Source organism: Leptodactylus fuscus, chromosome 4 (assembly GCF_031893055.1).
Source record: "Leptodactylus fuscus isolate aLepFus1 chromosome 4, aLepFus1.hap2, whole genome shotgun sequence".
Taxonomy (NCBI): Eukaryota; Metazoa; Chordata; class Amphibia; order Anura; family Leptodactylidae; genus Leptodactylus; species Leptodactylus fuscus.
The window spans coordinates 153,633,158-153,921,515 of record NC_134268.1 but is presented as its reverse complement, the minus strand read 5'-3'; the positions used below and the strand labels follow the sequence as shown (position 1 = coordinate 153,921,515).

Sequence of the window (288,358 nt, the reverse complement as noted above, 5' to 3'; positions counted from 1 at the left end):
GGGAAAAAAAATTTTGAAGCAAAAACTGGTAAAATATTTAATATATGGGAGTTGTAGTTTTGCAACAGCTACAAGGCCACATTGACAGGTGACCCTGCAGCTGTACGGGGATGCATAGAGTGTTTTTTTTTTTTGCGGGCCAGAAGTACTTTTTAGTTTACCATTTTGGGGAATATCTATTTCTTAGATCACCTTTTATTGAAAAAAAACCCGGTGGTTTATGATATATGATTTTCTACTTTTATATATATATTCTAGGGACAGGAGGTGATTTAGAACTTTTATTTATTTCATATTTTTATTATATATTTTTAAAGCTTTTTTTTTTTTTTTTACTATTTTATTCCCCCCTGGGGGCTTGAACCTGCGGTCACTTGATCGCAAGTCCCATAGACGGCAATACAACTGTATTGCCGTCTATGGGACATTCTGTATATTAGTATTACGGCTGGTCATAGAGACCAGCCGCAATACTAATACAGCAGTGACAGGCCTGGGAGCCTCATTAGGCTCCCGGCTGTCACCCGAACAGGTCGGCTCCTGCGATATCGCCACGCAGGAGCCGGCCTGCAACTTTACAGGTACGGGGCCGGTGGGGACCGGCCCCGGGGGAGAAGGGGCCGCTGATACTGACCCGGCATCCGCTGTACTAGAGAGGCAGATGCCGGGGAGGGATAGACGCCGGGGCCTGAGACATCGCCGCCCTGCCCTGCATGAAGCCAGCGGCGGGGGGACGGAGGAGCGGAATAGCATCACTCCTCCCGCTGCTGGCTTCATGCAGGGCAGGGCAGCGATGTCTCAGGCCCCGGCACCTGTAATGGCGTCTATCACTTGCCGGCTTCCGCCTCTCTATTAGAGCGGGTGCCAGGGACCACATTCGGCCTATAAGACGCACCCTTCTTTTCCCCAAAAATTTTGGGGAAAAAAAGTGCGTCTTATAGTCCGAAAAATACGGTAGTTTATTCAATAAATGTCCATTTCATCTGCAACAGAAATTGCACATAGTTCTTTCAATGTACAGCTGATTTCCTATATTCTCTTTGGGGGTATGTGTACATGGCTTGAAAGACACATTGGAAGAATCAGACATGTATTTTTGTTGCGATGCCCGCAGAAGAAACCAGAGTCCTTTTTCTTACTGTGGTTACTATCATAGGTCTGCATGGTGATTAGCGATTAGCGTGATTAGAGTGTGTGGCCACATTCTGTGGATTTAGCACTGAAACCAAGGCAAGATGGGGTAGGACGCTTCTTTTTTCACTAATTTTTCTATGTTGATTATGAAGAGTTCTCCACCTTGGAATCAGCATGAAGAAAAACTCCATGATAATTCAGTCTTACATGCTGGTTCAGCTAAAATATATAACACACTTATTCAATCCGAAACAATCTTTGGACAAACCACCAGAACCCAAAAGGAAACAAATCTTAAAAGGTTTGCCCATCACTAGTCAAAATATATTTCTACAGAGAAACACTAGAATGTTGGATGAAGCCATGAATACATGAACTACTAAAAGTCAGGTGCAGAATGAAGTGCCTGAGCCCCAATACAAAGTCTGATCTATTGCAAAATGTAAGTCCGCCCTTAGAATAAGTTGTCTTGCTTCATGGATCTTGATACAGTTTAATACGATGTGTAGTTTTTCTTATGAAGGGATTTTTCTCCAGGGAACAGCAGATGTCAGTACAATGCTTTCAGCTTTATCTGGTATACTGAAATCCCATATTACAGACATAAGGCATAATAACTGAGCAAATGAATCTTATTCTATGTTTAGTCTGAATTCTGACTGCCTATATCTTTTATCCTATAAATATGTATATGTACCCTTCTGCAGGTGAACATATTATGAGACCTTACATCTAGGACTATGTGATTTGCATTTAATCACCGAGAATAAAAACAGAAAACTGAGGTCTCTCGAGATGCTGCTGAGAATGAGCCAAAGCCAGGCTGGAGGTATTCGGTTTTTATTTTCTTGAAACACACAAGTGCACAAAGCACAAACAGGTTTCAAGACTTAAAGAGGACCTTTCACCTCCTGGGGCACACGCGGTTATATACACCGCTAGAAAGCCAACAGTGTGACTTTCACGTTCTGTGCCCCCAGTGAAGAGCTATCGGTGCCGGTACCGTACCTCTTCACTGTCAGAAGGGTGTTTCTGACAGTCAGTCAGGAACACCCTTCCTCACAGCCGCATCTATAGCACTGTACTGTGACAGCGGTGAGGAACGCCACTCCCCTCCTGATAGTTCTCACCCATAGATGAGTACTGGGGGGTGTTCCTCACTGCTCAGCGTCATCACTAGGAAGTAAGGAACACCCCCTCTCACAGTACAGCACTATAGACGCTACTGTGAGGAAGGGCGTTCCTGACTGACTATCAGAAACGCCCTTCTGACAATGAAGAGCTATGGTACCGGCACCGATAACTCTTCACCGGGGGCACAGAACGGGAAAGCCAATAGTGCGCTGAATTCAATGCAATGTCGGCTTTCCAGTGGTGTATTACACTGCATGTGCCCCAGGAGGTGAAAGGTCCTCTTTAAAGTGAGTCTAAAACACTACCCCCAGCTACTTTAAATTGCTCCCATAGTGCTGTAGGATGCTGTTAACAGTATAAAAAAAACCATACCTTTCTTATGTTTCAGAGTCCCAGGGAAGGGATGCGTAAGCAAAAAAAAGCATTTTTATTTTTTTATTTAAATCAGGATCTTGGAGCACAGGGGGAGTTTAATTCTATTACTGAGCACTTCTGCATCATCACTAAACTCACCCATCCTGTATTCAGCACCTCTGGGCAGTGACAGGTGATCCTGAATTCTTGTGGTATTTTTAACCCAGTTTGCCAGAATAGAGCTGCAGTACCAGACACAACCAAAGCTTACGAGTGTTGCTGTTTCTGGATAAACAGACAGACCCTTTCAGACAGTTCTGTAAGTAGCGTGATGCTGAACACCAACTTATTATACTCAATATTTTTTGTTTTACCTATTTAACACTGAATCGCGTATCCACAAACTAGTTGTTTTTATGTTTGCTTATTATTTAGTTTACATTACGGAAAATTCTTTATAGTCATAAAGTTAAGGGCTAGTTCACACGGGGACATGGACGCTGATTTTGACAGCGGATTTCGCGGCCAAATCAGCGTCCATACAATGTATCCCTATGTGAACTGCTCGCTTTTTTTTTTCTGCTAGCTCGCTAGCAGAAAAAGAAGCGACATGACCTATCTTTCGGGCGGAAGCCGCTCGCGATGAGCCGCGGCTTCCGCCCAGCCGCAGCGCCCTCCATGTCGGCTCATTCATTTGAGCCGACAGCGGAGGTGAGAGCCGCGACCGTGATGGTCGCGACGGGAGCAGTTCACATAGTGTGGACATTGTATGGACGCAAAATCTGCTGTCAAAATCAGCGTCCATGTCCCCGTGTGAACTAGCCCTAAAGACCTTAGGGACTCTGAGCTGAATCTGGCCTATGTACGTATTTTACCTTACTCGACTCTTCACCTTATTACTTAATTCCAAAAGAAAGAGGTGAACTGCAAAACTACAATGAACAAGGGATGTAGTGGCAAACATGACAAACTGTACTCAGCCACAGCTCACAACTGCCCCTCTTCTTCATTCCATTTCCTAAGTGCACCCGTTTTTAAGTAATTTCTCTTTGATTTGCAATGCTATCCACAGGTTCAGTTAGATACCACAGGGGTCACAATTATTGTGATCATTATTGATAATGTATAAGCTTATCTTACAGGCTCCAGGTCCCTATGGGTTGCTGCACATGCACTTTGCTTATAACTCAATGTATGCCCCATCCTCAATGTGTCATTGCTTACATTACATCAACAACAATAGGTAATGTAGCTGAGCATCACAATACCTGTAGACATGACATCAGTACTGTGGGGGCATAACAGCATTGTTGGGATTATATTATAGTTATAGGGCCAGAACGGCTATGTAAAATAAATTAATAAAATGCTAAAATACTGTAATGGGAGAACAAATTAGCAAGCGATGAAATGGTTAAACTTGGGAAACCCCTTTAATAGAGGTGGTCCACCACTTAGGGCTTTATTAACCTATAATCTATTAACCACAGTGGAGAGTGATCCATTAATCCATTAATTTTAATGGGAATTTTATGATGTTTTCTTCCTCCAGTGGTGAACATTTGCTGTTGGGTTTCACTACAGATTACAGTTTATAGCTTAAAGGGATTCTATTAAAGATGAGCGAATATACTCGAACGAATACCTCTGTCGCATAGCTCCCGCCACCAGAGAAGGTGGGAGGGGCAGTAAAAATTTGAAGCCCCGGAAGTGTTTTTGCAACAGGAGTTATGCGACGGAGGTATTTGATCGATTATATTTGCTCATCCCTAGATTCTATCATTATAAAAATGGTTTTACACTAATAGCACATAGGAATAGCCTTTATAAAGGCTATTCATCGCTTACCTTTATCTTGAAGGTCTGCACTGCCATTTTTGAATTTTTCTTCTTTTCTTGATGCTAATTGTGCTCAGAAAGCATGTGCAGTCAGCTCTTTTGTCGGCCATTTTGCGGTTGTCTCATGTAAGAAGAGGAGTGAAGAGGAGGAGAATGCCGGATGGAGCAGAAGAAAGGCGGCGCAGGAATGCTGTGCTCATCACACACCCCCTGTACTCTCTAAATGCCATTACCATAAAGAAGAAAAGAAGAAAAATTCAAAAACAGTGGTGCGGATCCTCAAGATAAAGGTAAGAGATGAATAGTCTTTATAAAGGCTATTCCTATGTCACGGGGTGACTAATGCTATCACAGTCTCAGAACACTTCCCACTGACAAGTGTGTGATGTGATAATAGCAGTGATAAAAGGAGATGTTTCTGTAATGAAAAATTCTATTGTAGTAATTCTTTTTGACCACAAGATGCCGCTGTGTTAGGTAAAGGAAAAACCAGGAAGTGACGAGTTCAGGAAGTAGACTGTAGTAGTGGTTTGTGAGGAGAAGCTGGCTGTTGAGCAGTGAGAGATCTGAGGGACAATCCATCGCCATCCGCTGCCGTGCAACGCTTGTTTCAGGCCAGGGCCAGCTCTGGAGAAGCCCGGACCTGTTGCTGGTCCCCATGTCAGGAGAGTTGGAGACGGTTGCGGTGCAGACGCCGTGGAGCGGATGACAAGAAGGACCAGCCCTTGTGACACCGTGTTCAAGTTGCCTGGAGGCAAGGAGATTCCTGTTTCCTTTGGAAAATCCATCTGACTGTTTGCCCCCTTGCTAACCCGGGTAAGCGGAGCTCCGATTCACCTTTCATAAGGGTGAATAGTGTATACACTCAGTAAATAGTTTTTGTCGCCAAAAACCTAGCATAGACTGGTTCCGGCCATTTTGCTTTAAAGTGAGTTCCAGTTAAACGGAGATACAGCACGTGTTGTCCTGCTATTCAAAAGAGACACTATATCCTGGATTATAGTACCAGAAGTTCGTCATAAGAGGAGTTATTTGTTTCACTAAGACTTGTGCAGCTAAGCACCAACTTCTGATAAAACAAAACCGGTTGCTGAGGTCCTCCCTGCAGGGTTGGGGTAGTGTGTTGAAATGTGGATATTGGGGAGTGGGTAAGTTAAATAGTAAACTGTGATATTGTTAACCCCAGTGTGACACCGCAGGTGATCTTCCTCTGCATACTTACATTGTTTTGTTAGCTTGGTATTAACAGGTAAATTGCAGCTGCTTTATATAGGTAGCCGCTAGTTAAAGGCATAGTTCACTAGTTCTGACATATTAGGTCACGGTGCAGTGTCACTCAGGGGTCTCGGCCCTCAGGGGTCTCGGCCCTCGGCTGAGTGTCTTGTAATTATTGATTTCATCAGGCCCGTTAGCCTGGAGTTCCCCCAAAAAGGGTATAGAGTAAAATTTATATTTCTTACTTCGTGTCTGGTGTGTTTGTGCCTGTCTGTGGAACCGCTGTATCCTAAAAGTTCCTGCAAGAGCCCCGGTAGCCAGTCGGCTGCCGTGTCTTTCCCTTCCTCCTCCCCCCCTTACACCTACGTGCTATTAGTTTAAAACCGTTCTTTTAATGATAGAATCCCTTTAAAGTTCCCAAAGTTCAACATGATGTTATCATCGGGCTAGCTGGAGTCCCATCCACTTTGCAGGGATTATAAATGCAACGATTTTTTGCACCACGTAGGGCTTTATCCTAAAGGGGTTATACACTTTTTGTTATTGATGGCCTACCCTTAGGATAGGTCATCAATGTTAGATCTGTAAGGATCTGACAGCCAGGACCACTGCAGATAATACACCTTGCCTATTAGAGAATCACTACTATACTATACTATAAAAAGGTTCTGATCCCGCTAGAAATAGCCGTTAAAATGCACAATCACATTGTAAAAACATTTTAATAAATGAGTCAAACAGGATACATGGTGGAGAACTTGTTTAATAAGCAGTATTGAGCATTACTAAGGTCGCCTCCGCTGGAAGTCATATGAACAATAGTGAAAGAACCTTGTCATTATAAGCATGACCTCGATTCCTGTATCCAGTGCTGAAACATCATTTGATTCCCAACCCATTGAAGAAATCCCCAATTGTTGTTTTTTTTATTTTATTTTTTTGCATGTATCAGACCATGCTAAGGATAACAATCTCTTCCTTTCACATTCAGAAGTACCAGGAACAGTTATGTCCACCACCTGGAAATAGACAAAAGGGTAACAGATATCTATTCTGTAAACTAATTTCAAGGAATAAAAGTTTTCAATTTGTTTCAATAGGAGTCATTGCAGAACATGATTGATATGGCGCAATGAAGTTTAATAATTTCTGGTAATCTAAGAAGACGGTCAATGGAACACAAAGCAAGTATCTTTAGTATGGCAATTTAGACCCCCCAAACTGATAAATTCTCCCTTTAAGGCCAGCTTTTGATGCTTGTTCCCTCTGCAGTAGGAGTGCTTTAGGATTTGTACATGGGAGACATCTATGGCATATTTAAAGGAGCTATACTGCTATGGCTTTTGGAAAGTGGAGAATAAAAAAAAAATGTTTTAGATAGATAGATAGATAGATAGATAGATAGATAGATAGATAGATAGATAGATAGATAGATATGTAGTTGCCAATTGTAACGTGACTCAAAAGGTCACTTGTTCCTTAGGTGTACATAACTAGTGCTGCGCACATTCACGCTCACTCTTTCATCATAAACCTAACATTTGTTTCTACATAATAGTAGAAGGTCATATGTGGGTAATTTAGCCCCAAACAACCTCTGGTGATGAAATACCTGCAAAATATCAACTAAATACTAGTATACTAAAGTCCATTTTTTCTTTGTTTTCCAGATGAGGTTAACCCTTTCCTGCTACAACCAATTTGGGTTTTTTACTCCTCGTTTTCCAAAAGCTATAACTTTTTTTTTCCGTTCATTGTGCCACATGAGTGCTTCATTTTTGTGGGACAAATTTGGATGTTTTAAGCCCTTAAAAAATATATTTTTTTTAAATCCCAAACTTTGAAGAATACATTTTTGGGAGTTACTATATTCTGAAACCTATAACTTTTTTTTAATATTTATGTATATACTGCTGTATAGGAAGTATTTTTATGTAGGGCCAGTTGTACTTTTTATTTATACCTTTTTGGGGACTGTCCTGCCATCAGCAATATGCTATGTGTTAATTGTAATAGTTCCAAGTAATGAGTGTGCAAACAGCAAATAACCGTACAATTCTGTGTATGTCCCATTAGAGCTCCTGTAGTCACCACCTATGACCTAATGATAGCATCAAGTCAGTTCATCAGTGGCCATTTTACTTGGAACTTGCTGTTCAGCTAGCAGAATCCAATCCAATCCTCCTTGTATAGTCTTAGGGTGCATTGACACGAAGAAAAATGGCGCAGATTCTGTACTAATTCCGCGTGGAAAAAACTCTATGAGGAGGCTTTTTTCCACGCAGAATCTGACTCGGAATCTGACATGGATTCCGTGTTAATTCTGCTCGGATTTGCGCCAAAATGAGTGCGGAATCCGTGCCATTTTCCTCTGTGTGAATGCAATAATAATAATAATAATAATCGGAGACCGAGGGGGAGAAAAACATTTAAAAAAAAACTCTGTTACTCACCCATCTCCCGCCTCCTACGCTGTCGGCCTCCGAAGTAGTCCATCTTCAATGACGTCAGACGTCACATGACCTGGGACGCAGGCCGGGGTCATGAGACGTCAGACGACTAGGCCAAAGCCTGCCCGGATCGTGGAGAGGTAAGTAACAGTGTTTTTTATGTTGCTTACCTCTCCCGGGCTGTCGATCCTTATACTCAGGGGTCTGAAAAGACCCCTGAGTGTAATGATAGCAGCGGTAGCAGCTGTCGACGGGCCCCTAATGTCCCGGGCCCTGTGGCAGCTGCCTCTGCTGCTATGGCGGTAGTTAAGCCACTGACCTTGGGTAATAACCCTGTGTCTGTAATATTGAAATCACCTCCATATATCATCATCATCCGGGGGGAAGGGGGGGGAAGTTGTTCATCTTTTGATCGTTTGCCTCAGACAGTGGGGAAATTGGGGGTGCTAGCAGTACCATTACAATAAATTACAACATTACAATAAATACAATGCAATGTGATATTTTGTGCAGTAATACTCACAGGAGACGTCTTCCCACATTTCCCGTCTCTTCCCTTTGGACCGCCATGACCACTTCTTCCAGCTGTGACTTGACTCTGTAAAGTTTAAAACACAGACATCTTTGACTCCTCACTTCTCCACGCACGCAACCCATATATATATATATATATATATATATATATATATATATATATATATATATATCTCACAGCAGCCCCTGCAGCCTATATTATGACCCACAGTGGCACAATAGACTGTGGGGCATAATAGAGATTGCAGGGGGGCCACTGTGGGGCATAATAGAGGTTACAGGGGCCACAGTGGACCCTTCAAGCTCTATTATGCGCCACAGTTGCACATCCATGAACTATTATTATACTCAGGGGTCTTTTTAGACCCCCGAGTATAATAATCAGAGCCCCAGGGGAGGTGAGTGAACATAATAAACAGTGTTACTCACCTCTCCGGGATCTGATCTTACTCCTAGCAGGCTTCGGGGCTATATGGTAATGTGTCAGACATCACGTGGTCTGGGATATTACCATATAGGCCCAAAGCCTGTGCTAGCAGTAACATATAGGCCCAAAGCCTGTGGTAGCAGTAACAACCTGTTGCCATACAGGCCCAAAGCCTGTGCTAACAGTAACACGTTATTACTACTACCACAGGCTTCGGGCCTATATGGTACTGCTAGAACAGGCTTCGGGCCTATATGGTAATATTCCAGACCACGTGACGTCTGGGCATTACCATATTAGGTACTGGGGAGTGAGTGCCTGTCCTGACTTGTATACCTCCTATTGGCAACATGGGTAAGCCACAGTGCTATTAAACCTGTATATAGTGGTATAGGATATATGTGAACCTATGTTGTTATAGTCACCAATGTGTGTGTATCAATGCTATTACTTTAATGGATAGGAGACATATATTGGACCACATGGTAACTTTAAACTTCTAGCACTTTCTTTGTGCTGTTGTGGTAATGTGTATAACTTAGTGGCCACTCATGATATACACCTCAGCGGCTATTGATACTATTGCTATGTGTATATAATGTCCACATACGGTGTATAGAGGACTCCAATGCTGAGGTCCTTTCTGACATTAGCTTAATCCATGTGCATTCCATTGTATGTAAATACTTAAAGGGACCACGTACCATCTGCTGCACTTCACTTTTACCCAGTCAGTTTGTATTTGTAGATTCCCCTTCTAATGTCCATCTTTTATATATGTGTATGATGTAATAAATACAATTATGACAAGTTTATTGACCTAAACTGGATGTGTAGTATATTCCTTTTATACTAAGTGTCATACTCACGATTGCCTTTCTTGTGGATATTTATGTGTATGGTGAGGACACAGATTTCTTTAGGGCTTGGTATAGTTTAAAGGAACCCATGCATTTACGCATATACTTTAGGTTGCTTATTTTTGGTTGGTTGTCTATCTTTGACATATAGCCCCGAAGCCTGCTTGGATTAACACTGGATCCCGGAGAGGTGAGTAACAGTGTTTATTATGTTCCCTCACCTCCCCTGGGGCTCCGATTATTATACTCGGGGGTCTGAAAAGACCCCTGAGTATAATATCAGTGGCAGTGGGATCACGGCCTGGCCCGGGCCTATTCACTACCGCCCGCTGCGGCCTAAAGTACAAGGGGAACCGGGGGCGGCAGTGAGCAGGTCCGGGTTGGTAAATAGGCCGCTGCCTGCTGGTAGATACTCCAGCAGGCAGTGGCCTATTATAAACCAAAAAAAAGTTATTATACTTACCGACCGCGCGCTGCTGCTCCCGCTGCCGCATCCTCTTCTCCCACAGGACGTCTGCGTATCCGCTGATACGTAGATGGCTGAACAAGCGCAAGGAGAGCGGCAGCTCTCCTTGCGCTGGTTCTTAGGAAAAAAAATAAAAACATCGCCCGGTCTTCCGCCCTAAGCGCCTCCCCTAATCCTGCTCTGACCTGGGCAGGGGCCTGATTGGAATGTCAGGGCCCCGATCGGGCCCCTAACCATCCCGATCCAGCCCATTGATGATCGGGCCCCTGCCTATGCTAAAATGAGCAGCAGTATAGTCGGATTCCCCGGTGCTCCGGCGGGCCAGTCCGACCCTGTGCTTCACAATGTTAGAAATGCATGTCTCTCCTCTTTCTCATATATAGAGAGTGTTGGACTGAAAGGCCTAGGGACACCAACAGTGACATAGCACACATGGCTGCTATCAGCAATTTTGAGCCCTCCCCAGAGTATAACGCTCCACAGTGGCCTCCCGCACAGTATAATCCTCCACACTGGCCCCTTCATAGTATAATATGCTCCACAGTGTCTCCTGCACAGTATAATGCTCCACAGTGGCCCCCACACAGTATAATATGGATTGCTCATGCACAGAGGTGCAGGTTAGCCTTTCAAGTTTTTCAGGGAGCTGGACAGCCCAGATACAACAGCCACCGAAGGACTGTGTACTGCAATATATTAGCACTTGCTTGGAATAGTACAGCAGTTGCAAATATTAGATTAATGTCAGCTGAAACTGCTGATTTTTGCAGGACTGGACAACCATGTAATTTGCAACGTGTAGAACTGAACGGTCTACAACAAAATGGCGCTCAGGCATGTGCAGTACCTCTCAGAACGAAGCGTTACTGCACATGCATGTGATTTCAACCGCCCGAAGCGAGACAACAGAAGATAAGAGATAAGATAAGATAATCCTTTAATAGTCCCACAGTGGGGAAATTTCAGATATAGGCGGTACAGGATGTGTGTAGGAGAAGGACTTTTGGAGTGTAAGCAACGGAGGGGCATATTAGAGGTATGACGCGGTAGGTGCTCACTGGCCCTGGGGAACATCTCGGTGAGCCTCATTAGCATATAATATTTAACATTTTTACTAAAAACAGGGGGTCTTTGGAAGAACTGGAGGCAGCACCTGAATAGCCTTTTTAAAGGCTATTCAGCCATATGCTTAGCTCAAAATGTGTTTTCTGAATGATAGAATCCCTCTAACAAAAAAACAGAAAATTCTAATGTGAATGAATCAAATGGAACTATACATTCAACCACCTCAATTGTCTCATACTTTTCCCGGACATACAGAATCTGTTCATATTCACATACAGTATAGTCTGTATAAAGTCTTGTAATCTGCCTTTGCTAATAATAAAGTTTCCTGTCCCGAGTCATTATACAAGCTCCACTGTCCAGGGATACACAGTGAGTCAGGCTCAGTTTAATAAGCAATGGAAACAAAATACAGGATATAAGAGACCAGAACAAATGAATCAGAAGAGTAATCTGTAGCTAAAGAAAATGAGCTGTGAATCAATTTTGCAGAAAAAAAATACGCTGCGATTTTTCCTCGACCTCAGGTTCACGCACCAAGTTTCACCACTGTGTGGTTTACTTACCAGGTGAACTCTATGAATCATAAAAGAGAAAGAAAATAGACTGAGAACATCACATTCTTTCCACTCTCCAGTGATCGTGTGAATCACTCAGGTCAGATTTCAGGCAATATATATTACGGTATCAACCTTATATGACTTATCAGTAAGTGGGAAGCAGTATCGTAGATAAAAAGATCATATACTTACCAAAGAATATCTTAATGAGTTTATTAGCATTAATGAATAAAAAAATCTGTGAATTGAGTCTGGGGGTGGGGTGGGTGCTGTTCAGGTTAGGGTTAACCTAATTGTCCTGGAAAAAAGTAAGAGTCATAAGAGGACTGAAACTGATCAAATTTCCAAGGACTGATTTCACAAGGCTATTTTTCTTCCCAATACTGCACGCCTTCATATATTGAAACTTCCCCAGAAGGTTACCTCATTGAGGATCCCCTCATTTTATCTAGTTCAGATTTCCTGTGAGTTTTCCTTCATATATAATGCATTCTGGCTATCTTCCTAAAGAGGACTAATCTGACAGAAGTCTATTTTCCAATGCAATTTTAGGTGGTCTTCTTGAAGAAGTTTTATCATTGATGGAGGATATCTAGCCACCATTATTTCCCTAGGAAGGCTTTGCCTGCTTCATATTTCAATGTATCGGAGAATGTGAGCCTTTCTTTGGATATGTCCATCTGGTGAAATCTGCACACCACCCTTGACACGTGGAGCAGCAATTATGGACAAGAGCAATACATGGCTTTCACAGCACACTGGATCAATGGTTTGGGTGGCAGCAGCTACAGTCCAGAAATGCAACAAGGCCAGGTTAGTTCCACCCCTTTATTCAGCCTCAGTTCCAAGACCATGCAAGGCCTGTTCAATTCCTCTGGACCATTTCCCACCACCAACTTCACTAGGGCAAGGTTGCTTCCAATCCTTCTCCTCATCCTTGTTTTACAGGTACAAAGTGAAGCATTGCCTTGTGCTTTTACAATTAATGAGCCTGGATCAGAGGAGCCACATAGCGGAGGAGCTTCTTTGCTGTGTCCTGCAGCAAGTATCCTGCTAAATGGGTCCTTACCAACTCCAACTGGGCAGAATTGCCAGGGACAAAGGCACCAATATTGTTACTGCGCTACACTTAGGTCGAATAACACATTTTCCCTATATGGCACTTGTGCTCAATCTGGTGATTCACCTCTTTATTAATCTGTATTTTGGCTCAGAATATTCTTTGTGTTTTTCAGCGCTTGTTATGTTGCAGAAAACTGGGAACTCCTAGACTGGAAGGAGAGGAGGAAGACTCTCCTTTGGATGTAAAGGGGGCAGTTGATATGTCACAGCCACAGCAAGGGGAGAAGAATGACACTTATTTCTTTCAAGATAATTATGGTGATGGCAAGCATGCTGGCCAAGAACACTTGGTCCCTGCACATGATGGCAAGCATGGCAGGCTGTGTGTTCCGCTGCTTATACAGTGACAAGGAATTATTGGCATCAAGTGGAGGGATGAGTACTGAATGGGAGGATTCACATACCATCGCTATAATGGATACATAATTCATGCATATATAAGCCAAAATGGGGGAATTCTTCACTGTCACTGAAAGGGAAATAAAATTGGGATATTATTAGGCTGCATACCCAGCATTTAGGGAGACCATTACAACTATTAGTTGCAGCATGTGGTCTCTTTCCACTTTCAGTCCACCTCACCTACATGTGTGAAGAGTAAAAGCAGCAAAATCCGCAGCCAGTACAGTATCTGGAACATGATGAAACAGAATTTTTTTGCAACACCTACCAGAGCCACAACAGGCAACTGACTTCCACCAGCCGCACAGCAGGAACGGTCGCAACTAGAGTGAACCGATATTCCAGCTAGATATTCCATGAAATCTGATCTAGGCTAAAACAGTGGAAGGCACTGGCTCAAATTGCCATGGGAATTTTGTCTTGTCCAGCCTCAAGCATAAAAGTCGAGAGAGTGTTCGGTAGTGTTGTAACACCTAGAATTATTGGATAAATCTGTCTGCAGCTAGTGTGGAAAAAAATGACATTTGTGAAAATGAATCAGACATGGATCTGTAAGGATTGTGATCCAGATGATGGTTCCCAATAGAGGTGCCACCGTCTTCCTGTATCATGTTCCAGTTACTGTACTGCTGATGCTGCCTGCGGTTCAGCAATTTTCTACTAGACTCACAGTACACATTTGTCTCATAGATTGCAACAAGCCTGTAGCACTCAAGTCATCAAAACAGGTTATTTATTTCTGCAAATATATTGCTCTTGTGTGTATTAAAAATACACATGGGCAAGTACTTATTTCCCCGAGAAAAGGGTAATTTCTGGAGCATATTAAATTATAAAAACCAAGTGTCAGCACAGTGTATGGTTAAAGTTGGCGTTTGTAGCCACTGCTTACCAGCCATTAGCCTTAGGGCTAGTTCACACGGGGCACAGAATGGCGAATTTTGGTCCTGATTGTGATGCAGGAAGCCATGTCAGAATAGGGCCAAAATGCGACTGTCGCGGATTCCAACAGATTCCAAATGAATGGGCCCAGTCCGGAGGGTGCTGCCGCGAGGCGGACGCCGGGGCTGAATCAGCTGCGGAATCCGCATGAAGAAAGGGCAGCTTGCTTCTTTTTTTCCGTGAAAAAAGGACGCTAGCGGTCTGCTTACACTTCTTTTGTGAGGGGGCAGATTTTGAGGAGGATTCAGCGCCAAAATCCACCGCCTCTTGCCCCATGCGAACGAGCCCTTAGAGAGCTACAAATCGGATAGCTAGGTTACTAGAAGCCCTGACAGTCCTATACACTATGTTTTAAAACAAGTTAAACTGTGGTTTGTACTGAACTTGTTCGACCCAAAACAAATCTGGGACCTGAGCCACCTTTAATCCAAAACCAAACGCATCTTGAGAGGTTTACCCATCTTTAACTGGAAGTTGTTGTGACTTTAATGGTGACTCGTCAATTTTGTTTCATGTAACTGAAACAAAAGCAGTGCTAATATTTTATAATATCAACACTCCATCTCTAAGAAATGACTTTTTTAGAGGGCAAAGGATTTCCATACCTAGAACAATTTCTTAAGTACGTACTGCAATGTGCTTTTACATGCTGAATTGCTTCTCCTCCCTCCTCTGCTCTGCATTTATCCAGTTTATTAGTGAAATCTATATCTTAATATTTATCTGTGGATCCAGTAAACAGAATAGTAGAAAAGCACACAGTTTTTGTAGTTAACCTTTAAACTCCATGTTAGTCAATTTATTTATATTTACTTCAAGTACACAAAGAGATTAATGATAAACCTGTTTCCAGACACTTCTTTTCTTCAAAATATTTAAAGCGATTCTATCATTAAAATCAAATTTTTTCTCAATCACACGTAGGAATAGCCTTATAAAAGCTATTCTTCTCCTACCTTTAGATGTCTTCTGCACGCCGTTCGGTAGAAATGCCGATTTTTGTTTGTATGCAAATGAGGTCTCTCGCAGCACTGGGGGCAGTCCCCAGCACTCAAACAGCACTGGGAGCATCCCCATTGCTGCGAGAGAAATCTCCAGCGCCACCTCCATCTTCTTCAGGAACAGCCTCTCTGCGCATCTTCTTTCAGAGCTGGGTTCAAACTTCTACACATGTACAGTCGGCTCTGCCGTCGGGCCTCGGGCAGAGCCGACTGCGCATGGCCACCTGGTGTAAGCAGCCATTTTCTTGTGGCCACTTACACAGTAGGCTGGGGTAAGCGGTCACAAAAAAAATGGCTGCGCGCATGTGCAGTCAGCTCTGCCTGAGTCCCAATGGCAGAGCTGACTGCACATGCATAGAAATTTGAACCCAGTTACGGAAGAAGACGTGCATAGAGGCCGTTCCTGAAGAAGATGGAGGCCTACAAAGAAAAGAGCACAGTACCAACAGTCAAATATGGTGGGGTTGTTTTGTTGCCTCTGGCATTGGGTGCCTTGACAGTGTGTAAGGCATCATGAAATCTAAACATTACCAATAGATTTTGCATCTCAATGTAGGGCCCAGTGTCAGAAAGCTGGGTTTGCATCCTCGGTTATGGGTGTTCTGGCAGGACAAAGACCCCAAACGTACTTCAAAAGGTACCCAGAAATGGATGGAAACAAAGCGCTGGAGAGTTCTGAAGTGGCCAGCAATGAGTCTGGATCTAAATCCCATTGAACAACTGTGGAGAGATCTTAAAATTGCCATTGGTAGAATGTACCTTTCAAATATGAGAGACCTGAAGCAGTTTGCAAAAGAAGAGTGGTCCAAAATTACAGTTGCGAGGTATAAGAACTAGAGATGAGCGAACAGTAAAATATTCAATATTTGTTATTCGTTTCGAATAACCGCTCAATATTTGACTATTTGAACGGATATCGAACCCCATTATAGTCTATGGGGAAAAATGCTTAATTTCAGGGGAACCCACCATTCGACTCAGGAGGGTCACCAAGCCCACTATGACACCCCAGGAAATGATGCCAACACCTCTGCAATGCAACAGGGACAGCAGGGGAAGCATGCCTGGGGGCATCTAACAAGCCCAAGTCACAGTTTTATCCCACCATCACAGCCTATTAACTACACACTCCACATTCAAAAAATCCACTATGAGGGTACATTCACACTACGTATACTGAAGCTTATTCTGAACGTAAAACACATTCAGAATAAGCGGTATATAAAGCAGCTCCATTCATTTCTATGGGAGCCGGCATATGAGCACTCCCCATAGAAATGAATGGGCTGCTTCTTTCAGTACGAACACTCCCATTGAAGTGAATGGGAAGTGCCGGCGTATACGGCTCACCATGAGCAGAGCTTACCGTACACGCCGGCACTTCTCATTCACTTCAATGGGAGTGCTCGTACTGAAAGAAGCAGCCCATTCATTTCTATGGGGAGTGCTCGTATGCCGGCTCCCATAGAAATGAATGGAGCTGCTTTATACGCCACTTATTCTGAACGTGTTTTACGTTCAGAATAAGCTTCAGTATACGTAGTGTGAATGCACACTGAAAGTGGAAAAATACCTGGAAACCTTCTTTCCTCCCCAATTGGATGGACAGAAACCCAAATTTAAAGCTAAAGAAACATTAACAAGCATCCCTTTAAATCACGTTGCCCGTGAAAACCACAGATGGAATAGGCAATGGGAAATCTAAAAGCCCCCACCCTTAACTGTCATTGTGGATGTGTGTGATGTGGTGAGACCTTCAAAAATTCACTTTTCTGGCCCTTAACGTGAGCCCTTCCAAATTAAGTTACAGGCCCTTAAGCTGAGCTACCAGCAGAGATTGAAGCCCTTCAGGTGACTTCTGCCTTCTACCTGCAGAGTTTTAGGCCCTTTAACTTAGTTCAGCCTTGCACCAGCAGAAATGTGCTGGTCCTTTGGGTGAGTTGAGCCTTTAAAGAGCAGAGATTCGGTTTTTGGCTCTTTGGGTGAGTTGAGCCTTTAAAAAGCATTGTTTTGGGCCTTGGAGTGAGTAGAGCCTCTAACCAGCAGAGTTTGGGGGAATCAGGGTGGATTGAGAATCTAATCAGCAGAGTTTGGGGGAATCAGGGTGGATTGAGACTCTAATCAGCAGAGTTTGGGGGAATCAGGGTGGATTGAGACTAGTAGGAGCAGAATTGTGCAACACTGATGGTGGAGGAGTAGTATGAGGAGGAATTGTAGAGGGTGAGCACACACATGAAACTTCATGTCGGGGTGCTTGACATCGGTGGACATGAAAATGATGGGTCTATTCGATGGCTGTTCATTTTGATCAGCGTCAGCCAGTCAGCACTGTCAGGTGACAGCCGGCTGCGCTTATCCGTAATTATGCCACCGGCTGCGCTGAAGACCCTTTCCGAAAGCACGCTGGCGGCAGGGCAGAAAATTTTCCAGTAGCTGCTGCATACCCCCCCCCCCCCCCCCCCTTATTGAGTCAATAAGTTTTCCCAGTTTTTTGTGGTAAAGTTAGGGGCCTCGGCTTATATTCGGGTCGGCTTATACTCGAGTATATACGGTACATACATACAGCAAACGTTACATATTACATGCATACATCGCCCACATATTAAATCATATTACTTGAATATTGTTTGTCACTCAAATACTACATGCATGCAGCAAATGTCACCCACATATTACACACCATAGTATATGTTACATATTACATGCATACAGCACACGTCACTCATATTCCATCCATACATCATATGTCCCTCATATATTACATACATACAGCACACCTGATTCATATACTACATGCGTACTGAACTAATTACTCACATTACATGCATATAGCATATGTGCCTCATTTATTACATGTCACTCATATTATATGCAAGCATGGGGTTTGTGAAGTGGAATATGTATGTTAGCTTCATGTACATCTCTGCACTGTTCTTATAACTTGTGATACATCAAAATAAATTGTAGTGCACTGTATTTCTGTTTAAAGTGCTTATGTAATCACAGACAACAGTACGTTGCCAGGGAATGGAAGGAAAAAAGAAATCTTCTCTCATCTGTTTACCCCGTTGTTTCACTGTTTACCGATCTTTGATTTTGGCATCAAATACTCTGAGACTGCAACAGTCAGTCACTAGCCTTAGCAGTCACTTGGAATAGTTGGGTACATTGCTGTAGCACTGAATACAAAGCACCAAAAGAATGGCTCTGGAATCCCCTCGAAGGGTATATATATATATATATATATATATATATATATACCTATCCTTGCTTTATTCTGTGGTTTGTATACAGTCAGTTTTTTTTACACTTGCTGTGGATGAACACAACGCCCTTTTGCTGATAATCCTTTGTAACCTAAATACATTGAAACAAAGCCACAGTACTTGTTTCCGTCTAATCCTCCCGACTTTGTATACATTTTGATTTCTGAAATCAGATCTTTCCCACATTGAAATATTGTAATGTGGGAATATGTTTTCCTTTGTGAGATAAAGAAATAAACACTTTTCAAGGATAAGCTGTTTGTTCTTATTACAGTGAAAATGAAAACCTTGTGCTGCCCAGGACTGAAGATTTCTCAAACAATTAGTGCACTGCCTTGAGCTTTCCTTCCCAGACCTCTGGCCTTCAAGGATCATTTAAATGGATTATAGTATGAGAAAGGATTATTTGTTTCCAAGATCCTGTTTAGACTCTTATTTTCTTAAACAGTATAAATGGACAAAATGTAGTACATGTAGTAAAAAAAATTCAAAGTCCTATAATTACCTTCTATTTCAATGCATTTAATAATACAGTATATAGCATATAACATAAAGAGGTTCCATACTGATTATAATGTCTTTATTTGTATTATTATTTAGTATAAGCACCATTAACTTTCAGGGTGCTGTACATATGAAATACAAGGATTTAATTACATGAAATCAACAAATCATAAAAGCATGGTCATTAAGATCCTATCATTTAAACTGATTTTTTTCTGCTTAAGAAAGGCTATTCGTCTCCTACCTTTTGATGTCCTCTCTGGCTCGCCATTCCGTAGAAATCCCAGTTTTCGTCGGTATGCAAATGAGTATGCTGTGAGAGAACGGGTCTTCTTCGCGTCTTCTTCCAGGGGTTGGCTTCAAACTTCTAGGCCTAGGGCACAGCCAACTGCACATGCCTGCTGGCCGCAAGAAGACGGCTGCTTACAATACTTTGTAAGCGGCCATTTCTATGGAACGGCGGCCCTGAGAAGACAACAAAAGGTAGGAGAAGAATAGCCTTTCTTAAGGCTATTCCTACATGATAAGCAGAAAAAATTTGGTTTAAATGATAGGAGCCCTTTAAATACTTACTGTATAACAGACTGCTACATAAGGAGAGGGCCCTGAGCAAAACTAAGCAACCATGGGAAAAATAATTAACCATATGGCTCTATAGCGAAATTATGACAAAAACTCCTCCATGACCATAGTCTACAAAAAGTTCACACAAGATAAGCTTATAATAATTTTTTGCTCACAGTAATGCCACAGTACAGGGATAAAGCGCACAGTAATGTCACAGTACAATGATAATGCTTGTGGTGATGTCATAGTACACAAATAATACACAGTGATGTGACAGGACAGGGATAAAGCACACAGTAATGTCACAGTACAGGGATATTCCTTACAGTGATGTGACAATACAGGGATAATGCACACAGTGATTTCACAGTACAGGGAAAAAGGACACAGCATAGCTCACAACTGTCCTGCATTTAGCAGGACTTTCCCGCTTTTATACTCCGGTCCCGCACAACTCACTGCATGTCCCACTCTGCCCCGAAGTGTTTTACTTAACAAACTTTCTCCCTATCACCATCAGCTCTTATAACAGCGATAAGAAAGGGGAGTGATTGGCAAAAGCTTGTACTACTGTACTGCGAAGGACCTGTGTGATGTCAGACATCACATGACTAGGGAGGCATGTTTTAGTATGCCAACAGTGCAGGAATATGGAGAGATGTGTGGTATAAGGTACTGAGAGAGGAGGGGAAAGTGAAATGCAGGCTGGAGAGTGTGTGTCTGTGTGTGTGTGTGTCTGTGTCTGTGTGTCTCTCAGTAACCTAGGGGTAGAGATGGAAAGGGAACGTTATACTGGGGGCAGAGATGGAAGGGGAACATTATACTGGGGGCAGAGATGGAGGGGGGCATGAAACTAGGGCCACAGATGGAGGGGGAACATGAAACTGGGGGCAAATGGAGGGGGGGACATGAAACTGTGGGCAGATGGAGGGGGGACACCAGCACATGTCCTGCAAATGATGTGGGAATGTCAGGAGTTAGCCAATTACTGGAGTCAGGTACTGTCCTTGCTTGGCCGGGTGTATTCTATTGCACTTCTGCGATCACCATTAGTTTGCCTCCTAGGTCTTTTGGGGGAGAGTGTGGACACGGAAAGCCCGGATTTTATAGGGTTGTCCAGGGTTTTATACCAGGCAAGAAAATTGATTGCTTATCATTGGTTGGACCCGAGTCCTCTTTCTCTAGTGGAATTGATATCTAGAGTTAATAATACTATTAGGCTGGAGAGGGGCGTATATATACAGAGAAAGGCCCAAACTAAATTTGAAAAAATTTGGGGAGCATGGTTGGACACACCTGGCCTTCCCTCCCCATCTCTGATTAGGAACAGATCTCTCACTTCAACTTTCTCTGTTTCCTTGATCCCCTGAATGCTATTCTTTACATGGAAATCAAAGGAGGTTCGGGAGATTTAGCGGGGGGTCCTAATGGACTCCCCCCCCCCTCCCTCTTTATGTGTCGGATTGTGTCTCCATATTTACTTTGAATTGTTATTGTGTTGCTGTTGTTTTGTCGATTGTTTGATTTTATGTTAAGAAAAATTTGTTAATAAAAATTATCTGATTTAAAAAAGATGGAGGGGGGACATGAGACTGGGAGCAGATGGAGGGGTGACATGAAACTGGGGACAGATGAAGGGGGATATGAAACTGAGGGGAGATGAAACTGGTGGCAGATGGTAGGGGGGGGCATGAAATGGACATAGTTGCATAATGGGTAAAAAATGAAATAGGTTTAGACAGTTAATAAAAGGACTTGAAGTTCACTGCAGAAACATATTCATATATTTTTGTCAAGTGATTCCCACTCAGTACTCTCCAATTATAAGTAATGTACCCCAAGGTTGAGTGCTGGATTCGCCATAATGTTTGTCTGTTTACAGACGACACTAAGTTATGGAGTACTGTGAAGTCTATGGAAGAGTTTCCTAAACTGCAAGTCAGTTTGGAAAAACCGGGGGTGAATTGATCAATACTGACACATCATGCCCTTGCCTGCTCCTGCCTGACACTGCCCACTTGGCAGTATAAAGCCTATGTGGATTTAAGAGTGAAGATTTAGATTGTTTTTTGGACATCATGTTACATTTTCAAACTTTTTTCCCAATGTGCCGTGTTGCCACCACTGTTTTTCCCACGGCGCTTTTTTCTGCGGGATGCCATGTGTGGACTTAGCCCGTCAATTGCCCAATACTTCAACAGCAATCTTTTCACAGACACTCAGTACTTAAAATGCTGCAAATTTTGTTAATTCAAAACAATAATAATAATGTTAATATATGTACGTTCTAGGTCTAAAGGCAGTGGTTAAGTAGCATGAACACATCTTAAAGGGATCCTATCATTAAAACACATTTTTTTTCTCCCTAACACATAGGAATAGCCTTAAGAAAGGCTATTCGTCTGCTACCTTTAGATGTCTTCTCTGGCCACCGTTCAGTATATAATCTGGATTTTGTCAGTATGCAAATGAGTTCTCTCGCAGCACTGGGGGCGCACCAATGCTTTGAGAGAACTCTCCAGCGCCGCCTCCATCTTCTTCAGGAACATCCTCTTCACGTGTCTTCTTCCGGCAGTGGCTTCAGACTTCTAGGTCTTGGGCCTCGGGCAAAGCTGACTGCGCATGCCCACCAGCCACAAGAAAATGGACGCTTACACAGTATGGTAAGCGGCCATCCTCTTGTGGCCGACAGGCATGCGCAGTCAGCTGTTCGAGGCCTAGAAGTTTCAAGCCACCGCCGGAAGAAGATGCAAAGAAGAACTCTTCCTGAAGAAGAAGCAGCGCTGGAGAGTTCTCTCGCAGCATTGGGGACGCCCCCAGTGCTGATTGAACGCTGGGGCCTCCCCCAGTGCTGCGAGAGAACTCATTTGCATACTGCCGAAAACCAGATTATATACTGAACGGTGGGCCAGAGAAGACATCTAAAGGTAGGAGACGAATAGCCTTTCTTAAGGCTATTCCTACGTGTTAGGGAGAAAAAAATGTGTTTTAATGATAGGATCCCTTTAAAAATTTCTAGAAAATTTCCACTTTGGCTTCTAATGATATGAGAATGATTAATTGGGGCCCCAATATCTGACATGTGTTTTTACTAATATAAGTAATAATAATGAAGTTGTCATTCACAATATTGACTTTTTTGTGCCTTTTTTTTGTAACCCAACTCAGGGAATATTACGTCTCTCATGAGGGAAACGGAAAAATGGGGGACACGGCCCACTTACACAACCTCCTGAATACGACTATCACACCATTCACACCATTGAATCAGAATGCGGATGCAGAGACCAAATATTGCTGGACTTCCTTTCTGCTTCAGGCAGGGAATGTTGCATTTCTAATTCATTACATACATCTGACAGTAAGTGTTATGAGGTTTAGCTAGAAAAAAAAAGTTCAACAAAAATACACCAGATGGCTGCTTTATTAGAGACACATGCCCTTTTATGATTGGAGCAGAATAGAAGTGAAGGTGGGTGTGAGCAAGAACGGGGATCAGTAAGTAAACAGGGCTGTGACAGTTGGTATGACTGACGTGGTGGTGCTTACACCTCTGAGCTTTCCTGTATGGAAATTATATACATAAGACTCTTTTTGTCCACTGCTCAACAAGGGGACGTGGCCTAGCTGGGAAATGCAATACCACGCACCAAAATTTTGCAAAGCAATTTTGGCGCCTAATGAGCCAACCAATCTCTCCTAATTTGAAGGAAAGTTACAAGTACCCCCATAGAAAGTGCAAATGCTGTCTCAATACTAACAAAATAAATTGCCTTCATAGTAAGAATACTCCAGAGTCCTTTGCGATGCCATCATTTTTTATCTCCCAAATAGCATATGATATGTATCTTCTGGAATGCCCCTATGGCTTTCAGGTTTTTAGTTGCACCATTCACATCTTACATGACTCTGTAAAAAAAACACAGATGGAATGTTACTACAGGTTATAACAAACACAGTGTTTCCCACCGTACACAAGAAATTCACAAAGTTCCTCATAACTCACTTTGAATATATTCCTATCAGGACATTTCATCATTTCAGTGTCTTAAAAATGTGAAATATACTGAATATGCAAACCAAACATCATAACTTCAAAACGACTCAATGAGGCATTTCAGTGTCATTTATAATATCTCTAGCAATAATGAGGATATTATTTGGCTATAAGCAGTATAATGTACTGTGGTTGCTGCTTGTGTCAATTTAATTTTCAATGTTCTATGCCAGGTTTAATGCATCTGCTTTTTTTTTTACTCTTTTCCATAATTTGCATAACTATATACAGTCATGACCATAAGCTTCTTCCATAAAATTATTGCAGTTACACGTGTTTTGCTATATACATGTTTATTTCTTTGTGTGTATTGGAACAACATGAAAAACAGAAAAAAAAGCTAAAAATTATATAATTTCATGCAAATCTTCAAAAATGGGCCACACAAAATTATTAGCACTTAATATTTGGTTGCGCACTATTTGGAAAAATTAACTGAAATCAATCACTTCCTATAACCATGAACACCTCTCAACTGGAATTTTGGCTGCAAAATTGGACCAGAATAGGACCTGTTCTACATTTTGCAGCCCAGACTGTCAGCCCACAAATGGGACTGTGAAATTCATGGTTGTGTATACCGGCCCATAGAAAAGAATGAGTCAGTGCGCTATCCGGGAAATACATGGATAACACACTGAACACGGTCACAGTCATCTGCAAGTGGCCTTAGTGTGACACACACAGACACACAATGCAAAGATTGAGCCAACTTCTTTCCTTTTTATATGGTTTCAGGTGTGATTTTTATATTGCTCACACCTGTTACTTGTCACAGATGAGTTTGAGCGAGCCTCACAAGCTTGAAACAAAGTTACTGGCAGCAATTTTGTCCGGCCCATTTTTGGATTTTAAATTATGACCATGTCAAATCACTGAGATACAGATGAAAGGACAGAGAGGAGCAAGAAGGAGTATGGGTGGAGTAGAGAGGAGAGGTTAGACTGTAGTTCCGCTGAACTCTGGAGTAGGAAACTGATCTCCAATGATCACAATGGGTGATAGAACCACTAGATTGTCAAAGTGAGGCCATGTAGTGCAATGACTGACACAAAATGAAAGGAAGAACAAGAAAGAAGTAGCAGAATTACGCAATGAAATATTATCAGTGAGTGTGATAGAAAACCATAAAAAATAAATGACTTTAGGATGATTTAGAAATCAGGTACTAGCAAGCAGCCTCCTCTACCTCTTCCTCTTTCCTAGACTTCTATGAGTAGAGCTGAGTACAGATGATGGAATATATTTGTAATAAGACTGACTAAAGGGAAGGAGAAGGGTATGATCTAGATAAATGGAGAAAGAAGCATTTTGCTCTTTCCATCTTTATTTTATTAGTTTTCAAGTTTTTTTTTTTATTACATATGTAGACTCAGAATATGGCATATTGAATGAACACATAAATTAAAACATCTGAGCAAAGATCAAATTAACAGGAAATATAAGCAACAAATGGAGCAGGAAATACAGACCAGTAAAAAATCAACCTGTTACTGTTTGGATGGGAGGGTAAAATTAAGAAGTGAAGCTACAGGGAAGCATTTTCCTTTAATAAGATATATTACAAAGTTTATTACCTTCACATATACTATTCATTCATTTATTTTTTATAATTAGATATAGTCTTGATTAAACTTTTTTTTTCAATGGAAAGAAATTTGGGCAAAACAATAACATTACTAATGGAATTGTTAAAAGAGGTTGTATATGCTAAAATATTATTTTTGTTAAGTAGGTCAGGGGAGGTGAAAATAAAACCCAAAACAAAATATACTTATCTGTCCCTGGTGCTCTGGTGTCCTCCCAGTGCGGTCTGGTCCTTCTGCTGGCTGTGTCATCCCAGGTCCTCTCCTTAGGCCGCTGATTGGCCTCAGTGGTCTATGTGAGAAACAGAGAGCAAAGCTATAGTACTGTATATTCTCTGATTGATAGGAGAGGGAATCACATGGATGAAAGTCCTGGTTACTCAATCACATACAGGTCATGCACAGACAATGAGGATTTGTTATTGTCTCTGCAGTTTGCAGCTGTGTTCCTTCCTCCTTCAGCTCTAAGATCCTACCTTAGGCTGGAGAGGGAGGACACTTTAGAGCCCTATATCTCAGGATCATTTAGAGCTATGTAGATGATCTTGGATTCATTTTAAAGAAGAAAATATCATGAAAGCCTTTACAGATTTAGAACAATTTGCTGTTTAAAAAGGTGTTGGAAATTGAGATCTGCAATAGATCTCAATGCCAAACATTGTTTTCACCAGCAAATCGCTCCGAATGTGTAATGGCAATCATGATGATATTGGTTTCATTGTAAAGATGAGATTCTCTTCTTTAAAATGAATGCAATATAATCTTCATAGCTCTAACTGATCCTGAGAAATTGGCATTAGTAGCAAGGACATATTACATACATAAAACTAAAAAGCCATCCTGCAAAAATACAACAAATGTGCTAATATTAATGTGTACACTTTTAAACAAAGGTGCTATGGTGAGATAATCATTAGAGATACATAAACCAAGCACCACATAAATAAAGCTAAACAATCTATAATTTATTGGAATATATTGATAAAATTACAAAAAAAATATTAACACATGAAAAACAAGACCACATGAAATAAGACATTCCCACCTTCCTCTAAATTAAAGAGCAGCAAAAATACATATAAGTTAATGTCAAATGCACTCCTCAGTATTGTTTGCATAATGCAATATAAGTATTCAACATATAAGGAAGCTGAACTTACATGAACAAGAAAATAGCAGCACATGGGAGAGGGCGGGGATAGATGGATGCACCCCGATGTGCATTTCGCCAATGCTTTGTCTGTGAGGTGTGTAAACAGCCACTATGGCCAGACAGCAGGGAAAAGGTTAAAGTCCTCCTGCAGTTGTCCTCACAATTTAATGTCTCCCTCGTACCGCACAAAAAAAAAAAAAAAATATATATATATATATATATATATATATATATATATATATATATATATATATATATATAAAACAAAAACACTTACTCAACTCTCCTCGCTCCCCTGTTGTCTCTGGTCTGGAGTCTTCAGGGAGCTGCCGGCATGATGTAAGTTACATAGTTACATAGTAGATGAGGTTGGATAAAGACATTAGTCCATCAAGTCCAACCTATAACCCTACAATCCCTACAGTGTTGATCCAGGGCCATCATTACATTGCGCCTGCAGCTCCTGGGGAATAGAGGATGAATGGTGAAGCAGGGAGCAGACGCCTGAAGACAACGACAAGTTGCAGGACAGGTCCACACTGGGAGGCCCCAAAACACAGGTGAGTATGTTTTTTTAAGAAAAGGTTTTCACTTCCCCCGACCTCCTTAAAAAAATACAATTTTAGCCTAGACAAGACAAGTTTCACCAAATGTGAAAATATGGTTGAATCTTTTGAATCATTACATTTCCAATGATAGAACGTCATTATATAAATGACTATAAAATATTGGTTGAAATATTTAAACATGAATTTCTCTTTCAAAAGGAAATTTAGCAAGAAGCTGTTTCCATGACAACTGGTTAAATTGAAGCAAAACTATACAGCATCTGTGTGTGCCTGAACCTTTGAGCCTGTGCATATGTCCTAGCATGAAAGTACTATTATACAATATACAGTAGTAGATAAATGAATAGATCTGAATACACTGCCCTATACAAAAGCGTCAGAAGGGAACACATAGATTTTTTTTTTCTTAAAAATGAATAATGTTTTATTGAGAAAGGTTTCTAAGCAGTATCACATTATAAATTAGAATTCTATGGAAGCAATTATTTTTTTTTTCCAATACTTGCAGCGTGCCTATAGACATAACTGCAGAACTTTCTACTATATAAATAAAACTGAATGGGTTAAAAGACGGATATCAAAAACTAAACAAAAAAACCAACAGCCCGCTACCTCTTTAATAAATGAAGTGCAGATTTTACTATTAGCAGAACTGGATTCTGTGTTGCAGGAAACAGAAGTAGAAGGTCAAATCTTGTGTTGTCCAGCAGCAATACGCACCGTTTCATCTGTGTCAGTCCATCAGACTCCAGATAAGTAGGTGTATGATGCAAAAGGCATCTACAAATTAATTATTAATTAATTAATAAATTAAATTTTACAAATTAAACCACTTTACAAATAATCTTGATTAATAATATCCTACAATTTTGTTCCTATGCATAATTCTCTCCATGGTTACAAAATCACTGAGAGATAACTTCCGCTGTAAACCACTATCACTGAGAAAATATGTGGAGCATGTAAATGTTAAAATAATATAACTTTATTATATATTCATTAAAATGGCACACTACTCCAGCACATGTAATATAACATGTACCGATATATATATATATATATATATATATATATATATATATATATATATATATATATATCTTAAAATCCGCACAATTAATATGGTTGTTCGGGATAAATGTTAGTCCCCTTCCCTGGCTATCCGGTGACGATCTGTTTCCCCATTTCCGGAAATGGAACGTCACTACTACTTTCCCCCTCCCATCCATTCCATCTTACTTACCTTCCATGCTTCTTCCTGCAGGATGGCTCCTCCTTCTTTTCTTACTGCAAGCACTTGTCCCAGTGCAGCTCTACGTACTGCTGCCAATAATCCACCTCTACTGTGAAGCTCCCATGCATGCACAGTACACTGTCTACCAATAAGTATTTGGACACCCATGCAAATGCAAATGAAGATATCTGCAGTCGTGATGTATATCATGCCCTTCGCCGTTAAATATCGTGTAGGAAACAGCATTGGCATTAGTCGCATGCAAGATGCCACAAAGTGCAGAGTTGTCTGATTTTGAGAAAGGGCCAATTGGGAAGGGGGGGCACAGAAATGGTCAATCCTTAAGGAACATAGCAAACAAACTGAATTACCCAAAATTTTCAATGGCCTATGTGATTACGAAGTGGAAGGTGAACAGTGATTGTCAGAATGTGCCCTGAGTCAACAGATCCCCGAAACTGCAGCCGTCCAAAATCAGTGAAAGAACTTATCTGTCTTCTCCAAGCCGAGTGGAATAAAATACCACCAGCCGTCATACAAGGACTTGTGGACAGCATGCCCTGGAGGGTTGAGGCTGTAATTACCAACTCTATCAACTATTGAATATGAGTAAATGTTGTTTTGTATTCTACCACAGGTGTCCAAATACTTATTAATAGACTGTGTAGAGGTGGGGCAATAGTACGTGCTTGCAGAACCAGTAAAGAAGGAGGGGCCATCCCGCAGGAAGAAACTTGGAAAGTAGCATGAGAGGTAAGTATATAATGGGATCGTGGGTTAGGATGAGTATGTAAGGAAGGGTTAGTGTGGGCAAGATAGCTAGAGAGACAGGGAGGGGGTGTATGGGAGAGAGATATGAAGGGAGAGAGGAGGAAGGGAGAGAGGAAGGAGAGTAGTGAGATGAGAGGTAGCTAGCATGGATGTTACATAGCAGGAAGCTGAACTAAGTAAACAAATGCAGAATATACCAGGAGATCCTAGAGACACCCAGAAGTCACTCAAAACACTGCTAAAGGTATATGGGTGCATTAATTAATCCATTAATAGCACTAACAGACCTTTTTAAAAAAAAAAAAAAATCATTTTTGCCCGGAAAACCCTTTTATACACCTTGGGAATTTTATTTGTTAACACTGATTGTGGAAACATTTGTATAAATTATCCCACCATTGATCGTACGGCCACATCACAGCTGTCCAAAATCTACTGTATATGGGAGGCAGCTTTACTGCACTATACTAACATGTTGAAACAAAATGTAGACAAGGTTATAAAGCATACATTCTTTTAGTATATGCAACAATCACAAAAGAGAAGAGCGGGAAGGGAGATCAAATACAGAATTTTCATCCTGGCAGAACAGTTGCTGACAAGTAATGCTGTGATCACCTTTTGAAGTGGTACCTATGTCTTTACAGAAAGCGTAACTTCAATGGACAAACTGGGGAGAATTTGCATTCGATGTTGGTGGAGTGATTACAGAAATCTACTTTGATAGATGAGTATTTTTGGAAACTAGGACATATGTTCTCTTATTATACCAACACTGTAGCATTGCATTATTTCTCAAACATTGAGAACAGCAACATTAAAGTCAAGTTCACATTTGGTATGTTAAATTGCAGTCTTACTGCCAAGAAAATTAAAATCGACTTTTTTACATGTATGCAAATGAGGTGTTGTGTGCACCAGGGGCAAAGCTGTGTCTGCCAGGGCACCCATTTTGAATATACATTATGACCAGTATGTCTTGGTTAGGAGTTGGCATTGAATGGTGACCACAGGCAGTGTACAGTGCACCAATGCGCTAACTACATACAGATTATATGTTATTCATGTTATGCATATTCACAATGCCACTCACTATGCCGAACATATAATTGGATTATAACTGAATTTGGTAGTGATAGACGCCCTATAATACAAGCTATGTCTATATTATATGAAAAAGCTACATAACATGTATATATTTAATGTGTTTTTGCAAGTTTAATTGAATAAAATCGATTTACTTAATATTTAATACAATTACACAGACATCTGCTAGGATATACCTGAGATTTGCTGCAGTTAATATTGATGCATGTGTGCCATTGTGTTTAATCCAGAGCAAAGGATATGATGGAGTTCTTACAGTACAGTAGAGATGAGGAAAATTGACTTGGCCAAAAAAGGCTCATTGTATGCTTTATTGATGTTTGTTTATTAATTTGTTTTGTTTCTGGATTTCATTGCCGCCAGTAAGTCTAGACTCTGCTTGATAATTGGTGCTGTTATTTGGTATCACATGTTTACCTGTTTACCTAGATAAAGCATCCTTCTATTTGGAAAGCAAAATTTCATCTAGAGCATAAGGCAACAGATTTGCTGGTCAAAGAGCAATTTCACTTAAAAAAGGCTTACTAAAAAGTGAACTCTTATAATAATACATTTTTAGTTATATAGTGACAACACATTCTACAGCACTTTACAAATCATAGGGTTCAGAGGGTGTCATACTGAGATGTCTAGGGTCTACCAATGGAACTGATTCCAGGGATCCACCCGATGGCTTAAAGCATACAAGTCAGAAAAAAGTTATGCCACATTCCTCGCCTCAATTTATCATAATTCACACTATTAATTCTATGCCAGCAAGGAGCTGTTTAGGGCACGTTCACATCTGCGCCCGGTCTCCGTTCTGCAGGTTTCTGTTTCCTGCACAAAACAGAGGCAGTAGACGGAAACCTGCAGGACTCTTTCATACCTATTCATTTGAATGGGTATGAAAGATGTCCGGCCATGAGCGGCGGTGAGCGCTTTATGCTCTCCGCCGCAAAACCGTTTTTTTTTAAATCGGACACAGAGTCGGACATTCAGTGCTCTGTGTCCGATTTTAAAAAACCGGTATCGCGGCGGAGAGCATAAAACGCTCACCACCGCTCACGGCCGGACCCGGTCTGACAGCTTTCCGTCTTCTGCTTGCAGAAGACGGAAAGCTGAGAACAGAGACCCGAACGCTAGTATGAACCTAGCGTTAGATGCATTGACCCCTCTCTATTATAATGAGGTCATAAATCAATCCTAATATTTTCTACATTACTCAGACTGCATTGACTGTGGCATCTGAGAGATTAAATGGTTGACTCTAGGTTCACACTATTGTTTGAGGCTTCTGTCCTTTGGGTATGCTTGGTGACCTGAAAGTCGGAACCCTATTTGATTAAAAAATGGTTACACGTGGAAAGCCCTGGACCCAATAGACTATAAAGGAGAGAGGGTTTCGGTCCAGTTTCCATGCAGGACTTTTCACTCCCAATTTGAAGCAGAATGTAGGAGATGGAGTCTCGTATAGAGATTCAAATGCTAGTGTTAACCTAGCATTGTTGTCTCAGCCATTATAGTAGGTATTATCACTGTAGCATAAAGGTACAATGTTTGGAAAGAATGAAGTATACTACACCATTTTGTGGCCCCCACATGGAATAACATGTCTTTTCCTGGTCCGCCCACCACCACTCGGTATGCTGCCCTTTGCTCCCTTGCAGCAAGTGTCCCATTTACAGATCAACATACAATAACTAACACTTTTGCAAGCCCCCATACAGTAAGTGTCCCCCATACAATGACTTTAGAATACTACCTGCTGGATTACTCCAACAGGTAACAATCCCTACTCCTGCCCACCGCCTCTTCTGCTTTACCCTTCAGCCTACAAGGGTCTCTGTACACCGCATGACATTCCAATGCTAAGCAGTGGTGGTGACATCTTGATGCTGTTCAGCTGAAGGCTAAAGAAAAAGTGTAGGAGGCTGCTTTGCTTACCTTCTGGGATAATCCATTAGGTAATGGCCTATCATAAAAAAAAGCAGCAGGGGGGCAAACATAGGCACAGGTGCTCCAGAAATTGACCAGCATAGTGGCCCACTGAGCGATTTACAGAGAAAGACAGATTAATAGGGAGTTACAGTAGTCAAGTCTAGATTGAATCAGGACGATAAGAAGAGTTTTTGATGTTTCCATGGGAAGGAAAGGTTGGATTGTGGAGATGTTTTTGATGTGCAGATTGCATTAGTGGTATGAGTGATTGGATATCCAAGGTAAAGGAAAGGAGTCAAACATAATCCCAAGGCAGTTGACATGCTCCCTCTATGTTATGGTAAGATTGTAGACTGAAACTGAAATATCAGGATTAGAGATGAGCGAACAGTGTTCTATCGAACTCATGTTCGATCGGATATTAGGCTGTTCGGCATGTTCGAATTGAATCGAACACCGCGTGGTAAAGTGCGCCATTACTCGATTCCCCTCCCACCTTCCCTGGCGCCTTTTTTGCTCCAATAACAGCGCAGGGTAGGTGGGACAGGAACTACGACACCGGTGACGTTGAGAAAAGTAGGCAAAACCCATTGGCTGCCGAAAACATGTGACCTCTAATTTAAAAGAACAGCGACGCCCAGCTTCGCGTCATTCTGAGCTTGCAATTCACCGAGGACGGAGGTTTCCGTCCAGTTAGCTAGGGCTTAGATTCTGGGTAGGCAGGGACAGGCTAGGATAGGAAGGAGAAGACAACCAACAGCTCTTATAAGAGCTAAATTCCAGGGAGAAGCTTGTCAGTGTAACGTGGCACTGACGGGCTCAATCGCCGCAACCCAGCTTTCCGCGGATCCTGAATGGAATACACTGACAGTGTATTCCCGTATACCCGATATATACCCCCGATACTCGTTCCAACGGTGTGCCCCCCCACCTTCACCCCAGAAATACCCTGCAAGTCCCCTAGCAATAGAATTGGGGCTATATACACCCACTATTTTTGCTACTGCCATATAGTGCCATTGTCTCACTGGGAATTCAAAGAATATATTGGGGTTACATATAACTTCAATTCCAGGGAGAAGCTTATATGGGAAGAATATGCAAATCTGCCTTCCATGATGTAATTAGGAAGACAGTTGCTGCCTCATTGTTGCAAACCAATAGAGGGCGCTCACTGGAATGTGCAAGCCCGTCTTAAGACAGGATTCCAGTGAAACAACCCAATAATGGCTGCTCCCTTTAGCCTCATGCCCGACCTTCCAAGAGGCCTTTGTTTAGCAATGACGCTGGGATTAATACCAGGTATAGTCTCTCAATCGAGGACAGCTGTTTCGATCTGGTTGGATCTCATCAGTCCTCTCTACATCGGGCTGATGAGATCCAACCAGATCGAAACAGCTGTCCTCGATTGAGAGACTATACCTGGTATTAATCCCAGCGTCATTGCTAAACAAAGGCCTCTTGGAAGGTCGGGCATGAGGCTAAAGGGAGCAGCCATTATTGGGTTGTTTCACTGGAATCCTGTCTTAAGACGGGCTTGCACATTCCAGTGAGCGCCCTCTATTGGTTTGCAACAATGAGGCAGCAACTGTCTTCCTAATTACATCATGGAAGGCAGATTTGCATATTCTTCCCATAGTTCCTTGCAAAGTGGAGTGCTAAAGGCTTAACAAGTCTCCACACACCTATATGGTGGTCTCTCCCTAAGGAGTGACAATATCCCCCAAACCCTGTCTAAGCCTCTCATCTATACCAGGTTATAGTCCTTTCTATATCGGGCTGATGAGATCCAACCAGATCGAAACAGCTGTCCTCGATTGAGAGACTATACCTGGTATTAATCCCAGCGTCATTGCTAAACAAAGGCCTCTTGGAAGGTCGGGCATGAGGCTAAAGGGAGCAGCCATTATTGGGTTGTTTCACTGGAATCCTGTCTTAAGACGGGCTTGCACATTCTAGTGAGCGCCCTCTATTGGTTTGCAACAATGAGGCAGCAACTGTCTTCCTAATTACATCATGGAAGGCAGATTTGCATATTCTTCCCATAGTTCCTTGCAAAGTGGAGTGCTAAAGGCTTAACAAGTCTCCACACACCTATATGGTGGTCTCTCCCTAAGGAGTGACAATATCCCCCAAACCCTGTCTAAGCCTCTCACCTATACCAGGTTATAGTCCTCTCTACATCGGGCTGATGAGATCCAACCAGATCGAAACAGCTGTCCTCGATTGAGAGACTATACCTGGTATTAATCCCAGCGTCATTGCTAAACAAAGGCCTCTTGGAAGGTCGGGCATGAGGCTAAAGGGAGCAGCCATTATTGGGTTGTTTCACTGGAATCCTGTCTTAAGACGGGCTTGCACATTCCAGTGAGCGCCCTCTATTGGTTTGCAACAATGAGGCAGCAACTGTCTTCCTAATTACATCATGGAAGGCAGATTTGCATATTCTTCCCATAGTTCCTTGCAAAGTGGAGTGCTAAAGGCTTAACAAGTCTCCACACACCTATATGGTGGTCTCTCCCTAAGGAGTGACAATATCCCCCAAACCCTGTCTAAGCCTCTCACCTATACCAGGTTATAGTCCTCTCTACATCGGGCTGATGAGATCCAACCAGATCGAAACAGCTGTCCTCGATTGAGAGACTATACCTGGTATTAATCCCAGCGTCATTGCTAAACAAAGGCCTCTTGGAAGGTCGGGCATGAGGCTAAAGGGAGCAGCCATTATTGGGTTGTTTCACTGGAATCCTGTCTTAAGACGGGCTTGCACATTCCAGTGAGCGCCCTCTATTGGTTTGCAACAATGAGGCAGCAACTGTCTTCCTAATTACATCATGGAAGGCAGATTTGCATATTATTCCCATAGTTCCTTGCAAAGTGGAGTGCTAAAGGCTTAACAAGTCTCCACACACCTATATAGTGGTCTCTCCCTAAGGAGTGACAATATCCCCCAAAGGGAGAAGCTTGTCAGTGTAACGTGGCACTGACGGGCTCAATCGCCGCAACCCAGCTTTCCGCGGATCCTGAATGGAATACACTGACAGTGTATTCCCATATACCCGATATATACCCCCGATACCCGTTCCAACGGTGTGCCCCCCCACCTTCACCCCAGAAATACCCTGCAAGTCCCCTAGCAATAGAATTGGGGCTATATACACCCACTATTTTTGCTACTGCCATATAGTGCCATTGTCTGACTGGGAATTCAAAGAATATATTGGGGTTACATATAACTTCAATTCCAGGGAGAAGCTTGTCAGTGTAACGTGGCACTGACGGGCTCAATCGCCGCAACCCAGCTTTCCCAGGATCCTGAATGGAACACACTGACAGTGTATTCCCGTATACCCCATATATACACCCCAAATTCCCGTTCCAACGGTGTGCCCCCCCCACCTTCACCTCAGAAATACCCTGCAAGTCCCCTAGCAATAGAATTGGGGCTATATACACCCACAATTTTTGCTACTGGTATATAGTGCCATTGTCTGACTGGTAATTCAAAGAATATATTGAGGTAACGTGCACCCACAATTTTTGCTACTGGTATATAGTGCCATTGTCTCACTGGGAATTCAAAGAATATATTGGGGTTACGTGCACCCACAATTTTTGCTACTGGTATATAGTGCCATTGTCTCACTGGGAATTCAAAGAATATATTGGGGTTACGTGCACCCACAATTTTTGCTACTGCTATATAGTGCCAGTTTCTGACTGGTAATTCAAAGAATATATTGGGGTTACGTGCACCCACAATTTTTGCTACTGGTATATAGTTCCATTGTCTCACTGGGAATTCAAAGAATATATGGGGGTTATGTGCACCCACAATTTTTGCTACTGCTATATAGTTCCAGTTTCTGACTGGTAATTCAAAGAATATATTGGGGTTACGTGCACACACAATTTTTGCTACTGGTATATAGTGCCATTGTCTCACTGGGAATTCAAAGAATATATTGGGGTTATGTGCACCCACAATTTTTGCTACTGGTATATAGTGCCATTGTCTCACTGGGAATTCAAAGAATATATTGGGGTTATGTGCACCCACAATTTTTGCTACTGGTATATAGTGCCATTGTCTCACTGGGAATTCAAAGAATATATTGGGGTTACGTGCACCCACAATTTTTGCTACTGGTATATAGTGCCATTGTCTCACTGGGAATTCAAAGAATATATTGGGGTTACGTGCACCCACAATTTTTGCTACTGGTATATAATACCATTGTCTGACTGGGAATTCACAGAATATATTGGGGTTATGTGCACCCACAATTTTTGCTACTGCTATATAGTGCCAGTTTCTGACTGGGAATTCAAAGAATATATTGGGGTTACGTGCACCCACAATTTTTGCTACTGCTATATAGTGCCATTGTCTGACTGGGAATTCAAAGAATATATTGGGGTTACGTGCACCCACAATTTTTGCTACTGGTATATAGTGCCAGTTTTTGACTGGTAATTCAAAGAATATATTGGGGTTACGTACACCCACAATTTTTGCTACTGGTATATAGTGCCAGTTTCTGACTGGGAATTCAAAGAATATATTGGGGTTACGTGCACCCACAATTTTTGCTACTGCTATATAGTGCCAGTTTCTGACTGGTAATTCAAAGAATATATTGGGGTTACGTGCACCCACAATTTTTGCTACTGGTATATAGTGCCATTGTCCCACTGGGAATTCAAAGAATATATTGGGGTTACGTGCACCCACAATTCTTGCTACTGGTATATAGTGCCATTGTCTGACTGGGAATTCAAAGAATATATTGGGGTTATGTGCACCCACAATTTTTGCTACTGCTATATAGTGCCAGTTTCTGACTGGTAATTCAAAGAATATATTGGGGTTACGTGCACCCACAATTTTTGCTACTGGTATATAGTGCCATTGTCTCACTGGGAATTCAAAGAATATATTGGGGTTACGTGCACCCACAATTTTTGCTACTGGTATATAGTGCCATTGTCTGACTGGGAATTCAAAGAATATATTGGGGTTACGTGCACCCACAATTTTTGCTACTGGTATATAGTGCCATTGTATCACTGGGAATTCAAAGAATATATAGGGGTTACGTGCACCCACAATTTTTGCTACTGGTATATAGTGCCAGTTTCTGACTGGGAATTCAAAGAATATATTGGGGTTACGTGCACCCACAATTTTTGCTACTGCTATATAGTGCCATTGTCTGACTGGGAATTCAAAGAATATATTGGGGTTACGTGCACCCACAATTTTTGCTACTGGTATATAGTGCCATTGTCTCACTGGGAATTCAAAGAATATATAGGGGTTATGTGCACCCACAATTTTTGCTACTGGTATATAGTGCCAGTTTCTGACTGGGAATTCAAAGAATATATTGGGGTTACGTGCACCCACAATTTTTGCTACTGCTATATAGTGCCATTGTCTGACTGGGAATTCAAAGAATATATTGGGGTTACGTGCACCCACAATTTTTGCTACTGCTATATAGTGCCATTGTCTGACTGGGAATTCAAAGAATATATTGGGGTTACGTGCACCCACAATTTTTGCTACTGGTATATAGTGCCATTGTCTCACTGGGAATTCAAAGAATATATTGGGGTTACGTGCACCCACAATTTTTGCTACTGCTATATAGTGCCAGTTTCTGACTGGTAATTCAAAGAATATATTGGGGTTACGTGCACCCACAATTTTTGCTACTGGTATATAGTGCCATTGTCTCACTGGGAATTCAAAGAATATATGGGGGTTATGTGCACCCACAATTTTTGCTACTGCTATATAGTTCCAGTTTCTGACTGGTAATTCAAAGAATATATTGGGGTTACGTGCACACACAATTTTTGCTACTGGTATATAGTGCCATTGTCTCACTGGGAATTCAAAGAATATATTGGGGTTATGTGCACCCACAATTTTTGCTACTGGTATATAGTGCCATTGTCTCACTGGGAATTCAAAGAATATATTGGGGTTATGTGCACCCACAATTTTTGCTACTGGTATATAGTGCCATTGTCTCACTGGGAATTCAAAGAATATATTGGGGTTACGTGCACCCACAATTTTTGCTACTGGTATATAGTGCCATTGTCTCACTGGGAATTCAAAGAATATATTGGGGTTACGTGCACCCACAATTTTTGCTACTGGTATATAATACCATTGTCTGACTGGGAATTCACAGAATATATTGGGGTTATGTGCACCCACAATTTTTGCTACTGCTATATAGTGCCAGTTTCTGACTGGGAATTCAAAGAATATATTGGGGTTACGTGCACCCACAATTTTTGCTACTGCTATATAGTGCCATTGTCTGACTGGGAATTCAAAGAATATATTGGGGTTACGTGCACCCACAATTTTTGCTACTGCTATATAGTGCCATTGTCTGACTGGGAATTCAAAGAATATATTGGGGTTACGTGCACCCACAATTTTTGCTACTGGTATATAGTGCCAGTTTCTGACTGGGAATTCAAAGAATATATTGGGGTTACGTGCACCCACAATTTTTGCTACTGGTATATAGTGCCATTGTCTGACTGGGAATTCAAAGAATATATTGGGGTTACAAATACCCTCATTTCTTGCTACTGGTATATAGTGCCAGTTTCTGACTGGTAATTCAAAGAATATATTGGGGTTATAAATACCCTCATTTCTTGCTACTGGTATATAGTGCCATTGTCTGACTGGGAATTCAAAGAATATATTGGGGTTACAAATACCCTCATTTCTTGCTACTGCCATATAGTGCCAGTTTCTGACTGGTAATTCAAAGAATATATTGGGGTTACGTGCACCCACAATTTTTGCTACTGGTATATAGTGCCAATTTCTAACTGGGAATTCAAAATGCGCAAGGCTCCCGGAAAGGGACGTGGATGAGGCCGTGGGCGAGGTCGGGGGAATGGTTCTGGGGAGCAAGGTAGCAGTGAAGCCACAGGGCGTCCCGTGCCTACTCCTGTGGGGCAGCAAGCACTGCGCCACTCCACAGTGCCAGGGTTGCTTGCCACATTAACTAAACTGCAGGGTACAAACCTTAGTAGGCCCGAGAACCAGGAACAGGTCTTGCAATGGCTGTCAGAGAACGCTTACAGCACATTGTCCAGCAGCCAGTCAGACTCTGCCTCCTCTCCTCCTATTACCCAACAGTCTTGTCCTCCTTCCTCCCAAAATTCCCAAGCTTCACAGAACAATAACCCCAACTGTCCCTGCTCCCCAGAGCTGTTCTCCGCTCCTTTCATTGTCCCTCAACCTGCCCCTCCACGTCATGATTCCACGAACCTAACAGAGGAGCATCTGTGTCCAGATGCTCAAACACTAGAGTCTCCTCCATCTCCGTTCGATTTGGTGGTGGATGACCAGCAACCCACCCTCATCGACGATGATGTGACGCAGTTGCCGTCAGGGCATCCAGTTGACCGGCGCATTGTGCGGGAGGAGGAGATGAGACAGGAGTTGGAAGAGGAAGTGGTGGATGATGAGGACACTGACCCGACCTGGACAGGGGGGATGTCAAGCGGGGAAAGTAGTGTGGATGTTGAGGCAGGTGCAGCACCAAAAAGGGTAGCTAGAGGCAGAGGCAGAGGTCAGCAGCTTAGGCGAAGCCAGGCCACACCCGGAATCTCCGAAGATGTTCCAGTTCGTACCCAGCCCCGAAAAACTCCCACCTCGAGGGCACGTTTCTCGAAGGTGTGGAGTTTTTTCAAGGAATGCGCCGAGGACAGATATAGTGTTGTCTGCACAATTTGCCTCTCGAAATTGATTAGGGGCTCTGAGAAGAGCAACCTGTCCACCACTTCAATGCGCCGTCATTTGGAATCCAAGCACTGGAATCAGTGGCAGGCAGCAACGGCAGGACAAAGGCCGCCTGCCGTTCACGCCACTGCCACTGCCTCTGCCTCTGCCACTGCCACTGCTGACTGTGCTGGCGATGCACTCCAGAGGACGAGCCAGGACACCACTTCATCTGCCTCCGCCACTTTGTTGACTTCTTCCTCATCCTCCCCTGTTCCTGTCTTATCTCCTTCTCCTGCACCATCAAAGGCACCATCAGGCGCTTCTTTACAACAACCCACCATCTCTCAGACATTGGAGCGGCGGCAGAAATACACTGCTAACCACCCACACGCGCAAGCCTTGAACGCCAACATCGCTAAACTGCTGGCCCAGGAGATGTTGGCGTTCCGGCTTGTTGAAACTCCCGCCTTCCTGGACCTGATGGCAACTGCGGCACCTCGCTATGCCGTCCCTAGCTGTCACTACTTCTCCCGGTGTGCCATCCCCGCCTTGCACCAGCACGTGTCACTCAACATCAGGCGGGCCCTTAGTTCCGTGCTTTGCACAAAGGTCCACTTGACCACCGACGCGTGGACAAGTGCATGCGGACAGGGACACTACATTTCACTGACGGCACACTGGGTGAATGTAGTTGAGGCTGGGACTGCTTCCCAAACTGGCCCGGTGTACCTCGTCTCCCCGCCTAACATTCCTGGCAGGGACACGAGAAGAACACCCCCTCCTCCTCCTCCTCCACCGCCTCCTCCTCCGCCACCGCCTCCTCCTCCGCTGTTAGATTGACCCCAGCTACGAGTTGGAAACGTTGCAGCACTGGCGTTGGTAGACGTCAGCAGGCTGTGCTGAAGCTGATCAGCTTGGGGGACAGACAGCACACTGCCTCCGAGGTGAGGGATGCCCTCCTCGATGAGACGGCAATATGGTTTGAGCCGCTGCACCTGGGCCCAGGCATGGTCGTTTGTGATAACGGCCGGAACCTGGTAGCAACTCTGGAGCTTGCCGGACTCCAACATGTTCCATGCCTGGCCCACGTCTTCAACCTAGTGGTGCAACGTTTCCTAAAGAGCTACCCCAATGTTCCAGAGCTACTGGTGAAAGTGCGGCGCATGTGCGCCCACTTTCGCAAGTCAACAGTAGCCGCTGCTAGCTTAAAATCTCTCCAGCAACGCCTGCATGTGCCACAACACCGGCTTTTGTGCGACGTCCCCACACGCTGGAACTCAACGTTTCAGATGTTGAATAGAGTGGTTGAGCAGCAGAGACCTTTGATGGAATACCAGCTACAAAACCCTAGGGTGCCACAAAGTCAGCTGCCTCAGTTTCACATCCATGAGTGGCCATGGATGAGAGACCTTTGTGACATCCTACGGGTCTTTGAGGAGTCCACAAGGAGGGTGAGCTCTGAGGATGCGATGGTGAGCCTTACAATCCCGCTCTTGTGTGTTCTGAGAGAATCCCTGATTGACATCAGGGATAACTCAGATCACACAGAGGAGTCAGGTATAGCATCCGATCCGTCATAGCTGGAGAGTAGGTCCACACATCTGTCCGCTTCATCGCGTTTAATGGAGGAGGAGGAGGAGGAGGAAGAAGAGTTGTCCGATGATGTGATGGTGATACAGGAGGCTTCCGGGCAACTTCGAATCGTCCCATTGTTGCAGCGCGGATGGGTAGACATGGAGGATGAGGAGGAAATGGAGATTGAACTTTCCGGTGGGGCCAGAGGAGTCATGCCAACTAACACTGTGGCAGACATGGCTGAGTTCATGTTGGGGTGCTTTACAACCGACAAGCGTATTGTCAAAATCATGGAGGACAACCAGTACTGGATCTTTGCTATCCTTGACCCCCGGTATAAAAACAACATCTCGTCTTTTATTCCGGTAGAGGGGAGGGCCAATCGCATCAATGCTTGCCACAGACAATTGGTGCAGAATATGATGGAGATGTTTCCAGCATGTGACGTTGGCGGCAGGGAGGGCAGTTCCTCCAGTAGGCAACCAAGTTCTCACCGGTCCACACAAACGAGGGGCACACTGTCTAAGGTCTGGGACACCTTGATGGCACCCCCTCGCCAAAGTGCCGCCACGGAGGGTCCTAGTGTCACCAGGCGTGAGAAGTATAGGCGCATGTTGCGGGAATACCTTTCCGACCACAGCCCTGTCCTCTCCGACCCCTCTGCGCCCTACACGTATTTGGTGTCGAAGTTGGACCTGTGGCTTGAACTTGCCCTATATGCCTTGGAGGTGCTGTCCTGTCCTGCCGCCAGCGTCCTATCTGAGAGGGTGTTCAGTGCAGCCGGTGGCATCATCACTGACAAGCGCACCCGTCTGTCAGCTGAGAGTGCCGACCGGCTCACTTTGATAAAAATGAACCACCACTGGATAGAGCCTTCATTTTTGTTCCCACCTGTGTAAAGCACCCCAACATGAAACTCCATGTCTGTACTCAACCTCTCCAATTCCTCCGCATCCTCATACTCATCCACCATAAGCGTTGCACAATTCTGCTAATACTAGGCTCCCTCCACCCTGATTTCCCCCAACTCTGCTGGTTAGAGGCTCCCTCCACCCTGATTTCCCACAACTCTGCTGGTTAGAGGCTCCCTCCACCCTGCTTTCCCACAACTCTGCTGGTTAGAGGCTCCCTCCACCCTGCTTTCCCACAACTCTGCTGGTTAAAGGCTCCCTCCACCCTGATTTCCACCAACTCTGTTGGTTAGAGGCTCCCTCCACCCTGCTTTCCCACAACTCTGCTGGTTAGAGGCTCCCTCCACCCTGATTTCCACCAACTCTGCTGGTTAGAGCCTCCCTCCACTTTGCTTTCCCACAACTCTGCTGGTTAGAGGCTCCCTCCACCATGAATTGGTCCAAACTGGGCTGTTTAGAGGCTCCCTCCACCATGAATTGGTCCAAACTGGGGTTTTTAGAGGCTCCCTCCACCATGAATTGGTCCAAACTGGGCTGTTTAGAGGCTCCCTCCACCATGAATTGGTCCAAACTGGGGTTTTTAGAGGCTCCCTCCACCATGAATTGGTCCAAACTGGGGTTTTTAGAGGCTCCCTCCACCATGAATTTGCCCAAACTGGGCTGTTTAGAGGCTCCCTCCATCATGAATTGGTCCAAACTGGGCTGGTTAGAGGCTCCCTCCACCATGAATTTGCCCAAACTGGGCTGGTTAGAGGCTCCCTCCACCATGAATTTGCCCAAACTGGGCTGTTTAGAGGCTCCCTCCACCATGAATTTGCCCAAACTGGGCTGTTTAGAGGCTCCATCCACCATGAATTGGTCCAAACTGGGGTTTTTAGAGGCTCCCTCCACCATGAATTGGTCCAAACTGGGGTTTTTAGAGGCTCCCTCCACCATGAATTTGCCCAAACTGGGCTGTTTAGAGGCTCCCTCCATCATGAATTGGTCCAATCTGGGCTGGTTAGAGGCTCCTTCCACCATGAATTGGTCCAAACTGGGTTTTTTAGAGGCTCCCTCCACCATGAATTGGTCCAAACTGGGCTGGTTAGAGGCTCCCTCCACCATGAATTGGTCCAAACTGGGCTGGTTAGAGGCTCCCTCCACCATGAATTGGTCCAAACTGGGCTGGTTAGAGGCTCCCTCCACCATGAATTTGCCCAAACTGGGCTGGTTAGAGGCTCCCTCCACCATGAATTTGCCCAAACTGGGCTGATTAGAGGCTCCCTCCATCATGAATTGGTCCAAACTGGGGTTTTAGAGGCTCCCTCCACCATTAATTGGTCCAAACTGGGCTGGTTAGAGGCTCCCTCCACCATGAATTGGTCCAAACTGGGTTTTTTAGAGGCTCCCTCCACCATGAATTGGTCCAAACTGGGCTGGTTAGAGGCTCCCTCCACCATGAATTGGTCCAAACTGGGCTGGTTAGAGGCTCCCTCCACCATGAATTGGTCCAAACTGGGCTGGTTAGAGGCTCCCTCCACCATGAATTGGTCCAAACTGGGCTGGTTAGAGGCTCCCTCCACCATGAATTGGTCCAAACTGGGCTGGTTAGAGGCTCCCTCCACCATGAATTTGCCCAAACTGGGCTGGTTAGAGGCTCCCTCCACCATGAATTGGTCCAAACTGGGCTGGTTAGAGGCTCCCTCCACCATGAATTGGTCCAAACTGGGCTGGTTAGAGGCTCCCTCCACCATGAATTTGCCCAAACTGGGCTGGTTAGAGGCTCCCTCCACCATGAATTTGCCCAAACTGGGCTGGTTAGAGGCTCCCTCCACCATGAATTTGCCCAAACTGGGCTGTTTAGAGGCTCCCTCCATCATGAATTGGTCCAAACTGGGGTTTTAGAGGCTCCCTCCACCATGAATTGGTCCAAAATGGGTTTTTTAGAGACTCCCTCCACCATGAATTTGCCCAAACTGGGCTGGTTAGAGGCTCCCTCCACCATTAATTGGTCCAAACTGGGCTGGTTAGAGGCTCCCTCCACCATGAATTGGTCCAAACTGGGTTTTTTAGAGGCTCCCTCCACCATGAATTGGTCCAAACTGGGCTGGTTAGAGGCTCCCTCCACCATGAATTGGTCCAAATTGGGCTGGTTAGAGGCTCCCTCCACCATGAATTGGTCCAAACTGGGCTGGTTAGAGGCTCCCTTCACCATGAATTTGCCCAAACTGGGCTGGTTAGAGGCTCCCTCCACCATGAATTTGCCCAAACTGGGCTGGTTAGAGGCTCCCTCCACCATGAATTTGCCCAAACTGGGCTGTTTAGAGGCTCCCTCCATCATGAATTGGTCCAAACTGGGGTTTTAGAGGCTCCCTCCACCATGAATTGGTCCAAAATGGGTTTTTTAGAGACTCCCTCCACCATGAATTTGCCCAAACTGGGCTGGTTAGAGGCTCCCTCCTCCATTAATTGGTCCAAACTGGGCTGGTTAGAGGCTCCCTCCACCATGAATTTGCCCAAACTGGGCTGTTTAGAGGCTCCCTCCATCATGAATTGGTCCAAACTGGGCTGGTTAGAGGCTCCCTCCACCATGAATTGGTCCAAACTGGGCTGGTTAGAGGCTCCCGCCACCATGAATTTGCCCAAACTGGGCTGGTTAGAGGCTCCCTCCACCATGAATTTGCCCAAACTGGGCTGTTTAGAGGCTCCCTCCATCATGAATTGGTCCAAACTGGGGTTTTAGAGGCTCCCTCCACCATGAATTGGTCCAAAATGGTTTTTTTAGAGACTCCCTCCACCATGAATTTGCCCAAACTGGGCTGGTTAGAGGCTCCCTCCACCATTAATTGGTCCAAACTGGGCTGGTTAGAGGCTCCCTCCACCATGAATTTGCCCAAACTGGGCTGGTTAGAGGCTCCCTCCACCATGAATTTGCCCAAACTGGGCTGGTTAGAGGCTCCCTCCACCATGAATTTGCCCAAACTGGGCTGTTTAGAGGCTCCCTCCATCATGAATTGGTCCAAACTGGGTTTTAGAGGCTCCCTCCACCATGAATTGGTCCAAAATGGGTTTTTTAGAGACTCCCTCCACCATGAATTTGCCCAAACTGGGCTGGTTAGAGGCTCCCTCCTCCATTAATTGGTCCAAACTGGGCTGGTTAGAGGCTCTCTCCACCATGAATTTGCCCAAACTGGGCTGTTTAGAGGCTCCCTCCATCATGAATTGGTCCAAACTGGGCTGGTTAGAGGCTCCCTCCACCATGAATTGGTCCAAACTGGGCTGGTTAGAGGCTCCCGCCACCATGAATTTGCCCAAACTGGGCTGGTTAGAGGCTCCCTCCACCATGAATTTGCCCAAACTGGGCTGTTTAGAGGCTCCCTCCACCATGAATTTGCCCAAACTGGGCTGTTTAGAGGCTCCCTCCACCATGAATTGGTCCAAACTGGGGTTTTTAGAGGCTCCCTCCACCATGAATTGGTCCAAACTGGGGTTTTTAGAGGCTCCCTCCACCATGAATTTGCCCAAACTGGGCTGTTTAGAGGCTCCCTCCATCATGAATTGGTCCAAACTGGGCTGGTTAGAGGCTCCCTCCACCATGAATTGGTCCAAACTGGGCTGGTTAGAAGCTCCCTCCACCATGAATTTGCCCAAACTGGGCTGGTTAGAGGCTCCCTCCACCATGAATTGGTCCAAACTGGGCTGGTTAGAGGCTCCCTCCACCATGAATTGGTCCAAACTGGGCTGGTTAGAGGCTCCCTCCACCATGAATTTGCCCAAACTGGGCTGGTTAGAGGCTCCCTCCACCATGAATTTGCCCAAACTGGGCTGTTTAGAGGCTCCCTCCATCATGAATTGGTCCAAACTGGGGTTTTAGAGGCTCCCTCCACCATGAATTGGTCCAAACTGGGTTTTTTAGAGGCTCCCTCCACCATGAATTGGTCCAAACTGGGCTGGTTAGAGGCTCCCTCCACCATGAATTGGTCCAAACTGGGTTTTTTAGAGGCTCCCTCCACCATGAATTGGTCCAAACTGGGTTTTTTAGAGGCTCCCTCCACCATGAATTGGTCCAAACTGGGGTTTTTAGAGGCTCCCTCCACCATGAATTGGTCCAAACTGGGGTTTTTAGAGGCTCCCTCCACCATGAATTGGTCCAAACTGGGGTTTTTAGAGGCTCCCTCCACCATGAATTTGCCCAAACTCTGCTGGTTATAGGCTCAATCCACCCTGATTTTCAAAACAAATGTTGGTGCCAACCTCAACTTACTACAAGGGCCAAATTCACTGCTGGTGACAAGCTCTCCTCACTGCAAGTGCCAAATACACATGTTTCAAGGTGTTTTCCTACTGTCAGAGAGGTGGTATTGAGTGTGTAAAGTGTGTAGTTGTTAGGCTGTGATGTTGGGGTAATAGAGGGTCTTTGGTGTGTTAGATGCCCCCAGACATGCTTCCCCTGCTGTCCCAGTGTCATTCCAGAGGTGTTGGCATCATTTCCTGGGGTGTCATAGTGGACTTGGTGACCCTCCAGACACGGATTTGGGTTTCCCCCTTAACGAGTATCTGTTCCCCATAGACTATAATGGGGTTCGAAACCCGTTCGAACACACGAACATTGAGCGGCTGTTCGAATCAAATTTCGAACCTCGAACATTTTAGTGTTCGCTCATCTCTAATCAGGATTAGGTTGGGTAGTAGATGGTGGAAACATCAGTAAGTAGTTCAGTCTTTGAAAAATTCAGTTTTGGATTGAAGGAAAACATAATATTAGACACAACATAGAGACATTCACTGGCATTCTGTGGTAATGCAGGACCTATGTCACAGGAGGAGGTATATATTTGGGTATCATCAGCATTAAAGATAATCAGCTGATTGTTTTTCAAGTTTGGGGTGTATTGAGTGAGAAGAAAAGACCTATGAGTGAGCCCTGAAGAGTCTGAAGAGCAAAGGTAAGACTTTCCAACAAACCTTTACTGCTATGATGCGGGTTATAGCCAAGTAAGTATCCTAGTTGTGGACAGCGCTGTTTTGATTTGGCTGGATCTCCTCAGCACAGCGTAGGGAAAACTGACTTGGCAGAGATGAGCGACTTCTAGCCCAGGTTCCTATTTACATCTTGGGAAACAGATTTGCAAATTTTTCCAATAATTCACCCAGTGGAGCGAAAATAACTTTTTGTAAGTCTCCATACGCCTGTGAAGGTGATCTCATTTTAAGGACCTGGTCTAGAAGTCTCTCATCTCTGCCAAGTCAATTTTCGCATTGCTGTGCTGAGGAGATCCAATCAGATTGAAACAGCACTGTCCACAGCTGGGATACTGACTTGGCTAAATCCTGCATCATAGCAGTAAAGGCTTGTTGTAAAGTTGGGCATGATGTTCAAGGGAGCTACCCCTAGAGGTAAGCAAACAGAGGCACTCTTTTCCTATTTACATTTTGGTAAACAGATTTTCATATTTTTCCCATTATTCCCCCAGTGGTACGAAAATGGCTTTTTGTAAGTCTCCATATGCCTGTAAAGGTGATCTCTCCTTAAGGAGGGATAATATCTTCAGAACCTGCAATATACTATGTAATTTGCAAGAATACATACTGTACATAACATAAGTAAATATGCTATGTTTTGTAACATGTAGTTAAGAAGTATCAAGAAATTATAATTTCTCCTGATTTAACCTGTATTCACTTTTCAAAACAATGAAAAACATTGAAACTGAAAATCATAGAGACTAAAAAATAATTGGTGAGCCGTAGATGAGTTTTCCCCACAATTGACATTTATCATTTGTTCATAGGATAGGTTCTAAATGACTAATTTCCTAAATGGGCTGAATATCACTCCTGATTTACTAATCCCATCCCTTGAACAAAAGGTTCCCCAAAATCTGCTGTGAGAGAAGGGTCAGGAGGATCTTATATACAATAAATCAATGGTCTCAACCTGTGGTACAGCCAGTGGCGTAATAAGAATGGCGGGGCCCCATGGTGAACTTTTGATGACATGGGGCTAAACCCTCCGGAGTCCAGGAGAGGTAATTAACAGTGTTTTTTATGTTCCCTCACCTCTCCTAGACCTCCTATCATTATACTCGGGGGTCTGGAAAAGATCCCGAAGTATAATGATAGTGTTTGTGGGCCCGAGGCCTTACTTACCGATCCTGGCTCCTGTGCACATCGGCCTCCACAAAAGGGGAAGGATTGGTAAGTAAATAGTTACTCCACCATATAACGGCCTGTTAAAAAAAAAAAAACTTTCAGTGGTAGCGGCTGCCGCTGAGCCCTCTAATGTCCTGGGCCATGTTGCAGCTGCTACCACTACTACCCTGGCAGTTGCACCCCTGGGTTTAGCTATCCTCATGGCTACTTACATGAGAGCAGTGAGAGCCCCCTTTCTCATGGTGGTAATTCATGGGGTTCCCTTAGACCAGTGATGGCGAACCTATGGCACGCGTGCCAGAGAGGGCACGCAGAGCCCTCCATGCTGGCACGCGTGCGGTCGCCCGGATCGCTCACCAACAGGGAATCCGGTACAGGATTCCCCGTTGATGAGCGATCACTGCCTTCAGTTGTATGTGCAAATGCACATACAGCTGAAAGCTGTCAGGGTAGGCCGCGGATCGCGCGACCGCGGCCTTCACTGGCTGCAGAGTTTGACCTCTGCCCCGACGCGGGCGCGATGACGTCATCAGCGCCGCCAGTGACAAGAAGGTGGATGCCGGCGGCTCTTCAGGGGTGAGTATGAGAGTGGCTCACTGTGTATATGATGTTGGGGGGAGCGCTTATAATACTTGGTGGGGTGTATGATACTGGGGGGGAGTGTATAATACTGGGGGGGCTTATAATACTGGGTGGGGTGTATAATACTGGGGGGAGTGTATAATACTGGGGGGAGTGTATAATACTGAGGGGGCTTATAATACTGGGGGGAGTGTATAATACTGGGGGGCTTATAATACTGGGTGGGGTGTATAATACTGGGGGGAGTGTATAATACTGGGGGGAGTGTATAATACTGAGGGGGCTTATAATACTGGGGGGAGTGTATAATACTGGGGGGGCTTATAATACTGGGGTGGCTTATAATACTGGGGGGTGTACTAAAGAGCATATAATACTGGGGGGGGGGCTATTTATAAGCACACAATACTGTATGTGGATGCCACTGTGGAGCATATAATCCTGTGGGGGGGGGGACACCTACTGCGGAGCATATAACACTGGGGGGCTACTGTGGTACTGTGGAGAATATAATATTGTGTGGTGGGCCCACTGCAGAGCATATAATACTGTCTGGGGTCCCCTCACTATTTATATCACACAGTATCTGTTTTATAGCAGACGTGATATTAGTACAGGATGTAAGAATATTACACGGTAACTATAAAACAGATCCTGTGCGATGTAAATAGTGAAAATTAATTGTTCAAAGTACCAAATGCCGAGACCTTTACATTTCAGTACAACGTTGTTTGTATTATTGAAAGCTCTGTAAAGCCCCACATGACTGTAATTTTTGGTCAGTAACTGTCCGCAATTGTGGATCCGCATAGTATTAAGTCTATATTGTCGTGTTGGCACTCCGCGAAAATTTTGTGGGTTTTGGGTTGCAGTTTGGGCACTCGGTCTCTAAAAGGTTCGCCATCACTGCCTTAGACCCTCAGAGTATAATTGTATGCGTAACTTATTCATTACCTCATAGTAAGCTTTTCATATTCACATAAAATATGTAATACTCTCATGGTGCCATACTAAATAAAAAAGGTATGTGTCTCATTTTCTTCAGGAAATATTCTATACATGGTACCAGCGTTTGGATCTCATAACAATTGAGTTTTCTGTTGAGAAAGATATTTTATAGACATTTAACTGGAAATCACTAAGGACTAACAATAACACAAATAAGCTAACAAGGTAGTGTTGTAGAGACACAATTACGCAGAAGCCATATCTAAACTATACAGAGCTACGTCATTTCTTGTAGTACTCCATCATACTGGAAATGATTCAGAAATCCCGGTAAAGTTGCCTAGAGAAACACAATTGAGAAATCCTTATTATGCCAGAACTCATGCTCTGCATACTTTTCTTTCTCAAGCAATATTACCCAGACACTAGTTTTATGGGAAACTTTTATCTACTCCTTTTTGCAGTAAGCTATTTCAAACAGCGGCATTCTTGATAGAACGCCAGATTTTGTGCTTTATGCAGAACAGGATGATAACACTTTCTGCTCAGAAAATACAAGATTCTCTAGCTATGTTTTTCTAATTATCTTCCAGATTTCATTGTACTAGACTTGTACGTATGAAACCAATGGACTGTCGAATTTGTGTTTTTACATGATCTTTAGATTTAAAATCATTCTAGAATTTATTAAAAGAGTTGTCCAACATTACTTATTAATGGTCTACCCATAGGATAAGCCATAAATATGAGATCATCACCCCACTTATATCTATATGTATGTATACACTTTATACATGCATATACATGTGTAGTGGCCGGGCCACACTATTGCATCTGTCCTCCCTTGCAATTGCACTTATCAGCTGATCACTGGAAGTGTTGGATGTCAGATCCCCCATAAGCATAGACAATCAACATATAGTCTTAGACAACTCCTTTAAAGAGGACCTTTCACCACTTTTGGGCACATGCAGTTTTATATACTGCCAGAAAGCTGACAGAGCGCTGAGTTCAGCGCACTGTCGGCTTTCCCGATCCGTGCCCGGTGTAAAGAGCTTACGGTGCCGGTACCGTAGTGCTCTATGGTCAGAAGGGCGTTTCTGACCATTAGCCAGGAACGTCCTTCTGTCTCGCGGCGCCAATCGCGCTGTGCTGTGGAGCGGAGAGGAACGCCCCCTCCCTCTGCTCACACAGCTCGTCCATAGACGAGTATTATCAGGAGAGGGAGGGGGCGTTCCTCCCGGCTCCACAGCACAGTGCGATAGGCGCCGCAAGACAGAAGGACGTTCCTGGCTAATGGTCAGAAACGCCCTTCTGACCATAGAGCACTACGGTACTGGCACCGTAAGCTCTTTACACCGGGCACGGATTGGGAAAGCCGACAGTGCGCTGAACTCAGCGCACTGTCAGCTTTCCGGCAGTATATAACACTGCATGTGCCCAAAAGTGGTGAAAGGTCCTCTTTAAGGAGTTATTTCAGACCATTATTCTTTTCATTTTTTGATTGTCACGTTCCAAAACATTTTTCTAATCTACAGCGTTAACAATTGTCCCCACAATTGTTTTGGCCAGGGAAAAATGCTGATGGTTGTTCATGATCCCATTAAGCAGAAGAGTAAGTGTAATATTACATGTGGCTATAATGCATGGGTGGGATGGTGGGAAGAATATGCAAATCTGTCTCCCAAGATGTAAACAGGGAGACAGTGCCTCTGTTATGCCGCCCTATATCAGTCTCTCACTTCTACCAAATCAATTCTCTCTAGGCTGCGCTGATGAATTCCAACCAGACAGAAACGGTGCCGTCCGTAGCTGAGAAATTGATTTGGTTATAACCCCGCATTATGCAGTAAAGACTTCTGGGAAAGTCGAGCATGATGTTCAGGGTGCTTGCTATAGAGGGCAGCATAACAGAAGCACTGTCTCCCTGTTTACATCTTGGGAGACAGATTTGCATATTCTTCCCATGTTCCCTTGCAGTGGAGCAACTATGGCTGTATAAGTCTCCACACACCTGAAAAGGTGGTCTCTCCCTAAGGATGGACGTTATCCCCATAATCTGGGTGGGATGGGTCCACCAACACAAGAGCCAATGTTAGCTCTGAATAATAGGGTAGCAAGACAAGGCAACTGCTTCTTAAAACCATCAAAATTTTTATAGATTTGTGCATTTTTCTTTGGAATTATTGATGAATTTGTACTTTAACTATGAAGTATGTTAAGGAAGAAAACGTGTCAAATTACCTATGGATTTGAGCCACATTTATTGTGTCATATGTGTCATTTTGATAATTTAGTTCATTGTGGGCCATTTGCAATTGCTCTTTAATTTATGCAACACTCTGAATAATCTCCCTCATTGACTTGTGGTGTTGCCATGACAGAGTGAATACCCACACAGCCTGTGGAGACGCAACTTCCTCTAAGTAGTAATGGAGGGGCACAGGCCCATGGCAGACTGCTACGTCTACTATGGCTAAGGCCTTATGCACATGGATGAGGGTGCCGGCTGATGCTGCATTCCTATGCAATAGTTATAATGTAGATCCTATCCTATTCTGTGAAAATGGATTGGAATGGAATAGAGCTCTTCCACAAAATGTTATCTGAGTGTGATCTGACTGCCTTCTTAAAATAAAAAAAAAATGGAACCAACTCCATCATGTGAATGAGGCCAGGGCTATAGCCATAAGAGGGGCAGAAGTAACAGTCACTACTGACCCGGGACCCCAAAGGTCCCTCTGCCACATAACATATACAACAATCCTAAGAAAGGTAGGGGTCTTGTTACAGATTTTGCATTGGGGTTCAGGAGCTTCAAGTCGCATCTTTGCATGAGGCTTTATTTTGAGTGAATAGATCTGACCGCTAAATATATAACGTTTTTTTTCCTGAAAATGATTTATTGACAGTGATTGCTACTACATTGTGATGTCTTAATAAACTGAATTCTAGCCTCTGTTCATCCATTAAACTAGACTCACCTTCAAGCCAAAAGAATAGTAATCGTGGGTAGAAGTAAAGATTTCATTGAAAATTATGAATATGTAATAGGGAAAGACGGCCATAGACTGGCTCAGGATGGCATAAAACAACTACACTGGCACAGTCATCATTCTATATACAAGATAGCCATCATTCTGCATACAAAAGAAAGTATTACATTACTATAGTTCAGTGGTGCACAACATTTCTAATAAACCGCATACAAGGGTTGCCAAATGCAATGCTCCAATGTTTTTTGTGTGCAATGTTCAGTAGTGACAGGTTCAGGGTGGAATATATTATCCAGGACACATATCCTACGAAAATAGTCCAAATTTAGAAAGGCTTATTGCATTCCCTGCTCATGAAGAACTGTGGATTATGACAGACTATATATATTAGGGACTACAGGAGTGTCAACTAAGGAATGCCTTTTGCCTTTTTTGGATGTTAAATCTTTTGGTTGACATTGAGAAATATAGATAGATAACTGAACCATAATCATATAAGGCCACAATAAAGTCCTATTTATCACAATATTCTGATAATGAGAACATGAGAATGTACTTAAAATGTAGCTATATTACTACTTATGATCATTTTTCTTTTCCTATTTTTGCCTATTTGTCACTGGTCACATACAGAGTATTATTGATCAGCCAGACTGCATGACCATTACTGTATATAGCAAGAGCCTGAAACTCCTGCACAGAACAACTTTCACAGTGCTTGTAGTGTTTTCCAAATAATAAAATGTAAGTTTAGGCCTGGTTCACATCTGCTTTTGGTAATCCATTTGGGGAGTCCGCATGGGGACCCTTTCCCCTCCCCGGAACGGACTACCGAATGCATTGGCAAGTGGTATGCAGTGAAAGCACATGGACCCTAAAGACTATAATGTGGTCTGTGTGCTTTCTGTGCAGTGTCCGGAACATGCGGTCAGAAAAGTACTTCACCATCTACTTTCCTGTCCACATGGCTTGTGCGGAGGCCTTAGCTAAGCCAGAGCCTATTTATACATAAATGACAAAAAGCTGAAATCAGTGGGTCTACAATGGTTGCAAAGGGAGTCTTAAAGATGTATTCCAGTAATTACAAGTCTGCAGATAAGGAATACCATTCTTATTAGTATGAATCCAACTGCTGGACCCCCCAGAAACCACAAGGACAATAACATAGGTCCTCTGTGCCGTATATGAATGGAGCAGCAGATGGCACATACGTGTTGCTGTTTCATTCACCTTGATGGGACTGTAAGCATTTGGCTTTTCTTTGACATTACAGTAGAGATAGCTGACCTGGCTCCTTTCATGTAGAGTAAACAGGACCCCTGCTCTTACAGTTAATACGGTCCCAGAGGTCAGTACCCAATTGATAAAACAGTTATCCCATAGGATTGAGGGTAATTTGTTATTACCATGAGTACCTCAAGTAGCTGCCCTGTTTATCTTGCTTTACACTACATATGCATGTGTCTCTATTGCCTGATGAACATAATCTCCCCTAAAATTTGAAGAAATGGTTTCCATTATAGCAAAACTTAATTTTGAGTCATTCTCTTTAAGGCTCAGTCAGTGAGCTTGGCTCAGATGAGAACCTAGCCTAAGAAAATCAGATAATGCCTACAAGTTTGGAGCCTATAATGTACAGGAAGGGGGAACGTAAGGTTCAGATATAATAATTTTATTAATTACTTCTCTCTTACTTTAGCACCAACATATTCCGCAGCACTTTACAGAATGTCCCATCTAGGGCTCATAGTCTAATTTCCTTATCAGTATGTCTTTAGTAAGCGGGAGGAAACCCATGCAAACTCCTTGCAGATGTTGTCCTTGGGCAGATTTCAACCTAGGACTCCAGCAGAGCAAAAAGCAATAGTGCTAACCACTGAGACATGTTTTGGTCCTCTCTAGTTTTCTGATGGTTAGATATGTTTTGTAGATTGATAAAAAGTCATCTGGCTGCAGGGTTATGTCCAGTCCTCATGAGATTTAGACATACTAAGAAGATCAAGCTTAATCCTATCCATATATAAATGGATGTGGACTATTTGTTGTAACTGATAGAAAGAGATCATCTGTCAGTCTCAAAAGAGATTTGTATAATTTCATTAGATCGGCAGATAACAGATGCTATTTATATCTCTTATAACTTATCCTAAGGATAGTAATACTAACAATGGTCAGAACTAAATTGTAAAATCTCACCAGTATGAAATGACTGACAAAACCTGGGATCTGGTTATCATAAAGTAACGCTCTGTACGACCTACTTTTCCATATTTAATCTATTCACATTTATCTTATATCGATAAGAATGAGTGAAAAACAAACACTGCATACACCGCATTCCCCAGTCTATCAGGCATTTCCTTGCCTTAAGGGATATTTTCATCTAACCTTTTCATGGCTGAGATAAGAATTATCTATGTCTCTGCCACCATGGGTCTATATAGAGGTACACAGGGGTTACAAAAATAGCATAACAGCAAGCTATGCGGTTTAAAGGGGTTGTCCCATCACAAGGATCCTATCTATACTGCTTGTTAATGTGAATGTAAGACTTTTCCTAAATACATTGCTTCAGCAAAACTGCTTTGTTTGTCCACTATCGTACTTTATTCAATTCTTTGTGGCCACAGCCCTGACTTAGCTGCTCATGAGTCAAGTGATGTATCTGCTGCTCTCAGGGAGGAGGGAGGAGGGGCTAAGTGCACGGGAGTGAGCCTGTGTATCTAGCTAATCCTGTGTCTACACCATGTGACCTAGGTCCTGCACTCAGATAGAGGAGCTGCTTTCATTTCTTCTGTTCTCCCAGTTATCAGGCTGGCTAATTCAATTGTGTTCATTATGGCAGAGACAGGCAGTCACTGTATGTAACACAGAATGGAGTTGCTGCTGACTGTACTTCATAGTCCAATATGGGTGGGCGGAGCTACATGCAAATTTCAGGGCGGAGCTAAATGGTAGGTTGCATGTGAAACCACGCCCACCAAATGATGCAAGAAACCAGGAAGAAAGAAGATTTTACAGCAGTAAAGACTGATGAGTATGTGAGGTGGGAATACCCCTTTAAGTGACTACTCAATTTCAGAAAGTCCCAACGTCGTGTTTGGGACATCATGGCTGGTTTATATGGAAATACCCTTTATATGATCCCTCTGTTCCCCAATATTGAGTGCTGCATTCTATGAAGTCTAAATAGAGGAGGCAATGGAGAGATTTAGTAAAACTGTTACATAATGGCAGTCTTAGCTCAAACTATGGTAAAGTAAGATGCGACAAATAACAATCAAAGGTAGAAATAAGTGATTCAACCTGAACTTTTCAAAAACTCTGCATTCCATTTACGGGTGCAAAATTACACGCCGTATACGATCGTAACTCCCATTGAAATCAATGAGATCTTTTTGAGCGCGCAAACTGCTGACACGTGTATACGTGCCAAATTGCGTGCCACTTTACACCGTGTGAACTCCCCCTAAGAATGACGCCAGCTTGCCACTCAGTATGACTTTAGGTGTACAAAAAAAGGAAAAGAAAAAACTAAAGAAAACGTGATATAAAGTACAAAATGTGTAAGGAAAAAAGGAACAAATAATTATATACAATAATATATACAAAATTCCGTAAACAGGAGTTCACTATGGAGTAATTACAAAAAGGTACTTGTCATTATAGCTAAGTAGAGTACCAGGTACAGGAAAGTATACATATACGGCTATGGAAAAAGGGAATAGTACACATGATATGGTATCAGGCAACATCCATAAATACATGAAGTACATAGCCAAATAAGTTTTCAGGCTGGAGGTTGGTGTCCAGCTTTCTAATACAACTGCAGTAGAACCTAGGGTAAACCTAATAAGAAAACCTAAACAATCTTACCGGATGCGTGGTGAAAATAGGTGAGGGGTTCAGAGTCAAGGGAAGACCAGTTTGGAGTAGTAGGGGAATTTAAATAGAAGAATTGGCACCAGGACACCGTCAGACCGGAAGTGACGTTGCAAGGTGCGGTGCCACCTCCGGTCCAAAGGGCCCAGGCCAATGGGTAACAAAAAAGAAACATTTGGTATTAGATCCAAGGATAATTGGATCCCCCAACGGCTCAGTCCTGGACCATTGGTTTGGGACCTCTGCTTTAAGCGAATGACATTTATGTTTTGTAGTGTTTACTGTTTTGTGCTAAAAATCACATTTGTTTTATTGCGGAGATTAGACTGTCTAGATTCCCACACACTTGTCAAATCCCAGAATCCACATCTATGTGACAGCATCCCTGATGTACCAAAGACCATTATATCCAGTCATCTGTCTGCAACTTCTGTTACTTCAGAAATCCAAGCTTGCTCTACAAAGATACAAACAGGCAGCAATATGTTGGTTGTTATGAATAACCAAGACAGAACAAATAGCACAATTATATGGGAAAGTGAATAAAAGGCTAGGTTCTTATTTACATATTGAATATACATATAAAGGGCAGAGTTGCTATGCAGTTTGACAGCATAATGTGTGGAACAAACCAGTACTGTAGGTTCAACATTTACTGGGCATATTTGGATTTTTTGGATTACAAAACCTTGCCCAAATGATTCTGTCTGCCACCCTCCATCTACACAGGACCTGTGCTTCTGTATTGGAAATGTTATCTTGGCATAAACTTGATACATCAGTGAGGTCTATAAGGTTACTTGGGAATCGGCTCACATGAAACCAACCCTATAGTGACTAGCCCCAATGTTAGAGCCAAGTGGTGTTCTCTCTTGGACCCTTGTGGCCCATTATTGTAAAATAGATTGTGCCTATATAGGTTTCTCTAAAATTTACGAGTATTGTAGACACAAGTGTAATATAGCAATTTATTGTAGATACCCATAATTCAACATGTTTTAGAGCAGAGGATCTCAAACTTATTTCATCTCTCATTTTAAGAATCAATTATTTTCTTGCGCCTCCTAAAATCTTTAAATTTACCACATCTTAAAAATCTCAATTGCAATGATTACTTTAATTTAATTATAGCGGCCATATGAGTCTTATCCTGTTTCTGAGTTCAAACGTACATTTTAAGAAAATTAAAACTTACACCTGAGCAAGTTAGAACAAGTATCGATGATCCTGCCGCTGCATACAGGATTGCACAAATCGTGTTATTTAACAAAAACTTATTAAAACTCATGGACTACCGACGAAAGCCATGATAAATTATTTATTTTATACAATCAAACAGGGCAGGAATAAAAACAAAATAACCAATGCAGTGTAGTAGGTAGGTTTTGATTTTAGTTTAAAATATTAGTGAAATACAAATCATTCATCAACCCCCTAAACCACTTCAATTTTCACCCCCCAATTTTCTCTGGGCCCTTTAACGCCCCCCCCCCCCCGGCCTCCAGCTCCCACTTTGTGAGAGACTGTTTTAGAGGATCAAAAGTTTTTCTCCTTCAATCCATTTATGGTTGGATCTACCACCTAAGGTCCCAGTTTACAGAATAGTTGCTTTTTTGTTGCAGATTTTATTGCATTTTTTTTTTTTTTTTTTGCCAAAGCCAGGAGAGAATTAAGCAGAGGGAGGAGTATAATTGCTTCTTTTATATGTCCAATTTCATGTATAGCTGCACCTGGGTTCGGCTAAAAAAAAAAAAACCAGTAAAATCTGCAACAAAAAAAGCAGCTTTTCCGCAACGTGGGGCCATACCCTGGTATGGAACTTTTTGATGATCCCTGGCTCCTAGCCGTGACGTCTCCCCTCCCAATACCCGCCCACACTCTCCTAACCCGCCCACACTCTCCTAACCTGGCATCGAGGGGGCAGCGAGGCGGAGAAGACGGCAGCTGGAACGGCAGCGAAGAGAAGAGCAGCGGACCAGCCATCTCTGGAGGTAAGTGGACACCAGGGGGGACTAAGTAGCCAGAGGATTAAAAAAAAATCCTCTGGCTACTTAGTGATTCACTACACAGCGTGGATTCTAACAATTGTTAGATTCCATGCTGTATAGTGAATAGGATTGCTTTTAAAATCCGATCTCCGATTAATAAAAAAAATCCCATTGACATGCATTGGGATCGGAATTGGGATCGAGATCGGGTTTGAATGAAAAATGATCGGAAATCGGATTTTAAAATCGATCCTGAAAAGTCAGGATCGGCTCAACCCCAGTCGTGAGCAAATCGAAGCCTTTACGGCCTTTAGGCTTCGGCCTAAAAGAGCTTCTATTCATCATTGTATTTTTCTAAAAAGTAATACAGTGATGAATAGAAGTGGCTTTATATGTAAAATGACCATTTTATCTCCAATTTTAGTTAACAAATTCAATAACCAGTAAACATCTGATAAGTAGTTTTCCTAAATTACCAATATGATATTTTCTTTAGAATTCATTAGTCTTTTTTGTCAGTCTGAATATTACTTTCTTTCTTTCTCCATGTGGTCCTCCATACGTCTGGAGACTAGATTACATAACGCTAAGAATTCTATGTCCTGCATTGCTGACAGTTGGTTGGCTTTCTTTCTTCATACTTCCTAACATATATTTACTGCTGAAGAGACACATTTCTGCTCCCACCTTCAGATGTTGAATAATATATTGTGCCAGTTGCCTTGTATTCTTTACACTTGTCACTGGAGACTTGCCCAATATGGCAGAATGGAAAATTGGACTGTAGAGAAATAGAAATGTATGCCAAATACACAAAAACACTTGTGAAAATCAGCTGACCTATAAGCACATTTCACATGACTGAAAACTTCTTGATTTCCTGGAAATAGTATTCTTTTTGTTTATACCAAAAGTTATTATTATTAGTATTACATTAATTATCGTTTTCATTTCTGCCAAATTTCTAAGAGAACACAATATTACTTTAGACAAGCGACAATTCTATGAATTTGTACCATCAGTTATACAAAATATCATATGATATTAGGAAGTGTTCTAAAAACTAGTCAGCTGTCTGCATTCCGGACCAACCAGGTTAAGCTATATTATTGCATTTTTTATGGTCCATTAACCCTTTCGCTGCCAAGGACGTAGCTCTACGTCCTCCCAGGGTGTCACTTGTCTAGCCGAGGACGTAGCTGCTACGTCCTTACTTCTAATGCCCATATCTCTAGTCTCATTTGGGCTATGAAGATAATTTTAGATTCATTTTAAAGATGAGAATCTCATCTTTAAAATAATACCAGGTTCTTCATGTTATCCCTTACTGTGCCAAAGCGATACACTGTTGAAAACGCTATTGGGGATTGAGATCTCATTGAAGATCTCAATTTCTGACAGTGTTTTTAACAGCAATTCGCTAAAAATCTGCAAGGGCTATTATGAAGATCTTGGTATCAATTTAAAGATGAGATACAAGACTTTAATTTGTCCTCTCCCTCCAGTCTCGGGAAGTATTAATGAAACAGGAAGGGAGGAGGAGGAGCAGCTTGCAGCATGCACAGAGACAGAGAAACATTTTCTCTGTCCCTGTGCACAATCTGTATGTGACCCCAGGAAGGGGGGAGAAGAAATTCAGTCCCTATTTCCCCCCTCCTGTCAGAGACCATACTGTACTTTTGCTCTCTGTCACATACAGGTATAATGTAATTCCCCCCTGAGCTTTACTAGTGGGGTATTCTTATTTAATACCCTCTGAACATAACCATAAAGTTTATTGCCGTTGTGACCCAGACATTTACCATTGTTCAGGTCGCAGTGCCAAAACAAGTCGCACCAAACACTTACACAACATACTGTATACACAAAATCATGAATAAAGTTTACATTTCACCCCATCCCTGTCCTGTCCATACCTGAGCTTTCTACAGTAAAATACGTCTCTAGTGATGCACGCTAAAATAATAGTAATAACGATTATCACTAGAGATGAACGTATAGTTTGCTAAAATTTTTATAGGGGGATGAAAAATAATATTTTTATGTAAAGTCCTATTTAATTTGCATGCACAAAATGGGTTGGCGCATATCTGCGATTTTTGCAATTCTTTAACACCCAACCCTGTAAATATATACATGTGTGGTATGTATGAACTCCTCACATCTTGCAGTTTTTTAGAAAGTACATTTTGTTTGCAGAAAGGGATTGTAGTTTGTTAGAGAATACTAGTTAAAAAACAGCATCATGAAGACCAAGGATCTTACTAGACTGGTTAGAGATAAAGTTGTGGAGAAGTTTAAAGAAGGGTTAGATTATAAAAGCATATCTCAAGCTTTGAGCATCCCAAGTAACACTGCTCAATCCATCATCCAAATAACGTAAAAATTATTCTACAACTGCAAACCTATCAAGACATGGCCGTCCACCTAAACTAACAAATGAAGCAAGGAGAGCACTGGTCAGAGAAGCGGCCAAGAGGCCTATGGTCACTCTGGAGGAGCAGCAGAAATCCACTGCTCAGTCATGCACTCCACAAATCTGGTCTTTCAGAGGGGCAAAAAGAAAACCATTGTTAAAAGAAAGACATAAAAAGTCCTGTTTAAAGTTTGCAACAAGCTGCACAGCAAACTTGTGGAAGAAGGTGCTCTGGTCAGGTAAGACCAAAGTTGAACTTTCTGGCCTATATGCAAAGTGCTATGTGTGTCGGAAAAGTAACACTGCTCATCACACTGAACACACTATCCCCACTGTGACACACGGTGGTGGCAGCATCACACTGAGGGGAGGTTTTTCTTCAGCAGGGACAGGGAAGCTGGTCAGAGTTGATGGGAAGATGGATGGAGCTAAATACAGGGCAATCCTGGGAGAAAACCTGTTGGAGGTTGCAAAAGACTTGAGACAATGACTCTAAACATACAGCCAGAGCTACAGTGGAATGGTTTATCAAAGAATATTCATGTGTTAGAATGGCTCAGTCAAAGTCCAGACCTAAATCCCATTGAGTATCTGTGGTAAGATATGAAAATTGCTGATCACAGACGCTCTCCATCCAATCTGGCTGAGCTTGAGATATTTTGAAGAATGGGCAAAAATCTCAGTCGCTAGATGCACAAAGCTGCTAGAGACCTACCCCAAAAGGGTACGTGCAGCTGTAATTGCAGGGAAAGGTGGCTCAACAAAGTATCGATATAGGGGGGCTGAATACTTTTGCACATTACACAGATTTCTGTTTTATTAAAATTTTGAAAACCATGTATCATTTTCGATCCCGTTCACAACTATCTGCTACTTTCTCTTGGCCTATCACTTAAAGTCTCAATAATATACATTTAAGTTTGAGGTTGGAAAGTGTCAAAATGTGAAAAAATTCAAGGGCTATGAATGCTTTTGCAATCCACTGTATGAAGTAAGGAAGCATTATACTGTTCATACTAAGCAACTTCCCAAACCTGACAGGTTTTCCTACAGCACTAATATAATAACAGCTGCTATCAGATTACCTGGCTGTGATTGTTTAAAAAACTAACAAAAACTTGATAAAAACTCCATGTGAATGAAGCCTTATAGCCTGCTTAATAGGCTTATCTAGTTTCTAAAAAAAATCTAAATTCTGATGGAAACCAATACATTAAATACTACTCACCTCGACTTTCCCATGGTAATCCTGTGCTGTCTTCTACAACTGTATCTGATGTTACTACGGTCTACAAATGAAATGGACATTTCAATTTATGATTTCCTGTTTACCTGCATATTTTTCTGAGCACCATTTCCAGCGAGATGCAATTCATATGTATCAGTTACAATATATTAGGATTATTGTTGTCATATTTAGAGTTGTAATAAGCTGCAGACATAACACATTATCTGGATCAGTTTACCTTGGGCTATGGAAGCTTTCCTCCTATCTTCCTTTGTTACATGAATGAAGTTGATCCTAATTGCGAGCAGCCTGGCTCCAGATGTCACTTACTGCTTCATACGGGATGGATGACTGTCATTTCTCCCCCTCTACTTAAATGATTATAGAATGATTATGAAGTCTCAAGAATTCTGGTTGGCTATTACTGGTGGAACGATTTCATAATTTTTCAGCGAGGAAGCAAAAACATCCTCTTACTGAGCTGATCATCTTAAACAACCGCATTAACTGCAATATAAACCATATCTGTGATGAATTAATGGCTTGGAACAGTTAACCAGCTTGTCATTAAAAATCATGAAGACTTAGAAATGGTAGATGTTATAGAATGCAGGGGCAGACATTGGTAGTACAGGGCCACTGTGCAGGACAAGTAAGTGGCACCCTTGCATGTAACAGCTAGTTTGCTGAGAGATGGGTGCTTTTCATAGAGCTGCTTTCTACCGAGTCATCCAACTGTGTGCCAAATTCTTTGGTGGCTTGCTATCCACCAGATATTATGTCCTGTGACCTGGGACAGTAACTTTAGGCATTCCAGCTGTTGTTAAACTCCATTGACTTCTATTTGATACCGAGTAAGTGTGCATGCTAGGAGTTGGAGTTGCACAACAGCTGGAGTGCTCAATGTTGCCAACTCTTGACCCATCACAATTTATAAAGTGAGGTTTTTTTTCCCCAGTCGTATTGCTAAGATTTGCCATTACATCCCAATCGGTAGAAGGCAACGTGACCCTGCCAAAGGGATGTCCCTCTTTTTGTTTTCAGGATTGGTGGATGTTCTAAGCTTTCACATGTAATCAAAGAAACATTAACAAACACTAGCATTATATTCTTAAGATCATGATGCGCTCCTTTGCTCATATAAGAAAGTTTCCCTTTAGGGATGGGCAAACCTCTGATGATTAGTTTTGTTTCGGGTTTGGGTGGTTTGGTTACTAGGTTTTGCTACAAACTGGAAATGTTATACTCTGAGGTTTCTTCAGGCCTTGGAGTATAATAAGTGGAGAAGCAGAAACATAATATACAGTTATACTCACCTTGTCTCACCTTTTCTGCGCACCCTCAGCAGTCACATGGGGTCCACTAATGTCATGTTGCTTTATAGCATGACATTGGCATGTCAGATGTGACCGCTAAAGCCTGTTATCAGGGGTACCAGGGCATGTGACATAACCCAAGATCCCAGAAGAGAACCCATAAGAAGTGCCATTCGTTATAAGGATACCCAGGGAAGGTGACTATAATTGTATAACTGTTTCCACACTTCCCCGGGACTTACTTATTATAATCTAGGGTCGCAAGAGACCCCAGAGTAAAAAAGTGGTTTGTTGGTTATGTATCCCAAAGATGCGGGTTTGGTTCAGTGCAAGACTTTTGGAAAATTTTAGTTGAACTGGTTTGAACAGAATCAGTTCTCTTATCTCTCTGTCTCTATCTCTTATAGTCTATGGAGTCCATGTGCTTTTACTGCACAGCGCTTGCAACTGCGTTTGGTATTCCGTTCAGGGGGGTCCCCATGTGGACTCCTCCGGACGGCACACCAACACAGATGTGAACGAGGGGTAACCTGTGCTCTACAAGAGTAGATCTCCTGCCATTTTGGTTTTGGTAAATACTTGTATAACAATATTACATCATTTTTAGAACTCTGCATTGTGCCATTCTTCTGTTATTCTTCCAAGAAGCTTATGAATACATTTCTAACTGGGTTCTAGCATTCCTCTTGTCAAAGTGCTATGTTACTAGAGTCAGCACTGATTGGCCCTTAACAGAATATGTAAGGACACGTAAAATACAGCTGTCAATACATACATTTCTAGGAGGAATAACAGAGGAACAGTACAGTGCAGAGTTAGAAGAAAAGATTTTCAAAAAATGTTGATGTTAAAGAATTGTTATTCCAGAGGAAAAACATGTATTTACTAATGCAGCCATGTCAGGAAAATAGATAGATGGTAATATAATGGTATAAGCTGGAGCTTTGCTTTAAAGACAACCTTTCACCATCTGGGGCACATGCGGTTTAATACATCGCTAGTAAGCCGACAGCGCACTGAATTTAGCGCACTTTCGTCTCTCTCATTCTGTGCTCCCGGTGAAGAGCTATCGGTGCCGGTACCGTAGCTCTTCTCTGTCAGAAGGGCGTTTCTGACAGTCAGTTCAGAATTCAGTGCACTGTCGGCTTTCTAGCAGTTTATTAAACCGCATGTGCCCCAGGAGGTGAAAGGTCCTCTTTAATGCCTGGGGTCTCACAGGACAGAAATGCCGCAGGAAAAATCACGGTGTTTTACAGTCAGGGCAAAGTGGATGTGGGATTCTAGCGAATCCCAAGCCCACTTTGTGGTAAAAACTACGCTGCAGTCATACCACGATTTCCAAAACCGGCTCGGTTTTGAAAATCGCAGCATGTCAATCATAACTATGGAAACAGTGGCAGTTTCCCCATAGGTATAATTGTAACGAAAGTCCGCAAAGGAAAACTCTGCGAACTTTCTGTCTAAAGCCCTGCGGAAAGAACCGCGATGCGTTCCTGCCGGAAGTCCTGTGGAGCCTTAGCCTGAAGGAGTTTTCCAGGCTTATCACTTAATGAGCAATCCTTAGGATAGGTTATCACTTGAAGATCAACAGACAGGTCTGACTTATGGGCTCCTGCTAGTAAGCTGTCTGAAGAAGCAGCACCATTCGGAGTGTCACAGCCTGTTTGCACAAAACCAAATACAAGTGCCACAGACTTTACATCAGCTGGGCTTAGTATTGCAATCCATCCCCATTCACTGGATTGGAACTAAGCTGTGACAGGCCATGTAATAGATGAACATAGAAAAGGCTCTTATGGAGCATCACTGTTGCTTCAACCCAGCTGTTATACCCTAAGGCAGTGATGGCGAACCTATGGCACGCGTGCCAGAGAGGGCACGCAGAGCCCCCTCTGCTGGCACGCGTGCTGTCGCCCTGATCGCTCACTAACGGCGAATCCGATGCAGGATTCCCCGTTAGTGAGCGATCGCTGCCTTCAGCTGGTTGTGCAAATGCGCATCCAGCTGAAAGCTGTCAGTGTAGCTCAGTGTAGGCCACGCGTACTACGCGGCCTACACTGACTACAGAGTGTGACCTCTGAACAAGCGCGGGCGTGATGACGTAAGTCATCAGCGCGCGCAGTGAACAGAAGAGAGAACACCCGGCAGCTCTTCAGGTAACTATATTGTGTTTGTTTGCACTGTCAGGGGAGGGGGGCAACGGTGGACATTTCATGTTGTGTAGGAGGGGGCTACTGTAGACTTTCATGCTGTGTGGGTAGGGGGCTACTGTGGACCATTTTATGCTGTATGGGAGGGGGCTACTGTGGACCTTTCATGTTGTGTGGGAGGGGGCTACTGTAGACTTTCATGCTGTGCGGGTAGGGGGCTACTGTGGACCATTTTATGCTGCTACTGTGGAACTTTCATGCTCTGTGGGAGGGGGCTACTGTGGACCAGTTCATGTTGTGTGGGAGGGGGCTACTCTGGACCATTTCATGCTGTGTGGGAGGGGGCTACTGTGGACCATTTCATGTTGTGTGGGAGGGGGCTACTGTGGACCATTTTATGCTGTGTGGGAGGGAGCTACTGTGGATCTTTCATGCTCTGTGGGAGGGGGCTACTGTGGACCATTTCATGTTGTGTGGGAGGGGGCTATTGTGGACCATTTCATGTTGTGTGGGAGGGGGCTACTGTGGACCAGTTCATGTTGTGTGGGAGGGGGCTACTGTGGACCAGTTCATGTTGTGTGGGAGGGGGCTACTGTGGACCAGTTCATGCTGTGTGGGAGGGGGCTACTGTGGACCAGTTCATGCTGTGTGGGAGGGGGCTACTGTGGACCAGTTCATGCTGTGTGGGAGGGGGCTACTGTGGAGTATACAGGTATAATCCTGTGTGGGGGCCACTGTGGGCCAGATTGTACTGTGTGGGGGGCCACTGAGGGGCAGATTGTACTGTGTGGGGGGGCCACTGAGGGGCAGATTGTACTGTGTGGGGTCCCCTCACTATGTATATCACACAGTATTTGTTTTATAGCAGACGTGAAATTAGTACAGGATGTAATAACATTGCACGGTAACTATAAAACAGATCCTGTGCGATGTAAATAGTGAAAATTAATTGTTTAAAAGTACAGAATGCAGAGACCTTTACCTTTCAGTACAAGATCTGTAAAGCCCCAGTCACATGACTGTAATTTGTGGGTCCGCAATTGTGGACCCACAGAGTTTTAAGGTTAAATTGCCGTGTTGGCACTCCGTGATAATTTATTTGGTTTTGGGTTGCAGTTTAGGCACTCGGTCTCAAAAAGGTTCGCCATCACTGCCCTAAGGGCTCATTCACACGGTGTAACGTCCCGCGAGATTTGGCACGTGTACGCCGCGTGACCCTTTGTGTGCCGTACACGCTCCCATTCATTTCAATGGGAGCGGGGATCGTAAACTAGCGTGGCGCATACGATCCCCGCTCCCATTGAAATCAATGGGAGCGTGTACGGCACGTAAAATGTCCCGCGGCGTACACATGCCAAATCTCGCGGGACGTTACACCATGTGAACGAGCCCTAAAAGTTAGGTCATCAATTGATAAGCCTGGAAAACCCCTTTAGGCTAAAGCTATATGTGCAACAAAAAAAAAAAAAGTGTTGCAGGAAAAAACGGGTTAGCAACGCTTTGCGGTTTTTGCCACAGTGCTTTACACATTAAGTCAACAGAGGTTTCCTGCTTTCTGCTTCAATTATGTCTATAGGGAAACCACTGATCTTTCCATAAGTATAATTGACATGCTGCAATATCCAAAAATACAACAGTTTTGGAAATCACAGCATTTGAGCTGCACGTATTTTTATGTGATGTGTGGATGATATTCACTAGAATCCCTTCCACTTTACAGGGACTGTAAAACACTGCATTTTTTCTGCAGCATTTCCGCTGCAGCCAATCCGTGGCTTTTAAGCCATGTGGAACCCCAAGCTTACAGAGCAGAGTTCATGTTTTATATCAGATAGATACTTCCGAAATTCTGCAAGTGGATCTTAGGGGCCATCTCTGATATTGCAGTATCTTGATTTATACATGACAAGTTTCTTATAAACCAAGTATATGGAAAAGTTTTAAAAAAAAGGGGGTTTTGGGGAACAAAATTAACATCGTATGAAAAAAAGGAAAACGCAAAGGAGCTCAATAGGTAATCCAATTTCGTAAAAGTGAAATCCCCCATTACATTTATTGCGATCCACCAAATGATGTCATTTAACGCAGCCCCACCTAGTCTTATAATGAGGCAGGAAAGTGGTGTAATTTACATTCCATTATCTATGAATACATAGTTTCATTCTCTGGGAATGAGAAACCTCACACTAAACAAGCAAATACAAACCCACAAATATGTCCCTTCTCCTAGACTGTTGCCAAAAGCGACAATATGAAAACATACCTCAAAAGAAATAAGTCTATGGCACAGTGCGTTCACAGAAACATATTAGCATATAAAGCATTAGTTCCAAAATATAAAGCAATGGATTTCACAACAAAGAAAGTGATTGTTCATTGCATTCTGTGGTGTTCATGAAAAATTAACCTTTTATGATGTAATATTAACCTTGAGGCAGGGAAGATTAAAAGTATCTCTTAATCTCACTGTAATAACAGCGACACTATGTGAGTGACACTTGTACACGGTCAGAATACAACAAGCTGACTCTTTGGAGCCACAGGTATCTTCTACAATTCAGGTTTCTGTTCAATTTAAGTCAAAGAAGAGATTTATGGTTCTTGGGATCAATAAAACTGTTTGCCGCCTGTACCTGCTTGTGAAGCAAATTATCTCTGAGCCTTATGTTATGCCATGGCAGTGTTTAACCTGTTCAGTTCTCTCAATACGTATTTATGCACATGACTGTATTCCAGATCTATGTTTTATATGATGAGGAGTCTCTTAAATAATATTATCCGATTATTGACCAGGCACCATATAAGTGAAAGACAAAGTGATGGCGAAGTGCCCTGAGGATGACAGACAAGCTAGACCAGGTCAGCTGGGACTAATGTGAGCAGAGGTCTTGTTTCCCATCACTAAGGTTTCTACAGCTGCTCCAGTTACAGTAAAAAAAAAAAAAAAAATTTAATCACTTCAAGACTGGGCCATTCTCCCTGATTTAGAATTGGGCACATTTATTTTTGTGTACATGTGTTTTTAAAGGGTTATTGAAATAATTTTTGCATTTTTTGGAGATAAATAGGGCTTAACTTTACTTCATTTTTATCTTTACATGTATTTTCAAAAATGCAACAATTTTTTCAGACCCCGGGGTATAATAATCGGAGACTCAGGGGCGGTGAAGAAATATAATAAACAGTGTTACTCACCTCTCCTGGATCCGGTGTTACTCCTATCAGGCTTTAGGCCTTTATGGTAATGTCTCAGGCAACACGTGGACAGCCCACGTGAAGTCTGGCACATACCATAAAGGCCCGAAGCCTGTGCTAGGAGTAACATCGGATCCAGGTGAGGTGAGTTAGTAACAATGTTTTTTATGTTTCTTCACCTCCCCTGAGTCTCTGATTATTATACTCCAGGGCCTGAAAAGACCCAGGAGTATAATAATAGTTCATGGTTGGGCCACTATGGGGCATAATAGAGGTTGGGTGGGCAACTGTAGGCATAATAGAGGTTGGGTGGGCCACTGCGGGGCATAATCTTGGTTTCAGGGCCCACAGTGGCCCCTGCAACCTCTATTAAGCCCTACAGTGGCCCACCCAATCTCTATTATGTCCCACAGCAGCCCCCTGCAACCTCTATTATGCCCCACAGTCTATTGTGCTTTTGATAATCCGCCTTAGGCAGCAGAGAGGCTAGGTTCACCACTGCTAGTTAGTCATTCAGTTGGGTCTAATCAGTGGTGGAAAGCCACAACAAAATGCTGATGATCTAAACTATGAGCTGAAAAACAAAAGATAGACACCGAGCAAACTTATAATGTAGATAATGGTAAAAATTCAATGGAAAGTATACCACAATAGTAATTTTAGACCTGGGGGCCTCTCACCTGACACCGTTCACAACCACGTATGCAAATGTTATATCCAGGTAGAGGGAGCATCTTGTCCCATGGACACCGATTGGAGACCAACCAGGATAAAGGAATTGTAAAGAAGGCAATGGACTGCGCTCACAGGTCACAAAGAGTTTATTGATCAAAAAGATGCACAACACAGAACCACCGTGTTTCGGGCTTACACGCCCTTTTCAAGAGCTCCCCTCTGTTACTCCTCTTCTGTGCAGGATGCAAAACGGCACAGGTTGAACAGATTGTATCTACTTATATGGAATGGACTGTATTACAGTCTACTCCAGTAGGTCTCCCTCAGCAAAAAACACTCAAATTTGTTTTTTGTTTTTTTTTTTGCTGCGGTGCGCATGAGTTACTCCAAAAGGGGTCTACTGCAACTCAGTCACCCAAAGACCCACGCAAAACTGGAGCAAGCCCTGAGTTGGCATATGAGTATCTATGTCCCTGAGTAACTACCTCTCTACTGGTATAATGTAGTGTTGTGTGAAAATACAAAGTGAAAGAGAAAAGAAAAAAAGAAATGATTTATAAAATTAGAAATGAGCAAAGTTATACATTGGCATTTTAGTCAATCACTATACATACATACATACAGTGTTGGCCAAAAGTATTGGCACCCCAATTCTGTCAGATAAAATACTCATTTTCTTCCAGAAAATGATTGCAATCACAAATTATTTGGTATTATTATCTTCATTTAATTTGTCTTCAATGGAAAACCACAAAAAGAATTGTCAAAAAGCCAAATTGGATATAATTCCACACTAAACATAAAAAAGGGAGTGGACAAAAGTATTGGCACTGTTTGAAAAATCATGTGATGCTTCTCTAATACGTGTAATTAACAGCACCTGCTACTTACCTGAGGCACCTAACAGGTGGTGGCAATAACTAAATCACACATTTCTGCCAGTTGAAATGGATTAAAGTTGACTCAACCTATGTCCTGTGTCCTTGTGTGTACCACATTGAGCATGGAGAAAAAAATGAAGACCAAAGAACTATCTGAGGACTTGAAAAGCAAAATTGTGAGGAAGCATGAGCAATCTCAAGGCTACAAGTCCATCTCCAAAGACCTGAATGTTCCTGTGTCTACCGTGCGCAGTGTCATCAAGAAGTTTAAATCCCATGGCACTGTGGCTAACCTCCTTAGATGTGGACGGAAAAGAAAAATTGATGAGAGATTTCAACGCAAGATTGTGCGGATGGTGGATAAAGAACCTCGACTAACATCCAAACAAGTTCAAGCTGCCCTGCAGTCCGAGGGTACAACAGTGTCAACCCGTACTATCCGTCAGCGTCTGAATGAAAAGGGACTGTATGGTAGAATACCCAGGAAGACCCCACTTCTTACCCAGAGACATAAAAAAGCCAGGCTGGAGTTTGTCAAAACTTACCTGAGAAAGCCAAAAACGTTTTGGAAGAATGTTCTCTGGTCAGATGAGACAAAAGTAGAGCTTTTTGGGAAAAGGCATCAACATAGAGTTTATAGGAAAAAAAAAAGAGGCCTTCAAAGAAAAGAACACGGCCCCTACAGTCAAACATGGTGGAGGTTCCCTGATGTTTTGGGGGTTGCTTTGCTGCCTCTGGCACTGGACTGCTTGACCGTGTGCATGGCATTATGAAGTCTGAAGACTACCAACAAATTTTGCAGCAGGGCCCAGTGTGAGAAAGCTTTGTCTCCCTCAGAGGTCATGGGTCTTCCAGCAGGACAATGACCCAAAACACACTTCAAAAAACACTAGAAAATGGTTTGAGAGAAAGCACTGGAGACTTCTAAAGTGGCCAGCAATGAGTCCAGACCTGAATCCCATAGAACACCTGTGGAGAGATCTCTTGATGGCAGTTTGGAGAAGGCCCCCTTCACATCTCAGGGACCTGGAGCAGTTTGCCAAAGAAGAATGGTCTAAAATTCCAGCAGAGTATTGTAAGAAACTCATTGATGGTTACCGGAAGCGGTTGTGCGCAGTTATTGTGTCTAAAGGTTGTGCTACCAAGTATTAGGCTGAGGGGGCCAATACTTTTGTCCGGTCCATTTTTGGAGTTTTGTGTAAAATGATCAATGATTTGACTTTTTTTCATTCTCTTTTGTGTTTTTTCATTGCAAGCAAAATAAATGAAGATTTTAATACCAAAGAGTTTGTGCTTTCAATCATTTCTGGAAGAAAACGAGTATTATCTGACAGAATTGCAGGGGTGCCAATACTTTTGGCCAACACTGTACATATACACATATACTTTACAAAAATAATTCACATCTGTGCTTTACTTCTGGGAACAAAAACACATATATTAATAAATAGTTAATATCCAGCCAAATCTGTGGTAAGCTATATGTAGCTCAAAATGTGGGTGGTTACATAACCCTACCCTATATATGCAATGCTGCTCTACAAATTAAATCTCCACTCATGTTGTTTTATCAGCAGTTCTAACAAATGCTAAAGTTAGACCCTGGAGAACTAGTCAGAATACAATCACCAACTGTATTAAATTCTAAGTATTGTGTCCTACCAATGTCCTGCAAGTTTCACCTGTTGTTGGACTTCCTCAGGAGCGGAAGGCCCGGAAATACTGCCCTGACTCAAGGGCCAAATGACAAACTTCTCCTAAGGATAAAATTTTCCAGCTCCAGACAAGATTCCATAAAATTTAGCTTTTAAAACGTTCTCATACATGTGAGCAAAGCAAGCTTATGCGTTTCGAAGCATAAGTCATGTCTAAGAAGTAGTCATGACTAAGAAGCGTAATGCTTCGAAACATGTAAGTTTGCTTTGCTCACATGTATGAGAAGGTTATAAAAGAAGATTAAAGAGATCTTATCATTTAAACTTAAAGGGGTTGTCCCGTCATAAGGATTCTATCTATAATGCTTGTTAATGTGAATGTAAGACTTTTCCTAAATACAATGCTTCAGCAAAACTGCTTTGTTTGTTCACTATATTACTTTATTCAATTTTTTGTGGCCACAGTCCTGACTTAGCTGCTCCTGAGTCAAGTGATGTATCTGCTGCTCTCAGGGGGAGGGAGGAGGGGCTAGGTGTACGGGAGCGAGTCTGGAGGGGGGGGGGGTAGTTTACCCTTTGGGGGAAGGGGCCGCGAATGCAGGGTTAGACGCCGGCACAGGTGAAGCCAGCAGCATCGCTATGCTTCTGCCCTGCATGAAGCCAGCAGCGGCAGAAGCGATGCTGCTATTCTGGGGGGAGGGGGGGGGGGGGGACAGAGGAGCGGAATAACAGCATCACTTCTGCCGCTGCTGGCTTCATGCAGGGCAGAAGCATAGCGATGTTGCAGGCATCTGTGCCGGCGTCTACACTCCCCAGCATCCGCTGCAATAGAGAGGTGGATACTGGGGACAGTTAGAAGCCGGCACAGGTGAAACCAGCAACATCGCTGAAGCAAGCAGCGGCAGAAGCGATGCTCTTATTCCGCTCCGCTCCGGGGTCACATATGCAAAGCCAAGCAGCGAGATGCCGCCGGCCCTGCGTGCGCGCTCATACACCAGTCTAGCCTTCACAATGCGAATACAGACCCGACACCCTGTCGGATCTGTATTTGCATTGTGAAGGCTAGACTGGTGTATGAGCGCGCACGCAGGGCCAGCGGCATCTCGCCGCTTGGCTTTGCATATTTGACCCTGCCCACCAATGACGAAACAAAGCCGGAAGACAGAAGAATTCACAGAAAAGAAGACTGGTGAGTATGCGACGTGAGACAACCCCTTTAATTTTTTTTACTGCCTTTCACGTAGGAATAGCCTTAAGAAAGGCTATTTGTCTCCTACCTCTAGATGTTTCCCCCGCGCTGCCATTCCGTAGAATTCCCGGTATGCAAATGAGTTCTCTTGCAGCACTGGGGGCGGAGCCATCCTCAATGCTGCGAGAGAATTCTCCAGCACTGCCTCCATCTTCTTCCGGAACGGGTATTCTTCGCATCTTCTTCCGGGGGTTGGCTTCAAACCTTTAAAGTCTCAGGCCTAGGGAAAAGCTGACTGCGCATGCCTGCCAGCCACAAAAAAATGGCCGCTTACAATACTGTGTAAGTGGCCGTTTTCTTGTGGCGGGCGAGCATGCGCAGTCGGCTTTGCCCTAGAATTTTGAAGCCAACCCCCGGAAGAAGACGTGAAGAAGACCCGCTCCTGAAGAAGATGGAGGTGGAGAGTTCACTCGCAGCATTGGGGACGCCCCCAGTGCTGTTTGAGTGCTGGGGCCTGCCCCCAGTGCTGCTAGAGAACTCATTTGTATACCGGTAAAAACTGGGATTTCTACAGAACGGCGACACGGAGAAGACATCTAAAGGTAGGAGACAAAGCCTTTCTTAAGGCTATTCCTACGTGATAAGCAGAAAAAATTCAGCTTAAATGATAGGATCCCTTTAAAAATTAACTTTTATGGAATCTAGTCTGGAGCTGGAAAATTTTGTCCCTTGGAGAAACATGTTAAATATACCTATGGAAACTTTAGTGTTATCCATATACAGTCCTATGAAAAAGTTTGGGCACCCCTATTAATCTTAATCATTTTTAGTTCTAAATATTTTGGTGTTTGCAACAGCCATTTCAGTTTGATATATCTAATAACTGATGGACACAGTAATATTTCAGGATTGAAATGAGGTTTATTGTACTAACAGAAAATGCGCAATATGCATTAAACCAAAATTTGACCGGTGCAAAAATATGGGCACCTCAACAGAAAAGTGACATTAATATTTAGTACATCCTCCTTTTGCAAAGATAACAGCCTCTAGTCGCTTCCTGTAGCTTTTAATCAGTTCCTGGATCCTGGATGAAGGTATTTTGGACCATTTCTTTCTACAAAACAATTCAAGTTCAGTTAAGTTTGATGGTCGCCGAACATGGACAGCCCGCTCTCAAATGATCTGAAAACAAAGATTGTTCAACATAGTTGTTCAGGGGAAGGATACAAAACGTTGTCTCAGAGATTTAACCTGTCAGTTTCCACTGTGAGGAACATAGTAAGGAAATGGAAGACCACAGGGACAGTTCTTGTTAAGCCCAGAAGTGGCAGGCCAAGAAAAATATCAGAAAGGCAGAGAAGAAGAATGGTGAGAACAGTCAAGGACAATCCACAGACCACCTCCAAAGAGCTGCAGCATCATCTTGCTGCAGATGGTGTCACTGTGCATCGGTCAACTATACAGCGCACTTTGCACAAATAGAAGCTGTATGGGAGAGTGATGAGAAAGAAGCCGTTTCTGCACGTACGCCACAAATAGAGTTGCCTGAGGTATGAAAAAGCACATTTGGACAAGGCAGCTTCATTTTGGAAACAAAAATTGAGTTGTTTGGTTATAAAAAAAGGCGTTATGCATGGCGTCCAAAAAGAAACAGCATTCCAAGAAAAACACATGCTACCCACTGTAAAATTTGGTGGAGGTTCCATCATGCTTTGGGGCTGTGTGGCCAATGCCGGCATCGGGAATCTTGTTAAAGTTGAGGGTCGCATGGATTCCACTCAGTATCAGCAGATTCTTGAGAATAATGTTCAAGAATCAGTGACGAAGTTGAAGTTACGCCGGGGATGGATATTTCAGCAAGACAATGATCCAAAACACCGCTCCAAATCCTCAGGCATTCATGCAGAGGAACAATTACAATGTTCTGGAATGGCCATCCCAGTCCCCAGACCTGAATATCATTGAACATCTGTGGGATGATTTGAAGCGGGCTGTCCATGCTCGGCGACCATCTAACTTAACTGAACTTGAATTGTTTGTCCAAAATACCTTTATCCAGGATCCAGGAACTGATTAAAAGCTACAGGAAGCGACTAGAGGCTGTTATCTTTGCAAAAGGAGGATCTACTAAATATTAATGTCACTTTTCTGTTGAGGTGCCCATACTTTTGCACCGGTCAAATTTTGGTTTAATGCATATTGCACATTTTCTGTTAGTACAATAAACCTCATTTCAATCCTGAAATATTACTGTGTCCATCAGTTATTAGATATATCAAACTGAAATGGCTGTTGCAAATACCAAAATATTTAGAACTAAAAATGATTAAGATTAATAGGGGTGCCCAAACTTTTTCATAGGACTGTAGGTATAATAGGGACAGAAAGTCTGCAGAGGAACTCTGTGGACTTTCTGTGAAAAGCTTTCTGTGATGCACATTTGCTAGGGTCTCTTCATTTCAGTATTTTTTGGCTGTGGCTCACCATGTGAGGTCTTAACCTGACAAAAACATTTTTTACCGACTAACCAATTTTAGGTTGTTAAAATACCGTGTGAGCAAATCATAAAAAGCATCTCACCATTAAGAACCATTAAGTCATGCTGCTATAAGTTTAAAACTTTAGCAAAATGGAGATCAATGTATACACTGGACATATCCAAACCTAAAAATAAATAAATTGTAAAACATCAGTATTAGACTGCAAACAGAACTCGAGCCACAGGTAGGGTACTATGCAGGAGACTGGTATTTCATGAATGCCTTTACAAGTGTGTGTAAACTCCCTCTTCAAGTGAGAAATGAGTTCATAGAGCAATACTTGTTCTGTTCGTGTATTCTAGTGTTAGTCTGTACCATCTCATCTACTGTACCGCCGTCTAAATTTACACATTTTTGGCATTATAGTAACTTAGTCATTATGTATAAAGCCAAAGATGGATAAGATACATTCATAACCAAGGTATGAGTAGCAGAGGTGACTATGATATTGTGAGTAAGCCTGAAACACAACAGAACAAGGCAAAAATAGATCTGTATGAATGTACGGATTAAAGACACCTAAGGTGAAATACTCTAAACTTCAGAAAGGTCAATGTTTACCTAGACTTCAACATCTTAACACTTATGTGGAAATTGAAGGGCAATAGTAAGCCAGGGATTTCTTTACATTGTTATACATCATCTATAAAGGTTCAGGAGCCTTGAAAATTCTTTTTGTCTGATCCCTAGATCAATGCTTATAATCCAGTATTTCCCATAAATTGTGAATTAAGACTTGAGAGAATAATGCAAACTCAAATAAAGGCTGGATCTCAGACATGGATTAACACAAAGATTTATGTGTAATATATACTGTAGATATTGTTCTTACTAAGAGACGTTTTTGTTTACAAAGCATGTTTTTGTGTATTTGTGCATTTAGTATCCTGGTAGGACTAAATGGCCAGAAACACTGCATAACCATAACAACACACCTACTGTTATACAAAGAGAAGTGTACTATATCTATGCAGATAGCAATTGTAAACGGACCCTTGTGCCATAGTGGACCCCAAAGCCTTAGGTATAGGGGGTGTAGAGGCATTGTATCGGTTGCACCAAGCCACATGTTTGGTGAGGGCTAGAGATGGACTATCCTCTCAATATATGTTTTGTGTTCGGGTTTGGGCGGCTCGGATCCTTAATTTGTTTCAGGTCAAACAAGTTTGATACTTTAATTTGGCTTAAAACATAGTGTAGAATACTCCCAGGACTTCTAGGAGTCTAACTATCTAATATCTAAGGCAAACACAGCCAAAGTTATGTCAATGTCAAAGTAACATTATTATGCTCTGGGGTCTCTTCACACCCCAGACTATAAAAGCTGGAGACCTAGGGGAGATATAAAAAATTTTTTAAAAAAATTGATGCTTACCTTCTATGACCTTTTTTGGGCCTCCTTTTGTTTTCCTGCGCTCTCCTGGTGATGTCTTGCACTCTCCCTTTGTTCATTTTCATAATAGATCTTGCATTAAATTCCAGGAGACCCAAATTGCATCTTTGGAGATCCCAATATGTCAGAGCAGAAGACACCGGTATTACAAAAGACTCATCTTAGATGTGGCCCCTGTAATTCTTCCAAGGAAGTAGTGCTCCCTCTAACTACTCTATAAATAAGGTGATAACATTTCATCTATAGCAAATAAGAATTAATGGTGCTAGAAAGAGCAGTTAATTACCATTACAAAATTGTATCTAAACCACTTATGTGCTGTTACAGGGACTCTTAGCAGTATAGTGAACATCACCTTTGTCTGTAAGGCTGAAGCCCCAGATTGTACAAACGCTACGTTCCACAGAGCCTGCTCATTTTGACTAATCCCAACTACACATTGAAGAAATTGCAGAAAAAAATCTGCAGCAGAAAAGCTGTGTGTTCAAAAATTATATTCAATTATGTCAATTACACCTGTGGAAATGTTGGCATTTTAGGTATAATAGAGCAGAAAGTCCACAGAGGAAAACTCAGCAAAATTGCAATGAAAAACTGTGCTATGCTTTGCTATGTGGGGCTTTAGCAATCTTGCTGTTCGCAAATTTTCAAGCAACATAAATGAATACATTCAAGGCATAATGCCGCCCTATAAATATCCCTGAAATCAATAGTGGGCCATCTTAAATGTCAGCATTACACTGTATGATACCACCTCCATTGATACTATGGGTTGGCTAGTGGCAATATTGACCATGGTAGAGCAATGACAGATAATCTACATATATTTCTCTCTATTTTCATTTCCAGACCATCCATTACCTTTCCTGTAGCACTGATCTCAATAGGGCCTATGAATGATAACCTGTGCCACTCATGCCTTTACAGACCCACTGTCCATGACCTGTCCTGAATTTTGCGCCAGGATTTTTGAAGCTTCTGGGTCCCAGGATCAAATCCATAATGTGGCCCCTACCATTTAAATTAGTGGTATATTTTATGTGGCAAAGGGAACCTTGGGTCTCTCTTAGGGTCCAGGGCCAGTAGCAACTACTACCTGTGCACCCCTTATAGCTGTGCCACTGGGGATCTGAATCCTGTAAGTAGTCACCACATGGGGGAGGATTTGCAGCTCTTTTTATTAACGGGATAAGGTTATTTTTGTCTGTGTAGCTGAAGATAATGATCTCCTGATTCTAATGATAGTTCACATAGCCTATCTGGAAACTAATGCACACCTCTTTACTTATATTACTTTAGGTTTATCTGTGCCTTTGCGTATAAGGCCAGGGCTCATGGGCCGGAAATGCTGCGATTCACCCACGGCGGAAACGCCGCAGGAAAAATCGTGGTGTTATATAGTAACAGCAAAGTGGATGGGATTCATGTGAATCCCATGCCCACGTTGCATTAAAATACGCAGCGCGAACACGCTGCAATTTCCAAAACCGACCATTTTGGAAATCACAGCATGTTAATTATAGCTACAGAAACTCTGGCGGCTTTCCCGTTGATATAATGGTAACAGAAAGTCCGTGAAGGAAACCTTTGTGAACTTTCTGTTTAAAACGCTGCGGGAAGAACTGAGATGCGTTCCTGCGGCAGTTGTTCCTGCAGCAGTTTAGCACTGCGTTTCCGGCCCGTGGGGCCTTAGCCTAAATGTTTCTTCTAGATGCTTTGTTATAGCATACCTGATCCAAGTAAGCTCCAAATCTTACAATGTGACATCATTTATTTCAGTTATCCTTTAAAACGTATAATAACTGCAAGGCTTCTATTTTGCTTATTGAGTGAAACACACCATTTTAGTACACAACTTGTATCCTTTTCTTTTTGCTTTTCCTACTCTTTTGGTTTCACAACATACTGTAAGTAAGATAGAGGAGACGTCAATATTCTTCTGTTTCATGATGAAGAAACAAACAAACTAATAGAAATTTCCGTAGAAGTATTATTTTTACCTCAAGGCCATAGTATAACTAAGGAGGCCTCTCAGTTTGAGGAATAGCAGGCAGTGCTGGTCTGGAAGAATCTGTGGAATTCATCAGTGCGGATGGTCCCTCATCCTTTAGTTTACATGTTGTGTATTATACATACACTCATACAGTATGTGTACAAACATCATTACTGCCATATATTATTGGGTCCTTAATATAGTACTTATTAACTTACTATTAAGTCCAATTTTACAGTTTGAAGCAAGAACTAGACAGTAATATATTACTGTATTACAATGTGATGACATAGTACTAAGATATACCCATATATATTACTTTAATTTGGACTCTGACCCAAATCGATCTTGAAAATGAAGATGGTACAGTGCCATATTGGCTACCTGCTATGCAGGGGAAAGGCAGCACAGTGCAGAGCAGTAAATGGGGTCAGCTGTAGTTTCCTGCATAGTCAGGTAGTTGGGAAGAGAATGCTTAGAGGCTTTTTTCACGCTGATTATGAGGATGAAAACATGTTGAAATCAGTATGGAAAAAAAATGGGTAGGGTCAGGGTAGTCAGTATACTCTCAGGATTGTTAGGTATTGCAAAGGTAAGACACTCACTATTCATAAACTGATGACTTATCATAGTGATAAACCACCATCTTATAAGATGGTAAAACCCCTATAACCAGTGGTGTAACTACCATAGGAGCAGCTATAGCGGTCGGCCTCTGCTGCTTTGTTTTTAATAGATAACCCCAGCTGGTAACGGTCACTATTTACTTACCAGTGAGTGACCCCTCAGCCCACAGCAAGAGTATTTGTTGGGTGAACCTTACAAGATTCATGTTGTGAGGTTTGCCTGGCGGTTCCATTTGGACTGAATATGCTTGAACTGAAAACTGAATGATCGGAGGCTCAGGAGAGGTGATCACCTAAGTAGTATACCAGCCAGGGATAGAAAAAGACTTGACATGCTGATTAGAAGGGCCTGTTCTATCGTGGGGAGCCCCCTGGACCCAGTAAAGGTGGTGGATAACAGAAGTATACTGTCCGTGGTGGTCACTTACAGCACTGGGCAGTACTGTCAGTGACCGACTGCTTCATCCAAAGTGTGAGAAGGAGTGCTGTCCGAGGTTCATCCTCTCAACTGTGTTCAAGTTGTATAATCAACATCAGGCTAAGCGGAGATCACTCCGCACAGAGAACTAAATGATCCTGAAGTCTTTAATTTTCTTCTTACCGTGTTTGGTCCTAAAGATATGCTATGTCTTATTTTCAGGGGAAGTCTTATTTTATATTTGTGTGCTTCCGCCACCACTGCGCTACACTGATATGTGCAAAGACATTATGAAGAAAAACTTTGCAGCCGGCTGAACGCTGTGTGTGGTGCTCTGTGTGTACCGGAAAGCCGGCTGCTGCTGTGATGCCGGTTATGATACGTTGTATCCATTGTTCCTGCTGCTGTGGGATGAGCTGGAAGAGTGGACCCCCGCCACACACAATACTTAGTGTATGCACAGTGGGCATCTACCAGCTCATCCTAAAGCAGTGGGAACAGTGGATACAAAGTATTGCAGCGGCGTCAGCAGCCGGCATACCTGTGCACACAGAATAAGATTCTGTGCACAGGTATGCCGGCTGTAATGTTTTTCTTCATAAAATCTTAACGCAGAAAGATTATTATTGGGGGATGTCTTACTTTCTGGGGGTGCCTTATATTAGGCAATTCAACAAAACCTCTGCTATGTCTTACTTTCGGGGATGACTTATTTTTGGGGAAACAGGGTAGCTGCTATGACTCCTAGTATCATTTCTATCTGCTATGAGCTTGTATGTGTTCTTTCTTGAAATATATTACTGTATTATCCATGCTGCTGTAATACACTGAATTTCCCCATGGTGGGACTATTGAAGGATTATCTTATCTTTAAAAAAAAAAAAATAATAATAATAATAATGTTACTTACCTGTCCTAGGCTCTGGCGCTACTCCCGGCTGTCTTCAGGTTTATTTAGTAACGTCCCAGATATCACATGGTTTGGCCTAGTCATAATGACTAGAAGTTAACCACCTTGAAACACTTTGGGTGCTGGGGAAGAAACCTTGGCTATTACCACTAGTGTAAATATACAAGACTGTTCTGAACACTGAATTTCTTTTTACACCTAAACAAAACAGATTTCTCTTTTCTTAATTTATTATTAGCTCTGTCATAGTTATCTGCCCCTTAACTTTGAGGGTTCTTAATAATGGAGATGCCTCAGGTGCTGGACTTCATTGTAGGTGTTATTCAGGCCTCAAGAAAACATCCAGGTCCAAGCAGTACAGTAATTGTTTACTGTCAAAAACACATTATTATTGGCATGTAGGACTTTCCTATTAATGTAGAAAAATCTAAAAAGGCAGTATTTAGGTGTAGTACATGTCGACGATGACCGTAATATGTCCCATAGATCCGGAGGCCATTATGACTAAAGTCATTAATAACAAACACAATGGGTCAGATTTACTAATAGTGTCTAAGTTTTACACAGTGCAGCTTTAGACCAGACAATCTTAAACAGTGCCAGATTTACTGTATCTATTGCTGTTTGATGAATCTGGTTTATTGTTAGACTACCAATTCTAACTGTGGGGAAGGTAGCTCGGTAGAACCAGTAGTACGGATCCAACCAGTCAGAGACAGGGACACAAATCTTGCAGTAAAGTGGTTTATTTAAGAAAAACAGCTAAATAAATAAACCTTTACGTCACATAAATGAGCAAAGTAAAATACAGCCTTAATTTCAGACAAAATAATACCAAACAAAATCCTGCTCGTCTGAGTGCTAACTAAACAGAAAATACTAACTGTATATGTGGCTTACTACCAGCCACACGAGATCAACCAAAAAAAAAAAAACCACTGTACCGTACACAAGGCTCTCAGTGTCAAGACAGACCCAGGCAATAAAGACCAATCCAAGGGAAAAACCTTCTATAGAAGTTACCAATGGACAAATAGATCCGCGCTTACCAGCTGTATTCTTGTTATATTCGTTTATTAATAGCCTTTCACACACCGCGTTTCGAAACAATACAAGTTTCTTCTTCAGGTGAACAGAGGACATTGTCCTCTGTTCACCTGAAGAAGAAACTTGTATTGTTTCGAAACGCGGTGTGTGAAAGGCTATTAATAAACGAATATAACAAGAATACAGCTGGTAAGCGCGGATCTATTTGTCCATTGGTAACTTCTATAGAAGGTTTTTCCCTTGGATTGGTCTTTATTGCATTGTTCTATACGTGGATACACGGTTAAAAGATCTGCTTGCTATCATTTTGCTGAAAGATTTGCTGAAAGATTTGCTTGTATGCTGTGATCATTATCACAGCAAATCAAGGTGATTACTATTGATGCACTTTTTTGTGAGAATCATCACAAGGATAATGCGCAAGGTGCCGCGCGGTGTTCTTTTTTGTTTTTCTAAGACAGACCCAGGTACTTTCTCTCCTCCCAGGATCTGCCCTGAAGTGCAGGCTCTGCAGCCTTTTATGGGCCAGTAACCAGTCTTAGGACCCACACCTGGGGCTCGAACCTATTCCAGACCTGCACTGGACCATAGATAAGTTAGGAATCTGGGGCTGATATAGCGGGACTCTACACTTTGCCTTTCACCTTCTCACATAACATTGTTGTCATGTATTTGTCGGATTAAAAGTTCCTGACGCATTGAGTCCCAGCGTAGGCCTCACCCTTTTCCCATGAGGCTATGACCCTTTTCACATGAGATAGAAGTGTATAAAAATGCCTAAAACACTTGATATATGTGACACACAGCACTTTAGACCATTTTTGTTGCAAATTACACTAGAATTCTGTCTCATATTGCTTAATAAATCTTTCCTAATTATTGTACATTATTACATAATTTACATTTGTACATTGTTATACATTTCTATTCTCATTATATTACTGTGTCTGATATTATAGCCACTATAGAGAATAACTTGCAGGTATAGGAAGAACTGAGACATCATAAAGGCAGCATTGCTCACCTTAAAAGCCTAAAAAAGCAATAATTCAAGTTGTCTAATAGCAAGGAGAAGGCACACGCTTGTAAATACGAAGAGAAGGTCTTTGTATGAGATGCTCTGTAAGACTTCTATATTGACTTCTATTATTAAAGCCCCGGAAATAAGGCAAAGTTCATTGTATTGACATGGAAATCTACATATTTGAAAGTGCCCATGTATATAAAAGCAATGTGTATGAGATTGCCATGCTAGAGTTGCCATATTTACAGGACCGGTGCTGTAGTCTCCACAATTCCAATGATGCATAAAGGAAGCTGCCTTGTTTATAGAAGCCTATGTGAATAAACGGTATTCATATGGAATGCTATTACAGGAATTTGACTAGACATGGAATTTAGCAGAGAAAAGCTAGACTACTGAGAGTATCAAGTCATCTTGTTAGTCATGCAGAATATTAAGTATCCATTCTTATAGAGTCATCACATGTGTAATGTAAAGTACACTTTTTCCTGATAAAATAAATGTAGTATTAATACTTAGTCACTCTTGTGGTAAGGAACTGTTCTGGTTTATTTAATTGAGCCGTATCTTGTAAGCAGACTATTTTTTTTTCTATATCAAAGACCAGTGATCTCAACACACAAGAGTTGGGGATTCAACATCTGCCACATCCACCAATTAGCAGTTGAATGTGGTTGGATTTATGGATGGAGCTGTAAGCAGATGGCACAAGCTTCCCTATAGTGAATGCTGTATTACTATAGATAATCTCACATTCACTTGTTCACATTTCTGGCACTTGTAGCAGTTAAGGACAGCCAATTGGTGGGGGCGCTGAACGTCCACCTGTTTCATATTGATGACCTTTGTTATGTACTCTTTGCCATGTATGTAAACTTAGAGAAATACAACTCTGAAGTCTTATGAAAAGAAGGGAGTTGGTGAAGTGTGGGGTGAGCTTCCACCTAATAATGACCTATCCTGGCAGGTTTCTGACACCAGCCAACCAGCTGTTTGAAGTGGCCGTGGTATTTGGGTGAGTGCTGCAGCCTCTTCACTATTAACTAGAGATGGACGACCCTTGTATGATTTATTTTCTCTTCACACTCTAGAAAAGTAGAGGCCTTATACTGATACTCACCTTCCCTCACCTCTCCTGGACTCCCTTATGGCATCTGGCTTTAAATCACTGTCTTCTTTGGTAGTCTTTCAACTTTTTCCGGTCTCCTACGTGACATCATTAGCCCCAGGGAGTAAAAAGAATTCAAGCACTTCTCTGAGTTGAGTTGAAGAGGTGATTTAATAATATTTTCTTGAAAAGAAGATTCTTACAGAACACAATAGAATTCCTACCTATTGACCCAGGGGCCTTCTGAAGCCAGTGATGAATCAGTTCGAATAGGTCATGTGGCTGATGAGAGTAACATCACATGGGCTGTGAAGTGGACGTGGTGCTCAGGTAACGCTGCTGCCATTTCTGCAGGAGTCGGGCTCCAAATAATCTTCAATTTAAGACCTACCCTAGGGAATATTTAACTTTATAACAATTCATGGTTAATTTGATGTAAGACAAGTAACACCAAACTGCAATAATCCATGAAATGGAGGCGCATTTTGTGGTAGCCAGAAGGCTAGTGCTAAGGCTGGCTGGATTGGGTCGGACATTGTTGTTTTTGATTGGATCCTATCTTTGAGGTCCATCCTAAATTACCAGGATACTCTCTGTCACGTATACTGGTTCCATAAAATAAGGAGGATTATGGTCCATCTCCTGACTGACCCTGACTTGTAACTGACTGCTTTCAGTCCAATCTCCATCTTTACACTTCTTTTCTCCCCCTAAAGAGGAATAGGACTTACTGATTCCTCCCACTCCTTAGCTAGAAAGGAAAAGAACTGTCTGTCTGCTAAAATACATCCTAAGTTTAGGACTGTACCATCAGCTCAGTAGAGCCAAAATCATTTGGTCCCCACAAAGCAATACAGTTCTTATACAGCAATAAAGGTTACTGTGCAAAATCATATAATATAATATCAGACAAAAGCAGCTAAATCATGTGTCCAGTGGTCATATGTATATATCTGTAACTCAAAAATAAAAAGTGCTTTTTGCAGTTTTGAATAAATGAATATAGAAGAACAAGATTTTACAGTTTGCATTAAGCATGTACTACATCCGATATTCAATAGCACATGCATACAATAGCATCTTAGCAGCTGTAGTTCCCCACATTAATAACTGTTTAGTAATAAACTGTCCTTGTCATCAGCCATGTAATTACTGCCGTACTATGTTCTACAGCCGCGACAATGCATTTGCCATCTTCTGTCATCCAGAACACTGAGCAGAATCCCTCAGATAATAGCTTGTCTTAAGCTACATATTGAAAGGACCAGGTAAATACAGAATTTCTGCTACAAATTCAATCCACAGAAGACAAACTAGCAAAACAAGTCTAGGATGACATGGCTCAACTTCAATCAATCGCTGATCTCAAGCAAATGTCGGAGGCTTTTCACACATTTCTCTTTCTATTCTTTACACTCCACGGCAGTTTACACTATGACACAAAACCAATGAAACCAGAGATATTGTTGTGGCTCGTTCCTGTAAACTCTTTTTTGTTCCCATATAAAATGAATTGGTTTCCTTGTCACATGACATTTGTACAGATAAACAAGAGTTTACTTGCAGTCAGATATAAACCGACAGATAATACAGTAAAGGTCCTTTATTCCTGAATCCAGGCTTAGAATGGATCACAATTGGACAAGTGACACCCTGAGCGAGGGTGGACCTGAACACCCTTCATGAGCAGTGTACAGTGCAGACATAAGCAGTCCAGTATCTTCGCTCTTTGAGCCCTGCATTCTCAATGGCACCACATGAGCCCCAATGATCAATCCTGTAATCCTGACTGGGCCATTCTAATTGTAGGGCAAACTGGGACAGGACCCTATGGCAGCCAGAGCCACCTCAGGACAGTCTTGCATGTCTGGTGCTGTCCTGTTGTTATGGGCAATGGTTCCCAATTTGATGTCTATCTGCATCTTCAGGACACAGACAGATTAAAGAGGGCCTTTCATGTCCTCCTGCAGATGCAGTTTTATATACTGCTAGAAAGCTGGGACGATAATAAACCATCTCTGCCTTCTCTAGGGAGCTCCAGCTGTAGTTATAGTCAGCTCCCCCATTTAAGCAGCTGCACAATTTCGTACTGGTACGTCCTTGCAGAACGAGGCAACCATTTCTGGATGTAAATACTCTATGGGTGTTCCAGATTTGGTTAAAGGGGTCATCCAGACAAATGTTATTATTAGAGATGAGCGAACACCCAAATGTTCGAAGTTCGAAATCCGATTCAAACAGCCGCTCACTGTTCGAACGGGTTTCGAACCCCATTATAGTCTATGGGGAACATATACTCGTTAAGGGGGAAACCCAAATCCGTGTCTGGAGGGTCACCAAGTCCACTATGACACCCCAGGAAATGATACCAACACCTCTGGAATGACACTGGGACAGCAGGGGAAGCATGTCTGGGGGCATATAAGTCACTTTATTTCATGGAAATCCCTGTCAGCTTGCGATTTTCGCAAGCTAATTTTTTCCCATAGGAATGCATTGGCCAGCATTGATTGGCCAGTCTCCAGAATTCGGCCAATCAGTGCTGGCTCTGTCGGAGGCGGAGTCTAAGATCGCTCCACACCAGTCTCCATTCAGGTCCGACCTTAGACTCCGCCTCCTCCCGCAGAGCCAGCGCTGATTGGCTGAAGGCTGGAGACTGGCCAATCAACGCTGGCCAATGCATTCCTATGTGGTGATGCAGCAGAGCTGAATGTGTGTGTTGAGCTCGCTACGCCACCGGCGTAGTTAAGCACAGCACACACATTCAGCTCTGCTTCATCATGCCAATAGACTGCATTCTATTAGCATGATGAAGCAGAGTGTGTGTTGAAGAAGTGATGAAGAAGTGTGTGTTGAGCTCGCTATGCCTCCGGTTCTGCCGGAGGAGGCGGAGTCTAAGGTCGGACCTGAATGGAGACTGGTGTGTAGCGATCTTAGACTCCGCCTCCTCCGGCAGAGCCAGAGCTGATTGGCCGAATGACGTCTTTTGTATCTCATTCGGCCAATCAACGCTGCTCAATGCATTCCTATGGAAAAAATGTTTAACTCACAAAAAACACAATTACACACCCGATAGAGCCCCAAAAAGATATTTGTAATAACATTCCCATATAAATAAAGGTTATCCCTAGCTATCTCTGCCTGTACAGCTATCCCTGTCTCATAGTCACAAAGTTCACAGTCTCCTATGACCCAGATTTGAAATCCACTATTCGTCTAAAATGGGGGTCACCTGATTTCGGCAGCCAATGACTTTTTCTGATTTTTTTCAATGCTCCCGTTGTCGTAGTTCCTGTCCCACCTCCCCTGCGCTGTTATTGGTGCAAAAAAAGCACCAGGGAAGGTGGGAGGGGAATTGAATTTTTTTGGAGTTTGCCACGTGGTGTCCGTATGGAATCGAACATCTCAAACAGCCTGATATCCGATCGAACATGTGTTCGATAGAACACTGTTCGCTCATCTCTAGTTATTATTTATATAATGAAAAGTTCTACAATTTTCAAATATTCTACTGTATCTATCCCTCATGGTTTTCTAGATCTCTGTTTGCTGTCATTCATTTTGCTTACTACCAATGGATAAAAATCAGTCCATAGTCATTTGATAGACAGTCCATGGTCATGTGATGGACACACAGATGCACAGCTGGTTACAATCTCAGCACAGTTATCGGAAATCTCCCTCCCACACTCCTAAAACATGCCGATAGGGAATTTACTGTAGATTATGAGCCCTACTTGTGACAGTGTTGACACTACCTGTTAAGAGTTGTGGAATATGATGGCGCTATAAATGTAAACAAAATAATAATATCTCATCACCTGGAAATAACAGAATGAATAACAGGAATCAGAGAACTAGAAAACTGTGAGGAATTCATACAGAAAGTATATTGGGAAAGTGGACAACTTTTCATTATTCACACAGTAACATTTGTCTTTTATTACTTGTTTGAAAGTGGACAACCCCTTTAACAACTAAGTAAAAATCAGCATTACTACTACATCCGCATTACTGAGAACCATTAAAGATTTACCAAAGGTCTGCAATGAACTCGATTACTTCAGAGAAGGAATTGCCACAGACCAATACATAGAGATGTAATAGCTAGCTGGATAAATAAATACATTTTCTCAATTTCTGCCTGGGTTCAATATTATGTTGCAAGACTAACTTCCTGTTTAGGTTGGTGTTTTATTTGTTCTACCCTTTTTCTAGAAAAGATGACTTAACCTTTGTACAAAATGTTTTACCTTTTACGTCACCTCTATTTGTTCATAGACTGAGGGTATTCCTTGTCTTCAAATAGTTTAGTTTCTCCAATTTTGTCGGTTCATGTATCCTGAATTGTAAAGTGCTGAATATGATGGTGATTCTTATTATCATTAGGATAGACTAGATAGAGATAGATAGATAGATAGATAGATAGATAGATAGATAGATAGATAATCCATTGCTTTGTTGCAAGATTGCAACAAATAAAAAATGCATTTAGGGAGAAACAAACTCTATTTATTGCTAATTCATAAATTATACATATATGCTTGCGCCTCATTGTATAAACATGACAAGGGTAGAAATGTTCTTAAAAATAAAGGTAACATGTCTTGTATGTTCTTTACCAATCACCCTTGAAGTGTACATCTGTTTGCCTGGAGTCATGCCGACACCTTCCTCTGCACTGAGATTCTCTTGAATCCCAGCACATTGCCTTTGTTGAAAGAAGGAATTAATACTTTAGGAGGAAGCATTGAAACAAATAGTTTAGGTTAATTAGCCCTAATTAGATGACTGGCTTACCCTTGAGATATCTGCCAGTTGTGTAGCCCTCCGATCTTGATTCTTCTAAGTCTCTCAGATAAGCAGCACTCATGTAACTTCTTCATTATCATTGTTAGCCTGGAAAAGGGAAATCATTAGCACTAACTCAATTAAATTAACATCATAGTTCAGGATCGCTGGATCTTAAGCTAGGAAATGAGCAATTATAGCAATCAGCATATAGAAGATACAAGTTTTATTAGCCATTGTACTCAGACCTACAGATTCATATCACAGCCTGTATTCTTTAGGGTACATGAGCAATGTTGTAATATGGACCTATGTACAGTTTTGTAATATTGAACCCATATACTGTGTGGGCCACCTGCAGAGTCTATGGGTTCACAATACAGAACCTTAGTGATTTTCATAGGTGTCCTCCAGTGGGCATAAAGGTATCTGTCACAATGCAGTCAGAGCGATTGGTATGAAACTCAAGCTCAGCTTCTTCCATAAAAATGAAAATGCTGTATATTAATACACTCCGTTTTCTTCTGGTTACATAAGTCACATTGTAATATATATTCATATCCAAACCTTTTCAGCTTTGCAACACAAGGAATATCTTGTAGGAACATTTGCTTACAAACCATCTGTGAACATTTTAACACAGAAAATAATTTTATTCCCACCACTATCACTTACAAATAACAAATTGTTAAAGAGCACCTAAATTGTAAATAGGAAATTTGTATATCCATTTCTTGGGTTAGGGTAAGGCCCCATGACTCGTAAAAATAGCTTTTTATTGTTGCAGATTTAAGATTTAAGATATAAAGGAAGCTCTTAGATGTTTCCACTCCTGACTTTGGCTCAAAAAACGCAGCAAAATCTGCAACAAAAACAGCTGTGTTTCCACAATTTGGGGCCTTAGCCTTATAGAGTTATAGGCAATTTTCTATTTGGAGGTAGAAGCCAATGACAGTATAGATGGCAACTAGATCCTCTGCCACTAGTAGACATTTTTTTCAGTTACTATCAGAGTATGGTTGGAACCTCGGCGGCGGCATGCCATTTTTGCTGGCCTTATCCTGACACGGACTGGGACCCGTCTTCTTTAGGTGCAGGAGTAATGTTGGGCTTGTTGGTAAATATTTATTCACGACTTCCGCTCCCTCTCACTGCTGGCTATTTGGTCTGTATTGGATGTTAGCTCTTCTCTCCTGTATTCTGTGTGTGTCCTGCTTGACTTCTTGGTTCTGTCCCTAACTTTGCTTTTGCCTTCTGACTGTACTCTGCTCTCTCCTGGTATGACTTCAGCTTGCCTACAGACTCCTACTCCTTGATCACAATTTAGTACCACCGCTCTCCTGTTATTGACCCGGCTTGTTTGATCTCTCTCCTGGAATACCCCCCTGTACTACGCTGACCTCACATTGATGACTTAGATTGGATGACTACTCTATTGGTGTCCTGTTGCCACTGTCTGGTCATCGCCATCTGCTGCTTTCTGCTTCTTCAGACCTTCATCCCATCTCTGGAAGTCTTCTGGTAAGTGATTTTAGTTTCTGGGTCTGCTGAGACTAGTGGTGCATTTTGCATCCAGCTCCGTCTGACCTGTATCTTCCCTGCCTGTCGGTAGCTTCCAAGTCCATTCCCACCACCAGGGGCTCTGGTGAACATCTCTGTAGGGTGGGGTTTGATGTGGCTTGGAGTGCGGTGGATGCTCAGCACAGTTTTGTGTCATTTGATCAGTGTGTCTGGTGCTTGGACTCTCTATTTTGCCCACTGCTGCATCTGATTTCTAACAGGGGCCTTACATGGCAAAAATTTTTTGGCTGCAACGGAAATGTTGTGAGTAAAAATGCTGTTTTACATTACCTGCGAAGTGAATCGGATTCTGGATAATCCCATCAACACATTGCAGAAAAAATCTGCAGCGGAAATACTGCAATTTCAAAAACGTTTGCGTTTCTGTAAATTGCAGTATGTCAATTATACCTACGGAAATACCGGCGTTTTTTATATAGGTATAATAGAGGCAGAAAATCCACAAAGGTAAACTCTGTGGATTTTCTGTGAAAAACACTGAGGAAAAAAACACAACATGTTTCTGTGGAGATCTTTTTTGTATAATCTTTTAGCAGTTATTTGCTGTGTGGGAACTTAGCTTCAAAGTCTTATGCAAATGAGGCAGTTGATGCCTTCAGTCCTGAAAGTAGGATGAGTTATGTCATACCAATGGGAGTATCAACACTAACTGCATGGAGTAGTGCAGGCAGGAGAAGGAAACATTATACAGGACATAATCAGAGCAAATATGCTGCATCCAACAATGACTTACATTGCACTATGGTTGGAGAATGCTGAGACTTCAAGGTATATAAAAAATTTAAAATAAGTTTTTTTTTTTGGGGGGGGGGCAGATTCAGGAGAGATGTCAGGTTCTATTCAGGTTCAAGTTAAAGAGCACCAAGATTGCTAAACATTTCAGAGGCTCAAAAACATTGTACTCTGTAAATACGGACTTACCTAATAAAATATGAGCAGAATACTGTGGGATTATTCTATTATTTTAAAACATTGCCTTGTTTTGTAGTTTAGACGTTTGAGAAACAATTGATATATATTAGTGTATTGCCGACCTATCAGTAACCAGAGATGATAGCTGAACTGATGAAAGTCTCAGTACCAGGCTGCATAGTAGCAGGTTGTGGCTAATCTAATAGTTCCTGGAGACAGGTCTCTGTAGAATGACCTGTTGTTTGGATGGTTCATTAGCGAGATAAACATGTGGTTGACTTAGTGGTTGATGCTTCCGGAGAAGCAGCAATAAAATGATGGCTTTTAGGAGATATTATATCTGAAAACAACAGATAATGTAAAACCAGAGATGGAAAACATTGATAACAATATACAGATTCAATTTCTATGCTGAGCAAATTATGAGTTTCATGAGATTTCACTATATATATGTATGTGTATATATATATATATATATATATATATATATATATATATATATATATATAGTGGGGAACCGCTCAGGTAGATGTTTGGTAGCAGTGCATTAAACAGGGACACAGAGACGGGTTGCACACAAGTTCAGCATTTCTTTCACTTGTAGTGCATAAACAGCCTTTGCAAAGGCACAAACAAACAAAACAAAAGCCTTCTCGGCTGAGAACTAACTATAACAGAAACTGTTCCCTGACTATACAGGAGCCTGGATTCCAGACTCTCGCTCTGGATACATCAAATGGCGGCACAGTACCTGGTTTGTAGGTTCAGTTCACACAGGAACTGTCAGCTCTGTCAGTGTGGTGCCACACACCTAGTCCTCACACTCAGAATATATCAGGCCCTAATTAGTCAGCTGACCTCCCTGGATGTGGATCTTTATCATACCCACTTTAGCTGCCTGGCTGGAACATACCTGTTCCCCCAGACCACACCCTTCACTTTTGCACTATATATATATATATATATATATATATATATATATATATACATACAGTATATATATACATATATATATATCCTTATATTTACCTCTACCTTTCAGTTCATTATGGAGGGTATGAGGGTATGTAACATGGCTTGTGGTGCCATAGCACCTATATGTTTGGGTGCTAATTACTAGAGATGAGTGAACAGCGAAATATTCAAGATTCAAGATTCGTTTCGAATATCGAATCCCATTATAGTCTATGGGAAAAAATGGAAGATTATGTAGATAATCTGTTTTCCCTTAGCCAAAACAGCAGCACAAGATGGGGTATTCCTGCCCCTGTGTACTGTTAGGACAGGTGGAACTTTTATTAAACTAACAAGTTGCCCTCCCATAAAGGCCCAGGAGACCTCCCCCTCCCTGTGTTAGTCTCCAAGCATCATACAGAATATAACCGTGTATAATCAACCTAAGCCAAAAGGGAGGGAGCTTTGTGCTGCTGTTTGGGCTAAGGGAAAACAGATTATCTACATAATCTTCCATTCCCCCTACGCCCAAACAGCAGCACAAGATGGGGATTTAACGAGTAATACCCCTTCTAGGGAGGGCAATCCTGGCAAGCTGAGGACAGGATCGAGTAACCAAAGGATTTTGCTTTGGTGGTGTGCAAGTCCAGTCTGTAGTGCCTTGCAAAGGTTAAATGTGAAGACCAAGATGCAGCCGCACAGATTTGGTCCACCGAGAGGGATTGTCTCTCTGCCCAAGACGCGGCTACTGCCCTAGTAGCATGGGCACGCAAAAATTCCGGGACCGGCAGACCTTGTGCCTGCAGGGCCCCTGAAATAGCTTCTTTAATCCACCTCGATAGTGTGGGTTTAGATGCTTTCCTTCCCCTGTTGTGACCCAAGAAATTAATGAGCAAATTATCTGCTCTGCGGAATGGGCTCGTCCGATCTAGATATATCCGCAGTGTTCGCACAAGGTCCAGGCTGTGCATTCTCTCCTCCCATTCGGAGGAGGGAGAGGGGAAGAATGTTGGTAAGGTTATTGTTTGGTTAATATTTTCCAACGTGGGAACCTTCGGCAGAAATCCTTGGATAAATCTGAGCTGGACTCTGTCCAGAAAAAAGGTTGTATATGGTTCCGAGACTGCCAGGGCCTGAAGCTCCCCTACTCGCTTGGCCGATGTGATTGCCAGCAAGAAGGTTACCTTCCACGAGAGGTATTTGAACTCTACCTCTGTCAAGGGCTCAAATGGCGGGGCACATAGCCCTTGTAGGACCGCAGCTAGGTCCCATTGGGGAGCCGGGGGCCGTACCGGGGGTCGGAGCCTAGAGGCCCCTTTTTGGAATTGCCTTATGAGAGGATTCTGCGATAATCTGGTCCCTAGTAGAGCGGATAGTGCCGAGACATGCACCCTTAGGGTGGCTGGGGACAATCCCTTGTCCAATCCTTCCTGTAAGAACTCCAGGACTGCCTCAATGGATGATGTATTGCATTGTCTCCTGGCCCCCCAGTCCTTAAATACCTGAGCAATCCTCTGGTAACTGCGATTGGTTGAATCCGCTCTAGAGTGGGCTAATGTCCTTAAGACGGCCTGGGACAATCCTCTGTCTCCACGTACGGTGCGGTCAACCTCCAGGCAGTGAGGTTGAACCTGTCCAGATCCTGGCAGAGCTGACTGTTTAGAGTTACCAGGTTTTGGACACGCGGAAGCCTCCAGTAGGTCCCTTGACTCATTAACATGAGGTGGGTAAACCATGCCCTTTTTGGCCAGAACGGCATGATGACAATGGCCGACGTCTGGTCCTGCCTGAGTTTTGCCAATACCCTGGGAATCATTGGGATTGGAGGGAAAAACGTATGCTAGTTTGAAGCTCCAGGGTATTGACAGGGCATCGATCGCCAAGGGATTGCCGTCCCGATACAGGGAGCAAAAGATTCCCACCTTGGCGTTGTGTTGGGTGGCCATCAGATCCACCTCGGGGAGACCCCACATCCTGATGAGTTGTTGGAAGATCTTCTGGCTCAGAGACCACTCGGCTGTTGTTACTAGGCCCCTGCTTAGCTGATCCGCCAGGACATTGAGATGGCCCTTGATATGCACCGCTGACAACCTGGATAAGTTCCTTTCTGCCCAGGAAAAGATTTGGTTGGTCACCCGCATCAGGGAGGGAGACCTGGTGCCTCCCTGTTTGTTGACATACTGCACAGCCGTTATGTTGTCTGTTCTCACTCTGACCGCCTTCCCCTGCACATGGGGAGTCAGATTCCGAAGTGCCAGATATATTGCGGTAAGCTCTCGCCAGTTGGAGGAGGGAGTTCTCTCCTCTTGGCTCCAGGTTCCTCATATCAGGGTCTCCCCCAGACCTGTGAGGGAGGCATCTGTGGTCAACAGGGTCCAGGAAGTCTGGACCGTGGACCTCCCGTGGACCTCCCGTATTTGAGTTGGGACCACCATTCCAGTGATCGACGGGTACTGATGGATAACTGGATAGGCTTCTGAAGTCCAGAAGGACTGTGGTTCCATTCTCTCAGGATCTCGAGTTGTAAGGGGCGCATATGCTATAGTGCCCAGGGAACTGCCTCGATGGCCGCGGACATAAGTCCTAGGACCTTCATAGCTGTCCTGATTGTAACCTTCCTGGTTCGGGATAGGTGGTGGACCGCTCGACCAATCTTCTCCTTTCGAGGAGAGGGCAGGGAGATCATCATACTGAGAGAATCCAAATTGAAGCCCAGGAACTGAATCCGGGTTGATGGAACCACTACTGACTTTTGCCAGTTTACCAGCCAGCCCAGCTCGCTTATGAATGCCACTGTGATACTCAACTGCATGGCGAGGACCTCCCTTGACTGGGCTTTTAATAGCCAGTCGTCTAAATATGGGACAATAAATATCCCCTGGAGGCGCAGGGCGGCTACGACCGGAGCCACTACCTTTGTAAAGGTGTGGGGGGCCGAAGATATACCGAACGGGAGAGCCGTAAACTGGAAGTGATGTAATCTTCCATTTAGATGTATGGCAATTCTTAGATACTTCCTGTGTGGAGCATAAATGGGAATGTGGAGGTATGCGTCCCTCAGATCCAAGGTGACGAATAGATCTCCTGGCTGCAAAAACGGGAGAACCGACCTTATGGTCTCCATACGGAACCGGACCTTGCGGATGAATTGATTTACGTACCTTAGGTCGATAATCATGCGCCACCCTCCGGTCGACTTTGGCACCAGAAATACGGGCGAATAGACGCCTTGACCCTGTTCGTCTAGGGGGACTGGTTCCAATGCAGCCTTGTCCACATACTCCTGCACGGATCTTTGAAGATGAAGCTGCTTGGTGCCCTGAAGAGGGCGGGTCCTCCTGTATCTGTCTGGAGGGGGGGAAAGAAAGCTTATTCTGTAGCCATCCTGTATAAGCTGGAGAACCCATGGATCTTGGATATATTGATGCCAGGCGGCTAGATGTAAGGAGAGGCGACCCCCCACCGCGGCCCTGCAGGCGAGGGGATTGTGATAGTCAGAAGGTGGATCTTTTCTCACCACCACGGGAGGAACCTCGACCGCCTCTTGATTGGCCGCCAGGGCGCCTCCGGAATTGGCCTCTTGACATGCCTCGAGAGGCCGCATAGCCCCGAAAGGACCGTTGCCTAGACCCTGCAGGCTGAGGGAGGCTTTTGCCCTTCGAGTCGGCCAGCCCCTCCATTATGCGGTCGAGCTCACTACCGAATAATCTGCCCGGCTCAAATGGCAAGGCGCACAAATTGAACTTTGAGGCATTGTCTGCCCTCCAGGGTTTGAGCCAGAGGGGACGCCTCGCGGCAGTTGACAAAGCCATGGCCCTTGCTGCCAGCTTGACCTGGTAGAAAGATGACTCCAAGCGAGGCCTTTTAGACAATTGGGAGATTGAAACTTTCATCTCCCTCATTGACTCCTCCACAAACTCCTTCACCCAGCCAACAACATCTCGGACGGACGTGTCCTCTGACGGGGGCCCACGGCACCCACGGCAGCACTGATATGCATAGCCGTCCGGAAGAGGCACCTCGCACTTGATACAGGCTAGGTGGCGTCGTTTGGCGGGAGCCTTCCTCCTAGGATTTTCAGGTACAGAGGAGGAAGACGACATCTAAGGAGAGATATACATCAATTAATCTCTTACCTTATGCTTTACCCTGAGGCCCCACTAGGGGGAATACATCACCTTATTCCTTCAGGAATCTCTTTCACAAAGGTTTGACTAGCTGCCTTCTGGTTGCCCAAGAGCAGTAGCAACCTGTTAGCAAGAGCTGATAGGCAAACTACAATGGGCCAGCCAGCTTAAAATAGGGTGGAGGGGGCGGGGCTAATCTTGACCACGCCCCCAGCGACCTCCGCCTAGTTATCCGAGCCAGGGGGCACTCTGGCCTCCCCTATGTAAAAAAGAGAGCCTTCCTGGCCTCTTTAGGTGGGGAAACATTCCCCTAACAAAACCCCTACCTGTGGGCATATAAAAACCCCGTCCGGCGCTTAAGATCACTGGTGCGCATGCGCCGGACGGAAAGCCGCGCATGCGCGATTGGCCCCGCAAATCGGGACCCCCGCGCATGCGCGAAGCGGCTCCCGCGCATGTGCGGTAAGTGCCGGAAGGCCGCGGCGCACACACAGTGTCTGCGGCCGGAAAAACAGAGGCGCCGCGAGGTTCCCCCCTCCGCCAGAAGGAAACTATGTTCCTAGGCGGCTGGGAGCGGCGCCGGAGGACAGAATGGAGCCGACAACGCGGGACCAGAGCTGCCCTCCATCGGAAGGCGACCTCCACTACCCCCAGGTAAGTCAAAAGGGGAGTGGAGGCCCACCTAACTCAGATGGGAGAGGAGACCTCTCCCTCCACCTGTCCTGGTAACAGGACAGAAAAAAACACAGGGAGGGGAAGGTCTCCTGGGCCTTTATGGGAGGGCAACTTGTTAGTTTAATAAAAGTTCCACCTGTCCTAACAGTACACAGGGGCAGGAATTACCCCATCTTGTGCTGCTGTTTGGGCGTAGGGGGAATGCTTGATTAAGGGGAAACCACTATTTGACTAAAGGAGAGTCACCAAGTCCACGAATAGCAGGAAGAGAGTGTTTAAGAGGAGCGCTGTGCAGTTAAAACGCACGGACTCCATTATAGTCTATGGGGTCCGTGTGCTTTACCTGCACAGCGATGTGCAGTTGCGCTGATAAAAAGTAAGCTCCTCCGTACCGCAAGCTTCCAGCTCTCCCAACTAGCAAAGACGAGCCTGCGGTAAATCAACGCTGGTTCTGCAGCAGGCTTGTCCTTGCTAGTCAGGAGAGCTGGCAGCCTGCTGTTACGAGGGAGCTGACTTTTTTGTCATAGGAATGCATTGACCAGCGTTGATTGGCCAGTGTACAGCATTCGGCCAATCAATGCTGGTACTTCTGGAGGCTCGTCTGTGAGGAGGCGAAGTCTAAGATCATACCACAATGGAGACTGCTGTGGTCCGATCTTAGACTCCGCCTCCTCACAGACGAGCCTCCAGCAGAACCAGCGTTGATTGGCCAAATGCTGTACACTGGCCAATCAACACTGGTCAATTCATTCCTATGAGAAAAAGTAACAGCAAGCTGCCTGCTCCTAGCAAGGACAAGCCTGCTGCAGAACCAGCGTTGATTTGTCGAATGCTATACACTGTATAGCATTCGGCCAATCAACGCTGGTTCTCAATTGAATATTTACTGCGAATAGCTAGTGATATTCGATCGAGTACGAATATTTCAAATACCATAGTATTTGTTCGAATACCTACTTGATCGAATACTACTCGCTCATCTCTACTAATTACCTTATTTGCTTTAATACCTTTATCTCTTTGCTGTCATGTGTAATACAGAGTCAATACAGTCTAGTGCCAATAACTACAAGTTTTAGAATTTTCCACTGCTGACTTCACTAAACTTCTATTGGGTTATCTGAAATAACAAAGAAAATTAGCTTTTTTTTTTTTTTTTTTTTTTTTTTTTTACAGAAACAGAGCCACACTTGACTGCAGGCTCTGTACCACATTGAAACCAATAGGGAAAAAAGCAGCCCATTCATTTCAATGGGGAGCGCACGTATGCCGGCTCCCATTGAAATGAATGGGATCTGCTTTGTACGTGCTGATTCTGAATGTGTTTTACGTTCAGAATCAGTCAGCGTTTACTCAGTGTGAATGCACCCTAAGGTAGGGAGTGAACACATCTGTATTACATTGGTAAGCGATGTAGCAAGGTCATTATATTGATTTAAAGGAATGTGAATCCATACTAGAGAATTGGCCAAATAACCTTATTTGCTCCATTAATATGTCTGAAATTGACATACATACTTGGACACTAATGGGCAGTGGCACTCAGTTATATAATAATATAATTATATATGAACCCAACATAAAAGTCTAATCCTGAAGCTTCATCCTTTGCCCAATCCCTAAATGCCTAATAGGTGGTCAAGGCTCTGGGTGAGAGGGATCTGCATTCAGCCATACCTTTCCCCTGCTTTGGGAAATATAGTATTAAAATTATTTCCTTTCCATGTAATCTATAGACAGATTGGGTTTACTGATCACACTAATGCACAATTTCTAATAACCATACACAGACAGGCCTCATAATTAATGAGCTTCATTTGCTTTATGTCTATATTTATCTGTTAAAACCAGTAGCTCAGAAGCAAATTTTCCATGACCTTTTTACTAGTCCACATTGGACAATCATTAAGATCTGAGAGAACAATTGTAATAACAAGTGAAACATTGTCTATAATACAGAGCCAAAATCCTATTAAAATGTAACAAATTCCCAGAACAGGATTTGGCCAAGTATACTCCAGTATCTCTGCCATCATGATGTGCTTACTCTAGTTAATTGTTAATATCATTACTCAAATATGAAATATTTTTGCACGTATGCGAATAATCGTGTGGATTTTATGCTGAGAACACCCAGTTCTGATTTACAGCTTTGAAATTAAGGCTGAAACCTCCAATTTTTTATTTTTTTTTTGCCGATTTTGCTGCATTTTTTGAACCAAAGTCAGGAGTGGATTGAGCAGAAGGGTGAAGTATAATAGATTTCTATATATTTCCCATTCCTTTTGAAGTACACCTGATATTGGCTCAAAAAAACGCAGAAAAATCTGCAAAAATAAGGGTGCATTCAGACGGAGTTTTGTGGCAATGATTTTACCACAATAACTCGAGTAAAAAATCAGCACTGAAAAAAAGACTCCCATTGACTTCAATGAGTTCCATTTTACGCATGCATGTAAAATGGACCCCATTGAAGTCAATGGGAGTCTTTTTTTCAGCACTGAAATTGAGCACCAAATTCAGCGCCATTTCACTCCATGTGAATGGACCCTAAAGCAGCTTTTCCACAACGTGGAGCTTCAGCCTAAAAAAGTTTGCTGGCCTGAAATCAATTTTTCATAATCTTGACCTATCCATAGTATAGTTCATTAGTATGTGATCTATGGGGGTCTAACACACAAACCCTGCACTGATCTGCTGCTGCACATGCAGCGCCGTAACTATTCAAGTATTAGGAGCAGGACTGCACTTCCCCAGGAGCCCCAATATGCAGTGCACAGGGCTACATTGCTTAAGTAGGAGTGGTCCTGTATGTGCTCCCCATCTACTAGTATCTTCTAGCAGCAGCTGATCTTTGTGGGGTCCAGGTATGGGATCCCACAGATTGTATACTGATGAACGATCCTGTGGATGCATGTGTAAATTTGAGGGGGAAGTCTTAGATATTATTCCCCTCGTTGTGCCTTAGAGACCTCAGTCAGATGCTGTGTTCAGGTTTTGAGTGGCAATATACTATAAATAATCCTATAAGAGGTGATTAAATTGCACTATAAATCTTCTCTGAAACACTGTATGCAGGTCTTCTATCATTTCCCTAAGGTAGCTCATATAGCTTTCAACTTGATTTGTTCCATGGATAGCAGACAATTCTAATGAACCCGTATTCTGCTCTATTTAATTATGACTCCATATTTTTACGTCCTCATCGTTTTGAGTGAACATTGTAGCAGGGCGCTGCAGATGGGCGAAATTAAATAACTGAAGGGCAACAGAGCAGAAAAATTAATTAGCTCCTGAAATTAACGTGTCTGTCTTGTAAAGCCTTACTGTTTTATAGGTCTTCCTTCATCCCAAAATATACGAGAAAAGTATACCTGTATGGTTCTAATACAATAAAGGAAAGACCTAGATGTCTCTGGAGCAGATTCAATTACTGACATTCATATCTCTGGGGCTAATTGTTACATCTGGACTCTGTTAACCCTTTAGTGACCAGCCTGTTTATGAACAAGCCATTTTTTGTGTTTTACATTATACATTTTGCACTGTGTGTATTAAATTACGTGATAAACGTATTCTCTGGGCTGATATGATTACATTGATATCAAATTAGTATTTTTTTTTTTTAAGATTTACTATTTTTACCCAATAAAATCCTTTATCGCTACTAACTTTTTTTTATTGCATTGCCACTTCACAAGACCCATAATGTTCGGGCATTGTGGTGGCTCAGTGGTTAGCACTGCAGCCTTGCAGGGCTGGAGTCCTGGGTTTGAATCCTGCCAGGAACAACATCTACAAGGGGTTTGTATGTTCTCCCTGTGCTTGTGTGGGTTTCCTCCCTTTCTACAAAGACATACTGATAGGAAAAAAATGTACATTGTGATCCCTATATTGGGCTCACAATCTACATTAAGAAAAAAAGAACCATATTATTCTTTTTCAGTCAACAGATTTGTATGGGGCTTTATTTTTGCTGGAAGACCTTATATTTTTGTTGATGTCATTTTGCAAAACACTTTTTGATCACTTTCCACTTGGGCAACAAAATTGTCAATTCTGATATAGGGGTTTTTCTTAGAAATTTTTTTATGCTGTTGAGCATGCAGGAGAAAATAACATTACAGGTATATATTGGTCATTAGATTCACAAAAAGGAGATAGACCTATCTTCCCATAGGAAATTACCGGACCGCCGCTCTACAATCAGCGGTGAATTGCCCTGCCGCTTCACAGCTATTTAAGAAGATTTCATGCCTTGTAGACCAGTATAAGGTGTAAAAGGCATCTTAATCTGCTCCTATAAAAATAGTAATATAGTTACCACTAGGGTTGAGCGATCAGGATTGGAAAAGATTGGATTACTATCATCAATCGAGTAAATTTCACGATTGCAATCAGATGGAAAATTATCAGAAATCGGATTTTAAAATCGATCCTGAAATCTCAAGATCGGCTCAACCCTACTCCATAAACATAAAGTAACTAAGGTTGAGCGATCGGGACTGGAAAAGATCGGATTCCGATCGTTGATCGAGTAAATTTCACGATCGCAATCAGATGGAAAATGATTAGAAATCGGATTTTAAAATCGATCCTGAAATCTCAAGATCGGCACAACCCTAGTTACACTTTACACTGTTTTATTTGTGCTATATTGTTAATTCATTACAGAAACCAAAACAGCACTTTTCTTACTTCTAACAGTTTTCTTACATTTGTTTGGAACGTCTGCAATGATGTACCAAGCACAATATAGTAAACTATTATTTTGTCTCTTCTCTTAAAGGGGTTGTCAGGGATAATTTGAAATACCCTCACCCCTGCTACTTTCTAAATAACTTTAGTGATATAAAATGTATAGTTACCCATATAATCAGGGACATTTTCTGATTATTATTTTCTGTTTCCCCATTTCCAGAAATGGATCGTCACTACTACTCTCCCCCCTCCTCATCGGAAGAGAACAGCGCACAGACACAGTACAGGAGGAAGAGGAGCCGTTTCACAGGAAGACGTGTGGGGGGCAAGTATGGTATAGTATAGTATAGTATATAGTATAGTATAGTACAGTCCTATGAAAAAGTTTGGGCACCCCTAGTAATCTTAATCATTTTTAGTTCTAAATATTTTGGTGTTTGCAGCAGCCATTTCAGTTTGATATATCTAATAACTGATGGACACAGTAATATTTCAGGATTGAAATGAGGTTTATTGTACTAACAGAAAATGTGCAATATGCAATAAACCAAAATTTGACTGGTGCAAAAGTATGGGCACCTCAACAGAAAAGTGGCATTAATATTTAGTAGATCCTCCTTTTGCAAAGATAACAGCCTCTAGTCGCTTCCTGTAGCTTTTAATCAATTCCTGGATCCTGGATGAAGGGATTCTGGACCATTCCTCTTTCGAAACAATTCAAGTTCAGTTAAGTTTGATGGTCACCGAGCATGGACAGCCCGCTTCAAATCATCCCACAGATGTTCAATGATATTCAGGTCTGGGGACTGGGATGGCCATTCCAGAACATTGTAATTGTTCCTCTGCATGAATGCCTTAGTCAATTGGAGCGGTGTTTTGGATCATTGTCATGCTGAAATATCCATCCCCGGAGTAACTTCAACTTTGTCACTGATTCTTGGACATTATTCTCAAGAATCTGCTGATACTGAGTGGAATCCATGCGACCCTCAACTTTAACAAGATTCCCGATGCCGGCATTGGCCACACAGCCCCAAAGCATGATGGAACCTCCACCAAATTTTGCAGTGGGTAGCAAGTGTTTTTTTTGGAATGCTGTTATTTTTTGGACGCCATGCATAATGCCTTTTTGTATGACCAAACAACTCAATCTTTGTTTCATCAGTCCACAGGACCTTCTTCCAAAATGAAGCTGGCTTGTCCAAATGTGCTTTTGCATACCTCAGGCGACTCTGTTTGTGGCGTACGTGCAGAAACGGCTTCTTTCTCATCACTCTCCCATACAGCTTCTCCTTGTGCAAAGTGCGCTGTATTGTTGACCGATGCACAGTGACACCATCTGCAGCAAGATGATGCTGCAGCTCTTTGGAGGTGGTCTGTGGATTGTCCTTGACTGTTCTCACCATTCTTCTTCTCTGCCTTTCTGATATTTTTCTTGGCCTGCCACTTCTGGGCTTAACAAGAACTGTCCCTGTGGTCTTCCATTTCCTTACTATGTTCCTCACAGTGGAAACTGACAGGTTAAATCTCTGAGACAACTTTTTGTATCCTTCCCCTGAACAACTATGTTGAACAATCTTTGTTTTCAGATCATTTGAGAGTGGGCTGTCTATGCTCGGCGACCATCAAACTTAACTGAACTTGAATTGTTTTGTAAAGAGCAATGGTCCAAAATACCTTCATCCAGGATCCAGGAACTGATTAAAAGCTACAGGAAGCGACTAGAGGCTGTTATCTTTGCAAAAGGAGGAGCTACTAAATATTAATGTCACTTTTCTGTTGAGGTGCCCATACTTTTGCACCGGTCAAATTTTGGTTTAATGCATATTGCACATTTTCTGTTAGTACAATAAACCTCATTTCAATCCTGAAATATTACTGTGTCCATCAGTTATTAGATATATCAAACTGAAATGGCTGTTGCAAACACCAAAATATTTAGAACTAAAAATGATTAAGATTAATAGGGGTGCCCAAACTTTTTCATAGGACTGTATAGTATATGGGCCGGGGGTTGGGCTGAGTAGGTAGGGAAGGGCGAGATAGCTAGAGAGACAGGAATGGGGTTATGGGAGGGGGGAGTGAGGAAGGAGGGGTGAGTAAGGTGAGAGGCGTTAGTAAGGAAGTTACATAGCAATAAGCTGAAGCATGTAAACACGAGATACCAGGAGCTCCCAGAGGCACCTAGAAATCACTCAAAACACGCTAAAAGGTATATGCATAATTAACCAATTAATAACACTAACAGACTCTTTTTTAAAAAAAAACATTTTTTGCTCGGAAAACTCCTTTAAACATTAAGCCAAAGCAAAAGTTTAAATGTTGCTGTTTTATGTCTAAAGACTTTCCTGTAGCAGAAAGCCAGTGAGGTGATCCTAGTAGCTCATCCAACAAGTTACAGTACAGTGATATAAAGTATTTGTCACCTGCAGAAAGCAAAAAATAGTGCACAATTACAAAAGGATAAAGGTTCACATATCAGCAAGCTGAACGTCTGTCCAACCACAAGGAATCTTCAGTTGAAAACAGTTAATTGAGAGGGGAACACTTTGACCAGGTGTTGTAGACAACTCATTGAGGAAGTTCTGTTCTTTGCAGAAGTATAAGTGTCCTTCCTCTATTCTGTAATGGTGATTCTATGTGCAAACACTTTTTTAGGTTCAGTACAACATATATTTTAACTATTAAATTCATAATGATGACATAATAAGCATAAGACAAGTTGGTAGAATTAACTGATTTCTTTCACACAACATGTTGAAATACAGTAGACTGAATACAGATATTATTTTCAGATGACAAGTAAAGGATGTGTTTGAGATGGTCGGATTGTCCTTGAACTTTCTTAGAAGATTTCAGACATAGAATATGGTATGTTTGTCTGAGGGTAAATTCACATGGGCTATTTTGGTCAGGATCTTGAAGCCGTATCCATCTCAAAATCCTGACCAAAAAATGGCTCCCATTGAAATCAATGGGAGCCGGTCAGATGTTTTTTTCCGGGAGTCGGTTTGCTTCGGCTCCTGGAAAAAGAAGCGAGATGCTCATTCTTCAGGCCAATTCATCTCGCCAAATCGTGGCTTTTCCAGCCCGTGAGGCCCCGGCCTAAATAGCAGAGGACCATAATTTCTTAGGATTTTCAACATAGCCTTTCAATTACCTTTATTGCACATGAGAAACTGGAACAAAAACGCAATGAAAAACTCAGCAGAAAACTCATATGAATTTCCGGAGCTCAAAAATGAAAAACGTGATGAAATACGCATGTACATGCGTGTTTTTTTCCGCAACAGAAAATGCTGCAGTTTTTTTGCTGCGTTTCCGCCCAGTGGGGCCTTAGCCTTAAACTGTTATGAGTTCCAGTTATATCATTTTAACCCTTTTAATAAAAAAAACTAAAATATGCTAGTGATTGTGTTCTATATTTTCATTTTTAGGTAGAATTACATTTTTTTCAGATTTGGAATATCCTGACACCTCAGTCTGAACGGCACACCAGGTGACTATTCTACATGACTATTCTAATGAAAGACAGAGAGGTAGAACCTTTGCTCCCTTTCGTCATTACAGAGATTGGTTTTTATTACATAAAGAAGGAAATGGCCTATAATATTACTGATAATGTTTCTTAAATGGACTTTTAGCAGTCAGTATTTTCAGAAGGAAATTGCAATGGTATTCTATTGCACTGAGAATAATCTCTGTCTCTACCATCGCATCTGTGTGTTAAAGGATCTGTGTGTTCCTGGGATTACACCCATAAAGCAGAACCGATAAATGGTCACTAGCCTTTAAAAAACTTTGTATAATCAACACAACAATATACTAAACTTCATAGACTATATTAATATTATCCAAGAAAAATGCTTCTTTTGTCACTTACCAGGCTTTGTTTCCTCTTACAATCCCATCCTCCTAAACTCTTCACTCTAAAATTTCTGTTGAATCTGCCTTGGTCTCTCTAGACCTACTGAATTACAACTGCCCATGGAAGTCTATAGAAAGCTGAAGGATAGGAGGTATTAGAAGTACAAAGCAGAGACACGCACAGAAATATTATGCTGAAGCTAATAGCAAGTTTTCTATGTTACCTCAAGTACTATACTGTATTCACGTTAACTATTGTTCTGTACTTCTCTATGATGTTTTCATTTTACAAATGAACAAGAGAGTTAGGGAGCAGAATCTCCTGTGTTTGCTGTGTGCTGTCTATAGCAGCTAGTCTCCTCCGACTATCTTAGGGTCCATTCACTCAGAGTATTTTGGCACTGATTCTGGCACGGAATCCACGTCATTATCAGCATGGAAAAAAAAAAGCCTCCCATGGACTTCAATGGGTTCCGTTTCCTGCACGGAACGCATTAAAATCAATGGGTGGCTTTTTTTCCCATTGATTTCAATGGGTTCCACACGGAAAATGGAGCCTATTGAAGTCAGTGGGAAAAATACTGTGTGAATGGACCCTTAGGGTCAACTGAGAATTAAATAGAGCACGCAGAGGAGAAAACTGTAAGTAAATACTGAATCTATTTTATCAGGCCCAAACCTTAGTGCTACGTTTTGTGTATCGCATGGCAGTTTATTTTTAAACATCATCCAAAAATTTAGGCAACCTTTAGACAGACAAAATTCACATTCTGTAAATATAAATGCCAATGTTATATATGGAAAATAAATAAAAATAGATCATTTCAATCCAGTTGAGCTGTCATCAAAATCCTCTGCCCTCTAATGGTAATGAGCCGATGGCTCCTGTATCCTGTTCCATTATATACGCAAAGTTACCTAGTGCGTTACATATCCATGATTGTCCCTCAATCTGTCATGTAGCCTTAAAGGGTTAAACCTTGTCCTTATTGTGTATTGTCTATGCAGCAGACTGCCATTAAATCATGTAAACGCCCTAAAGGTGCCCCTACACATCAAATTAACTTCATCCAAACCTGGAAAATTTCAGCTGGGTCAGCATATTATATGATGTTTATGGCAATGTCGAGACAGATGCTGTAGTCAGAAAGAAGGGTTGGGTATGTTGAATTTTACATGTCATCACAGTTACTCTCTGCTCTGTCTAATAAAAGACCTAAGTATATGGCATCCTATAATGTTCCTGTGTCCTTAGAGAGAGTGTGTCACCAAAACCCAGCAAATCAAACCAGACCTGCAGATAGGGTAAGATTTCTTGAATCACATGTTGTTTTCTCCTTGTGAAGCAATGGCAACGCCCTCGTTGTTCAATGAGCTAATCTGCTTATTGACAAAAATGGAGATATCTCAGCAATGGAGTCACTGATTCACAAGAGGAAAACACTTTCATTCGGGTAACCCTACCTATCTATCCACAAGGATGGATTGATATGCTGGGTTCTGATGACAGCCTCTCTTTAAGGTTGAGGGCCTGTTCACATGGAGTAAACGCGCGCGTATTTTGGCAAAATACATGTGTAAAAAATACATGTGTAAAAATAAGACTCCCATTGACTTCAATGACATTTTACACGTGTATTTTGACATGTATTTTGACTTTTTTTTTTTTTATACGTGTAAAAGTCAGTGGGAGTCTTCTTCTTACATGTGTATTTTGCCAAAATACACACGTGTTTACTTCGTGTGAACGGGCCCCAAGGCCCATGGGATGACCCACAAAAAAAGTGCAGCAGGAAAAGCTGCCGCGGCAACGCATCGTGGTTCTTCCCACAGCGCTTTAAACAGAAAGTTTGCCGAGTTTTGCTCTGCGGACTTTCTGTTACAATTATACCAATGGGGAAACCGCCGGCGTTCCCATAGGTATAATTGACAGGCTGAGATTTCCAAAACCGTACTGGTTTTGGAAATTGCGATGTGTCAGCACGGAGGTTTTTACCACAAAGTGGGCATGGGATTTTCTAGAATCCCATCCACTTTTCCCATACTGTAAAATGGCACGATTTTACCCCTAAAGCAGTATATGGACTGCCTTATGGAATTACCTCTATAAGTTATATTATCAAACTCTTCTTCTATATACCGTATATACTCGAGTATAAGCCGACTTTTTCAGCACATTTTGCATGCTGAATAATCTCTCCTCGGCTTATACACGAGTGAGGGTCCACGAAGCACAGAAAACTGGAAGGACCTGGAAGGGGGAGGTCCTTTAGTGCTACTGCTCTGTGATTGGCTTGTGATGAGGTCACGTGACTGTGATGTCATCAAAGGTCCTGTAGCCACTGGTATGTAAGATCTGCAGATAAGGTTGAGTCTAAATCCTAGTAGCTCTGCCCACACCAGAGTCCAATCACATGGTCATGACGTCATCAGAGGTCCTTTAGCACACTAGGATTTAGCATCTAGCCTGCACATGAGTGGCCAGGATTCATTGTGTCGTATGGAAGATGTCTGTTGTATGGAGGAGAGGAAGCTACAGTAAAGTGACAATAACACATACAGATACCTGCTAGTGTTACTCAGTAATACCTAGTAATGTCAGTAACTCCATGTGCCTCACATTAATAACAGTTAACCCCATCATGTACCTCATATTAACCCCTGTGTGCCCCATATAAGGGTTACTAATATGTGAGACACATGAGGGTACTAATGAAGGACCTTAATTGTGAAGATACCTAATTATTACCTCCATATGTCCCACATATCAGTAACTCTTATGTGAGGCACACAGGGGGTTAATGTGAGGGACATGATGGGGTTAACTGCTATTACTATGATCCCCATGGAGTTACTAAGCTGTAATGCACATGACCAGACTTTTTATCTGCAATGGTGGATCCCCCCCCCCCTCCGGCTTATACTCGAGTCAATAAGTTTTCCCAGTTTTTTGTGGTAAAATTAGGGGTCTCGGCTTATATTCGGGTCAGCTTATATTCGAGTATATACGATAAGCCACTGTATTATTCACAGTGGTGAGAATGATTCAATCTCTAATATCCTTTTTACATTGAGCAACATAGTAATGTATGACTTGTGTATACAATGAACATTTCCTTTATGATATTATGCAGATACTTTGTTCACATTATTCTCAGACAATCTATTTATTTCTGTTTCTTTTCCATGAGCTAAATGCAAATGTTCCATTTCTACAGTGTAGTATTACAGCTATCTACAGCTATCTGTTTCTATCTATATGTATATAGACAAATGTGGTTGCAAGAAAAAATCTGACTATGCCACAACTTGGTAATATATTGTATTTTAGAAATTTACTGCCCATAACTACATCTAGGACATCATGTTTGCACTCAGAGTGTTTAAGACGGTGTGCAGGGGAGCCCAAGTTGAACGTTTGCACCAGGGCCCATGAGCCTCTATGTATACTTATGCCTCTGTGTATCGGTACACAAACCTTTGATGAGGGGCATGGTAACACCCAGCGGTCAATTTACTCATACATTTCCATAAAGAATGCCAGAGGAACAGCACAATGCAAAGCAATAATCTCTAAGCCAGTGGTTCTTAACCAGGATTCGATCGAACCCTAGGCCCTATGCACGGTTCATTTTGTGTACCAGTAAAAAAACATATACCTATGTCTTGAATTTGGAAAAAAAACATTTTTGATTTATCAATAAAGAAGGGTTCGGTGAATGTGCATATGAAACTGGTGGGTTCGGTACCTCAAACAAGGTTAAGAACCAATGCTCTAAGCAAAGATAATTTTTTTTTTATTTTATAGGGAATAAAATGATTTACTTAAACAGACATTCTCAGTATAGTCTATTAGCTGATAGCTGGTTCTCTTTATCCTATTTGTGCATCAGGGTGTATACACCATATTTTTCGGACTATTAGGGAGCCTTCACACGGAGTATATGCTCCGCTTATTCTGAACGTAAAAGTCGTTCATGGCATACGAATGCTACCCATTGAAATCAATGGGAGGCTTTTTTCCCTATTGCTTTCAATGTGAACCGCGGAGAGACTGCAGGAAGACACTGGCGATCACCTTTAAAAAGTGACCGCCGGGTAGCTGTCCTCTGTCCAGTTTCTTGGGGCTGAGGATGGAAACCCGGCGGAATGGCACAGGGTGGACACTGTGCATAAATGTGTATCACCTTGTATCAACTGACAACATTGGGTGTAAGCCAGTTAGTTAGTTTTGCTTTAACTATTGTTGAACGCAACATGATCAAAAATTCATATATGCTAAACATTGATACCAATAAAAATTACAACTTGCCCCACAAATAAAGAGTCTTTACTTATGGTATCTCCATCAACAAACATTAAAAAAGTTCTAGGCACCAGAATATGGTGACCCCAGGAAAATCGTTCATTTTCAAAACGTGATGATTTATTTGTAAAAGCTAACATAAAAGCTAATAACATAATAAAACCAATATCAGTATAGTATCGCCGTAATCATAAGTTACCATGTCATTTTCAATGCAGAGTGAAAGCTGTAAAAGCAAAATGCATACAATGATGATGAAATTATGTGCTTTTTCACACAGACACCCAAAAAACGTTAATAAAAACTAATCAAAACATTATATGTACCTCCCAAAATGGTGCAAAATACAAATATAACTTGTCATACAAAGAATAAGCCCTCACTTAGCTATGTCAACAGGAACATAAAAATGTTGTGAATTTTGGAAGGCGGGGAAGAAAAATATGAAAAAAATCACCAAGCAGTAACGTACAAACTACACTGTGTCCTTAACCTATTAACAACCAAGGACATAATAATGCTTATCCCTGTGCTCAAAAATGCCCGAACTATTAAAATACATATCCCATACGGTGAATGTTGTAGTGGGAAAAAAAAAATCTAAATAGCCATATGGCAATTTTTAACATTTTTATCAGGCTATCAGACTTTCCGCCAAATGGTATCAATAAAAATGTCATCTTATCATGCATAAAAAGACACCATACCCAATTCCATAATTGTAAATATGAAAAAGTTACAGGTGTCTGAACATGCCAACATAAAACTTTTTTTTTTTTTTTTTGCGAAATTTTTTAAAAGGTATAAAAACATTACAAACACTATATAATTTGGTACTGACATACTGATGCACAGAATACAGGTCACATGTCATTTATACCACACAGCGAAAGCAGTAAAAATTAATCTCATATGAAATTGGCGCAAATGCATTTTTTTTTTTCAATTCCACCTCATTCTAACTTTTTTTTCCAGCTTACCAGTAGATTGTACAGTATATTGAATGGTGCTATCACAAAGTACAATTTTTCCCGAAAACAATAAGCCGTCATGTGACTCTGTGGACTGAAAAAAAAAAAAGGCTCCTGGAAGGTGGGGAGGAAAAACAGATCACAAAAATGAAAATTGGCTCGGTCCTTATGTTGTTAAAGGGTTAAGGTATTACAACATAACAAAAATCATGTAGTATCGCAGTGACCCATAAAATGAAGGTAACCTATAATTTTTACTGAACAGTGAAAACTATAAAAACAAACCCCATAAGCTAATGGGGGTACTGCATTTTTTAACCAATTTTTTTCACCCCATTCTGATTTTTCTCCAGCTTTGGGGTTTGGGCATGTAGCAAGGTATTCTATTTTGAATTGAGTTCAACATAGTTTAGTGGAAATCTCCAATATATTATACAAAAAAAAACAACAACAAAAAATCACTCCACTAATATTGGGACTGTGCTTTGCACCTTTCAGATACAATCTTGTCATCTAAAGCCAAGTCAGAGGCTGTGTGTTACGCCGCAGTCAACAATTAAACAAGAAAGAGGTTTTATTATGTCACTTTTAGTGGAACTCGGTTAAGCTAAATTTAACAGGACTATGACATTATGCTCATCCGTGTCACAGGACTGTCAGCTTAATATTTCCATAACCATTTCCATATGTGCAGTGTTGCAATACTCATTATTTTCATAGCTTCAAAATCTCTATAGAAAGCAATAGACTTGAGATTTGTTAGATGGTTTGAAAGAGAATGGATCACTTTACTTGTGTTTTACTATCTATCAATCTTTCTATCTATCTATCTATCTATCTATCTATCTGTATATTAATTTATTTTTCTATATATCTATATACCTTTAACATATATAAAACAATTTTGGCTTTAGGCTCCACATTGTGGAAATAGAAGAAAAAAATGTCAGCAGAAAAAATATTGTATACTATCGAAGTGAATGTGATTTCAATAATCTCATTGACACATCACGGGGAACAAAAAAGCTAAAGAAAAGCTGCATTTTTGAACATCATAACATGTTCATTTGAGCTGCAAAAATCTCAAGTGTTTTCCTTATAGATGTAATAGAGGAAAAAAAATATGCAGAGGAAAAGGCAGCAAAAACTCAAAAAAATATGCATTTTCTGCAGCATTTTAATAAGTGGGACCTAAGTCTAACAGAATAAAAGCAGAACAGAATGAGATATTAGCACTCTGACCACTATGAATAATAATAGTCTTTATTTACATGGATCCCACACATTTCATTACAATAAGGGGAAGCAATTACCATACTCAAGAAAAGACAAAATAAAACATCAATAAACATGACAAGAGGAAAAAGGAGCCTGGACATAACAGCTGTTGACTGAGGTGCAATCTTTCTAGCTGCGATACTCTTCCCTGTTAGGCCATTTTTGTGCAGTGCAATGATGACTGCACGTGTTTCTTTAGAGATAACCATGGTTAACAGAAGAGAAACAATGATGCCAAGCACCAGCCTCCTTTTAAAGTGTCCAGTGGTGTCATTCTTACTTAATCATGACAGATTGATCTCCAGCCCTGTCCTCATCAACACCCACACCTGTGTTAATGGAGCAATCACTAAAACGATGTTAGCTGGTCCTTTTAAGGCAGAGCTGCAATGATGTTGAAATGTGTTTTGGGGGATAAAGTTCATTTTCTAGGCAAATATTGACTTTGCAAGTAATTGCTGTTAAGCTGATCACTCATTATAACATTCTGGAGTATATGCAAATTGCCATTAGAAAAACTGAAGCAGTAGACTTTGTAAAAATTAATATTTGTATAATTCTCCAAACTTTTGGCCATGACTGTACACTCATTGACATAAAAATTATCCATCCTGAGAGAAGTGTCAGATTGCTGAAAAAAAGTATCAGATATGTAAATGATTAGCTATGGTCTGATTATTAACTTGATCTTGCAACAAAAAGACATGAAATTGTTTTCCTATTGCCATCTAAAAAGACTCTTAGAGGCTACTTTTGGGTAGTGCATCTTTCGGTGCAAGATTGTTGAATGCTAGACAAGCCCTGTGATGTCCTCAAAATATTTATTCAATTTCACAGCTTTTGATAGGAGACTCACCATTGGATTTGGAGGAGGAAAAATGTTAATTTCTGACTACACTGTTGAGGGTTGTTGGCAGCAGTGGCTAGGCAAGGGCACACGTGCACAGCCAATGCCACAAATGTTTCCATTAGACTACAACCCTTTAGTTGCCTGCTCGGTGGACAGATGTATCACTAATCTAGCTTCTATGGACCCCTTCTGCAACCAATAAATGTACAGGACTTAAAGGCCCAGCGGTAACATTGGTGGAAACTGTGCCACAGGATGCCATGCAAAACCTGTATGCCTCTATGTCAAACCATCTTTTATACACAGTAGAGGCGGACAAACAGGATATCAGAGCCTCTTTTGTACAGTTTTCCCCAATAAAATTATCCTTCGGGTCTTATCACTTACATATATTTTCACTTACATTCACACATAGAATGTTTCATTTGATTCCAACAACTCCTTCCTGGTGCATTATATTTTTTGTCAGCCGGTGTAAGTACTTGTAATATTAGAATTCTAGTTTACCTTGTTCCACTAGTTATTTCTCCTAGAAATGCAGTGGAATGTTGCAAATGTGTCCCTAGTGCTGACAGTGCCAGTCTTTATATGGATCTAGCCCTTTATGGTACAACAGAGTAATGGCACAGTGTAAGGTTTTAAGAAATGGTGCTCTGGATTTGTAATTGAGAGAAGTAGGGTACAGCTCTCAACAGAGAAGCAAGTGAAAGAGTAAAGAAATGCGGAATATCACAGACAGGAGTAGTGATCCAGTAAACTGCTGACAAGCCAGTGACAGTCATTGGGTTTACTTAGTAGCCACAGAAATGTTGATAGAAAGCCAATTGCCGGCTGCCATAAGTCGTGTATCTTACTATAATTCAGCGCAAACAATATAGATGACTAACTTCCTATTGCTCAGTTTTATGTTTCATTTTTGACCAACAATGGCTTGTCACAGTGACAAGTTAGTCCCATAGGAAATAATTAAGTCACTCAAAGTCACTATTTGGTTTGTACAGCTTTAATTGCTTCCTATGGAAATCCTTCCAGATCCACCCAGTTACATAAGGATGGGCTCAGATGGTGAGATTGTAATGTAGATCTGATTGTGTTTATCACTCTCTTGGGGAAGCTTTTTCCTATTGACCTCTTTGGGGTCTATTTATAAATGATGTATGATATTAATCTACCATGTAAGCCAGGCTTGGTTGCTTTGCTGTGAATAAATATTTTGCACATGTCCAAGTTTATTAATCTAAACATTAATTTCTGTCTCTGTATTCTATTGGCTTTATGAATAGAGTCCCTTTATCATCTCTGTAGAGCAGAGGCATAGCTAGCAGGGGGGCAGGAAGGGGTGGCAGCCCCAAGACGACTGAGAAGACGGGGGCCCACTAACCGTAGGTTGCATCCCTATGTGCTGCTCAGCGTTCTGTGCCTGAGCTGATTCCTCACTCGTCTGTTACTAGCTGACCAGGCCATATTGAGGAACCAGCCCAGGATATGGAGCAGCACTTACACCCTGCTAAACCTCGGTTGTTGTTGGCTGACTGAGGCGGAGCAGGGAATGGTACTAGCAGTTGATTGGAACAGAGCAAGTCACATGACTGCAGGTGCAGGCTGAGGCTCCTCCCCCTGGTCCCTGCCTATGCTCTATGTCAGACCTGGGCAATGTGCGGCCCGCAAGCCACATCCGGCCCTCTGACTGCTTCTATCCGGCCCACATAGCTAGTGGAAGTTTTTTCAAAGACCTGTGATGATGTCATCACAGCCTATCACCAGGATAGGCTATGACTCGTTAGTGGGGGGAGCCACACGGGACTGTGTGCTTGATGCAAGCTGCCGGCTATGGAGGCTGCTGGATGATAAAGAGAGAAAAGACAGCATGTGTGAGCAAGAGGGAGGACTAGGGGCAGATGTAGGGGGGCAGATAAACTGAATGCACATGGAGGAGGGACATTAAACTAGGGGGCAGATGTTCAAGGACCTGTGATGATGTCATCACAGCCTATCACCAGGATAGGATATGACTCGTTAGTGGGCGGAGACACATGGGACTGTGTGCTTGCTGCAAGCTGCCGGCAATGGAGGCTGCTGCATGATAAAGAGAGAAGAGACAGCATGTGTGAGCAAGAGGGGGGAACTAGGGGTAGATGTAGGGGGGCAATTAAACTGAATGCACATGGAGGGGGGACATTAAACTAGGGGGCAGATGGAGGGTGACATTAAACTGGGGCATCTGGAGGAGGATATTTAACCATAGGGGGTAGCTGGAGGAGGACATGTCTAGTTGCCCCCAGTTTAATGTCCCCCTCCAGCTGCCCCAGTTTAATGTCCCCTCTAGTTTCTGTTAGTTTATACTGGTGCACCAGGAGAGGGACTTAATACTGTGGGACATTTGGAGGGAAACGTTATAATGTGGGGGTGTATAATGTTAGGGTGTCTGTAGGAGGATTTTACTTCGTGGGGCACATGGAAAAATGATTGAGAATGGGCGGAGTCAGTGGATAAGTGGGTGGAGCTAAATGTGCCGCGGCGCGCATGGCCCTCTAGAACCGTTATAATGTCTCATGTGGCCCCATGGTAAAATTAATTGCCCACCCCTGCTCTATGTGGTAGCTGATTCTGCATGAAGCAGCAACAGGTTATTCTGCAGCTGTCCCTCATATCACGGTCCTTCTAGACCAGGCTCCAGCATCACAAGTGGTCTGTACTAGTCTATTAGGATTTATTTTTGTGACCTTGTCCTGTTGCAGTACAATTTAACTCACAAAAAATAAGTCATCAAGTCTCTGTATACGGGGGAAAAAAAAACTATACATGGCTTTTGTAAAGCAGGGAATAAAAATAACGTCATTAAGGGCTGTATTAAAAGTTGGTCTATGAGTAATAAACTCTCTAAAATAGCAAATAAGGCTATGTTCACATCTGTACAAGACTCCCGTTATTGTGAACCATTACAAGGGCAGAGTAAAAGAAGCGGTGGGTATTTAAAAAAAACATGGACCCAACTGGTGGATTGCTTCATCTGAACACAGGATGAAACAAATCTTAAGAGGTTCACCGATCTTTATTTAAAAGCATATGTATCACATTTACAATGCATTATAACTACTATGGTTAAGATGTGCCTCTGAAGTTGTCAACAAGTTGTGGTGGGGCCCCGTGGGTGTGAGGCCCACTCAGACATGTCCCCCTCCCTGTGTTGAGACTCTAGCTACGCCTTTGCTGTACAGATATAACGGGTGCTATACAAGTCCCTAGTATGAGTCTCTGGACACTGTATAGTTCTATGTATTTGTCACTAAGTGAAAACTGACTATTATTATACAATCAGGAAATAAAATATAGAAATGTGTAATACCTGTGAATGTTGTCTTTTCAGTATTGTCTTAACATTAGAGATGAGCGAGTAGTATTTGATTGAGTAGATATTCAATCGAATACTACGGTATTCTAAATACTCGTACTCGGTCGAATATCATGCGGTAAACACAGTAAAAATTTGATTTCCCTCCCACCTTCCCTGGCGCTTTTTTTTTTACACCAATAACTGTGCAGAGGAGGTGGGACAGGAACTAGGACAATGTAGGCATTAAAAAAAACATATACAGTAGAGGTGAGGGAGTAATAAAATATTCAAAAATTCGAAATCGAGTAGACCTCAATATTCGAGACTATCCGATCGAATACCTACTCAATCGAATACTACTCGCTCATCTCTACTTAATATGCATAATTTATTATTCTATTTCCTTTCTTGGAACATCATTTTGGTTGTTTGGTTGTATTAACACAATCAAGTTTTCTTGAGGCTTATGTGTTTTTGCAGCATTTCCTTGCATTTGGCTTTAATGTTATGGCTATTAAGTATAATTTTAAAAAACTGCATTTTCATGTCAATTCTACAAAAAGCTATAAGGACTGCCAACATTGTGCAAACAATAAAAGTGACTATAAAACTGAACAAAATGCCAAAGCCTCCAATGTGAATCCGGCCATCCTGTTGAAGTTGCTTGTCTGCCCATACATATTAGAGCAGCGCTTCTTCACCTGTGAGGTGGGCTCCACTGGTGAGCATTGGTTCAATGCCTGGTGCAGGTTCCTGTTAGTGTCAGCTTCAGCACAAAATACCATGATGATGCCAACCTTGCATTAGCAGTGCAATCTTCATGAGTACATACCTCCCAACTTTTGAAGAACTGCAAGAGGGACAAAATGTGCGTAGCGCGCCGTGGCAAATTTAGCCCGCCCACTTTTGTTTTGATTCCGCCTACTCATTAATTTTTCATGTGCCCGCACACAATATAATCCTCCTTCAGTCACCCGTAAATTATATGTCTCCCCTCTATCTCTCCCCCAGTTTCATATACACCCTTCATCTGCCCTCAGTTTTATGTCCCTCCATCTCTGTCCTCAGATTCATGTCCCCCATCTCTGCCCTCAGTTTCCTGTCCCCCCATCTCTGCCTCCAATTTCTTGTCCCCCCATCTCTGCCCCCAGATTCCTGTCCCCCCATCTCTGCCCCCAGATTCCTGTCCCCCCATCTCTGCCCCCAGATTCCTGTCCCCCCATCTCTTCCCCCAGTTTCATCTCTCCACATCTCTGCCCCCAGATTCATGTCCCCTCCATCTCTGCCCCCAGTGTCATGCCTTCCTCTCCTTCATCTGCCCCCAGTTTCACGTTCCACATTACACTTACCTTCTCCTTCGTTCCCTCGCAGCTCTCTGCGCGCCTCTCTCTCTCACTGGCGCACAGTTGTAGACGCGATGTGACGTCATCACATCGCATCTACAAGCCAGTAGCCGGCGGCAGCGGCGAAGCAAAGAGCTGACCTGTGTCAGCTCCTTGCTTCAGCCGCGTATGTGTTCAACTCAGATCTGCGTCCTCTGGATGCAGATCTGAGTTGAAATCGGGACATACCTCCCTCCAACCGGGACCGCGGGACATGTCACCGGAATCCTGAATGTCCGGCGGAAATCGGGACGGTTGGGAGGTATGCGAGTAGAAAGTCTAAAGGACCTCTGACCATCATCACCAAGAGCCCACAAGTCCTTTTTCCTGAGAGCAGTTCAGCCTGAATGTACACACTGAATATAATAATCATGAGGCAGAGTTATCATAGACTAGTACAGGAGGTAGAATAATCTATTCTTATGTGATCTGTTGTGTGGCGCTCCTGGTGGTGTGGGAAGCACTATCCCTGTATTACCACATCACTGTCAGCATATCCCTGTATTGCCACTGCCTCTTTGACTGCCAGTAGCAGCACATGCTGCAGCTCTCTCCCCTTCCCCTGATGATCCGATTCACATAGGATTAGGGAAACACGTCCGCGTCAGGAACCTCTATTTATTGTTCCATGCTCAACTTCCAACTAGTTCTATTTACAGCTATTAGCCGTCAGTTAATATATAGGACTGTGCTATTCCCCTGCTAGGACACATCTCCACTGAAATGTTTCTACATCACAGTTCCTGTATATAGAATAGCTGAGAACCTTATCTGTGTGGTTCTTCTGACTAGCTGATAGCCAACCTTTATACATATCTTCTAGGGTCTTTTTAGAAGACGGTGGTATGTTATTTTTAGGGCACGTCTTACTACACCACCGCTCTTATGCAATGAATAGTTTAGAGAAAACCTCACTGATGCACCTGAGATCTATATTTATGGGATCTTTTTCAGCCAGCACTAGTGCATATCTAGGGATATCCTTTTTTATTTCTGCAGATCACCCTGTATTTTTGCACTTGAACAGCTGACATCCTTATAAACGATTTGGCTATGGTACACTACCTATAGAATCCAATGGGCTGGCAGTTTTTAATCTCCAGCCGGTCATATTTAAGGGTCTATTATCTTATAAACAGTGTATGGCCCGAGTTCTTTCTACACAATTGACTTTGTTTAACACTATTCGTAATGTCCCTGTGAATTGTGAACATTGTAGAATAGTGATTTACTCCTGGTAAAGACAGTATGGTAACAGAGGTTGCAGTCACAATATGGATACTGTTGTCTGAGAGGCTCTTAGGACCTATCTGTCACATAAGAAAACAGGATTATAACGCAGATGTGCAAAGGAGTGACTGCAAAGATATCTTACTAAGACCCAGTTCACAGATGCGTTTGGGCCATTCCATTCCTCTTTATACATGAAATATGCAAGCAGCACTTTTCGTGCAGAAACCGAACAGAAACCACATAGACCCCATTGTAGTTTAGGATTCCTTAGGTAGCCACTTTTTTATGCAAATTAGGTTTCTGTTCAGGGCAGGGGTGAACCTTCCCCTTTCGCCGCCCGAGCTAACTGCAGAAAGCCGCCCCCCCCCCGCCGGGAGGAGGGGGCGGATCGGGGGCGTGGCAGGGTGGATTGGGGGCGTGGTCGGTTGGATCGGGGCGTGGCCGAGTGAAGGGGCGGGACTTAGCCCCGTTCGCCGGCAGAGAGTAGGCCCGGAGACTGCCTGCTCTCTGCCTGAGCGTGAGGGGAGGCTGCCGGAGCAGCGCTGCTTCAGTGGCCTCCCCAAACCACCGCTCGGTGATAAGCCAGTCCAGGACAGCTTGTCCTGGACTGGCTTAGGTTAGCAAAAATGCCGCCCTCCCTGAGGCCCTGGCATAGTGCCGCCTGAAGTGCTCGCTTCAGGTCGCCTCATGGGAGGTGCGGCACTGGTTCAGGGGATCCCCAAGCAAACCTAACTTCTATAGTCTACATACAACTCACAGTGTGACATTAGGAAAACTGGTACAGAACTGGCCCCGGAACTCTCTTTATATATGAATATAAGCAAATGCGTTCCTGCACCTACAAATAATAATAATAATAACAATCATTATAACTATGTAGTTTAGTAACATACATAAGGCCCGGTTCACATCTGCGATCACTATTCCATTCAGGGAGTCCGCTTGGGGACCCCCTGAACGAAAACCTATACGGATTAAAAAGCAGTTAGCTAAGAAACCACACGGACCCCATAGACTATAATGAGGTCCATGTGGTTTCCACTCCATTTCCACACGAAACATGCAGAGAGAAAATTCCTGCTTGCAGTACTTTTCTCTCCACATGATTCCTGCAGACACCGAACAGAAACCACACAAACCCCATTATAGTCTATGGGGTCCGTGTGGTCTCTTAGCTAATCACTTTTTAATGTGTATAGGTTTCTGATGACCTTCATTAACATCTGTACAAGATGGCGATTATGCGTATAGGTTTCACGATGACCTTCATTACCATCCGTACAAGATGACGATTGTGCAGCAACTCTCCGAACACAACTTAAATTCTCGGAGGAACGCATGTGAGGCGCTTCTCAAAAACGTTCCTGAGGACGCAATTTTTTTTAGTGATGAAGCCTATTTTCATTTGAGTGGATGCATCAACAAACAGAACATCCGCTACGGGCTGACACCAATCCCAGAGAATTGTCTCAAATTCCTTTGAAAGCACCTAAATTCACAGTGTTATGTGCAATTTCCTCAGTTCGGATTGTTGGTCCCTGGTTTTTTTGAAAAAAAATAGGTCCCAGTGACAACGAATCCAGACCGGTATGTGAACATGTTGGAGGAATTTTTTTTCCCGCGGCATGATGAATTGGACTTAGGGGACATTTGGTTCCAACAGGACGGAGCAACGGCTCACACGTCAAGAGCATCAATGGCTGTTTTGAGGGACCACTTCCCAGAGTGGCGATTTGAAGTGGCCAGCATGCTCCCCGATTTGGCCCCTTGCAAATTTTTTTGTGAGTTCTTTTGAAAACCCATGTTTATGTCAACCATCCAAGGACCCTATAAGAACTGAAGGATAACATCTGGGCAGAAATTGGCTTATTCAGTGTATGGACAATGGGGGACGTCACCTATCTGATATGATTTTCAAAGCTGTAAAACAAAACTTTAGATATGTACCCACATTATATATATATATATATATATGTATATATATATATATATATATATATATATATATATATATATATAGTCCTATGAAAAAGTTTGGGCACCCCTATTAATCTTAATCATTTTTTGTTCTAAATATTTTGGTGTTTGCAACAGCCATTTCAGTTTGATATATCTAATAACTGATGGACACAGTAATATTTCAGGATTGAAATGAGGTTTATTGTACTAACAGAAAATGTGCAATATGCATTAAACCAAAATTTGACCGGTGCAAAAGTATGGGCACCCTTATCATTTTATTGATTTGAATTCCCCTAACTACTTTTTACTGACTTACTGAAGCAGAAAATTGGTTTTGTAACCTCAGTGAGCTTTGAACTTCATAGCCAGATGTATCCAATCATAAGAAAAGGTATTTAAGGTGGCCAATTGCAAGTTGATCTCCTATTTGAATCTCCTCTGAAGAGTGGCATCATGGGCTACTCAAAACAACTCTCAAATGATCTGAAAACAAAGATTGTTCAACATAGTTGTTCAGGGGAAGGATACAAAAAGTTGTCTCAGAGATTTAACCTGTCAGTTTCCACTGTGAGGATCATAGTAAGGAAATGGAAGACCACAGGGACAGTTCTTGTTAAGCCCAGAAGTGGCAGGCCAAGAAAAATATCAGAAAGGCAGAGAAGAAGAATGGTGAGAACAGTCAAGGACAATCCACAGACCACCTCCAAAGAGCTGCAGCATCATCTTGCTGCAGATGGTGTCACTGTGCATCGGTCAACTATACAGCGCACTTTGCACAAATAGAAGCTGTATGGGAGAGTGATGAGAAAGAAGCCGTTTCTGCACATACGCCACAAATAGAGTTGCCTGAGGTATGAAAAAGCACATTTGGACAAGGCAGCTTCATTTTGGAAACAAAAATTGAGTTGTTTGGTTATAAAAAAAAAAGGCGTTATGCATGGCGTCCAAAAAGAAACAGCATTCCAAGAAAAACACATGCTACCCACTGTAAAATTTGGTGGAGGTTCCATCATGCTTTGGGGCTGTGTGGCCAATGCCGGCATCGGGAATCTTGTTAAAGTTGAGAGTCGCATGGATTCCACTCAGTATCAGCAGATTCTTGAGAATAATGTTCAAGAATCAGTGACGAAGTTGAAGTTACGCCGGGGATGGATATTTCAGCAAGACAATGATCCAAAACACCGCTCCAAATCCTCAGGCATTCATGCAGAGGAACAATTACAATGTTCTGGAATGGCCATCTCAGTCCCCAGACCTGAATATCATTGAACATCTGTGGGATGATTTGAAGCGGGCTGTCCATGCTCGGCGACCATCTAACTTAACTGAACTTGAATTGTTTGTCCAAAATACCTTTATCCAGGATCCAGGAACTGATTAAAAGCTACAGGAAGCGACTAGAGGCTGTTATCTTTGCAAAAGGAGGATCTACTAAATATTAATGTCACTTTTCTGTTGAGGTGCCCATACTTTTGCACCGGTCAAATTTTGGTTTAATGCATAGTGCACATTTTCTGTTAGTACAATAAACCTCATTTCAATCCTGAAATATTACTGTGTCCATTAGTTATTAGATATATCAAACTGAAATGGCTGTTATAAACACCAAAATATTTAGAACTAAAAATGATTAAGATTAATAGGGGTGCCCAAACTTTTTCATAGGACTGTAGCACACCAGTGTTATGGATGCAGCAGTTGACCACTGGGATAAATTTCCTCCTGTGTCTTATTAGAAGAGAAGAAAAAAATACAATAAAAATGTAAAAAGATCTATATTTCATAAACATATAAGTGGTAGCAAATGCTGGAATTCTGTAGTAACATTGATAAAAATGGTCCAATATTACAGCGTCCCCGGAATGATGATATAGCAGAGCTGAGCTTGCCATCAGGTTATTATAATATTTTAATATGATTTTACTTAGGACTGCAGATAAATCTATAAATCAGATATTTCAATAACAAACTCCTCTCTGCTCCATGCATACGTCTGTGTAGAGATTACATGCAGTAAATCCCCCACTGTTCTGGATTTCTTCTCTGTGTACTGAACAGATAGAGCTGCAGTTCCTGGAAAACAGACGGCACAGAAGATCTCAGTGACCTGTCAGCTGAAGGAAACCTGTCCGATCTCCCAGCGCCTTCCTGCAGTGACCATTAGGTGGCAGTGCAGATATCACATAGCAGAGTGGTAATAATACAAGTGCTCCAGTCGGGAGGGAGGATTTGGGAAGGGTAGTGGAATGGGACACACCTCTCGTGATGTCACAATCCAGGCATGCCACATTCTCCTCGTATTGTGATCAGACTGGGAGACACGGAGCCGGCTGAAACTGTCAAAAGTTTTCCAAGTCCAGGACTATGATGTGTGGCTAGAAGGAGCCGGCTGTCAGTGCAGACAGTAGCCAGGAGATCAGCCTCAGCTGTGGATTTACCTTCTGATCTCCAGGGATCTGTCATGTGTGATGCATTGTGATCTCTGGGACACAGCATTTCTGGATTGTAAATTTAGTCACCTAGATATTGGGGAGAAGTAGAATAAGCAAAGATCCCTCCAAGGATCCAGGGCTTCCTCCTGACTTCTCTGTGACCACCTGCCATCAGGATGAAGACACTTGGTCTGGACTTGGGACACCAAGGAGTTCCTTTACTCCTCTTCGCCTTCTTTCTTTTCATGACTTGTGATGCCCAAGACGACAGAGTTGGTAAGAACCTAAAGTTGTGACTGTGTATGTCTTGAATCTACAGGTCTTTACACACTACTGGCGTGTACTGGCACTTAGGTGACTGTGTCCCTTTAATTACCTGCACTTAAGAATGTCTTCACGTGACTGCCTGTATCTTGTGAAGTCAAGCAAGGGGCAATAGGTGACTTGTTCTTTCTCACAGCTGAGATCAGTGTTAAGATAGTGAAGAAATGCATTACTCCGTCTTAAGGAGAGAGTTCAGTTTTCCGCATAATGATTGTGAGTGGTTCAGTGTCAATTGCCATTATTGCACATTGGGGCACGTGGGTTAATGTGTCGCACTCTATAAAGTGCTGGAAGTGCAACAGAGATATAGACTTACAAACAAATATGGCTAGTTTGTAAGGTGATAAACAATATATCTCTTTACTCACGTGATTGACAGGATAGTTGTCATTTCATTCTGATATTATATAGTAGCATGTTGTGTATGGACTTGGATCTGTCATTGAAGAGATGCAATGGATGCCCTATTGATCAGTCATCTTTGGGACCATAACTACGAACAAGGTTTACAAAATGTACCCTGGATAGTGTCGCGGAGTGGTAAATTATTGACTGAATTTGGCTCATCACAGGCAAAATTTTTCAATCTGGCGATCCCATTTTCAATCGATCATATCGGCCGAATTTATCTCCTGTAGGGTCGCCCTACGGGCGTGGATATTTTTACACCCACCCACAATTTCATACATTTTCAACAGTGCATTCAGGAGTATCACCTTTTCTATAGGTCATATTTAGTTTCCCTGTAGTTACTAATATACAACATGGTCACAGTATTTAATCACCTGTCATATGAGTGAATAGACAGAAAACTAGTCACATCACACCAGATATCTTATAGTGTATGTTCCTTTAACAGGCAGCATTCAATATTGAGTCCAATTCAGGACATCTTGTCCAGTGTGTAGCCATGTAAACAGAGAAAGTAAGGGTATGCTACATATATGTAATGTGAGTGGACATGGATTACATATGTGTTTGTCATAATGTCCTTAGAAAGTAAGCGAACAGGTCACCACCTGATAGTCCAGGCACGTGGCGTAGTTTAATACTGACGTCTGGACAGCTGTTCCTCTTATTACCTGCATATGTAGTGACATGTGCACCTACAGTATTTAGCACCCTTGTCATCCTCATTGATGTCTGCATTTAGTTGTCAGTCTTGGCTAGTATATACCCCTGGTGGGATCCTGATTTTAGGCCAGTATGATATGGTCGCAATACACTTTAGGGTCACCTTTACAAGTTTATGAAACAACGCTTATGGAGACCCTTAGTAATGTGACTGGCTTTAGAATTCTGAAACACATCCGAGGATTCACCTTAGTTTGATAGCACCTTAGGGAGACAACCCATAAGAGGTCACTAGGGCGCTATGCATTATCCGATATTTTCAATAAATTTAGTATTTGGAAAAATCTGAAACTACATTGTATACAGACACGCCTTAACAAGTTCTTGTCGGAAATCTCAGGGCAGATGCTTTACTCTGCTTTATGTATATAGTAGAATGCACCATTTGTGAAGACAATAGTCATACATGACCAACTTATGTAATGGACATATGGCAGCAATTTTTAAAGGAGACTGGAAAGGGTTACACAGTCTTAGAGAAGCTAAATTATAGAGCAGCAGACATCCCGCTCCTATGATTTCATAAGGACACTTCTGGCTGCCTTCATCCGCCTACTAGATTTCCTACATTTCGTCTGTTTTTTAGAATTGTGAAATGCATGGCTTCAAACATGTATGTTATATATGGAGAACGTGTGGATTAGATAATATATAGGGAGTGTTACACTGTAATTGTACATATGTTTATATAACAAATATAATATCCTGTCACAAATCCCATTCAGTCCTCCTGAAATGGAGGAGAATATTGAGTGATAGGTTGTATTTATTACATAGCAAAGGTAGTAATTCTATAGACTTTTGCATAAATTTGGAAGTCAGAGACCCTTTTTGAGGTCAGTGAAGAAGAGGATAATATGACTATAGATATAATCTAGATGTAAATTCAGCCCATTCGTGTAGTATGCCAACTGGTGAAAAGTTCTCACCATTTCATAAGTCCTTCACTTTCTCCCCCTCCTCTCTTTCCCTCTTATTGTCTGACTCTCCGGTAAATCTTGAACTTTGCCAGTAGAGCCTTGGCCAGATGCCAATGGCTACACTAGCCAATCTGCAGCACTCTACACATGTGCGCCCTGCAATGTTGTAAAGCTTAGCCTCTATACCTTTCTGTGACTGTGCACTATGATCTGAGCCACTGGCAGAAACACACCTCAGTCTAGTGCTAAAGTCACGTTCCTGGCCTGCAAGTCCCTACCTGCTTTCCCTATGCAATATCGTCAGGGAGTTGACTCCAGCAGCTTTTGTTCTGGCTCTGAGACAAAGCAGTTTTGAAGACACTTAGAGCAGAAACTGAGCTAAACACTTGAATCTTTTCTGGGACTTTGCCTTAGGTATATTTATGTGTCTGAGCCAAAAAAAGAACTGTTTAATGGTTTGTGCCCATTTCCATTTGTTAAATGGTCTCTGTCTCTTCCCACAATGTCTCTCTTAGGCTGTGCTCACACATGATTGTAATGTAGCAAGAGCTGCGGTCCATGTTTTTTCTCTAGGTGAGATTCCTATAACTGTTTCTACAGGAAATAAAATCTGTGAGAAAAATTAGCATGCTGCTTATAATTGAGGATTCAACATAGAATAACTCCCCATCTAAAGTAGTATCCAGTTATTCCAAGTTACCCCTTATCTGATCCCTCTTCTAAATGGAGCAGCAGGTTGATCATGCGTGTGGCTGCTCCATTCTTCCTCTATGAGAGAGCCAGTGATAACCAAGAACAGTGCTTCGGTATCTCCAGCTGATCGCTAAAAGTGGCAATGTTCGCTTGGTCATCCATTCCTTTCATTTAGGGGTAGAAGGGACCCCTATTTTTGTGACCCCAGCACTTGGACTGTCACCTATTAGCAAGTTACCTCCTATTCCAGGAATACTCGCAGGTCTCTGCCTCCTGGCCATTTCATTACGCAGGCTTCAGGGACAGTTACCAATCCATGCTGCTGATATGGTAAGGTATCGGGATTTAGGGGAAAGTGGAGAGAAGTGATAATATAATACCACGTTGATGCTTCCTCACACTGCATGTCAGGTTGCAAAGTAGATTTTTAGATTTTATTAACAGATTGTGACAGATTGGAAAACGAATGCAGAACAGATGGAATCAGCATATATAGCAATATATATATATATATATATATATATATATATATATATATATATTATAATATAGCATTTTCTCTATATCATAATCCACATAGAAAAAACTCAGCAATGTCTAATAATAAATATATGTACAACATAGGGGTCCATGTAAAGTTAGAAACTGAGAAATCCATTGCTCAGTTACACAGCAAAGCAGAGTGATTCCCAAGGCTTTGTAATTACTTGCTTCTCTATAGGGTGTCAATGAGATGAAGATGTGGTAGTAGAATTGATCATATGGAGAATCTCAATCACATTCCCTCATATAAAGCAATGTGACTGGCAGGGCAGAAGATATACTGTATATTCTCCACTGCTGTCACTGTAGAAATAACGTAACAAGAGGTATTAAATGGAATTTTGTTGCCACTTTTATTACTATTGCAGTACAGTGATTGGAATGGTTTTTGCTGTAACCTTTACATATGGTATATATGTAATAAATGGGACATAACACGTCATATATTTGCTTAAAGGGGTTATCCAACCTGTTGATCCTGCCAACCTATTTATTAAGTTATCCACAGTCTAGCACAATGTGAAGTTTATGGAGGCTCCCACTATTCACATCTGAGGAAAAGGGCCATGCTGGATGAACGGTGAAGGATACCATACTGCTCTCTCTCTGACTTTTGTACATAACTATTTACATCCATATAATAAAATGTTCCTTAAAGGAGACTGCCTAACTATGAGTAGTTTGCTTAAAATGCTTACTGCCGCAAGTTGTCTGCTGTGCTAGACTGTGGGTCAGTTAACACAGAGTTCTAATGGAAGGCTTTTTTTGGAGGCTGATTTTGAAGCGGATTCAACATCAAAATCTTCACCAAAGAACTCAGTGTGAACCGACCCTATGGATTACATTGTAGTTATGGTGCATTCCCTTACAGCAGCGGCATTTGGACTTTAAGATGGTGTAAGGCACAGGGGTTGTCAGTATGTTGACATTGTGGATCAACCCCTTTACCTGTTCTGTCCTGGATTTCACTGCACGTCCACCACCAGTTTTTCAGGTTCTTCTTGTATAGGTTTGTACAGTAAAATACTGTCCAAGACAAGGCCATCTGTCATTGTATGTACAGAATGCTTAATGAGAGACCATTCTAGAGTTAGTCATTTTATTAAATGGGAGCAAAAGTATAAGGAACTGAATGAAGATGACAAAGGTCACATTGTTATGGTTGTCTGGATCGGAGCATCTCCAAAACTGCATTTCTTGTGGGCATTCCCATTATGTAAGGGTTAGTACCCACCAAAAGTTACCCAAAGCAAATGAACCAGCAACGGGATCATGAATACAAATGCTCAAGGAAGGCGTTAACTTCACAATCTACAGAACTTAAGAGATTGATCGCCATATTCTTTTTGTCAAATACTATAGGTGTTTCCCAAATACCAGAGTGCTTATGGTGCCCATGCTGTACTGTTTTTTCGGCACAATATTAGGTGGTTTTAATGTTATGGCTAATCAGTGCGTATTGACTGATGCAATGATGTCAAAATCTCAGGATGGCTACCAGAATAGTAAATAATACCAGCATTACAATGCCTAATGTTTCCTAGGGATATTTTTGACATAATTGACAGGGTTACAGTTAAAATTGCTAAACAGGGGCATATTACTCACCCCTCCACGATCTTCCACTGCTTCGGGCCACAGGCTCTCCAATTCCCTGCTGTGCTCCATTTTCTGGTGCACCCAATACAAACAGGAAGTTATCCCAAGTGAGTGTGCAGCCAATCACTGGCCAGAATGGTTACCCACCTCTGCCAACGTTTGGCTGGACAGACATCTCCTATTTCCAGCATATGCCAGGAGACACCAGAAAATGAGTATAGTGGGGACCTGTGGACCGGAGCAGCAAGAGATCTTGTAAGATTGAGTAACCTTTTGTTATTTTAACAAGTCCCTCCTTAGCAGTTTTAACTTTATTTTTCAGATGCTGAGAAACCCCCTTAAGATTTCATTTAAAAAAAGTAATATATTCAATAGATATGACTATGATATCTATTAATATCTAATTAATATGTAACATATATAATGCTTGCTACATCATATAATAAAATCTATGCGCATGCATGTTTTACTCATTTGTTATACCTTTTATTTACCTAGATTATACCTGTGGTTTGGTGAGGATTGTTCACTCATTTAGTATACAATTTGCCTGTTGGAGGAGACCACAGGTATTTCCTCTTGACAGCACCATCATTGGCATGAAAAGAAGTTGGAGTGTACATTGTTTTTTGGCTTTTTGTTGTTGGAGGCAGAGGGTATGAGGATTTTTTTCACTAATTCTAAAGTAAGAGGGCAAGTTTGGACTGGCGGTTTTCTGAAGTGAGCTGGAAACTATGCTTCCTTCTTCAGTTAGTAGATTTACAGAGAAGTTCAGGTGACGGAATCTCACTGCTTCGCTACAGAAGTTTAGTAGTCTTTGATGTTTTTAGTAAGGTTGGTGAGCACATATACATCAAGGAATCAAACCAGATCTGTGCATCACAGTTGTAAGTGTTATAAGAAATACGAGATCCATTAACATGCAGTCACCTATCATATGAAATATACTGTATACCTACATACTTATGCTCAGGTCACATCTGCGCTTGCCACTCCGTACGGGGATTCCGTTCCACTCTCTACAAGCGCTTTTCTCTCCGCATTTTTCTGCCTTTTCAGGCGGAAACCGAACGGAAACCACACATACCCATTATAGTCTATGGGGTCTACGGGTTTCCTAAGGTAACCGCTTTTTTATACAGATTGGGTTTCTGTTCAGGGAGTCCCTAAGCAGACCATGCGCAGATATGAATCAAGCCTTATTTAGACGCATAAGGTTCAGATTGGAGGCTATATAAAGCTACGCTATTCATGCAGCATTAGAAGACACCAGTATTATAATTTTTTGCATTGCAGCACAAACATATATATATATATATATATATATATATATATCATACCAGTATATATATATATATATATTTATATATTAATAACGCTGCATCTTACCTTGTCTAATAGAGATCAGATTAAATGCCTTCAAGTGAAGAAGGAAGATTGTTCTGGTGGGTAGGTACACTGCACGCTATTGCCTACAATCTACTGACACATCTCTCTCATGTTATTTGTGCTATGCTGGTTGTTTTTTTTTAGCTTTGCTTCTACAATTTTATTTGATAGAATTCACATGCACATCCCATTGTACAGTATGATTTCCAATGACTACTTCTGCAGAATACTCCAGATAGGGTTACGTAGTCTGTACGTGCCCTGCAGCATAACACATTCCTTCCTGCAACATACCATGTCAAGTGAGCTGATGACCCTCTCCAAAGTTACTATATAAAGGTGCACGGAAAACATATCCTCATAGTGGTGTGTTTTCCAAAGAAATAAGCTGCGCTTTTCACTCCCACTGACCTGAGTGAAGAAACTACAGCATATATACTACTTGTAGGCCTACCTTTAGCGTAAATGGGAAGGTTTATCCCTATTGCAGTCTCAGCATATTTGACATTATGGAGGAAAGTCCTTTGTTTGGGATCCTCTCTATTAGCTATAGAAGAGAGTCTCTGGAAAGAGCAACTCCCACAATTAATATATCACATGGTTGTCCATTAGTTAAAATGGGAGTCGAGCTGTAATACTACATTTTAATAGTCTGTACCAGTCCAATGTAAAGACTGGAGGACCTGAGCTGTAGGTTTTGTTAGAAAAATTCTAGTAAATTGTTTAATTCACTAAAATCTCTACTCATTCTCAGTTTAGGAGTCCAGGGGGCGGTGCTATAGAGTAAGATTTTTTATGCACATGCATACAGGGAAGGACAGAAACAATTGACCAGATATACCCAGACATGTCACATTTAGCTAATGCTATATGCAACTGGGGTGACTCGTTTCTAGCTTTTGCAGTAAAATTGAACAAAAGAAAAAAGCATGTTATACTATAAGATATGGTTTTAACATTCTCACTTGCTCCTGCTCTTTTCACCAAGTCTCCACTACTCTGTGTTCACACCTACAGTCGATTTCATGTGTTAGTCTGCATTTCTGTCAGTCTACCTCCATTTACGTCTCACATTTATTATGTGGGTGAGGGGATGTTTGAACTGAGACAATTATATGCGTCAGGATTATATATGTTTGTTTGACTGATGGTTTTTATTACAATGGTAAAATTCAGCCTACAAATACATTTTCCCAGAGAAGACTTGTAGATAGGAAAGGTGTGACACATATACTCTAGGAAGACAGTATTATATTTTATAAGAATTACTGTAGCCTGGAGTAGCACGTTGTAGTTACCTGGTAGAAACTTCTTTGAGACGACCACCCAAAGTTAAAGTAGTCTCGTGGAGAGGTGGTTTCTTGAGGAAGATGGCTAATATGGAAAGCTGAAAATCCACCGCAGAAAACGTAGTGTGGACAATGCAGTCTTCTCAAAGATGGGATCTTTTGGAGAGATTTCCAAACAGGGAAACACATTTGCAAAAGGTTTTTATGTTTCTATCTACTATCCTAAATCCAGTAACTCTATCAAACCTTTTACACCAGTTTTCTGATATTGTGGGGCACTTGGCCCTTTCTTGTGTCAAACATGCGCTACCCCCGTTCTCCATCTTACTCACCACATTGTGGCATATTTATTAATGCAAACACCAGTTTTTTGGTACTAGGCTGTGCTGATGAGATCCAATCAGATCGAAACAGCGCTGTCCGCAGTTGGGATGATACTGAGTTGGCAAAATCCCGCATCATTGCAATAAAGGCTTGTTGGAAAGTCAGGCATAATGTTCAAGGGAATTTTCCATAGAGGGCATTTACATCCTGGGAAACATATTTGCATATTCTTCCCACAATCCCCCACAGTGGAGCGAAAAGGGCTTTGTAAGACTCCACATACTTACATGGTGGTCTCTCGCTAATCTAGTTCCTAATTGGCATAGATTTCCATTTTGGTGCACAAGTGTGCACCTAATTTATGAAGAGTTAATTGGGCCCATATTAAGACTGGCGTTTGACATAGTTCTGCCTCATTGAGTCCATCTCTGAACAGGAATTAGCAGACACATTATTGTATAACTCCATGTTAATTTAGTTTCATCTGTTTTAAAGAATAGGATGCTACATATGATTCTATACGTAAAGAGTTTTCTTCTTTAGACCACCTTTATTAACCTTTCCCTCCTATACCTTATTAATTACCACAATTGGATCTCTTATTAGGATTATTACAGTTTTGTTTCATATTAAGCATAATAGAGATACCATAAAGAAAGCCTTCTTGGGAGGCTTCTTTGGGAGATTTAGCAACTCTTCCAAGAATTTGTGAGGTCTCCTCTTTGTCCAGAAACCTCGGAACATCACAGGAGCGTTGGCAAGTACGCCTCGAGACACACATGACAGATTTTCTGTGAAGTTTCTGTGAATTCACCCCTAGGATATGTCCAGCTTCAAAATATATTTTCAACTTCAGGAACTTTTACTAGCTGGAAAATTCAGTATTCAAAATTTAACACAGAATTTTTCACTTGATCAAATTCCATGGCAATTTCCACGGCAGAATTTACTAATTTCCCACCTACCAGGTGGTAATTTTCCAGCTTCCATTCACTTCAGTGTGAGTTATCACGTTAAATCCACCTGAGGATTGATTATGACAATTATTTTTTCTAGTAGCTGAATAAATCAGCTAAAGGAAAAAAAAAATCTTCTCCTTCCTATTGAAATCAAAGGAGACTGGTTTCAGGCAAAACCAGAATTTTGAGTTAAGTTTTCAGGCCACAAACTCAGCGCTAAATTCTGCTGAGTGAGCATACCCTTATACTATATAGACACAAGTCTCTGATATTGCTTCTAAGGCCCAGATCACATCTACGATCGGCAAATCTTTTCAAAATCAGTATTTGAAATCTGATTTCGAACAGACAAAATTAAAACCCATTGACTTCAATGGGTTTTAAAAGTAATCCGTATGTATTAGCGAAACCGTCTTTTTTAAAACCGGACACAGAGTACTGCATGTCCGACTCTGTGTCCGGTTAAAAAAAACAGTTTAGCTGTGGAGAGCATAAAACGCTCATCGGCGCTCACGGCCGGACACTTTTCAAACCCATTCAAATGAATGGGTTTGAAAGATGCCGGCAGGTTTCCGTCTCCTGCCCTGTTTAGTGCAGGAAACCTAAACCTGCAGAATGGAGTCCTGGGCGCAGATGTGAACGAGCCCTAAAAATAAAGATTCCAGATGGACAGCAACCAATCCAGTTCTTTTTTAACATGAGGTCTATGGAAAACGGATAGCAATCAGTTTGTGTCCATTTTGTAATCCGTTTTTCCCTCTGCACATGCTCAGAATGAAAAAGGGGAAGGAAAAAGTATTGGTCAAAAACGGACACAAACGCTCAGTTTTTTTGAACGGACACCTGTTGACTAATCCGTCTATAAAAACGGATTTAGGGTATCTGCTGTGTAACCTTTTGGAATCTTTTTTGTACCAAACCGTTTATCTCTTAAAACGGTTTGCAAGTGGATGGATACCAGACTCAGATGTGAACCCAGCCTAAGGGAGAGTATTTTTGTACTGTGGCTCCATACAGAAGCACCACACACCAGTACACAGAATGTCTACAGCCCTGAAGGTGGAACTCATAAGGACTCCATGTTCCCCCATAAAGGCTGCATGCACGTGGCGCTGGTGTGTGCGTAACGTCTAAGTCTCATAATCTCTACCAAATGTATCAACACTTTAGCAAGGAGTCGAATATAGCAGATGTTAATGACCATCGTCAATGAGACTTTATTTCACAATGTTTTGAAGCTTACAAAAATATTATCCCCATCTTCCGTGTAATGCTGGCTGCCAACAAGATTGAAAGGGAGACCAATTAACTATTAATTAGCGCGGCCCCTGTGTCTTTTGTATCCAAGCTGCTCTAATTATGAAGGCCATGAATTATTCATGAGGCCGACCACTGCGATACCATATATTAACAGCACAAGCCGAGAGCTCAAAGAGCAAGTTCTGTTCTTTACAATGATTGCTCAAGGTTGTCCATACGAAGTGAAAGAATAACTTTGTTATCTCTGACTTAAGCAACAACTTCACTTTGTTGTTCAGGTTATTTGGAGGTAGAAATGTTCTTTGTGGTTCTCTGACTTGTTTTTATAGGAAAGTGCTCATTTCAATGCCCTGTAAACACAATATCAGTCGCCAACCTTCACGCAGATCCAGTGGCTCTTTCCATTCACTACAGTTTCGACATGCATAAATGAACAGAACATTCAGGGTTGCAGCGTGATTTGTTGAATACAATGCAGACAAATATGTTATCTTAATATACCCAATGGACCGTTCTACATGACCACCCACAAAGCTAAATTATTAATCTTGCCTTTTATTGTTTGCATATAAAGTAATGCAGTAGACGTTCTGCCATCAGCTTGTTTTATACAGAGGTATTCACCACGTTATAAATCCAATGGCGAGGCTTTTTATTTATTCTTCTATTAAACAGCACTGGTTAGTATCTGATGCTGACAGAAGTTTTAGATGGTGCATACGTTTACGGCAAGTGTTGCTGTATCATACATTGAAGCTAGGCAACAGCCACAGGAATCAACAGAGCAATAATATACAGTATATAATATATATAAATGTGATAACAAATATTACACAAATTGAGTATTTTTGCAATTCCTTAAACATTTTACGTAGTGATGGGCATCAGAAAGCTAAAATGCTTAATTTGTTCAAATATTTTTTGCATACATATTACATAAGGTGAATGGGGAGTGTCATGTAGATATTTAGACCTTTAAATAGTTGTTCCTTAACCTTGTGTATTATTCCAAGTAGAAAGGCTATTTGTGTAGCACATGCAAGATTATTAATGATCATTTGGGCACCCTAACTGAGAACATCTGATCAGTGTGGGTGCTGAGTGTTGGGCTCCACTGATTTGATATGGATGACCAATCCTATCCTGACTATACCTCATCAATATCAAAAGCCTGGAAAAACTCTTCAACAGCAAGGAAGAATCAGGGAAAAATCAGATTATTACAGATTATTATTGTAAATTATTGTCATAAATTTCAGACCTTGATTCTGCTCTACTAAGCCAAGTTCTTTGTATTCCAAGATCAAGGATGTTTATTGGCACATCTAAAGATTTAGTACTTGGATTAAAGAGGTTGTCTGGTTTTGAAAATAATCTTTTAGTGAATTTGAAGTTAATGGAGAGGGATCTCAGGACCCTCTTCTTGTTGACTTCAATGCGTATACGTAATGATTTGTTTCTCCAATGACAGCACTGTATGGATACCAAATATTTGCCGCCTGCTTCACACAGAGATGACTGCTGTGTCTACTCGCGGGGGGTAGGAACCTGCTGTAACCACCACCAATCACAAGAAAAGGGGTGCAGCATAGCCATGTTACAATAAAGTTAAAGTTGTGCGTACAAATTGACACTTCTTTTATCTCTATGTGATTGCTGGAGATAGCCAAGTGCTACGCTCAGGTTCTCGTCAGCATCTCCGTAGAAATTATTGAATGGGTCGCGAGTTTGCGCGACTATCAAAGCATTGAAATGAGAATATTGGGACCACATGTTTGATGGCATGTTTCCCAGTGAAGAGATCCCCAGTGATCAGACTCTTATCTCCTGTCCTGTGGATTAGGGGATAATTTGTTTTTGTGGGAAAAACCCTTCAAGGGACTTTCCAACATGAAAGGAAGTGCCCAAAGCAAATAGGATATGAACTGCAATGTAATCTCTTTTGTAGCATTCTATCAGCTATTTCTGACCTAGATATATGGAGAATATAGTTAACACTAAGAGTCTATATGGAAAGACCACTCCACCACTACGGGAAAGGTTAAATATAGACGTTACGGTGGCGTAGAATCCACTCCTTTGATATTATGTGCTTTCCCCGCCATCTTCTCCAAGTGGAAGATTCATTCCTTTTTTATTTGCTCTCACAGTAGACCAAGAATATATCTTGTGAAATACAAGTTTCGGCAGCCCCTGTATTTAACCATCGCAGTTAATAATTTTCAGCGGGCAGACTTTAGTCTTTTTCCCATTGTTTTCTTTCAGAACAAAAGCGTGTTTCCATGGTAACTCCCCATCACAGGATTAGAAGCAGGTTTGGGCTTCTGATGAAGAGCAAAGATGTCTTAATGTTCTTAATTAGGCCTCGTATTATCCTTCCAGCTATTGCTTCATTGTCTTCATTAACCACTCACTTTCCAGGCGGGTCTATGGTTCACATATTTATTTGCAGGTTTTACTAGGGCCGCCATCATTTTATAGTCAAAAGCTACATCAAGTAGACTTTATAGAAAGATTCCTAGGTCACAAGTAAAGTATTTCCATAACTCTTTCTTTAACTTCAAGTTTTCTTCTACTTGACTCCAGTACCTTTCTTGAAGTGACTTAGCCCCATTAATGCAAGAATAACCATTTTGGCACGGCACAGAATTTTTTCTTTACAATTCAAAAAAAAAAAGAAAGTTATAACAAAAATATAGGAACTTATACATGGCTGGGGCCATAAAGTGAACTTGCTGGTAACTGTCCTGTTGCTGTATCTATAGTAGTATGACTATGAATGAGATTGAAACCAACCTTATCCACGTGCTGATACTAAAACCTATGGTGAAAAGTCACTCTGTGGGTGTTAAAGCATGTCACTGCTGGTTTTAGCAGATTTGCAGTGCGTAGGCTTAAAGCCACGGGGAAGCCCAAAGAACAAACCTACAGGTGAGCAACCCCAATTTCAGGTAGCTTGCAGGGGAATATGCTGTAGAACTTCCATGTACACCATGTGGCCCTGGCCAAATTTCTGCCTCCCCTGTGTGAGTGAAAACTAATATATTCAATAATGGTAAGTTCAGATTATCATTCATTTTTATTCCATTCTCTTGAACTGTCATAGGAGCAAAAAAAAAAAAAAAAAAAAAAATAATAATAATAATAATAAACAGAAAACCAATCTGCCTAGTGACGGACAACTATAGATCCTGAGGAACCTCATAGACTATGTAGAAAATCTGCATTTTTAGATGAACTCTTTAATGGATGATATTAATAAAGCCTCCAAGGCAGATGTGAAAATTGCCTTAGACTAGGTTCACATCTGTGTTGGAGTCTCTGACGGAGACTCCACCGCAGATTGTCAGAGAGAAAAGTCCTGCAAGGAGGACTTTTCCCTCTGTCAATTTCAGAATAAAACTGATCTAAACCAGGTGGTCCCCATTATAGTATATGGGGTCTGCACGTAACCTCTTTCTAAGTGGACAGGCTCTTCATCTCTCGGGTCCCCATTTAGACCCGAACAACACAGAACTTGGTGCTAGTGTGAATCTAGGATAATATAGTAATCTGCAAGTATTTATAAATTGTGGCATATTGTGGGAATCCCTATCTACATAGTTCTATTTAATTTTTAATGAGATATGAAATTAGAGAACGCGTTTCATATGGGCCCATATGTAATAAGGGTTCATATCAGTCTGTGGACACAGATGCCTTATACACCCATGCATTTGTGCCATTGAGGCATTAAGGGAAGTATGATATATTTTTCTTAGCCAATACAAAGGGCCAGAAAAGTATAAAGAAAGGAGTTATACTTCTTTCTTGTTTGAATCCACAACTTTAATCCCTAGAAAAGTGCAAAAATTCCCTCTGTAAATCTAGACGATGAAGCCTTTTCATATAGAAATGATATCGATATCAGGTCTAAATCATATATATACCTGTTTTGATGTAGAAGATTTATTGCATTAGTCTGGAGCAGAAGCAAGCTGTACATGAATTAGGTCCTTGTTATATGCTTTTGGATATGTGTTATAGATGGTAATATAAAGTAAAAGGTGTGTCATTCTAATCCTTTGATTGCTACCGCAGTGAAGGCGTCATCCCGATGCAAGAAAACAACAATCACATGATCACAGTCCTTCTCCCTTTTAAGTGGATGCATCTTCATATCATGCACTCAGTACAGTGGCGTAACTAGGAATGGCGGGGCCCCGTGGCGAACTTTTGACATTCCCCCCCCCCCCCCCCCTTCCTGACCGACACCAAAGACCTTGACCGACCGACTGCCCCCCCCCCTACATGATTTGTGCGGACACTGTAGAAGACACACGGGCCCAAGGTCTGTGTGGTTTCATTGCTCACTGCTTTTTAATGCGTTCTGTATCCCATTTGGGGGGTCCCCAAGCGAACTCCCGAATGGAATACCAAACGTAGATGTGAACGTGGCCTAAGAGAGGAATGGCACAACACACAGGTCCTTCTTGAGATATGTTTGCTAATATAAGTCTTGGCCGTGAACACTATAGATATTTTGTAAACTATGATTATGCCTAACAGAGCATTTTAACCTAGCCTTATTGGGCAGCCATCTGTGGCTTGTGGCCACCAAAATTACTCACCAACTTTAACAAGTGTATGCCACTTAGACAGAGCCTGCAGGGACGATAGAATTTTACAAGTACCTGTAAATGCACACATGATTCCAACTAGTCTTCCCATAGGCAAGGGGGCAGCATCACAGTGTGGGCGGTGTGGGTCTATTACCAGTATATAGTGAGGGAGCCTGTTTTCATTCACAGTGAAGTCGGCCTTCTTTTACTCCATGGCCATTAAAGAAAACTCTTCACCTTCACTCTTCCTGATCCTTGAGTTTGGCAGCATCTTGGGTACATGTTTTTTGCGTTGATACATTACATAGGCAACAGATACATATAGAAAATTCTTCCGTTTCTTCTGACTTGATAATTATTTTTCTCTCTTTGGTCTGAAAATAAGGTTCCCTCTGATTTATCAATAATATATTTTACACACTTCTCCAAAGTGACACTACTATCAGGCTGCTAGCAACTATGGAGGACAGTCTGCTGAGCAAATACACCTGGAGTCACATTGCAAACACTACACTAAATTGTCATCTGGCCTTGTCAGAAGGGTTTACTGTGACTGTATTACATTTCCTACAATGTGTCTGTCATTTCACTTACAGGCACATCTGGAGCTCTATATAGTCAGAGCCTGTATTCACACCATTCATTTTCTGCTCTAAATCCTAGGATGTTGTAGCAGAACCTAACTATACAGCAGTGACCCTTAGTGGCGCTGCAGTGGGGCAGAGTGTTGCAACCATAATAAGGACCCTACAATAAAGCAATATTGAGACCCTCTAAAGTAGGCCATACAATTACAATTGTTCTCCCAAGTGAAAAGCATTGAAAATCACAACAATTTGACATATACACCTTATTTATTCTAGAAAAATATACCTTTCTTCAATAACAAAATAATGGCTTAGTGCGGCATTGCGATCCAAGCCACAAATCCGACCAGTATAACATCTGTATGGAGTTTATACCTTGTCCCTGAGCTTTTATGGGCTTCCCCTAAGCTTTCTAATTTCTGCCAACGTTCTAAAAACTTGCTGTTCTCCCCTACTGCTTAATGTATTTCCTATACAAATGTCCATCGTGAGCCATACATACAAATATCTGTGCCCAGACTGATGTTAATTGGGACAATCCCTGTATAGTAATGCAGAATATGTTGGTGCTACTGTATATAAGTATTAGGAAATAATACAATTAAACTTTGAGCAAAGCAGATAACCAGTAACATGGGAACAGCCATTGAAGACTAGTGACCCCGGAGTACAGCGTAGACCAGTGATTCACAAACTTTCTGAATCAGGACCCATGTTTGGGTGAGATTTTTGCTGGAGATCTCCTACTCCGAGCCCCATTTCAAAAACACATTTCAGCTCCATTCTCCTTTTTATTCTATTTTTAACTCTACTCTACATTCATTGAAAAAAAAATGTAAAAAGTGTTTTTTTTTCAGTTAAAAATTAAGGTATGTCCTATCTTTGTCCATTTTTCCGGCCTGATGGACCCAATACAAGTCTACGGGGTCAGTTTTTAAAGTTTGTTTTTTTATGATGCATCAGTTTCTCTGAATATAAAAACAGATGAAACAGTTGGGTCAAAAGAAAAAAAGACCAATGAAGCTCATACTTTTTGTACTGGCAGTTAAAAACTGATGAAAAACAGATGTTAAAGAACTTACACAGCCAAAAACTAATGAAAAATAAGTGTTGCGCTGATGGAAAACTGACAGCTTCATCCATTTTTAAGTCTGTTTCTTTCACTGTTGTGTTCATGTAGCCTTACTCCCATTACAGGCCCTCATACAGTAATGGCCTTGCTGTATGGGGACCTTTAACAGGGTTCCTTACTGCATGGGGTCCTGTAACAGGGACCCTTACGGTATGGAGAGTTGTATTGGGGCCCTTAGAGTATCAGGGCCTGTAGCAGTTCCTGTTTCAGGCCCCCATATATTAAGGGCCCATGTTGCAGGCCGCCACTCTATATAGTGCCTCCCATAGGCCATTACTGTAGCAGGTAATTGCCGATTTTCCCCATTCCTGTCTATAGCCACCTCCACTTAGGCCACCAGGGAGTGACATATATTACGTTATATGTCTGGGATGTAATATGCTGTGCCCCCTAGAGGCCTAGGGAAGGACAGGAGCAGGGAAAGCGAAGTGCAAATCATCTATTACCCGCTGGAGTAAAAAAAAAAAACAGTGGGGGACCGTCCTCATTCATTATGGCGGTTGTTAGGCCCCAGAGTGGAATTTAATAGAATCCATATGTTCTTAAAGTGGTTTCCCCCCTGTATACACTTATCTACTATCAATGGGAGAACAGATGCCTGAAAGGTCCCCGGTGTGCAAAGTGTGACTGGAGCAGTTACTGTCTAGTAATGTACAAGGGTCCCAGCAGTCAGACGCCAAACAATCAGATTTTTATTCCTTATCTTATGAGCAGTCACTTTAAATAGTTTTACTATTGTGACTGCCTAGCCAGAAACATTTTAAAGAGATTGCGGTTTAGGAAACCTCTATATGCCTTTTTTTTGGCCTTATCATCTGGGTACCTGTTATGTGTTAATATTAGATTGTCAAAATTAGACAACCCTTCTAAGACTTAAATATCATAAACCTAGTCAAGGTATTGTCCAACTATGTTGTTTCCTATGTAGATCAGGATTCATTTTGGAAAATCTAGCACTTTATGTGGTTCAGAATACAATAAACTTGGGAAGACTGGTCGTGATCATATGTGACATTGTGCATTGTCCTATATTAATATGCACACGTATGATAAAGATGTCTTATTGCTCTCATTTCCAGTATTACAATACATTCACATTAGTTACATTACAATGTATATAGAATTTCAGCATTTTAGACCAATAAAGTATAATTGAGTCACGGTACATATACACTACATGGAAGATTCCTAGCAGGACTTATATTGGTTTATTACAATTTTAGTTTGCCCTTTTAAGTGGGACCAGCGTTTTAATTAGTTTAATTATAAAGTAACATCCCCATTGCTGCTCTGATGTTGACTTAGTAAACATGAACCTTTACATGTGTATTTGCTCAGTATCTACAGGTGATGTTTGCTGAGCTTGTAAAACAGAATGTCTTCTTCACAAATTAATGTCATTTGTGGAATGCAAACAGTAGATGCAAAGGGTTAACCTTTTAACTCTCTAGTCGCATTTATTGCTCATTTACAGAAAATTACGTGTAGATATTGGACACAGTTACACGTTTTGTAAAATAGGCGCATTTGGGGACTCATTCATTTGAGGCTCATTCATTTTAAAGGGATTATCTTCTTTGGCTGCTACTAGTCAGGGGTGTAATTAGGAAAAGCTAGGCCCCATAGCAAACTTTTGACTGCCCTCCCCAGCAATCAGAAATTATACACTATCACTCATCTATCCCACCTCCGGATGAGAATTCAGAATTTGCAGAAGTTTTATTGGGTTCCGAATAGTGACTGCCTTCTTTATTGGGTCCCCACAGATACCATATATAAGGCTTATCATATATCAAGAATTGTTTGCTTACACGTGTTTTTGTAGGACCGCAATTGGCAAAGTGTGTGTGTTTGGGAGGGGGGGGGGGGGGATATAATTGTATTTATTTATTTGTGTATATATATATATATATATATATATAGCACCATTTATTCCATGGTGCTTTACATTTGGGGGTTACATACAATACACAGAATATACAGGTAGATATAATACTAACAATGACCGACTGGCACAGTGGGGTAGAGGGCCCTGCCCACGAGGGCTTACAATCTATGGGATAAATATAATATAAATTCCCTATCAGTGTGTCGTTGGCATGTGAGAGGAAACTGGAGTTCATATGATATTTAGGTGGTTGACAAGGAATAAAAATGATTTGACCTATACTTAGGATAGGTCATTAATTTGAGATTGTTGGGGGTCCGCACCTAGGCCCTCATACAGATGCTCCATACACAGTGCAGGGGCCACACTGCGCTTTCTCTTCTCATCTTCTCAACTTCCATTCATTTCAATGAGAGTGAGCCTATAGTCGAAAAAACGGAGGTCAGGATACAGGGACTGACGAGGGGACTGAATCATCAGAACACAAAAGGAAGGAGGTTACTTCTATTATTTATAATATCCAAAGAATTTTTTTTTTCATCTATGTCCCTCACTGTCCTTCTCTTGCCAACTATGGACTTCCAATTACATTTTACGGCATTCTGTAGTCATCGGATTTTAGCACATACGTTTTACTTTGTTACCAGTTTGGCAGCTTACACACTGTTGTGATGTAACAGGATGCTGTCTCCTCTCATTTTTTTCCTTGAGGGGCCCGTACTTGTAAATGAAATGAAATGGATGTACAGCAGAGTTCAAGGAGGTACTTCTTTATCTTAAGAAATATTTGCCCAGGCTCCAGTGTATTGGATGCCAAACATGTTAAATGAATTATTATCAAGCCTAATAAGCTGATAAAGATTATAGTAAAGTCTTCATTTGACGAAACTCTTTAAAAAAAGCCAGGATAAAAGAAGTGATTCACTGAACATCACAGCAGTTCCCTTTCTTCTTCGGTTGGTGTTGATTTTATGCTCCAAAAAGATGTTTTCTCAGCTCAGCACCAAAAATGGAAAAGCTCGGAGGCCAGTGATTATAATTTATCTTGAAAAGGTTGCAAACAGCGCACATGGTTTAAACAGAGAGGGGATTTATTCAGTCCGCTGTTTACAAACAGGTTGAAGCAGGCGCTGACGTGTGTTTCTGAATCAGCTGTTCCGTTATTTCATTGTCCTCTTATAAACAGTCAATGGGCTGTTAAAATGCTACCGCTATTAAGCAGTTTGTTACCGGAAAGGGTTTCGAAAGAAGACGTCCTTGTTCTTTCCTTTATAAAATAGACACTACATCATTGATGTGTGTTCTAGAGATGAGCGAATATACTCGTTTGAATACCTCCGTCGCATAGCTCCCGGCGCCAGGGAAGATGGGAGGGGCAGTAAAAATTCAAAGCCCCGGAAGTGTTTTTGCAACGGGAGCTATGCGACGGAGGTATTCGATCGAGTAAATTCGCTCATCTCTAGTGTGTTCAAAGAAACTCTACTGTATCCGTTTTTCCATATTACAAAAGCTTCCATTGGTCCTTTGTAATTAATAGGATAATTGATAATAAGGTCAATAGTATATGTACTAAAATTAGCGAGATCTGATTGTTCTGCCCCTCGTCCTGGTAACTCTGCGAGCCTTCCACTTCTCATTACAGACTTTCTGGTCCAACTTCTGTTTAGGGAACTACCAAGGAATACTTACCATTTCTTAGCCATAAATTCTGTCCTTAGACCTTTCCCTTCAGTCAGCTCAAAAGTCAGCCCGCCACTGGTTTGATGTTTTGGTGCCTGAACAGTAGCAGGCCATCTAACCAGCCAGCCAACCCATTAGCTAAATACATATCAATAGTAAGTGTGTGGCTGTTGATACTCTGATATTTCCCACTTATGGAATAAAGATCCATTTAACTAACCTTGATCACATTGATGAATTTGATCTCATACTGTATATTGAGCTCTTACGCCATGGATAAACAGACCAGATTATCTTAAATACACAGCTAGACTAGGTTAGCTTGTGGCATTTTATGGCATTTTTAGCACTAGTCTTAAGCTTAACCTCTGCAGCTAGTGATACTGGCAGCGACCCCAGAAAAGCTAAAAAGCAGCCCACTGTAAACAGCTGTATTATTTTTACATTTTATTTGCTTTTTTTTAGAATGTGTTCTTATGAGACATTTACAAATGGCTGTCCATTAAATGTTCAAGTATGAGATGCAAGGATAGATACGTCCAGTGCGTTTGAGACGGTTTGCAGACAATTGCTCCAGTGAGTGATATCCAGGTGATAGTCTTTCTCTCTTTCCAAGCACAACTCAGCACTTCTTAATAACCTTCATTCATTTGATCCTTGCTTGCCATTGATTAAATAGTACAGTATTTAGTGACCCATTACCTGTGACCTGACCAATCCTTTGTGCTGCATGGTCATCTCAATTCAAGAGAAGCCATCTAAGGAATCGGTGAATTCACGAAAAAGGTGCACACTAGATATGGATCTTTATGGAGAATATCATAGACGGTCACTTGTCTATCTGGTAATTATATTTTTACTGCTTTATTTTGCAGTACAGATTGTTCATCCTGTACTTATAATGGGAGACGTCTTCACATGACTTTTAGTGGATGTGTAAAACAATACACCAATGAAAGCCATTATCAGACAGTCTGGAGCCTTCAAATAACTGTGTGTGGTTAGTTTCCAGTATAAAAACATGGAATGAAGACTGAATTATTAATTATTAATATCATAATTATTATTATTATGAATGAATCACTTCCAGTCACAACTGGATATTTCTATCATAATTATTATCATGAATTATTATGGCCCCTCAAAGAGTTTTATTGGTCTTGCAGCTGGTAAAACTGGGTAGGGAATTGTAGCAAGTGTTTTTTTGGTTTGCTTTGCTCCTTTTCTAGAATTTGGCAAAGATGGGAGATGGCACCATTACACTGTCTAGCAATAAGTATTTGGACAGCTGTGGTAGAATACAAAACAACATTTATTCATATTCAATAGCTGGTAGAGCCTCCACGAGCGGCAATTGAAGCCTCAACCGTCCGCGGCATGCTTTCCACAAGTCCTTGTATGACGGCTAGTGGTATTTTATTCCATTCGACTTGGAGAAGACAGATAAGTTCTTTCACCGATTTTGGACGGCTGCAGTTTCGGGGTCTGACGACTCGGGGTACATTCTGACAATCACCATTCATCTTCCACTTCTTAATCACATAGGCCGCTGTTGATTTTTGGGTAATTCAGTTCGCTCGCTATGTCCCTTAAGGATCAACCATTTCTGTGGTACCCCACAATTACCCCTTTCTCGAAATCGGACAACTCTGCACTTCATGGCATCTTGCATGTGACTAATGCCAATGCTGTCTCCTATTTAATGGCGGAAGGCGTGACTTACATCATGACCACAGATATCTTCATTTGCATGCGTGTCCAAATACTTATTGGTAGACAGTGTATAAAGTGAGCATATGCATAGGGTTTACCCGAGATGATCAAACCTTCCAAATACTGTACTATAGGCCTGAGGTCTGGTTCACATCTGTATTCGGTATTCCGTTCGGGGAGTCCGCTCGGGACTTAAAGCAGTACTTTTGTCTCCACATCATTCGTGCAGACACTGCACTGAAAACAAAAGGACCCCAAGGTCTGTGTGTTTTCCTTGCTCACCGCTTTTTAATGCGTTCGTTATTCCTTTTGGGGACTCCCCGAACGGAATACTGAACGCAGGCCTGACCTGTAAACTATAGTAAAAGAAATGAATTATAATATACAATTAAATCTGCGCTCCATTTTCACAATATTCCCATTTATATGACAGTACTCCTCAGATGAGCCAAGTGCTACAGAGGACTGTGAATGCTGCGGGTGATGCGAAAGTCCCTATTTAATTGATGTTTGTTTGACCCAAATGGCTCCTATTATACATGTACTGGGGATATAAACACAGCTTGCCCCATGAACATGTAATAAAGTGATTCCCTGAGCTTAGTATTGAATACCCAACATCCCAGAAGAAACATTATTGATATGGCCACCAATAGTCAAAAACCATTTGTCAGAACTTAATAGGAAAAACTATCTATGACCTGACTGCAAATACTTATTTTAATTTATTTTGCCTTATTGATAACTAGCTGGTACCCGCGACTTCGTCTGCGGTGATTGTAGAAGTGGGTAAATACAGGCGCGGGTAAGGTTTTCGTAGTGTGTATAAGGTATGGGATATGAAATGTAACTGTGTATCTTGGTGTTGTTGTAATTCAGAGAATACGTGAGACTTTTGTGTTGAAGTTAATTTGTATTTGAGCTGCTATACGGTGTTGGTATAAACTGTACATAGTGTCTTTGGGACAGAGGGATTTGAAGTTAACCCCTTCCCGCCGATGGCATGTTTTGATTTGCGTTTTTCGTTTTTGACTCCCCTCCTTCTAAACCCCATAACTTTTTTATTTCTCCGCTCCCAGAGCCATATGAGGTCTTAATTTTTGCGGGACAAATTTTTCTTCATGATGCCACCATTATTTATTCTATATAATGTACTGGGAAGCAGGGAAAAAATTCAGAATGGGGTGGATTTGAAGAAAAAATGCATTTGTGCAACTTTCTTACGGGCTTTGGTTTTACGGCGTTCACTGTGCAGCCACAATGACATGTCCCCTGTATTCTGTGTTTCATTACGATTCTGGGGATACCAAATTTATATGGTTTTATTTACATTTTGACCCCTTAAAAAAAAATCCAAAACTGTTAAAAATTTTTGCTTTGAAAAGTCGCCATATTCCGACAGTTGTAACTTTTTTATACGTGCGTGTACGGGGATGCATAGGGCGTCTTTTTTTGCGTGACCGGGTGTACTTTGTAGTTCTACCATTTTCGGGAAATGTTATTGCTTTGATCACTTTTTATTAAAATTTTTATCAGAATCAAAACAGTGAAAAAACGTCGGTTTGGCACTTTTGACCATTTTTCCCGCTACAGCGTTTACCGAACAGGAAAAATATTTGTATAGCTTTGTAGAGCGGGCGACTTCGGACGCGGGGATATCTAACATGTACGTGTTTCACAGTTTTTAACTACTTTTATATGTGTTCTAGGGAAAGGGGGGAGAGTTGAATTTTTAATCCTTTTTATTTTTTTTTATATTTTTTTACTTTTTTTTTTAAACTTTTTTTTGCATTTATTAGACCGCCTAGGGGTATTGACATGGGTGGGCGGTGTTGCGGATTGTCAGAGCGGTGGGGGTCGGCAAAAATGGCTGCTCCGGAGCGTTAAAGAGAGCCTCCTGGAGTATCAGTAAGGTGAGGGGCAAAGTGGTAAAGTATATGTATATGTGATTGTGTGGGGTTAGGGGCGAGGCTGTAGAGGGCAATATGAATTTTGGGGCTTGCTATGGTCCAAAGTGTGTGAGATTGCAGAGATAGTGATGTGAGTTTGGGGTTTGTGGGGGTCCTGGGAAAAACGTATGTGTGCTATTGTGACGAAAAGTAGCCTATTGTTTAATCAGGTGTATTAACTATGTTTGTGGAAAATTTGAGCCAAATCGGTGGAGCGGTTTTTCCGTGATTGAGGAACAAACATCCGAACATGCAAACATCCAAACACACAAACCCACAAACTCACAAACTTTCACATTTATAATATTAATAGGATGTGGAAGAAAAAGTAAAAATCTAGGCAAAAAGCTGTGGACATATACTGTATATGTATTATATAATATGATAAAATTGCAGAACTCGAAAAATCCATACAAAATGGTGATTCTTCTTTATTGACTTCTTAGGTATGACATTTCAATCCTTTCTATGGGACTTTTCCCAAGTGGAGGACTAAAATGTCACCCCAGATGAATCAATAAAGAAAAATCACTTTTTCCTTTGAATTTTTGAGGTACTGGCAATTTTTTCTTTTATTGAGCTTTGGATCAAGTCCAAGTATTACTCGTTTCTCATATATACTATATATATATGTAAACACTAGCTGCATTAGCGTATGTATGTTTGTTAACTCCTGGTACATAGTATTTGGCAAATGCTCGCATCTATGTCTATTTCTTTGATAAATATTTACCAGCAGTGCCAAGTGTTGAGCTATGTACTTGGCAAACGCCGAGACATTCACTTTAAAGTTGTTAGTCTCATTTGCAAGTACATTGCTGGACTTTGATAGTAGATCTATCTTTTTTATTTAAAGTGCATCACTTAAAAGATGTGCAGTTATTCCGACAGATAAAAGGGTCAATAAAACATATATAACTCAGGATCCTAATCCTTACATGTAGCAAACTAAAGCATATAAACCGGGTGAGATTTGTTTTATGTGCTTTAGAAGGCAAGGTAATTTTATATTTTCATTTAAATCCTATGTTCTATTACAACACTAGACTGTTGTAAACCTGATGAAACTTTCAAAGATCTTAAAGGGATCCCATCACTATAAATAATGCAGTCTACTCAGCAACCAGTATGTTATAGAGCAGGAAGAGCTGAGCAGATTGATGTATAGGTTTGTAGAGAATATTCAGTATAACTAGTTATTAATTCATTTATCGTTGCTCTTTTTTTGCTCACAGTCATATAGCTATGGGGTGTTCCTATCAAAGACTGACAGCTATCTCTGTATACAATCTGTATACATGGAGGACTGTCAGGCCCTGATAACACTGCCACTACAACTAAATGACAAAGTTATTTTCCCACAAAACTACCAATCTGCTCTGTAATATGTCACCTGCAGACTGAACTGTGATTTTATAGTCCTGGTTTATCATATCCAGAAAATTCAGGCCGTTTGCCTCTAAAGGAAAAGATTTTTCCAAAATTTCTTGACCTCTGTTTGCCATTTCATATTTCTATTTTGCATGCTCATGATTTCTGTGATCGTATCCAGCCATTCCCTTTTGGCTTCAACTTATTATTTCTTCTAGTAATTCTTTCCATATTATGTCTAAAACACATTGAAAGAAATACGCGAATATGTTCTCCTTGATGGAAAAAGCAAAACTCACTCTAGCTCCACCTTTTGGAAGGTAGCTCCCTATAGATTAAGGCTTGGTTTTCTATGAAACCTAGAGGATTTGTCTGTGATTAGTATCACTGGTGGTTGATTTGTTTGGAGTGTCATTGGTTTTTGAACCAGTATATTTCTCAAGTTCTCCTACATATTGGATTAAAATTCAACATGCTTGATCCTTCCTTTCCTCGACCATTAGGATCAGATGTTTGGCCCATCTCTGCAAAAATAGGCAGGTTCAGCCAACATTAATCTAAGGCATATGATCAATGAATGCCTATCACCTATAGAAACAAAGGATTGGGCATGTTGGAATTCAATATGTTCAGTCCGTCTTTACCTAAGTATATAGTATAACTATACCTAAGCAGACTTCTATACACATAGAAGTTATGATATTCCTAGTACCTTACCATACATGAAGTTACATATTTGATAATATGTGATCACCATGATCACCAGTCCTTTCTTATAGGTGGAACAGAAGCCTAATACATCTTCAGCTGCTTAGATTAGGAAACTGGTAAATTTCACATTAGGTGATTCACTTTTCCTGTGCTTCTGTATTGTCTAGGAAATTATTGTAATACAATGATAATTTAACAATGCTCAATTCAGAGTAAGGACAAATAAGGGTGTTTGGTGAGTGGATTGGTTCATACATCCCACTGTTACAGAAGACCCAAGCCCTAATTCATGCTGCCCACCCAAATATCTGACCATTCACATAGCATGTTAATACCATTCATGAATGTGTGGCCCTAGAGTTGTTTGGAGCCCATGATAATGATCTGTAAGACTAGTGATAGGTGGTAAGGGACAATGTTCAGCTATTGGGTCTGTCTCATATTATCCATTTCATACTAAAGTATTAAATTTAGTCTGTCACTAGTTTTGGCAACTGATAGTAATATTTGGATTGCAGAGAGAACAACATGCAAGTACCTGGTGTGAGTTTTATTCAGACAGCATGAGCAAGTAATGTATCTTTTGTTGCCCCTGACTCCATTATCACAAGTGTCCAGGAGGCAGAACCTTTACCTGAGCAACCCTGGGCTGTTGCACTGAATACTACTCTGACCTACTGCTCTAGTGTTATCAGATGTCACCCAGCAGATGGGGAGGGGGCTCAGTATATAAAATCCAGACCACTACACATGAAGGCAATTAATCCTGAGCACTTGCTGGGGGTCCTAAACAGTGGATTACCCCAAGTGTATTTACACCCATGTGCAGATAAACCAAGATCAGTGCAGAAGAAGGTTATTTCATGCTAATCTTGCATTCTCCTTCTTTTCAGTGACTCGGTAGTGATATGTTTGAACAGTTTTCCACTTGTATATTTACTTTTCACTATTCCGATAACTTCAACCCTGACCAATGTGTTTTTATGCAAATGGCATGAGCTGGTGGAGTGGTAGAAAGTATCTTAGGAGTTCCATGTTTTGCAAAGTGTATAATCTTTAGCACATGCTACTGTTTTCACCCTGCAACCTCCCTTCAGTATTAAAGGCACACCCAGGTCATTAAACATGAAGGCTTTCGTGCAAGCGCGAGTGACATTTTTCCAATCCATAATTACTCCTCCCATGTAAGTTGTGTTTACAAAGGAATAGCATGGCAGCGAGACTCAGATATCTGGCCACATACTATTGAGAAAGCTTTCACATTCATCACACGGGTTTTATTTTCTGGCATTGGACAATTATTGTGTTTATTCATTTGTGCAATCTGAAATATTTCATTTAGAAAAACAGCGCCTGGAATGTTAAATTTGACTAGTAATAGTTTTTATAAAGTATAATATAAAATATGGGTAACTGCTGAGAAAGAATGAACAGTGCACCCAATAAACAGCACCCTGATCTCCCAGGTGAGGAATAAAAGAGTGCAAGTCGTATATTAAAAATTACCATCTCCTGGACAGAAAGGAATAATGAGACTGGCTTTATTGGAAAATGATAAGATTGTTGCTGACCAGTTACCGTAAGGAAAAGGCCATTTAATGGTACAATAGCACCCACTAGCCAGCCATAAGCTATCTGGTAACACATTTTTATTTATCACATCACAAAATCCATTATATGTTTTCCACAAGCATACTACCTCTTATTCCATTGTCAAACTATAAGGGTTACAGAGTATGCATCATATCTGGGCCAAGGGGGACATAAAGGCCCCACGCTGGTACACAGCAATGCAGGTTGTGTAAATGGAGGCAGTTCATTACTGTGAATTACATAGTCACGTGTGCGGGCTGACAGTCTGGGCCGCAAAATATAGAACAGGTCTTATTCCTGTCCTATTTTGTGGCCCTGCCTCTATGGCTCCTATTCATTTAATGAAAGGGGCTTCAGAAACATGGGTGGCACACGGGTGACATCCGTATGTCCCCTGTGCACCGCTCATGCCTTTAATTCACACCCGGCTGTTCGGCCACAGTTGTCTGCAACTGGCCTTACGTTAATGTGTATGGCCGCCTTTAAGCTGATCCTGTTCTCTCAAAATAGCCCACTATTCAAAATGTACACTCTGTCCTGTACCAAACACCCTATATGCACCAGTCATAATACAAAGAGACTAAGCATGTCAGAAAGATATTCCTTGTGCCTTGCACTGTCCTCTCAGGCTCTGTTCTGACATGATACAGTGCACCCGTTTCGTCAGGAGTGCTTCTTTGAGGTGACTACTGTGCAATGAGTCCATTGGTCTTGCGTTAACTAAATTTCTCAAGGATGTCTACGTACAGTATAACCAAGTAAGTACATTGCATAGATGCCAAGGCCTTATGTTATGACATTTCTTGCATGCCATAATAGTACAAAGCATTCTATTAAGCGCATGTCTCTTAATGTATAACAAATAATTATTGTATTACCTGGTATAATGAATTATGGAGCATGTCTGACGGTGTGTGTAATTGGGGAACATTGCTTTTTCTACAATGAAATATTACAGACAGACAATAGCATGATGGACAATGCAGCTTGCAGAGAAGTAACCTGATTATGTCCAAGCACACAGGAAGGATTATGTGTGTTCTTGGAAATAGCAGCTGCCATATGAATCGGCAGGTCAATATACAGAATCTGCTGTAAGCATTGAAGTATATTTAAGAATAAAAGTCACGTTGCACGGTGATATGCTTCATTTCACATTTATAGGACCCCTAAGAAAGGATACATTACAGGAAGGCAAATTTCCACACGTAATGTAGAAAACAGCATTCACATAACCCACATAATTCTTGCCAATTTATTAAACCTGTTGTTCTGTTGTAAGATTCTGGAAGCAAAAGAAGCCAGTGAACCAAGGTGACACATATTAGCGAAGTGAGCTACTATTATTTATGGTGCAGTATGGACATGTTCTTCCTGTCCTGCACAGCTCCGCTCTTAAATTGAATCCTGTCTATTATATACAATGAGTCATACAGTATATAGTGAGTGACATAAACCTGTTATTTCAAAGTCTATCACATAGCAAAAAGACATAATAAGTAAAGATTTCCAAAAACCAAGCTAGTGTTTTTTTTATGATCATCATTATCTTTAAATGAATGGATGGATGGATGGATGCATGGATAGATAGATAGATAGATAGATAGATAGATAGATAGATAGATAGATAGATAGATAGATAGATGGATAGATAGATCAGTAAGTAAGTAAATGTATATGACTTTTGTAATGTTTTGAAGTTTAGATCCTTTTTACTTTCTTCAGGTGCAACAATTTTTTTTGCTTTAATTGGTGGGTGAAACTAAAATGTTACTTAAAGAGGACCTTTCACCGATTTGGGCAAATGCAGTGTTATATACTGCTGGAAAGCTGACAGTGCGCTGAATTCAGCGCACTGTCGGCTTTCCCGATCTGTGCCCCAGGTAAAGAGCTATCGGTCCCGGTACCGTAGCTCTTCACAGTCAGAAGGGCATTCCTGACAGTCTGTCAGGAACGTCCTTCTCCACAGCAGCGCCTATCGCGCTGTACAGTGTGAGCGGGGAGGAATGCCCCCTCTCTCTGCTCACAGTGCTCCTCCATAGACGAGTATTATCAGGAGGGGAGGGGGGCGTTCCTCCCCGCTCTCACAGTACAGCGCGATAGGCGCTGCTGTGGAGAAGGACATACCTGACTGTCAAAATCGCCCTTCTGACTGTAAAGCACTACGGTAACGGGACCAATAGCTCTTTACCCAGGGCATAGATCGGGAAAGCCGACAGTGCACTGAATTCAGCGCACTGTCGGCTTTCCAGCAGTATATAGAACTGCCTGTGCCCAAATCCATGAAAGGTCCTCTTTAAATTGCATATTTAAAGGAATGCTACCACCTCGCCCAAGCATATTCGACTGCATTCTAGACCTCATTACATTGATAAGCAACATATCTTTGTTATGTATGTCCGTTTTGTAGCTTTAGAGAAAAACAACTTTGAAGCCTTATGCAAATTATTCAGGTCGTGCACTGGGGGTGAGCCTTCAGCCCTGGAAACAATGCTCTTGCTGCTCAAGTAGGATGGATGAGGTCATGGCAGTGGAAGGATCAACTTTAGTGCACAAGGTGGTGGAGGCAGAAGATGATAGGCGTCTGAGCATCAATAGCAATGTTCCTGGTGATGAAAGCCTGCCACTAGTGCCCCAAATGCTTCATTTGCATAACACTTCTAATTTTTTTTCGCAAAATTTACAAAAGTCGTATTGTGGCGGGCAGGTCCTGCCATGATTGTGGGGTAATGAATTCAAGAATGTGGCACATCAAGGGATCCCAAGCCAGGTCTCCCAAGTGGAAAAGGGCAATAGAAAACCAGAATCTCACCATCTGGGCCCAAGAACTATCTAGCATGTGAGGAGAAAATAGGAAGGGGGTTAGAGACAAGGTCAGGGCAGCTGCTTGATAACATACTCTACAGGTGGGGAGTTAACGCCTTTAAATAAGTTTTTGCCTTAAGCACCTAGTTTTGTTTCGGAGACATTTAGATAAATACTTAGTGTATTTACTTCATGAATAATATGTTAAAAAGTAAATGAGCTTGTCTTTAGTACATAAGAAAACCATATTTCATATGCCATATTATACACATGTAGAAATGTTACATGAATCTGATAACTTTCTGCAGCATAAGAGCGCACAACAAACAAGGTGGGAAAAAAAACTAATTAAAGTTTTCTTTAATGTGTTACATGTCAAGTTAAGCTGTGCCACACCTGTACGCCCAGTAGCACTGCAGGGCAAGCACGGAGAATTTTAAATTGTCCAGAAATTTTGCATATGTAACAGTTCAATGAACTCAAAGGGAAAATACTGATATTGACATTGAAGAAATTACTTCTTAAAAATATGTGTCCTATTATACAATGGCTTTAAAGGCGGAGCTTGGTGACAATGTGCATGCAGAATACAAATAGGGTTGAAAGTTTCATAACACGACTAGATACATAGTAGGAGGCCAATGACGCCATGTGATGTTGTATATTTTAGTAATAAGTTTCTGATTCTAGCATGTAATGGTTCATGTATTAGCAGCTTGCCCTGTCAAAGATGACGCCATCTAGATGTGTATGCTACTATACAATGAAGGAATTAATTACCCCCAAATGCGTGAGAATGTGGGAATTCTAGTTTTCACATGCAAAGTCTATTAGGAATTGACACTACTGGCTTTTATATTAGCATTGTATGTGAATGTTCCATATGAACACAAAAAATCTATAAAATATGTATGTAGAGAGCCCCTCCCGTTGCCGTCTGTGCATGCTTGTTCATGTCTTTTCTCGCTGCCTACTATTACCTCTTTCTTCTCATGAAACACAATCCTTATATAAATCAGCCTTTTTGCCTCAGGTATTATTCAGTTTACTGCTCTTGTCTGCCAACAAAAACACGTAGAAGAAGCAGATTTGTCCTGAAATGTTAAATCTTCCAAAACAGGTTCAAAAAATGCAAACCCGTCTATTCAGATTGTTAATACAATTTATTTTCACCTTAAAGTGTACTCCTGTAAAAACTGAAAATTCGGATTTTGGTCATAACCGTGTAACCAACCAAAATCTACCCAAAGTTTTAGGGTCTACTGATTCATAGTTGAAGCCTTTGCTGAGGATGGCAGTTTGAGAATTAAAGAGGCTTGTCCATGAGAGCAACTTATGCCTTATCCACAAGATCCTCAGGATAGGCCATAAGTTGCAGATTGATGTGGATCCAACCCGGGGGATCCTCAGTGATCACAAAAATGGGGGTATAAATAAAGTGGTGGTGTATCTTTGTGACCATAACATTTAGGCAGCAATGCATTCCCTTTCTCGTGATCAGCAGGAGAGCTACTAGTCAGTCCCCCATGATCTGAAACTTGTCCTCTATCCCAGGCAATCCAGATGCAGTGAAACTACAACTCCCAACAAGATCCATTCACTTCCATGGAAGTTGAAAGAACAGCAGAGCAACCATGCATGCTGGGAGTTGTAGTTTTAAAACAGCTGGAGTGCCAAAGACTGCCTACCACTGCCCTATCCTACGGATAGGGAAATGGGGCATCAGTTAACCACATTTGTAAACCCCTATAAGCATCACTGGTATAAGTCACCTGACAGGCCATGGTTGACAGTTGTAGCATATCATATACTCATACCAGTGCTGCTTGGCTTATTTGTTGTCATAGCCAGCACAGTCTTCAGCTGAAGCTTTGAAAATGTTGTATGACAATGATTCAGTCTACAGCCCTTTCTACGGACTGCCAGTTGTCTTCATCTTGGATCTTACTGAATCTCAGTTGACGTGGCCATACACCCTAAATAGCTGTCTGGCCAACAACAATTCCTTCTATTATCAATGCACACTCAGATTTCTAGTCAACATTCATGGCTGAACCTGAAACTAATAAACATTAACTGGCTAGATGGTCAACCTTATCCTAATGTATAGGGCCATCTTTAGTTAGTATTGGCAAGAGTATCGGTTTTGCATGTTTATATATGCATACAACATTTTGCAATGAGTATTCCAGTTAGAGCAAGTTACCCCCTATCCAAAGTTGGGTTTCCTACTTGGCTATTTCAGGTGGTCCTCATGAATATGAATAAGGTGACATCCATTATATAACCAGCCTATCCATTAAAAACACCCCAGTTCTCAAGATCGGTGAGGGTCACAGAACTGGATAGGGATTCACTTGCTCTAAGTAGAATACTAGGGCCCCACATTACAGTACCAGCAAAGTGAATAAGATTTTAGTTCATTTCATCCACAAATTGCAGGAAAAAAAAGCTTCCATTTTGAAAAAAGCTGCAAGTTTATTCTAGCTACGGAATTGCAAGTGTTTTCCCTATACATTTAATAAGGGAAAAATACCTAAAAGAAAAATGTAACAAAAACGCATTTTTTTCCCCACCTTTTTTTTAGTTGCATTTAACGACGTGGGGCCTAAGGGTATATTTACTCATGTGCAATTCTGGTATGTGTGGGATCTGTGGTTTTCATGGTCGTTTTCACATGAATGGTGAATCGTGTCCTTGAAAACTGTTTTTCATGGATACCATACAGTCAAGAAACTTGGTTGTGTGAATGCAGCCTTACACAAGTGATACAAATACAGTGGAAGAGCAGTCTTACTCTGAGCAAGTGACATACATCTGGCATAAAAAGATAGAAATACAGGAATCACATGTTCCACTGGGGCGTTTTCTTGCAGATCTTGTATTGCAGGGTACTTATGTAAGAAACTTGCAGAAGGCAATTTGTTTTCAACCTGTAGTTTCTTCCAGATTACCATTCTGTGTACTGAAATACAAGTGACATGTGATGTTGCTTATGTAGAATATTAAATATGTAAAGTTGATGTACAGGTATTTATAGGTGTGCAGTACATTTTGCTTTTACTGGGGGGGGTTTCCGTCCCCCAATCTTCTTGAAAAAAGCAGAGAGAAAAGTCCTGCAAGCAAGACTTTTCTCTCCGCATTTTTTGGGCAGAAACCGGACGGAGCCCATTACAGTTTCTGAGGTAACCGTTTTTTAAGCAGATTGGGTTTCCGTTTTTTGGCTTCCCAAGGAGATTTAAAAATGCAAACCTGAACACTATTGTGAATCTAGTGTAATACAGAATTACTATTTCTACATTTGTTCCCAGCCTTAGGTCAATTATTTCCAACCTGATCTTTCCCCGTTCTGAAACTACAACTCCCAGCAAGATACAGGGTAGAGTGATATCATTCATATCATTCAGGTGCTTGTTTTGTCTCTCATAACACTCCCAATTCCTAGAAATCTTTACTGAACAACCTGCATAACATTGCAAAAGTTAAGCAAAATGCATGAGCAGAAGGAGCAGTCAGTGGCGTATGTCCTTTTCCTATTTGTGTTATAGCTTATGTGATTATTTCACTTTTACATTAGAACTCTTTATGATAAAGTCCATATACATGTAGTTATATGCAATGAAAGTAGTAGTAGGTATGCAACGAAAGTACAAGGACCTCATAGACTATAATGGGGTCCATGTGTTTTCCGCACGGTGTCCACACGAGTCATGCAGACAGAAAACTACTTCATGGTCTCCTCGACTCGTGCGGACACCATGCAGAAGGCACACGGACTCCATTATAGTGTATGGGATCCGTGAGCTTTCACTACACACCGCTTGTCAATGCATTCGGTAGTCCGTTCGGGGCAGTTCCCATGCGGACTCCCTGAACGCAGATGTGAACCAGGCCTAAAGCAAATGATGTGCTGGACTGCATCAATCCACTATGTGGATTACATATATTATGTTCCATTCCTATTAAAGTCTGCGGCCTTTCTCACTATTTACGTCTTGCAAGTCGTAGTGAAAGTACAAAGAAGGAACAAAACCTACAAGGTATGTGCCTGCATAAAAACACCTACAAACAACTACTCTAGCATGCTCTTTCCTATAATAACACTAACTAATCCATGTAAACTCGCAAAATCTACAGTGAAAAGAAGGGCATGTGAAATGGCCAACAAAATACTGAATAGTTAAAGAGCAACACTTCAGATACAGTATAAACGGTAAAGAAAAGCTTGGGTTCTGGTAATAGAATCCCTTTTGTAATATTTGTTTTGGTATTAGATCATAGTCAATATAATGTGTATTACAGATTATCTCTATTTTCTAAAACAACCACTAGTAGATTTCTGTGGCTGCCAGATCCATCAGGGAATATTAGTCAGTCCAACATTAGTCTGATAACTCAATGGTTGTCATGTTCAATAAGCAGTAGGTCCTAGTCATCATGTCTGTTTTTCATGTCGGATGATGTAGATGTCACGTTCGTGTCAGAGTCCAGACACAGATTCCAGGCTGCAGATTGCACCGCTAAGGAGACAGGGGAAGGAGACTATCCCTAGCACTACGGTGGCTAGCTAGGCCCTGCCTACGGGTGGTGGTCAGCTGTCTCCAAGCTAACCTTGGCCCCGACGACTCCTGGCTCTCTGGCACGAAGACCTGACAGACAGACAGGGCAAGAGCTGCAAGAAAGCTAGGGACTGGGGATTCTAGGGTGGTGACCCCTGCAGAAATAAAGGTGCAGCTGCGGACAAACAAACAGGACGGGAGGTGCTGGACAACTGACACACAGCACAACACAATACAAAACAAGAGAAATGAGGAGAGGGACAGTGGAGAGGTGAGGAAAGGGTAAACACGAGACTGGGGTAAAATAAACTGGAACCCACCTCAAACAATCAGATAGTGCCAAACAAACAGACGTGAAGGGCAGGGCAGAGTAGAAGTGTGGAGGGAAAAACCAACTCACACACAAACAACACTCAAACTCCTTTCTAGTCAGTAAGCACAAGCAGAACACTCCTCTTCCTCCTAAGGCCAAGAATTCTAAGTTGGGACCACAAAAACTGGCAACTGGTGGAGCCAGCCCTCTTCCTAATAAAGGCCCCCAGATCCTCCCATAGGATGATGGCGAGCCATAACACCTGAGGTTAGACTCCTATAACCTCAAGTGTGTTTAGAAGACCAGAACACTATGTGCACACTGATGGCTCAATGGTAGGGAACCCACCAGCAGATCACAGAAGCCCAGATCAAATCCCCGATAGAACAATACACCAACACAAACAATCAGGTCATGACAGTAGATAGGAAAAAGTAGGGCACAATTTGATTAAATCAGTCAACACCTCAGTCCGGTCTGGTCTCTATCCTGGTAGGTGACACCCAGTGTGTGCCAGAAATTAGGACAGCCGAAGAATATATTATTGCACTGCTTATAATGTACCATGGGGGATGGGCCACGGAGACTTAGATAGATAGTTATAGATAACATTGACCTTTTTTCTACCGATAAGCTACTTAGAAAGTATCACAGTACAGGACAATCATTAAAAACAATGGACTATCCCAAAATGACCTCAGCCTTGGCCCAGTAGTTAAACAAGTCAAGCGTCACATTCTCGGCCAGTTAAACAAATCTCAAAGATGGTTTGTTTTCACAGGTTACTGGAACTAAACGCCTTGAATCTTGTTTGTCTTCATGTATGACCTATATATAGTATCTAGAAATACCTGGATCAGGACATGTAACTTCTTGTCCCTGATAAGACCAGTTTAATATGACCCACAATGTAGTCCGGGGTCTCTTCTATTGGAGTCTCTGTATATTTAGTTGTCTACGGATAGCCAAGGTTTAATTTCTAGGTTTGTAGATGTGGATAAAAGCACACCTACTATGAAAACAAAGGCTCCTTGTGCAATGTTACTGTAAACAAAGCTACAAGAACAGAACACAAATGACATCACTCTCCGCGATTGCTTCTTTTATTAGGCTTTTCACACACTTCACACACCGTGTTGTGGCCAAGATCAGCACGATCATGAAACTCACCAGAGTGCAAGATATAGGAGTCAAAATGTGGTGAATAAAGCAAGGGGATGCCCTGTGATCAGGGCGCTATGAAGGAACCCATCCGAGAAAGGGGTCTACAAGAGAAATAATGTTAGGTGTTGGCTGTCAAAAGAGCTTGTTATGACATGTGATGATAACATAATACTTGTCTCTTGTCCTCCACCATATGATGATAACATAATACTTGTCTATTGACCTTCAATATCAGATTGGTCAGGGAAGAGAGAAGGTTCAACCCTCTTTAAACTGGCCATACGCAAGTGATAGAAGTCAGCTGAAATTGCCAATTTTTGCATGGCGGTATGTTGACTCTTGTACCGTAGGTGGTAAAAAGCATCAACATCAGCATCTTATTTCATTTTAGAGACCATTTAAAGATTTGCTCTAACCATCTTAGTAATGACAGTCTTTTGTGTTGTCAATGGGTATAACCATGAATGCAGATACTTTCTATGTGCCATGATTATTTTCTTATTGTGGCCACATTTGCAGCTCCGTTCCATTCAAGTGAATAGGCTAAGTTGCAATTCCAAGCACAGTCGCTGTACATAAGTATGGCACATTGCTTGGAAACTACCAAATTGGCTGCAGCACCCACCCAAATGCTGCGGTTTCTTCCAACAGGGATCCATTCTTCAGACCCCTGTCAATCTTTAGCTGATGACCTATGGGAAATCCTCTTTAAATATGTTCATGTCCATGGAAAAACCCCATTAAGGATTGATTTGATAGGGTGCAAATTACTGTTTGAAGCAGATTTCCAATTAGAAAAAATATTGAAAGTGGGTTTGAGTGCCATTAAAAAATAAAAATGATAAAGGCACCAATCCTCAGCTCTCAACCCCTCTCATTCCGACACTACACAGGTATCTGATCGCTGGCTCAGTAATTAGTCTGGAATTTATCTGTCTCTGGATAATGAAGACAAATAAGACCTCACTGGTGAAAAAGAGGAAATTGCTCCTAGCGCCACCTATTGGAAGGTATCTCACTATAGATTAATACCTGTTTTTATAAGATCATAAACTGGGAATAATAACCAAATTAGTATGACTTCTCCAGAGGGAAGAGGTTCCCATCCAAAGACAGCTGGTTTGAGGTTTTTGCCGTTCATCATTGCAGAGTAGGGTACTGGCTGGCAGTGTGAGAGGTCTTGACGTGGGTTAGAAGGGGCTATGTCATATTCCAAGAGTATGCGCTTAAATTTCTTTGAAAACCAGGGAGCTACCTTCCAATTGGTGGCGCTATGAACAAATTCCTCTTTTTCACCTATGAGGTGTTATTTGTATTCCATACCCAGAATTCTTAGCAGGACATGCATAGTCTGATATGTCCCTGTACCAGTCTCTCCCGTCTATCGCTCTCTGGATAAAGACTGAGCTTAGGTTAAGGTGTTTACCCACATGCTGATACAGCTGAACAGTCAACTATGTATTTCAATATAGCCTCATATTGTTACAATTGCACAAATCCCTTTTTCCAGCTAATTTAACAATTTTCAGTATCATATACAGGGATTAGGTATTGCTATTTTATATACCATAGACTTATGTCCTGGTCTGTTTTCTACTGTTTACTTCAGCTAGGACTGGGACATCTGCTGCATTGGTATACATGTCACATTCTAGTTTACATTTGTGAGAGGGAACTTGTTGCGGAGTGAGTTTATCTCTGCTTACATATCAATTATTAATGTCAGCAACAGGAGAGAGCAGTGTGCGCAACACATGAGCACTTAGTGAAGCCTCAGCCTCATGCACTGATGCGTTCACGACAAGATAAACACCAGCGACTCTGGTTTTAAATGATATTGAACAAACAATAGGGCTTAAAGGCAAATGGCCTAAAGGTCAATCAATAAAGTTTAGCTTCCTATTTTATCGCTAGAAGAGCGAATTGATTCTTATCACATTGGGGGGTTTTACATGGCATCGTAGAGGGCAACATAACTGGATCTATTTTTTGCATGAATAGTCAAATCCATTTGAGCTTTACTTTGGGTTTGCTGCTGGGGCATTTACTAGAAATATTAAAGTAGAATAGTTCATGGGACCTTAAGGCAAATAGCATTTATACTAAAAACTTTCAGCAAATGTATTCTGCTATTGATTCTCTGAATCCGAATGAAAATATGCATTGGGTATAGGGTACATTTAGAGGTGACAGGGCAGAGCTTTGGTGTTATCGCTTTCCTAAAATTACAGTCCAGGTTCTTCATAGAGACACAGTTTACCAAATCGTAGATGGAAGTGGAACTTCTTAAGTAGCACTTCACAAAAGGTTACAGGTAAACTCCTCTACCTTACAATTAGTGTCATATACAATTACACACGGTATTGTCTGTGGCCATCCTAAACATAGAATGGATGGTGTATGGCTCTACAGAAGGAGCACTTGACCTAATGAGCTTCTTCTCTAGTATAATCCTGGCCAGTACAAGCATAAACATGTTAGAAAATAGATAAAATTGTAGAAAACCTTTGGAAAATAGTAAGGAAGAGAAGCTAAGCAAGCCCCTGGAGGTGGAGACACCTGCTCTCCAATGCAAAACATACTAATTATTAAGCTTTGTAATTAATGTTCAATTATATAATAAAGAATGCTTTCGACTTGCATACAAAACTGAAATGTAGACCATAAGAGTATTATAAAGGAGGTATTGTCCAATGTATGTAACATGGCGACTCCTGAAATATGTATGGAAATATAAGAGGCACCACATTTACACCCATCTATGCCAGAAAACTGCCATAGATGGGTTATTAATCCCCCCACACCATAAAATAAAATGAGGCAACAGCATTTTGTATTTTGATGCCACCATGCATATGTGTATAGACAGAAGAACTTTGCCTCGCTGTCAGATGTTGGATTGGCCAGGTGTAGCCTTTGTCCACTGAAAGCTCTGTGTTAATATTTCTACATACTTGGTCCACTTGGCTTACTTCGTCCATTTCTCTAGCTCTGAAAAAAATGATCTTGATGTCCATCGCTATTACTTACATTGCAAATAACACCTTTTGCTTTACTGCAGGATATATAGTTGTCAATTTTCACCATGTGAAATGACTGTCGTGAGTAGGGTCAGAAAATCTGCTAGTGCTGAGTCTCTTAGATTTAGCAGTGCTAGAAATATTTGGCCTAATCCCCGCCAATCATCAACGGATTCCAAAGGATTATCTTCCATTGCTTTACATTGAAAATAGTTTTCTGCACACACAAGTTTGTGTTCTTCAGTGGTCTGGCTTTAGACTCCTGTCTCGCTTCGATATATGACAGACACAGGTACTTTTTTGTAAGATAGATATTCTTAACAGCAAATTACAAAACTTTAGTCTAAATACACAAAGAAACACAATGTTATGAACGTCAATGACAGCTCTCAAAGTGAAGTGAAGCCTGTGCATGCCATTTTCTGCTGAAATCTTAGGTTTTCTCATTGCTGACATGTATTCATACTTCATCATGTTGGAAATGTTATTTTAGGGAACACTGTTCTTTCAGTATTTCCCATCACAAGTCTGTTTTCCTGTAAAATATTTCAATTCAACTTGTAAAAGTATTTTCTGTATTTGAATAATTATATTTTATCTCTTGCAGCCAGTTGTTGCGTATCTACCCCTGAGATCACTCCTTCTTTGTGCCACCATCTCCCCAGCTGTTAAAATCTTCATTTATCAATTTCTCCTCTGCCTATACACATAATGGACACACTAGAGTTCTTTTCACTGTGATCAATAGCAGGCCCATAAGGGTCAGTGCACACAGAGATTTTGGTGCTGATTTTGATGCTGAATCCGCCTCAAAATTAGCTTTAAATCACTCTACCCAAAGCCAGAATTCCATCCACTTTGTAGGTAATGTAAATCGCAGCAGTTTTTGCCACGGCCAAAATGCTGCATTTTCGCAACGTGGGGCCTCGGCCTAAAAGGGCCTTAAATGAAATGAACTATAATTTACTTTGAATTTAAATTAGTTGCCAAGCGCCAGAACTCTGGTTAAAAAGTGACTACATTTTAGGTGCACAGCAATTTACACCAAAAAGTACGTCACTTTTTTGTCAAGTTTTTTTGCCACTCCGGACAGTTTTGAAAAAAGCGTGCACACCAGGGTTGAAAGGGGGTGAGGTCTCTGCTGTCTGACTAGTTTATTCCAATTTATGTAAAAAAAACCTGCTATCCTATTTTTTTTTTTTTTTTTTTTACAATTTATCTTTTTATTACTTTTTGAAGAAGTTAGGAGTCTATGGTAACTTGGGTCACCTGTTGATCCTTTAGTGAGTAGCGCAGTTACAACCTACTGAGGAACGGTTGTATTGATTAAAAGCACTGATTTCCATTTTAGTCTGGTGTCTGTGATGGGATATAACACTGACATAAATATTTTATATGGCATTATTTCTGTTAGTCAGACTACATGCAGACACTTGGCATGTCTAGCTCCAACCCTTGGACATTTGGTTCTAGTTGTAAAGGAAAGTGAGGGTGGAGGATGGCAACAGTGAGCCTGAAATGAATTCACTATAGTAAGGAGGATGTTACGTAAAAGACAGACAGCTGGAATTATTTTACTAATAAAAACGCTGTCTGATTCTGTCAGTGCTCAAGACAGAAGATCGAGTCACCGGTCACTCCACAAGAATGTCATCTATGGCTCCATTAAGAAGCAGCTGAGATGGTTTTAATATCATGGACATTATTAATCTTAATCCGCTCACATCCAGGCAATGACAAACACATCCTTGGATTATTGTTACAGTCTGAGACACAGTTATCAGTTTCTAGAAGCTGATACGGGAAGATGTTCTGTCCTGCAGTGTGTAATCAGTAAATACGGTTTCATACAGTTTCATTATTTACCACCATACACAATACCATATAAATCATTTTTTTTAATAATTTCAGCAGCAGAACTAAAGTCTTGTGGGACCTGGTGCAATCTTTACCTCATTCCTACAGGGAATTCTTGATAATGATGGTTACAGGTAGAGATGAGCGAGTAGTATTTGATGTGTTCAGCCGCCTACACGCATTCCTATGGCGGCGAGGTATTCGATCGAATACTACTCACTCATCTCTAGTTACAGATGCTAAGGAGTTAATTCAACTCTAGTGTGGTTAGGGTAATCTGTGGGTCTACTTGGTTTATGGGCCACGTGGAAGCTGAAATCTCAATACTGATGCCAGTGCTTATGTGTCCCCTAAGGCGCCTGGGCCCCCGGTGCGAATGCACCCTCTGCATCCCCTAAAGTTACACCCCTGGTAAAGTTACCTTTTTAAAGACAAGATTTTAGAAAATAACATGAACTACGCTACTAGTACAATTTTTTTATATACAGTCCTATGAAAAAGTTTGGGCACCCCTATTAATCTTAATCATTTTTAGTTCTAAATATTTTGGTATTTGCAACAGCCATTTCAGTTTGATATATCTAATAACTGATGGACACAGTAATATTTCAGGATTGAATTGAGGTTTATTGTACTAACAGAAAACGTGCAATATGCATTAAACCAAAATTTGACCGGTGCAAAAGTATGGGCACCTCAACAGAAAAGTGACATTAATATTTAGTAGATCCTCCTTTTGCAAAGATAACAGCCTCTAGTCGCTTCCTGTAGCTTTTAATCAGTTCCTGGATCCTGGATAAAGGTATTTTGGACAAACAATTCAAGTTCAGTTAAGTTAGATGGTCGCCGAGCATGGACAGCCCGCTCTCAAATCATCCCACAGATGTTCAATGATATTCAGGTCTGGGGACTGGGATGGCCATTCCAGAACATTGTAATTATTCCTCTGCATGAATGCCTGAGGATTTGGAGCGGTGTTTTGGATCATTGTCTTGCTGAAATATCCATCCCCGGCGTAACTTCAACTTCGTCACTGATTCTTGAACATTATTCTCAAGAATCTGCTGATACTGAGTGGAATCCATGCGACTCTCAACTTTAACAAGATTCCCGATGCCGGCATTGGCCACACAGCCCCAAAGCATGATGGAACCTCCACCAAATTTTACAGTGGGTAGCATGTGTTTTTCTTGGAATGCTGCTTCTTTTTGGACGCCATGCATAACGCCTTTTTTTATAACCAAACAACTCAATTTTTGTTTCCAAAATGAAGCTGCCTTGTCCAAATGTGCTTTTTCATACCTCAGGCAACTCTATTTGTGGCGTACGTGCAGAAACGGCTTCTTTCTCATCACTCTCCCATACAGCTTCTATTTGTGCAAAGTGTGCTGTATAGTTGACCGATGCACAGTGACACCATCTGCAGCAAGATGATGCTGCAGCTCTTTGGAGGTGGTCTGTGGATTGTCCTTGACTGTTCTCACCATTCTTCTTCTCTGCCTTTCTGATATTTTTCTTGGCCTGCCACTTCTGGGCTTAACAAGAACTGTCCCTGTGGTCTTCCATTTCCTTACTATGTTCCTCACAGTGGAAACTGACAGGTTAAATCTCTGAGACAACGTTTTGTATCCTTCCCCTGAACAACTATGTTGAACAATCTTTGTTTTCAGATCATTTGAGAGCGGGCTGTCCATGTTCGGCGACCATCAAACTTAACTGAACTTGAATTGTTTTGTAGAAAGAAATGGTCCAAAATCCCTTCATCCAGGATCCAGGAACTGATTAAAAGCTACAGGAAGCGACTAGAGGCTGTTATCTTTGCAAAAGGAGGATGTACTAAATATTAATGTCACTTTTCTGTTGAGGTGCCCATATTTTTGCACCAGTCAAATTTTGGTTTAATGCATATTGCGCATTTTCTGTTAGTACAATAAACCTCATTTCAATCCTGAAATATTACTGTGTCCATCAGTTATTAGATATATCAAACTGAAATGGCTGTTGCAAACACCAAAATATTTAGAACTAAAAATGATTAAGATTAATAGGGGTGCCCAAACTTTTTCATAGGACTGTATATTATAATTTTATAAATAATGATAAAAAGTGATACAATACTTAATTCTGTATACATTAAATGAAAACAATGGAAAATAAAGAAAAATACAAAGGGTGGTGGAGCAGAATGGAGAGTAGTAAGAATAAGGATTAGGAAATGAAAGAAAGGAAAAGAATAGGGTACAAGAGGTGACTTTCCAGGCAGGTCAGATCTAGGTATACCCATCAATAGTGATATTTATGAGGTCCTTGGATAAGGCCCCGCTTCATGGTTTTCCATGCAAAAACTGCAGCAAAATCTGCAACAAAAATGTGTTTCTGCACCATTGGGGCTTTAGCCTAAGGCTAGATTCACATCTGCGTTTAGGTTTCCATTCAGGTTGTCCGCTTGGGGACCGCTAGAACGAAATCCGAATTAAAAAGCAGTTACCTTAGGAAGCCCGCAGACCCTGTAGACTATAATGGAGGCTTTGTGGTTTCCACTTGGTTTCCACGTGAAAAATGAGGAGAGAAAAGTGCCGCTTGCAGGGCTTTTCTCTCAGCATTTTTCATGTGGAAAGGGGAACAGAATCCCCAAACGCAGATGTGAACCAGGCCTAAATTATGTTTTATGTATTTATGAAAGCAAAAAATAGCTCTGCCGACTGCAATGTTTCTATATTAAAAAAAATTCCACAATTTCTGGTGTAAGGCAAAGAGTTCCAGTGTGATTAGTTCCAGTTCGTACTACGTGATTGTGTTTGTTAAATAGCATATAATATATTAAAATCATAGGTTCACCCATTGCTAGCTGAGCATTCTGTAATACACAACTATTCAGCATAAATCATAAGTACTACTCAACAACAAATTCATATACTGAATGTCAAAATGGTGAGATCGAAGCAGTTAACTCCTGATATACCTATTCCCAGTCTATCTTTCTTAAGTGAAACCTGAGTCTCCCTTCCCATGTCTCTGCAACAAGTATGTCCTTTGTCTTCTTCTGCGTGAGATAAATTTAAGAGAGAAGATAGGGCGAACATATTTAACTTGTGGTTACCAGAAAGCGCTACAAAATTAGTGATGGGAACAAGGTCAGATTTCATGAATGCTTGGATGCAACCCAGTTATGACTCTATGACATATCTATTACTGTTATCAAGGATAATAACAGACAAAAAATATTCTTGCCTATAATTTTCTGGTGTTTTCCTGGTGCCTATACTGTGGTCTTGGCTGTCTGTAAATACACTGGTATGCAGTTCTCCAATACATGAAACATAAAAACAGAGTGATAATGGCAAACGCTTATATGGAGCACAATTATACATAGACAATATGGGATTATTAGGTTGTTAGGTCGGACATTTACATTGAGCACGGTGGGAAGAATAGAATTAGTTCAGTTATGTTTAATTTATATCTAACTAGCATTTCCCCGCGACTTTGTCCATGGGTTGTTGGTGGGGGATGATGGCGGCCCCCCACTGCCCACCCCCAAAGTTATCTTTTGCGCCCACCCCTCCCGCACGGCACACCATAAACTCCTCTCCCACGTGGCCCCGTAGTTTCCTTGGGCCACTCAAAACCGTCTCATGCGCCCCCCTCCTCCCGCGCGGCCTCCCATGCCCTCCCTGCCCCCCGGCACCCCCCTGTCCCCCCAAAACCTTCTCCTGCGTGCTCCCCAGGCCCCCTAAACGCCTTGCCCTCGCACCCATGGTTGGCCTCCCTGGACCCGCACCCTACAGTCCCCCAGTGCACTCACACAGCCGGCACACCCGATTGATGTGTTGTCCCCCGCAGAGTCAGGCCGCATGTCCGCGTCATCCCATGAGCTGGGAGTATGCGCCATCTTCTCAGGAGCGCAGACTCTCCACTGCCGATGGACTTGTCGGGCCCTGCTCTTGAGCTGCGACCAGCTGCCATGTTCTCCGGATCGCACATCAGACATGGGCCTGCCCACAGAATGTCGCAAACGTATTGGCCCACGCTGCTTCTCCATCGGCCCACCCACAGACTGCCGTGAACCAATCGGAGCCCGGCTGAAAGACCTGTGATGATATCATCTCAGGTCCTGCAGCGGAGCCGGAGCATACTTTCGCCGATCACGACGAGATTTCGGGTGAGTATGCGGCATATGAAGTAGCCTATGTTTCCTTCCTGCTGAATATCTAGGTATATGTGAAATCTCAGACAAACCTGTTCAGCCGTTTGGCTGTGATTGAGGAACAAACATCCAAACACACAAACATATACAATTATAATATTAGTAGCATTTCAATGAATAGAATTTAATTTACCGATTCATTGGCTCAAAGTGATGTGTAGGATTAGACAGTACAGTCTGTTTCCTTTAAGAAACACTTCTTATCCATGAGCTTTGTCTGGAATTGTCATAGATTCCAATTCAAGCAAATGGGGCAGAAATGCAATACCAAGGCGCAGCCTATGGACAAGAGTAGTGCTGTTGTGGGTGGGGGAGAAGCAAACCTATTTTATAATATGAGATAACTCCTTTAGGCTAAGGCCTCACATAGTGAGCCATGGCCAAAAAGCTTGGTGGAAAAGACTGCAGCGGAAACACGGGCGTGTGAATGTGGCCATAAAAATGTATGGGTCAGTGTGCTAGCCATGAAAATCACAGCTAGCACATTGACAAAGCACATGGTCCATAGCACGTAGCCTAAGGTTAAGGCCCCACTTTGGCATATGAGATTTCATGAATCTCATCCACACATTGCGGGAAAAAAAGAAATGCTGTATTTTCAAAAACAAGTGCATTTAATAGGAGAAATAACGATTGTGTTCACTTTGTTTTTTCTGCAATTTTTTTTCAGAACACATTCACCAGAATTAATAAGATGTTCCAATCTCTTATTACTTTTGGCACATCACTAGAAGTTTCAGTAGTCAGGGACTAGTGTAGATTTCTGGTGTTACTCACACCAGTTTTCCACAAAGCCATGTCCCTTTTCATATGTCATAAAAGTGTCTAAAACACTTGTTGAATGAAGCCCCAGGCATGTTAGAGAGTTCTTTGGTGCAAATTCCGCCATAATTCTGGAACATTTGGCTTTGTAAATCTACCCTATGTTTTAACAAATAAAAGAATTCAGTGGAGAATTCAGCCTCGTATATATTCATTATATATAGGCTATGTACATTGTAAGGCAACAAAACCTTCACAACATATGCATTATAAGTAACACCCACCAGGCAGGTTCACAAAACATAGTTGTGATGTGGTTGCCAAGGCCTAAAGCAGTAAGAGAATTATTTTATGATCCTCTGAGACGGTCTACAAGCATTAGGGCCCCTTCACACGGAGTAAACGCGCCGCGCATTGTGGCGCATTTACGGCGCGTGTACGCTGCGTTTTTTTACGGTGAGCGATTACGCCGCGTTAACGCCACGTAAACGCGGTACAGATAGAAAAGACAGGTACAGATAGAAAAACTAGTTGTGTTGAGTTTGTAGTTTAGAGTCTGAAATAAGGCAAGGCTTGATTTCAGATCTGAGGCTCAGCACATGTAGGCACTTGCCCACTGCTCCTGGTGTTTCTTAAGAGGACTGCATTTCCTTTCGTGCTGCGTTAACTCTTTTCCTGCCTGCAATGAATTTGGCCATAGTGCACGTAGTGTCTTATCTGCAAATACATATATCTGCTAATACCATTAGCTGCAAATATTTAATAAAACGTTCCAAATTCTAACGTATTCAGAACCATTGAAAGATTATCTCACTGTCTACCTCCTGAAACTTTCAGCAGTCAGCTGAGGAGGTTTATTTGAGGTACATACTTTAAGTGAATGGGTGGACCCAGTGGCATAACATAGAGCTCCTGGACCCCAATCCCACTCGTCCACCTACCATGTGCTTTTCAAATACTCATGTGGCCCCTTCAAGCACTGTTGTCTACTTGTAAGACAGGATATTATTAAAGTCTTCATTTTAGGTTTATGTTATCATATTTATTATATGTTCATCATAGTTTTTAAAATAATAAATTGTGACTTGGTCCTGAGTATATAGTAGGTTGGACTATGATTTACTACAGTCCTGTGTTAATCTTCTACTCTATGTACTTTTGTGTAAATCTAACCTTGCAGTTGCACTAGAAAAGTCTGTATTATATGTTTTATTGTTATGAAATATATTTAATAGTAAAGACATTATAAATTATCTCTATCGTGTGCTTATATATTGTATATAAGTTACATATGATTGTAATTTATAATGCCTCATTCTTGGCTAAGATAGCAATTCTCTTTAAACATATAACCGAATCTTTGGATACACAATTTACCTATTAACATAAAAAAGTGACAAAATAGTGTTACAGACCACTACTGGCAAGAGAAACTCTAGAAATGCCTTCAAGGTCTTCCAAACAAGTCTAGTCAAAAGTCAAAACCAATCACTTGCTCAGCAGTTTTGCTGCTTCCCATATCCCAGGGGTGTAACTTGAAGCTCTTATGCCCAATGTAAATCTGTAACAGGACCCCTATCTATCATGTGTCATTCATAATACTGAAGTCTTCATATATGGCCTTTTGGAGTGCCAAGGCTACGTACCTTTCGGTCTCTCAAGTACTAAGAGTATGACTGCCACCTCTGTACCATCTATACTGTGGCCACATCCCTGAGCTACATCCCTAAGAATTGCATACCATGAATAAAGATATAGTTAGATTGTTTGTTAGATTATTTGTCATTTATCCTATTCCACTCCATCCAACAAAGTAGACTTAATATTGGCAGGCTTAATATGGTCCTAAAATGAATCAGAACACTTTTGGGCTGTAATTGAGGGTGTTTTGATTGAAGCCCAATGGTGGTCCAATGCTCCATTCCACTCTGATATTTATAGAGGAGGTCCTATAAAATATTGGAACATAATGGTGCATCAGAGCATCCTTGGGCTGGTCATGGAACCTAAAAGTGTCAATGGAGCTATACCTATATCTAGTTTAATACATACTTTTTAGGCTGTGCATGTGAAGATCCCATTCATTTCTGGGTGTTTTCTTCATAAGTAAAGCACAAATCTCAATATTCTCCTCTGCAATCCTGTTTGTGGAAATTTCTGATGGTTATAGCTACAAGAGAGTGACCTATTAACATAATAGACATGGAATATCATAAAGGCTTAAAAGCACAATATAATAAATGTCATAGATATTGGTCTTCACCTGGATACCAGGGACAGATAACATCATAGGTAGGACTAGTCTGTACCAGTCACACAACACATCAATGGCCAAAAGTTAATAGATTATTGATATGCACAAAGTAATGATATGTCAATGAAAGCTCCACACATATCCCTCTTGTATTCATGGAGTGTATGATCATTGATCTCTATTCTGTAATATGGCACCCATGGACTATTAGTAAATGATGAAGACTTTTTATTTCACACCACAATAAGTAGACCGGTGGCTGAGCCTACATGGCTTTTACAGCAGGTAAATGCTTCTAGCAGTGGTTTATTTACCAGAGGAAGAAAGGATCTGGCGGGCTGAAATCTAACATGTCTGATTCTTCTTTTCCCCAATGTGGACCGTTTTCCCATACATATTATATGGCCGATCCCTCCAAAATCATCAAGTATGGTTGTCTTTATGTAAGATGAATGGGACGCTTAAGAGCTACCTGCAATGGAAAGTGTTCTATTACTTATCCTCTATATCAGATCCTTGCCAGTATCTGTATAAAGACCCAACAGAACAGAGTAGTTGTAACATCTCTGCCTGTTCGGGTCACTGCACCACCTTCTGCTCGCGTGCTGCGGCGCAGGAGGCGGGTGCAGTTTGGTTCTTGGATTAAAGTTTTTGGTCGCACTGTGTGAACTCGGCTCTAGTTCTGTGATTGCATTTGCACCACACCCGTCTTCTGCCAAGGTTGCCTCTGTCCATTAAGTGGTTAATTTGTCTTGCCTGTGATTGACAGCCTGCCTTCCTGTCAACTCCAGGGGCGGGTTCTTCTTCCCTATATAGCCTTGGTTCCCATTCACACCAGTGCTTGCTATTGCCGTGTGCATACTTGCTCTTACTGTTCCTGTTTTGCTTATACTATTATCCTTGACCTTTGGCTTTCCTCATTGACTATTCTTTTGACTCCGATTTGGCACTTCATCGCTCGACTGTTACTGACCCCTGGCTAGCTGACCTCCCGTTGTTGTTGTTCGTCTTGTCTGCGTTTTGTGTTTCACATATTCAGGGAGGGACTGTCTTTGTGGTTGTCGCCTATTACCTAGGATAGGGTCTGGCAATAGGAAGGGAAAGTTGGGGGCTTCAGCTTAGGGCTCACTGTCTCTTGTGCCCCGTCCCAGGGTTTTAACAGTTACTGGGGAATTGCTGTCCTAGCAATTCCCTTACAGTAGTGTCTGTGTCTATAGTAGAGTCCAAATGTTGCCTTAAACAGGGTGGTTACCTTACATGGCCATTATACTGCCTACTGTCCATTTTTCAGTTTTTTTTCCCGTTCAATTATCTATGTTTTTTGCTACATATACAGATTTTGTATTTGTTCAGCCAGTTATCAAATGTATTGGCTTATGTAAAGTAAACTTCCTCTTGTATACAGTACATTCTACAGGCAATGCCTTCTAGACTTTCTAAGAAAATGTCAATACATGCCTACAGTGAAACCTATTTATTTTAAAGACAATTCCTCTTACAGAAGGTGACTGGGTTTATTGTATGGGTGTGTGCACTGTTCTCTGTATTGTATCTACTTGTGAAGTGCATGCATTCAGTTTTAGAATGGATTTTACTTCTCACTACCTTGGATTTTCCTTTTTCCTGAAAAGGTGGGGGTTACCCCATATAGGGAGACTACTGGCTGTCATCTCAGAGGGCCTATGGCCCTTGGTAGTTTGTTACATACACTATCTATCTATCTATCTATCTTGTGCAGGGTCCAATCATTTAGGATTGAAACATTGCTGTGAACATCTTGTATTATGAGCTGTAAAATCCTAGAGTGCTGATATTTTGTTCTATCTATCTATCTATCTATCTATCTATCTATCTATCTATCTATCTATTAGAGATGAGCGAGTAGTACTCGATCGAGTAGGTATTCGATCGAATACTACGGCATTGGAATTACTCGTACTCGATCGAGTACCACTCGCTATTCGAATGGAAAAGTTCAATGCAGAACCAGCATTGATTGGCCGAGTGCTATACAGTCGTCCAATCAACGCTGGTTCTTCTACCTTTAGAAGTTTTCTCCGTGCAGCTTCCCCGTGGTGTCTTCCGGCTCTGAATTCACTCTGCCAGGCATCGGGCCTGGGCAGAGCCGACTGCACATGCCCGCTTGTAGTGCCGATGCCTTCAAGAGTGAATTCAGAGCCGGAAGATGTCGCAGGGACACTGCGAGAGAAGACTTCTCGGAGGATCCAGCCCAACCCTCACTCGTGGACTTGGTAAGTATAATTTGATCGAATGTTGCCTACCCCTGAAACGAGCATTTTCCCCCCATAGACTATAATAGGGTTCGATATTCGATTCGAGTAGTCGAATATTGAGGGGCTACTCGAAACGAATATCGAATCTCGAACATTTTACTGTTCGCTCATCTCTACTATCTATCTATCTATCTATCTATCTATCCATCCATCCATCCATCTATCTACCTATTTTTCTTTGTAGTATTCAGAAAAAAAACAAGCTTTATGTTGCCTGCACTGTTTCAGACCCAAATGATTTTTTCTGTCCTGTCAATAATGCACATCGAGTACTTGGAGAGCCATAGGCAATAAACAAATTATCTCCGATTGACTAAACATAAAGTCAGATTCTAATGTATTTCACAATTCTGAAATGTTGAGCAAATATTCTACCTGCTGCAAGACCATACACATTTTTGTGCAGGTTCTCGCTTAGATATGACATGGCGTTCTTCATGAGCTAGCTCTTCATACTTCCACCATAGCATTTGGCACTCTATACAGTACAGGAAATGAGCGCAAGAATATGTAGCACAGATTTGTCATGCTTACGTACGACTGACTCTGCAAGACTGTGCCCAGTTTACTCATCCTGTGTCACAGGTAGATAAACTGTAACATGTAACATGGTTGTGTTATATTACAAATAAGAAATATCAGATCAGTGCAGACCAGAGAAAGTGATAGAGGTCAATGGATGCATTGGTTAAACGTATAGAATATTTCAATAAGTTTAATAGGATTGTTGTATTGTTAGTATTAAACTCACTTGCTTTAGACTAAGATCCTTAAAAAGTAAAAGTTATTTGATAAGAAAAATGGAAAAATGTAATTGGAAAGTAAAATTAGCACCTTGATGTCCAGGCACATTAGATGAAATCTGCTGATTTTGGTGAGACTGAATTTCCGGCTAATGTGTAGTTATGACACCACTATATACATTAGAGGGTTGGGCATGTTCAGGTCAACATGCTCTATCCTTTGTTCACTGCCACTCTACTGAGAAGCATGGAAGCTTCACTAAGCTCAGTATACATGTGTATCGTGATTGACAGCTATCTAAAGTGCTTGGAAACCTTTGAAAATTGAAGGGTTTTTTCAAGACTGAGAATTAAAGGGGCTCTATCAGCAAAATTATGCTGATAGAGCCCCACATATGCGTGAATAGCCTTTAAAAAGGCTATTCAGGCATTGGTAAAGTTATTGTATTTTCCAGCGTATAAGACGACTGGGCATATAAGATGACCCCCAACTTTTCCAGTTAAAATATAGAGTTTGGTATATACTCACCGTATAAGACTACCCCTCTTCTATTGGGTACCTCTTTTTAATGCATACTTACCCCTTGGCATACTCTTTAATGCTTTTTTATTTGCTTTCTAGTCCTGAATAGAGATGAGCGAATAGTATTCGAAACTATAGTTTCGAATACCTCGCTCCATAGGAATGAATGGAAGCGACTGACGCCGGCGCTTCACCTCTTGGTGTTCGGCCGCTGTAATAGTTTAGCCATGCCAGTGCAGATAGTACAGAATTGTCTGCTTGGACAACCCCTATAACAGTGGAAGAGGTGATTCTGGGCAGCGTAACAAACACATATAGAAGAATTTCCAACAATATGTAGACACACAGACCATAGCAAAAGGAGATTTTTCCATATTTGAGTTGGAAGGACCCATTAGGAATAATGTGTCCGAATCCGACTCTTATCTATGTGTCGTATAGAGGTTATAGACTGGCACTTTACTCCACATTTCATAAGGGGCTGGACAGACTTTGTAGGAGAATACGGCAGAATGCTCGATGGGACAAATCCTTGATCTGAAGGACACAACTTAACATACCACAGCAAGCAAAATAATTCTTTCTCCCTGCACGAGCGGGTAAAACCAGTAAGTTAATGGTATTTTCCATCTAGATATTGTATTTTCATGGAGTGACTTCAATGTGAAATGAGCTGTAAAAGAATGAGGGGGAAAGGCCATGGAGAAAGTGAGGGAAATGTTGAGAGTTGGCATCTCTTGGAAGAATATGTGACAGTGCAAAGTTATTTGTTACTCCATAGCAACCTGGGTACACACGTCTCTATGCCTGCCGAAATAATTAAGAGCAGGTGTGCCCCGTGCCAGAAAATGGGGCGAAAGAAGCAGAGACAAAGGGAGAAAGTGCAGAGACAGTGAGAATCTGGCAGGCTTGTGTCGATTTGCTAAGTGAAAAGGACAGGAATGGACTTGAACTTGGCAAACTTAAAGACGTTCTCAACATTAAAAGGAAATGAAGCTGATTTGGAATATATACTGTTCTCATGTTTCAGTTTAACCAGTAAATGTACATTATGCACTTTCCCAACCAGATTTGTATTGTCAAATGTCAATGGAGATGCAAAAAATATCAACTATTCCAGAAACATCCCCTATGCACTATATACTAGCCTTCTAGTGGGATGCAGCAGGTAATATCAGATCTATAATTGTGTTCTCTATAACCATATTCCCACCCAGTCATGCAAGTAAATGATGGAAATGATCACTTGTTTCCCAAAACATTGCCATTTCTATTGTCATGCATATGGATGTATGCTGTACAGATATACTGCACATAGATTCCCATAGCCTCTTACTGTACTTCTGTGTACACCCCATACTATGCACATCATTCCAGCAATAAGCAAGTAGTAAATAATCTGCTTTATTTCCAGGATTTTGGGGTGAAGCTTATTTTCTTCTAAATTACAGAAGCAACTCTAAGGGGGAGTTCACACGGAGTAACGTGCCGCGTGATGTGGCACGTATACGGCGTGTGAGACTTAGCACGCCATATACGCTCCCATTGATTTCAATGGGAGGTAGGATCGTATACGCCGCGGCACGTTACTCCGTTTGAACGCACCCTAATAAGAAATGCTAATAGGAAATAATACTAAAAGACAATGTTAATAAGAAAATGCCATTTATTAGGACAATGTAGCATAGAGTAAAACCCTCAGTCCGCTTTCTACTCTTTATCAAGCGACAACTTTCATATTAATCATTATCTCCCAAGTCAATGCTTGTGACATCTGCATTGTGTAAGAAGAGACATATAGCAGTAGCTCGCAGTGATGTGAAACAATCAGATTGTCACATTATGACCCTCAGGGGGCTCTTCTCTTATAACCTACTAGATTTCATGTTTAGTTTAGCCATAACGGATTGAAATAGTGTGAACTAGTACATGTGAGTGACAGTCCCTGCTGTCCTGCCATCTATCCAACAATTCCACAGGGAATGGCTCAACCAAAGTACTTTGTCTTGGCCTAACCCTGTACAAGACAGATTTAAAGAAACCTATACTAGAGATAATACCTTTTCGGGTGTTGTTCATTTTCATATTTTTCTATTCCTTGGACATCCTAAAAAAAAACAAAAAACTTGATAGTCTTCAGTAGTCGATACCTTTTTAATGGCTAACTAATAATGATTACAAAGGTATCAACTGCTGAAGACTATCAAGTTTTTTGTTTTTTTTATATCCCCTACCCAAACATTTTCCTTGGACATCCTAGTCATTTTAGGATAATTTATACTTTGGTCTTCTCTGTATCATTTTGGAGGAATTTGGCTAAATTCATACCTAGTAATATATTGAAACTTTTATAGTTCCAGATGATCTGGACAGCTAAAACAATGGTATGTTAGTACATATTGTAAATTCCATAGGGCCATAGCCTCATCTTCTAAGCTATTGTGTAGATAACCTGTTGGACTTCTTTCTTTAGAGGATTTAGATCTATACACGAAGTTCTTATACTACTGTCTTCTGCTTATTCCACTCCTGGCTTTGGCTCCAAAAAACTTAACAAAATCTGCAACAAAGAAAAGTTGCTTTTCTGCAATGTGGGGCTTTAGCCTAAAACTGTTTTCAACCCATTTAAAAAAAGAGATGAAAATGCCCCCTTAAAATGAAGGGGGATGGGGGTGTCTCCGCACTAACAGTTGTATATATCAATTTTTTGTCTTTTTGACTGTGGATTAGACTACTCATGCACAAGATGCCACTTTTTTCCAATCCACAACTTATAGGTACACCTAAAGCAATGCTGGTAAGAACCCAATAAAAGATGTTTGTTATATATTTTGTCTTCTTTTCTCCCCATGAAAGAGAATAAAATCTTTTTGTGACATTTCATCTCAATACACGTTTCATTGGCGTCTAAAGGATTATAGATGTAAACGTCTTGCCTTATATCTGAGATCCCATTGAAATATAAGCTGTAAAGGCAGGTTATTTCCACGAGTACAGACAGGTAGATTTCCAATGTAAGCTCAGCATGTTCTCAGAAACACTGTAAAAATAAATTACTAGGCAGTTTGATCATGTTTTTGTAAAGTCATGGCATAAACTAGAATATAGCATTTGGTGGACTCCAATTCCTTTAGGTATCTATACAGACAGAAATCAGTTCTAGAGTAGAGATATTGACTTGCCTGTCTACTACAACATTCAGCTCTGTTGCCTCACATTTATTAATGTTACTACTAGTATCTAGATACTAATATATCTTCATGGAAGATATATTATGGCTGATATAGTTGTATGTATCCTTAGGAGAGAATATTTTGCATGATTTGTATTAAAAATGTTTCCCTCCTTTGCCATATATCTAACATAACAACTCTGGTGGAAGTCTGTACAGAAAGTAGTACCTATAAAATCTAAAAACAGACAAACCGCAAATGTATACTTTTGGACAATGTCCTTTCATTTGATAACAGCTTTCATATACTGTTTATGTGGGATGATTCCAGCCGCCACTCACATAAAGCGTTTTAATGGTGGGGGAACCAACCAAATTTAGAGTCCATCCTTCCTCAACATGAAGAATGTACTGAATGTTTAAGCATAAAGTCTATCCTAGTATGTCCAAATGAGTCCATTCCTGAAGACATGGTATACTTAGCATATCCTGGAAGCTGTAAGTAGCACTTTATGCTGTAAATGCCACACTAATGTATACTTTTCCTATTGTGGTCAGTTTTTAGAATTACACACACAAAAAAAATATTTTTAGTCTGCTTTACAACGCGATGTATTCTGAGGACACACATTATTGCAATTGTTGTTGTATCACTTTTGCCGATTTTCACTAGTGTCAAAAACTAACCTTTTATATGTTATTTGGAAATAAAGTAAGTAATAGTTCAGTTAAAAGTGTCTTTTTATCAGTTGAAATCAATGGGTTTAGATGACTTTACTTATGAGTAGGGGTACCATAAGAGTGCTAGTGCACTCTTAAGGTGAGAAGCAAGAGAATAGATTCACATGCACTTGAGCATTTCCAGTCCAAGATACCAGGACAGGAGGATAGTGTCCAGGACCAGCACTGAATCATAAATGAACAAATCAGGGGAACTGATGGACTATCGGGGTTATATGTTAACACGACGTCAGGTTATATCTTTTAATATAGTATATTATGGGTTGTAGCTATATACATTAATGTATCAGAGCTTAGGCTTTGTTCACATTTACACTAGTATTTACAATGTTCTGCACTGCTATAGGAGCAGGAGAACAAAGATAACAGAAACCCCCTGTCTATGACAGACATAGATGTAGCGAGATGAAAACCATTGAAGATAAAGTCCATTATTTTCCATCAGGGCATCCAGTATAGGTATCTCTTCTGCATCATGGGGCTTGTATAGACCACTGCAATGCGGAAAATCTGCGGAAAATGAAATGGCCTGAAATTACAAAAAAATAATAATTTCTCAACTATCTACCTGTGTCTTTTATGGACCTCCTGGTAGGGTGTGTGACTACTGCAGCCAAACAACACAGCAGTTGGGTGCTATCTTATGACCCTTTTTATATATCGCACGTGACTGCTGTAACCACTGATTCCCTACAGTAATCACATTCCCTATCCAAGTAAATGGACATGGGGACAACTGGAGAAGAGGCAGAAGCAGCACTGACTCCTAGGGAATAGGTGAGTAGTAGTTTTTTATTATCTTGAAGGGACCTGCAATATATTAAAAGCGGAATGCAGGAAGGATCACTGTATTTTACTGTATAAAATAGCAGAGCATGCCCATATACAAGCATGCCCATAGGTCATTAATCTAATCTATCCATTAATCTAATCCATCTAATTGTTTATATTGCACCAGATAAAAGTAACCCACTTGACAAAGAGGATGCAGATACTACACAATAGTCTGAATGTTGTGTAGCGATCAGCGTAAACAGCTTGTAGTGGATTTACCACTGTGCACAAGGAAGTCTTAGATGGTGAATGACTCTGATTCTGGAGGATAATGACTCTTTTGTTTGTGAACATCATCTATAAACTCATTTTTTCTGGCTCCCTGACAAAAAAGTTCAAAGAGTAACTATTAGGTCCCGCTGTTGGTGTTTGCAAGTGTCCAAAATGAGTGCAGTTACAGCGCACTCCATTATTACTTATAGTCTTTGTGTACTTAGCCTTGGTAAAAGTTTTATGACAGTAGATCTCAAGATAAATCCCTGTTGTTTCTTCAAAGGGGCAATTGGTTACATTAGCATCTTAACATCAATGCTAGTATTAGGTATACAATACCTTTATGTTATGCCTGTTCTAGCTTTATGGGATTTTCACTAAGAAAATATATAGTTATTGCAATCCTTCTGGTTCACAATAAAAAGTTCACAATGGATACATGAAAGTCCCTGACGCCCTCCTTCTTGATCTTTCTGGTGCAGTTCCTCTGATTTTCTGCAAAATGGCACCAGTGTTTTGGTAGCCGGTAGTCTGTACTTGGATTGACCAGCTAAAGGCAAAAGTCCCTCTTTAGGCTAGCCAAAGACAGTGTGAGAAGTTGGTGGCCATTTCACAAAAATAAAGAGATGGATGGGAATCAGAGGAACCACAGGTTAAGGACATGTTGTTTCTGCAACATATGATCCATTTATTGTAACTATAGTAAATCTGGAACAGACATAACATAAGAGTATTATTGATGAAATGCCTAATACTTGCATTGATGACAAGATGTGACCAGTTGCCGCATCACAGAGGCAAGAAAAAGGACCATATGCTACCATATGTAGCCCGTTGTCCTTGAAATGAATCTGTAGTCTGCTGACAGATGGAAATTATGATGCCATTATGCCATTATTCAGATTAGGATATTGTTGCCGCAGTTTGAACATGATTAACTCTTTCAATGAGTCTTTGAAAGTACATTATCAGTAATAGAGGATTTTCTAACTATAACTTATAGTAAAAGTTCAGTTATGTGTCAAAGTAAGACACTTTCCACACTGGGATATTAACAAGTCCAGATAACCGCAATTGGAAAATAAGTAAGGAGGTCTGGAACAGTTCATCACATAGGAGATAGAATGAGTCATATAGGAAGGTATGTTAAAGCATGCCTCCCAACACTTTCAAGCCACCATTCATATGTAGTTTTTACTGTAGCAGGACAGCCGCCTGACATTTACAGGCAGACAGAGGGAAAGGAAAGCAAATATCCAATTTATTGATGTAGGTGAACCTTATATTTAACAAAGAAATACTACATTTATGGGCCAATTTATGAAGACTTCAGTCCTGCGTCGGCAGACGGTGCACTTCATTCATGTAGAGGGACATGCTTGCTCATAAATCAGGTGCATCCTCTGCTGGGCCATGCACCTGCAATGAAATTTATGCCAGCTTGTGCAGATTTCAGGGGTCATTTAGGCCATTCACGCCATGTTCCTTGCTGCATCCCTTCCAGGAAAATGACGTGGGTGCGGCTAAAATTAAAAAGTTGCGCATTTTTGAGTAAGACCAAAATTTGTGCAAATATATATATATATATATATATATATATATATTTATATTGTCTGGGGTTGCTAGGGTGGGGTGGCATAGACACACAAGTCCAGTTTCTTTAGTCCAAAACAAAAGTAGAGTTTTATTGTTTTATTTTCACTCAAAAAGGTAGTGCAGCAACAAAAGGAAACAATACAAAAATAAATACCTGCCCGGCTAGGCTCTAACTAAACATAAGAATAGGTTACCTCACCTAGAATAACAGAAATCAAAAGCCAGTAGAATCATTCAGGACACAGCTCCAAAAATATGACCTCTCTTTGCTCTCCAGCCAAGCTCTGCCCATGTGTTGCTGCTGGAGCGGGCTTCTTAAGCCTCCTTGACGAGGAGACTCTCTGCAGTTGAGTCGCTGCTGGAACATCCCCAAAGTGTGGACTGGAGGGGGGTGGAATGACAGGTCCCACTACCAACCTACCTGTCATTCCTAAAAATCCAGCCCAGTAACTGGAACTTTGAAATAACCCTCAGCAGACAATAGTTATCTGCTGAGAAATGTTCTATGTGGCGTTTTCTCATCTCACCCACCTTAGTAGTGTAGGGAGATGTACAGCCCCTCCATTACCTGACCAGTCATCGGCTTACAATATATATTACAGTTTTATTGTTTTCTTACAGTTTTGTTATTTCTTTTTACAGTTTTACGGCAGAGCTTTTATTGCAGATGACATTTCCATATGACTTTCATTTAAGGATTCTTTATCGCCATCAGAGTTCCTGTAGAGAAATATACAGACTGTCTGGCAGAATATTTGTATGTGGGTGGGGGTCATAAACTATAAAATGTCAATTATATTCTGCTTATAATTTAGGTAGTGCATATTATCTGATAAGGACAACCAATTCTGATTATCTTTAGTGGTTTTCTGCTTCTTGATATCTTGCAGACTCCTTAGTCTGCCTTCACTAACCTCTGTCTCGCTGACTTCTCCTGCTGCTTGAGTTAATATGCCGGAGACGTTTCTCTTTTGGCTTGTACGGTTTAGCGTGTACTAACTTGACTGTATAACAACCCCATGGAAACCAACTGTGTGTGCTGATTAAAGAAGACAATTCAATTAGATACGCCGCTTTTATAAGCGCGCCGCCATTGTTACATGTCCCAGTATATTGTGCCTTTTATACATACTAGTAAGCACATTTCATGCAGGAGTATTATACGATTTCAGTGCATTAAAGAGACAGTACTAGTTATGTGCTACTTTTTATGGTTCATTTTCATGTACCGTTTATCTTTACATACTAAAGAAAGATTGTAAAATGAAGCTCTGGATTTCATTATACTGTAATATGTGTATATATTGTTATATAGATGTGCAGAAACCCACGTATGTAGTTACATGGAAACCAAAGACAAGCTGCTGTTGACTGATCTTCATGTATTAAGTCATTTTATTGATGGCTTTCATAATAGCAATGTTGTGTTTTTTTTAATTGCGTCTTGCATTGTATTTGCTGTAGGTCTGATCAGAACATCAATGCCTTACTATCCCCTGTAGTCAGATCAGTAGGTAGTCATAGATAAATAAAAGATAGTCACCTTTTTATGGATATGCAAGCGCATTGGGGTCAGGGCCTGAATTGTCAGATTGGCCCACAGAGAGCCACAAGTGCTCCAGATTTCCTCCAGAATGGCTACCAAGTCTGTGTCTTTAGTTGGGAATGGTGTTTTCAGCCTCTCCTCTGTCACAGATATCTGTAGGCATATCTGGCACATCATGCCCGCCAATACTCTTACAGGCTGATTTACTTATCTATTATCTCTGCATTGCTGTATTGGTTTCTGGCCACAAAGTTATGTTTCTGCTCCTACTAAAGGCCCTTACATGGCACCGTTATGGAATCGGGAGGCATTTTGGAAAGCAGATTAAATACAGATGCCTGTCTTGAGGTTTAAAAAACAGACATATTCCTAGGCAGACTAGTGCAAAATATACGGCTTCATGTAAAAAGCGAACAATGTCACAGATAAACTAAATCAATACGTACAAAGGGAAAAACAGGGAAAGGATACTCAGCCCACTAGCAGATGATTTTCTCAGTCCGACTTGTCCACTCGAATAATTCCTTAGGCTTTGCTCGGATGTGATACTCCCTCGGCTCGGAGTGTTTATATCAATCCAAGAGTAAAAAGAATCCAGCACGGCCGTTGCAGAAAAATTAAAGTGCCTTCTTTATTGGTAAATCAGCATAAAAGCAGTTTCACATGCATCTTGCAATATCTCTGCGTCAGACTGACGCGTTTCGGAATGCCTTCCTTTTTCAAAGGCTTTTATGCTGATTTACCAATAAAGAAGGAGTTTTAATTTTCCTGCAACGGCCATGCTGGATTCTTTTTACTCTTAAACTAAATCAATGGTTGGTTGGCAATGATTGCCAAAAACACTTTGGGATAGCAGTCAATGAGTTTGTCCAATAGGACAGTGCAGTATCTTGATCTAGGGTGCATAATACACTATATAATATACATTACATATAAGGAGGAGATAACATTTGCAAAGTATGGGTTAGCTTGAAAATAACTGACTCCCGAATACTAGGCACCAGAATTGTAGACATTGTTTTACCTATTTATTGAAAGATACTTGGGCTTGTGTTACTTTTTAACATGAGGAATGGTTAAGATCATCCTAAGTATCCTGTTTATACTTGAGTTGCAGTGAGGAGAACCGATCAATATGGATTAAAGTGAACTGCAACTGAATTTTGCTGTGCTTATAAGAAGATGTGGCAATATAGATCTCAGCATCCTGTACTTCCTGCCATTAAGACATATGGGGGTAGAAATATTCTTGTTTTAGAGCCGAAATAATTTTTATTGACACCAAAGGACCAGTGCTCTTTTTCGTGCTTTTTTTGTAAATGCAGTTTTTTCCCATCCTTTACCTATCACTAGCGGCGTATAGTGGCACTCTGAAGAGCTGAATGGCTGCTACCAAGGTCTATTAAGAATATCTTGAGATTACTAGTTGTTGTGAGCACATAACAACTTCCTAAGGTGAGCACTGAATCCCTATTTTCAGGGATTTGCACTTGGCGCTGTCTCTTTTTATCTCTTCTCAGATTTCTCCTTAGGATAGGCCAACAATATTAGATCTGTGGGGGGTCCAACACCCAGTACCCCTGCAGATCACCGGTACCTAGATAGTGCAGCTCACCATACAAACTGTAATTAGAATTGTAGGTACTGCAGCACTGTCCCATAGATTTCAGTATACTGCGTTACAGTTTGTATGGCGAGTGAGTAATGCGTGGCTCTTAGTATGTAGAAAATAACTGTGCTGTCTGGGTACTGGTGATTAAATCTGCGGGGGCCTGACACCCAGGACCACCGCATATCTACTATCGATGTCCTATCCGAAGGATTGGCCATCACTGTTAGAAACCAGATAACTGCATACATAAGAAGTAGAATAAGATAACAAAATATACTGTATAAATGATCAATTCTGTCCCGAGGATCCTGTAAATAAGCATCACATCTTGAAGTTGAGCTTTTGGTGTCTTACGTGCCAGATATCTAGCCATGTCAGTGATTCTGTGTTCCAAATTTTTACAACCTTGGCAACAGATCTGTATGTCGTGGGCTAAAAATTGGCAGAGCCAATCTAAACCCTAGAGTGTATTTAATTTTAGATGTTAAATTTTAGAACAGTCCATTCAGTAAATTCTGAAGACAAAATAAACAAGGATAGATCCAGCTGAGATTTTTTAATTGAGCTTGCATGTAAATTCTGTGGGCATTTGTAAATGTTTTTAGTGCAAACAATTCTGAATCAAAAATATATCTCGTAGAGTTCACCGTGGTTATCAGAAATAATGTTTATGCTATTATTTGGTACAGCAGATGAAGGAAGTTCTCAAAGTATGACCGGCACATTGAGAATATATTGGTTAGAATTTCTTCACTACTTTTGTCTGTAATGTATTTTTTCTTAAATAGGTGATAAAATAAAGATAGATATAGGGAATATCGTCACTCCTTAGGGAGAGGCAACCATGTAGGTGTGTGGAGTCTTATTAAGCCATATGCGCTCCACTGAGGGATCATGGGAAGAATATGCAAATGTGTCTTCCATTATATAAATAGGAAGACAGTGCCTCAGTCATGCAGTCCACTAGGGGGCGCTCCCTTTTGTGGGCTGCATGATTGAGGCACTGTCTTCCTATTTACATCATGGAAGACAGATTTGCATATTTTTTACATGGCTTTATGAATTTTATAGAGTATGGTAGATTATTGTATCCTGCACTATGATACTAAATATGTTTAAAGGACACTGAAAAAGTAGAAAGGAGTAGCATAGTTGCTCATATCAACTAGTCTAATTCCAAATTCCATCTAAACATGTGTCCATACTTGTGTTTTTCCAAATATGTACCTTAATACCTACATTGGGGGCTATGTGTTTATAGCACAGTGTCTGCACGAATCATGTGGAGAGAAAAGTACTTCAAATAGCACTTTTCTCTCCGCATGATTTGTGCGGACACCATGGGGAAAACACATGAACCCCATTATAGTCCATGGGGTTCTTGTGATTTTATTGTTCACCACTTTTTAGTGCATTCGGTATTCCATTTGGGGGGTCCCCAAGCGGATTCCCCGAATGGAATACGGAATGCAGATGTGAACCGGGCCTATGATGGGGCTCTATTCAAAACTCTTGCCTCTCTGTTCATGTTGAAATGACCACAAGATCTGACAGCGCAGCATTCGAAGCTCAGCTACCCCTGTTTGAAACACTTGACTTGGTTCCATCACATGTAGGGCAGTGCTATCCAACCAGAGTTCCCAGTAACATTTGAGTTCCTTGAGCTCTGATAAGGGGTTAACTAATTTGCCCCATCTTTTACAATGGGTGGGCAGACTTAATTTCGCTTGGTCAAATGTGTTGTGCAAAACTTCGAGGCAGGAATGGCATTAGGAGTTCCTCCAAACTTGAAACTTTTTTCAGGGTTAAATGTTTGTGACTCACTGATGTAGGGAGAGGGGAGAATACTTTTCAGGTTTCAACCATTATTCAGACAGGGAGGGATTCACCAGATAAGTTCTTAGTCCTCTTTCCCGCAGATCAAAAAGAGAATGATGGAGAACAGGAACAATAAAATTCCTGACGGTGGCGCACCAATGACTATGTATACACATATACCTTATGTCTCATCAGATTTTGTCTTTGGCTCGCATCTGCTTAACTTTAGCATTACAAGGAAAACAAATCATGAGCAGGCACAGCATGATGTTTTAACCGTATTTTTCTCCATGCTGTTTTTGGCAATGAGGCAGTATTTGCTGTGCTTTGTAAGGGATTCAACTTCCTGATATATCGAGATTTCGATCCAAAACCGCCTCTCATTTGAGAAGTATTTTTCTTCCCCGTTTTCAAGCCGTGTGCATTTCTTTTCATTACATATAAAAATATTTCTACTTAGGGGATTCAACTTGACCCATATGGTTTTAGCAGTGCAAAACACATTTCGGCATAATAAACTTGAGATATGGACGTATGGAAAGCCAAATGATGCACAGAATGAATGAATAAATTACTTATTACCGCTTTGGATTGAAACCCCTCTGTACTTAGGGGATTGCAGAGTGCAACAAAAGTGAAAAGATGTTCTGTCACTATAAAAAATAAATATCCTGTATAGCAGAAACTATGTCACTACAAACACCAGAGCCATCAGACTTTACAGATAGGTTTGTGGCGTCCACAGATATTTGTCAGACTATTGTAAGGACGGTGCTAAGAGCTTCTTATACTTTTCTTCTTCAATATTAATAGGTTTTTGTGTCTAAAATAGCAATATGTATTTTTCCAAGTAAAGCTTGTGCAATGGTTTATTATTTTCCATCATACATATACAAACAATTTTCCATTTTCTTGATGAGAAATATGATAGGTAAAGGGTTTATCTAACAATTTAAGAATTAAAAAAAAAATACAGAAATTGCCTCATCAATTCTCTGTCCCACCAATTCGGAGAACCCGAGAAGCGTTACAATGAAAGTGGTTAGACATTGGTGAGATGACTATTTAATTTTTAGTTTTCCATGTACATGGAGCAGCAATGATCACTGAGTGTATACAACTGCTGACAAAGTTTTAGGCAGTGACTAAATGATCATCCTGAATTTCACGGAACAAATAACCTATGCGCTATTTGCCATCAGAGTCTGTTTCACCTCTACCCTACAGTTCATATCATGGAGTTATTGTCTCTTTCCATACTGCACCATACCTCTCCAAAAAATGTATCTGTACAATATAGAACACTTTATAGTCATTTGTATGAGCCCTAAGGCCCAGTTCACATCTGCATTCGAACGCATTGACAAGCGGTGAGCTTATAAAAGCACACGGACCTAATAGACTAAATGGGGTCCGTGTATCTTCCGCGCGCTATCCACATGAGTTAGGAGGAGTGGAAATTGCTTCATGAACTACTTTCCTCTCCACATGACACTGCACGGAACACACAGGGACCCTATTATAGTCTATAGGGGTCCATGTGGTTTCATTCCTTCATTCCTCAGTATTCTGTTTGGGGGGTCCCCATGCGGACTCCCCGGGCACAATACCAAATGCAGAAGACCAAACTGGGCCTTAGAAGCAATGACACAGTAGCTGGATTGGGGAAAAAGTTTAGAACTTTCTTGAATTAGAAAATTGTTGAAATATTTATTTCTCTTGCTCCACATTTAGATTTTTATCACTGAATAAGTCCCTATTGCCTATATACATTTTGTTTTTATCCAGTAGTAATGCTTCCCTGTTCATTCATCCACAAACACTTAACCTTTCATGTAATTTCACATCTCAGTAATTCTGATATTCATCACAACAAATCTTTTTACCAAGCCTACTTGTTTTTACACATTCTGTATATTATTATAACATATTGATGCCATGTTGGCTTTTAGCGCTGGTATTATTTATGTATTTCCAGTCTACTTCTTCTTGTGATGGAAATGTTTATTAATTTGTCATCTAAGGTGCCTTAAGAATCTTTATCTTCTCTTTATGACACCAAGGAATTACATGTTATGTCTGCAGAATTTTCGTAAGTCATGAATAAAACATACTCTAGTAGCTCTAGGAGTAATATTTCTATATAAGCTGTTTGCACCCCTGTGACCCTTCTGCAAATTGTACTCACTACACACATGGGGATTCCCATATCAAGAATGTAAATTCTTGTATATATTTAATACCCATATAGAACTGAATAGAGGTGCTTTACACTAATCTACTTCTCTTCTTCTTCTACTCATTTCATTACTATTCATAGTAACCTCTTCCAAATATGACGCAAAGAGAAAAACATCTTCCCTGATTTTAGTTATACTTTCATACTTAGGTCACAATTGATCAGATATTACATTGAATTTACTATGACCCCTAATGGGAGAAGCCTCAGACAAAGGACAAGGATTGAGTGAGAAAGAAGTAGGGTGTATACCGTATATTGGCATAAAGGATCTTTGACAAAATGATAGCACTATAAATGCTAAAAATAGATAGTAATAAAGGAAAAAAACACAAAGTTATAAAACATGAGTATTCATCTCAGAAGGGTTTTATTTTTGAGTATAGGTAAGTTTTAACGTCATCCATCAGACTGCTGCAAACTATCATCTCTATAGCAAATATTTTGTCCCTAAGCACAGTCTGCCCTATTAAGACATCTGTAAAGGGGTCTCTCATTATTATTATTATTATTATTATTATTATTATTATTATTATTGTTTATCTATATAGCACCATTAATTCCATGGTGCTTTACATTTGGGGGTTTACATACAATACACAAAATATACAGGTAGATATAATACTAACAGTGACTGACTGGCACAGTGGGGTAGAGGGCCTGCCCACAAGGGCTTACAGTCTATGAGGGAAGAGGGATAAAGACAGAAGGTGAGGGTAGAGACTGTTCAGATGGCGAAGTGGTGACAGTAGTGTTATTGGAGGTTGTAGGCCTTCCTGAATAGGTGAGTCTTCAGGGCCTTCTTGAAGCCTGTGATTGTGGGGTCAGTCTTATGTGTCTTGTTAAGGAGTTCCAGAGTATGGGGGAGAAATCTCAGAGACGGTTGTGTAAAGATCGGATAAGAGCAGAGCGGAGTAGGAGGTCTTTGGAGGATCTGAGGTTACGTGTGGGCAGGCAGTGGGAGATTAGGTCAGAGATATATGGAGGGGACAGGTTTTGGATGGCTTTGTATTGTCTGTGTTAACAACTTGAACTCTATTCGCTGGGCAACGGGGAGCAAGTAAAGGGATTGGCAAAGGGTAGCGGGCTGATGAAGAACAGGGAGAGAGGTGAATTAAGCGAGCAGCACAGTTTAAGGTAGACTGGAGGGGGGGCGAGTATTTGCAGAAAGGTCATGGAGAAGGGTGTTACAGTAGTCTAAGTGGGAGATTATAAGGGCATGGACTAGCATCTTTGTGGTTTCAGGGAGGAGGAACGAGTAGATTCGATGGATGTTCTTGAGTTGGATGCAGCAGGAGGTGTTGAGGGTTTGGGTGTAGGAATTGAGGGAAAGGTCAGAGTCCAAGGAAATCTCAAGGCAACAGACAGGAGTAAGCGTGGTTTCATTATGTTTGATAGATGGGTCAGGTAGAGAGGCCATACGAGGTGGGGCAAAGATGATGATTTCCTGCTCCTCTTCTGTCGGTGCTCTTTTTGCCACAGTTGCAACATTTTCTTGACAACACAAAATAAAAGGAGCTTTAAATAAGAAATTCACTATTATGTAAATCTTACTTCAATAAAACAAATGGTTTAGAAACATTTAGAACCTTTCCACAGGATAAGTAATAATTGGCAGATCCCTTGTGGTTCCCCCCTCTGGACAACCATTGATTATGAGCTCTACTTAAATGGAGCGAATGGAGCAACGATACAGCATTTGGCTACCATCAGCACCACAAACACTGAATAGAGTGTCAATGTGCATCTGTAACCATTGATCTATTCCATGGGAACACTGCTCTTGTGGTTGTAGGTGTCCAGTCCTACTTCACTAATACCTATAATCTAAACATTGGAACCTCCACTTTCAGTAAGTTATAACATTTATTTAGCCACAGAAATATCACAGAGATATATACTACAAATCTACTGCCAGAGGGCAACAGGAACATAATAATAACCATTTTCAATTCACCATATGATTATTTGGGTGCTAGTGTGAAATGTAATAGAAATCAGTGAGATCATAGTGGTTTAATAACTCTCTAAGGTGAATAGCAATCTGCAAAGAACATATTTTTTTCTCATTATTTCTCTCTCTTTCCTGATGTAAGGTGTGATGTGAGTGTGGTGGCTCGGTAGGATAAGATTACATTCCTGGCATGCAGAGAATACGTCAGGCAGGAAGCCTAGTTGTACTACAGGTAGTGTTTACTGACAGTCCTACAAGCGCTGATGGACTGTGGGAAAACAGATGCGGCACGACTGCAAGAAGCATCCTAGATAGCATTTGGGACAAGTAGCAGCAGGGAAAGACTTGATTTTGCAAAGCTCAATGCTTTTATAGAGATCCTTGATTTATATTTTTATTTGCAGATAGGAGTCACAGGAACAATGGTAAGTTTTAGGGAAAATGCGTAATTTTTTTTATTACAGCACACATCTGTTTATTGCAGTATTACAACTTTTCATACTGTGTAACCTTGTATGCTAAGTAGTACAATGTAGAATTTTCTGCACTGTGCAGATAATTCCCATCACAGGGATTGGTGCTCTTCCACATTTTCACCATAGCAAAACATTTTAGGTCTGGTGAAGCCTTCATTGTCCATTCACTAAAGGTTTTGAAAACATCTGTCGACATTTATGAGATCACCATTTCAATAATGTGCAAATCATACAAGGGAAACAATGGCTATAATGTTATTTAATGTGTCAAAACAAAATTAAACCTCGAAGTGTACAATGAGCTAAGAAAACCACAACGTGATGAGTCATCAAGAAGCCAAAACTTGAGAATGATTTTTAGATGATGTATTCAGAATATCGATGACCTGTCCATAAACTGCAGCTGGATATGGAAGTGTCACACAGTCCAGGCCTAAGGGAAAAGTGTGGACCCAGACACATTGTTCCTTCAGGGAATACTGGGCGCATCTGCACAAGCCTCATTACAGATGGATCTTTATACAACACAATAGTATTACTTTGTGTTGGATACCGCCCAGTGAAAACAATGCATCAACACTTTTCAACTCTCCATTTTGCTATATGGTCACCTATTAGTCATATTTTCAATTATTTGGTAGTACACATGGACACATCTAAACAGAGAAAAGCACTCATTAGAACAATTAAAAAAAAAAATCATGTAAAGCTGAAATATGAGTCTTGCTGGGCAGTCTGATCTATGACTATATAAACCTTCATAATGGTTCCCTATACGTTTTTTTGCCCCTAATAATCACATTATGGCTGAAACACATTTTACATTTGCCTCTCCGGGCATGTACAATAAAGAACAGTCTGTCCCCTCCCCTAACCATTACTACTACTACTGTTTTTACATATAATTCTGTGAATAGTACCCCATCTGTAATCACACAAGCAACCAGAAGTGGATACAAGTACTTAAAAGACTTTTCATACATAATAAGTTATGATATTTGAAGAATCTTCAGTCTTTTGCACAGAGCAACTTTTTACAGACATGTATGGCTGTGACGAGAATCAACCCCTCCTATCTGCATTTACTGACCTAACTCCTCCAAATGCCTTGCTTTTATCTCGTAGCTACGGATGGACTTCCGTGGTAAGAAAGGAGTGAACTGCAGTAACCCAACAAAGAACTTTTTCAGGCACAAATCCATCACATTTTTTTTATTAAGGTGCATTACATTTTGATCCAGAATCACATGCACTATGAAGAGAATGAAATGAAGTAGTCTGAAAAGTTAGTGACCATATAAGGATGCCTCTCCTCATTGTAGTATTGGCATCAATGTGATCATGTCCATTTATATTGCTACATTGCAGGTGAACATGACTCAAGTCTGTATGACTTCACCAGTATAGAAGGCTTAGCCCTGTTGGCAGAGTGCGGGATTTTTTTTTTGCGCTGTGAATGACACTTTTCAAATACTGCCAGCTAAGGTGACTGTGGAATAGTTTCATTGAGTTTACTATGGCATAAACCTGAAGCAGACTTTATAACTCTTGCACTTTAGAGTGCCAGCAGATTACAAGAGTAATGTAACTAGCTTATAAAATGTACAGTAAACATATTTTATCCGTTGAAAGGTTTTGCCCACTTTAAATTTAGAGATTTATTAAAATACAGTATGAGTAGCTATGAAATATTAGCTGTTATAACTAACTGTTAAATCTTTATATAGTAAATACAGCTTTATCCATCTGTACCTAATCCTTAGTTTGGTTACGGTCTTCAAATGCAGTATCATGATATGCTAGCAAAATCCTTGACAGTCTGCAATTTATAGCACAAAAAGCTGGTTATGTTGAGACACACATATACTATATGGACATATTCACTCATGTCCCGCTCTGCCCCTGAAGTGTTTTGCTTATTAGTAAACGTTCGCCTGATCACCACTCGCTCTTATAACAGTTAAAAGGTTTTAACTAGGATAAGAGATGGTGATTGGGGAAAGTTTGACTACTATACTCAGAAGGACCCATGTGACATCAGACGGTCACGTGACTAGGTAGGTGTGTCTTTGTAGGAAGAGATGGAGAGACATGTGGTATAAGGTACTGGGGGGATGAGTTGTGGGGTGCAGGGTGGACTGTGTGTGAGGAAGAGATACGGGATGCAGGGTGGACTGTGTGCATATGGAGATGTGGGGTGCAGGGTGAACTGTGTGCGGGGGGAAATGTGAGGCACAGGGTGGACTGTGTGTGAGGGGGAGATATGGGGTTCAGAGTGTACTGTGGGGTGATGTGGGGTGCAAGCTTAACTGTGGGTGGGGGGAGAGATGTGGGGTGCATGGGTGTACTGTAGGGGAAGAGATGTGGGGTGCATGGGTATACTGTGGGGGGGGGGTGAAATGTGGGGTACATGGGTGTACTGTGGGGGGAGAGATGTGGGGTGCATGGGTATACTGTGGGGGGGGGGGTGAAATGTGGGGTACATGGGTGTACTGTGGGGGGAGAGATGTGGGGTGCAGTGTGTACTATGTGGGGTGCATGGGTGTACTGTGGGGTGCTTGGTTGTACTGTGAGGGGAGAGATGTGGGGTGCAGGGTGTACCCAACGAGAAATGGATGGGAATGGGTGGAGTCAATTTAGAAGTGGGTGGAGCTAAATTTGTCACAGCCCACCCACATTTTGTCCCTCTTTCTGTCCTTTAAACATTGGGAGGTATGGTTATGTGGTTATTTTACATTAAGATGTAAGTGTTAGTCTATACCATGGAAATATGTTTTGGTAATTCAGACACGTGTTTGTGTGCAGAACCTCTAGCTTATATATGATCCTAACCTGACACCAGTATATAGAGTGCTGCAGTAGTCTTGGAGCTTCATGAAGTTTTCCTTGTGCAGACGTGTGATGTATGACCCTGTGTACTGAGCCTTGGCTGCCTTTGGTTGCTTTACTAGTGCTGGCAGCTCACTGTCTGGAATGCATCTCAGTGCAGCTGGGGAATGCTGAAGCAGCTGGTGAGCCGTGCAGGAATGATGTGTGAAATGTGTGGGCTTCATGCCCCCACAATGGAAAGCTCACTTTTATTTTCCTGGCCGGGCTACAGAAGAGTCCTGTATTCTGGAGGACAAGAGGGAGCTGCCCACCTAAATCAGCACCAGTCCCATTTCCTTTCCTGAGGGCCACAGCCACAAGACCCATTCTCTGTTTGTGTTTCGGCTATTCAGGAAGTCTTTGTGTGTAATATTGTCCCCTCTATCTACTGGCCAGAGTTTATTTAGACTTGTGCAGCTTCCGCTGCTTGCTGAGGACAGAGACTAAGAATTCCATATGACCCTAGACACAGACAATGCTCAGTTCTGTAGAGAAAATGTATGCACCATGAACCAATCCATCCCATCCTGATGGTCCCAATAAGGTATCATGGAAAAATATTTGGGCTAAAAGAACCCAAATCACTTTTCATTTCCCTGTACAGTAGATATGTACAACTGGCTACACTTATACTATATATAATGCACCCAGGTAATGAAATGTACCATCTGCTGACACCTAAAGCTCAACTCCGGAGCCCCTCCTATAGCTTTCAGTGCAGATTACCATTTGGCACTGGGTTTTTCTTATTAAGTGATGTCATCAATGGGGCATGATGACATCATTATACCCATTCTGTTTTCTTTTGCCTTGATTGAATGGAATTGAATGATTTTTATGTACAAATCATGAACAGGTTTCTTTTTATCACAATATTTTCCAAATGTATTTCCATAAGCTCATTTTGACTCTTCTACCTATATAAGAGCTTTTGTCTAACATATAATGCCCTTTAATTTAGTATTATAATGCTATACAGTTACATAGTTACAATATATACAGATAGAGATATGACCAGATAGCACCGCAGCTGCTTCACAACATACCAAGCACAGCGCCATACATTATATAGTGGTTGTACTTGGTAGTGCAGCTCAGTCTCATTCACTTGAAAGAACTGAGCTGCAAAAAGCCCATGTGACTCAGGAATGTGACTATGACGTGGAAGCTGAGCATCATGGCTGCTTCAGACAGCTGATCAGTAGGGTTGCTGGGTATTGAACTAATATTGGGTCATCAATATAATAACCCAGTAATCCCCTTAGAATTATATGTTTGTCACAACAATATCTAAAGGTAATGTTTGATGTTGACTATTTTTTTCTTGGCTTGGCTGATTTTTTTTTACCTCCGCCTCATCTGGGCAGCTTTGTGATTTTTTAATTATGATTTCACAATAGAAGCCTGGTATGGATGGGCTCTAGCCATGTCACCAGAGGCTTTGGATACTGTGCTTTACACTCAAGCTCTACCTTTCTATATTGGCTAGTGTGTATCGGCATAAGCTCACCTAAATGTCTAGTACAGTGGACAACGCCAGTAGTAAGGCAATATAAGTGTTTACCATAATTGACAACTTTCCAAATCCCATCCTGTAGTTGTAAAGATTCTGGGTACATCGAAAAGTCCCTAAAACAGAATTCTTCCCAACCCAATAATTATCTGTACAGCTAAATTACATTTCCTCCAAAACAGGGTCAATATAATATAGATTACTTCCTTCTTGATAATGTCCATACTTTTCTCATTGCCTGTGAGTCTCCATACACCAGCTATGTAAAAGTTATAAGTTGGAGCGTTTCTTATACAAATGAGTTGTTATATGAATACTGCACTCTTGATGTATGTCTGTACAGTTTCTAAAATGGAAAAATAATAATAATGACAAGCATTGGATAAGATGTATGAACGTTCATCTATTCAAGCAGAGAAAGGCGTAAGACTCCTCAATGACAGACAAGACAATTGCTGCAGCTGACATGCTCTACCGAGGACATTGAATTGTTATCATTACATTGTAATTATAGTTAAGTGGAAAGAAATACAATAGATGGGGGAAATACTCGGCAAAAACCTTAAACATATATCTGTCCTATAATGTTTGTTAGGTTTGTGCCTCAATAGTCAGACTTGTTTCCAGGGATTTTTGCACGTTATGAAGCAGAGATGTTACCTGATGTCTATACCGTGACCTCCCAACAACCATGCATCTTCTGTATCACTAGTCTCATCATATGAGTCTCATCCCTTGTTTGGACAATCATCAGCCCCACTGTGACTCGTAACATTATTTTTTTGACTGCAGATAATGTTGCATGAAGCTATCTTCCCAGCCAAAATTCTGTGGCACCCAGGCGGGTTTCCACTGAGCACCTGGGTGCAGGGGCACTCCTATTAGGAAATGCTGGATTAGAATAATTTATTTGCCTGCACGAGAAAACCAAATAGTACTGTGCCCTGTAGTATAGAATATCGTGCCTTCAAAGTAATAATATACTGATTTGTCCTCCAATCATATAACCATAGATCTGCTCAACACCCTTTTGTGCCTTCTTGGAATAAAAAAACAGCTCATATAAGAAATCAAAGCAAAGGATCCGTTTTGAGGAATCCCACAAAAGACCATGAGCTTGAATACTTTCAATATCTATACACCTTCTTTAAGGTAGTATAGTGTCTTTAAGATGTATAACTACACTGTGTGGCTTGTGAGTTTGGCTTGCAAGTTTTCTGTGTCCTTTGACTATTGTATTTCTATTGATCATTTGATAAGAAAACCAATGCCTCTTGCTGAAAGGGTGTGCTAAGGTTTGCATACTGTCACATACTCATCTATTCAGTGCTACTCCTTAGGTAAATATAGGTGATGTCATTTAGCAAGATACAAATATAAAAGTCCAGAGAGTCCATGGAAGGTAAGTAATGACGGGTGCAAGCCATTCTCCAATAAATATGCCCAAACTGTTAGTATTCTAAAGTAATGTGTATAGAATTGCTAGACCTTTTATTTCAGTCTGACTTTTCAGTCCCCTATCATGGTGCTTTTCTCAAGCAAAACATATGGTGCTCTAGTGCAGATATATATATATATATATATATATATATATATATATATTTGGAAATAATAATAAATAATTGATTATTATGCAATAATGTGAAATGTCATTCATTATGTTACAACAATTATAATATATCTATAATATACCCTATCGTATGAAAAAAAATTGAAATCAAGTGTCACCTGTGACATAACCAAAACTCACCAATGGGTGAGACTTTAAAAAAAAAATAGCTGCTAGTATTATGGCATCCTGAGTCACACATAAACTGGTAGGAAATAGAGCCTGGGGACTGCTGACGGTATGACACTTGTGTCCATAAGCGCAATAGGTAACTAAAGATTATCAATAATAAACGCAATATTAGGGCAAAGCATTATAATAAACAAACATGCAAATCATAAAATTTTGTATATATATATATATATATATATATATATATATATATATATATATATATATCTTTTTAATCAGAGCCTAATTGTGAGGAAGACAAATGGGGCAATTGGCCAGGTGCCCTCATCCATTAGATAACTGTAGGATCTTTGTAACATCTCTGCCTGTTCGGGTCACTGGGCCACCCTCTGCTCGCATGTTGCAGTGCAGGAGGAGTGTGCAGTTTGATTCCTTGCTTAGAGTTTTTGGTTGCACTGTGTGAACACGGTTCTAGTTCTGTAATTGAATTTCTACCACACCTGTCTTCTACTCTTGTTTCCCTCTGCTCCTCTAATGGTTAAATTTAGTCTTGCCCTGTGATTGACAGCCTGCCTTCCTATCAGGTCCAGGGCGGGTTCATCCTTCCTATTTATGCTTGGCTCACATTCACATTAGTGCTTGCTATTGCCTTGTGTGTGCTGGCTTTTCTCTTGCTGTTCATTCTTGTATTCTGATTCTTGACCTCTGGCTTTTCCTATTGACTTCTCTTTTGGATATCAATTTAAACACTGTATTGCTCAACTGTTACTGGACCCTTGGCTAGCTGACCTCCCTTTGTTGTTGTTTGTCTTGTCTGCGTTTTGTGTTTCATGTATATAGGAAGGGTCCTTCTCCAAGTTGCCGCCTATTACATAGGATAGGACCAGGCAAGTAGGAAGGGACAGTGGGGGGCTTCAGCTTAGGGCTCACTGTCTCTTGTGCCCCTTCCTCCAGGGATCATCTACAGCACTGGGGAACTGCTGTCTGCACTTCCCTAACAATCTCTTTGACACAAGCAGATCCTTCTATTATCTAATGTATATGTCCAGTGTAAGTTATCCACACATCACATGACACTGCTACTGGGGAAGGGGTCACTAACCAAGTTTTTACCCAGAGGCCTTAACCAACCTTGAACAGTCTCTGGTGGTTAGTCTAAAAACAGAGACATTATATAAACCATTAGAATAGCTATTGTGTCAGATTGTCCTTGGGGGCAAAAACCTGTAATGAATATGCATTCTTTTGAGCTGCCTTTATATCAGATAAGTGACAAAGTGATTGTGTAACAAGACTACAGGTGCTGCGGGAAATTTTCCCTATTAAAGGGATTTTCCCATGAACATCACTTATTACCTATGCAAATGATAGAGGATTACCTACTGATTTCTGGAGGTCTTACCACTGGGATCCTCACCAATCTTTCGGATGAGCATAGTAGTGCACAGGCCTGACCACTGTTACATTCATTCCTATGGGACTGGTGGAGCACTGTACTTGGCTATTTCCACCTATCCCATCTAAGTGAGTGCTCACATGTTTGCACTACCACTGAACTACCACATCAGTTCTCTTGATCAGTGGGAATCCCAGTGGTGGGACACCCAGTGATCAAACACTAATAATAACCCGATTGAGAATTGGCAATCAGAATTTTCTTAGGAAAATGGATGTCACCCTTAATAGTTGTCCAAAAGGTTAGGCATGTGCTATTTGTTTGTAAGTGGGCTTCATGGCAACTTTTCATGGAGTCTTCATGATATAGTTAGAAGGTGAAATATTTTCATCTTATTACAATTTCAAACAATGCAAATGGTTTAATTTGTGTACCATTGTTACTATATATACTATAGATGATGATGTCACTGTGGTATACACTATCAGAATGGATGTCTTGTAATATGTCCTATATGGTGACTCCCATTAAACAGCTACAGTAGTGCGGGCTCAGATCACTGCTGATAATGTTACATAATAACTAGTGATCCTAAATGCTTGTGTTAAAGAAGATAAACACATAATGAAAATGATTACTGCACAGTTTGATACTGGCTTCATATCCAATAAAAATCTGCCATATTTATAGAGCAAGCTGTTATATACAGGAGGAATGCATTTCTTTGTCTTATATTACATTTCTTGGCAACAGCTCAACAGTACAGTGCATATGGCTAAGCTGTTGGGATTTACATGGATATTTTATTTAAAGGGATATCGATATTTAGAGTTGGTGTTTTATTATTTAAGGAAAACTCCAGGCCTACACTGAGCTATGCCTGTGATACGGGTATTCTGTTCTTGGACCATTGTGTCATGTGGTACATGAGGTGCCAGAGACTGCATCACATTTGGAGTATTCCTTTAATTGTATAAAGTTTCAAGGGAAAGCATACCTGTTGAAAGCAGTATATACCCTATACACTTTTGGAATGTTATCTTCTGTCCTTTATGTTGTAAATAGAGATGAGCGAATTGAAGCTGACGAAGTGGAATTCGGTCGGAATTCCAGGAAATATTTGACTTCAAATCCAGATTTCCTCACTCTTCTTGGTAACGAATCACATTTGTTCCTAAAATGGCTCCTGCACATGTTAGGACATGGGGCAAGGAACTCTGGGGACGGGGGATCACCCACAATGCCATGCATGCAGCCAATCAATAGCCAGCCAGCCCTGTGATCTCACAGCCTTTTAACCCCTTCACGACTGCCCATGGCATCGGGAGTGGATGTTATCTGTAACTGACAGCTAACACCCACTCCATATGCCATAGAAGCAACAATTAAAGCAACTATGATGCCCAGTGCCATATTGACTATGGACAATATCCCGTCTGCCTCCCTATGCAAGACTTTTCCTTTTCCTAAAGACACTGTCATTTACGGCTTGTGCACACTAGTGTAGATGTACATTCTGTACCACTGTTTCTTTTGGCTTCTTTGCATGTTGTGTAATGGCACTGTTATCTCCAAGTAGCAAGAAGGCACCTATGTGAAGTCTATATGAAGACATCGATATGAAGTCCTTATCATTGAGCTGTGACAACTCCATGTGGTGCTATACAGGGTTATGTGGTGTTGACATACGTATCTGTCCTTAGCAAATAAAGAAGGAACACGCTGCTTTTCTTCTAGGATTTGTTTGTAACATTTTGTCTAAACATGAGGATGCAGACAAGGACAAGGACTGTCAATGGTTTTATGACCAGTACCGGAGTGTTACTTTAATCCAGATAAAATCTTGCCATTTCACGTTATCATCTTCCCACCCACTGTTTGTCCTCGGAATCATCATATTGTGGTTTCCTCACAGCCTATGAACCTTTGGCTTTAGAGTTTTATGATTTGTAAGTTTATTATAATATTAATTCTAGATATTACCTTAGGTCACTACCCAGCTTCACATCGCTTTGACATTTTATGACGATTGTAAGAGGAAGTAAATAATAATCTTAGATTTGTTATCTATTTAACTATAGATGCTTCCTGGTTTAGAAAAGACCTTTTCAGTCCAATGTAGATGAAAATTAAAGTACTGACTACTATGCAGTTTGGCAGGTTGTTCTCAATCTGACATTTGGATTTTGTCAGATAGACTGAGTTCCACCTAGTGAAGGAATGTAAAATATAGACCTTGTCAAATAACAGCTGTCACTCACTTTATATGATGTCTTTCAAAAAAGATTGGCATTTCCTTGGCTTGTAAGTACACAGCTTGCATTGTGGACTGATTTAGTATAAGATTAAGGGGATATTGTCACTCCTTGGGGAGAGACCACCATATAAGTGTGTGGAGACTTATTAAGCCTTTAGCAGTCCACTTCGCAAGGGACTATGGGAAGAATATGCAAATCTGTCTTCCATGATGTAATTAGGAAGTCAGAAGCTGCCTCAGTGTTGCAAACCAATAGAGGGCGCTCACTGGAATGTGCAAGCCTGTTTTCCCTAATGTAATTAGGAAGACAGAATTTCAGTGAAATAACCCAATAAAGGTTTACTCCCTTTAGCATCATGCTCAACCTTCCAAGAGGCCTTTGTTTTGCAATGATGCTGGGATTATTACCAGGTATAGTCTCTCTACTAGGTTATAGTCTTCTCTACATCGGGCTGACGAGATGCAAGTACATCAAAACGGCCGTCCTCGGTTGAGAGACTATACCTGGTAATAATCCCAGCATCATTGCAAAACAAAGGCCTCTTGGAAGGTCGAGCATGATGCTAAAGGGAGCAAACCTTTATTGGGTTATTTCACTGAAATTCTGTCTTCCTAACTACATCAGGGAAGACAGGCTTGCACATTCCAGTGAGCGCCCTCTATTGGTTTGCAACACTGAGGCGGCAGCTGACTTCCGAATTACATCATGGAAGACAGATTTGCATAGTCTTCCCTTAGTATAAGATGATACAGATTCTCACAACACTTCTGACTTTTATTGTATAGCTTATCTCTGAAAATTTATTTTTTGCTCCCCCAAAGTTTACAGCTCACTCCAAGGGGGTATAGCCGATAACAACCACCCCGGTGCTATAGGCAGTTTTTCTTTGCACAACTTTGTCTTTTGCTAAAATTTTAAGAAATAATGTTAATTGTTATTTTTTTTCTATTTCATGTTATTTTTAGTTATTTTTTCCCTCATTTGCTTATCAAGTGACCACATATAATTTTTAGTAAAATGCTATAGAAGTAGGGTCTTGAGAGCCATCTCTTGTAGTCATTTATACGACTTGCTAAGAATTAGTCACTTTGCGTAATGTCCTGTTAGACAGTCTATAAATCTTTATGCAAACACCTAGCTAAGGAGTTCATACCGAGTCTTGCAACTTCCCCCTCTCCCATGAATTGGACGTTACACAAAAGACGGTTCAGAGAACAGTTAATATTTGCTCTTCGATGACTGATAAGAGGATATTTCAGGGCATCCTTCAAAGTTCTGCCATGGCCTATGGTTACATCAGCAAGGCAATGAACAGCTTGTGTGATTGGAAGAGATCAATAAACCTTGAGTTACGACACCCAGGCCTTTGGTTAATGAAGGCTATATAAATTCACAGATCGTAAAAGTGAAAAATTTTCCATTGTAACATAGAATCAAGGTCTCCAAAACCATTCATATTTACCTCTATTAACACATGTATTCAGGCTCCCCATATATATACTGCTTATTATACTGTATATCTATGTATACCCAGCCTAGATACTCATATCGTCATTCAATACCTATAGAAATAATTTCAAAATAATTGCTGTAAATTTGTAGATTTTTTAGGTTTATCTGATGTCTCAGTGTAAAACACAATTGGTGGAAAAAAATCTTTCCAGGATAATGTATTTTTGGCCATGTAGTTGTATGTAGCTACAACTAATTCCTATGGCTTGCCATGTTCCAGCTTACTATGACAACTTGACTGGGTGACTTGCAATGTTTGGATGCTGTGCATAGTCTATACACCTTTTTCAGTCTCTGAGATCATGAATTATTTTTTCTTAATTATGAAGGGTAAAATGATAACCACATGTGGTGACTATACAATACTTATTGAAGTAACAGGCATAGAGACCGCACTTGGAATGATTCATGTAAATGTGCCATTGATCTTAGGTGTGGTACTTTATTCCATAGTGAAAAAGAAAGTGAAGCCAATAAGTTAATAAAAATCAAAGTCCTTTTATAATTCAAGGTCATCTTATGAGTCATTGAATTTCACAGTCAACTTTTTTTCCACATAACTGGTAAAAAGCTAGGAAAGTTTCAATTATGGCTGCAGAGATGATCAATTGATAGCCATGGTCTCTGCTCCTGGCAACCCAATAAAAGAGCAGATTTTACCAGAGAATACAGCAGAAGACTGCAGATGCAAAATGAAATATTATATAAGATTTTATAATATTATATAATTATATAGCAGCCATACAGATAATGGGTCATTCATATAATACAAGGAGGGCACAAGTCCTTCATAATAGGAGCAGCTCCTACAAAACAGCTACTGTATATATTCTGGCTCGGAGAAAGGATATGGCATATAGACAGGATTAGATTTAGATTGACACTTGCACCCCTGTGCGCCCTGTGTTAGTCCGCCGGATTTCCATCCTAAGCCCTGGAGAAACTGGACAGAGAATGGCTTCCCAGTGGTTAGTTTTAAAACCCATTCATTTATAATGCTGAGATATAAGTGTTTGAAGTGACCTTCCCCATCCTCATTCTCCCTTCAGTACACACACAAGCCTGTATCCCATACACAGTGAGAAGCAGGGTACATATCGCAATAATGAAGGATTAAAGAAAAGCAGGATTTCACAGAAAGGAGCCAAAATTAATAAAGTATTTTACAAAATGTATCAGTGAAACAAATGCTAATGCTGAAAATCAAAAGTTAGCCAAAAGTGTTCTTACACTTTAAATAGAAATGTCTAGCGCCGGTGAGTGTTTTGAACTCTCCGTGGCAAAAACGTCTTTTTTTTTTAAACCGGACACAAAGACCTGCATGTCTGACTTTGTGTCCGGTTAAAAAAAAACTGTTTTGCCGCGGAGAGCTCAAAATGCTCACCGGTGCTCACGACCGGACAGTTTTCAAACCCGTTCTGGGTTTGAAAAATGCTGGCAGTATTCCGACTCCTGCCCTGTTTCGGCCAGGAAACGGAAACCTGAAAGCGGAGACCCCGGGCGCAGATGTGAACGAGCCCTTAGACACAAAACAGTAGGCCATACAGGCTCCCAGAATACAATACCTGTGCCAGGCTCTGGGCACAACATCAGCACAAGAATTGTTAATAGGAAGCTTCACAAAGTCAGGTTTCCATAGAGGAGCGACAGCTTGCATGCCTAAAATCAACGTATATAATGTCAAGTATCAGCTAGACTGGTGTGAAGAAGATTCCACTGGACTCTTGCATGGTGGAAACACATTCATTGATATGATAAATCATGTTTCATCGTTTGGCAAGTCTAATGGATGAATTTTGGTTTGGCGGACGCCTGAACACTTTTTTCTGTCTGAATAAATAGTGTTGACTGTTCGGTTTTGCGGAGGAGAAATAATTAAACTTTTTTCATGGGTTGGACACCTTTGTTCCACATAGAGAAAATGTTAAGATGAACACTGTAAGAACAAGAAGCTGTAATAGTTAGTTTAGAGTCTGAAAGGGGACTGAATACTGTTCCTGAAAGCATGTAGATGGTAGGTTAAACTTGATGGATTTGTGTCTTAAAAAAACAAACTTTTTTTTGCTTGTACGCAGAATAAGCTCCAGTTTAATACACACCGCAGTATGGTTTTCACTGCATATCAGATGTGGAAAGCTTTGTTCAACTGTCTCTGTTATTGTACATTGTTTAACCTTATAGCAAGTGGTAAAAGATTCTTTGACTTCAAGTTGTTCTAGACATAAATGTATAAAGATGCTTGCCTTATCCATATTATGCACATATTTGCAATAATACCTTTCATACCCTGGAGCAAGGTTTGTTTTCAAAGAACTCTTAGATTTATAGAAAAACAGATTTGTTGATAGATATAAAAGATAGATAGAATATAGATATACACTATAGATATATAGATGATAGTTGAATAGATAGATATCAGATCGAAAGATATATAGATACAGTAGATATATAAGAGACACTATAGAAGAGAGAGTGAGAGAGATGATAGATAGATAGATAGATAGATAGATAGATAGATAGATATAATAGATGGATGAGTGGATAGATAGGTAAGAGATGATGTAGAAGCAGAAAAAAGATACTGAGTAAGTCTTTATAAAACAAAAACTACAGGACGTCTCCTATTTTTTTGTTTAGACCCAGTGGAAATTGCCATCATTAGTAAAATGCTAATTATTTCTTATTGGCATGTTCTCCTTGATCACTATTTAGTGAATACTTGGCCGGAAAAAATACTATAATAAAAGATTAGCACCATGCTGTTCAATTAACTGATCATATTATAATTTTCTTCATTAAATTGCTCGGCACTTGTTGGAGCCCTGAGTAACACACAGCTGCATCATTCCATTCCTTTGAGATAGTGAAAAAACTCCACTACACAGCCCCAGGGATGGAAGACTACATATTGTCTTTGGAAATGAGAAGAGAATGACAAAAACAAGAGGAACAATCAGACACAGCTGCAAGGGGCCGCATGAAAATAGTAAAAAAAAAATATATAGTATGTTTCATGGTCGAAACATACAATTGGAAAGACCTTCTAAACTGTCAGGAAATAAAATTTAAAGGGCTTGTCCAACAAGGGGAAAATGATAAAGGGCTCCGAATGACTTAAGATGAAAGAATCAATATACATGAAGTTCAATCCATTTCCAAATCTGCCCAGGTTCCGTGCTGATCTGTACTTCCTGGACCCTCGATACACACAGGACATGCCACATAGCCAATAACTGGGTCAACTGGTTTAATTGAAGAGGTTTTCCATGAATAAATATGCATTTACATCTGTAGACAATTAAAAGTGAAACATTTTTGCAATGTTAAAGATTTTCTCTAACCATCCTAGTGGTGACAATCTTTTTTATTTATTATCGATTGTCAGTGGATACGACCATAAATGGAGGAACTGTTTATGGACTTGTCAAAAACCCAGATATGATTACCTTAATGTAGACGAGTTATCAGGTAGGGACTAGAGATGAGCGAACAGTAAAATGTTCGATATTCGTTTCGAGTAGCCTCTCAATATTTGACTACTTGAATCGAATATCGAACCCTATTATAGTCTATGGGGGGAAAATGCTCGTTTCAGGGGTAGGCAACGTTCGATCAAATTACACTTACCAAGTCCACAAGTGAGGGTCGGGCTGGATCCTCTTGAGAAGTCTTCTCCGTGCAGCGTCCCCGCGGCATCTTCCGGCTCTGAATTCACTCTGCCAGGCATCGGGCCTGGGCAGAGCCCGCACTACAAGTGGAGATGCGCAGTCGGCTCTGCCCAGGCCCGATGCCTGGCAGAGTGAATTCAGAGCCGGAAGACGCCGCAGGGAAGCTGCACGGAGAAGACTTCTAAAGGTAGGAGAAGAACCAGCGTTGATTGGCCGACTGTATAGCATTCGGCCAATCAATGCTGGTTCTGCATCAAACTTTTCCATTCGAATAGCGGGTGGTACTCGATCGAGTACGAGTATTTCGAATACCGTAGTATTCGATCGAGTACCTACTCGATCGAATACTACTCACTCATCTCTAGTAGGGACCCTACGTGTACAAGAAGGTAATCCAGCCACAACAACCAAGTTTCTGATAAGTCCCCAACCATACAAAGTTCCTGCATTCATTGTCATATCCATTGGTAACTGATCTATACAAAAGTCTTTCACCACTAATGCTGAGTTCACACCAGCGCTTGAATGACGTTTGATGAAAAATGCAGAGAGAAAAGAGCTGTATGCCTGTTCAGGCAGAAACCAAGCAGAATCTACATGGACCCCATTATAGTCTATGGGTTCTGCGTGTTTCCGTGGGAAATCACTGTTTTAAACAGATTAGGTTTCCATTTGGGGGATCCTCAAGCGGCCCCCAGAAAGGAAACCCGAACGCTGATGTAAACCTAACCTAAGGTGGTTAGAGATAGACCTTAAAACTGCAAATTTTTGAATTGTTTATATTTGCAAAAACACTTACATTTTACAAATTTAAATATTGTTAAATTCTGTCTGTATTCTTCATAATAAATCCTATTATCTTGATTTTTTTTCATTCCATTTATGGTTTGAGCAACTTTGTAAAAATGAAATGATTGATATGACTTATTTTGTAGGATTGGCTTAGAAAGCAGTAATCTATGATGACAAGTAGGAATTAAAGGCTGTGCAAATGATAATTTATATCCCATATATTATACAATATTTCAGCTCTGTAGTACACATTGATACATTGTGACCACGCCTGAAAATAAGCCAGATACCCAGACTTTTACAGAAGAATTATAGGTCCATTGAAATTCCTACAGGAAGTTTCATGATATCATGTGCGGAAAAAAGGGATCATTCCCAGTCTTACGTTTCCAAAGAGTTAATACATGAATAAATGTAGATATGTTTTACATGTAAGGTGGATTAGGACTGTTCCTTAAAATCAAATAAACCATTCACAGTATCAAAGCGAGCAGACTTTAGTGAACTTCTGCTTTGTCAATTATAACCATATGCTGATGCAGTCCAGATAGACAGGAGTTTGTGTAACTTCTCTCATATCAACACTCCCACTATTTCTTCGGAAATCAGGGCACCCCCATAAATGTGCAGGCTTGGGAAAACATATCATATATTAGTTTGAGAGCTCAGCAGTGGTCCAGGCAGTCTGGGATCTCCATTTCCTCTGGTGGAGGTTGCAGTCAGGTACTTGCATTACAAGCAAATTGTGTTTTCCTGGCCTGGATTCCTCATCAGGGCACAGAATATGGAGCCGCGTTGCTGTATACTTATGTGCTGCGTCTGTTTCCTGTTTGTGTCATTAACTCAGAGAGAAGGATAAAGTGAAAATCTGTGTGGGATCAGAATCTTCTCTGTCTGGTTTCTGTAGTCACATTAGTTTTTTCTCTTTAGTCAACAAAGTTATATAATAAGTCTTTCAGTATTATGACTCAAGGGTTTTCAGGTGCATTCGGTACAGGTATATCTGCAGGGGTAGGGAGGGCTTAAGCTAAGCTCACATCTACATTCGAGTTCCTGTAGGAGTCACAGTGTCCCCCTAAACTGAATGAAAAAGTCCTTCACACAGCTGTTCCGCCAGCCACTTTCCCTTTAAAAGTAATGAACACCCAACAGACCCCATAATGGTCAATGGAGTTTGTTGAGCTCTGTATGCTTTGTTTTAAAGGTCCATTTCTCCATTGTTCTGGTCATTCAATGGACCCCCAAAACAAACAGCCCAGTGTGGATGTGGACACAGGCGTAGAGAGCCAGAACCCTGGGTCAGAGGTACCAGGAGTAGAAGGAACCAAGTTGCCTTGTCTAGATATTTAGGTATATGACTAGGCAAACTGAGTATTTGCACTGGGAGTATGGAAGCCTATTATTGAAATGGTTCTGTATTCACTGAAAAGTAGCAATCATCTTTCCTCATTGCTCTTTAAGATTTTGTCGACAAAATCTAGATGTATAGTAGGGAAATGTTTGGCATATCATATTCCGGTTCTTTCTATGCAAGTAGTCCAATAGTAATGGTTGACAACTTTCCCTATAGCATGCACACAGATATCGCTGTAAATTGGAAGACCGCCCACTGGACTCCTAAGCATAGCATTTAATTAGAATATAGTACAGGTAATAGAGAATCTTTTCCTACAAACTATATATTAGTTCCTTCTGCTCTATATTATGACACTGGCATGGTTTAGTGTGACAGATTCCCTTAAACTTACCAGATTTCTATGTTAAAACCACTTAACTAGAGGAAAAAAGTTTTCCTTCACTGGAGACTGACTATGTAATCCTTATTGGCAAAAATGATTCCTAGACAAAGAGAAAATTTAATATGTGGTACACCACCAACTCCGGGGTCACCTTTCCGTCAGAATCTGAAAGCTCATTACTTGGCATACTATGGATTATTTTCTTTTTTTGCGAGCGAGTCACATTTCTCCTATAGGGAACAAGAAGTTCAATTCTGTTATTTCAGGTGGCCGGGCTCCCATTTAGGGCTGCCATAACTAATAAACAGAGAATAGAACACCATACCATTCTACACGTAACATAAAATCCTATGTTATGGATGTCTTGACTTGTGTAAATTATTTTTTTAGGTCTTTACAGAAACTTGTAAAAATGTATCTATCATCTGTGTTCCACTTCAAGGAATACATTTCTATATGAATGGGCAGTGTATATTCTTATGGTCAATGCTGTAGGAGTTTGTGGAAACATAACTCTTTGGGGTTGGTTCGGAATCAGTTTTTGTTACAAGGTCCTTCAAGAAGCTTATCAAAGGTGTCTCTCTGCCGATGCCCTGATCAGATATAATCTATGAGTGAACCAATAGTCGAGCGAGTGTTCGATTCCTTCTCACTACAACCACAGGAGAAATGAAGCATTGTGCATTATCATTGAAGGACATGGACCGGGTTGGTTACATAAGCTTACGGAGATATTCTTCATCATTTTTCTGACATTACAGATGTCTTTTAATGATGATTGTACAGATGCCTCTAAATATTACATTAACTGGTATTTTATGTTAATGTCCATTTAATAATTTTATTTGCTGTTCCTTAAGCTGTACAGGCTTCCTGATTCAAATTGTAAATATCATTTCGACTTCCTGAATATTTCAGTAATAGCCGTACATTTTTGTTGTTTAACTGGTGAAATTGCATGCTTTCAAATAATAGTGCTTCTAATAATAGTATACCTGAGACTGTAACAAATACCTCAAAGATCCAGACCAGATGACCCCCTGACTCCATGACAGAGATTCAGCAGAGGTTTTTTGTGAAAGCTAAAGCTAAGCCTAACAAGATGGCTTTTGTGGCAGCATTCTTGCAGAAATCAGTCTATATGATAAAGGTTGGAAGCTACAGGTTAAATCCACCTAAATTGACGTGCTGAGCGTTGAAAACCTGCAGCACAGTTGAGTTTGTACTGCTAGTTTATGTCAGGGTATGTGGATGAGCCGCCACCAATTTCAATGCTGTGTGTATTCCTCATGTGGATGTATCCATATAAGGTGTGGGGAAGTTAGCTCGGTAGAAGCAGTAGTACGGACCCAAACAGTCAAGACAGGGGCACAAAATATGCAGCAAACTGGTTTATTCAGAAAAAATATGAAAATAAATAAACCTTGGCTTCGGGCACAAAATGAGCAAAACAAAATACAGCCTTAACTTCAGGCAAAAACAAAATAAAAGCCTGCTCATCTGAGCAACTAACTAAACAGAACGGATAACCTAACTATACATGTGGCTTAATTCCAGCCACATGGACAAAACAGGCACAATATTGTCTCACCAGACTCAGGGTTACAGGACAGAACCATACACCTCCTTTCACCTCATGGAACTGCCCTGCAATGCAAGAGCTGCAGCATTTTCTGGCCCAGTAATGAACCAAGGATCTACATCTGGGCTGAGGCCTAGTCCAGATCTGCCCTGGATCACACATATGTCAGAAACCTGGGGCTAATATATCTGGACTCTAGCACTCTGCCTGTCTCCTTCTCACAAAAGGATTTTCCATATCTGAAAGAAAATAGTAAATCAGAAAATGACATAAAAAAGCAAAATCACCTATTCTTACTTGATAAATTCCCATGACTCCAGCAGTGCTGCTCTGCTGGTGGTCCATGCCAAATGTTGTTTATCTTCCTGCACTGGTGATACTGACTAACCACTTCACTGATGCAGCCAGTCACTAGTATTAGCAGTCTTGTGACATGCCAGCCATCATCACTGCTTAGGCTACTGGCTGCAGTGATCACATGAGTACTTAGCATGTCAACGCCGCAACACTGGAGTGATGAGAGATTTATCAATTTATCAAGGATCTTATTTTATTCCTGCTTTTTGTCAATTTTCTTTCAAACTCAGAAAACTAATGGACTAAGGGAGTATTCAGATAATGAGAAATAAATGTTCACCGTAAATCTACACCTACACACTGACTCTCCTCATTGTTTTATTGATCTCAAGACCGGAAATAGAAGACTTATTCCAAAAAGATGAGTGTAGGTAGAAAAATACAGTCAGGGTTTTATTAAAGCTTGCTCTACATGGTAATTTGTATGTCAGTCCGAAAAAAGAGTGGGTGGTAAAAAACTGTTTCAGTATAAAACCATCGTATACCACGCTGGGAAAACAAGTCTGTGATCCTGTCAACCACAAAGTCACCACCAGATTTTTTTGTAGACAGGGAAATTTTCATGTGTAAATGAAGCAACTAAATCGAGGTCTTGTGAAAGTTTAGACTTTAAACACCATAATTCTGTCCATCTAATAGCTGTTGAGACACAAATGAGTAGCCTAGGGACCGTAAGAAGTTGAGGTCAGAAGCAAGACTGATTCACTCAATGTGGTGCAGGATGTCGGTCACCTGCCTGCTGAAGCCGCCATAATGAGAACACAACCCGCCATGTTTTTTGGGTGTTTTTTTTAACCCTGGACCACTCTCTAAAAGGAACTTGTTAGGTAGATTGGGACACTAAAACACCAGCAAGTCCTTGTGAATCGGCGGTTTAATGTATATACCTACATTGTACCTGTCCATGTCCAGGTTGTTTTTATTAAAAAAAAAAAAGCTCTAATATTGACTGAGAGAAGTCTTTATGTTCTCATCTGATTCATCTCTGATACTGGGAGCATGTGCAGTTCTCCAGTAGGATGGGGCAGTACACCTTCACATTAGGCAAAGGCGTACTGCCCAAGCTTCATTGGAGAAATGGGCATGCTTACATTCATAAGACAGTGAAGCCAATATGTGCTGCCCTGCCAATATGTGCTGCCCTGTTTTTTTTTGTTTGATTGTTTTAAAAAACCCAGGTATGAACAGGCATAGTATAAGAATATTTAGGACAATAAACCATCAGTCCATAAAGACTGATGAGAATTCCATAAGCCAAACCACGTGATGTTCATAGTTTGAAATACAAATTACGAAAATGCTCACCATATTGTGCCAATGTGACTGCTTCATCCTAAAGGACTGAAGCATGACAATGCCGTCAGATTCACACACTGTAAAACTTTTCCTATTTCAGTGGAATCCCATTCAAAGTCATTAAATGATAAAATTCCATAAAAGATCCAATTTTTCATATAAGAGTGTATAATCATAAATATTTATTTGACTATAATGTCTTGCCTGTGGTACAGTACTGTGACTAATGATTATTTGCTTAGTTATTAGTTGTCTTTTATGTTTATATACTCTTCCTTCAGATTTTATTCCAGTGCTATATTATTTTTTTATGTTTCATTTCATGTCCGTCTTTAGAAAGCTGTGGTTTTTGGCCTCCAGTAGACAGGATACCAACAGCTGTGTTGCACAGCAGTCATAATTTTACGGCAAAGCAGACCACATCTAACTCAGCATATTTGGCCTTTCTTCCTAACCCCAGAAAATGTAGTCTAGTAACTAAAACTTGAAAACAGGGTGAACTGTGCAACTTGTTAAAAAAAAAAAAAAGAAGGTAAAAACTTACTGTTAAAAGAGACACAGGCTACTACTCCCATTAAATGAGGTTTTTATTCGTTTCGTACCTATTTGACCTGACAGTATGGTGTACACTGTTTGTTATTCTTTGGATTGTGTTCTTGCTTGGAAAAGTTTATCTTAGCCTCATTCAATGGGGATGGGATGCAATACCATGTATAGCCCATGAACAAGACTGGAATGTTTGTTAAACATAAGTTCACCCTTCTAACCTTGGAAAATTCCTTTAAGTAGCAGAAAAAATGTATGTAATATTTCACATGCCCCATACCGGCCCTGTAGACCTGTCTGATTGCTAATAGATGTAATCTGGATCTTACCTTTGTGTCACCAATTTGGATTGTTGTGGCAAAGGGAACAAACCATTCTGAAGATTACCAAACACTTTTTAAAGCACCTTGTCGAAAGCCAGTTATTCCTCCTGACACCCCTCACACACTTTGGGCAAGGTTTCCCAGATGGGGGAGGTTAATAAGACACTGTCATATAACTCTGGCAGCAGCTTTTATCAATTGAGAACACAGGATTGGGCATGACTGACCCTTGTTCTCCCACCATCATATGTGACGGATATTCAGCACACCCCCATACACATGAGATAGTTGGCCAGTCCAGTCAAAATTGGTAGATTGAAAAAATGTAAAATCTCTGCCAGTCCCTGCCAACACTACCATGCCATGAATAGTACAGTGGTCCTCATTACCAGAGATGTAACTTGAAGCTCTTGGCCCCAATGCAGAATCTGTAATGGGGCCCTACCTAACTTGTGTCGTTTAGAATAGTGGTAGATTTTATTAGTCATAGGGACCACTGGGGCCCCCTTAGGGTCAGGGGCCTGGTACCCCTATAGCTATGCCATTACGGAAGAGCCTTTGGCCAGGAGATCAGGTGCAGCTTCATACACCACTGTAAGCACCAATGCCAATGAATAGGTCTGACACTGGGGGAAAGTCCATATAATGTGCATATAGTTCCATTATTATACTTTAGGTCATTACAAATGATTGTCTAGCTCAGGGGTAGGGAACGTACAACTCTCCAGCTGTTGCAAAACTACAACTCCCAGCATGCACACTTGCTCTTCTGTTCTTGGAACTCCCATAGATGTGGATGGAGCATGTTGGGAGTTGTAGTTTCACAGCAGCTGGAGAGCTGAAGGTTCCCTACCCTAGTCTAGCTCATGTATTTTACCTAAGGTGGCAGCACTCACATTCGTATTCGCCCCTCGCCCTGTTTTCATCTAAATATTTGCTCTTCATGAAACATTTACTAAGGTTAATGTTTGATAACAGATTGACAAGAGATGACAGTGATCAGAAACCAAGCGTACATGTGAATTGGTGCTAGTGAGGTTACGGTAACGTCATGCTGATGCTGTAGGTGCATCTGCTAGGCCTGATAATGGCTTTATTATGTTTGTATGCTGAGAGGTAGTGCAGGTAGCTACATGAAATGTGCATTGTAATGTTAGCCTTTCAGCAGTCCAGGTATGACTAGGTAGTGATGTAACAGGAAATATAAAGGTGGAGGAGTGCAATGTTACCTTCAGAGAAGGAAATGAATCAGACGGCAATTATAAGCCCTTGTCTGTCACAACTACCTGTCAATCTACAGTCTCCTTATACTTACAAGAAGCGCACACATAACAATTCCCCAATATATACTTATGGATCTAGGAATTGTTGTGGTGTGTTTATCCTGACATCGTATTGCTACGTTAAATAAGTGTATTTAGCTATTTTATTCTTTTAGGCTAGAAATCTGTATTGTATCGAAGCTTTCAGACACCAGCAGCATATATTGTAACTAAGGCCCGGTTCACATCTGCATTCAGGTTTCTGTTCGGGGAGTCTGCTTGGGGACCCCCCAAGTGGAAACCAATACGCATAGAAAAGCAGTTATCTAAGGAAACCCGTGGACCCCATAGACTATAATGGGCTCCGTGTGGTTTCTGCTCGGTTTCCACATTAAACATGCGGAGAGAAAAGTGCTGTTTGCAGATTTGAACCGAGCCTTAAAGAGGTAACTTCGTTGAAAACCATAGTGGACCATATTCTGTTCGTAGTTCTACTACTCACACTTAAGCTAGACTTATTCCTGCATTATATTTTTTATCTCTTGCAAAGGAAGAGTTCAGTTTTTCCTTAGGGTATGTAGAAGAGCACAGAAAAGTAATAAATTTTTATTATACGGTTCATGAAACTCCATAGTACAGTATATCTTATGTACATTACAGAACCCTGTAGATGGAGCCTCTTACTCCTCCTTAATACAGAGCCATGTACAGCAATTGCCTTCCGCAGAAGAAGAACTGCTCATAAGGGAGGATACTCCGTATAGACAGAATCCAGTGGAACACGCCACAAATTCTATTGAATTGTAGGGAATAAAACCCCTTTAGGCAGTGAAAGGGTGAAAAAAAATAGGTCCTTTCCAGCTGTGATTCTGCTTCTTTAGTGATGCCAGTTCAAGAATTGAGTCTCTGTATACACTCAGTTATCTATAAACTTCCTGTGTAGCCCAAGCAGCTGTGCAATACACGCATTTCTGCCGAAAGATACAGACTTCAGACATGTAGCATCAGGACAGAAAAGAATGCACGGTCAACTACTAGTGTCTTTGACTTATGGCTTGGCCTATAATACCCGTGTACAGTACATGGAGAGGGTCGGGATCACTGTCTTAAAGTGAGTTTATGGATACTGTTTCCCTCCCCATCAAAAGTCCTGACAATTTACTATTAAATAATAGTCTGAGCTGGATATTAATTGTTCTAGACATAAATAAGATGTAGTAATTCTCGCTTTATCTGCATTACCTTTTGTAGGTAAATATGCAATATATGTAATCTGTGTACTCTATATGTATAAATATCTATTATCTGTACAACAATTTACATAGACCATTATCAACAAGTGCTCAATAAGTTACACTATAATCTTGGGTTACAGCTGTCTGTGGAGGAAAACTGTACAAGAGGAGCCCTCCTACATTAATAATGGATTGACCTTTGTCATGCCTGTCATCCAGTTACCATTTCATTCTGTTTAACACTCAAGGGATCAAAGTTCGTTCCCTGTCAAGTCCAAATGATTATTAGTAGAGAAAAAGAATGTTTCTAAATAGAACAATACAAATGGATCCAAGGTTATTCCTGGTATATGCAGTACATCCTAATAGTGCACACTCACTTTGACATTGCTTGTAAGTAAAGCGTACCTTAGTTTTTATCATAAGTTATCTGCAGCGTATTACTGTGCAGTCTATTCTCTGCTGCTTATAGCCCCATCATGGCTGCAGCACATGTTGCATTTCTCTCTGAGGCAGGGTGTGTGTGCAATATAGAGCAGTCTGCCCCCTACCCTATTCATTATTACTACTGTTGGTTTTCGTATATGTAATTGCCAGGTGTAATTGTAAAATAACAACTTAGAATAGCCCAAGTGAACGTGATCTAGGATATCCAGGAACAATGGACTGCAAATACAGAACATGATGCTGCTAAAGAGATCCCTGACAAAATAAATGAATAAATCTGAGCACAATCAGGAAATTTACTTGCTAACTATGACAAACATTGCATCAGCAATTACACAAGCAGAAGTTAGAAGTACAGAGCCTCCTTACATTCTTTTTGAGAGCTGTGAGATTTGCAGGCACTTCACTCTGTTGTGTAAAGGCAGGAAAAGCTGTGTTAAAACCTATAGAGACTGTGCAGACCTGCCCCTCTCCTCCACTCACTGTGTGAGGAGACACCGGCCCCTTCCTCCTTCCACGCTCTCTGTTCCCAAATTGAGCCTGCTGGTTTCTAAAGACAGACCTTTCCTAGTAACAGGGTGAACAGTAAATTAGCAAGAAAGGAGACACCTAGTGGTCAGAACTTTTTAGAGGATTTTCAGGCAGGAAAATTCACTTTTTAAATACATTGTATTACATTTTTGATCAAGAATCACATGTACTATTACGTGAAACTACATTGTCTGAAAAGTTAGCGCCCATTTAAGATTTCATAATATAGAAGAAGCTTAATAGTGAAGTATGTCTTTACTCCTATCAGAGCAGCCTGGCTGTATAGTTTAGACTACCTCTATAATAGCGGTTGTATTGTTTGGTCCAGTCTCATGTAATAGCAGCCTGGCTCGGTAGTTTGGTTTGCCCCACAATAGCAGTCTGGCTATGTATTCTGGATTGCCTCCTATAATAGCACTCTGGGTGAATAGTTAGGTCAACCCCCTATAATAGCAGTGTGAGTCTGTGATCCAGACCTGTTCTCTAGTCTTGTCCACCCCTCATACAGCAGTCTGGTTATATAGTCTGGAGTTTGCCCTATCACTGTAGTCTGCTTCCATAGTCTGGATTTACCGTACTTTTATAATGGCAGTAGTTTGAAGTAGTAAGTTATGTTTTATTTTTTGGGTGATCGACTTCATGCATCTTTGGCACATCTCAAGTACTTAATGGCCTGCTCTTCTTTACAGTTTGTTTGGGAAATGACAACAAGTTGACGCAAATCGCTACAACTGAAGATCACTACAACTTTATGAAGAGAATGTACAATGGATGTCAGATTGTGCTTGGAAATCTGGAAATCACCCACATAAAAGGGAATTATGACATGTCTTTCCTAAAGGTACGTGACTAAAACCCTTATAACCAAGTAAATGCTGTTGATTTTCCCTTTTTCTAAATTATATCTACTATTGTGAGTGGTTCATAGCTCTAAAGGGGGCCATGCAACTCATCTTAGATTAAAGTCTGCTGGACTGACTGACATTCATCTAGAAAATATCTGGGAAAGAAAAGAACATATTCCATCCTTTATTTTATTGGAGATAAGCCACTATTAGGGTCACTGCACACATAGTTTTTTGGTGCTGATTATGACGCTGAATCCGCCTCAGAATCAGCCTCCAAAAAAAGCCTCTCAATTGAAACTCACTATATGGCCTGTTTAAAGGGGGCCTTTCACCACCTCCACCAACCCCAATAAGTGCCACTCCACTGGCTGGTGTCATTATATTTTTCTAGTCCCAATGATTTTGAGGAATCAGTTCTGTTTGTTTTAGCACCTCGTATTCTACGTCCTCGTCTGGAGCAAACAGCCCAGACCACCCACCGGACGGCAGAGAACCTAAAGAAAGTTAAGAGGTTGAGTTGGTGGAGGTGAAAGTTCCTCTTTGAGACTGGGTTCCCCACGTTGCACCAACGCTGTGATTTGGCTGCAGCAGAAATACTGTGGCAAAAACCACAGCGTTATACAGTACCTGCAAAGTGGATGGGATTCTGGCTAATCCCATCTAAACAATGCAGAAAAATATCCAAATGCGTTGCGTTTATGTAAATCGCAGCATGTCAATTATACCTATGTAACACTGGTGTTTTCCATATAGGTATAATTGGGACAGAGAGTCTGCAAAAGAAAACTCCACAGACTTTCCCTACCTGGGCCTTAGGCTAAAGGAAGTCTGATAGGTCCAAAATGTCTTTCAAAACTAAAAATAGTTCTGTGTAGAGGCCTTTAATAGGGTAAGAAATAGAGATGAGCGAGTAGTACTCGATCGAGTAGGTATTCATTTGAATACTACGGTATTCGAAATAGTACTCGATCGAGTACCACTCACTGTTCGAATGTAAAAGTTTGATGCAGAACCAGCATTGATTGGACGAATGCTATACAGTCGGCCAATCAACGCTGGTTCTTCTTCTACCTTTAGAAATCTTCTCCATGCAGCTTCCCCGCGGCGTCTTCCGGCTCTTCATTCACTCTGCCAGGCATCGGGCCTGGGCAGATCTGACTGCGCATGTCCGCTTGTAGTGCGGGCATGCGCAGTCGGCTCTGCCCAGGCCCGATGCCTGGCAGAGTGAATGAAGAGCCGGAAGACGCCGCGGGGACGCTGCAAGAAGAAGACTTCTCGGAGGATCCAGCCCGACCCTCACTCGTGGACTTGGTAAGTGTAATTTGATCGAACGTTGCCTACCCCTGAAACGAGCATTTTCCCCCCATAGACTATAATAGGGTTCGATATTCGATTCGAGTAGTCGAATATTGAGGGGCTACTCGAAACGAATATCGAACCTCGAACATTTTATTGTTCGCTCAACTCTAGTAAGAAACATATCGTTTTGGCAATGAAGCGATGCAGCGATAATCATATTTTTATGGATAAATAAATAAATCAGTCTGCAAGTGCACTGGGGTGGGCCCGTTTCAGAGTTTCCTACATATAACTGTGTCACGTACAGAGGCTGAAAATGTCATTCGCTGCTACAGAGCCAATATGGGGCAGTGATTTTAGAGGACTTTTAGAGTACTTATAACTCTTTGTGGCAAGTCATGCCTATGCTTGATGCACTTGCAGGCCATATTAAAAGCCCCTGCATATTGGTCTGGGAGGCAGTTGAGACCTGACAGACTCTCTTTAAAATCATAAAATTCTGTCTGCCTGAAGCCAAGATAAGAGGGCCCTTAAAAGCTTACTGGACATAGATTTATTATTGAGTTAAAGGGCAAAGTTATCTCTTCCCATGGGATCCGCAAGTCCATTCATACAAAAGCTCCATTCCCGTGATTGTATAAGTAAACTTTCAATCCCTAAAATAGTCCCTTTTTGATTATTTTTCATAATAACTTGTTGCATACTTTATTACTTAACCTGATTGTTTTGTTATGTCTATGCAGGACATACAAGAAGTTGGAGGATATGTTCTTATTGCCCTTAACACAGTTAAGACCATTCCCCTGGAAAACCTTCGAGTTATCCGAGGTAACAATTTGCATAAGAACGCCGCACTCGCCATACTTTCCAATTCCCTGGAAAGGGGTACAAACAATGGTTTGGAGCAGCTGCCTATGAGAAATTTGCAAGGTATGTAATGAGGGTTACTATACTGTATGATAGTTAAAGGGTTGTCTGACTAAAAATTAGGTTGCATACTAGAAATACTGTAAATATAAAAAAACTCACCTCAAAATCAGGGCCAAATATTGTACTGAATCTGCCTTCCATTGTTTTTAATGGCAGCAGAGATTGAAGCAGGACACTGACAAAATAAGCAACTTGTCGCAATTTTAGGACCAGTGTGTGAGACACTCAATTGATCAACCCTATTAATCTGGGGCTTATCGGCGAGTGAAAGTTGCATCAGAAAGCCAATGCTCTACTTTGGCTTTCCGTCACTGGGAGCCAGAGGGACTGAAAATGAAGAGGAATCTGAGCTTAAAGTCCGCCTCAATTCATTTTCCATGGTCTGAACCAGCCCTTACAGTCCCTCCAGTTCCAATGGGCGTACCCTAGACCCCTCTGTTATAGGTCTGTTATAGGTCTTTGATCACATCTCCAAGTAACGTTCCTTTTCTTGCTACCTGTATACAAATGGCCTGACTGACTAGTCGTGCAATTCAGAGATAATCCTCTTTTTATGAAAATGTGATCAGCCTATGAGTGCACTAAATGGCAGAACAACTATCTGTAAGTGAATCAGGCCCGCCACATTGCACTTGTAGACTGACTTGTAGACTGTACATTTCCATAAGAAGATGTCACTATCACTTATCTCTGCACTGTCTGTCTATCTATCTATCTATCTATCTATCTATCTATCTATCTATCTATCTATCTATCTATCTATCTGTTTATCTATCTATCTATCTATCTTAGCAGTATTGTTTCTGAATAATACCTTTTATATTTCCCTTTTTTTTTTTTTACAGAAATTCTTCATGGTGGAGTTACCATACGAAATAATCCAATGCTTTGCAACTTAGATTCCATCAAGTGGGAGGACATTGTTCACCCTAACTATGTTATTTCAGTGGAAAACCGTACCCGTACAAACTGTACGTATTCATTTCAATAACTGATACCAAAACATATTACTGCATTTTCAGTCGACTGCCTTGCAATGACTCACCCTAGCTATTGACTTAAAGGTTTGTTTCCACAAAACAAGTTATCAGTGGGGTTCCGATAGTACAGAGCTCCACTGGTCAGGAGAAAGGGGAATTTTTAATCCCCCATTTTGATTGGAGTAGTGGCTGAGCAGCGTATCCACCAATCCGTTCATTTCAATTGAAGGGCCAGAGTTTGCTGAAGTACAGCTTTCAGCCATTTTCGGTGACCCCCATTTAAGTGAATGGAGCAGAGTGTGTGCTGCCCAGCCAATACTCCACTCAGAACAGGAAATAAAAGTCCCCTATTCTCTTTATCAGTTGGGGTCTGAATGGTCAGACTCCTACTGATCTGTAAGTTATCTGCAATCTTGTGTTAGTCTTAATCCATTTTTGTTTTGGTGCAAAATGCACTACAATTATTAAGATGCTCTGACCCCTTAATAATTGTGGTCTGCCACGGGTATGCCCCATGCGCCAATAATGAAATGTGCATCGGTTAGGTACAGTGATAGATTTGTGATGTAACTCTTGCCAGTTTCTGTTGTGAGATATAGTAAATCGGACATACCTAGGGGGCTCTCCTAGATTCCTGCCCGTTTCACCAACTGTTTTTTTTTTTTAATGGCAAGTAGGAAACAAATAAGGAAGAGTCACAACTTACACACAAAAACCTATGCTTATGCAACAAAAACTGTGACTATACGTGCCTTGCATACCTGAGAAATTGCATTGAATATATGATACGGTAAATAAGGGCAGATAGGGCACCATAAAGACACTTTGCTTCTCGGTCAAAGGGTTTAGATTTAAAATAAGGGCAGCAAACTCTACTTTTAACATGGATGACAGAAAGTCTAGCTACAGGATGAATCTGGTGACCACAGGCATACATTGCACCATCACAAAAAACACAATAGTTTGTATTCAGATGTCTATAATCTCTGGGCTATAAAGTTATATGGACATAAATTGGTGGAATCTGCTACTCTGCCTCCCCAAAAAGTAAAAAACTGTTCTGTGTATACTTGCATGTATTTGTATCTTGAACATCTCTTTAAAATGACAGGTCCACCCTGTGATGAGGAAGCGTGCAATGGATCTTGCTGGGGCCCTGGTCGAGAGAACTGTCAAATACGTAAGTATTTACCATGAATATATTCTGAACTATGTAAATAGTAAGGGGAGGAAACAAACATAAAAAAACACTGTTACTTACCTCTCCCTGGCTCAGGCACACTCCCTGCAGATGTCGGCCATCTTCAATGACGTACGCGACATCACGTGAGCAGAGGCTTGCATTGCGATGCATAAGAACGCAAGCCCCGGCTCATGTGACATCTGGGATGTCACCAAGTAGAGAGGTTTTCTCTAGTTGATCCTGTATAGGAAAACACTGGTCATTATGTGACCCATACAGAGGGAACATGGTATGCTGTATGATTTTTCTGTTTCCTTGATGTCATGTTTGTCTTATATCGACATCATCAAGTAGGCCTGAAGCTTTCTGGAGCAAGGAGAGGTAAGTAACAGTGTTTTTTATGTTCTGCATTCTGCTTCAGACACATTTCTTTATACCCAATATTGCCCAATTTAAGCACTGTGCATAGGTAACACTATCCAAGCCATGTGGATGTACCATAGACTAATTGAACTAAGAACCCAGCACCACACTTATGCCAAAAGCAATGTTTGACTTTAAGTTAGGGCTGGACAATTATCACCTACATACTCGTAAATGAAAATTGTGATTAATTGATCGATTAATTTTGATGTATTATTTCAAAACCTTTATATGTGCCACACCCCCTATTTATATGCTATGTCATGCTACTGAATTTTGGCTTTTTGTGATTCACATATCAGCAATCCCGACTAGATAGAGCACAGTCAACGACATATCCTTTATCCAACAGCAGTGTGAGACAGGATGGTAAGGAGGCAAAATAATTGAAGTATTCCATGTGAGCAAGTTCACATCCATTAACTAAGCTGACGGTCAGTTTTGGTTATTTAGCGATTAATTGCCCAGCCCTACCTTAGATAAACTCTGATGAATGAACTCAACTACCCGATAAAAGGGGACCTCAGAGGCATGGCAGTATAACGGGCAGAGTGAGTGTTTTTATGATATTTTACAAACGAGGTCGTGTTGATCTTGGTAAGGTTAGTATGTTCCACAAATGAGGATTGAAATGTTGGAGGGTATAGTAATAGTTTTATGACCATATTTCGGATAGAAATGGATTATACAGATTCTGTCATTTAAAGTAGAGATGAGAGAAACTTCTACTTCAGGAGTGGGCGATTTTTCTATCTTCTTTAGATTGCTGATAAATATGTCTTCTCCTTTGACTGGCAATTAAATGGATAAAGTATGACTATGTATATACACTCTATATACACATACTTTATATACTATATGCTTATGTATGTACATATATTTGTAACTGTATACTTATATGAATGCATGAGTGTGTGTGAAAGACAACTATGTAATATATATATATATATATATATATATACACACTGATATTTGTTTGTACTGTATGTATGTACTGTGTAAGTAGGTATGTGTGTGTAGTGTGTGTATATATATATATATATATATATATATATATATATATATATATATATATATATTTTTCGGACTATAAGACGCACCTAGGTTTTAGAGGAGGAAAATAGGGAAAAAAAAATTTGAAGCAAAAACTGGTAAAATATTTAATATATGGGAGTTGTAGTTTTGCAACAGCTGCAAGGCCACATTGACAGGTGACCCTGCAGCTGTACGGGGATGCATAGAGTGTTTTTTTTTGCGGGTCCAGAAGTACTTTTTAGTTATACCATTTTGGGGGATATCTATTGCTTAGATCACCTTGTATTGAAAAAAAACAGGAGGTGATTTAGAACTTTTATTTATTTCATATTTTTAAAGCTTTTTTTTTTTTACTATTTTATTCCCCCCCGGGGCTTGAACCTGCGGTCACTTGATCGCAAGTCCCATAGACGGCAATACAACTGTATTGCCGTCTATGGGACATTCTGTATATTAGTATTACGGCGGCTGGTCATAGAGACCAGCCGCAATACTAATACAGCAGTGACAGGCCGGGGAGCCTCATTAGGCTCCCGGCTTTCACCCGGACAGGTCGGCTCCTGCGATATCGCCGCGCAGGAGCCGGACTGCAACTTTACAGGTACGGGGCCGGTGGGGACCGGCCCCGGGGGAGAAGAGGCCACCGATACTGACCCGGCATCCGCTGTACTAGAGAGGCGGATGCCGGGGAGGGATAGACGCCGGGGCCTGAGACATCGCTACGATCCTCTGCCTTCATGAAGCCAGCAGCGGGGGGACGGAGGAGCTGCTGCTGGCTTCATGCAGGGCAGAGGAGCGTAGCGATGTCTCAGGCCCCGGCACCTGTAATGGCGTCTATCACTTGCCGGCTTCCGCCTCTCTATTACAGTGGATGCCAGGCGCCACCTTCAGACTATAAGACGCACCCTTCTTTTCCCCAAAAATTTTGGGGAAAAAAAGTGCGTCTTATAGTCCGAAAAATACGGTATATATATATATATATATATATATATATATATATATATATATATATATATATACACTCACCGGCCACTTTATTAGGTACACCATGCTAGTAACGGGTTGGACCCCCTTTTGCCTTCAGAACTGCCTCAATTCTTCGTGGCATAGATTCAACAAGGTGCTGGAAGCATTCCTCAGAGATTTTGGTCCATATTGACATGATGGCATCACACAGTTGCCGCAGATTTGTCGGCTGCACATCCATGATGCGAATCTCCCGTTCCACCACATCCCAAAGATGCTCTATTGGATTGAGATCTGGTGACTGTGGAGGCCATTGGAGTACAGTGAACTCATTGTCATGTTCAAGAAACCAGTCTGAGATGATTCCAGCTTTATGACATGGCGCATTATCCTGCTGAAAGTAGCCATCAGATGTTGGGTACATTGTGGTCATAAAGGGATGGACATGGTCAGCAACAATACTCAGGTAGGCTTTGGCGTTGCAACGATGCTCAATTGGTACCAAGGGGCTCAAAGAGTGCCAAGAAAATATTCCCCACACCATGACACCACCACCACCAGCCTGAACCGTTGATACAAGGTAGGATGGATCCATGCTTTCATGTTGTTGACGCCAAATTCTGACCCTACCATCCGAATGTCGCAGCAGAAATTGAGACTCATCAGACCAGGCAACGTTTTTCCAATCTTCAATTGTCCAATTTCGATGAGCTTGTGCAAATTGTAGCCTCAGTTTCCTGTTCTTAGCTGAAAGGAGTGGCACCCGGTGTGGTCTTCTGCTGCTGTAGCCCATCTGCCTCAAAGTTCGACGTACTGTGCGTTCAGAGATGCTCTTCTGGCTACCTTGGTTGTAACGGGTGGCTATTTGAGTCACTGTTGCCTTTCTATCAGCTCGAACCAGTCTGGCCATTCTCCTCTGACCTCTGGCATCAACAACGCATTTCCGCCCACAGAACTGCCGCTCACTGGATGTTTTTTCTTTTTCGGACCATTCTCTGTAAACCCTAGAGATGGTTGTGCGTGAAAATCCCAGTAGATCAGCAGTTTCTGAAATACTCAGACCAGCCCTTCTGGCACCAACAACCATGCCACGTTCAAAGGCACTCAAATCACCTTTCTTCCCCATACTGATGCTTGGTTTGAACTGCAGGAGATTGTCTTGACCATGTCTACATGCCTAAATGCACTGAGTTGCCGCCATGTGATTGGCTGATTAGAAATTAAGTGTTAACGAGCAGTTGGACAGGTGTACCTAATAAAGTGGCCGGTGAGTGTATATATATTCTGTAGGTGAACCCTATTGTGAGAAAATAAATTACAATTTTTTTTTAATTTCAGGTACAAAACTGAATTGTGCCCAACAATGTCCTCATCGATGCAGGGGTCCAATGCCCAGTGATTGTTGTCATGGTCAGTGTGCAGCTGGTTGTACTGGTCCTAGAGAAACAGACTGTCTGGTAATGAAGAGAGCTATAATACCTGTCCTTTATGTGCATTTCATTTACATTTTACTATTTTAAAAACTCATGTACAATTCTTTTTCTCCAGGCATGCCGTAAATTTCGGAATGGTGACATATGCACAGAAAGCTGTCCTCCACTTCATATATACAATCCACTTACATACGCATTGGATAGGAACCCTAACGGGAAATACACTTTTGGTGCCTCATGTGTGACAAGGTGTCCACGTAAGTAAAACTACTCTCCTACCAATCCTGGGTCTAAATAATAATAATAATGAAATGGCACACTTCACTAATGCTGGGTTCTCACCTGCTTTGGTGTCACTGCATCTAATCAGATTTTGTGATCTGTTGATAGATCATATAAACTGACTAGAATGGGCACTTAAAAAAAACATTAAAAACCATTTAAAACTACTTACATGAGTGCGTTTGGAGCATTTGTACAATGTATCCACTCTTTTAGACGGAGACCAAAATCGGACTAAAAGCACTTTTGCTCCATCTAAAAAATAAGGATACACGACGGAGAGTAACTTCTCTTTTTTGTACATTCGTTTCTTCTCTGCCAGTCCTGCAGACTGTATTCGTGCACCACTGAAATCCCCCGCGCGTCGCTACATTTGATGATTGCTTACCGGTGGGTGTTGTTTTATTTCATAGATAATTACATAGTGACAGAACTTGGATCTTGTGTTCGGACTTGTAGTCCAGGTTCATATGAAATGGATGAACAAGGTGTTCGCATCTGTAAGAAGTGTGATGGACCATGCACTCAAGGTAAATATCCTTCAATTGGAGTATTCTGCATTATATTTATTTTATTTATTTATTTGTATATAGAATAGGAATTTCTACAGTTTTTCATGACATACAGAGTACAAATTATCAGCTCCATATAATGAATCCAAGGGGTAACTGTGTGGGACTAAACATGAAGTCATTCATGTCATGGTAACTGGAATTCAGATACGTAGCAATAGGTTTAAATGACATGACGCACATGTGCTGCAATTGCGGATGGAATGATGATTTATATTATGGTTATCGCAATTATTTAATTGTATGTATATAACATTTATAGTATACTGTCATGGATGGCTGTCTGTGTCTAGATTAAATAGTCAAGATTCTCTGTCTGAGATGATCTGGGTCATATGATGTGCGTGGGTCGCTTGACTGACACCATGTTTAGTCCTGGGCATTACACAGGACTACTCTGGACCATAATACAGACACGTAGTGCATGTATATTAAAAAAGCATATGATTTTCTAATGTATAATCTAATAAATAAAAATTGGAATACCCCCTTTAAATTTTCCAATGAGGTTGCTACTATAGGCAAACTTTTGACACCTTCCATCAACGAGCAATAAAAGTTCTGTTCCACGAAATATTATCCATCTTTGCCTGGTTTCTTTCAGAAAAAACTTGTGATGGTATTGGATTTGGAGTTTTAGAACAAGTTTTATCCATAAATGCAACAAACATTGGTTACTTTGAAAACTGTACAAAAGTTACTGGAAGTATTAACATTCTGCCGTTTGCTGTAGATGGGTAAGTCACATACCAGTAAGTATGACAAGTGATTACATTTGGCGTTAGAATATATGTATATATATATATATATATATATATATATACAGTATATTTAAATGTAGATTGTGAGCCCCATATAGAGATTTGAACCCAGGACTCCAGTACTGCAGTGCTAACCACTGAGCCACCGTGTTGCCCCCAGTGTTAGGATATCCTGTCACTTTGTGATCAGTTGGACTCAAGCCTCTGATATCCACATAGAGAAAGGACTTACTATAGAGCTGGTTCAGTGTTGTGGCCCCATTTTTTTTTTCCTGTGTGTTAGTGACAGCCATCAGCGGCAACACAGCCCTCATTTGAGAAGTCAGACACATTGATTATAAAGTGGAGAGCTAAGCTGGTGACAGACTTTCAGTTAAGTAGATGGAAAAACCTTTAGGCTAAGGCCCCACTTTGCAAAAATGCAGCTTTTTTGCTGCGGTTTTTTGAGCCTAAGCAAACAATGCTTACAAAAGCAATAGGAAATATATAGGAAGCTCTTATACTTCTACCTTCTGTTCAATCCACTCTTGGCTTTAGCTAAAAAAAATACACAACAAAATCTGCATTAAAAAAGCTGCGTTTTCGCAACACAAGGCCTTAGCCTTAAAGTATGTTCCATTACTTACATTATACTGATCAGCTTGTATTATAGTTCAGAGCATTGGCAGCAACAGCAAGTGTTAATAATAAGTTCTTGGGTGGACCAGACCACACTTTTGCTGTTATGGCGCTGTTCTATAGGTATTATTACATGGCCACTGTATTTTTATGTGTAGTCACTCATGGGAATATATAAAAGGGAGTATATTAAAAAAAACATATGTGGAAAGTTAGGGGTCTATCGGATTGTTTTATAAAATAGAAATGTGTGGGGCAACCGAAATTCACTGAACCCAACTGCACTTGTGGCCTTGTTTCTTTAAAGCCAGAACTATAGAGGGAAAAGAAATGGGTGCCCTCCTGTACCCCACTCTCCATCCCATACCCACCCCTGACATCACTCATTGCCAGTACTTAGCATCTGAATAGGTTCTACATTAAATGTCTGCACTAACCAGATCCAAATGATTTCTCTTTTTAGTGATCCTTATACCAACACACCAAAATTGGATCCAGATAGACTGAACATTCTTAGATCCATACGTGAAATATCAGGTCAGTTCTGAGACACAAACATTTCGGTGTAAAATATTTAAAGGGAATCTATCATTGCCTATAGAGATTTTTAACAAGGAATATATTTGCATAGCTTTTAGAAAGGCTATTCCAGGCATACCTTTTATTCATTTTATTAATCCTTCCAGCCATTTTTGAATTAGCCTGCTTTTATTGATATGCTTAGCAAGTTTCCTGGTGACAGACTCTCTTTAAAGCAGACCTCCAATTAAAAAACAGCTTGTCATAAATTGATAGTACAATTTATGACAAGCTGAGTTACTTTTTACATAGAAATCAATATGGGGTGGGGCACATTTTAATATGCTCCCCAGTATAATGCTCCACAGTGGCCCTACACAGTATAAAATGTTCCCAAGAGCCTCGATCCACTTCAGACGAACCCCTGGAAATTAATTTCAATGAATATTTGTGTTCTTCGGCCCTCAGTGCTATTATTATACTCTGGGGCCCGAAGAGCCCCCTTGCAGCCTTGGGCCCCAGGCAACAGTACATTTCACCCTTAGGCTTAGTTCACACGTAAATTACGCGTGGCTTATTTTGGCACCGGAAAAAAACGCTTCCTAATTAGGCAGCTTTTTTTGGACCTTGCCGTGCTTTTTGTAGCTTTTTTTGGAGTGTTGTTTTGTAAAAACCACTTCAAAAAACGCCAGGCTGTTTTCTCCTCCCATAAAGTGAATGGGCTGAAAAAAACGCGTCGTTTTTTTTTCCACGTGTTTTTCGCCTCCCATTCACTTTTGCTTTCTTCAGGCGGAAAACGCCTGAAGAAATATCATGTCACTTCTTTTTTTCTGCTAGCAGAAAAATCTGTTAGCAGAAAAAAAAAGCTAGCAGTCTACATAGACCACTATTGTAAAGGGGCGGATTTTGAAGCGAAATCCACTGTCAAAATCAGCCTCTTTGCCCCTGTGTGAACTAGCCCTAATAATAATCCGCCTCTATTAAAGGGGTTTTCCGGGCAAAAAAAAAGTCTGTTGGTGTTATTAATGGGTTAATAAATGTACCTATATACTTTTTAGTGTGTTTTGAGTGATTTCTGGGTGTCTCTGGGGGCCCCTAATGTCTCCTACTTTTGTTTACATCCTTATTCTTCCTGCTATGCAACTTCCTAACTCCTTTCACCTATCCTTCCTATCCTATCTATATGTCCTACCCTACCTACTCAGCCCAACCCCCGACAAATATTACATACTTACCCTTCTTCCTGTGAGACAGCCCTTCCTTTTGTACTGTGTCCGGGCTCCTTCTCCAGCGACGATTCACCTCTACTGCGCATGCGTAGACACGCAGTAGAGGTCCACGTTCCTAGTAGAAGAGGAGAAGAGTGCGCACCCTGCTGGTACAGAAGGAGGAGCTGTCTCACTGGAAGAAGCCGTGGATGGGTAAGTATGAGTGAAGTGGATGGAGGGAGTAGTAGTGACAATCTGTTTCTGGAAATGGGGAAACAGATTGTCACTGGATTATCAGAAAATGTCCCTGGGGCTGTTACATAACTGCCCCAGGGATATGAGTAAATATACATTTTTTATTAATTATATTATTTAGGAAGTAGGAGGGGGGAGGGGTTTTAGACTAGTGTAGCGTTTTCAAAATATCCTGGACAACCCTTTTAACAACAATGGCATCTGTCTGAGATGAAAACCCAAATTTGAAGTAAAAATGGTCTTTTGAAATAATACAAAGGGTTTAGGGTTCTTACTGTATCTTAGCACCTGTGTGACCCTCACACGACTGGAATATACAAGAAGATGTGTGTCTGTGTAATGTCAAATAAAATGCTATGATATAATATTGATATAATGATATAATAACCGTATTGCCCCTTGTTGTCCTTACAGGTTATTTAATGATACAGTGGTGGCCGAACAATTTCACAGATCTGAGTATTTTTGAAAATCTTGAAACAATCAGAGGCAGAACGGTACAATAGTAAGTATTTGTTTACATCTGATATATACAATGTATAACACTTTTGCTAAATATGCTAAATAAAATGTTGTTTTAAGTTCCTTCACTCAAATGCAAAAATTTTACCTAAGTCCAAATAGAGTACCTTCAGGCATATAGCGTTGTATTCTATTGTATTGTATATAGCGTTGTATGTTGTATTTTATTATATTGTTCAGTAGTGGTTAAACATGGAGTAGAAAGTGATCTTCTGCACTTTGCACAGATTCCCAGTGAACTAAACATTAGGTTAAATACACTTGTTAGGCTGAATTCACATCAGTGCCCGTCTCAGTTTGGGGATTCAATCCCTCATTTCGCATGTAGGACTTTTCTCTCCGCAACCGGAAACCAGACTCCATTATAGTCTAACCACTTTTTTAAACATTAAGGATTTTATTGAAGGAATTTTTTCGGTAGATACATTCGAAAAAAGAAATCGGCAACAAGAAGGAGTTAAGGCAAAGGGGAGGAACGAGGGGGTACAGGGTGACGATAGGGAGGGAAGGGAGAACAAGAGACGACACAAGGGAACAGGGAGATTACATAGGGGAAAGAGGGGAACAAAAGCTCTTTTGCAGCAGAGCCACATAATCATTTCAAAACAACAAGAAAGAAAAAAAACAGGTGAAGATATTATTAAATTGGCACAAGAGACAAATCCAACATCATGTAGAAGGAGAGAAGGAATTAGCAGCAAAGGAGAAGAGGGGGAGAGGAGGAGATATTTAGGGGATATGGAAGGAAAGGCAGAGTGGAAGTCAGTAATAGAAATGGTTCCACAAGAGCCACGTACGCTGGTTTACACTATTATCACATTTCTGCTCCGCAAGCAGATTTTCCATAGTGCGTATATGCAGGATCACCTGCAGCCAGGACAATAGAGAAGGGGAGTGACGGATTTCCATAGCCTAGGGATAACAGTTCTTGCCGCTACTAACATCTGGAGTTTGTGAGGGAAAATAGAAAGGTGCAAAGGAGCAGGGCCATCCTTCAGGGCAACACCAGTGACCTCCAAATAATCCTACAAACCTCGGACCAGTAGGGATGAAGGAGGTTACATTCCCACCAGACGTGTGTCATCATTCCCCGATCAATGTTACATCTCCAACACTGGTCCATAGTGGAGGGGTAAATCTCACAAAGGACAGAGGGGTAAAATCTAGAGAGGAGCTTATAGTTCAATTGCTGGGCCTTGCAGGATATGGAAAACTTGTGGCACACCCGAAAGGCCGAGAACCACACGTCTGGTGAAAACGACACCCCCAGCTCCCTCTTAGTCTAACCGCTTTTTAAACAGATTGGGTTTCTCTTTTTTCCAAAGAATGGAAACCCAAGTGCATGTGTGAACCTAGCGTTAAGTGGCAAAACCACAGTCTTTTCTGATATTTCTCTGTTATACAGGTGTATTGTCCTATTTTTTTCAAATACTATAAAATTAAAAGTAAAACATTTGATTCTGGTTATATCATTTAATTACAGCTTTTAAATATGGTGTTAATCTTGTTAGTGAATGACATTGGTCTCACCAGTATGTTACGGTTTCTCTTATAATTCAGAATTCATACTTGTCCTACCTTGGTCCCAGACACACTTGTGTTCAGTGGTGTGTCCTAAAGTCTTTCAGTTGGGACTTAGAAATAGGGCTTATTGGCTTTTCTTTATGAAGTTTTGGTCTACCTATAGATGCTGAGTTTTTTATAGTTATGCCATTGTTAAGTGTGAAGTCAGCTGCACGTCCTCCCTACTTCACCTCTCTTGATGTTTAAAACTTAGTCGTGCCTTTTGTGACCTAATGATTGATAACATGGGCAATATGTTGGCATTTACTATAACCCTACTGCATTTAATACAGCCTATAGAAAGATCCGAATATCTGTATTTTATATTCTAGTGGGAGATATTCACTTGGCGTAATAGGTCTATCAATAACATCAATGGGATTGCGATCACTCAAGGAAGTGAGCGCTGGTGACGTCATCATTAAAAGTAACAAAGAGCTCTGCTATCTTGAAACAATGAACTGGACATATGTATTCAGAACAAACCAACAGAAGAGAATATTAGAAAATAAAGACATTAATGTTTGCGGTAAGTATGCCTATAAAGCCAGTACTATACTATATATCACAAGAGATAGTACAGCATCCCTGTCATGTTCACCAATGTAGAAAAAAAACCGCATGCAATTTTATCTATATCTATATGTTGCTCGCTAGTGACACACTACAATACTCAGCATTCCAAAACTAAGTTCACATCTATGTCAGAGACTCCATTTGGAGCTTCCATCACAGCACTGAAAATTGCAGCCAAATGATGGACACTAGAAGCTCAACTGAGCCCATTTTAGTGAATGGGATCTTTTGAGCTCTGTTGGTTTCTGTTATCCAGCACTTCCATTATTTCCTTTCTTCTGCTTCTGTAAGAGTATGTCCACACAGAGTTTTATGCAGACAGATTCTTCCTCAAAATCTATCTCAAAAAACATTCAAAACTCCCATTAATTTCTAGGGGAGTCAGTAGCATCGTGACCTATTTTCAAGATGATACGTCTTGCAAACCCCATGTAAATGAATGGGAAGTGGAAAAAAAACTCATTGTATTTATTGGACACAGTTTTTACAAAAAAAAATGCTAGTGTTAATTTCTGGAAAGCTCTTTTGGAAAAACTGCAACGCATGGGGCCTTAGCCTGATGCAATTTTCAAGGCCCTTTCCCAAAACAGTATGCTGGGGAAAAAAAACACTTAAAAAACATGTAACAAAACCTACATAACCCACACTTCTGTCAGGTTAGGACTGGATAGTAATCCCTGATAACCCATTTTTGCTGTGAAAAAAAAACCTGTCTCTAAATATTTCAGATGTCTCTCTGTTGGAAGTGTTCTCCCCTTCCTCTCTCTCCCCTCTTCATAGAGTTCTACTGTACAGATTTCATCAGTGTCAGAAAGAAGGCATTTGTATTATATAAAGTATATTACAAAGTTTCTTATCTTCATGGGTGGCCATACAGTTGAGAGTAGGCTATAGAATGTATAATATCTATCTTAGGTATGTTCACTTACAGATGGTTTTATAATTTATAAGCTGTATTGTATATTTTTTAAATCTTATTTTGCAGTTGAAGAAAAAAAGATTTGTGATCCCTTGTGCACTAACGGTTGTTGGGGACCTGGACCGTCACTGTGTCTTTCCTGTAAATTATATAAGCGTGGAAAAGAATGTGTCGAAGGCTGCAATGTAAATAAAAGGTAACTTTATTATTAATTTAATTAATTTATTTGTATGTTTTCTTAAGCTATGTTCACACCTATACAGTGCCCTGTACTTTGAGGTTGATGCTTACCAGTGTTTAGCAACCAAACAAAATCTTTTGGCATACAACTGCCTGATGATAGTGTTTGGCTTGTTTCCCCTATACATCCATTGAATTTCCGATATAAATGTTGAACATTGACTTGAAATGTGTCTTGCTGAGTAGAGATGAGCGAACAGTGTTCTATCGAACACATGTTCGATCGGATATTAGACTGTTCGGCATGTTCGAATCGAATCGAACACCGCGTGGTAAAGTGCGCCAAAATTCGATTCCCCTCCCACCTTCCCTGGCGCCTTTTTTGCACCAATAACAGCGCAGGGGAGGTGGGACAGGAACTACGACACCGGGGGCATTGAAAAAAATTGGAAAAAGTCATTGGCTGCCGAAATCAGGTGACCTCCATTTTAGACGAATAGTGGATTTCAAATCCGGGTCATATGAGAATGTGAACTTTGTGACTATGAGACAGGGATAGCTGTACAGGCAGGGATAGCTAGGGATAACCTTTATTTAGGGGGGAATGTTATTAAAAATAACTTTTTGGGGCTCTATCGGGTGTGTAATTGTGATTTTTGTGAGATAAACTTTTTCCCATAGGGATGCATTGGCCAGCGCTGATTGGCCGAATTCCGTACTCTGGCCAATCAGTGCTGGCCAATGCATTCTATTGGCGTGATGAAGCAGTGCTGAATGTGTGTGTTTAGCTCAACTACACCGGTGGAGTAGTTGAGCTAAGCACACAGATTCAGCTCTGCTTCAATCAGCGCTGGCCAATGCATTCTATTAGCTTGATGAAGCAGAGTGTGCACAAGGGTTCAAGCGCACCCTCGGCTCTGATGTAGCAGAGCCGAGGGTGCACAAGGGTTCAAGCGCACCCTCAGCTCTGATGTGCGCTTGAACCCTTGTGCACACTCTGCTTCATCAAGCTAATAGAATGCATTGGCCAGCGCTGATTGAAGCATAGCTGAATCTGTGTGCTTAGCTCAACTACTCCACCGGTGTAGTTGAGCTAAACACACACATTCAGCACTGCTTCATCACGCCAATACAATGCATTAGCCAGTGCTGATTGGCCAGAGTACGGAATTCGGCCAATCAGCGCTGGCTCTGCTGGAGGAGGCGGAGTCTAAGATCGCTCCACACCAGTCTCCATTCAGGTCCGACCTTAGACTCCGCCTCCTCCGGCAGAGCCAGCGCTGATTGGCCGAAGGCTGGCCAATGCATTCCTATGCGAATGCAGAGACTTAGCAGTGCTGAGCCATTTCTGCTCAACTACACATCTGATGCACACTCGGCACTGCTACATCAGATGTAGCAATCTGATGTAGCAGAGCCGAGGGTGCACTAGAACCCCTGTGCAAACTCAGTTCACGCTAATAGAATGCATTGGCCAGCGCTGATTGGCCAATGCATTCTATTAGCCCGATGAAGTAGAGCTGAATGTGTGTGCTAAGCACACACATTCAGCTCTACTTCATCGGGCTAATAGAATGCATTGGCCAGCGCTGATTGGCCAGAGTACGGAACTCGACCAATCAGCGCTGGCTCTGCTGGAGGAGGCGGAGTCTAAGATCGCTCCACACCAGTCTCCATTCAGGTCCGACCTTAGACTCCGCCTCCTCCAGCAGAGCCAGCGCTGATTGGCCGAATTCCGTACTCTGGCCAATCAGTGCTGGCCAATGCATTCTATTGGCGTGATGAAGCAGTGCTGAATGTGTGTGTTTAGCTCAACTACACCGGTGGAGTAGTTGAGCTAAGCACACAGATTCAGCTCTGCTTCAATCAGCGCTGGCCAATGCATTCTATTAGCTTGATGAAGCAGAGTGTGCACAAGGGTTCAAGCGCACCCTCGGCTCTGATGTAGCAGAGCCGAGGCTGCACAAGGGTTAAAGCGCACCCTCGGCTCTGATGTAGAAGAGCCGAGGGTGCACAAGGGTTCAAGCGCACCCTCGGCTCTGATGTAGCAGAGCCGAGGCTGCACAAGGGTTCAAGTGCACCCTCGGCTCTGATGTAGCAGAGCCGAGGCTGCACAAGGGTTCAAGCGCACCCTCGGCTCTGACGTAGCAGAGCCGAGGGTGCACAAGGGTTCAAGCGCGCCCTCGGCTCTGACGTAGCAGAGCCGAGGCTGCACAAGGGTTCAAGCGCACCCTCGGCTCTGACGTAGCAGAGCCGAGGCTGCACAAGGGTTCAAGCGCACCCTCGGCTCTGATGTAGCAGAGCCGAGGCTGCACAAGGGTTCAAGCGCACCCTCGGCTCTGATGTAGCAGAGCCGAGGGTGCACAAGGGTTCAAGCGCACCCTCGGCTCTGATGTAGCAGAGCCGAGGGTGCACTTGAACCCTTGTGCAGCCTCGGCTCTGCTACATCAGAGCCGAGGGTGCGCTTGAACCCTTGTGCACACTCTGCTTCATCAAGCTAATAGAATGCATTGGCCAGCGCTGATTGAAGCAGAGCTGAATCTGTGTGCTTAGCTCAACTACTCCACCGGTGTAGTAGAGCTAAACACACACATTCAGCACTGCTTCATCACGCCAATACAATGTATTAGCCAGTGCTGATTGGCCAGAGTACGGAATTCAGCCAATCAGCGCTGGCTCTGCTGGAGGAGGCGGAGTCTAAGGTCGGACCTGAATGGAGACTGGTGTGGAGCGATCTTAGACTCCGCCTCCTCCAGCAGAGCCAGCGCTGATTGGTCGAGTTCCGTACTCTGGCCAATCAGCGCTGGCCAATGCATTCTATTAGCCCGATGAAGTAGAGCTGAATGTGTGTGCTTAGCACACACATTCAGCTCTACTTCATCGGGCTAATAGAATGCATTGGCCAATCAGCGCTGGCCAATGCATTCTATTAGCGTGAACTGAGTTTGCACAGGGGTTCTAGTGCACCCTCGGCTCTGCTACATCAGATTGCTACATCTGATGTAGCAGTGCCGAGTGTGCATCAGATGTGTAGTTGAGCAGAAATGGCTCAGCACTGCTAAGTCTCTGCATTCGCATAGGAATGCATTGGCCAGCCTTCGGCCAATCAGCGCTGGCTCTGCCGGAGGAGGCGGAGTCTAAGGTCAGACCTGAATGGAGACTGGTGTGGAGCGATCTTAGACTCCGCCTCCTCCAGCAGAGCCAGCGCTGATTGGTCGAGTTCCGTACTCTGGCCAATCAGCGCTGGCCAATGCATTCTATTAGCCCGATGAAGTAGAGCTGAATGTGTGTGCTTAGCACACACATTCAGCTCTACTTCATCGGGCTAATAGAATGCATTGGCCAATCAGCGCTGGCCAATGCATTCTATTAGCGTGAACTGAGTTTGCACAGGGGTTCTAGTGCACCCTCGGCTCTGCTACATCAGATTGCTACATCTGATGTAGCAGTGCCGAGTGTGCATCAGATGTGTAGTTGAGCAGAAATGGCTCAGCACTGCTAAGTCTCTGCATTCGCATAGGAATGCATTGGCCAGCCTTCGGCCAATCAGCGCTGGCTCTGCCGGAGGAGGCGGAGTCTAAGGTCGGACCTGAATGGAGACTGGTGTGGAGCGATCTTAGACTCCGCCTCCTCCAGCAGAGCCAGCGCTGATTGGTCGAGTTCCGTACTCTGGCCAATCAGCACTGGCCAATGCATTTCTATGGGGAAAAGTTAGCTTGCGAAAATCGCAAACTGACAGGGATTTCCATGAAATAAAGTGACTTTTATGCCCCCAGACATGCTTCCCCTGCTGTCCCAGTGTCATTCCAGAGTGTTGGTATCATTTCCTGGGGTGTCATAGTGGACTTGGTGACCCTCCAGACACGAATTTGGGTTTCCCCCTTAACGAGTATATGTTCCCCATAGACTATAATGGGGTTCGAAACCCATTCGAACACTCGAACAGTGAGCGGCTGTTCGAATCGAATTTCGAACCTCGAACATTTTAGTGTTCGCTCATCTCTATTGCTGAGTAAAATTTTTCTTTTTTTTTATTTTCTGCATTCTTTATAAGTGTTTCTTATGTGTTTAGCACTCAGATAATAAATCCAATACAAAGAGGCAAATCAATACAAGGCCAAAGATGTACTAAGATCCAAACCTCAATATAAATGGTAAAACAACAGAGTGAACACGTACACAAATCAAAAGCTAAATAAAAAAATTATTCATGTGTATACCCTGTACAACCTGTAACCTACAACCGACACAGGTAGCTAATGCATTCAGTATTCACCAATCTCACCTTGTAAGTTGTACAACAGAAAACTTTCACCCTGTTTCAAATCAGTAAAGACAATTTTTAGGCAACATAATTATAGCAAATCACTGGAGATGAGCGAATAGGATCCCAGTGTATAACAAGGGGAGGTAAGAAAATAGAATAAATAATTCTATCCACCTTCTGTCACCACTCCTGGGCACCCTTGAGGGTGATTCCTTGTGATTCCAGTGATTCCTTGGAGTCCTCTACTGGCCTCCTGGGTGACATCACGTGTCTCAGAAGACCAATGAGGCCTGTTATTGGGCCTTAGGAGCTACATAGGGAACATCAATATCATGACACTTGCATTATAGTGTTGGTGCATCCCATGTGAGGCCTATGATTGGGCTTCAGTAGTGCTATCGGTGTATGACATCAGTCAGGAGGCCGGAAGAGGGAATGTTAGGTGTGGAAAGGATGACCAGGTGAGGTGAGGGAGTGTTTTTTATGTTTCTGCACCTCCACCTGTAATACGTTGGGGGTCTGAAGAGTCCCCACAGTCTGATAGTAACACTCCTAGTTTGAGATGAATAAGGTTTGTCCATGTCTACAATCAAAACTAGATATGGTAATCCATAGTTCTTTGTTTTCCAGCAATATTGGGAGCAGTGACGTTTACTAGAATTTTTTTTTTACAGTTTCTTACCAAGCCATTTTATATGTCCCATTTTCCATGATTTCCTTTATTGTAGACGACTGGTTCTCTTATTTCAGTAATTTACAGGGGCATAGATACGCCATAGATAAGCTTGTGGAAATGGTGCTTAATCTTCACTGCACCGCAGCTAATCTATAGGAAGGCTTCTCCATTCTCTATTCAGTTTACTCCTATGTAGTCACATACTGTACAGACCACCATAAACCCTTCTCCGCACATTTTGTAATTAGAACACTAGTTTTAGCTCATCGTCTTGACATCTTGCGTAATACCTGGATAAGGTTTCAGAAAACTGGGCCTTGTTTTTCACAGAAAGCTGGAAATGAATTGAACACATTAGTCCTGATTGCCCTAAAACTATCTTTAATCTTGTTCTTAGCCAGACCTTTAGCTTTCCTGGAAACGAGCTTTCCGTGTCATCACAAGATTTATTAAATGCATACAAGAATAATTGGACAGCAGGTTTTCTGTTTCATATGGGCTTACAATTCTTAATCTCTTCTTGCATTTTTCCTGCATCTCACAAACACATATCCAATGAAATTATAACTAACACTATCCTAGGCTAATAACGGAAAGGTTATATACCAAATAAAGCATGGTATAATATATCTCAGACTTTGATTTTATCAGGAAATTTTTTGTCAGTTCCCTAAAAATAATAATCCTCTATGGGGTTTTTTTTTTTTGGTTTTTTTTTTTACATGGGACATCACTTATGTTTTGGCTTTGCTTCTGATACCGAATTCCTATTGTTATTTGGCTTGCCTCTAACTTTCAGCCTTCCATCCGGTTTTGTATTGATGCTGATAAATTGATCACTTATTGATGATCCCTATCTCATTATTCATCTATTAATATCAGGGATGGACCAAACAATGTAGACTTTAGGACCCTGTCACACCAGATCATGAGACTATTTGATACTTTCTGTAACTAGACAATATAAATTTCCAGAGATATCAATATAAAAAACACCAAAAAAATAATGAGCCAACAAAGTATATATCTAGGTACATTAGTTACTTTGTCTGTGTTTTTCTGCATGCATTCGTTCACACCATATAGTGTTAATGGTCAAAATTCTGCATGCCTCTGTATCAATCACAAGGTTTCTATACAGTTAAAGTTCTATTTTTCATCTTTCATTTTAGTTTTTCATTATTTTTTGGGAGGCACATTTGTTTATTACATTATTAGGTGACCAAGCCTCCAGTTTACAAAACAAAAGACTTTTAGGTTTTTATTACTATTGATGAAGATCACACACCTAGCACCCACACCGATCAGCTATTCTCAGCATCCTTTGATGCAAGAACTATACAGCAGACAGCTCCATCCACTATGTAGTGGTGATGCTGGTGTACTGCAGATCAGCTTCCATTCAAGTGAAAATCCAGGAGTGGAGCAAAAACACATAAATATAATGGAAACATTTCTACTTTACTTTTTGAATGCACTAAAATGTGAATGAAACTGCGTTAGGGTAACATTAGTATCAGTTGTTCTTTCTTCTGGTCCATTGGAGGGCCATTCTTTATAACTGAAATTACTACATGAAGAAATCAGATTTGTAGGATTTTTTCTTCCAGCAATTTTAGATGGATCTGCACTGGACGGAAACTCAGTGGGATGTAAATCTAACCTTACTCTCAAGCAAACATCTCAAAGCGTTGCATATTATATACTATATTACCAGTGCCTTGTACATTTGAAGTTTTTTTTTTACATCATTCAATATGTGGGAAGTCCTCTGATAGTCATGATATATTCATTTCACTGGGCCTTTACAATATTTGTACTTTTTTAAAAGTATAGGTTCAGTTTTTGAATATACAACATTTTTTGTTTGCTGAGCATTTTGTAACATTCTTTAGTAACCTATTATAATTTCTATTAGCAGTGAACAGTCTCTAAACTTCTATTTGGTGACGCTGTCAAGAAGCCTTGTTAGGATTTTTCTTGCGGCGTTTGTGTCACGTGGGGCCCCGGCCTTAGATTACTCACATTATTTTCACTATAAATGGATGGAGCAAATGGGTGGTACAGGGAGCAGATTTCGGAAGGAAAAAATGCAAAAACTTAACCAAAAGGCTTGAGTTCTAGCTATGATCGTAGACAATAAATGTCAGTTTTGGTAAAAACTTTCCATCTACATATAGTAACATCTATGTTTTTTGTAGTGAGCCAAGAGAATTCATTGAAAATGGTGAAAAATGTGTTTCTTGCCACAGCGAGTGTCTACAGTTGAACAATACTGAAACCTGTACTGGACCAGTAAGTATATGCTATGCTAGTCGAGAATACATGTTATTGTTTCCCGCCACAGTATATAGCCAGTAATATAAATCTGTAATTTTATACATAATATGGATAAAACAAAGCTTACTACTACTGTGCAAAACAATCTGGGAGTGGAAGCCCCATCTATAAGAGGGAGGAGATTTTCTAGAGTCTTGGTTGGTTGTGACACCTGTTATTAAAGAGGACCTTTCATGGGTTTGGGCACAGGCAGTTCTATATACCGCTGGAGAGCAGACAGTGCCCTGAATTCAGCGCACTTTCAGGCTTTCAGGCTTTCCCGATCTGTGCCCCGGGTAAAGCGCTATCGGTCCCGGTACCGTAGCGCTTTACAGTCAGAAGGGCATTTCTGACAGTTAGCCAGGGACGCCCTTCTGCCCAGCAGCGCCTATAGCGCTATACAGTGTGAGCGGGGAGGAACGCCCCCTCCCTCTGCTCACAGTGCTCGTCCATAGACGAGTATTATCAGGAGGGGAGGGAGCGTTCCTCCCCGCTCACACTGTACAGCGCGATAGGCCCTGCTGGGCAGAAGGACGTTCCTGGCTAACTGTCAGAAACGCCCTTCTGACTGTAAAGCTCTACGGTACCGGGACCGATAGCGCTTTACCCGGGGCACAGATCGGGAAAGCCGATAGTGTGCTGAATTCAGCGCACTGTCAGCTTTCCAGCAGTATATAGAACTGCCTGTGCCCAAATCGTTGAAAGGTCCTCTTTAAAGGGATTGTATAAAAGCAGCCCAACTCATTGCAAGGGTTGTGTCTTGGATTGAAGCTCAGGCCATTTCACTTGAATGTGGCTAGGCTGTAATACCAGTCATTATGTATATTTTTATGGCCTGATGGGCTTCAAGGGCTTTTCCAGTTAAATAGAAACATACTGAAAACTGCTCAGACTGGTAATCTAAAAAAAATTATACTCACCCCCACTGTTCGCCGCCCCAGCCTAGATAAGACATGGGTGACAGTGAGTATCACTTTTTTATATTTGGTACCTCATTATGAGCTATTTTTGGCATATCTTCATTTTGCTGGAAAACCCCTTTGGTTTTGCAATAAAAAATGGAAAAAAGACTGAAGTGAAAATTTTTGCGAAGATAAACTTCCTGTCTGACTGGGTGGGATTGAAGGAGGAGGGAAGAAAAGAGACAGATACATGTTTTTGATTACTCTTTTGTTTTCTTAGCAAATATTATTTCACATCTGGCCTCAATAGGCCTGGACTAAGACGTTAGATGGAGGAGGGTTCAATAATACATTAAGCAGTTTATTTACATAGGCACCTATGTTCCTTTGCACCTTCCAGAGATTTCTCAATACATAAGTGTTAACATAATTGTTTTTACAAAAAAAAAAAAAAAAGACTTTTGGTTTAATTTTTGGGAAAGCAGATGACAAGAATTGATGTGATCTCTCTTATCATATAAAAAAAAAATATGATTCCACTAATTCAAACCATATATAGTGGCTCCCAACATTTCATCTGCAGCTCATGTGATGTAGTTATGAAGCTGTAGCCATGTCTGAGATGCTTCTGAGGAGTATATAGTAGGAGCCCCCTACATCTTAAATCTGGTGCTTTCTCCTTTTTATGAAGGATTACTGCCATGGGGATTGGTGGGAGACCCTTCTGAGACCACTGGGGCAAGTCAGAGGGCACTAGAGGGATTGTACTGTGACTACAGGGTGAAGGTGACACTGTTGTTACCACTGACAAGAGGGTGTAACTTGACTTCTAGCAGGAGGAGAAATGGCGAAGGGATGTAGAAATCACCTACAGTGACTCATGGGTAAAAGGAGTAGCCATGTTTTAATTGTTTGGACAAGGCACAGCTCTGACTACTGGGAAGCTGAGACATTCTTGTTGTCAGAGCAGGAGCTAGACCATAATGGAATGACTCTTAGGAAACTGTTATGGGGAAGGTTGCATTTTGGACATATCCAGAGGTGGAATATGCCAAATATAGTACAGTTGTGCGGTGTCTATTGGGGGGAGAGAAATGCAATTGCAAGGTAAGGGTGCATTCACACGGAGTGACGCGGTGCTGATTCTGGCACAATAACTCGTGTAAAAATGAGGGCTGAAAAAAAGACTCCCATTGACTTCAATGGGTTGCATTTTACGCACGTAAAACGTAACCCATTGAAGTCAATGGGAGTCTTTTTTTCAGCGCTCATTTTTACGCGAGTTATTGTGCCAGAATCAGCACCGCGTTACTCCATGTGAATGCACCCTAAGTCCAAGGTAACAGATCTGTTACCTTGGACTTACCTTGCAATACATAGTGAGCTGTTAAGGAGGAAGGAGGAAGGGTGCGGTGTAAAGTAAAAAGCATTCCTTGCTCATAGGTTTCCCAACGTGTAAATCCAGCACAGTGAGTGTGACTGTAAGAATGAGGGAGCGAGAGTATGATGTGAATGTGTGATAGTAAGCATGTGGGAGTGCGACAAAGTACAACTGTGTGTGACAGACTGAGCTACAAGATGTTCCACATATATGGAAATATATATATATTTATAAATAATAAATGTATTTTTCATTTCATATGAACTTCTTGTCAGGGTTTAGTAGATAGTACCATAGCACTGATAATATAACCTTGGTTAACCACAATAAGAAACATTGCATTTCTGAACACATTCATGAATCTGACGTCTGAGCGTTGGTCAGCCTTCTGCTATCTCATCCTGGAAACACACTCCCAATTGCTTTTTTGTGTTTTTTCTCAGAAGTTGATAAGACATCAGTGCTCATCAATGGGAAGTATTAAATCACGGCAGGAACTGGATAGTATTACATATTGCTTCAGATACAACACAGTCCTGAGCCTCAGCTACGGCTGAGGACAAACATCTGGACTAATACGAAGCACCAGATGTTTGAAGCATTATCTGGATCTCAGTGTGTCAGATCACGGCCTGCACTATTAACCACTTCAGGGTCTCACTTTCTGATAGGATTTAGAATTTCCTATTTTGCTAATGGTATAAAACTCTCTAATATTATTCTCTATTAGATTTATAATAACAGTTTATCCTGAAAAACATTTCTAGTAACAAAAAAGCAATTTATAGAAAGTGTACCTATTGTTATAAAAAATCTATGTACATCAGATGTAGTGGTGACAGTTTTGTTATGTCTAACCTCAATATTTTGGATCTTCTATTTTCATATGCAACAGAATTGTGAAGTCTAGTTTTATAAATCAGCCAAAAGCAAATAAAAAAATATTCTAATAACTAATAGCAAATAGCACATACAATAATATTAGAAACATATCATTTTAATGCGCCACCATCATGACAGATTGGCTGCAGATAAGTGCATCTAATTAGGAAGCATCATCATCATCATCATCATATGTTCTTGAGATAGCGATAGCAAGACATCATTGAATGCAGTAACTGGCGCAGTGATCCTAATATAGCAAAAGTGAACATCATGAGCCCAATTACCTGCTTGTCCTGCAAGATGAAACCTCTCACAAGTGCAGGGTGAAAGGCTGTGGGCAATGCTGCCACCTGCTGGCTGTACTTGTAGAATATCTACTATATAATAAGTACGTGCCCAAGGACCTAAAACAAGGTTTGGGAGCATTGATAAAATAAAATTTAAAAAACTACCTGCCTACAAGAATCCGGTCGTATATGACAGGACCTACCAGTCTAACAACCCTAATCTTAATATTTTTTTAATGTAAAAACTGCGCTGAATGGGTAATCCAAGCCATACCTTCCAAGGATAGCATAGCATAGAATTTCTGGTATATTAAGCTCCATATTCAACCCCACCCACTTCTACTTTGGCACTACCCATTCCAGTTCATGTCCCTTCATGCCCCCAAACAGTATAAAATGGTAAAATGTTGCCCTTATTATAATATCCCCTAATGCTACAATGTTTCCCTGATTATGCCTTACATTATAGTGTCCCCCTGATCTTATAATGCCCCCATGGTATAATATCCCCCTCCTGGTGCTCTGCTCACACAGTAAAATGCATCAAACTACAACTAATACTCTCCTAGTCCAGTTCCCCTGTAGACCACCCCTGACTCAGCTGCCAGTGACCAGGGAGCATCAGGTGCAATGTAAGAGACATCACTACGCAACTTACTATCGCTCATACTGCTCCCAAAAATCTGGGCGCAAGAGGCATGGACTGAATAGTGAACCAGGAATCAGACATCTCCATGCTTCACCATTTTATTTAATTCATCTCCTCCCGTTGAAGTTGGGTCAAAACTCCTGTGACAGCGGGACAGCACCCAGAATCCAGGACTATCCCACTGAATCTGTAACAGTTGGGAGGCATGTCAAAGCTATGCTATGTACTTTGACCAATGATAATCCCCCTTTTCTTTTAAAGAATGAGGCAGACACCCCCTCCCCTCTAACATGTAGGCTATGGGACAGATGCAGCAGTTTTTCCCACCTTCCTGTCTATTATCTTCAGTTTTATACTATATTGATTTGTTACTAAGGCAGGTAAAGCTTGACTACAGGCTAGTTATACTCATTGGGGCCTTCTATGGTACCTCGTGAAACCCTAATAGAATAAGCAAAATCAAGCTATTCTGTTAAGCAACAGACACAGCGTCAGATCTCCACATTCTTGAGACACTTGCTGCGTCCACCCCTCTTTCACTTCTGAGACGTGTAATGCTGATCTTTCATATAGAAGGAAACTTGGAGCCTTTTAGTACTTTTTTAACAATAGTTGTCAGTATTAAATCCTTATGTTTTTTTTAGGGAGCAAATGAGTGCAAAAAATGCGCTCACTACATTGATGACGAACACTGTGTGAAAAGCTGCTTGCCTGCCTATTATGGTGACAGTAACATCTTATATCCAAAATATCCCGATGAAGCTGGAGTTTGTCAGTTCTGTAGCTTAGAATGTAAGACAGGGTAAGTATAAACAGAACATCCTCTGCCTGCTCTGAGAAGCACAACTGTTCATTATGGAACATTTTTATTATATCTGTCAAAATTTTCCTTAAGCAGGTCCAATGGTTCGTGTATGTTATTGTGTGTAATGTTATTATCAGTATTAGCATCTGCTATATAATTTTCTTCTTTAAGCACATTAAAGGGGTTATCCACTCTCTAATACTGTTGGTCTATCCTCACAATACCCCCACAGATCAGCTGCTCGTGGACAGTATAGCTCCTGGTAAGGTTTAGATGCTGAGATCACACTACTTACTTACTGTATAATGTGTAGCGACATGTTTAGGTACTGCAGTCCCATAGCATTCAATCGGGTAGCACTGCAGTAACTAAAGCTGCTGATATACATCATACTGCAGACAAGCAGCACGGGTCCCATCATGTAAACATTATTGCTGTCTTAGAACAGCTGATCTGCCTAGGTCCCAGGTATCAGACCCATGCAGATATTATATTGATATTGATTAATAACCCATTTAAATATGTACACATTCACAGCAAACTTTGTCACTGCCCTAATACAGCTTTTTATTTTTTTAACATTACTGTCTATGCCTATAGTCTGTTATAGTGGCGTAACTAGGAATGGCGGGGCCCCGTGGCAAACTTTTGACATGGGCCTCAATTCCCGACCGACACCGACGACCTCGACCGACCCCCTCCTACGCATTCCTGCGCTCTCTATTATGTCCCTTAGTGGCCCCTGCACACAGTATTATGTCCCTCAGTGGCCCCTGCACACAGTATTATGCCCCATAGTGGCCCCAGTACACACTATTATGTCCCTTAATGGCCCTTGCACACAGTATTATGTCCCTTAGTGGCCCCTGCACACAGTATTATGTCCCATAGTGGCCCCAGTACACACTATTATGTCCCTTAGTGGCCCCTGCACACAGTATTATGTCCCTCAGTGGCCCCTGCACACAGTATTATGCCCCATAGTGGCCCCAGTACACACTATTATGTCCCTTAGTGGCCCCTGCACACAGTATTATGTCCCTTAGTGGCCCCTGCACACGGTATTATGTCCCTTAGTGGCCCCTGCACACACTGTTATGTCCCATAGTGGCCCCTGCACACAGTATTATGTCCCTTAGTGGCCCCTGCACACGGTATTATGTCCCTTAGTGGCCCCTGCACACACTATTATGTCCCTTAGTGGCCCCTGCACACAGTATTATGTCCCTTAGTGGCCCCTGCACACAGTATTATGTCCCTTAGTGTCCCCTGCACACAGTATTAGGTCCCTTAGTGGCCCCTGCACACACTATTATGTCCCTCAGTGGCCCCTGCACACAGTATTATGTCCCTGGAGCTGGAGTAACTTCAGCCGGTAACGGCCTATTAAAAAAAAAAAAACGCAGCGCTAGCGGCTGTCATCGGGCACCCTAATGTCCCGGACCCTGTGGCAGCTGCCTCTGCTGCTATGGCGGTAGTTACGCCCCTGGTCTGTTACAACATCCATTATTTCTGTCCATTTTTTTCTGCACGTTCTCAGAGAGCAGAACAAAAAATGGATTATAATAATAATGTATATTAACGGACAGCAACTGATGTTAATTTATATATAGCGGATCTATTAAATGCATCAGATTTTTGCAAATCGCAGCATGTCATTTATACCTATGGAAATGCTGGCTTTTCCCTTATAGGTATAATAGGGAAAGAAAGTCCACAGAGGAAGACTCTTCAAACTTTCTGTGAAAACAGCTTTTTGACTGCGGCTTGCTGCATGTGGGACCTTAGCCCCATTCTACATTCAATGAGACATCGTAGCAAGATGCTGAAGAAAATAAGAGCCCACGTTGATCTTGGGTTCGAGATAGTCGTGTTGGAAAGACAGAGGCCAGAAAGTAGAGACAAATTTGAGATGGAAATCCATTTCCAATGTGTGAATGGCCCCATACATGGCTGATCTCTAGGCAAACTGAATGGCATCCCCTTTAACCAGTACCCTGCTTTCCCAGAAACAGATATAAGTAAGAAATGGCCAAACAGATTTTTTACTGCCTGGCAGAACTCAAGGATTTCTATTTACTGGATATTCTTTTTTATTATAACTGGAAATGATAATAGAAACTTATAAACAGAGCTAGCTTTATTCTTTATTATACTTCTAAACTATGTTTTATGTGGCAATTGTTAAAATATGACACAAAACCGGTTTGCAATGATGACATAGCTATATGAAGCAAGACATAGCTATAGGAAGTCCTGAGGCTCAATAGACACAAATGACATTTCTGATATGGACTTTTACTATTTCAATAGCTTTGCCATGTTGGTAAGTCAGTGGATTCTTACCACTCTACTTCTATCGATGTGTGCTGCCATCTACTGACTCTTTCACATAATACCGTTACACTCTGTTGGTAATGCTAGAATACGAATCTTCACATAAAATGGATAATTGTCCACAATTTCTTGTCTTCAAGTCAAACATACCTTAGAGGCAGTCAAGACAGTTACTATGGGGCCCAGTAAAAGGCGTGATACAACTCATTTTCATTTGGGAGGGGACATATGGTCGTGAAACAGTCCACTGCCTTCCTACAATGTCCATGCATTCTTAACAGATGCGAGGAAGATAAAAATAGGAGTTAATACAGATCATTTCTTGAAAAGTGTAAATTGCATAGCAGTAGAGCTCAGGGCAATTCTGTCCAAATGTAAAAGTGTGGGATGATACGAAACAGCACCAACATAGCCCACATCGTAGCTTTTTACAATTAACACCCTGTTTGGCTTGGTGGTGGAAAAAAATATTTTGTACCAGCTGAAGTTACTTTGCTATGTTTCTTATATGCCAGCTTCAGTTTTTAGAATATGACACTTAATAGGGCCCTCCTTGTCCTTTCCCTTGTACCCTCCAGTACTGGACGCTATTCCGGTCTGAATTATACTAGCAAAACTCTGAAATGTATGGATGTAAAATGTAACTTTGGTAACCTTTAGTTGTTTGTAAAATATTTGTTTTTTACTTATTTTGACAGGTGCACAGGTCCTGGCATTGAAGGCTGTAAACCCCCTGGGTAAGACTTTTGAGTTATTGTTTCAGGCTCCATATCTCACCTTCCTGTAAACCATCAGGCTGCAGGCAGCCATATCTACTTGTATAAGGACTCATGATGTTTGGGGGAATTGTAAAGAACCCATGTGAGTTAACTCCTGGCAAGAGTACAAATTACATTTTTTATAATAGGGTCTGCCAGGTTTCCGCCCAAAAAATGTAGAGAGAGATGTGGAAACGTTTCTCTCCACATTTGTCGAGCGGATTAGGAGACGGAGTGTAGATGTGACCCCAGCCTTAACTGTATTGGGTTCAGTATTAAATTCAAGGTAAATTCAAGGTTAGAATTTTCAGTTCCCTTTGTAATCTTCACTGTAATGATTTCCAGAAGAACTACTTCTACTGAGATTACTACGACAACAGATTCATTGTAAAACATCGGTGACAATTGATAATTTTCTAACACAATATTTTCTTAATTTTAGATCCAAAGTGGCGTACATTGCTGCCGGTGTTGTTGGAGGCATCCTTGCAGCTGTTGTATTAGGACTGGTGGCATTTTTCTTTATTCGAAGAAACCGCATCAACAGAAAACGAACTCTTCGTAGGTTACTGCAAGAAAGAGAGGTGCGGACATCACTGATTCTATGAAAATGCAATGTGTACCAAAATACAAACATAACCAATAAAAAACAATATATATAAAATATATTAAAAAGAAATATGTAAGGCCAGGGACAGACTGAGAAAAATCTACAGTTGGTTAGGTGCAGTAGAATTGCCAGGAGCTAGCTTGTGGACATGAACAATGACAGTGGAGTGGAAGAGAATTAAACAAATGTTATCCACATACTGCATACAAAACCCACAGTATAAAGTGTTATGAACCTGCAGCATGTCAGTTTTTACAGCAGGTTCTGCCCCTGCAATGTAAAGGTTGAAATCATAGGCAAATGCCCTCAAATTGCCGCTAAGAGTCACAGTTAAAACCGTCCGATTTCAAAGTTGTGTGGCCCCTCGAATTAAAAAATGCCCCCAGGGCCGTTCTCCACTGGCTCAGTACCTTTATGCTGCCGGCCAGATCCTGCGTGGCGAGATCGCAGGACATGACCTGTTCCTATGATAGTCAGGAGCCTTATGGTCAAAGACCAGTCTTAATAGTAACATGGCGAAAGTCCCATAGGCTGCAATACAGATATATTACAGTCTATGGGACGTGCAATCAAAAGATTGCATGTTCAAACACCCTAGAGGGAAGGCTAATAAAATAGTAAAAAAAAAAGTTAGTAAGTAGCAAAAAATAAATAAATTTAAAAAAAAAACTAAAAGTTCAACTCACCCCTTTCCTTAAAATACATATAAAACTAAAATTTACTGTGAAACACATACACACTAGGTATCCCTGTGTCCAAAAACGCCCAGTCTACAATCTATAAAAATAAGGGAAAAAAACATCAATAAATCAGATAAAAATTTGAAGAAAAAATGATGAAAACAATAGATATTCCCCAAAATGATATAACTAAAAAGCACATCTACGTTATGCATCCCCATACATGGAAATATAAAAAAAGTTACTGTGTCAGAATAGGGTGACTAAGAAAAAATATATTTTTGCAAGGTTTTGGATTTTTGTTAAGGGGTTAAAATGCAAATAAATTAGTTCTGGGTTTGGGAGGTGGGGAGTCAAGAATGAAAATCGAAAAATGCCTCTGGCTCGAAGGGATTAATATTGTAACTTTGTTTATCCACATTATGTCTGACTCCAGACCTAAATTCCTAAAATGTCCTAAAATGCAAGATTTTCTGAGAATAATAGATGACGTATTCCACTGGTGTGACTATATATATTTAGTCTGGTAAGAAATGGTAAATTGTATTATAATACAGAGTTTCATTGCAGCTAGTGGAACCTATCACACCCAGTGGTGAAGCTCCAAACCAAGCCCTTCTTCGAATCTTGAAAGAAACTGAATTCAAGAAGATAAAGGTCCTTGGGTCAGGCGCATTTGGTACTGTATACCAGGTATGGAGTACAGGAAAGATCATTTTAAGCCAACATTCATAAAATAATGTGTTAAATGTGTATATTTACTCATACTTGTATAGTCATTAAATAAGAAGTTTCCTTAAAAGGGTTGTCCTAATTATACAAATCCTAAAAAATTAACAATATTCGCCATTGTGTAATAAAACAATTGTGATATTTACTTACATAGTATGGCGCCACCTGGCACAAAATGTATAGCGATATGCATGTCCACCTCGTGACCAGTGTGCTGGTGGATAGACATGCTCAGTCTTTATCTTGATAGCCAAGTCTCTGCATAGATATTGTCTGTTCACTGTACATGTAAACTCAGAGTAGGGGAGTATAACCTACCCAAAATGGGACGTATTAAAATATAGCCTTTATTGGTTCAATTAAAATACCCAAAGGAACAAACAAACAAAAATTTCCCCATTAAAAAAGAAAGGAAAGGAGAATGGACAGCAACAAACAGAATCTTTTTAGTAACCATTGGCTGAATGGCAATTACTTATTGGTCAGCATTTATGAGTCTTGGATGAAGTTACCTGCAAATATTCGGGACAGAGGAAATACACATTAAAATAATTCAACAGTATTTCTCATTTTCCAACATGAAAAAATGGTAGTCAACCGAGGAGTAGCTTGAAGCTCATGGGCCACTATGCAAAATTTGTGCCTAGGCCCCCACTTACCATATTCTGCCTATAACATGTAAGCCCAGAATCCGGGGCCCAACTGCTACCTCATAGCTTCCCCTAATTTTTACAATCTTATTAATACTTGTACCAGTTTTGCAATAGAAGTCTCCAATGTTTTAGTACACAATTGTCCTAGTACATCTCTGTTCAATCATCAACAATCTTCAGAAGGGACTTGATGTTGAACATTAAAATGAAGGAATACCTATAATTAATAAGGTATCAATATATTAAAGCTTCATAGTTGTCCATTTTTCACTAATCGATTTCCTCTGTCTTATCAGGGTCTCTGGATCCCAGAAGGTGAGGGCATCAAAATTCCTGTTGCTATAAAAGAGTTACGGGAGGCCACATCCCCTAAAGCCAACAAGGAAATTTTAGATGTGAGTATCAATTTGCCAATGTATTTGGTCATCCTTCAAATGTAAGATTTTGGGCCAAATTTTAATTTTGCTCAGTCTCCATGAGGTTGTATTAAATTTTGTCCATGACATTCAACACTAAGTCGCCAGGATCGTTGGTGGTATGGAAATGTGTTACATTAAAAATCCTTCCAAATAGCAGCACATTAAAATGTAACTCAAGAAAGAATCTGGTTTGGTGACAAATGAAACAACTTTTATTTCCCATCTTGTAGCTCTTGGTAACCACAGTTCCCATAGGCTGCTTTTTTTTTTTTTTTTTTACATAAGGCAATTTATAGCAGATTGTGACCAAATACCAGGCATAGTTTTATTAGATCACAATGTACCTTCATCATCTCCAAGGTAAACAATTGGAAACAAAACTTAGTTTGTTCTAGTTTCTGGAAATCTGAAAAGGCTGAAGAAGTTGCAAACGTTATGTTTTAAGTGGAAGGCTTGATGGCATCACTCCATGTAATATGTAACCATGCCACATAGTTCTATGGAGAAAGAAAGCTCCTTTGTTTAGTCTTGGGCTGCAAATCGCTGCATTAGTAATATTGCATGTATTTTTATGCTATTGTTGAAGCTAAAATTACATATGTGTTTATCTAATAAGTTCTAATGTTAGTACAACCCTCTTCTACTATCACATATGGACATCACAGAGGAAGACTCGTAGTGCACTTTACTGATCTCCCACCATTGCTGTTTTGATGGTGCCCGCTTCACTCCACCTGTTCCCATCCCACAGCTGGAAATAGTTGACAATACCTGCCAAGTAAATCACTGTGGGTCATTGCAGCTCACTGACACCAATATTTTTATGACTGCAAAACCATTTGGAAACCCCTTTACCAACTAGGTGTTACCATTTTCTTGTTAATAGGATATGACTTTACACACTCTGATACTGTTCACTTAGCGCTTAGGGGGAGTTCACACTTACGCCCCAGTGCGCTCTGTGTCATTCTACCAGGTTTCCGTCCTAAGCCCCATTGAATCTGGACAGGGGACGGCTTCCCAGTGGTCAGTTTTAAAACCCATTCACTTGAATGGGTTTTAAAAGCAAACTGTCGGTGTCCGTATGTAGCCTTTCCGTGGGGAAACCACTTTTTTTTGGCCAGACACAAAATCGGACATGCAGGACTTTGTATCCGGCCAATAAAAATTGTTTCCTCGCAGAGAATCTAGATACGGACACTTATGGTTTGCTTTTAAAACCCATTCAAGTGGATGGGTTTTAAAACTGACCACAGAGCGCACAGGGGGGCAAGTTTGAACACCCCTCATAGTGTCAAAAATTCAGAGTCCCAGCATTGTTATTCAATGTTATTCAGTAGGGAATAGAGGTATTTACTGGTTACAGGATCCTTCGTCTCTATGCCTTAAGTTATCCATATGAAGATCCCACCATCAGTATTAACTGAATTGCACAAACAGTGGGAAGTTTAGTTGGTAAAAAAATATTGTAAATCTGTGAAAATTGGATTATGATTAGATGGCTTTGGCTGACCATGGCAAACAAAGATATTTTTTCATCCAGTCTCAGGCTGAAAATATCTAATACAGCAATACAACAAAAGTCTGCCTTTGGCGTTCACAAACGGATGTTCAATGTATTTTCATGGCCACTATATGGACTGAAAGTCTGATGTGTACAAAAAGCATTATTTAGATAGCCCATTGATTTCAAAGAACACCGAAATGTTACAATCCTTGACTTTCACTACTCCTTAGGATATTTTTCTTTAAACATGTCGAGTCTTAATATACTTCCCTCCCAACTACTGTTATTTTCTGGAGAATCTACCATAACATTTCCTGTATTTACTAAGAGCTCAGAACTGACACATAGTTGGAACACCTGCCAATAACCTAAAGCTGTCTTCCCTGTTTTTAAGAGAACAGAACAAAATGTGAATGGCATTTGTTCTTGTCATGTGTGCCAGAAACCTGCACGCTTCAGGGTAGACAAAATGTGGTATTCCCATGGGTGAGAGGCCACCAAAGTAATCCACGGGGGAATCAAGGTGAACTACAAAGCAACTCTTGCTAGACGTGTATATTGTCCTACCTTTACAGGTTATACTATAACATTTGGTATAGTTCACTCTTCAGGGACCTTAACTATATATCAGAATCGAATTGCTACAAAGGGGGTCTCAATTTGATAAATGGCATTTAGCAGGTGGGGGGGGGGAGCGTCTAAGCAATTTGACACTGCTCTGTCAGTGCTAACAGTGTAAGGACATATCCCTTTGACAGGAAAAATGGTGACACCCAACGGTATCAGGGTTTTATGAATAAATGCTCCGGACTAATTATTTTATGGAATACATTAGGAAAGGTGATGTAGTACGTATTACATCAGATTCACCTGAACTGACAGTCAGATTCAATTCAGTACAAATAAGTTTGGTGTGAATTTGCTCAGATTGCTTTGAAAAGTCATCCGATTGACATTTTCGACATGAATGGCACTTGACCAGAAAAGTCTAGTAGTACTTCTCAATCATTGACCTACTTTTAGTGACCAAGAATAACCAATCTAAACTAGCCAATGACAGCTTACAACGTTCATGGGCTGGCTTAGATCATGTGGCCCAGTAGTGACCTTCTTTCAATGTCTGAGAATAATGCCACCATATGGGTCAGTTCATCCGAAAGTAATCCCAAAAGGTTCCAATTCAATAGAATCTAAAAATTTTGGGAAAGTCATACCAAACTCGATGTGTGCCAAAACGATTCACTTATCTCTATCAATTATCATTAAATTTGAACACTTCCTCTAATAGGGTTAAAGGTAAAAACCCAATGGCTGATCTGACTGGTTGCTATAGGAAATACCAGTATTTTACCCAAGTTGTACTAAATTGTTCTAAGTGTCATTGTTATCAGCATTGTTATCAACTTTGTAACCGCTCAGAACTAAGAGATTTTTAATTTGTCAGCTTGGAAATTTGCCCTGAATGTCTGTTTGCAAAAGCTCAGATGTAACCTGTAATCGTCTAGCAATTTTGGAGTGTTTTAGGCAGGTTTTATATGACATAACATGTATTTTCCAGCATTTATATCCCCTAGACTCTTACAATACATCTTACAACAGCAGAACTGGAAGGAAACATTGTGCTAGCATGTTTTTGCCAGCTTATGTTGGCTCCAAAATTAGTCCCTTAATGCCTGGGTTAGAGCCACAGGAATTAGATTTTATTGGGACAGGAAAGCTTTTTCTATTTGTATGATAACAGGTTTATGGAAGACTTAAGATAAATAGGCAAATGCCCACCATGAGATTTTTGTACTTTATAGAGAAAGTAACTGGGATATTAGTTATTGTAGCTCATAGAGCTACTATACAATAGAAGAAAATGTGCCATAAGGAAATGATCTATAACAACTCAAGATTTTTAAGTTACTCATTCTATTAGTCATCTCATTATCATCACAGACAGGACTGCAATAATAGATATCACCAATGACAACAGATAATGGGACCATCTCTTCTTCTCAGCCTCCCCCAACCATAACTGCATAGGTCACAGAAGTCACTGAGTGATCTCTAGTCAACAAGTTCTGATGATCCATGTGGCTGCTGTAAAGCATATTTATCAGTGCTGTTAGTTCAAGCAAGATGGCCACCCCCATGTAAAAAAAAAATAGAATAGAATAAAAATATTGCATGACATTAGGTTCACACCTGCATTTGAGTAGAAACTTAATCTGCTTAAAAAAAAACGGTTACCTGTGGAAACCATAGACTATAACGGGGTCCACCGGGTTTCTGCATACTTGTATATCGCACAGCGCTTTTACAGACCTTATTAGTCACTGTCCCATATAGGGCTCGCAATCTACATTCCCTATCAGTATGTCTTTGGAGTGTGGGAGGAAACCGGAGTAACCCGCGCAAAAACGGGGAGAACATATAAACCTCTTGCAGATGTTGTCCTTGACAAGATTTGAACCCAGGACACTGCATCGCATGACAGACCCTGCTGTACTCTGAGTACAAAAAGTGGGTGTAAAGTGAAGGTCGGTCATGTGTGTCGGTCATTGGTTATCTCTGCAGAGCAGGCTAATATAGAAGACTTCTGGTCTCCCGGCAGTGCTGTAAAGAGCTCAGTATCAGCACGCTGGGTGGACTGCCATCTTTATTAGTAAGCTGACCCACCTGCTGCAGTTTATATACTATACAGTAGACTTTTTTTCCTCCCAACATAACCCATTTTAGGCTTGGAAAGGTTCTATTTGAATGAATGGTAAAGATAGATAATGAACATAGGGGTATATACTATCCAATTTATATACTGTATATTGTACTAACTGCAGTGAATATGGGGATCACTACCGGCAAACTATAACAATGCATGATCTAGCATTAAATCAGCCATTGCTATGGTATCTTTACATACAAGACTAATAATATAATATTTCATGAAATGATAAGTATCATAGCCACATAGGACAGCAGCACAGATACACAGAAGAAAGACCTAGAAGATGTTTGTGAGGAATGTCTCCTGGTGCCAGCTCTGCCTGGAGCTTCACAGATGTCTGGGTGTTATGCAAACAATTCATGACTGCGGGACAAGTGCCAAGAGATCAGCGGCACCACATTCACTATTAGGATTGCAGTCTGATAGCATCAAGTAAACTTGTGAAATTGTTTTACCTATGTTTCTGTCATTACATATCCCAATGAAATGGAGGGAGGAACACAACCTTTTCTTTTAAGTATGGCTTATCCTGTAAAACCAAGTGCAATACATTACATATAGGATTAAGTTACTGTATGAATAGACTAGGAGAAGAACAGGCAATGAGATCTCATGTCTTAAACTGGTCATTTACATTACACTCGTGGAACCCATTGATCTTGATGGACTGGTCAAATGTTGCTAACTGTATGATGCATCTTCTTTGTAGGAAGCGTATGTCATGGCCAGTGTGGATAACCCTCATGTGTGCCGTTTGCTGGGAATTTGTCTGACCTCCACTGTCCAGTTGATCACACAGCTTATGCCATATGGCTGTCTTCTTGACTATGTCCGTGAACACAAAGACAATATCGGCTCTAGACATCTTCTCAATTGGTGTGTGCAGATTGCCAAGGTAAAGTAAAAAATGATGACATTACAACTCATTATGGCTTTTATTAAATATAAATTGTATTGTACTTCAAAATGGGGAATATTACGCCTAGTCCAGGTATATCAGCTGTTTATTCTGTAATCTCACGTAGGTTGGTCCATCTCTCTCCCATTATCATTGATTTATTAATGAATAATGTCTTATTGGCAGAATTTCCATTTGGCCCCTTCACGGATTGTTAATGAAACTACTTCCGTCCTTTGGACTATAGAGTAGTTGTTCATATTTGACCTATCTACATAAAAACTGAGCCCCATTTTTATGCCATAGGCACCACTAGATTATCTTTTCTAATTCTATTTTTTTTATTTAAACAGGGTATGAACTATCTGGAAGAACGGAGATTAGTCCACAGAGATTTGGCTGCCCGAAATGTCCTTGTCAAAGGACCAAATCATGTTAAGATTACAGACTTTGGGTTGGCCAAGCTGTTGGGGGCAGATGAAAAGGAATATCATGCAGAAGGTGGAAAGGTAAGATTAACGAACTATGCATATCTCTGGTAACTGTGCTATAAATGCTGGCCGCTCAGTTGTGACAGCTACCTATCTAATTATATTGGAACTTTTCTTCTTCTTCTTAGAATAGGTGATCATTATCAGATGGGTAGGGGGTTGACATTCAGCTTACTGAAAGGGCTGCAACAGTGCTGGAAATAGAACAGCTCCATACACTGTGCAGTGGTCCAGAACGGTACTGCGGTTCTCTCATAGTCACTTTAATGGGATAGCTTTAGGTTTATCCAATCCCTTTGTTCACCAATCTTATGATGAATATGGAATCTCAACAGAGGGTGCACATGAATTTTAATGGAAAGAGTAAGAAAAGTCACCTCCAGACCTCTCCAGCAGCTTCATTTCAGCAGTACAAAAGTTCAGGATAGGTGAAATCCAACAATTGTCTTTAGGGAAAATCTAGTAGGCCCTGCACACACAGACATTATTGATGGAATCATATAACATATAGGATATGTCTCACAGGTTCTTCAGAGGGTATAATTACCAATATTTTTTCTTGACAAAATAATTGGATACATTTTCAAAGCCAAATGTGCCAAAATTGTGGCTACGTTTGCACCAAAAAACTGGTTCATGCTTTATGCCAGATTTTAGACTCTTTTTGTGCCTAACTATTCATGAAGGCATGGCTAAGATGTAAAGGAATGTGGCTTGAAAGACAAGTTCATGATTTATTATACAACATACTCAGCCCAAATTTTACAATAAAAATTAGTCTAAGGGTGACATAAAAGTGTCTAAAGGTGAAGCTAAAACTAAGTTTATTGTCCAGCATGAGCCTTGATAAATTTAGGGCTACTAGTCTACTTCTAAGATGTCTAAATTTAAGGAAGTGTTAATAAATCTGTCCAAATGTTACTGTAAAGTTAAGGGGGAGATTTATCGATTTATCATGCCTTGCATGCCACTTTTCTGATGTGCAATACATGAAAAAATTGTAAATTTTTGCAAACGTTGAGAATGGCAGCCTTCATAAATCTCCACAGGAAGTCAAATTTTAATGTTTTCAAGTCTTCTTTTTGGCAATCTCCTTAATTAGAACTCCTCTCAAGTATGTCTTTATATTACCCCAAGTAATAAGAGGTGTATAATAAATATAACCAAAACGGATTAAAGCGCCATATCCCAGGCCCACAGGTAGCTGCGGGAGTCAGTTTGATCCTAAGTAACAGGAGTGAGAGATCAAATAGTCCTCTCGATAAATATCTAACATCACCCCCTTTTTGTAAAGCCACAGCATTTCCCAGTGCTAAATCAATGCAGGAAAGTGTCAGCCTCAGCTGAAATCCTGTGCAAGTGAATGAAGAGACTGGATGTGCTATAATTGCCCTCCATAGGAATAGCCTTTTAATCCTAAAATTGCTATGTTATACATTTACCAAGTTCTATATACTGTATGTGTAGTATTGAAATTGGTGCCATTCCATTTATCAGTAGGATAAGAATTAATTTTTTTTTCTGTTTCATCATCTAGGTTCCGATTAAATGGATGGCATTGGAGTCTATTTTGCATAGAATATATACCCATCAAAGTGATGTATGGAGCTATGGTGAGTTTTCTTCTTCAGTATATACATATATATGGGCGTTTAGCATTGCCATGTTTAAATCAGGTGTAATATATTGTTAAATTTTACTTGCAGGTGTCACAGTTTGGGAGCTTATGACATTTGGGTCTAAACCATACGATGGAATCCCAGCCAGTGAAATTTCAACAATTCTAGAAAAAGGAGAGCGTCTTCCTCAACCTCCCATTTGCACCATTGATGTGTACATGATTATGGTGAAATGTAAGAAAATGATAGAAATCTGATTTATATATGTTTTGTTTAGTTACTTTCCTTTAGTTATTTGGATGCTTTGACTGTTATTTTATGAAGTCCGGGTTACTGTATAATCTACTTTATAATGTATATATCATGTAGTGTAAGCAGTCTGTTAGTCATCTGTAATATACTGCAGACTAAAACTAAATTATGGAAAGGCATCTCTTGTATAAACATATGAAACCCCAAAAATGTCTCAGTAGAAATATCTTTGTGTTAACTAGTTGATTCCTTGAGCTAAGTATGAGTAGATCTTGGAAATCCACTTGTAACCCATGAACACTACAATATAAAGTGATTTATTATGCTATCATCGCTAACTATACAATGTCTCTACTGCATACACATCATTTATGAGTTCTTGATTTTATTATGTGTAGGTTGGATGATTGATGCTGAAAGTCGGCCAAAATTCCGTGAGTTAAGTGCAGAATTTAGTAAGATGGCCCGTGACCCAACGCGCTACCTTGTAATACAGGTAAGAGTTCTGCAAAGTAAGATTTAGGCTAGGGCTACCCAGTGAATTTAGCTATTCCGCATAGCTACAACGTATGAGAACACCCTGCCTGTCATTGTTATCTTTAGCTGTCTGTGTTGTGATCAAAGTTACAGTGTAGCCTGAGCCATAGGCGCCATTCACACAGAGGAATTTGCTGCTGATTTTGAGGTGGATTACATGCACTCTACTCAAAATTCTAAACCTCAAGGCCTCTACAAATGTCTTTGTGTGAACATAACCTTATACTGTAAGACTTCTACAGATATCGATAGATATTGGGAAAGTCTTTGCTTAGTACTTGGACTCATGCACAGGTTTATTAGTCTTTTGCCACATGGCATTATTCCCTTTTACAGGAGCCATTTTGTAATTTAGCATTCAAGTTACAGTAACTCATGGTGGTTCCATTATTTTATTTTTTATTATTATTGGAAAGAATAAGCTAGCATGAATTCTGGCTAGGCTTACCTATGTCTAGGGCAAAGATGCTGCCCAAGCCCTGGCTATGTACCCTGTCCAAGCCAGAGTGACTTGTTAGTGATCCATCATGTGGCATGTGCTACACTAGTCAAACAAAAACCTAATGGAAAATAACCAATGCAAGTGTGAACATGGCTAAGGCTGTTGCAAATTATTACCAATAATTTATTTTTAGAGAGATATAATGTAATATCATTTTTTGTAGGGAGATGATAGAATGAATTTACCCAGCCCCCCTGCATCTAAAATACTTCCGACTTTGGATGATGAAATGGGAGACATTATTGATGCTGATGAATATTTGATACCACATCAAGGATTCTTTACCAGTCCTTCAACATCTCGAACACCACTCTTGAGCACAATGGTATGGTTACATTTTAGTGTCACTTTAGACATGGTATGTAATCTGTAGTATATGAGTGTTGAATAATGTTTGCACTGTTATTTTTTTTAGAGTTCTGCAAGCAACAATTCCCCCATTGTATGCATTACTCGAAATGGGGTAAGTTTATATGTGCTTAGTCTTTATGTGCTTCTCTGCTATTGACTACATGACAACTAGTGCATTGCTAGTATTGTCAGTCAGCACTGCTGCAGTCAATGGAAAATATAATCATTTAGCAATATAAATGTGTTACAATGTACAATCTATGGATTGTTTTGCTTGTGTCCATCTGATTTTAAAGTGACAAAATAATTATTCAATAAAATACATTAATATTTAATTTAAGATGTATACATGTGTATTGACCTGACAAGTTATCTTAGGTAACCTGATACCTATCCACTTACACCCGTATTTTAAAGGGATTCTACCATTAAAATCAATTTTTTGGTCGATCACACTTAGGAATAGCCTTAAGAAAGGCTATTCTTCTCCTACCTTTAGATGACTCCTCCAACATCTAAAGGTAGGAGAAGAATAGCCTTTCTTAAGGCTATTCCTACGTGTGATCGACAAAAAATTTGATTTTAATGGCAGAATCCCTTTAAAATATTTTTTGAATATACAGTATGTGGGCATTCATGGAACTTTGTCCAGTCCATAAATCTTCACTTACAATGTACTTTGTGATCTATGTGACATATTTAGTTTGCTTCTTCCTTTGTTATTTTGATATACTGAAATCTCCATTGAAAAAGAAATAAGATATAAAGGGGTGTCCAATGAGAAAACAAATAGCAAAGCATTCAGGATGTCTGTGTATATCCATTGAATGCTTCAGTTTAGTTACTATTATCCATTTTAAATATGTATCAGGATGCATTGAGTGGTCCTTTTTATCTTTATTATTTCTCTGAATAGATTTTTTAATGGTATGAATTGTAGCAGTTAATAGATCACAGTCACAATTACATGCAATGTGCGATTGCTATCTAGGGATATGATTTTAACACATCATTTGCCTTTGTCGCTGTCTCCACATAGGGTCCACCAATCCGAGAGGACAGCTTCATCCAGAGATATAGCACTGACCCAACAGTTATTCTCAATGACAGCCTTGATGAAGAATTTCATCCAGTTCCAGGTTGGTAACATTGTCTTATAGGTTATATAGGACATGAATGTACATAGATGGTAGAGAAACATATACAGACAGACCGACAGACAGACAGACAGACAGACAGACAGACAGACAGATAGATAGATAGATAGATAGATAGATAGATAGATAGATATTGAATAGATAGATAGATAGATAGATAGATAGATAGATAGATAGATAGATCGATATTGGATAGATAGATAGATAGATAGATAGATAGATAGATAGATAGATATTGGATAGATAGATAGATAGATAGATAGATAGATAGATAGATATTAGATAGATAGATAGATAGATAGATAGATATTGGATAGATGATAGATAGATAGATAGATAGATAGATAGATAGATAGATAGATAGATAGATAGATATTAGATAGATAGAATTCTGGTAATGTACACAGCATGAATTACTAGTTTGTTCTTTGTCTGCACTGTTTCCCATTACAAAACTTTAGTGCACTGTCTTCCTTGTTCACGTCATGAAGACATTTCAGAAAAAGTCTATTTATAAGCTACTATTAGTGAGACTATTGTAGTGCTATGGGATGATTTCAACTAGTAAGTAACAGCTGCAGTCCACAAGATGGCATACAATTCAAGGGGAAGATTTATCAATTCTGTCTTAAATTTAGACAAACTTAGGCTCTATTCACATCTGCGTTCGGGTGTCCATTCGGGGAGTCCACTTACGGCCCCCCCGTTTCCCGAACAGAAACCTATACGCATTAAAAAGCGGTTACCTGGGAAACCCGCAGACTCAATAGACTATTATGGGATCCGTGTGGTTTCCACACGAAATATGCGGAGAGAAAAGTCTTGCAAGCAGCACTTTTCTCTCCGCATGTTTTGTGTGAAAACCAAGCAGAAACCACACAGACCCCATTGTAATTTATGGGGTCCACGGGTTTACTCTAGGTAACCACTTTTTAATGCTTATAGGTTTCCATTCGGGGGGTCCCCAAGCGGACTTCCCGAATGGAAACCCGAACACAGATGTGAACCGGGTCTTCAGTCAGTCGTGAATGCCCCTCCTGAAAGTAGCGTCTATTGTGCTGTACTATGATGGGGCGTTCCTTACTGCCCAGTGATAATGCTGAGTAGTCAGGAAAGCCTCCCCCAATCCCGATAGTACTCATCCATAGACTAGTACTGGAGCTGCGTTCCTCATACTTATCCCCAGAACCCAGCCCTAACATGAGTGAGTGAACTGGCCCTAAATCTACCCTACAGTGTTCCTTTGCACTACAGTTTTGGGTTCATAGTAAAATGAATCAATATCAATAGAACAGGTTTCCATATTGCCTTAGCTTTATTGTTGGAGCTTTCAGCTTCTACAGTCACTACGCCAAAAGTATATTTTCTTTTCATGTATTTCACTCCTGCCAGAGAAATATTTGCAAACAGTTTACATTTTCAGATGTTATATTATTATATTTTTGCATTTCAGAATATGTCAACCAGACGAATACAAAGCCACAGGTGTCAACCATTGCTAACCCAGTTTACCATAATCTCCTTCCTGAGAATACAAAGTCTCTGAATGGCAATCATAAGAATTCTTACGGGAATGGTGTGAACAATCCAGAATACCTGAACTCAGGTCAGACCTTCATAAACCACTCGGAAAATGACTACCCTGCCATATGGGAGCAAAAAGTTGGCCAGCAAATAAGCCTGGACAATCCTGACTACCAACAGGACTTTTTCCCAAAAGACACCAAAATCAACGGATTTAAGATTCCTGCAGCAGAAAATCGTGAATATTTGGCATTGGCAAGTGACTATATTGAAGCTTCAGCGTGACCACTAGTCGGTTCAAACATTCCTGGCATCCTGCCTATTGGGGCACAGTGAGTTCTCAGAGAACGCTTGTGAACAATGGACCCTTAAGAAAAGAGTGCACATGGCAGTACTTGGACACTTGTACAATGAAATATACTGGGATCTACAGTCCCTAGTGACTTATCCTCAATATTTCTCCCTGGTTTTGTTCTGAAAGATGAAGCCTCTAACACTTTTATATATAAATATATATTGAGAGATTTTTTTTAATCTACGGAAAATACTTTTTAATTCCTGTGTTTTTATAATATGTAGAGATATTCTTGCACCTTTTTGTTTTATGTGTTTTGTCCAAGTTGAATAGTGTTTGTGCATAAGAGTCAATATACAGAACTTGTCATTCTAAGCATGAACTTTAGTGTATAAAGCTTATTTTAATATCTAGCAGTCTTGTCTCGGGAAGGAAGAGGCTACCGTAAAATAAAAAAAAGCTTACATTCGTAGATTATCACAAGTAGATATTTTCCAATGACATTTCATATGTCTGTGTTCTGGAGCTGACTTATTGGATAATATGTATATATTGGAGTATAATAACTGTTCAATTGTTTCAGATCTGACCAATGTATGCCATTGAATTGCACAGTGATATACAAACATAGCAAACCTCATTATCATATATAGGGCGATGCGTGAATGATTTACCACTGGTTGTCAGAGCAGGCATGTGCCAGTTGGCAGGAAAGGTAACATGGTGAATAGTGTATTCCCTGCCTGCTGCGTACTACACTTGAAACGTATGGGCCCTGGTTTAAGTTCTAAAAAGAGCCTCCTTGTACCAAGTATTATTTGTAATACTGGCATCTTCTTATGGGGCAGAGAGGTCTTTGGGCCCTTCCGCCACCAAGCATAGTTCAACTGCTACCTCTGCAACACTTCTAACTATGCCCCTGGTGTACCTATTTGTAAAGGGCTGAGTTAACCAGGGGTATATGAAATTAGAAAAAGTTTTTAGTTTTTAGTTTCTAGATATAGCCCCACTCTTCTCCAAGACCTGTATCTGGCATTGTAGCTCCTCTCTGTTTATTCAAATGGTGCTGAGCTGCAATACCAGACATAGCCTATAGAAAAAAGTGGCACTATAGCTGGAATCTCATATAATCTCATAAAAACTCCCTTAATGACATGGCTTAAGATCCACCAGAATAAAAGTCATGGGTTTGGTCCTTTGTGACTCTCCCTTGCTACTCTATGGCAAGACTAGCCCATGGGGAACTCATGCTTTTCAGAGGGCACAGGGACCTTCTTTTGTCAGCATCCTTGAAGTAAGTGGTACTTTCTTGTGCTGGTATTTCTTAAATGAATAAACTACTATTATAAAAAGAAAAAGTAAAAAAAAAAAAGTTGTATAAGTTTGCGTTGGGCAGTGGTTCCATATTCCTCTTTCTGCAGAGACTATGAAATTGCAAACTGTTCTGAGTGACTTGTAACACTAGTGGGCTGAGGGCGCCATTGGCAGTATGCCGACAGGCCTGGCCCTGGATACAGGCATGGGAATGTGATAGCTGCTTAGAATTCATTTCTGAAATTTCCTCCAAGTCTATGCCAATACTGTAGGATATACTGTATTGCACTATTGATTTCCAGGAGTATTGCTGGTTCTTCCTCCTGTGGTTTTTGTATTATGGCTCATCCATTACTTTACCTTCATCCTGCCGTATGTCTTTACATTCCTTTTTTAATAAAACTTTACCTTTATCTCACTGAATCTCCATAATGTCTGTTAACTATTACTCTCTAGGTAACCAGCAGCTTATATATTGGAGTAGTGCACAATGGTGTTAAATTATATTAGACCAAAAAGTATGTCATACAGTATAATGCTATGCTTCATTCTCGTCTCTTTAAAAGAATTAAGGGGGACATGTCAGTTTTCCTGTAACTAGTTGTATTTCCTGTCAAATACCGATTCTGAAACATCTTTTATAACTCTATGTAGTGGTGTTCCTCTGTTACTCATCCTGGGAATTTATGAATAAATCGACAAGTGGGCGGCATCAGTTGGGGGCTTGGCCTGCACAATCTGACCTGTCCAGTCATTGTTGTCAGTCAGACTGGGAAGGACACGCCATTTGAATAGGCAATGCCCAGTTGTCAATTTATTCATATAATTTGGAGGAATAAGAGGAAATGCACAACATAAAGGTCTAAGAATTTCCTGAATTGCTATTTTCTGAGGATGTATTTACTAAAACAGACATGTCAGGAGAGTTTACACGTCCTCTTTAATATGTAACCTTACTATTACACAACAATTGTGTTTTCTACAATTGATTTACTACCTGTTAGTTAACAGTTCATGTAATTTTTTTAAGCTAAACATATACTTTTGCCTATTAAAAATCCTTTTTTATGTTCATTGTTCATCTTGTAGTTATTTTAGGTATTCTGAACACCATCTTGCCTAGCTCCATTTATTTACTAGCAACATTCTGTAATATTTAGAGTGGTATTTCAGTAATTACAAGTTGTAAGGGCAAAATTGCTATATTGTTGGGGGTTTGTTTGCTGCGACCTCACTTATACAAGTGCAAGGGGTCTCCTTACCCCTATGTGTCTGGAGCAACAGCCATTCAATTCTTTGGGACTACTGAATGTCCAGTGGAACATGGAAGGCCTACAGATCAAACATTGGGGTTACATTTTAATGACTCCAATACCCCCTTTAATGTGTACTGTATAAGTAGAATATAAGTGTCTTCAGTTTACTCCTATGTTTTCCCTGGTGGCTGAGGGCAGGCAAACAGAATTGTATATTTTAGCTTCATGAGAAGCAGGTAATTCAGAGCTCTTTATCAGAAATAAAGCTACAACCACTATATGGATATAATAGATAACTATTAAGCAACTTGTGTATTTAGATTTATAATAATTATTATTGGCAGAGTTAAATTTCATGGCAGGGTGAAACTTTCTTACTTAAAGAGGACCTTTCAAGGATTTGGGGCACAGACAGTTCTATATACTGCTGTAAAGCCGACAGTGCGCTGAATTCAGCGCACTGTCAGCTTTCCCGATCTGTGCCCCGGTAAAGAGCTATCGGTATCGATACCGGTACCGTAGCTCTTTACAGTCAGAAAGGCGTTGCTGACAGTCTGTCAGGAACGTCTTTCTCCACAGCAGCGCCTATCGCGCTGTACAATCTGAGCGGGGAGGAACGCCCCATCCTCTCCTGATAATACTCGTCTATGAACGAGCACTGTGAGCAGAGGGAGGGGGGGGGGGATTTCCTTTCCGCTCACACAGCACAGCGCGATAGGAACGTCCTTCTCCATAGCAGCACCTGACAGACTGTCAGCAACACCCTTCTGACTGTAAAGAGCTATGGTACCGGTATCGATACCGATAGCTCTTTACCGGGGTGCACTGAATTCAGCGCACTGTCGGCTTTTCAGCAGTATATAGAACTGCCTGTGCCCAAACTCATGAAAGATCCTCTTTAAGCCCGGGGCCCCATATGGCGTTAACACTGTGGTTTGATTCTGCAGAAAAATATGAGCAGCGGGCATACTGTGATCCCCAAAACCATTTCTGTTTTGGAAATCGCAGCATGTCAATTATACCTACGGAAATGCCTGTGGTTTCCTTATAGGTGTAATGGAAGTAGAAATTGCCACCGTGCTTTTTCCCAAGTGCTTTTATGCTGCAACCCTCTATGTGGGGACTGAAAAGGACTGCCCGTAACTTTTCTATAAGGAGAAAAAAATCAGACTGGTGAAGGATTTACTGGAACTATGCAGACCCTATAAGTCCCAGAATGCGAGGTGCAATTTCCATTCATTTCAATGGGATTTTATCTTGTATCCGTTTGTGTCTGTTTTTTTCCAGCGGACAAAAAAATCCTACATGCAGGACTTTTCTGTCTAATAGAAAAAAACAGATGGCAAGTGTCCGTTATTTTTTTAACATTGAAGTCTATGGGCAACGGACATATAACAGACAGTGACTGATAGCCATCAGTTACTGTCCGTTTGTGTCCATTATGATAGGTGTCCGTTTTTTGTTTGTTTTGTTAAACAGACACATTCTTAACGGAATCCAACGGTAGTGTGAACCCTACCTAACTTTTTCTCAAAGGCTCAATTGTAGGAAATGAGGCTAAGGCTATAAGCTGCCTAAATACATAACAATCATGACTTTTCTATTTAGGCAGTTATGATAGCATTTACCCCATTCAAGGCAGAATTCTGTGATTTGGGAAAAGAAAAACAATACGTGGTTGGGATCTTGATTAATTCCCATCATGCCCATGTCAAGTTTTTTCACTTGTGTTCAGCACAAATCTATTGCATGTAAATTGAGGCTGAAAAAACAGTTAAGTATTAGAGATGAGCGAGTACTGTTCGGATCAGCCGATCCGAACAGCACGCTCGCATAGAAATGAATGGACGTAGCCGGCATGCGGGGGGTTAAGTGGCCGGCCACAGTCAAAGCGGAAGTACCAGGTGCATCCATTCATTTCTATGGAGCGTGCTGTTCGGATCAGCTGATCCGAACAGTACTCGCTCATCTCTATTAAGTATCAGGCCTCCTGCACACAACCATGTACTGTGTACGGTTCAGTAAAAACTGCATGGATAATACACGGCTTGGTATCCGTGTCTCATCCATGATTTTCACTGACCCATCCATTGAAAATTAACTGTCAGATCCACAAGTACAGACATATATAGGACCTGCTTTATATTTTGTGGCTCTTCAATTCAGCCTGAAAATAAAGAAATAAAAACCATGGTTGTGTGTATGGGCCTATTGAAATCAATAGGTTTGTACTTTTACTCACAATTGTAGATCTGTTTTCACATCTCTATTGTCATTTGCAGCTTTATGTCCCATCGTAGGAGCACAGAGTTGAAAATGACACCCTGGTTCCCACACAAAGAACACCACCAGTTCCCTGAAGGCCTTGTAATATGGCCTGCAGAGTAGCAGTTCCTTCATGGTGTATGTCTTTATACCTGAATGTTGTTCTGTTTTTACCTGGTCAATATGATAAAATCTATGTCTATGGAGTTGTTGGACTTCTTATCAAACAAACCCCCTTTTTAATACAGAGGACAGTGAGTTTTTCCTATTTTGGATTACTGTACCATGTTTGATGGAAAAAAAATCAACACTTTCCAGACTGAAAACCCGTAGAGCAAGCTCTGTGCAGACATTGAATCAAGGAGAGTTCTGCACTGAAGCCTAAAGAACCGTAACTGCAGCACTGTTCTGTATTACAGGCTATAACTTCCAAAGCATAACACAATAAAACAGCTACTTCAAGAGGACCTTTCACCACCTTTACCAAATCCAACTCTACATTCTTTATTAGGCACTTCTTCACTTATTCCAGAGCAGTTGGAATTTTTTTCATAGCCCCCACCATTACTGAGGGATAATTTCTGTAACTTTCAGCACAATTATGCTCTCTCTCTCTGTCAAGTGGGCGGTCTCTGATGGTCTGCTTCTGCCTGACACTGCCCACCTAACACAGAAAACAGAATTTTGCTGAACTTAACAGCACTGACTGCTGTAGAATCAGTAGAGTTGTGCTTATTGAAGGATGCGAAGAACTGGAGATGGTGAAAGGTCTTCCTTAACAGTTTGTTTCCAAAATAAATCTATAAGGTGTCCTAAAAGTGCACATTAAGGAAGCCTGTGAGCTTGTAGGAAATTTAGACCAATAAAAACCCAAACCTTTGGGTCGGGGCCCCACGGGCCTGAAACGCTACGATTTGCCTGCAGTGTTTCCACTGCAGGAAAAATTGCGGCGTTAGGGTCCATCCACATCAGAATCAATGTGGAAAAAAAGCCTCCCATTAATTTCAGTGGGTTCCTTTTTTTTTTTAACCTGAATTCAGCGTCAAAATCAGCGCCAAAAAACTCCGTGGCCCCTTATACAGTAACTGGAAAGTGGATGGGATTCATGCGAATCTCATGCCTACTTTGCGGTAAAAAATGCTGTGCGGACATGCTTCGATTTCTAAAACCGGCACGGTTTTGGAAATCACAGCATGTCAATTATATCTACAGAAAGGCTGGTGTCTTCCCCATAGATATAATGGTAACAGAAAGTCCACGGAGGAAAACTCTATGAACTTCGTGTTCAAAGCATTGCGGGAAGAATCTCAATGCGTTCCCGCCTCGGTTTTTCCCGCAACCCTTTACCGCTGTGTGTTGTCCCATGGGGCCTTAGCCTAAAACTTGCCAAACGTCGACTCACCAGAGTCTGATTGAGGACCCTGGCACATGTATATTGCACACAGTGAAGCCAAGGTGCACATGATCTCCATATCAGGCACATGATGCTAGGTGTACTCACCTCAGCTTTACTGAGTGGTATGTAGATACACCAGAGTCCCAAACATCTAACGTGGATTTACTATGATATTGGTAATAAAAGATAGTGGCTGACAAAGTTTGGGGTCCCTAATCCACAGCTATCTACTGGCATGCTGGCACCCCAATGCTCCTAAACCAGCTGACAGGTTCCCTTTAACTATGCAGCAGGTGTAAAGGAGCACCATGTGCAATAATCCTTAGGACATGTCCACACATACGGAAATTTAATTGTAGGTTTAACTGAAAACAGCTACAATTCCACCCAAAATGGGGTATTTTTCCAGCAGCTTCTGCTCTTCTGCTGCTTTCAACCTTTGCAGGAACATGTTATAAAAGCCATTAGGCAGGTATGATACTTAACATTTTACAGAGATTTTGTTATTTCCTTTACTCTAATAATTTTATGAATGGCGTTTACTACATTTCTTATCTAGGTTATATTTCTAAGACCAGCCCCTTGTGTTGTTCTCCATTGTTTCTTCTTTGGAACAGCTGTGTTGTTCTTTCTAATGCTACAGTGATCTTATGATCAGCAGCTGGATGTAAGAAATGCGGCTCGTGCCTCTCGCAATATGTATTCTGTAACGCTAACATATCACTGACAGTTCAGAAGCCTCTTAGTTTATGAGCGGACTAAAAGCTATGTTAGGGTGAACTTTTAAAGCAAATAGTTTATCCCAAGAGCTTCAATGTGGGTGGTTTTAAATATACCAAAATGTAGATATCACAGCATAGAGCTTGTGTTGTTCAAAGTAATTTAATATGAATAGTACCTGGTAGTAAATACGCTTTATATACATTTCCAGGAGTGCTTAATAGAAACATATAGCCATTTTTTAATTAATTTATTAAAACCAGATAGTGAAATATATCACTTTTTCAAAGCTGCTTTTATTTTTAGATTGTAGATTTTTTATTTTATATTCTGTACAGGATTACGAGGGCTGGCATTTTACCTAAGCTTCTCCTCTACTAACAGCACTTATTGAAATGCTCTACAGCCGTGATGGCGAACCTATGGCACGGGTGACAGAGGTGGCACTCAGAGCCCTCTCTGAGGCGCCCATCTGTGGAACAGATTGTACTGTGTGGAGGCTACTGTGAAGCAAATTGTACTGTGTTGAGGACACTTTGCAGCAGATTATACTATGTGGGGTCCATTGTGGAGCAGATTGTACTGTGTGGGGGCCACTGTGGAGCAGATTATACTGTGTGGAGTCCATTGTGGAGCAGATTGTACTGTGTGGGGGCCACTGTAAAGCAGATTGGACTGAGTGGCTGAGTGGGGGCCACTTCTCTAATTATATTACACAGTATCTGTTCTATAGCATATGTGATATTATTACAGGTCATAATAAAATTGTGTTTCATTATAAAACAGATCTGTACGATGTAAATAGTAAACATTAATTGTTCAAAATTATACCAAATGCAGTACAAAGTTGTTTGTACTATTGAATTGTACTATCACATTTTCTGGATCCGTAATTGTTCACAATTTTGGATCCGCACAGTATTAAGGTTAAATTGCCATGTTGGCACTTCGTGATAATTTAGTGGGTTTTGGATTGCAGTTTGGGCACTCGGTCCTTAAAGGTTCACCATCACTACTCTACAGTATAGCCGTGGCCATAGGCACCAAATATCTGGAGGTGACCCACTGAAGCTTATGGGAGTGTTGTTTCAGCCCTGCTGTGTGGATGAAGTAGTGGATATAATCATTATGTTATCTATAGAGGTATTATCTTATAATGTAAAAACGATCAGAATTCAAAAAAATGTGTTTAATAGAAAACATTGGGTTAAAAAGCTATGCCATTTTTAGATGGCATTAACTGGCTAGAAGTACTCAAGGGCTAAGGCACCATGCTTTTTTTGCTGTAGATTTTATTGCAGTTTCTTGAGCCAAAATCAAGAGAAACATAGAGAAATATAAAGGAAACACTTAGATTTTTCCCTTCTGATATAACCACTTTTGGCTACGACGCAAAAAACCACAGAAATATCTCCAACAAAAAAGTAGCTCTTCTGCCATGTGGGACCTTAGCCTAAGGCAGGATTGGGTTTGGGAGAGAGTACCCAGTTGCTTTTATTACATACCTCAAAATAGCAATTGGTATATTGAAGACATAGAAATTTATGCATTGCACCTATAAAAAAGATTTACAAAGTGAGATGAATCTTGTAGGAAATTAAGGGAACTTGTTAGACTGAGAATGCATAAAATACAGGTTATACTGCCCCCCACCTCCACCCCGCTGTATAAAATGCTGACTGCAGATTAGATTGTATTTTCATGGTGACAGGTTCTCCTTAAAATTTCACACTCCGCACTACCACTACAAACAGAGGCGTAACTACCATAGAGGCAGCGGAGGCCATTAGGGGGCCCAGTGACAGCTGCTACCGCTGTGTTTTTGTTTGTTTTTTTTTTTAAATTGGCCGTTACGGGCCCTATTTACTTGCCGATCCTGGACATAATACTGTGTGCAGGGGCCACTATGGGGGCATAAAATTGTGTGCAGGGGCCACTATTGGGTATAATACTGTATGCAGGGACCACTATGGGACATAATACTGTGTGCAGGGCCACTAAGGGACATAATACTGTATGCAGGGGCCACTATGGGGTATAATACTGTGTGCAGGGGCCACTAATGGACATAATACTGTGTGCAGGGGCCACTAATGGACATAATACTGTGTGCAGGGCTTACTAAGGGACATATTAGAGTGCAGAGGAGGGGGTCGGTCGAGCTCGTTGGTGTCGGTTGGGGGGGGGGGCATGTCAAAAGGTTCGCCACGGGGCCCCACCATTCCTAGTTACACCACTGACTACAAAAGACATGGCGTGCAGGTAGTACCAATATAAAAAGCGAAGAGGCCACAGTGCTTGGTTAACTATGGGGCCCCTTCAAACAGGTAATTGGTTGGACACCTCCCACAATCTAATATTGATGGCCATCAATATAGGGATCACAGAAAGCCTTTACAAAATCTGCTGCGGTTACACATATACAGTATGTAAGTTCTGTACAGAATGTGATGTGAATTCGCAGAAACACTATGAGGGCAGTTGAACTATCTTCTTCCATGTGTTACTAAACTGACTTTATCCTGAAGTTTTAGAGGAGAGTTTACCATTCCTATTTGTTAAGGTATTTGAAATGAGTTATAGCATTCTGTAACCAGATAATGTACAGAATTAAAAAAAATGTCAAGAAAATCGGAATAATTCAAGGAATGGGATGTTTTCATTTATACAGTCCCTTATTTACCCTCATTGAAGGTGCCAAGTAGTAATAGAACGTAACTGGCTGAAGCAACCTTGTCAGAAATTGGTAACAGGACATTTAGGTCCAATCCTGGCCACCCCTCTTCAGCCTGGTAGACCCAAGCCAGCATCACTTCGGCTGATTGAACCACAAGGAAAAGCATTTAGGCTTCTTTACTTCTGTCAGCTTCAAAGGTCTTGTATGGAAAATATTTCTTCATATTGGCTCCTTTATTATGACACTAAACTTCTATATATTCAGGATTTCCTTATGACTAAACGTTCAATGTGTCCTAACTTTGCAATAAAATGTAGATCTTAAAATTTAATATTTGTTCTTTAGGGGTGCATGCACATGGTGGTGACAATTGTATGAGCCCCAAATGGTGGAACATTGAGCTATATGATGAATCCATGAGGCACAGCATGCAAAATGAAATGGTTATGGGCATCTCATAGCAAGCAATGGGCACTATCTTAGGAATCCTTACACTATAGATTGGTAATACAGCCACATGAATGAGAGTTTGTGTGTATTAATAAAGCACTCTACAATGCTAATTCTGTCCTCTTGAGCACATTCATTGTTCAGTCCTATAAGACAAACGATGAAAAACTTAGAAAACCCCTTTTATTCTAAAAGTTTTAGATGCACTCGGTGTCAGAATTATTGCCCTGTTATTGTATAATGGTTATTTTGGTATGAGCATGTATCTAATGAACAAGAAGGTAGTAGGTTGTGCACAGGACAATGTATCAATCCCTATGTAGTGTTATATATGTGAACCAGTTCCTGACGAAGTGCACTAAGCACGAAACGATCGTCGCTGTTTGTTTCTTTGCATCATTCCGTCTTCTGTACCCCGATGGTCAAGGTTTGACCTTTTTTTTAAAGAGGATGGAATAAAAACGAATGTTTTATGTATCCCGTGGCGGGTGAGTGCCCTGTTTTCTACATTTCACATATGTCACTGCCTGTCTAGGTTTTTTCACAGTGAGCACCACCCTGGGATTTTATTTATTCCATGTTTTTTTGGCTGTTACAGCTGGAAGATTTGCCAATACTGACACAACATTGTGAATACGAGCGCTGTTGCAGTAGTGCCGCTGACTACTTTGTTCTTTGCAATATATGAACCAGTTCTTCGTTGCCCCTCCGTACTACATGCTGGCGGATGTAAGTTACCATATTTGTACATTGCAATACATGATGGCCATAACAAGATGCATAAAGTTCACAAGCTATGAAGTCAGTTCTAATCTCTTGTTTTGTCTGTCATCCATTAGCATGAAACCTGGAAGGTCATGGCATCCATTTCATCAGACTGTGCTACACACTAAAATGGATGACACGGACAACCATGTGTTAACTCATGTATTGTCTATATACGTATTCATAGTCTGTAAACGCCCATTTTGTACTTTGACCAATGATAATTCATTTTTCTATATGATGTAGTTTGTTATGCCTAAATTAGCATACAGCCATTATTCCTCTATATAAGCTAAGCAATATGTAATAAACTTGGGAACATCCTGATCACGATACTTGTGTGTCTGACTGTGTGTTCTTCGAGCAATTGCTGTGACGTCACCAATACTCATATATTGATTAATTAGGACTACAGCAACATATCCAGGGCTGATTTGCCCCTAACAATGTAAATAAGCATTTAATTTACTGTAAAAGAACATAAAAGCCAGAGTATAATATAATGCTTGTTGAAAGCACTTAGTAACAACTAGGACTCATGTACAGAAGTGTGTTACGTTATATGGATACATACGTATTAAGAATAGATCAAATAGAAAATTAGCAGTATTCTCTATTTACACGATTTATTGTAAGGTTATCCCTCTACTACAAGGATTGCTGCTAGGACAGAATGCAGTGGCTTACAGAGGTGGGACCCTTGTAAGCCACTGCAAAACTATTGCCTGTCAATTGTAAGCTGAGACCTACTCACTACTTAAAGGGGCTATATCAGCAAAATCATGCTGATAGAGCCCCACATATGTGTGAATAGCCTTTAAAAAGGCTATTCAGGCACCGCTAATGTTATATTAAACTACCCCCCAGTTTTAAAATAATAACCTAAAAAAGAATGTGCTCTACTTACCGAACGTGCACGGTGGGCAGGCATTCAGGGTGCGCCATCTTCTTCATCCACGCCTCTTCTTCCTGCGATGTCCTCGGTTTCTGTCCTCCTCCGGCACTCGCAAACGGACTTTGATAAAAACAAATGGCCTGGGCGCCTGCGCAGTAGCTGTAGTAGAAGCCGCATGCTACTGCACATGCGCCCAGGTCATTTTTTTTTTAAATCAAAGTCCGTTCGCAAGCGCCGGAGGAGGACGGGACCGGAGGACATCGGAGGAAGAAGAGGTGTGGATGAAGATGAAGACACACCCTGAATGCCCGCCCAGCATGCACGTTCGGTAAGTAGATAACATTCTTTTTTAGGGTTTTAATATAACTTTTACGGTGCCTGAATAGCCTTTTTAAAGGCTATTCACGCATATGTGGGGCTCTATCAGCATGATTTTGCTGATAGAGCCCCTTTAATGAACATCTGTCATTCTGTTATCAAAATGCATAGCAAGAGTTAAAAATGTTCTAACCAGATACTTGATTTCAATATATCCACAGTTTATGGTGAAGTCAGAATGATGTCGGCATATACAACAAATGGGCCCAAAGTTCCCCACCTACAGTTTTCTTTAGGCCACTGTCAGACTGTTTTTGCTTTATAGAGTAGCATAGTGGATTACACTATTCTGTCCAGAGATATCCAGTAAGATAATGTGGGAGCTTTTAGGCGATGTATGCCATTGTCACCCATCAGAGGAATATGTCGGGAAATTCTCTTAATCTATACACTACAAACATAGAGTTAAAACGCCCTTATACTAATAAAGGTGGCTTCTCCCCATCTAGTTTGGCTTCATTGACAGGTTTGTGAATAGGAAGAAACCTTACAATCAGTCCCTAGGGAAGAGTTTACTGATAGATTCCCTTCAATGTAAACATCACTGGGATCCTTGTAAGTGAATGGGTTAATGGGCATATTTCTGTGTTGAGTTTTAGGCTTATCCCCACTCATGATCCAGCACTGTGTACCGCAGTCACAGTCACTGGTGCACAAATAGAAGACATGAGCAGGGATCCTGTATATGGATGGCGGCATGAACTGAGTGTAGAGATCTTCTATGAAGATGGCAGGAGCTGAGAGCAGGATCCATTATATAGATTGCTTGAGCTGCATGAAGGATCCACTATATGGATGGCAGGGGGATATATATATCGAGGACTAGTTTGAGCAATGAAATCAGGATCTGATATTACAAAAAGAAGTTATAAGTGTTATTAACATGACTAATCTACTTTGCTCCTGTCACAAGTAATGCAGACATGCTTCACCTCATCCAAAAATTAATATAGTCCTAAAACCAAACCCTAATATAAAAAACCTCAAAATAAATACAGACCGCAAAATATAACTCCAGGCATTACCACAAAATACAGACTCAAAATCTGTATATGAATAGAGACCCCAAGAAGAAGGGACAAGGCCCACAATAAATACAGACCATAGGCCACAACCCAGAGTAAATGCAGACTAGATCAGAGGGTAAATACAGAACACAGAATATGTGTAGCCCATAATAGACACCTCAGTCCAGACCACAGGTAGGCCCCAGAACAAATGCAGGTTAGACCCTAAAGCTACACGTACACGACATGCCAGGCTTCATACAACACACAGGCCATATAACGAACAAGAATAGGAAAGTTCCTGAATTTTGCCCCTGTGAAAATACATGGCCATTAGAGATGAGCGAGTACTGAACGCTCGCATAGAAATGAATGGACGTAGCCGGCACGCGGGGGGTTAAGCGGCCAGCCGCCATCAAAGCGGAAGTACCAGGTGCATCCATTCATTTCTATGGAGCGTGCTGTTCGGATCGGCTGATCCGAACAGTACTCGCTCATCTCTAATGGCCATATTTATATGGCCTCAATAAAGTATAATAATAGCACTTTTGGTTTGTGTCAACAAGTTCAGCCCTGTCTAATACCGTGGCCAATCACCTGACTAGGGAGCAAACGCTTTTTGGTCACGGTATAACAGATGCAGATTATCGATAGCACTGAGAGATACTGCCAATAATCCATCCAGCTTTCAGTTCGGACAAAGCAATTGAAGACTGACTAACATGTTTCTCGGATCTAGCTCAAATACAGCCTTTAAGCAGTTTAAATCCATTCCCATGTAATAGTGGCCAGAGAACCTGTGTCCCTACATAGTTGGCTCCCTTTTCTTTATGCTATTCAAACATATATTACTTTTCAAGCATAGGGTGCCATCTAGTGGATAGACTTTTTATTACAAGCTACAACAATTACAATGTACATACGTGAACATAGGTTGGAGAATATTCCTGGTTAGAACTTTCACGTCAGATCTTGGTTTTTTTGGGTTTTTTTTTTATTTTCCATTGACAAAGCCATATGCTTAATTTTTCAATTTGAATTGTAGTTTTTAATTGCGCTATTAACCCCTTCCCGCCGATGGCATTTTTTGATTTTCGTTTTTCGTTTTTGACTCCCCTCCTTCTAAACCCCATAACTTTTTTATTTCTCCGCTCCCAGAGCCATATGAGGTCTTAATTTTTGCGGGACAAATTTTTCTTCATGATGCCACCATTAATTATTCTATATAATGTACTGGGAAGCAGGAAAAAAAATCAGAATGGGGTAGATTTGAAGAAAAAATGCATTTCTGCGACTTTCTTACGTGCTTTGGTTTTACGGCGTTCACTGTGCAGCCAAAATGACATGTCCCCTGTATTCTGTGTTTCGGTACGGTTCCAGGGATACCAAATTTATATGGTTTTATTTACATTTTGACCCCTTAAAAAAAATCCAAAACTGTGTTAAAAAAAATTTTTCTAAAATTCGCCATATTCTGACGGCCGTAACTTTTTTATATGTAAGTGTACGGGGATGCATAGGGGCCGGGTGTACTTTTTAGTTCTACCATTTTCGGGAAATGTTATAGCTTTGATCACTTTTTATTCAAATTTTTATCAGAATCAAAACAGTTAAAAAAACGGCGGTTTGGCACTTTTGACTATTTTTCCCGCTACGGCGTTTACCGAACAGGAAAAATATTTTTATAGATTTGTAGAGCGGGCGATTTTGGACGCGGGGATACCTAACATGTATATGTTTCACAGTTTTTAACTACTTTTATATGTGTTCTAGGGAAAGAGGGGTGATTTGAACTTTTAATACTTTTTATATTTTTTTATACTTTTGTTTTTACTTTTTTTTTATTTATTTTTTTGCATTTATTAGACCCCTTAGGGGTGTTGAACCCCAGGGGGTCTGATCACTAATGCAATGCATTACAATGCTAATGAATTGCAATGCATTGCAAAAAAATCATCCTCTCTTTTGCAGGCTGCATAGACCAGCCTGCAAAAGAGAGAATTTGCAGACAACCCTGGGAGCCTTGTAAAGGCTCCCGGCTGTCATGGCAATGTGACGTTGGCCCTGGAGCATGCTCCAGGAGCCGGCGATCACCGGAAAAATGGCGGCGCCCATGCGCCGCCGGGAAAATGGCGCCTCCGGCGCCTTTGACCGTGGAGCCGGAGGGGTTAATGCCTCCGATCGGTCCGGGGACCGATCGGAGGCATTAGAGCCGGTTGTCTACTGCTTAAAGCAAACCAAACACAAAGCAAACACGCATATACCAATAATTGCGTGTGTCTCTTATATCTGTTGTGGGCCCTACAGCAACCTGTCTTTACCAAAAAACAAAGAACAATAAACAACAAACAAGGTAAGTATGACATCTGATCTGCAAATATTGTAACACCAATACACATGGTATAATGTTAAAATTTCACAATTTTATTAAATAACAATATACAAAATACAAAAATAATATGGACACTGTTAGGACAGAAAAATACAAGTACAAAAAGCTGGGTATTGTAAGATGCCAGCTGAAATAATGGTCCCTGGAAGTACTGCTCAGTTACTAAAAAGTAAAAGTGTGTGTAGCTAATATATGGTCTCACCTGAGACTCCATGATTGTATGAAAACAATACACATATATGGTATCATATTGAAACAAAATTAGAGCAAGTGCGCACAATGTTACCAATATCAGTGGTATATTACATACAATCCCATAAATGGATGTCCATTATGGTATAACTCATTGTCAATGCAAAATCACACACTAAGCGTTCATATCCATATAGAGTTTTGACACATTAACACTTACCCATAATAGGGTCACTAAAGCAGACTCACAGGGACAGGCACCGCAATACCCAGACCCCGACGAGCGTTTCGGCGCAATGCCTTCATCAGGAGTAGGAGTCAAGGGATAAGACAAGTCGCTAGATATATATGCCGGCATATAGATAGGTTGTCCAATAGGATCGCAAAGCGTATAATCAAAAGACCGCCATAGGCGAGTCTAAACCGCAGTGAAATGGCGGCGCATGCGCAGGGACGTCACTAGAAGCGGTCATGTGACCAATCAGCTGATAAAACAAATCTCGCGCGGGTGCGCGCGGTTGTTCAATATCTCAGCCGGGACACGTGACCGCACCGGAAAAATGGGCGCCGCCGGGAAAATGGCGCCTCCAGCGCCTTTCACCGTGGAGCCGGAGGGGTTAATGCCTCCGATCGGTCCGGGGACCGATCGGAGGCATTAGAGCCGGTTGTCTACTGCTTAAAGCAGTAGACACCCGGCGGTTATGGCGGCCGCCCGGCTCCTGGGCGGTCGCCATAGTTACAGACCCGACATGCGCCATACTATTACGGCGCATGTCGGGAAGGAGTTAAATATGCCAAAGATATAACACACCAAGGAGTTACATAGTCATGTTGTAGATCTGGTTGAATAAAGACCATCTAAGGCTCCGTTTTTACAGAGTAACGCGCCGCTCATTCTGACACTTAAACACGTGTCAGAGTGAGATGCTTCAAAACAGATCCCATTGACTTCAATGGGTGCCGGCTTACGCGCTCTACACATTGAAATCAGTGGGTTATAAAGCCTCCCATTGATTTCAATGTGTAGCGCACGTAAGCTGGCACCCATTGAAGTCAATGAGATGTGTTTTGAAGCGCCTCGCTCTGACACGTGTTTACGTGTCAGAATGAGCGGCTCATAATTCCGTGGGAACGGAGCCTAAGAAACCTACCAAGTTGATCCAGAAGATGGCAAATAAAACTCCACCAGGCTGACACCAATTGCTCCATTAGAGCAGAAATTCCATTCTTAAGGGTCCATTCACACGGAGTAACGCGAGGCGTTTTTTGTGCTTATTTTTACGGCCGTAAAAAGACGTTTCCATTGAGTTCTATAGTAAAATACGCCTGTAATTTTACGTCCGTAATTTTACGTCCGTTATTTTACGGACGTAAAAATACAGGCATATTTTACTATAGAACTCAATGGAAACGTCTTTTTACGGCCGTAAAAATAAGCACAAAATAAGCTCAAAAAAACGCCTCACGTTACTCCATGTGAATGGACCCTAACTCCAAAAATGGCAATTGTAAAATCCCTAGATCCACATCCTATTCCAAAAATTTCTAACACCCATATAATCTATGATAATATTATATTCAAGAAAGGGATCCAGGCCTCTCTTGAACTTATATAATTGTCTCACCATTCTTATTGTAAAGAAGCCCCAACTATGACTATTGTAAATCCTTACCAGTAATTTGTGTAGAGGCAAAACAATATCAGTGTCAGGAGCATCTATTCCTATCTTAATGCAGACCATAATTTTATTTGCTTTGGCAGCAGCTACCTGGCACTGGTGGCTAAAATTAAGTTTACTGTCCATAAAGACTAAAGTCTTTATCATGTTAGAAGGTGACAGGCAGAGTGCTGGAATCACGGTATATCTCCCCCAGATTTCTGACATATGTGTGTCTAGTACAGATCTTGTGTAGGCCTCAGCCCAGGTGTGGATTCTAGGCTCCTTACTGGGCCATAAAAGGCTACAGAGTCTGCACTCCAGGGCAGATCCTGGGAGTGAGAGGAGGTGCCTGGGTCTGTCCTGAAATACTGTACTGAGAGACCGGTGAGACCTAAGTCTGGTATTTGTTTGTTCATGTGGGTGGTAGTAAGCCACACGTATAGTTAGCCTTATATTGTTTAGTTAGTGCTCGGACGAGCAGGGTACTTTTTGATGTTTTTGCTTGAAGTTAAGGCTGTATTTTTTGCTTATTTTGTACCTGAAGTGAAGGTTTATTTATTTTGCTGTTTTTCCAAATAAAGCTGTTGGCAGCAGATATTGTGTCCCTGTCTCTGACTGGTTGGGTCTGCACCATTGCTGCTACCGAGCTACCTTCCCCACAATTCGCAGTAGTCTTACACAGGCTTTTTTTTTAATTTAATTTAGGATTGTAAAACTATATTTAGGATTGTAAAACTTGTTTGAATGAAATGGAATGGAATGAACTTTAACATATGTGAATGTAATGATGACGTATGTCAGTAATTATAATTACTTTAATAATTATTAGCCTGAATACAAGATGAGATACGGTTGGGCATGGAGGCATACAGTTACATAGTTACATAATAGATGAGGTTGGATAAAGACATTAGTCCATCAAGTCCAACCTATAACCCTACAATCCCTACAGTGTTGATCCAGGGGAAGGCAAAAAACCCCATGAGGCTCATGCCAATTGCCCTATTTCAGGGGGAAAAATCCCTTCCCGACTCCAAATCTAGCAGTCAGTATAAAAACCCTGGATCAACGTGTCCTTAAAATCTAGAGTCCATAACCTGTTATACTTTTCTCTAAAAGAAAGGCATCCAGGCCCTCTTTGAACTTGTTTAATGAATCCGCCATCACCACTTCCTGGGGCAGAGAGTTCCATAGCCTCTCAGTTCTTACTGTGAAGAATCCCCTTCTATGTTTCTGGTGAAACCCTCTCTCCTCCAGACATAGAGGATGTCCTCTTGTCACTGTCACTGGCCTAGGAGTAAAAAGATCCTTAGAAAGTTCTTTGTATTGTCTTTTCATGTATTTGTACATTGTTATTAGATCTCCCCGTAGACATCTTTTCTCTAAACTGAATAACCCCAAGTTTGTTAATCTATCGTTGTCCTCCAGTCCACCCATTCCCCTAATCATTTTGGTTGCCCGTCTTTGCACTTTTTCAAGTTCACTTATGTCTTTCTTATATATCGGGGCCCAAAATTGTTCACAATATTCTAAGTGTGGCCGTACCAGTGATTTGTATAGAGGCATAACTATGTCCTTGTCATGAGAATCTAGACCTCTTTTGATGCATCCCATAATTTTATTTGCCTTAGCAGCAGCTGCCTGACACTGGTCACTACAGGTAAGCTTGCTGTCCACCAAAATCCCTAAGTCTCTTTCATTGGCAGTCTTACCCAGTAATTTACTATTAAGTACATAGTCATACATTTTATTACGTCGACCAAAGTGCATTACCTTACATTTGTCAACATTAAACTTCATTTGCCAAGTCTCCGCCCATGCTTCCAGTTTCCTTAGATCCCCCTGTAATATTCTACTATCCTCCTCATTATTAATTACCCTACAAAGTTTAGTATCATCTGCAAATATAGACACCCTGCTTTGTAAACCCTCTACCAGGTCATTAATAAAGATATTAAACAAAAGAGGACCTAATACTGACCCCTATGGCACCCCACTGGTGACTGTGACCCAGTCTGAATATTTACCATTAACAAGTACCCTCTGTTTCCTATCAGTGAGCCAGTTGCTAACCCAAATGCATATGTTTTCCCCCAGTCCCAACATTCTCATTTTGCATACCAACCATTTATGTGGAACAGTATCAAAAGCCTTTGAAAAGTCCAGATATACTACATCTATTGCATTACCCATGTCCAGATACACCATGTCTACTGCATTACCCATGTCCAGATACACCACGTCTACTGCATTACCCATGTCCAGTCTTGAACTGACCTCCTCATAGAAGCTGATCAGATTAGTCTGACAGGACCGATTCCTCATAAACCCATGCTGATTTGGTGTTATAAGATTATTTACATTGAGATACTCCAGGATAGCATCTCTTAGAAAGCCCTCAAATATCTTTCCCACCACAGAAGTTAAACTTACTGGCCTATAGCTTCCAGGTTCACTTTTACACCCCTTTTTGAAAATTGGCACCACAATTGCTATTCGCCAATCCTGTGGTACAGACCCAGTCATTACTGAATCCTTAAATATTAGATACAAGGGTCTATCTATGACCATGCTTAATTCCCTCAGAACTCGGGGGTGTATTCCATCTGGACCGGGCGATTTCTCTATTTTAGTGTTTTGCAGGCGGCGCCGCGCTTCTTCCTGGGTTAAGCAGGTGACATTTAATTGAGAGTTTACATTACCCCTAATCATGTTGCTAGCCAAGGGATTTTCTTGTGTAAACACTGTAGAGAAGAAGGCATTTAATACTTGTGCCTTTTCCTCATCCTCCTCCACCATTACACCCAGATTATTTTTGAGAGGGCCCACATTATCAGTTTTTATTCTCTTATTATTTATGTAATTGAAGAATAATTTTGGATTACTTTTACTTTCCTTGGCAATTTTTCACTCAGCCTCAATCTTTGCCTCTTTTATTTGTCTTTTGCACATCTTATTTTTCTCCTTATAGTTTTTTAATGCTGTGTCGCTACTCTCTTGTTTTAGTTCTTTAAATGCTTCCTTTTTACCCCTCATTGCACTCCTTACCGTTTTAGTTAGCCATATTGGTTTTCTATGATTTATTCCCATAGGGTATGTGTTTTCTAGTGCTCTTATTTAGTATATTTTTGAAGATGTCCCATTTAGTTTGTGTTCCCGTCACGTTGAGGACATTGTCCCAGTTTATGCTGCTAAGCTCCTCTCTCAGCTGGTTAAAATTGGCCTTCCTGAAGTTTAGTGTTTTGTATCCCCTCTAATGAATATCTTCTTAATGTGTACAAGAAAACTTATTATGTTATGGTCACTATTACCCAGATGTCCCCTAACCTCCACTTTTGATAGTGTGTCAGGTTCATTTGTTAAAATTAGGTCTAAAAGTGCCTCGCCTCTTGTTGGGTCCTGCACTAGTTGCGATAGGTAATTGTCTTTTATTACTGACAAGAACCTGTTCCCTTTGTTGGACCTGCAGGTTTCTGCCTCCAGTTGATATCAGGGTAGTTGAAATCGCCATAATAATGACTTTATTATGCTTTGCGGTCGTAAATTATCTTGCAACACATTTGTCCACAGATGTTGCAGCGGGGCATGTAAATTCAACACACTTTTATGTTGCTAATGCTGGTCTCATAAATGCTTGTTTGACTACAAATCTGGTGAGCGGGCAGGCCATGGAAGTGCAATCTGGTGGAGACACTTCTAGGAAACCTTTCCTGTGTGTGTGGATGAGAATTATGCTTCTGAAAATGCCAGCTGGAAGCCTTGCCATGAGAGGCAACAGATAAGATATGGATGAGCTGCTGAGTCCCTACAGGAGGTGACTGATTGTTCTATGTGATTGTGCCCCAGATAATCCCACCAGCAATCGGGGAAGTGTGTTGACCCACAGCAATGGCAGAATTGAAGCACTCACCACGAAGATGCCATACTCAAAGCTGACTGTAGTCGCATCACAGACAGAGATTTGTTGATAAATATCATGCCATTTCAGTCCACAGGTAGTCCAGGTTTCTCGTTCACTAAACCACTGCAAACAGAAGTCGTGATGGTTGGCTGTCAATGGTAGGACACATTATGGATGATGTGGCACCAAATTTCCTTCTGCTAAGAACCTGGAAATGGTATGGAGGGAGGCATGGCTGTGTCTGGATTGTGTACGCGCGTATCACATTGAAAGGAATAGGGAAAAAAGCAGCCCATTCATTTCAATGGGGAGCGCACGTATTCCGGTTCCCATAGAAATGAATGGGATCTGCTTTGTACGCTCTCATTCTGAACGTGTTTTACGTTCAGAAAGAGCTTAGTGTATATAATAAGTGTGAATGCAACCTTAGGCTAAATTCACACGGAGTCTTTTGGTCTGGAACATGAGACAGAGGCCGTCTCAGGTTTCGGACCAAAACACGGGTAGCCGCAACTGAAAGCCGGTACACTGCACCAGCATCCAGGAGACCCCCGAGTATAATAATCGGAGCCCCAGGGAGGTGAGAGAACATAATAAACAGTGTTACGTACCTCTCCGGGATCTAATGTTAATCCTAGCAGGCTTCGGGCTTATATAGTAATGTGTCAGACGTCACGTGGTCTGGGATATTACCATATAGGCCAAAAGCCTGTGCTAGCAGTACCATATAGGCCCGAAGCCTGTGCTAGTAGTAATAGCCTGTTACTGATAGCACAGGCTTTGGACCTGTATGGTAACAGTCTATTACTGCTAGCACAGGCTTTGGGCCTATATGGTAATATCCCAGACCACGTGACGTCTGGAACATTATCATACAGGCCTAAAGCCTGCTAGGATTAACATCAGATACTGGATAGGTGAGTAACAGTGTTTATTATGTTCCCTCACCTCCCCTGGGGCTCCGATTATTATACTCAGGGGTCTGAAAAGACCCCCGAGTATAATAATAGTTCATGGGTGTGCAACTGTGGGGCATAATAGTTGGGTGGGCAACTGTGGGGCATAATAGAGCTTGAAGGGTCCACTTTGGCCCCTGCAACCTCTATTAAGCCCCAAAGTCTATTGTGCCACTGTGGGGCATAATATAGGCTGCAGCGGCCGCTTTGGGATATATATATATCACAGTATATATATGGGTTGGCTGCATGGAGAAGTGAGGAGTCAAAGATGTCTGTGTTTCAAACTTTACTGAGTCAAGTCACAGCTAGAAGAAGTGGTCATGCCGATCCAAAGGGAAGAGACGGGAAATGTGGGAACATGTCTCCTATGAGTATTACTGCATAAAATATTACTGCGTTGTATTTATTGTAATGTTATCGCTAGCACCCCCAACCCCCCCACTGCCTGGTGTGGACAATCAAAAGATGAACACAACACCCCTTCCCCCCCCCCCCCCGCCCCTGACTCAATACGTGGGGGGGGGGGGTTGGGGGGTGTCTTTTGATCGTCCGCCTCAGGCACCAGAGAGGCTCGGTTAACTTCTTTCACCTCACTGTGGACAATATTATACTGTGTAGGGGCTATGGTGAAGCATATTACAATGTGTAGGACCTCTTCATTATTTACATCAAACCCCATCTATTTTACAGCAGATGTAATATTATCACAGACGGTAATTACATTGTACGGTCACTATAAAACAGATACTGTGCAATGTAAATAACGAAGAAGTGAGGGCACAGGTCAGATGTTTACCAGAACATGCACATGCAGCTCCCAGTATTGTTTCCATGCTGGCTGCTGCTCTGCTCACTCGCCATATTCTTGATAACCACAGTTGTGGGTACTATAGTTGTATGGGACATGTTAATGTTAGCAATTCTAGGAGCCACGCCAGGTGGGTTTAGGCAATGCACTGGTGCACACTGCATGGTGGATGAGCAGCATGGCATTATTACCTGTAGACTGCCGTAGGGGTCTTGGCGGTGGGCCTCTAGAAACAATTCCACTGGTGGGCCCTAGACATCCCAGTCTGACACTGTTAAGACACCCTAAGAAATGAAAACTTCTTCATTTTTCACAAAGCTGCCCAGTTTGCCCATGTCTCCGAGCCCTCTATAGAGTGTTGCGACATTTTTGTATCTATCCTTCTGCTGGTGTTTCCTGTGGCATATTTCACATGGTGCTGGTCTGGATTACATTTTTCTTTTGTCTCTCTAGTATACTATTATCTGCCTATT

At 41.1% G+C, this 288,358-nt stretch overlaps 1 protein-coding gene across 1 annotated transcript; it reads left to right on the top strand.

Moving 5' to 3' along the window:
* Nucleotides 1-123,985: 123,985 nt before the first annotated feature.
* EGFR (epidermal growth factor receptor) lies at nt 123,986-267,148 on the top strand. The gene is made up of 28 exons (XM_075271233.1): nt 123,986-124,423; nt 218,264-218,415; nt 220,465-220,651; nt 221,497-221,622; nt 222,743-222,811; nt 226,577-226,695; nt 226,787-226,928; nt 227,367-227,483; nt 228,130-228,262; nt 229,368-229,441; nt 231,301-231,391; nt 233,304-233,500; nt 234,533-234,662; nt 241,791-241,884; nt 246,657-246,814; nt 249,853-249,891; nt 250,355-250,496; nt 251,773-251,895; nt 252,884-252,982; nt 257,933-258,118; nt 258,475-258,630; nt 260,150-260,225; nt 260,319-260,465; nt 260,882-260,979; nt 261,686-261,847; nt 261,938-261,985; nt 262,913-263,012; nt 264,484-267,148. Exons 1-28 carry the CDS (start codon nt 124,324-124,326, stop codon nt 264,837-264,839), a joined length of 3,621 nt encoding a protein of 1,206 aa, XP_075127334.1. The 5' UTR covers nt 123,986-124,323; the 3' UTR covers nt 264,840-267,148.
* Nucleotides 267,149-288,358: the final 21,210 nt, after the last annotated feature.

Excerpts from the sequence above, each read along its gene's own strand:
- EGFR (XM_075271233.1), top strand. The coding sequence starts at position 124,324 with ATGAAGACACTTGGTCTGGACTTGGGACACCAAGGAGTTCCTTTACTC. Across the intron at positions 222,812-226,576 it reads TCGAGAGAACTGTCAAATAC|GTACAAAACTGAATTGTGCC; the intron begins GTAAGTATTTAC and ends TTTTAATTTCAG. Across the intron at positions 258,119-258,474 it reads GGTGTGTGCAGATTGCCAAG|GGTATGAACTATCTGGAAGA; the intron begins GTAAAGTAAAAA and ends TTATTTAAACAG.